This window comes from Notolepis coatsorum (genome assembly GCF_963971535.1).
Source record: "Notolepis coatsorum genome assembly, chromosome: 4".
Classification (NCBI taxonomy): domain Eukaryota; kingdom Metazoa; phylum Chordata; class Actinopteri; order Aulopiformes; family Paralepididae; genus Notolepis; species Notolepis coatsorum.
In genome coordinates this window covers 42,844,548-43,132,905 of record NC_140168.1, presented here as the reverse complement: position 1 = coordinate 43,132,905, position 288,358 = coordinate 42,844,548, and the positions used below count along the sequence as shown (strand labels likewise).

The 288,358-nt window shown below is 44.0% G+C and overlaps 7 protein-coding genes across 14 annotated transcripts; 3 read left to right on the top strand and 4 right to left on the bottom strand.

Annotated features, from left to right (window-relative positions):
* Positions 1–11,603: 11,603 nt before the first annotated feature.
* Positions 11,604–13,840, top strand: atp5if1a (ATP synthase inhibitory factor subunit 1a). 2 transcript variants are annotated; one of them, XM_084313527.1, is made up of 4 exons: positions 11,604–11,729; positions 12,248–12,339; positions 12,565–12,624; positions 13,507–13,840. In XM_084313527.1, the coding sequence occupies exons 1-4, from the start codon at positions 11,658–11,660 to the stop codon at positions 13,646–13,648; spliced, it is 366 nt and encodes a 121-aa protein (XP_084169653.1). In that variant the 5' UTR covers positions 11,604–11,657; the 3' UTR covers positions 13,649–13,840. The 2 variants fall into 2 exon arrangements, with proteins under 2 accessions (XP_084169653.1, XP_084169654.1); XM_084313528.1 differs by lacking the exon at positions 12,565–12,624.
* A 378-nt stretch (positions 13,841–14,218) lies between these two features.
* On the top strand, positions 14,219–26,511 carry LOC311227451 (heterogeneous nuclear ribonucleoprotein R-like). Of its 5 annotated transcripts, none has more exons than XM_084313105.1 (14): positions 14,219–14,360; positions 15,657–15,886; positions 15,974–16,092; positions 16,209–16,316; positions 17,719–17,832; positions 17,981–18,157; positions 18,591–18,726; positions 19,620–19,825; positions 19,961–20,110; positions 20,217–20,338; positions 22,479–23,023; positions 24,692–24,737; positions 25,879–26,079; positions 26,290–26,511. In XM_084313105.1, exons 2-13 carry the CDS (start codon positions 15,661–15,663, stop codon positions 25,946–25,948), a joined length of 2,019 nt encoding a protein of 672 aa, XP_084169231.1. In that variant the 5' UTR covers positions 14,219–14,360; positions 15,657–15,660; the 3' UTR covers positions 25,949–26,079; positions 26,290–26,511. The 5 variants fall into 5 exon arrangements, with proteins under 5 accessions (XP_084169231.1, XP_084169234.1, XP_084169235.1 ...); XM_084313108.1 differs by having other exon boundaries at positions 24,692–24,746; XM_084313109.1 differs by lacking the exon at positions 25,879–26,079 and having other exon boundaries at positions 24,692–24,746.
* Positions 26,512–34,291: 7,780 nt separating this feature from the next.
* On the bottom strand, positions 34,292–35,848 carry LOC311227272 (uncharacterized protein). The gene is made up of 8 exons (XM_084312869.1): positions 35,640–35,848; positions 35,409–35,498; positions 35,212–35,294; positions 35,015–35,134; positions 34,870–34,917; positions 34,700–34,780; positions 34,525–34,590; positions 34,292–34,420 (listed from the first exon to the last, which is right to left on the bottom strand). The coding sequence occupies exons 1-8, from the start codon at positions 35,809–35,811 to the stop codon at positions 34,403–34,405; spliced, it is 678 nt and encodes a 225-aa protein (XP_084168995.1). The 5' UTR covers positions 35,812–35,848; the 3' UTR covers positions 34,292–34,402.
* Positions 35,849–53,265: 17,417 nt separating this feature from the next.
* Positions 53,266–60,620, top strand: dnajc8 (DnaJ (Hsp40) homolog, subfamily C, member 8). Its single transcript, XM_084312419.1, has 9 exons — positions 53,266–53,360; positions 55,576–55,677; positions 56,335–56,391; positions 56,522–56,588; positions 57,132–57,226; positions 57,332–57,403; positions 58,848–58,939; positions 59,490–59,565; positions 60,113–60,620. Exons 1-9 carry the CDS (start codon positions 53,289–53,291, stop codon positions 60,233–60,235), a joined length of 756 nt encoding a protein of 251 aa, XP_084168545.1. The 5' UTR covers positions 53,266–53,288; the 3' UTR covers positions 60,236–60,620.
* A 1,400-nt stretch (positions 60,621–62,020) lies between these two features.
* Positions 62,021–65,646, bottom strand: LOC311227326 (uncharacterized protein). Of its 2 annotated transcripts, XM_084312931.1 has the most exons (6): positions 65,535–65,646; positions 65,339–65,416; positions 64,283–64,586; positions 63,741–64,187; positions 63,458–63,545; positions 62,021–63,334 (listed from the first exon to the last, which is right to left on the bottom strand). In XM_084312931.1, exons 4-6 carry the CDS (start codon positions 64,031–64,033, stop codon positions 63,182–63,184), a joined length of 534 nt encoding a protein of 177 aa, XP_084169057.1. In that variant the 5' UTR covers positions 64,034–64,187; positions 64,283–64,586; positions 65,339–65,416; positions 65,535–65,646; the 3' UTR covers positions 62,021–63,181. The 2 variants fall into 2 exon arrangements, with proteins under 2 accessions (XP_084169057.1, XP_084169056.1); XM_084312930.1 differs by having other exon boundaries at positions 65,339–65,565.
* Positions 65,647–65,870: 224 nt separating this feature from the next.
* clk2a (CDC-like kinase 2a) lies at positions 65,871–87,103 on the bottom strand. The gene is made up of 13 exons (XM_084312631.1): positions 86,960–87,103; positions 85,405–85,604; positions 84,964–85,252; positions 83,874–83,964; positions 82,919–82,985; positions 81,597–81,713; positions 74,017–74,183; positions 71,748–71,842; positions 70,324–70,453; positions 68,522–68,604; positions 67,706–67,785; positions 67,487–67,577; positions 65,871–67,270 (listed from the first exon to the last, which is right to left on the bottom strand). Exons 2-13 carry the CDS (start codon positions 85,602–85,604, stop codon positions 67,082–67,084), a joined length of 1,599 nt encoding a protein of 532 aa, XP_084168757.1. The 5' UTR covers positions 86,960–87,103; the 3' UTR covers positions 65,871–67,081.
* A 5,410-nt stretch (positions 87,104–92,513) lies between these two features.
* On the bottom strand, positions 92,514–220,138 carry setdb1a (SET domain bifurcated histone lysine methyltransferase 1a). Of its 2 annotated transcripts, none has more exons than XR_014619557.1 (19): positions 219,780–220,138; positions 219,282–219,523; positions 211,231–211,391; positions 194,811–195,413; positions 194,539–194,706; positions 193,302–193,503; positions 192,041–192,114; positions 174,767–174,957; positions 159,224–159,359; positions 142,538–142,658; positions 141,018–141,216; positions 131,148–131,506; positions 128,492–128,608; positions 111,439–111,608; positions 108,451–108,582; positions 99,901–100,047; positions 99,136–99,302; positions 98,597–98,680; positions 92,514–93,256 (listed from the first exon to the last, which is right to left on the bottom strand). XR_014619557.1 is itself a non-coding variant. In XM_084312372.1 (19 exons), the coding sequence occupies exons 2-19, from the start codon at positions 219,458–219,460 to the stop codon at positions 93,136–93,138; spliced, it is 3,336 nt and encodes a 1,111-aa protein (XP_084168498.1). In that variant the 5' UTR covers positions 219,461–219,523; positions 219,780–220,138; the 3' UTR covers positions 92,514–93,135. The 2 variants fall into 2 exon arrangements, 1 of the variants encoding a protein (XP_084168498.1); XM_084312372.1 differs by having other exon boundaries at positions 98,597–98,685.
* Between the last annotated feature and the right edge of the window lie 68,220 nt (positions 220,139–288,358).

Sequence of the window (288,358 nt, the reverse complement as noted above, 5' to 3'; positions counted from 1 at the left end):
AGCTTTTTGTGTTTTTTTCACAGAATGAGGTGTGCTGGAGATGTTATTGCCCTCACAGAGACGACACAGGTCAACCCAAGACAGGACATGAGTGACAATGAAAGAGGTCTGATTTATATTTTTGGACTAAAATGAGCATCATGGAATGTGTGCAGCTTTACAATCATGTCATTGATGAACTGAATAATATCCCTCTCTCCTCATTCACCTCTCCCCCTCATCCCTCTCCCCTTATCCATCACCCCTCTCTCCTTATCCATCACCCCTCTCTCCTCCCCTCTTACTCCAGATGAGGAGTGCCGGCCTGTGGCTCCCCCAATGGAAGGTGGACATTACTAGAAAGCTAAACAAGAATGCTTAAATAGGAATGTTAGAGGTTCTAGAAGGTCCTACTATGACATCATCACCAACGTTCCAGAATGATCGGGCAGCACTAAGGTTCTAGAATGTACTGCCATGACATCATCACACACGTGCCAGAATGTTCGGGCGGCACTAATTTTCTAGAATGTTCCTAACAATAGGACCGTGGGTGAATTATGTACCATTACAATCACTACAGTACTGTATTAAGTTTCAAAAGTAAAAGTACAGTACATATTCTATAGGGTGTTCTTGTATTTCAGTGCATTCAACCCTCGATATATTGACCTGAAGGTTGTTAAAGTGGTCCAGTTATGCTGCTCTGTGTCCCTCAGATTGCTGGTTTAAAATGTTAAAGTACTTAATCTTCATCAACAGTTGCTGATATTGCAAATGTCAACAGACCAGGCTATTAATCCATAATGGAGGTACTAGAAGAGGGGTTACAGGGTAACCAAAATCAACATGTTTCTCCTTCCAAGGGTCATCAATAATCACAGCAAATGTTGTGACTATGACTAACGGGTCAGGAGATTGACAATGTGCATCCAGCGATAACATTTTAATTCGATTTGTGAACTATGGGTCTGGGGTTGGGACAAAATAAAATGTAAGCCTCGTCACAGCATTCATTTGGCTACAAGAATATAATGTTAAATTACCATAGATGTATCACAACAACACATGATATTGTTCGCTATTCCAGTTTATATCGTACATCCATTTGTGTAACTGTAAATCCATGTATATTTATTGTATATATTAAAAATAGTGGCTATTTATGTACACTTTAGTTGTGGGTTTTCTTTTCTAATCAGAGTGATCTATCTTGAGAATGTGTTGTATATGCATTTATTTATATTTATATTAAATATAACTTATACTTAGTGTTATAAGAAAAGCTATGTCCTGTAACCATATACTGTGATTTACAGGTATTTTGGTAAATGGTAAATGGCTGTATTTATATAGCGCTTTTATCCAAAGCGCTTTACAATTTGTTTCTCACATCTTACCCATTCACTCACACATTCACACACCGACGGTGGAGGCAACCATGCAAGGTGCCAACCTGCTCATCAGTGTCTTGCTCAAGGACAGTTCGACACGCTGCCCGGGAGGAGTGAGAATCAAACCGGGAACCTCCGGATTACCAGACGACTGCTCTACTCCCAAGCCACTGTCGCCCCCTATTAGGTCTATTTTATTATTAGGTATTTTTACTTTGGTCTCTATCACTATGAATTTATAGTTAGTGTAATCAATCATTTGACCTGATGTACACTAGAATGTGCAGCATACCATTCTCTGACGTCTCACCCCTTTATGGAGGAGGATTGTTGGCAAGTGACAGCTCTCACTTTTTTTCTCATTCTAGTGACTAGTGACACAACTGTCGGGTCTAGCTCGTATACTGCGTTGGACCACTAGCCTTAAACTAAATGTATCAGCAATAGTAGTAATCATGGATTATCGTCATAGTTCTTGTAATCTTCAATCAAGTCAACTGTAAATAATGCTTGAGACGTTATCTATAGCTAATGCTTGCATCACCATGGAGGTCTAAGGTAAATGTGTATCTCATGAACGTACTTTTCCACTGCATATTGTAACCCTCTCTGTCTGCTTCTAGATGAAATATTTGTGTTATCTTTAAAAAACAGGTCTATTTCCTGCTGTGGTAAATCTCCCGCGGCCTAGCCCCTTTCGTGACTGTGAAGCAAGGCTTGCATCACAGTCAGGAAAGGGGCTGCCTGTGGCCATCGTCAACGAGAGTCATTCACGGTCGTCTTTGTTTGTCCGAGTTTTCAAAGGGGGCGTGGTTTACGACAGGTCTATTGCCTCATGGGTCGGCAGGTGTGTGGGCTTGATTGCACCTGATGCAGTGCAGCTGTGCCTATGGCCATGTGGAGTCTATTTAAGTTTGGAGATCGCAGTGTCAACTGCTTTTTCATTTCCTAGTGTTTGCAGTCCTTTTGGTCACGCTCATTATATTGAAGTGTAGTCTGATCTCTGATTCAGAATTGAGCTTTATGGTAGTCATTCTTATTTTAGGCTACTCACGTGATTCTACACATAAACTCCCATAGTGGTTTATTGTTTTACTTTTTCCAATATAAACTCCTTTATTAGGAGGTGTCCTTGTGGCTTATTTACTTTTATACTATACCTCTTTATTGAGAGTAGTCCTGTTTTTTGGGACTTGATTTATTTTCTTAATTACTCACTTTGAGATTTCCACCTGTAAAGGTTGTTTTCTGTTTAATTTTCCCCCTCTCCTAAAATATCTGCGTAAGCAGTCTAGTGGTTGTCCGTTTCACGGATAACTTTAAGAGTCCGTTATCTGCTCATGACCCACACACACACACACACACAGCCCTCACAGAATGAAAAAGCCATGACTGGGTCAGCAGATAACACAGGTCTTGAACAAGCACTAGCTGCGCAGCGTCAAGGATTGCTTTCACATGAGGAAGCTATCGTACAATTACAACAACAACAAGCTCTCATGGTGCAACAGCATGGGGAGATGTATGAAGGATTGCGCAAGATGGATAGTTCCATGCGTGATTTGGCTGACCAATGCACAATTACCTCCCCCTCACCAGAGCCCACCTAATGTCTCTCAAGCACTACTCACAGGCCCCCGGTCATTACCTTGTGAGGCTAAAGTCCAGCTCCCCTCACGCTTTAATGGGGAGTCAGGTAAATGCCGTGGTTTTCTGGCACAATGCCAAATAGTGTACTGAGCCCAGCCATCTCGTTTTCAGTCTGAGGATTCACGTGTTGCCCTAATTCTATCCCTGTTGGAGGGACCTGCCCGCGATTGGGCTGTTCCACTCATACGGGCTCAGGCTCCAGTTTTAAACGACTCACAGGGACTCATGAATGAGATGGAGATAGTTTTTGATCATGAACTCTACGATAAAGAGGTCGCCATGAAGCTGACGCGCATGCGCCAGGGCGCCAGTAGTGTAGCTGAGTTTTCCATCGCTTTCAGGACACTGGCTGGGGCTACAGACTGAAAGAAACTATGATGTTGGGGACAGGGAGCTGTTGGCGGTCAAGTTGGCATTGGAGGAGTGGCGCCATTGGCTAGAGGGAGCTGAACACCCATTCACAGTCTGGACAGACCATAAAAATTTGGAATATATCCAGGGTGCTCAGAGGAGAAACTCGCGACAGGCTCGCTGGTCACTGTTTTTCTCTCGGTTTAATTTCCTCCTGACGTACCGTCCCGGGTCTAAAAATATCAAGCCGGATGCTCTTTCCCGGTTATATGATGGATCAGAAGAGGACCGTCCTCCTGAGCCCATTGTTCCTGCAGGACAGATCCTAGCTCCTGTAACATGGAGCATTGACTCTGCTGTGCGGAGGGCACAACGTTTGGAACCAGATCCGGGTGGGGTGCCCCCGGGTCGGTTATTTGTACCAAACAGCATTCGTTCTCGGGTGTTGACATGGGGCCACTCCTCTCGGCTGACAGGACATCCCGGAGTGCACAGAACTCGTGACTTCTTGGCCAGAAGGTTCTGGTGGCCTGGTATGATGAAGGACATTCGGGAATTTGTGGCAGCCTGCCCCGTTTGTGCACGGAACAAAGTTTCTCAACAGTCACCACCAGGGCTGCTTCATCCTTTGCCCATTCCTAGTCGTCCGTGGAGCCACATCGCCATGGATTTTGTGACTGGTCTGCCTCCTTCTGATGGTCACAGCGTCATCATGGTGGTGGTCATAGGCGCCCACTTAACGGAGCAGACGATGCACGTGCTCCAGGACTATTGAACTTGGGGGAGCAAGCTTGTCTCTTTGCTCCCTCACTTTTTGATCATATCATATGATATAAATATCCCCCCCAAATATATAAATCTTATCGAACCATAACTACGTAATTTCAATCAAATTAATAATACGCAATGACACTTAATAGCAAGTTTTTAAGTTTCCAAAGATTGTGTGACCCCCCACTTTAATGGTTTGATCCAGTGCCCACGGGCCACGGTTCGTCGGCATGACGTATACAACATGTTGTGGGAGGCGGCTTTTTCGAAAGCCCTTGAAAAATTCAGGCTGGATATTGGATAACATTGTGACTCGTGAGGATTATTCTTCGGCGTTTACATCAAAATGGAGCAAATCATCACGTAAGTCGAACACTGTGACTGTATACTAAATGCGCAAACAGATTGAAACTGAATATTTCTCGTATGGTGAGCCTCGCCGCTGCACCGAGTGAATCCAGAGATACAGGATGGTGCGCAGGCGCTGTGATCACCCAACGGCGGAAATAATGCCGCTTTGAGCAGTTTATAAAAAAATATTAAAAATATTTATTAGCAACGCCGAGCTTTCAAACCATCCCGTATCTCTGTGCGAACCCCTCGTGCAACTGTGAGCACCTTTGTAATGTCTCTGTGATACTTGTATAACGAACGGTTCGGCCAGAACCAGTCCTTCATGGTAAATCTAGGTTGGTTTCCCATTGAGGAGCAAGTGACTGTGGATTCACTCGGTGCAGCACAGTCACGAAAGGGGACCCTGATGTAAACAAGACAAACGTCTTTCTCTGGTCTGCATCCCCTTAACAATTGTGTGTATTGAGCCGTACTGTATTGTACCCATTCTGCAATCTGTTAAATAAAGTTTTCATTCATTCAGCCGCGGCGCTCACTGGGGCTATTGATAGCGTCAATTAGTTGTTGTTGTTGTTGTTGGTGCTGCGGATGTGAACGGGGCTGGAGGGGCTTTGGGAGGATGGGAAAGTTATTATTATTATTATTATAATAGTAATTGGCTATCATACGTGCCTAGCTAGCGTTAGCTAAAAGAGCCCTCGCAGTGAAGTTATTATTATTATAGCTATCATACTGCAATATAAACTGAGTTTTATAGTGAAAAGAGCAGTTTTATTTAAGTCAAGATTGAAGGCTCTATATTGCAGGAAATTGCACATACAGGTGTTCATTAAATGTAAAAAAATCTGCCACCCCTTGCAAAAAAAAAAAAAAAATGTAAAAAAATGTAAAAAAAAAAAAAAAGAATAAAAAAAAAACTTGCACCCCCACTTTCAACTATAACTAGGCGGCCATGGCTGGTGGTGGATAGGTTCTCCAAAGCAGCTCACTTCATTCCGCTGGTCAAGCTGCCATCTGCTCAGGAGACCGCTCAACTGGTGGTTGACCATGTCTTCCGAATTCATGGCATCTGCCAGGACGTGGTGTCGGACCGTGGACCCCAGTTTACTGCTCGGTTTTGGAAGGCATTCTGTGCTATACTGGGTGCGACGGTTAGCCTGTCATCAGGGTTCCACCCGGAGAGCAATAGGCAAACAGAGCGCACCAACCAGTCTATGGAGAGTACGCTTCGCTGCTTGGCCTCCTCCAATCCGACTACTTGGAGTCATCAACTGGCATGGGCAGAATATGCACATAATTCATTGTGCAATGCATCCACTGGTCTCTCCCCATTTGAGGTTCAGTTTGGGTATCAGCCTCCACTGTTTCCTGAACAGGAGAGGTACGTGGGGGTGCCATCTGCCGAGGCGTTTATCCGTCGGTCTCGGGCAACATGGAAGAGGGTGCGTTCGGCTCTTGTGCGTGCTGCAGCCCGGCACAAGCGGTCGGCGGATGTACACCGTCGCCCTGCGCCTTCCTACCATGTGGGCCAACAGGTGTGGCTTTCCACACGCGACCTTCCATTACGGGTGGAGTCGCGCAAACTCGCTCCCCGTTTTGTGGGCCCTTTCACTATTGTTCGCAAGATAAACCCAGTCACGATGCGTCTTCGGTTACCCTCGTCGATGAGGGTACACCCTACATTTCACGTATCCCGCCTTAAGCCGGTTCAGAGGAGCAGGTTGGTTCCTGCAGAGAGACCTCCACCTCCCCCTCGCTTCGTTGATGGCCAACCTGTGTATACTGTATGGCGTATCCTGTCCAGTAGGCAGGTTGGTAGGGGTATACAGTACCTGGTGGACTGGCAGGGTTATGGGCCGGAGGAGCGCACGTGGGGTCCGGCCAGGGACATCTTGGACCCTGAGCTTGTTCAGGAGTTTCGGAGACGTGTCTCAGAGGGTCCGTCTGGAGCTGCCCCCTGGAGGGGGGGTCCTGTCATGGTTTTTGCCTTATTTCACATTTCTGTGAGGGACAGCTGTCTATTTTTGCTTTATTTCACCTCTCTGTGAGGGATAGCTGTCAATCCCTGTTCCCTGTGGTTAATTGCCTCATGGGTCGGCAGGTGTGTGGGCTTGATTGCACCTGATGCAGTGCAGCTGTGCCTATGGCCATGTGGAGTCTATTTAAGTTTGGAGATCGCATTGTCAACTGCTTTTTCATTTCCTGGTGTTGGCTGTCCTTTTGGTCACGCTCATTATATTGAAGTGTAGTCTGATCTCTGATTCAGAATTGAGCTTTATGGTAGTCATTCTTATTTTAGGCTACTCACGTGATTCTACACATAAACTCCCTTAGTGGAGGTTTATTGTTTTACTTTTTCCAATATAAACTCCTTTATTATGAGGTGTCCTTGTGGCTTATTTACTTTTATACTATACCTCTTTATTGAGAGTAGTCCTGTTTTTTGGGACTTGATTTATTTTCTTAATTACTCACTTTGAGATTTCCACCTGTAAAGGTTGTTTTCTGTTGTTTAATTTTCCCCCTCTCCTAAAATATCTGCATAAGCAGTCTAGTGGTTGTCTGTTTCACGGATAACTTTAAGAGTCCGTTATCTGCTCATGACCCACACACACACACACACACACACACACACACAGCCCTCACAGAATTAAAGTTAGACACATTGAATTATTGTTAGACATATTCAGGTGTCTACATTTATATATATATATATACATATTTATATTTACTGCATATATATATATCTGTCTGAATATACCTGCATATAACCTGTAACTGAGGGGTACAATTCCCTGACTGTATTGATAAGTATGGTATCATTAAACCACTACCGCTTGTACTTTAACTTCTGGCCATCCAGTACATGATATAGATATGATGAACACTTTCCCACCTGATGAAACGAAGTCCACACAAATGTATAAATCGAATATTTTATATAGCAAAGGGTATATACAACATTCACTTAATGACATTTATGATTTGAAATGCACTTGTAAGGCAAATGAGTATTCGTAGGTAAATCAACATTGAATGTCCAATCTCTGGTTACGCAGGGAGCAAGTATACAACCTGGTTCTTTAGGGAACTATAGCGATGGTACTTAAATGATTATAGCTGGATACACTAAAGGGGGGTCCCGCTGGTTGTAAGTCAGTAGGGGGGGGGGGGTTAGGAGAGCCGCTGGCGGTATCCCATCTGGCCGACGATTTCTTGGGAGAATTCAGAGTGCTGAACACGGTGCCCACAGAACCTCGGTCCGCAGATGAATACAGCTGGGCCCTCTGGTGGACGGTAGCTGCCGGTCCACAACGAAGAGACGTGAGGCGACCTCACTCGGGTAGAGCGCCGTCTCACCTGGACTCCTCTCGGGGGGGTAGTTCCAACACTCAGCAGTGTTGGCCGTTATCCATGGCATAATCAAAGCACCCAAAGCACGTAGATAATCCAAGCCGTGGAGGGCTCGCCGTCGTCCGGGTGAAGTAATCCAATGTACAGGTCCACTCGTCCTGGCCCGGAGCTCCTCGGATGCAAGCACCACACGTGGTCTGCCCAGCCTGGTTAAGACTCCAGATAACGTCAGGAACGATGGGGGTACTGCTCACTTTATAACTCTAACCGAACGATGCACCATACATAATAGACTATTATTAACTTAATAGAAATACGTCCCACTCGACGGTATAGTGCCAAACTATGACAATTCAACTATTAATCCACACAATGTCTCAATGCCTATTCTGAGGCCAAGTAGGCCATACTACACCACACGTGCGTCGTGGGTGAGGCTTCACGTCTGTTACTAGGTTGGAGGGTAAAGGACTAATGGACTAAAAGAAAGTTCTACTTTACTTGCGCCATATATATATGCGCTGTGAACAAATAGTACCATTCGTATTTCGCCAGACGTATTCCTACGCGGAACCGGGCTTGTAACGACATGTTCGTCGGCACGATTGAACTTGAACCAAGGGGCTTGGCTGCTGGCGCCAGGTTCTCGTCCAATGGTAGAATGAAACTATTATGGGCTGTTAGTAGACTAAAGGGATATTCAGTGTATATGTACAAGGAATATACAAGGGATATCAAACAATATACAAATACTATTAAATATATATCCATAAATAAATATATATATTCGGTTTAATCTGATCCTTCACAACATAACCCATATACAGAAACTCTGTATGACAGTATGTACAATAATGCTGTATATACAGCATATATATATATATATATATATATTTATACTTACATATCTGTCTGTACATACCTACATATAATCCTTTTTACATATCTGTAGATACTATATATATTATCTGTACATATCCAGTACTACTATTACTAGTTACGCTGCTGGCCAGTACGACTGGTACCATAGTAAAATAATGTGAATCCCTACCCTCCTTCAAAACTGCTCTCAAAGAGCACCTACGGGAGGCTGCAATTCGAAACTGGCCCCAGTAAATGTCCAAACCCCCCACCCCCCTCCAATGTACAGTTTCTTCCCCCTCCAATGTATATATTTTCTTTTAGGATCTCTGTCTCTTAAACAGTACTGTATATTTGTATATCTTGTCATAAATGTCTGTAACAGTACTGTATATCTGTATGTCATGTGTCATAAATGTCATGATGAATTGAAAATGGGGCACCCTGATGTAAACAAGACGAAAGTCTTTCTCTGGTCTGCATCCCCTTAACAATTGTGTGTATTGAGCCGTACTGTATTGTACCCATTCTGCAATCTGTTAATAAAGTTTTCAATCAATCAATCAATAGTGTCTTATATACCTGTATCTAAATAATAATACTACAACTCCGTAAATACATCTGATTAGCACTATTACTCAGTAATACTAATTTATATATTTTATATCGAGTTTAATCATCTATACATTGTATATTACTACTGCACTTTACTATTACATTTGCACTCTCGTTGGATTATTTTCGTTGGACTGTACTTGTGCTGTATAATGACAATACATTTGAATCTAATCTAAAAAGCCTTCTTCTTGTTCGATCAGTTATGCAACAGTGACTCAGGAGGTAAAGCAGTCGTCTGGTAATCCGGAGGTTCCCAGTTCGATTCACGCTCCTCCCGGGCAGTGTGTCGAAGTGTCCTGACTCCTTGAGCAAGACCCTTAACCCCTAATTTCTCCCAATGAGCAGGTTGGCACCTTGCATGGTTGCCTCTGCCGTCGGTGTGTGAATGTGTGAGTGAATGGGTAAAATGTGAGGAACAAATCTCGGAATCCTCTGTTGTAGTATAATGTGCTAGCAGTATCAATGCCATCATTGGCTACACACAGCACTTTGCAAGCACTTACCAAAGGTGCCAACCATTCTAATGTTGGCTTTTGAGTAATTGGACAATGGATCTGGAGAAGAGAAACAGCCTAACCTTTCTTATCTAGAAGTCAAGTTGATTTGAATGATTTAGAATAGGGCTGCCCAAAGATGGCCCACAGTCCAAATTCTTCCTTTTGACCCTCTAAACAGGGGTGTCAAACTCAATTACCAAGGGAGACAACGTTTAAAAATATATATATAGATGATTTTGCGGGCCGGACACATAATACCTAAAAAAGGTGCATTTTCCTGAGGTCACTACAGTGTTAATTGGTCATTTTGTTGATCTATTCAGTTTCCGGCTCAATATGTTGTTGTAAATGTACTTCTGTTCATCTTCCTCCAACGGTCCATGAGGTTGCAGGGTTGGTGCATTTATATTCAATAGAAACACAATGCAGGTGCAGATACATCACCGACGATGATGAGGCGGAGTACAGAGCCCTGGTGGAGAGCTTTGTGGGGTGGAGCGACAGCAACCACCTCCAACTCAACACCAGTAACACCAAGGAGCTGGTGGTGGACTTCCGGAGGGGCAAGAAGAGGCCCCTCCCGATTCCCATCACCATCCGAGGGGTGGAGGTGGAGGTGGTGGACTGATACTGTGAATAATGTATATTTCAGTGGATACTGTGATACTGTGAATAATGTAAATTTCAGTAGATAGTAAATTATAACACTACCTTATGCATACTGCACCTTATGACACTGTGAATACTGTGAATATATTTTTCAGTTAGTTAGATAGTAAATTATATTGACCTATTTGTTTACACTGCTTGTGTTGTTTTTACTACCTGTACTCCCCCCCCCCCCCCCCTTCCCCCATGCTGCTATGATGCCTGAATTTCCCCAAGGGGATCAATAAAGGAATATCTTATCTTGTCTTATCTTACAACGCTCTGTGTGTTTGCTTGAAAAGTCTGAGGTCCGAGGTGCGCTTCATTGCCGTCACAGGCCAGATGAATTGCGCCTTGGAGAGGCAGCGGGCCAAAATGATTTGATTTGGGCCCGGATGAAAATGCCAGGCAGGCCGGATTTGGCCGACGGGCCTTGAGTTTGACATTATGTGTGCTCTAAAGGGATTTCAGAGACTGATATTCAGTCTATTTAGATGAATTGTGATTGTATTCCAGAGATTTTGAGACAACTTGCGTATTACTAGACATTAACAAAATAAATGGTATATTAAAAAGCGAATGGATACTTATTAGATAATAATCAGTGTTGAACTCCCGTGCCTATTATACGGTTCAGCCCTTGGCACTCCATGTCAAAAGATTTAGAACAACGACTACAGGAATGTGTGATCAGCCGCAAGCTATTTGACAGGAAAGCATCAATTCCTCCCCTCCCTTGTTGTCTCATTATGTGAGTTAACCCTATAGTATTCTAACAGCCCAATCGTCTATCATCCCATCTTCTAATTCAAGCAATAGATCCAGAGGTCAGCACTCCTTAGCAGATAAATCCTTTTTCTTTATTTTTTCTGAAATAGCTCACAAACTGCACTAATCGGTCCATTATTAGAATCAAATAGGCCTACTACAGACAGTATACAATATAATAATATATCATTAGGGCACAAATATCTTGTGCTTTATTAGAAACACAAGAACAATATCCCACACCCACTACAACAAAGGTCATATTGGATATTACTGCCGATTGCAGCCAGGTGGCAGTAAAGAGTCGTCCAAAAAGTGATGGCTTTTTATCCACGCCCAGGGCGTGAATCTATGCATACCGTTATTTCCGCGTTTAAGTTCAGCAGATGTATTCCTGTTGCTGTACTTGATAATGGCAATGTTTCTTACTAGATTAAACTTTAGGGGCTTCATTGCCACCCAGTTCAGAATGGGATCTGACCAGGTAAATGTGTGGCGAGTCATGATGACAGATCATGTGCTTTGTGTCCAATAATGTTAACGGTCGACAAACGACAGTGATGCTAGCTAACTTCAGGTCGACTGTTGGGACTTGGGGCAAGATTGTAAACAAGCTGTGAGTGTACTTAACTCTTGCTACAGGACCTTTTACATTTGTATGCAACAAATGAAACATGCATTGTGTACTAGCCATGCACTGCAGCATTATTATGTGTATTCTCAGTCAATACACATAATGAGCTGTATGTCGTATGTCATATTATGTTATGATGAATTGAAAATGGGGGACCCTGATGTATACAAGACGAAAGTCTTTCTCTGGTCTGCAACCCTTAACAATTGTGTGTATTGAGCTGTACTGTATTGTACCCATTCTGCAATCTGTTAATAAAGTGTTCAATCAATCAATCAAACCCATTCTGCAATCTGTTAATAAAGTTTTCAATCAATCAATCAACAGTGCACACATGCAATCAGTATGGTCGGATCTCTCTGTTGTAGCTTGGTGAGCTGGGGAAAGGAGGAGGCTCGGTGAGGGAGGCCGGGGGAGCCTTTGGAAAGAGGCAAGCAGCAGAGGAGGAACGATACTTCAGGTGAGATGCATCCTCTCACACAGCGCGCACCCCTGCAAGCTGCAAGGCCTCCTGTATACACCATGTGACACCAAGTAACGCTGTGCGGGCCGGGGCTCCACTCCACTGGTCAAATTACTTACTTGTGAGTAGTACGTCCGTTGATAAAGAAAAGCAATGTCCACAGCCGCTCCAGTGTATAGTAAAGATATTCAAATGGTTTATTTGCAAAGTCTTTCTTTACAGAAGTGGTCCTAAATCTACTTTCCTAAATATTCCTGTCAATACTACACATACTACTACAAGGTAAGAAAACTGTATTTTCCCAGTCTCCAATTCACCACCGACTCCACACAGGAAAATTCCTTCGTAGTGTGCCAGCCGTAAATCTACTTGCTGGCTTCTGGCTTCAGTTCATTATTGAGTCTATCCTTTCGGTCCCGTCCAGTCTGGTCGAAGATGCAACTGCCGTTCTGAGGAAACGCCCGCTTATATAGACCCAAAGGTTCTAGAATGTTCGGTTATGACCTCATACGGTGACATCACGAAGGTTCCATAAGCTTCTATCATGACGCCATACGGTGGTTCCAGAATGTTTTACGTTCTAGCATGTTTTATGTTCCAGAAAGATCTATTATGACATCACCACAACGGTCTAGAAGTTTCTAGGTTCCAGAATGCCCTATTATGACAAATACGACGGTTCAATGACTTTATCTAAATCCAATCAATATTAAACATTCATATAATACAATAACCGAAATATATATAGCTTTGGCTCTTACAAACGCCTTCTGTGAGTCTTGGACAGTTTCTACGTCAAATGTATATACTCTCTTTTCTAGACTCTTTTTGTAACACAAACAATACTGTATTTGCAAATCTGGTATGTCATAAATGTATAGATGTAGCAGTACTGTCTATCTGTATGTCTTGTATGTCATATATGATGAATTGAAAATGGGGGACCCTGATGTAAACAAGACGAAAGTCTTTCTCTGGTCTGCATCCCCTTAACAATTGTATGTATTGAGCTGTATTGTATTGTACCCATTCTGCAATCTGTTAATAAAGTTTTCAATCAATCAATCAATGGAAGGGAAAACGTTGCTATCATAGAACCTGGCCCTCCACCATCCAATGTGTGTCAGTCTGGAAAATATGACATGTCTCTCTTTTCAATACTAGGCAAAAGGAGAAGGAACAGATGGCAGCCCTGAGGAAGCACCACGAAGAGGAGATCGACCACCACAAAAAAGAGATGGAGCGTCTACAGCGGGAGATTGACCGCCATAAGGGGAAAATCAGGAAGCTCAAACATGATGACTAAAGGACCAGACCAGAGTCATTCTTCATGACTACAGTCTACCTACCGACACACCCATGTTGCCAAATCAACGCTTATTGCATGAAGATATTTAATTAACATAATATTCTTATGCTGGCAGGTGCTGTATGGTATTTTATAAACTAGTCATACTATATTTATTAATGATGAAGTATGAATAAAGCATTTTCCAGTAACATATATATTGGTATCTTTTTCTCCCACATACATGGGGTGTGTCGTTGTTTACATATTCAGAAGAGCTTATCTGTTATCAACGATAAAACTGGGAACGAGGTTACGTCTCTGTAAACTAAAACTACCAGTTATTGGGTTGAAGTCACGTCAGTCAAACTGTAAAGACTTCCGATTGGCTATTTGTAGATGGCGCGCTCGATTTACAAAACTCGTACCGCCCGGTGCTATAGTCTGGCGCTGGCCGCCCAGTTTGAACAACATCCTCACAAGGGGGTCAAATCACGCCCACCCATCGTCCCGCCTAAACGAACATACCCTGCTTGTAGTTCCTCCTCCTCGTCGCCTAGCGGTGGGCGGCGTGTTGTTCGACCGACGACGCGACCGACCGTCTGGAAACCGCGTCTCGTGGATAGACGACCTAAACATATTATTCATATTTAGCCGTTTTGAAAAAACATTACACGTTCATTGTTAGCCGATATAATTCACGCCACTGTTACTGTCCCGGAATAGATAGGTAAGCCGGTGCTAACTGTGTGTTTGCGCCTCGTATGGCGCGTGTTTATTTGAATTGTGAACGGTGTCTTTCTGCACGACGAGGCCTTCACTCACATCGACGCGCGGGCTAACGTTAGCAGCACAATATAGTATACGCGAATGAATTTCTTGTGACCCATTTGACAATACTGCTATATCACTGGTAGTAGTACACTATACCTGCTTCAATGTAATGTTCTCATTAATGCAACCCAGACTCCCCCTGTTACCGTTCCGAGTTAGGTTGGTAAGCGAGTTAGCGAACACAAGCTAGCTAGCTACATGCATGTGAAGGAAGGGGGCGGGACGGGGGCTTTCTGCAGCTCGTCTGGGAGCGACTGCGAGACATGATGCCAGACAGCCACACATACTGTGCAATATACATACTTGCGATAAGTACTTGAGATGCAATAACGTATTTAATATATCGTTGGTGTGTGTCAGTTTGGTTCCAATTAAACCTTGACGCCAGTTGTGAAAGTAGGGTCAATGTTGGGTCATGGTTTATTCTAGTAGATTCTAGTATGATGATGGGTGAAGATATCTTATAGGCCAGAAAACAAACGCTCGCCAATTGGGCCCGACGTAATATTAATTGGTTATTAATGTGTTGGCTTTGTTTGTTATGACACTTGGTCGTGCCGATGGCGCTAAATTACACGAGTTGATCGTTTGTAAAGTGCAATGACTATCATCTTTTCCTCAAACCGAGCAACGCAGTCCGACACGTGATTGCATTTTCAAGTTGACCTGCCAATGTTTCCCTAATTGAAGGTACCTGCTGGTAAACACGTTGTGCACGGCAAGTCACCTGCACTATGCAATCACGTCGGATTGCGTAGCTCAATTTGAGGAAAGGTCATATGCAAACAGTGCTGGGATTATAAACATTTCACTTTACAAACGATCGGCTGAATATATTGCAAGTGTAATAACAAAGTAATTACACGTCTTTAGACTCTTTACATTACTTCCTTTGTGCCAAATTGGTGAGTATTTGTTTTCCGGCCTATGGTATTTTCACCCAACATCATAACGTAGTCTACCAGCTAGGTTTATCCAATCACAGAAGCCTACATAGGTCATACATTAGAATGGACTGCTTATACATTTTGTCAAAGAACCCCATCATCAATTGTTTAAAAAAAAAAATTATAATAATAAAAGAATTACAGGTATAAGAGTTATACATGTAGACTTTAGATTTACAGTCCTACAATTGTAGTTCACCACTGGGAAACTGTTCTCGAGTATTGTTTTTGTTTGTCTTTGGCAGGAGAATGGATGCTGCTGAGGTGAATGGTGCCTCTGCTCCAGTGAAGGGGGAGGAGGAGGAAGAACCCAAGGAAGAATCCAAGGAAGAACCCAAGGAAGATCCCATGGAAGATCCCATGGAAGAACCAATGGACGTCTCCACCACCACACACACCGAGAACTACCAGACCCTCATCGATGCAGGACTACCCCAGAAAGTAGCCGAAAGCCTGGATAACATTTTTCAGACAGGTGGGGGGTATTGTACTTACTCTGCTTTCACTGTCGGCAGTTGTATTTTAGCATTTTGTGAAAATGACTGAGATTTTCACATGGCAGGCCTGGTGGCATACGCTGACCTGGATGAGAGGGCCATTGACGCGTTGCGGGAGTTCAATGAGGAGGGAGCGATGACTGTGTTGCAGCAGTTCAAAGAGAGCGACCTGTCCCACGTGCAGGTGAGAATTCAAGGCTGAACTCCGATTGCCTGCCTCCTTGGTGATATTTTTCATTTGTGTCGTCTTTACAAAAAAAAACATGTAATGGTGATGCTTTTGAATTATTATATTCTCAGAACAAAAGTGCTTTCCTTTGTGGAGTCATGAAGACCTACAGGCAGAGGGAAAAGCAAGGGAGTAAAGTACAAGAATCCACCAAGGGTCCCGATGAGGTCAAAATAAAGGTAAACAAAAATGTAGAAGTTGCGTTGAAAGCCTGTTGTGAAGCTCCTTGAAATACAGTCCTGTATGAAAGAAACAGTTGGAAATGAACACCAACCAAATGTTATTAAAAGTTGTCTAGCTGATAACTTTCTTGGCAGGCAAAAAAAACAGACTACTTTTTATAACTTAGACTTACTATTATAAAATTATATTTGGTTGAATAATGAAAGTGTCTGGTGAATTTTTTTTAATCCAGGATGAAAAAATGTTTTCCTACTAGGGCTGCACCTGGCAACCTGGTCCCCAAGCAGGAATTCAACCCAGGACCTTCTAGCTGTGAGGCGACAGTGTTAACCACTACACCACTGTGCCGCCTCATTAAATTGATTATGTAAAAGTTAAATAGTAAAACAGTTTATGTTGGTCATAATGACAACGTCTTGTTTTCATCGCCACTTAAAAAAAATCTAAATCATGTGTTTAACAAAAAGAAAATTCTCAACACTGTTTTATATTAACTTAATAAATAAACAAAAAGATAAATCTACTTATGTCGACAAATGTCCAATAGGCCTAACTAAATAACAGATTGTGTGCATAAAATGCTGAAAACAACCAACTGTACAAACAAAGCAACAATAGTATTTTTAATGAGGCTATTATTATTATTATTATTATTATTATTATTATTATTATTATTTTGCAACAAGATAGACTGACTCACATGGTCCCGATTCCAGCATATCAACATGGTTAGACTGGAGCGCATGCAGCCTGGTCTCAATCAGTCCAAAAACACTCGCTCGGATGGTACCGATGCCGCAGGTATACAGAGGTACTGGCGTGCCAGCTTTGCCAGCCTGGGCAATCTCCCCACGTTGACTTTCGGATTTTTATCCAGGGATGGGGAATGCCATATGCCGGCCGGCAAACTTCTAGTTAGCAACACAGCAGTAGTGACTCGCCAGTCCTCTGTGATGTAGTAGCAAGTGACGGTAACGTAGCTTTCGGTCGTCAGGGCAGTCCAGCTGTCCGTCGCCAATGCAACCTTGCAATCACCGGTAATGTTAGCTAGCTGCGCGAGCAACTCCAAACTTTGCGTCGGTGTAGCTCTCCTCGATGTGCAAGGTGGTTGTACGCTGGCTCAAGCAGGTGTATCATTTGCCGAAATCCTTCGCCGGGTTTCCAGATCTTGCTTGGTACACAATGATTAGTTCTTTGGTCTTAGTCACATTGATTTCCAGCCGGCTAATGTTACACTACGATTCAAGAGCCTTAGTGTGGGCCAGGTAGACGGCTTCACCAGAGGGGTCTTTTCGCTGCAAGAGGCCAACTAGGGCTATGTCGTCAGCATACTTGATCAAACTAAAATGTTTATCTTTAATCATAAATTAATTTGTTAAAAAAAACTCCTCTTCTCAGGCTCTGTTGGATCGAACAGGATATACCCTGGACGTTACCACAGGACAGAGGAAGTATGGAGGGCCCCCACCTGACGAAGTCTTCACAGGAGCACAACCTGGGATAGGAACAGAGGTAAATGTGGCCATGGAAATATTACAAAGCATATTTAATTTTTTTGTTTTTAGCTTTCAGTCTTGGCGTCTTATTTACCTTCAGTCGGAACGTCTTCACATCATTTACGGCTGTTCGGCTTTATCACTGTTCCATGTGGCGTCTCCAGGTGTTTGTGGGGAAGATTCCCAGGGACCTGTACGAGGACGAGCTGGTGCCCCTCTTTGAGAAAGCCGGCCCCATCTGGGACCTGAGGTTAATGATGGACCCCCTGTCTGGCCAGAACCGAGGCTACGCCTTCATCACCTTCTGCGGCAAGGACGCTGCGCAAGAGGCAGTGAAACTTGTAAGTCGGAGATTTGTGCGATTGTCACTTGCTCTCGGTAGGAACATAACTAGAGGGGGCGACAGGGGCTCGGGAGGTTTCCGAAGCAGTCGTCTGGTAATCCGGAGGTTTCCGGTTCGATTCCCGGGGCAGCATGTCGAAGTGTCCTTGAGCAAGACACTTAACCCCTAATTGCTCCCGATAAGCAGGTTGTCACCTTGCATGGTTGCCTCCGCCGTTGGTGTGTGAATGTGGGAGTGAATGGGTAAAATGTGAACAAATTATAAAGCGCTTTGGATATTTACCATTACAACGCATCTTTTAACTAAGATCATCTGTGTGTGCCCTAAGATCATCTCTGCCCGTTGGCCTCAAAGTGAAATTTGTTTCTCACGACTCCCGCTTTCTTGCGCAACGATGTTCTGAACTTTTTTTTGTTTTCATTCACTTCCAGTGTGACAACTATGAGATCCGGTCAGGGAAGTATCTGGGAGTCTGCATATCTGTCGCAAACAACCGCCTGTTTGTCGGATCAATTCCAAAGAACAAGACCAGAGAAAGTATATTGGAGGACTTTGGCAAAGTCACAGGTTAGTCTCAGTTGAACTCCTGGCCCTAGTTTCTCCACATTTGGACACAAAAGCCCTTTTATTGGATTTAAAACCACTGAACTGATCTAAACCACACGCTTCCATAAGTCTTAAGCCATGTAGGACAACATGTATGAGTTTGTTGCTGGATAGCCCCCTTTGTGACTGTGATGCACCGAGTGAATACACAGTCCCTTATTCCTCCATAGGAAAATGCCACAATTAACTCTGAAGAACTGGTCCTCCACGAAACGCTTGTTGTAAAAGTATCGCAGAGAAATTTCAAAGGTACTTACAGTTGCACGAGGGTTTCGGACAGAGAAATGCAATGGTTTGAAAGCTCGGCGTTGCTAATAAACATTTAAAATACATTTTATAAACTGGTCAACACAGCTTTATTTCCGGCATCAGGCAGCTAAAGTAGTTTTGAGTGGTGTTGACCAGTTTATAAAAATTATTATTAAAATGTTTATTAGCAACGCCGAGCTATTGTGTTTCTCTGTCCGAAACCGTTGTGCAACTGTGAGTACCTTTTAAATTTCTCTGCGATACTTGTACAACAAGCGTTTCTCGGAGGACCAGTTCTTCAGAGTTAATTACGGGATTTTCCTATGGAGGAATAAGGGACTGTTGGCGTGCATCACAGTCACGAAAGGGGCTAGTTGCTGGACATGTGAGAGAACCTTAGGGTTTGTGATGTTGGCCTGTATCGTTTGCATTATGGGAACAGATGGGGAATAGAACCTCAGGTTTTGTGATGTTCTCTGTATTGTTCTCATAGGGGCTCCAGGAGAATAGCACCTCAGGGTTTGTGATGTTCTCTGTATTGTTCTCAGAGGGGCTCCAGGAGAATAGGACCTCAGTATTTGTGATGTTCTCTGTATTGTTCTCAGAGGGGCTCATGGAGGTGATCCTGTACCACCAGCCGGACGATAAGAAGAAGAACCGCGGCTTCTGTTTCCTGGAGTACGAGGACCACAAGTCTGCAGCACAGGCCCGCCGCCGCCTGATGAGCGGCAAGGTGAAGGTGTGGGGGAACCCGGTCACCGTGGAGTGGGCCGACCCTGTTGCCGAACCAGACCCGGATATCATGGCCAAGGTTAGCGGAGTCTCTCATCTCATCCCCCCTCTCTCTGACTTTTCTGCCAAATGCAATAGCATCTCCATTTCTCTATGATGACCTGAAACCATAAACCAAAATGTCAGTGGCTACAAGTGTGAATTGTGTCCTTAGGTGAAGGTGTTGTTTGTGAGGAAGCTGGCAACACCAGTGACTGAGGAACTTCTGGAGAAGACCTTCTCACAGTTTGGGAAGCTGGAGCGGGTGAAGAAACTGAAGGACTATGCCTTCGTCCACTTTGAGGAGAGGGATGCTGCTGTGAAGGTGGGTTGTTCTTCCTAAAACAGACCCATCCCTGTTTTGTATCGAACAGCCTTTCAAATGATGCACACGATTAATTGTGATCTATGTTTTTGTGTCATCTGCTTAGGCAATGGATGAAATGAACGGGAAGGAGCTGGGGGGGGAGCACATTGAGATTGTCCTGGCGAAGCCCCCAGACAAGAAGAGGAAAGAGCGGGCGGCAGCCCGTCAGAGCACCAGGGATACAGGGTGAGGAGCACTGACCAACAGGTCTTTTTCTTCCATCCCCCAATTTAGTCGCTATGCCAATTCCCTTCCTGGTCGTTGTGCGCATTGCCCTACTGTCGTCGGTCTGGGGAGTGTGTAGAGACTAGGGCTGAGTGTGTAGAGACTAGGGCTGACCCCTATTAGTCGCTTAGTCGACTAATCGGTCGAAAGGAGCCGTAGTCGACTGCCAACCTCTTATTCGAATACAAAAAAAAAGTATTTTTATAAAAGAAAATATTCTTTCCAAAATAAAAGAGGCCTAGAAGCGTGGCTAACGCTAATGGCACGCATACCAGAGGCTAACTGCCTACGAAAACAGGCACAGAAAGAGGATTTCACCCATCTAATGAACACACAGACGACAAATATCAAGATGTATCCATCAGTGAACCAATTGCATGCTTTTGCAGAGGACAAGAAGCCTTCAGTCGACTCTGTAAGAGCCAAAGCGATATATATTTAGGGTATTGTATTATATGAATGTTTAATATTGATTGGATTTAGATAAAGTCATTGAACCGTCGTATCTGTCATAATAGAGCATTCTGGAATCTAGAACCTTCTAGAACGTTGGGGGTGATGTCATAGTAGTACTTGCTAGAATGACGTCATGGAACCTTCGTGATGTCACCGGATGAGGTCATAAACCGAACATTCTAGAACCGTTGGGTTTCTATATAAGCGGGGGTTGAACAGTAGCTTGTGCATTGTGGGCAAACATCCAGATGGGGTGTGTGAATGTTGAGAGACTGAAACTGTCGGGCATGTCTTCCTAAAATGTGAAAGGTATAGGAAAGAGAGGGAAATCTTTTATAAAAGTCTGGTAGAGCTGGGAGTCTCTTCCTTCTCTCTTAAATCATTCTTTGGCATGGATAATGAGAACCACCAGCTGATCACAGAGGCAGTGCTGACATTTCTGCATGCTTCAGAGTTGTACCAGAGGATATAGCGTTAGTGTATGTATTAGTATTGGACAGGCAAGAGGAGCAGAGAAGAAGGAGAAAGTGTGAGTTGAAGAGGCCTAAAGATGGCACACCACTAGTGTAGTATAAGAACTGAGGAGGGAAGAAATACGCCAAGAAAGAAGAAGAAGAAGAAGAGATCATCAAAAGAAGTGCGGAGGGCAGTAATACGCCACGATGCGTCTACACTGCCGGAAATTCAAAAGAAGAAGAAGAAGAAGAAGAAAGGTCCTTTTGCATCTTCGACCAGACTGGATAGGACCGAACAGAGGACTGAAGCCAGAAGCCAACCAGCGGATTTGCGGTTTCCACATTGCGAAGGAATTTCCATGTGTCGAGTCGGCAGTGATTTTGGAGACTGGGAAATTACAGTTTTCTTACCTTGTAGTAGTATGTGTAGTATTGACATGAATATTTAGGAAAGTAGATTTAGGACCACTTCTGTAAAGAAAGACTTTGCAAATAAACCATTTGAATATCTTTACTATACACAGAGCAGCTGTGGACATTGCTTTTCTTTATCAACGGACGTACTACTCACGAGTAAGTAATTTGACCAGTGGAGTGGAGCCCCGGCCCGCACAGACTCCTTCAGACATTAAGCACCCCCCCCACAGCCCAAATGGAAAGATAAAAAATAAATAAAATTTTAAATATATTATATATATATATATATATATATATATTTTTAGCCGACTAACGGCAAATTTTGGCCTATCATAGTCGACCATCCAAATTCTTAGTCGGGGACAGCCCTAGTAGAGACTATCACACGCCTCCTCCGATACATGTGGAGTCGCCAGCCGCTTCTTTTCACCTGACGGCGAGGAGTTTCACTGGGAGAGTGTGCAGAGGTTCACGCTATTTTCCCCCAGATCCCCTCCCTGCTGAACAGGCGCCCGACCGACCAGTAGGAGTCACTGTTTGCAATGACCAGGACTCGTACCCCACGACTTCCCACCCACAAACACTGCCAATTGTGTTCGTAGGGACGACTGACCAAACCTCCGGTGGCGCTGACAGCTGGATTTGAACCTAGAGTCTCTGTGGTGGTAGGCGAGTGCTTAGACCTCTACTCTACCCAGCCGCGCCCAGGTCGTGATGGCATTTAATCCAAAGTAAGAAATGTTGTTAATATGGAGTTGTCGTCATCTCTGCAGGTATAATGATGACTACTACTACTACCCGCCTCCACGCATGCCCCCACCAGGCAGAGGCAGGGGGCGTGGGGGCAGAGGTGGCTACGCCTACCCACCAGATTACTACGGGTACGAGGACTACTACGACGACTACTACGGCGGCTACGACTATCACGACTACCGCGGCGGCTACGAGGACCCCTACTACGGCTACGAAGACATGTACAGCATGAGGTCCCGCGGCAGCCGGCCCAGCAGGGGAGGCCCGCCTCCGCCCAGGTCACGGGGAGCACCGCCGGGGAGAGGCCGCGGGGGCTACGTCCAGAGGGGGCCGCCCAGAGGGGGGCCGCCGGGCGGCAGAGGAGGGCGCGGAGCCCCCTTCCAGCCGCAGAGAGGTCGCGGCCCGCGGGGGCCCAGGGGTAATCGCGGGGGCAACGTCGGTGGGAAGAGGAAGGCAGACGTGTTTAACCAGCCTGACTCCAAGCGCAGACAGACCAACAACCAGCAGAACTGGGGGTCCCAGCCCATCGCCCAGCAGCCCCTGCAGCAAGGGGCCGACTATTCCGGTAACTATGGTTACAGTAATGACACCCTGGAGTTTTCACAGGATTCTTATGGGCAGCAGTGGAAGTAGATGCACCGAAAGGTATTTTGGCAAAGTAAACGACAACACAAAAAAGAGAAAAAAAAGTGATAAGGAGATTGGCTCCAATTTTTGATTGACATTTTACTCTTCATCCCTCGTGAAAAAATATACATTCACAGAAAAAAGGACAGACCCCAGAATTGGCTCAAGTTGATTGGCTGAAATGCATTTTGGCTGAAGAAGTGAGTGTAACCGTTTTTTTTTTGCTGAATCATTTGTTTTACGGTTACATTTGGGACACAAAAACACACAAACACGTTTACTCCTATCTTTTTATTTCTGGTTATTTTAAAGCCAACAATGAACATAAAAAAAAAGAAAAAAAACGGACATTCATTTTCAAAAAGTCTGAGAGGACATTAAATCATAACATTGCCTTGCAGGAAGTTTGTGTCCATGACCCCCTCCCCTTCCCCTTACTTGTATCCCTCTATTTGTGGTTTCTCATAGTTGCTTAGGGCTTGTAAATAAATGCACATGGTTAGAGCTTCATATTATTTTTTTCTTTTTTTTGCAGTGGTGGAGAAAGGAATCCACAGGGTGGGGGGAGTTTTGTAACGTTCAAAGTGTTTGTCTAGAACTTCTAGAAGTAGATACAATTGTGTTTTTTAAAAACTGATACTATTATTCACAACTTCCTATGTTTTCTTTTGAACATGCCCAGTAGAATTTGGTTTGGCTTACCTTAAGAGCCGTAGAAAGTTTGTTCCTCTGATGTTTGTATTTATAACTTTTACGTTTGTTCCGTTTCAATAAAACTCAGTTGAGCATCATTTTCAATTGTCAAGATACGTCAAATTCAATGGTGTCATTCAGTACTTGATTTGATTTCTACCTCAATTTTTCCACATTTGGATGCCGATTTCTTCCCCCCGCCCCCAAGTAAAATCTTTTGCCTCAAAGGATAAACAAACAACGGGACAAGAGAACTAATGGTGTTGATTGGATGATTAAAGTGAGGATTTTTAACCCTTTACTGTCTAGTGCATGCCATATGAAATCAGAGCAACTCTTTTCACTTTCAGAATTCATTTAGTGAACCTCAACAGGAATTCTTAAGAATTGTGACCACTTAAGATACTTTGGAATACCCCATTAACCCCCTCACTACCACACTACAGAAGGTTAACCCTTTACTATCACAGTCTGTAGTGTGATATTAAAGGGGTAACCTGTAGTGTGGTAGTGAAAGGGTTAACCCTTTGTCGTGTGGCAGTGAAGGTTAAATTAAAAAAGAGCGGCTCTATGTGAACACTGAATGGATTTGTACCGACGACCCAAATCACCCCCCGCAAACCAGAAGAGCTTCTGAACAGTCGTTTCTAATTCTAGTCAGAAAAGAAAAAACAACCAACCGCCATTTCCTTTCCTCCTGAAGACAGGATTTGATCGTCCAAAGGGTTAAAATTCCTTGTGCTCATTTCTGTGCTTCTGCTGTAGCAATGGCTCATCTATGACTTGTTTCACCCCATCCCCCCCACCCCCACCCCCTCATAGTAAATAGCTTTGAGCATCTCTTTGCCTCTTAGGTAGCGTAATGTCACTGTGTGTTGTTTTGATGTCTGTCCTTTTATTCCAACCTACCCAGGTGGAGGCACGTTGAGAGCGGCTCGAGTGAGGAACTCACCTGAATGGTACTGAGGGTGAGCTAGCCTTGCAACAGAGTACCGTCTCCTGCTCACCTGCAGTAACGTCTAAATCACTGGAGGAACGCTTGTCATTATACTTATCTCCTTTTTATTCGACTTCGATACCATACCTATGAATCGTAGACATTTCTTATGTATATATTTTTATTGTAATCGGTGGGTATCTGAAATTCTCTGGTTTTAAATTATGTTAATTGAGTTAACTGGTGAGAATACATTTGTATAGGTTTCTGCGTTTGGGGCCATAGATGAACTTATGCAAAGCCAGTTCTTCTGACCAGTTAATGCACAATACTTGGTAGCCGGATGTCTGTCTCATTAGGTTGGATTAAAGGCAGACAGTCAAGGATTTGGTAAGAGCGGTAAAACCCCAAACACCTGTTACTTAAGCACCCCCCACTGTAATCATATCAGCGGTGTCCACTTCACGTTGTCCCCTCTCTCACCACCAGAGGTAGTAATTTGATACAAACTGAGCTAGACCAAGACTCCATTGTTCTGTTTTTCTGATATTTCATTGAGCAGTTCTCGTTTTTGAAGAGGTGTTGACAGTAAAATGGCTTTTAATCTCATCTCGGCTGTTTAATGTCCTAAATTATCCGTATTCCAATGGAATTACTGAATTGAATGTTGTTGATACTGGTTGATATTGGAACAATGGACCTGCCTTGAAACAAATGTCTTTACATTTTTGAGTCCACAAGATGGCAGCAGGCAGCCTACAAGAATGAATTTGGCTTCACACTCCGTCTGAATGCTGATTCTATTGAACTGCATTGATGAAAGCGTTGACTTATCTGAACAGTTTCTCAAATCAGAATTGTGTGTATATGTTGCCTGTTGTCAGACGGTAGGGGACCAGCCCTCCATCCACCTGTGTCAGAGAATACTCGACACGAATGGATCGGCCCTGTTGGTAAGATGTTCATTATCTGAAGTAACTTAATAGAAAACTGATGGATTTATGTTTTCATGGCGTCCTCACTCCCCGAAGGAAGTACTCCTAGGAATTGTTTTAGTGCTCTACTCTACATTAGGCAAAGGTCCAACAAAGGTTCCTACAAGAACTCGGAACATTAGAGAAAGATTTGTTAATGTGTCCTCTCTCTGTGTGGCCTTTCACTAGCTCTCCAAAGCAGGAGGTGACTCTTCCTGAAACGCATCCCGGGACACTGGGGTTTGACATCCCCTCATGACAAACTCCTGGCTAATATAAGGGCTACAACAGGATAATACAACACTTGAGTCCCTGGGTCCTCATAGTTGTACTCGGGGGGCCTCGCGCGCCGCTCGCATCCATGTTTACAGCGTGAAGCCGGAAGAAAGGGTGAGCTAATAATAGATGGTGATTTAGTGGTGCTATATTAATGCCTGAAATGTAGTGGCTAGAAATAATATTTTGCGTGGGACTTGTACATGAAAAAGAAATTCGTTTAGACTTAGTCCCACAGATTTAGATGAATATACATTCATCAAGCAAAACGTTTCCATCTGAACATCCTGTGCTTTGGTTGTAATGTCGTGTGTTCCCCTCTAGCGCCACCCCAGAGAGACTACAGGCTGTGGAAGAAGACAAGAGCTCCGCGCAGACGGCAGCGAGTGTGGTATCCAGAGTGGCTCTACCAATTCCTCAGCTGGCTTCATGGATGACGAGATGCAAAAGGAGGAACCCCCAGAAAAGTGGCAGCGCTGAATGGTTTCCATTGATGTATGAGAGAAATTATTTTGATTTGCGTCTTATCGCTGAATACATGGTCAAAGTAAACTGTTTGTATGTATTGTTTTTGGTTGCTTCATTCTTTACACAAGTACTTTTATATAAATTGTTTGCTTTTGAGTCCTGAATACAAGTCAAGGTGAACATGTCAATGTCGACATTCTATTATTGGTCTTTTTTAAGTAGTTTGCAAACTTATGGAAGTGTGGAAATGAGAACAATGGTTGTCAACATCAACGATGGTTGATGGTAATCCATTTGCTCTGCAGTCATTACAATGTGTATGAAATTACGTTAGAATTCTAGATCACAAGGCGGTCGGATGGCATAGCGGAGATTGCGCTCGTCACCAATGCAAGAGGCTGCGGCCTCGACTCCCGGAGTCAGCATTGCCTGCGGCTTGGGCCGATCGTCATACTAACTCATTTGGCTGAGTTAGCGGGAGGGAAGTCGAGGGTGGTGAAGGCAGCGTGACCTCCCACGCTTTACGCTTCACCAATGAGAGTCCTCGCTGCCAGGTGGAAGGAGCCACTGGCTGTCTCCACATGTGTCGGAGGAAGCATGTGGTGGACTTCAGGGTTCCCTTGTACCGACCAGTAGGAGGAACATGTGCACAACAACCAGGTATGGGGGGGGGGGGGGGGGGATTGGCACAACGACTAAATTGGGATGGGGAGAAAAATCAGGTGGAGAAAAAGAGGGGGATAGAAAAAAATAATTTTAGATCACTATAAAGTAGGAGTGTAAAGGTACACATATCCTTACTGAACCGTTTCAGTGTACCGTACCGAACGGCTGTGTAGTGTACCGAACGAATACAACGGTATGTTAACCACTAACGACCGCCCACCGGGGGCTGTTTTTTTCACAATCTAATATAATAATTATTGTTATTTTTACAAGTCTATTATTAATTTCAATATAGAATATTTGTTGACAGCCCTACAAGTACAATTAGTTACTGCACACTACATCACCCCTGAGTGGAACATGCAAAGCCAAACTTTCCCCCACTGTACCGAAAACCCATACCGAACCTTGACTTCAAAACCAAGGTACGTACCGTACCGTGGTTTTTGTGTCCCGTTACACCCCTACTATAAAGTGTTGGCAGAGTTGAATTCACTGAATTTGGAAGGGTAGAAAGGTCCTTTTCATAGATCTAAAATAATGAATCCTTTACGTTAATTCTATTTCTATCGTTATTTCCTTGGGTACACCTAAATTAAGGAAATGAGCATTCTTTTATGTATAGATAATGTTAACACAATTGCCTTTCTGGTGTGATTTTTTTTTATTTCAAAGAGCTGCCATTTCTTGACGTGTTTTTTCACCACAGAGCTGACTGACGACCACATTTTGTCACACAAATTTAAATGGGGGTGTGCTACTTTTGTAAATCAACTTGGTACCTAGTTTGTCATTGATCTGCCTCAGATGGAATCTGAGAACCTATTAATGCAGATTGTGGTGACTGGATTACCAGTAATTAAGTATTGCACTGCTTCAAGATTATATAGCGGGTAAAAATAAGTGAAGTTATAGGCTCTAGAGTCTAGACTGTATAACGCTTTGACCTAATTAATTCCAAAATGTGAAATATTAGCTGCTGTTTTTCTTGTGCGTGTATAGATGTGTTCCCCTGTGGTGATGAAGGGTAGAGATGAGGCTGGACTATGCACACTTTAAGGCGAGGTAGTACACTTTGTCGACTAGCGGAAGGAGATCGAGGTTCCTGGGAAGGATGGAATATATTTTATAGCCAGTTCTGAGATTAACGGTCTTCGGTATTGGCAAACACTGCAACATGAAGTGAACGTGTGTGTGGGGCATTTGAAGCAATCAGCGTAGCACAGATTACTACGCCGTCATGCTAAACCAAATATAATCGGCAGTCTTTCCGGTGCTCCTTCCTTGCAGCAGTGACACTCGAAAGGCACCTTGAAGCTGTACAATCCACTTGGCATTCTAACAACAATGCCACATTTTAGTACTTAGCTGTAGTAGTGATTGATTGAAAACGTTATTAACAGATTGCAGAATGGTTACAGTACAGCTCAATACATACAATTGTTAAGGGGATGCAGACCAGATAAAGACTTTCGTCTTGTTTACATTAGGGTCCCCCATTTTCAATTCATCATATTCATGCCATCGTTCTTGTTTCTGCCAGTGTGATAAATGGCTCAGGATGCTAACAGCCATGAAATAGTTTGACGCGGTGATGTGTACTGTGCTTTCACATGTTCTCCGTACTGCCCGAAACCTCTTCAACTTGTCATCTGTTGCCTCTGGTTCGATTTGTAAAACATGTATACATTAATGATATAAAATAACTATTGATTTCCCAACTCTAGGAGTGTACTGTGGATCTAGTTACTCAAAAAACTGGGACTTTTTTTTTAAACTTTTTATATCACAAACTACTGTATTTGTAAATCTGGTATGTCATAGATGTAGCAGTACTGTCTTATCTGTATGTCACCCCAGTCATCACACACATAATAAACCTCTCCATAAAACAGGGACACGTCCCCAAGGACTTTAAAATTGCGAGGGGGACCCCTCTGCACAAAAAGGGCAGCAAATTAGACCCAGGCAACTACCGCCCTGTTTCTATTCTTACCTCCATCTCGAAAGTCATGGAAAAAATAGTCTATGGACGGGTCGAAAAGTACCTAGCGGAAAAAAATCTAATCTACGAATTCCAATCTGGCTTCAGAACATCCCACTCCACTGACGCATGCCTTCTCTATTTGAACGACCACATCAAACAAGAGGTGGACGCGGGCAAATACTGCGGCATGGTCATGCTGGACCTACAAAAGGCCTTCGACACTGTCAATCACTCCATTCTGACTTGTCAATCAGTGAGCTGGATGCAATCCTACCTTGAGGGGAGGGAACAGATGGTGGAGGTAAACGGTACCCTATCCCCCCTCCCAGTGAGCTGTGGTGTTCCACAAGGAAGCTTACTAGGACCGCTACTGTTCCTAATTTATGCAAATGACATGTCAGCTTGTGACTGCAACTTGTTCCTGTTTGCGGACGACTCAGCCCTGCTGGTCTCTGACAAGAACAAGTTACAGGTTGAAAAAACCCTCAGCTCGGAACTAGGCAAAATCTGCATATGGCTCGCCGATAACAAACTATCATTACACATGGGCAAAACAGAGTCCATTCTCTTCGGTTCAAATAAACTCAGCAAGACCGACGGCTTCTCAGTTACAGTGGGTGACAATATTGTCACAAGGAAAGATGAAATTACCTACCTGGGTTCCATCCTAGAGGCTAATCTTTCCTGTGACAAAATGGCATCCAATGTAATAAAAAAAAGTCAACCAACGAACTCTATTCTTGTACCGGATCTCCTCTCTGGTAAACAAGAATACCCTGAAAACTGGCAGGAGCACTCATTCAAGGGTACTACGACTATGCTGGCACCTCATGGTACCAAAGCACCTCAAAGGCGCTAAAAACAAAATTACAAACATCTCAAAACAAACTGGTCAGACTACTGCTTGACCTTACTCCTAGAACCCACCTCACCCCTGCCCAATTTGACAACCTAGGATGGCTTAGAGTAGACGACAGAGTACAGCAACTTGCAATGGGCCTGGTCTACAAGATACACTACACGACCAAGGTACCCATGTACATGTCAAAATACTTCCCAAAGGTCAGTGAATACCACGATCACAACACCAGAGGGAGCTCCACAAATCATGTTAAACCCAGATTCGGCTCAAACAAGGGACTAAACACGTTTAGCAATTATGCCACATCAATGTGGAACGCCCTACCCAAAGCTGTAAAGGAATGTGAATCGCTACCCACTTTCAAAACCACTCTCAAAGAACACCTACGGGAGACTGCAATTCGAAACTGGCCCCTGTAAATGTCCTAACCCAACCCCCTCCAATGTACAATAAATTACCTAGTATGGTTTTGTCAATATTCCAATGTACAGTTTTGCTTGTACAATGTTCCCCCAACCTCCTCCAATGTACAGTTTTTACGTCAAATGTATATACTCTCTTTTCTGGACTCTTTTTGTATCACAAACAGTACTGTATTTTACCCATTCTGCAATCTGTTAATAAAGTTTTCAATCAATCAATTATGATGAATTGAAAATGGGGGATCCTGATGTAAAGACGAAAGTCTTTCTCTGGTCTGCATCCCCTTAACGCTGTAGGGGAGAGTGGGGTAATTTGTGCCAAGGGGCAAGTAGTGTCACCCCTGTTATCTAGAAAACCATAGAAGAAGTTGGTCATGTGACAACATATTTTTGAAGAGGCATCCATTTCACTCAACCTGCAAAGAAGGGAGACACATTTAAGTTAAAAAAAACATTGTTTTGCCCTCCAAAGTAAAATTTATGTATGATCAAGGTTTTTTTATCGCTGTGTTTGAACAATTATAGACAACTTTGAAAACAGTTCACACATGTTTTAGTGCTTTAATAAGCTACACCTCCCACTCAGGGCATTATGGGGTAGAACACATAGTAGCATACTACAAAAACCTAGGGGTCCGCAAAGACGACTTCAAACTGGAAATGGTAGCAACAGATGAGGTACTCAAAAAACTGAGCGCCCTCCAACCTAACAAGGCCACTGCCCACTGGCCATGACAACATCCCCTCCAAATTCCTCAGAGACTCAGCAGCCGCCATCACCCCAGTCATCACACACATAATAAACCTCTCCATAAAACAGGGACATGTACCCAAACACTTCAAAATTGTGAGAGTAACCCCCCTGCACAAAAAGGGGAGCAAATTAGACCCAGGCAACTACCGCCCTGTTTCTATTCTTACCTCCATCTCGAAAGTCATGGAAAAAATAGTATACGACTAGGTCGAAAAGTACCTAACGGAAAAAATCTAATCTACGAATTCCAAGCTGGCTTCAGAACATCCCACTCCACTGACCCATGTCTTCTCTATTTGAACGACCACATCAAACACGAGGTGGATGCGGGCAAATACTGCGGCATGGTCATGCTGGACCTACAAAAGGCCTTCGACACTGTCAATCACTCCATTCTGATTGACAAGCTAAAAGCTATTGGTTTTGATAGTCTATCAGTGAGCTGGATGCAATCCTACCTTGAGGGGAGAGAACAGATGGTGGAGGTAAACGGTACCCTATCCCCCCCCCCCCCCCCCTCACAGTGAGCTGTGGTGTTCCACAAGGAAGCATACTAGGACCGCTACTGTTCCTAATTTATGTAAATTACATGTCGTCAGCTTGTGACTGCAACTTGTTCTTGTTTGCGGACAACTCAGCCCTGCTGGTCTCTGACAAGAACAAGTTACAGTTTGAAAAAACCCTCAGCTCAGAACCCGGCAGAATCTGCACCTGGCTCGAGTAGGGTATATCTGCAGAGCCACAGAGCCCAACGTCTGGGCGGGGCTTCGTGGCGTGGACTAGGCTTGAGGCGGGGCTTCCTGGCGTGGACTAGCCTTGTGGCATGTACCTGGCTTTGCACTACTGCGCATGCGGATGAGGGGGGGGGGGGCTCTCTCGCTGCGTGATTTCGAAACCTAGCCGCATTTCTCGGAGACGCTCTCTGATTGGCCGACACCTGTTTCTAAGTTTAGGCACTCTTTCGAAGTTGGTTAAGGTTAGAGTTTGTCTTAGAGCGTGACGGCAAGTTCTTTCGACGGTTAAGCTTAGGCACTCTTTCGAAGTTGGTTAAGGTTAGAGTTTGTCTCAGAGCATGGCGATAGAACGGCAGGTAGTTTGCAGGCTGTTTGCCGTGGAAATTGGCAAAGACACAGCTCGTCACACGATTGGGCAAACGCGTCAGTGGCCAATCAGAGAGCGTCTCCGAGAAATGCGGCTAGGTTTCGCTCACTCTCTCTCTCTCCTTGTTTACGACATACACGACTTTCGTCTTGTTTACATCAGGGTCCCCCATTTTCAATTCATCATAACACGACACAGATAGACAGTACTGTTACATCTAGACATTTATGACATACCACTACCAGATCTACAAATATACTAGACATTTATGACATACCAGATCTACAAATATACAGCACTGTTTGTGATACAAAAATAGTCTAAAAAGAGAGTATATACATTTGAGGGGGAATAAACTGTACATTGGAAGAGGTTGGGTAGGTGGGTAAAACTGTACATTGGAGGGGGTTGGGTGGGGGGGACTGCATTGGAGGATTGGAAGAGGTTGGGTAGGTGCCTTTCTCAGCCTTTCCTGAGCTAGACATTATCAAACAGATCTATAAGCAGATGTATCCATGGATGTCTCGCATCTTTGTCATGGCAGCTAAAGCTTCTTTCGGTTTAGTGTCTGTGGCTGTGCAGGGATTCATGGGGAAAGAAACAGGTTGGTACGTAATGGGCTGCTGGAGTTAAAATGACTTGTACCTGAGGCCTGCCTGGACACATGACATAAGTGGTGGTCCACCCGTCACTTTACCATGACTGCACATTAACCTGGCACACAACATACTTGTTCACATGTCATTTTTCTTTCACTCTAAAGGAAATATGTCTCACATACAGTAGACCCCCCCAGTACTTTGTGGAGACGAAGATGGGAGGCCCGTCTGTGGACCTGATGATGAGTACCAGTCTTCTCCTCAGACATATAAAATCAGTTTTTCACATTAGGATCTAACATCCCAACAGGCCACCTTGTTTATGGTTTGATTCAGTTTTAGTAGAATGTGAAAGACAAGAATGACATTGATGTGACATACTATAAAATCTGTTTCTTTACAGTGCAATGAAATAGTTCTGGATTACTGTTACTGTACAGTTCAAAGTCATCTTTACCTTCTGTTTCAAGTTTCAAGTTTCTTTAATAGTTGTCATACAGAAGTACAGAATACTTTCATACAAAGGTATCCAGTTTAAAACCTGAGTCTTCCCTCTTGTCTAACACCCACTCTTATATGGTATATATCAGTAAACACAATGGGTTTGATAATCAACCATGTGAGAAAGTACTGTATATCAAGTGCAATGCTCCATATTTCCATATTTAGATGTTTCCACCTACTACAAATACTGCAAACAATGTAGAATGCATTACCGTTACCAGGAATGGAAAGATGGTCTACACAACTTCAACGACAGTGTTCTCCTTGATCTACCCTTGTGCCTTTACGTTAGGAATGTTACAGGTTAGAAACTGGCTGACAACTTATTAAATGTACATGGAAATTTGAGGCTCTTACAGATTGAAACTTTATTAACAGATGCAGAATACAAGTACGACTCAAGACACAGAACATTAGTATGCAAAATAAAAAATGAACATAGATTTGAGTGTGAATGAAAACTTTATTTAACATATTGCAGAATGGGTACAATACAGTACGGCTCAATACACACTATTGAGCTATTCTCCCAGGACGGCGGACGTGTGCCCCTCTCACCCAACGTGGATTCTGCTATTCTCCCAGGACGGCGGACGTGTGCCCCTCTCACCCAACGTGGATTCTGCTATTCTCCAAGGACGGCGGACGTGCGCCCCTCTCACCCAACGTGGATTCTGCTATTCTCCCAGGACGGCAGACGTGTGCCCCTCTCACCCAACGTGGATTCTGCTATTCTCCCAGGACGGTGGACGTGTGCCCCTCTCACCCAACGTGGATTCTGCTATTCTCCCAGGACGGCGGACGTGTGCCCCTCTCACCCAACGTGGATTCTGCTATTCTCCCAGGACGGCGGACGTGTGCCCCTCTCACCCAACGTGGATTCTGCTATTCTCCCAGGACGGCGGACGTGCGCCCCTCTCACCCAACGTGGATTCTGCTATTCTCCCAGGACGGCGGACGTGTGCCCCTCACACCCAACGTGGATTCTGCTATTCTCCCAGGACGGTGGACATGTGCCCCTCTCACCCAACGTGGATTCTGCTATTCTCCCAGGACGGCGGCCATGTGCCCCTCTCACCCAAACGGCAGAATCTGCTCCGATAGAATGTTTAGTTAATAACTATCAAAGCCTTTTAGTTTATAATTCCTTATAAACAGATTAAGTTTATAAGACACGCATTACTAATTTCACTTACACATAGCACAAAGTGGTTTTCGGTCCAGGCTGGAAAGACTATTGCATGTTTCATCTTCATGTCAGCCTAATATTTATGAAACATGAGTTTGCCATTAGAGTAGGGATGTGCCATTATGCTTATTCAATTTACTAACTGAATGATTATATTTATTTCATCAATTAATTACACTTACCGGAAATGAAGCTAACGGGTTGATACTTCGGTCCTTCCAGGTAGGAACAACATACATGTCTTCTATATAAATGTCCATGTCCTGATGAGGAAAAAACAAACATGATATTAATAGTCTGCCTTCAGTACCAAAAGTTACTTTTAAATGTGTAATTAAAAAAGAGCTCATACACGTTTCAGAGCCAGTTCACCAATGAGCTTCAGGCATGCATTTCCAATCTGCAAGAAATCACAATTAAGACATTATAGTGAACATGACTGAAACTCCCCCTTCGGTAATAAATGTTAATCTGTTAGACCATGTGACTATACTCACAGTTGAATCCATATATCTGTTCAACCCAAGGCTCCAAAACTCATCCTGTGTCAAACAAGTTTGTCCTTCCTTCACAATTATTTCTTCAGAAGGCCGCTTTCGGTCCAGGACATAACTGAGCTGAAAATAATAACCATTGTTGTGATACAGATGCGTAGTTTTACATAGAAAGTAATTATTTGTAGAAATGTGCCTACCAGTTGTTGTTGGATAGGGTTTCGGGACTTCACCCAGGGTTGGTCTGGTGAGTACTCATTATTGTCCACTGGAATCTCAAGTTCTACAGGGATGGACATACAAAAAAATCATGCATGGTTTCAGTCAATAGGCGGCTAAACTTGAATTTAAGACATTTTAAGACTTTCTAAGGACCCATGCATCCAATTCCACTTACTTGTCATTGCTGGGGGCAGACCTGAACCCACTTCAGGGAGCACACCTTGAGCTGCTTCCTGCGATACATCAAGGACTGCTTCCTGTGACACTGTAAGCAGATGACAAACACAGCTTAGTAAGGAACAGTGAACTTGATGAATGAAGACATTTATACATTATTTCCTAGATCAATTAAAAACAGGATTAATGCATTAAATATCTTTAATGCAAGTGCAAGTAGAAAATGTACCCAATACAGCCTGGTGGTAGCTGTTTATTGCCACCGCTGTCCCAAATATTTTTGTGATGTTGTCCATTCGCTTCTTGTTTTTGTTGTTGTTGAAGTGTTCTATGATGTTTCTCATCAGGAACAGATGGGTCGATGGTTGTTGCTGCGTTAAAAAGTAATTATTCTTTCTCATTTGTGCAAACAGTTCTGCAACTTGACTGTTTACATGTCCTGCCATTTGAGGGACCAGACCGAGTTTGCGCAGAGCATCACGGTCATCCAGAGAGAGAGAGCGAGCGAGAGAGCCCCCCCCCTCATCCGCATGCGCAGTAGTGCAAAGCCAGGTACATGCCACAAGGCTAGTCCACGCCACGAAGCCCCGCCTCAAGCCTAGTCCACGCCACGAAGCCCCGCCCAGACGTTGGGCTCTGTGGCTCTGCAGATATATGCTATTGCCTGGCTCGCTGATAACAAACTATCATTACACCTGGGTAAAACAGAGTCCATTCTCTTCAGATCAAATAACAAACTCAGCAAGACCGACGGCTTCTCAGTGGGTGACAATATTGTCACAAGGAAAGATGAAATTACATTCCAGTGGCGTGTAAAATAACAGAGGATGCCAAAAATAATGTAATTCTTTTTTTTATACATTCTTTTCATTTTTGTTTTCATATTTAAGCCAAATAATATATTTCTCCCTCCCTCGCTCTCTCTCCCTCTCTTTCTGAATATTACATATACAACACAAATATATACACACACACACACAGTGGTTGCCTGCAGGAGGTCTGGTTTGATTTTGAATCCGAGAGAGAGAGATATGGCCTGATGTCGCCGTCGGAGCGTTTCTCAGCGTCTTGCAAGATATTGCTGACATGGCAGAACATACATGTATACAGTAGCCTGTGGCTCGGCCCATCAAACACAAGCAGACCAGTACAGTATGACTCGGCGAGTCGGCGCCGCCCCATCAACACAATAACACAGTATGATATGACACGGCAGAATATACAGTATGGCTCCACACACACACACACACAGCGGCATCACTTATGAAAAGTTATTAGGTACTCACCATTGTAGCAGCTGACGCGCCTTGGTCCAAATTAACGTCCACAAAGTTCTCCAAGTCCTGTGGGTATTTTCTGCAGCAGAGCGAATTTTATGTCTCCTCAATGAATTAATCCGAGAGAGGAATTCGAATTTCAATCAATCAAACAATGCTGTTTGTTTAGACATTAAGACTCACATAATGTTAGCTAGCTATCTCCGGGGTTCCCTCGTATTGTTGTTTTGATTCGAACGTGATCGCGAGGCGTGTATATTTTCCCCAACGCAGTTTCACCGAGGCAATGACGTCGTCACGTTTAGCATTTAATGTGATTTGATCGGTCAATCGGTGGAAACGTTCTGGACTGGCCCGCCTCCAGAGCGGCAAATTTGAAGACGCTAGACTACTTCGCTGTCAAACGGCCCTGTGTTTTTTTTTTTATCCACTTTTTCTCCCATTTTTCTATATTTTCTCCCATCCCAATTTCGTATCATCCAATTCAACCCTCCCCTGTCACGAACGCTGTTTCTTGCCTCCCACAAGCCGGCTGCAATGTGGACTAAGTCATACATAGCACAAGTCCCCTCCGGTACTTGAGGTAACAGCAGTCGCATCTTTTCACCTGCGCAGCTTGATCTCTCAGTGGCGAGGAGTAACGCGTGGGAGGCTCACGCTGCCCCAGACACTTCCTGATTCTACTGCGCAGGCGCACAAACCGACCTGTAGGAGTCGCTGTCCACAACGCCCGATCCCCACCCATCAGTCTCCCACCCCCTAATACGGCCAATGTGTATTAGTATGGACGGCCAGCTAAACTGAAAGCAATTTCAATAAACATTTATTTAAATTTTTTTATTTTAATTAAATTTTTTTACTGTTTTTTTTTTATCCACTTTTTCTCCCATTTTCTATTTTTCTCCCATCCCAATTTCGTATCATCCAATTCAACCCTCCCCTGTCTCGAACGCTGTTTCTTGCCTCCCACAAGCCGGCTGCAATGTGGACTAAGTCATACATACATAACAGCAGTCGCATCTTTTCACCTGCGCTGCGCGATCTTTCAGCGTCAGGGGTCTGCGCTTTGGAGGGGCGCCGCCCCCATCGCTTCCTGATTCTACTGCGCAGGCGCACCAACCGACCTGTAGGAGTCGCTGTCCACAACGCCCGATCCCCACCCATCAGTTTCCCACCCCCTAATACTGCCAATGTGTATTAGTACGGACGACCAGCTAAACTGAAAGCAATGTGGAGAGCTGGTAAAACATTTTCTGTTCATATTTTTCTAGGGAAGCCTGGCTTCCCTTGACTTCCAGGAAGATTCTCCATCCTAGAGGCACATCTTTCCTGTGACAAAATGGCATCCAATGTAATCAAAAAAGTCAACCAACGAACCATACCACGACCACAACACCAGAGGGAGCTCCACAAATCATGTTAAACCCAGATTCAGCTCAAACAAGGGACTAAACACGTTTCGCAATTATGCCACATCAATGTGGAACGCCCTACCCAAAGCTGTAAAGGAATGTGAATCACTATCCACTTTCAAAACCACTCTCAAAGAGCACCTACGGGAGACTGCAATTCGAAACTGGCCCCTGTAAATGTACAGTAAATGTCCTAACCCAAAAATACACGAGACCCTCTTCTTGGGACCAAGTAAGGTTGTCGATATTCCAATGTACAGTTTTGCTTGTACAGTTGTACAGTTTCCCCCACCCTGTCTACCCAACCCCACCCCACCCACCCAACCACCTCCAATGTACTGTTCCCTACCCAACCCCCACCCACCCAACCTCCTCCAATGTACAGTTTCTACGTCAAATACTGTATCACAAACAGTACTGTATTTGTAAATCTGGTATGTCATAAATGTATAGATGTAGCAGTACTGTCTATCTGTATGTCGTGTATGTCATATATGTTATGATGAATTGAAAATGGGGGACCCTGATGTAAACAAGACGAAAGTCTTTCTCTGGTCTGCATCCCCTTAACAATTATGTGTATTGAGCTGTACTGTATTGTACCCATTCTGCAATCTGTTAATAAAGTTTTCAATCAATCAAAACCATGAGTCTATACAGTTAGCATGATGCTAGCTCAAAACAGCTGGGGGATGCATTTTTTTCAAAATGGTAATAATAATAATAATAATAATGACTTGGATTTATATAGGCTTGGGGTGATTTGTGCCAAAGGGCCTGGGTTAAGTTGTGCCAGATTATCTGTTTGTTAAGTTGCCCCAACTTATAATTATTAACTATATATATTACTTTATTATATTTTATTGTTATTGTACATTGTATTCTTACATTTGATCACTAAAACTATGTGATATTCTTAATTTTAGACCAAAATCCATCATGCCACGCAAATACAAATGGAAAACAGACAGGATTTCAACTCATCTTGAGAAGTTGAAAAGAGCAGTGAAAGAGGTGCAACAGGGGAAGATTATACGTCAGGTTGGAAAGGAAATGAAGGTCTGCAGGATGCTTTTACCGCTTTTGAGATTTAAATTATCCGTTTTACTTAAAATTATCAATGGCACAATTTAGCCCAGAGTATTCTCTCTAATGTCACAACTTACCCCGCACCGGGGGCAAGTTGTGCCACAAAACCACTTTTTTCTAAAGCTATATTTCTGAAACAGTTTATTTAAGATCCAAAGTGATTGTCCCCAGGGATGCACAACATCCTAAACTATATGTACATATTTTACTGTAATCCCCCTTGCTTTAAAGGCACTTTAAGTAAAAATTGGCACTTATTACCCCACTCTCCCCTACTGTATTGTACCCATTCTGCAATCTGTTAATAAAATTTTCAATCAATCAATCAAAAGTAAGAAAGATATTCACAGATTCGAATTTCCGCGGTCAATCATTCTTAAGCTAAATGTTTTTAAAACACAAAGGACACCTCTTTCCTATCGTAGTAAGGTAGACAATGAGCTACAACCTTATTTTCACCTAAACGAGGCGAGCCGGCCTTGGAGCTGTACATTTAATCATATTGATCTATATGTGCAGTTGGCCTTGAGGCAAGTGCGCAGCCAGGGACCGTCTAAAAAGTGCGACACCGAAAAGAGACACTACAAAAAGATTCAATAACTTCACTGTCATACAGTGTATAGTGTCACCAAAATCACTGCACACATCATCAATGGTATCCTACTGGTTATACTACAACACTTAGATTTGAAAAAAAAAATCTTAATTCTGGGGATTTTGTATTGGAAAAAAAACATTAAATATATTCACTCTTATAGAGTGTAGTGTCACCAAACTCACTTAATTTTATCCTACTGGTTATACTACAACACTTAGATTAAAAAAAATATATATATGCTTTTTCATAATTTGGGGTATTTTTTATTGGGGAAAATAGTATAAAATAGTTCACTCTTGTACACTGTAGTACCATCAAATTCAGTAAAAAAAAAAGCATTGCAAGGGGCGGCTAAGTGGCGCAGTGGGCAAGGCGCTCGCCACTAACGCAGGAGATGCTGGGTTCGAGCCCAGCTCTCGCCATTGCTTCCGGCTTGGCTGGTTGTTCATACTAATACAATTGGCAGTATTAGGGGGTGGGAAAGCCGGTGGGTGGGGATCGGACGTTGTGGACAGCGACTCCTACAGGCCATCAGAGCCCTGAACACTGAACTCTCCACACACAAGCACACATGAGCACACACACAACACACACACTGTACACGCTCACACACTAGCAGCCACTTTAACATGAGCAAGCACACACTCATGCTGCACACGCCCACACTGGAGGTGCAGGCTTGGAAGGCCCTGTATCGCCTCCCAGATGGCAACGGGGAGAAGAGGTGGTGAGAGGGTGCGTTCCATCCTTCAGGATGCTGCTAGCTCTGCGGAGGCAGTGCGTTCTGAAGATGTCATTCAGTGTGGGCAGGGGGAGACCGATGATTTTTTGGCAGGTGTTTATGACTCTCTGGAGGGATTTTCTTTCATATTCTGTGCAGTTTGCGTACCATGCTGTGATGGAGTATGTTAAAATGCTCTCAATAGAGCATGGTTGGGGTGGCTGGGGTCTCTGATGATCCTACAGGCTTTGCTTGCACACAGATGGTTGTACAGTTCCTCGATGGAGTCCCCGCCGGTGTGTTGGGCAGACCGCACTACCCTCTGCAGAGCTTTGCGGTTGAGGGCAGAGCAGTTCCCATACCACGCTGTGATTTTCCTGCAGTCAGGATGGTCTCGGTTGTACCTCTGTATGCATGTACGTGCATGTGCGATGTGTGTATGTTTGTATGCATGTATCTATGATAACAAAAACGGTCACGGCAGAATTTCATACAGACAAAATGGAAAAAAGTAGTAGAACGCGCTCACCTCACTAGACTTGACACTGGGTGCTGTAACCTCTGATACCATACATAAAAAAAATAGGGAAACAAGTCCAGGCACGCACTCCAGGTTTTTATTTATTTATTGGCAGCCTGAAATCATGACGTTTCGGTGTGAACACACCTTCTTCAGAATGGCTTGCATGAAGCATGAAGGGTAAGTGACCAAGTTTATAGTCAAACAGGAAGTGACAACATAGGAAGTGACAGCACATTCCAACAAGAGATCTGCACAAGAGTACAAAATACAAAATACCACTTACAAGCACAACCTTTTCAGAAGTATGTAAATCAAAAAGAAGCATGTAAATCAAAAAGATATAGGGGAGAGTGGGGTGAGAAGTGCCCATTTTTACTTAAAGTGCCTTTAGTTTAGGATGTGCAATCTCACTTTGGATCTTAAATAAACTGTTTCAGAAATATATATAGCTTTAGAAAAAAAAGTAGTTTTGTGGCACAACTTGCCCCCGGTGCAGGGTAAGTTGTGCCATTAGAGAGAATACACTGGGGTAAATTGTGCCATTGATTATTTTAAGTAAAACAGATCATTTTAATCTCAAAAGAGGTAAATGCAGATCTTCATCTCCTTTCCAACCTGACGTATAGTCTTCCCCTGTTGCACCTCTTTCACTGCTCTTTCCAACTTCTCAAGAGGAGTTGAAACCCTGTCTGTCTTCCGTTTGTATCTGCGTGGCATGATGGATTTTGGTCTAAAATTAAGAATATCACATCATTTTAGTGATCAAATGTAAGAATGCAATGTACAATAATAAAATACAATAAAGTTATATATATATAGTTAATAATTATAAGTTGGGACAACTTAACAAAGAGAATATCTGGCACAACTTAGCCCTTTGGCACAAATCACCCCAAGCCTACCATTTTGAAAAAAATGCATCCCCCAGCTGTTTTGAGCTAGCATCATGCTAACTGTATAGACTCATGGTGTAGCTTACTAAAGCACTAAAACATGTGTGAACTGTTTTCAAAGTTGTCTATAATTGTTCAAACAGCAATAAAAAAACCTTGATCATAAATGTTTTACTTTGGAGGGCAAAACCATGTTTTTTTAACTTAAATGTGCTTAAATGTGTCTCCCTTCTTTGCAGGTTGAGTGAAATGGATGCCTCTTCAAAAATATGTTGTCACATGACCAACTTCTTCTATGGTTTTCTAGATAACAGGGGTGGCACTACTTGCCCCTTGGTACTTACCCCACTCTCCCCTATCTATATATATTATACAGAGTAGGCCTACATCTTAAACTACTGAAATATAAACACTCATGACCCATAGTAGCCGTCTTTAAATTATAAATATAAAGAATGATAAATGAAAATAAAATGAAAATAATTAATAAACAATCGAATGAAATGAAATAATCAAATGAAACAGGTCAAAAAAAATCCTCATTGAGGCCTCTAGGCTCTAAACAATCCAGAAAATGAATATAAAAGCTTTCCCTTTGTAGCAAGAGCCTGTCTCTGTCGCCGCCTCTTGGTGGTCTCAAGACTTGTTCTAAGTTCTTGTTTAAAGGAACACGCCAACATTTTGGGAAATTAGCTTACCGTCTTCTCCAGAGAGAGACAAGAAGATAGATACCAGTTTCCTCTCTACGTTCAGTAGAAAGCTATCTGGCTGCATGTTAGCCTAGCTTAGCACAATGAATGGAAGCGGACATGACCGGTTAGCCTACGCATTGTCCAACTAACACCTCTCCTGAAGGCTAACCGGTCATGTCCGCTTCCATTCATTGTGCTAAGGATAGCTAATTTACCCCAAATGTTGGCGTGTTCCTTTAAGCCAGAAATATCATGTCCTAACATATTAAAGTGCCTTGCAACTGAAGACTTCTCGTCATTTCTTCTTATAGAACATTCTTATAGAAATTCGATTTTTAAAACGTCTTCTTGTTTTTCCAACATAGTAAAAGTTGCAAGGACATTTAAGCAAGTAAACCACAAAATCAGAATTACAGGTGATCCGGCCTCTAACAGCGATACTCCTACCTGTACTTGGTTGTAAATACAATTTCTCTTTAATCATGCCATGACATTGGGTACAAGACAAACATGGAAAATTGCCATTTGGAATATTGGCCATAAAATGGGTAAATCTTTTGGGAAAATCTGTTTTAACTAACTGGTCCCTTAAGTTAGGTTGCCGTTTGTAGAAGTATTTGGGTGGTTCCTGGAATACACCTCCGATCTTAGGATCTGACTTTAAAATGTACCAGTATTTGTTCACAATATCACGCATATCTTTAGAAATGGGGCTGAAGGTGCACACCAATGTTACTGAGTTGCTTTTTACTTTGTCTTTATGTGTAAAAAGGGATTGTCTGTTTATCTGTTTAGTTTTATTAAGATAATTCTCAATAAGGGCCTTACTATATCCTCTAGAAGTCTAGATCTAAAGTTTTGACAAAGCTCCTTGCTTGTGTATCAAAAATGTCATCTGTATTACAAATACGTTTATATCTCAAAAGCTGACTAAATGGAAGGCTCCTCTTGAGCTCTGGCGGGTGATAACTAATGGAGAAACTAATTTCGATCAGTCTCTTTTTTGAAAACTTCGGTATGGACAATATTGTCTCTCTTTTTCGCCAATACATCGAGGAATGCTATGGAATGTGAATCATAATTCATAGTAAACTTAATAGTCTCTCTCTGAGAGTTGAGAAACAAGTGGAACTCTTCCAGAGCCTCTTTAGTGCCTGACCATACAAAAAAAATCATCAATATACCTCCAATAGGCTTTAATCTGTCCAACATATGGATTATTATTAAAAATACATTCAGACTCAAACTTCGACATAAAACAGTTGGCCATATTAACCGCTACCGGGCTGCCCATAGCTAGGCCTCTTTTCTGTAAATAATATTGATCCTGAAAACGAAAATAATTCTTATTAAGGACTTCCTGAGTCAATGATATTAATGCCTCAGTAGAGGGATGTAGCTCTATTCTCTGATCCAAAAAAATTCTAGATGCACTTAACCCATCAATATGTGGGATGCTAGGATATAAACTAGAAACATCCATAGTACACAAAATATCAGTAGCTTCTATACTGCACTCATACAGCTTACTTAGAAAGTCTGTAGTGTCCTTTAAATAACCAGGTTGTGCTGCAGCCAGTTCTTTAAGTAAGTAAGTAAGTAAGTAAGTAAGTAAGTAAGTAAGTAAGTAAGTAAGTAAGTAAGTAAGTTAAGTAAGTTAAGTAAGTTAAGTAAGGTAAGTAAGTAAGTAAGTAAGTAAGTAAGTAAGTAAGTAAGTAAGTAAGTAAGTAAGTAAGTAAACTTTATTTGTATAGCACCTTTCACAGATAAAATCACAGTGCTTCACAGAAGTAAAACATAGCAACATAGAGGTGAACGCACTACACATAAAACAATTCTGACAAGCATAGGCATAACATACGAAAATTAAATAACTAAATATGAGTGCACCATAAATGTCAGTCCTAAAAACAAACAACAATTATAAATAAATAAATAAATAAACAAAGTATACAACCAGGAATTAATTAAAAGCCTGTCTGAATAAAACGTTTTCAACTGTTCCTTAAAAGTGGATAGGGAGTCAAGTGAATGCATAGAAAGGGAGTGGGTGTTCCAAAGGGTAGGGGCCATAAATTGGAAGGACCGGTCACCTTTTGTTATTAACCGGGTCCGTGGGACAACCAGGAGATTTTGGTGGGAGGACCTAAGTGCACGACTGGGGGAGTAGGGGTGCAGTAAATAAAAAATGTACACAGGGGATCTTGGAGGGCTTTAAAAGTTAAAACAAGAATTTTAAAATGGACACGATAATTAACACTTTGAGTGCCAGCGACGTGTTACGTCGTCTTTTCATGACCCCCGTTGAGTGCCGACGACGCGAATTGTCGTTTGATTTTTTTATTCGCGATCTGAATTCATATTTCATCAACCGAGTCTCCCGTTGGTACAGCAGCCCCTCTAGGAGCTCCGATGGGAAAATACCGCCCCCTATCGTCTATCCCTGTGTAACTGCAGGCCATTCGATTATATTGGTGGATCTGTGGAGGGGGCGCTCTGCCAACTATGGTGATTTGTAGTTCAAAGGATTGAAAGGACTCAGAGTTCACTGTCCAACATGCAATACAAGTTTTATGGACCAACGCAAGGCCACCACCACGACCAGATAGCCGTGGAGTGTTAATGGAGCTACAGTTCGGCGGATAGAGTTCATTGAGATGGGTCTGTTCCAGATCTCTTTGCCAAGTCTCTACAAGAAATAGACAGCTTAACTCTTCCCGGACAAAAAGGTAATTTATAATAAAAGACTTGTTGGTTATGGATCGAGGATTGAGGAGGGCCATTTTAATAGTGGAGCTATTCTCTGGGTTAGCTGGAGTACCTATGGATAGTGCGCACAGGTGACCCCCTCTACATCGCCTGCCCACCGGCAGTTTACTTGACCTGTAGCCCACAATTGTTGGAATGGGAGCGGGAGGCGGGGAGGAGAGGGCACAATGATAATTAATGTACATCAAATTGTCTCTTTGAAATGTATGTAGGCCTACAGGTAGCCGCGTAATAGGCTCTTTGTAAGTTACAGCTTGGAGGGGCTGCACTTGTGACATGTCATGGTGGAGGGAGTGGTGCTGAGAAGACCTATAGTCCTGACATCACTTTGAGGCAGACCTGACATAGCAGTGGAAATGGCTAGCTAGGACCTTTCTTTGGTGTTGGGATGTAATCTGTCACAGTACAGGCTAGGTTTTTTCCAAAATGCATCAAAGTTGCTGACGTAACCAAAACCACAAGCATCGCAAATGCCAGATAACCATCTATCAGCACTGTATGTCCGGCAAACATTTTCGGAGCCTCGGTCAAGAGTGGGGAGTAAACCAGAGAATATACAGTTTTTTCCCAGGCATTCTATAATCATTCCCAGTGTCTTGTAATCATTGCTTAGCTTGATTGACCCCCCCTTACCCCGGATGTCATTTGTGCCAACATGGACAATCACTGTGTGTGCTGACTTGTTGTGTTCAACAATACCTGGAAGGAATTGAATTAAATCCAGAATTTTAGCCCCGGAGTAAGAGTATGAGATGGCATTTGGGATGTTAACATATCTGACAATAGAGTCACCCAGGACGATATACTCTGGAGGGGGATGTGAAAGCTAGTGGGCTTGGGGCCAGCTGTGCTAGCCTTAGCTAAGTTGCTAGCACCAGGGGAAAGACTAGCTATGCTAGCAGCATTAACCACGGAGGGGGTAGGGATAGCTAAGCTTGTAGCATCAGCACCAGAGAGGAGGGAAAGGCTAACGTTGGCTATGCTATCCAACGCTAGCAGTCCTGTGCTAGCAGGTGTGTCCATAGACTCTGCATCCGATCCATTCAGAGTAGGAGACTCCGGCACAGGATCCTGCAGGCGACCACGCTTGGCCACCGGAGAGCAAGAGTCAGGAGGATGCTGTAGCGTAGCGAGTGGGGCGAGAGAGCATGACTCCGGGAGGGAGCCCGCTTCCTGCTGCGGGGCACCTGGCAGCCGTTCCCATCAGGCTGCCACGAGGCAGAGCAGGCACTGTCAATGGATGAATGTAGTCCTGGGAAATCACCCAGTGGAGCAACATAGCCAGCCTGGAGACGTCTCCCAGGCACGGCCCGGGGGAACACAGGCATAGAGGATAAGGGGGCGAAGCAGTCCCACCAGAACACTCAGCCAGTGGGGAGAAACGGCCAGATGAAAGCTGAGGAGAGGCAGGGTCGAAGAGTGGAATAGATCATTTCCTCGCAGGGCGCTTATTGCCCCCCGTAGCCCCGTATTGCCCGAACCTGTTCCACCCCAGGTGAAAATCTGCATAAAATGTATACCTAGGTAAATGGAATATTGCTCCACTTCTACAAGGGCTATTTGCATATTCTTGGTATCTAGGAACATCTATGGACCTCAATGAATGTATTCTCAGTGTCAGAAATATTGTGTCTATTACTAGGCTTGCTTAAATTGTGATGAAACAAAGGAAAATATGAATTATGATTTTTCTTTTCATCTTTGACAGTGAATAAAACCATGATAATAATGACCAAACTTAAAAAACTGAAGGTTCTGTATATACAGTACTGAATTCTCCCATCCGGACCAATGCAATTTGAAATATTATTATAGAATATATGCTTATACATTACCTTATTATAGCCAATTCGCACATTTATATATATATACATATAGTATCTTTCAAATGGCCGAGTTCAATTTGGATATAGTATCACCAGGCTTGCATAATAACAGATACTGATATTTACTGTAATCGACTGTACTATTTTATTTCCCCCACAGTGTAACCATTTTGAAACTAATTTCAGATCTAATTCTTCCTACATGGTAACAAGAGTGTGGAGAAACTGACTGCGTTTCAATATTTGTCAAAAATGTTACGTTTTGTAGCTTATTATCGCGAATCATAACAATTATTGATATGATTCATTCAGAACGCTGAACTTTGAACCACCATGTGACAGGAAGTGTAGATCGGAGAAATTTCAACGCTGGAAGATAGCTAGCGATCTCCTCTACAAAAAAAAACTACAATTCCCATGGTTCAACATTTCCATTTCCGGGTCAAAAATAGACGATCGCAAATAGAAAACTTAAAATGATATAAGTACACTTTTAACCTATTGCTAAACTATTGCCAACCTAACGTTTTACATTCTACATGTATTTGTGACATAGTAGTGATGTTTCTACTTGAAAACGGTTGATTTTAAAATCACAAATTATTTTCATCTTCATAAAAAATATGCCTATATGATAATAAGGTCAAAAGGGGTCGAGTGGAACAGGTTAAGGTGTGAGTCAACAAACTTTGAGATAGGTTCTGTAAGTGACCCGATACCAGCCACAATAGGTCGACCTGGTGGGTTATGAAGATCCTTGTGAATTTTGGGCAAAGTGTAAATAATAGGTCTTACTGGGTTATCATTCACCATGAACTTAAATTCCTTCTCAGAAATCTCACCCTCCTTAAGAAGGCGCTTTAGAACCTCTTTGATCTCAAAAGAGAACCGAACAGTTGGATCTGTGCTTAAAGGAATATACACATCTGTGTCTGCTAATTGTCTATTTATTTCAGCAACATAAATAACATTAAAGGATAACTCCACTTTTTTTTTAAATTAGCTTATTTAACATCTTCCCTGGAGTTAGACAAGAAGATGCATACCTTTTTTGTCTCTGTGCGTGCATTTTATCTTTGGGAATAGACGCTCCGTTAGCATAGCTTAGCTTCATCACTGGAAGTGGGGGAGGACAGTAGCCTTACAGTGCCTTACAGTGTATTGCAAGGTCTGACATTGACCAAACTTGATATGCATGACCTTGGTGGGCTCTAGGTCAACTCCTGAAAAGGGGGTCAATGTCAGACTTTGCAATCAAAAGTTAGGGGGCTAATAACCCTTGCCATAATTTCAGTGCGCCCCTAACTTTTGATTGCAAGGTCTGACATTGACCCCCTTTTCAGGAGTTGACCTAGAGCCCACCAAGGTCATGCATATCAAGTTTGGTCAATGTCAGACCTTGCAATACACTGTAAGGCACTGTAAGGCTACTGTCCTCCCCCACTTCCAGTGATGAAGCTAAGCTATGCTAACGGAGCGTCTATTCCCAAAGCTAAAATGCACGCACAGAGACAAAAAAGGTATGCATCTTCTTGTCTAACTCCAGGGAAGATGTTAAATAAGCTAATTTAAAAAAAAAGTGGAGTTATCCTTTAACATAAACAGGGGGGTGTAAAAGATAATTGCACATGGGGGAGCTCCAGTAGCTCACCGCATATCTCGGCGCTATTTCTGCGTCGGGGAAAACCGTGCTGCGTCACGGATCTGGTGGACTCCGAGTTCGATTCCCGGACCCGCCGTCATTTACCAGAATGTCTTCCCCTGATCTATATCCTGTTTCACCCTGTATCTGTCGGTCATGCTTGACCAGAAAAGCGATAAACGCTAAAAAATAAAGTAAAAAAAATAATAATAATAATTGCACTATCCCTTAATGTTGTGTGTGCGTGCGCGTGCGTGTGCGTGGAGGGGGGGGGGCTGCAAGGGAGACTGTTGTTTAAAATGTTAGCTGAGTTTAGTGCACATATGGCCCTAGGATAAAAACTAAACTTCAGTCTGTTAGTCCGGGTGGGCATGACGCTGAAACGCCTGCCCGAGCGCAGCCGTAAGAGGTGTTTGTTGCCCGGGTGGTGTGGGTCTTTCAGTATTTTTACTGCTTTTTTAAGGCAGCGGGAGTTGTATAGTCCTTCCAGTGAGGAGGAGTTGTATAGTCCTTCCAAATTATCGGCTGGGAGAGGGCAGCCGATAATTTTCTGGGCCGAGTTGACGACCCTCTGGAGCGCCTTCCTCTCTGCGGCTGTGCAGCTGAGGAACCACACGTTGATGCAGTAGGTGAGGATGCTTTCCATGGAGCAGCGGTAAAAAGACACAAGCAGGTTTTGATTGATTGATTGATTGAAAAGTTTATTAACAGATTGCAGAATGGGTACAGTACAGTACAGCTCAATACATACAATTGTTAAGAGGATGCAGACCTGAGAAAGACTTTCGTCTTGTTTCCATCAGGGTCCCCCATTTTCAATTCATCATATGACACACATGACATACAGATAGACAGTACTGCTACATCTATACATTTATGACGTACCAGATTTTCAAATACAGTACTGTTTGTGATACTAAAAAAATCCAGAAGAAGAGTAAATACATTTGACATAGAAACTGTGCATTGGGGGAGGTTGGGTAGGTGGGGTGGGGCTGTACATTGGAGGTGGGGGGGGGGGGTTGGGTAGGGGGGGGGGGACACTGTACATTGGAATACTGACATACATTTGACATGGAAACTGTACATTGGAGGAGGTTGGGTAGGTGGGGTGGGGTTGGGTGGGGCTGTACATTGGAATACTGACAAAGCCATGCTTGGTCTTTATTGTTTGATTGATTGATTGAAAAGTTTATTAACAGATTGCAGAATGGGTACAGTACAGTACAGCTCAATACATACAATTGTTAAGGGGATGCAGACCAGAGAAAGACTTTCGTCTTGTTTACATCAGGGTCCCCCATTTTCAATTCATCATAACATATATGACATACATGACATACAGATAGACAGTACTGCTACATCTATACATTTATGACATATCAGATTTGCAAATACAGTACTGTTTGTGATACAAAAGTGTCCAGAAAAGGAGTCTATATACATTTGGCATAGAAACTGTACATTGGAGGAGGTTGGTTGGGTGGGGTGGGGTTGGGTGGGTTGGGTGAGGGCTGTACATTGGAGGTGGGGGGGGGGTTGGGTAGGGGACACACACATTTTACACTGTGCATTGGAATATTGACAAAGCCTTACTTGGGTTAGGACATTTGTAGGGGCCAGTTTTGAATTGCAGTCTCCCGTAGGTGTTCTTTGAGAGTGTTTTTGAAGGTGGGTAGTGATTTACATTCCTTTACAGCTTTGGGTAGGGCGTTCCACATTGTTGTGGCATAATTGCAAAACGTGTTTAGTCCCTTGTTTGAGCCGAATCTGGGTTTTACATGATTTGTGGAGCTCCCTCTGGTGTTGTGATCGTGGTATTCACTGACCTTTGGGAAGTATTTTGACATGTACATGGGTACCTTGGTCGTGTAGTGTATCTTGTAGACCAGGCCCATTGCAAGTTGCTGTACTCTGTCGTCTACTCTAAGCCATCCTAGGTTGGCAAAGTGTGCAGGGGTGAGGTGGGTTCTAGGAGTCAGGTCAAGCAGTAGTCTGACTAGTTTGTTTTGAGATGTTTGTCATTTGGTTTTTAGTGCCTTTGAGGTGCTTTGGTACCATGAGGTGCTCGCATAGTCGTAGTACCCTTGAATGAGTGCTCCTGCCAGAGTCTTCAGGGTATTCTTGTTTACCATGGCAGAGAGGAGATCCGGTACAAGAATCTAGTTCGTTGGTTGACTTTTTTTTTTTTTTTTTTTTTTAACTTTGGCCATTCCCCTGGCTCTTTTATACGTTTATCGCATTTATTCTGGTCAAGGATGACCGACAGAAACAGGCTGAAAGGGTTCAGATGGGGGGGAAGACACTCTGGGAAAGGCACGGCTGCAGTCCGGGATTCGAACTCGCTAAACCCCAGATCCGTGACGAGCACGGTTGTCCCCGGCGCCGAAATGGCACTCGCGGTACGTGGTGAGCTACTGGAGCTCGCCGGTTGACTTTTTTTTTATTACATTGGAGGCCATTTTGTCACAGGAAAGATTTGCCTCTAGGATGGAACCCAGGTAGGTAATTTCGTCTTTCCTTGTGACAATATTGTCACCCACTGCAACTGAGAAGCCGTCGGTCTTGCTGAGTTTGTTATTTGAACCGAAGAGAATGGACTCTGTTTTGCCCATGTGTAGGGGAGAGTGGGGTGAGTAGTGCCACTTTTTACTTAAAGTGCCTTTAAAGCAAGGGGATTACAGTAATGCCCCCAACTAAAATATGTACATATGGGGGGGCAGGTGGCGCACGGAGATTACGTTCGTCACCAACACCGGGAGACACTAGGATTCGCCTGTTCGAATCCAGCTCCCGGCGTTGCTATCAGCTTGGCTGGCCCCTCGCACTGATACAATTGGCCGTATCAGAGGGTGGGAAAGCTGAAGGGTGGGTCCTGGGCGTTGTGGACAGCGACCCCTACAGTTTGGTCGGGGCGCCTGCTCAGCGAGGGTTGGATCTGAGGAGAGATAGTGTGGCCTCCCACACGCTACACTCTCCCCGGTGAGAACCTGCGCGGCCAGGTTGGCCTGCCCCAGGCTGCACATGCGTCGGAGGAAAGCATGTGACAGTCTCCGGTCTCCCGGACCAACAGTAGGGGAAAGTACGCAACAACCAGGAAGGGTGGGATGGGAGAAAAATCGGGAAAAAGGAGGGGAAGAAAGATAATAAAAAAAAAAAAAAAGAATGTACATATAGTTTAGGTCCAGGATGTTGTGCATCCCTGGGGACAATCACTTTGGATCTTAAATAAACTGTTTCAGAAATATAGCTTTAGAAAAAAAAGTGGTTTTGTGGCACAACTTGCCCCCGGTGCGGGGTAAGTTGTGACATTAGAGAGAATACACTGGGGTAAATTGTGCCATTGATAATTTTACGTAAAACAGATAATTTTTATCTCAAAAGCGGTAAAAGCATCCTGCAGATCTTCATCTCCTTTCCAACCTGACGTATAGTCTTCCCCTGTTGCACCTCTTTCACTGCTCTTTCCAACTTCTCAAGGAGTTGAAACCCTGTCTGTCTTCCGTTTGTATATCTGCGTGGCATGATGGATTTTGGTCTAAAATTAAGAATATCACATAGTTTTAGTGATCAAATGCAAGAATGCAATGTACAATAACAATAAAATACAATAAAGTAATATATATAGTTAATCAAATAAGTTGGGGCAACTTAACAAAGAGAATATCTGGCACAACTTAACCCATGCCCTTTGGCACAAATCACCCCAAGCCTACCATTTTGAAAAAAATGCATCCCCCAGCTGTTTTGAGCTAGCATCATGCTAACTGTATAGACTCATGGTGTAGCTTACTAAAGCACTAAAACATGTGTGAACTGTTTTCAAAGTTGTCTATAATTGTTCAAACACAGCAATCAAAAAACCTTGATCATACAAATTTTACTTTGGAGGGCAAAAAACTGTTTTTTGAACTTAAATGTGCTTACCTCTCAAGCCAGGTGTCTCCCTTCTCTGCAGGTTGAGTGAAATGGATGCCTCTTCAAAAATATGTTGTCACATGACCAACTTCTTCTATGGTTTTCTAGATAACAGGGGTGGAACTAAATGCCCCTTGGCACTACTCACCCCACTCTCCCCTAATGATAGTTTGTTATCAGCGAGCCATATGCAGATTTTGCCTAGTTCCGAGCTGAGGGGTTTTTCAACCTGCAACTTGTTCTTGTCAGAGACCCTTGTCAGTTAACCCTTTCACGGCAGATTGATTGAACATTTTATTAACAGATTGCAGAATGGGTACAATACAGTACGGCTCAATGCAAGATGCAGACCAGAGAAAGACGTTTGTCTTGTTTACAACGCACAGTGCAGGTACAGGACCCTCCTATGTATGGGTTTGCGGCACTGCAGATATACCCTACTCGGTTCCACCAAAGAGGTTAGCTGAACAAAATCACGTGACGAAACATTGTGACGTCACAGGTAAACCTGGGTCAAGATGGCGGCCGCTAAAGGGGAGCCCTCCTCTCAGATATCGGCAGATGATGCATTTCAAAGCTTTTATACAGAGGTATGATCCGTCTTTACAAATATATCCAATATGCAGTTGCAGTTTGTCCTAATTTGAATGAATCGGGTTGATCGGCTATTGTCCTATGTCTCGTAGAGCCTTGCTGACACATGAGCATCGGCTAACGACATAGCTAGTAAGGCTAACGTTAGCACCGCAGTGCAAGGAGTAAGTGTGCCTAGCGTTAGCTTGCTAACGTTGTTGGCTAATGAATGAACCATAGCTACTTTCTAATTGCGGGTTTGTCCTAAACCAGATTAAGTAACTGTTCATCATTTGTTCATAATGAATACGTCTAACGTTAAATGTATATTTCACTTGTATTGTGATAAGTGAGCTAGCACCACCATTCTTCCCAGGTGCCAGGCTCCTCATTTACGTCCATTCATTCATATGGGAACCAAACTTTAGTATAATATCATACTTCTTAATTACAATCAAACTATACAGCATTATTTATCTGTAATGTTTTGTCAACGTTAACATCTGTCTTTCTGAGCCAATGTTGCCATTTTAAAATGATCAAAACTATATCACTTGGGGTGTTGTTTGACCGACTATTAGCCCCTTTCGTGACTGTGGTTTGGCCGAGTGTTCACGCCACCCCTTGTTGGCATCACAGTCACGAAAGGGGCTAACCGACTATCAACTTTTAGGAATCTTTCTTCCAACAAGACTGCACATAACCGTGGGTAACCACTCGCCAAACAGTTCATGCAAAGCAAAGATACACAGCACACAAACTTAAAACCAAATGTACCGGATCTGCTTTTATTTTTCATAGGTAATAAATCTGTAAAGACATGCCAAATGACAAAAACAAACGCATATCTTTGACTTAGAATTGTCTATTTCTGCAGTAGCTTGTTTATACTTCATAAGGTGGCCTCCCGGAAAAACAACAACAATACAGAGAGACTTCAGATCATTCGAAACTCTGCAGCTAGACTATTATTAACTAGAACCAAGAGGAGAGAGCACATTAGTCCAGTGTTTGCTACTTTGCACTGGCTTCCGGTAACATTTCAAATTTATTTTAAGGTCGTCCTCCTTGTATACAAAGCCCTAAATGGAACAGGACCAAGCTACATTACTAATGATCTTGTCAACTATGTGTCCGCAAGAACGTTATAATCATCTACTACTGGTTTATTGAAGGTTCCCAGCGACAGCCAAAAGAAAATCGGGGATGCAGCCTTTACTAATTACACACCAAAGCTATGGAACACTTTACCTATGGACATTAGGGAGGCTAGCTCACTAGTAAATATTTTCAAAAATCTCTTCACCCAAACATCGAAGAAAGACTGTCGGATTTTAAACTGTGTGGGTATCAAACGGAAGAAAGACTCAGGTTTTAAACTGTGTGACCATCTAAAACTAAACTAAACTGTGAGTCAATATTTGTTTAATCATATCTGGATATAATTTTTAATTGTTTTGATATTTCTTATGACATTTTTCTGCTTTATTGTGGATAGGACAGTTTTGGAAATTGAGGGAGAGAGATGGGTAGGACACTGCGGTTACGCTGAGCGTATATACGTGGTGTGCCTGACCGGGGTGCCCCATCTGGATTGCTTTTTCTTTATTCTCTGCATTGCTTTCATGCTAATTCCTTCTGTTTACTGCCGTGGAGCATACAATTCTTATATGAAAGGTGCTATACAAATACAGTTTATAATTATTATTATTTAGACATGGTCCCTAAAATGAATGGTGCCTGAGTGACACCTGGATGCAGTGTAGCCCCTTTCTGATGCACCGAGTGAATCCACAGTCCCTTGCTCCTCCATTGAAAAAATCCCATAATTAACTCTGAAGAACTGGTCCTTCAATGGAGGAGCAAGGGACTGTGGATTCACTCGGTGCATCACAGTCACGAAAGGGGCTAGATGGAGTGGTGTTGACAGCAGACGACCGGGACAGCAGTGGTCATTAGTTTACTTGTAGATGCACTTAGGTAGAGGTAAGACTGCTGAAACTTGACACGTTTTGCTAAAGTGAAATATCCCTTTAACAGCTCTAACGTTAGGTTAACTGCCATAACATTACTTGTATACCGACTACCGAGTATACTTGCTGTTTGGAAGAAAACAAATCAACTTCCTAATCCCGTCCTAGAATTATAATTCTAGTCATTGCAACAGTACTTAGAAGTTAATTGGAGGTAACTGATGGGAGATTGTTGTGATTATGTTTTCTCTTCAACCAGGTGAAGCAGATTGAGAAGCGTGACTCAGTGTTGACCTCCAAGCAGCAGATTGAGAGGCTGCTCAGACCAGGCTCATCCTACTTCAATCTCAACCCCTTTGAGGTAGCTGTAACTTTGTTGCTGATATGGTGTGGGCCACATAATGTAGCAAATGAAAAAAGTAGTAGAACGCGCTCACCTCACTTGACTCGACACTGGGTGCTGTAACCTGATACTATACATAAAAAATAGGGAAACAAGTCCAGGCACGCACTCCAGGGGCTCGATCCACAAAGAATGGATTGCACTGAGCAAGTGCACCCTTAACTTACAATTCATTATGAATTGAAAATGGGGAACCCTGATGTAAACAAGACGAAAGTCTTTCTCTGGTCTGCATCCCCAAAAGGGTCCCCCCTTTTTCAATTCATAATGAATTGTAAGTAAGGGTGCAACTTGCTCCGTGCAATCCATTCTTTGTGGATCTAGCCCCAGGGTTTTCAAATTTATTGGCAGCCTGAAATCATGACGTTTTGGTGAACACACCTTCTTCAGAAAATGGCTTGCAACGTCATGATTTCAGGCTGCCACATAATGTAGCACAACGCTGTTTTTTGTTGCCCCTCACATCAGTGTTTCCTACCACTGGAATAATTATACCAGTAGTCCAACCTTTTTTTGATTGAGTAAGAGGTTGGACATTCTGTCGCTATATCACCCATGCTGCTTGTGCGGGATAAATTTAACCTTCTCGGTTAAATGAATAATTTCTAATTTCAGGTTTTGCAAATTGACCCAGAGGCAACAGATGACGAGTTGAAGAAGAGGTTTCGGGCGGTAAGGAGAACATGTGCAGACACAGACAAACCATATCATGCCTCTTTATGAATGCATGTCACTACCGTGGAAATATGGATAATGCCATGACATTTACTTACGCCAGTCTTTGGTCTTCCTCTCCATTCAGTTATCAATCTTAGTCCACCCGGACAAAAACCAGGATGACCAACTGAGAGCACAGCAAGCCTTTGAAGGTACTAATGCTCATAGCTTGATATTTCCTAGATGTGAACAATTTGCCATGAATGAGAATCTCATACGACGATGTTGTGATGCAGAAATAGTTTGTATTTTATATGGCCATAATACTCACACCTCATAAGTGAGTTTTGATTAAGTGGGATAGTTGTAGTCACAGAGTCTGAATCGAAGGGACGGGCCTTTCCCAGTGCATCATGGTAAGTTCCTTCAGTGCACCTAAGACGGCTGCCATAGAATTTTGACAAGGTCTTGGAAATGCGCATCGTTTTATGTGGACAGTGCGTGAGACGGTCTCCCGTTTTGCCACAGTAACGCATCAATCTCGCCGCAACCAACGGCGATTTCCATGACAACATTAAAAAGACTCTGTGGCAGCCACCCTAGGCGACGGCGTACTGGGCCAAATGACCGCTCAAGAATTGAAGAGATCTGAATGGGAATGGCCATTCTATCAATCATCTGTTTCTATGGTTGTAGTTCTAGTATGTAGATAGTTGAGTCTCCCTCTCCAAAATATCCCCATGTTTTTTTTTTAGCTGTGGACAAGGCTTATAAGCTCCTACTGGATGGAGAGCAGAAGAAGCGAGCCGTAGATGTGATCCAGGCAGGCAGGGAGTATATTGAGCATATGGTGAGTGGTTGAATCCCACAGGTGCCCGTTACTCAGCCGTTGTGCTCATCTGATTAGTTGGGTTACAACATAAATGCCTCTTCCCGTTGTCCTTCACCGCAACAGATGAAAGAGAAGAAGAAACAGTTAAAGAAAGACGGGAAGCCGCAGTACGTGGAGGAGGATGACCCTGAAATGGTACGTCGGGACTATTTCATAACCAGTCATCTTTATCGTTTTTGGATCTATCCAGACCTGTATTGAAACTAGGGGCCACGATTATCACGATAATCGTACATTTTGTTTTGAATATCGGTATACATCCACGATACCTACTTGTGTACATGAAAGTACACGTAAAGTATGATAACAATGGAAGGAATTACCAGCACTCACAGAAAGTGTCCTTATAGTAACTTTATTGTATGGGCAGAAAAGACCAGACTGTGCTGTAAATACTGTAAAACGCAGAAGGCTGTGACCTGAAACACGTCCTTCCATTGTTAAAGAACTCATCTAGATCGTGCACCCAGTGAAGAGACTATTTGGAAAAGTTGAGTCGTGCTCCTTAATCTAAAAAGTGTGACATCAAACCAAAGCTGTCATTTTCATGATTTTTCCCCTCAAATATTTCAGATCTCATTTTGTGAAAAATCTGAGTTGATATGGTGTTATCATTGTTGTTATTACTTTAGACCAGGGGTTCCCAAACTTTTCAGGCCGGGGCCCAGAAAATAAGGCGTCAGAGCCGCGGCCCAATGCACATCGTCTGGCTTTTCTTTTTTTTTTTTTTGTCATGCGACCGATTTTTTAAGCCAAATATCACTTCAATACTATTAAGTTAGTTCAAGTTAGTTATTCATTTATATGTGCTATTTATGAGAGGGCTAACTTGTTGCAAAATAATAATGATAATAATAATAGCCTCATTAAAATACTATTGTTGCTTCGGTTGTTTTCAGCGTTTTATGTGCATAATCTGTTATTTAAGTAGATTTTTCGTTTTTGTTTATTTATTAAGTTAATATAAAACCATATAGTCACATTTTAGAATACTATAGAATAGAATTTTAGAATACAACTAGAAACACTGTCCTGGCTTGCTTCTAAGTTCAGTGGCCTGACAAAAAAAATAAATTTTTTTTTTTTTTTTTTTTTAATCATCTCGCGGCCCATCCGTGGCTGCTCGCGGCCCACCTTTGGGTCGCGACCCCGACTTTGGGAACCACTGCTTTAGACAATAGAAGTGTGTACCACGTCACAATATGATCCCATTGAAAGACGAATGATGTTATTAAAATAAATAAAATCTAACCCTGACTAACCTTACTGTCATGCACTTGTCCTAATAAACTAACCTACACTGTAGCACTCAACACTTGAACATTGTTACTCAGCTGATAGAGTTGTGCCCTTCCTGATGACTTGTCGTACAGAACCTGTAAGTCGCTTTGGATAAAAGCGTCAGCTAAATGACTAAATGTAAATGAACCCAGTTGAACTTGTCCCATGTCTGCATTCTTTGTTTTTCATAATTTTACATGATAATCAGAATGCATGCAATGTGGATTTACTTCAGTACACTTTGTCGCGGTCAAGTCTATGAAAGTTCTACCTGTGCCTCTTGCTTTTCTCCCCGTAGCACAGGCAAGCAGTGTACAAGCAGACCATGAAGCTGTTTGCAGAGCTGGAGATCAAGAGGAAGGAAAGGGAAGCGAAGGACATGCATGAAAGGTAAAGCTGGATGTTTATTTATTTATCCATTGGGTCGCAGTAAATGATCTAAGTTTAACTTCATCAGGAAGCTTCATCAAGTGTCAAATCAAGAGGGGAGGTACAGGCAGGAAAAAAAGAGAATAGTAATAATAACAGCAGTATATTCTATCAATAATAATAATATAGATGGTATATATAGTAATAATTGTATACATGGTATATATAGAAATAATAGAAGTGGTATATTCTATCAATAATAATAATGGTATATATAGTAATGATAGTATATAGTAATAGTATATGGTAATAGCACACTGTGCCAAAGTCTGCGTGTTTAGGAATCAGACAGTCCTAACAGTTCTCCAGCTATTAGTTCTCTAAGAAACTTGTGTATTTGTCATCCGTGGTCTCAATGTGGGTTTGCATCGCTCAGGTACTGTGCAGGAAGTAGATTTGGTTTGCATAGCATCCAATAGTCGCAAATGCAAGATCTGAATAGTCATCACTATGAAAATAACAAATGGAATATTTTCATATACATTCATCATTTCCCACTCCACCTCCGCAGGAAAAGGGCGAGAGAGGAAGAGATCGAGACTGCAGAGAAAGCAAAGCGAGAGAGAGAATGGCAGAAAAACTTTGAGGTATGTTCCAGAAACATATATGCATGTGATTGTTTTGAGACTGATAGGATTTCTGCTGCGACAATGTTATTTCCACGGCATAAGACACTTCAATCAATATTTGTGAACATGAGCTACTCTTCCCCCAAAGCCAGAAACCAGAAAAGTAAGAATCAAACTTGTGATGTCATCAAGTATCAAGTGTGGAGCTGCTCCATAAACAATGAATGGGAGACAGATTTTGTGGACCCACAGAATATATATTTATTTTTTATCCAAATTAGCTTTATTCTATAGTAACAGTCTCAGTTCCGAAACAGTTCATGTTCCTATGAACTCGGAACATTCCCATGGGTGCTCTGTGCTATAAAATCTCTCAAATTTGTTCAGCTTCAGACGTTATACTTGATGACATCACACGTTTGAGTTTTAGCACTCTAGTTTTGGGTTCTGGGAGAGTTGCTCATTCTCACTAATATTTCTGTATGGTCTCAGACCAGAGGAATAACATGTCAATTCTGAAAATGGGCGCAGTTCCTTTTTAAAAGTCCCCCTTCCCCCCCCCCAGGAAACGAGGGATGGGCGCGTGGACAGTTGGAGGAGCTTCCAGAGCAAAGGCAAGGCTAAGAAGGAGAAGAAGAACAGGTCGTTCCTGAAGCCCCCAAAAGTTAAAATGGAGCAGAGAGAGTGATGCGCCAGAAGGGGATCTCGGGGCCCCTCCCACCACCACCAATATTTTACCTCTCTATACTGTGTATACCCCGCCCCTCCACCACGGTCTAGTCAGCTGGTGTCATTAGTCTTTACAGAACTGGCAAACTTATTTGTCAGAAGACTGTGTCCCCATGCCAAATGTAAGTTTGTGCTTGTTTTTTTTTTCTTTTCTTCTAATGTACATATTTGTGACCTGGAACATCATTGAGAGCATGACGACACACGGCCCCACTCGATAGAAGAAAAAGTGTTGTTGAACAGAAATGGTGTATCTTCCATTCATGTAACTAACACCTTTTTAGTTTGTCATCTTGTGTTTTTTTTTGTTTTTTACAAAATAAAGCTTGTTCATAACAAGCGTATTCTGTTGTGGTCTACCGAGCTGTGTCAAACTTGCATACAAGCTGAAGATTCAACAACTGCACAGCTAAATACAAGAGGAAATGATAACACTAAAATGTATATTTGAATGTGCTTCCACTGGGTAGAGAAAGGTGGATTTCTACATTTGCCTATGATCCTGCAGGATCATTTTCTACTTTAGGCCTTCAAAATATTATTGATGGGTCTTAAAAATTTATTCGATTAGTAAGTTACTTTTATGTTGCATTAATTATGTTTAATGTGTAAACCAGGTTGGGAAATAAGCAGTACAGTAACAGTATTCAGTCCGTCCCCCAACAATGCATATGGAATTACTTTTCATAGTAATTTTCCTGTATGGCCGTGAAATGGGTATTCAATTATATTCAAAGCGGTCTTAAGTCTTAAATATAACTTGTTGAAACCTGCAGGAACCCTGTATGGAATTTGTTCTGTACGAGAACAAATGTTGCACGCTTCTGGGAGAAGCACATCAGTTCTGTTATCTCTTAATGCACCGCAGAACATCCTCACATTAAACCGGGATGGAAACATGGATGGGAAGTGGAGACGGATCACATGAGCAAGATTTGCTAAATCTACAGCACGTTTCTCTACTGGCAGCTTTACATCATATTGTGCAGTTTAAAAAAATAAACCTTCATTAATTTACATATAAATTGGAAAGGTATGAGCAGGATGGTAGTAATTGCAATTTGTCCTTTGACGTCACCTCACTATACCATGCCATACAATCCCTGCAGGTCAATGACAACGAAATATATCAACAGGTTTCCCACAGCAGTAGTATTACATTCTGCCTGTAGTAGGTATTGGGGTTTGTGTCTAGATACCAATTTAGTATCATTTAGTACTGCCAATAAAAACATTTTCTTTAAGTTGGTTTGTTCTTGCGTAGACCAAATTCTCCCCCAAAGGTGCTATGGAATTCTATAAAATTTGTGACAAGCTTAAAAGGACACACCAACATTATGGGAAATGCACTCACCATCTTCTCCGGAGTAAGACAAAATGGATAGAATGGCCTATTTCCCCTCTGCGTTCAGTAGAAAGCTATCCGGCTGCAAGATAGCCTAGCTTAGCACAAACGAAAGACCACTAGCTTAAAATACAGGGAGAAGTGTTTTTGGCCAACAGCTAGGCTAGCTGGTCCATATCCACTTCCATCCATTAATGCTAAGCAAGGTTAGCTTGCAACTAGATGGCTTTCTACTGAACGTACACAGAGGAAATTGGTATCTATTTTCTTGTACGACTGGAAAAGATGATGCGTTTCCGATGTCGGCATGTTGCTTTAATGACATGGAGCTTGTTTGATGCACTGGATGGGTGAAATAATTTTAAGTAACAAAGTGAAACATGTTTTAGTACAGTTTTACTACACATTACACTTTAAGAATACAATATTCTTCATTTGGCAGACACAAATAGATGTACAAATCATGCAAAAATGTATACCACATACAAGCTGCAAAACAAATCTAAATATACCAGTACTGAAAACTATAAAATACATAAATAGTATGTGATGTCAATAAATTCAAGTATCAAATCATGTCAAGGAATCAAGAACAAGTGTGACTGATCGTATGTTACTCCTGCGTTGTTAGTTTTTCCGATGCCCCGAGGGAGTTTCGAACCCGGGTCGGCCACACTGCGGGCAACAGCATAGACCGCTATACCAAGAGGTGAATTCACTTCTTGGTAACGTGTCTGTCTTTTTAAGGGGAAGTGAGTTCAACTCGCAGTACCACTTACTGCCACAGTCACTTCACAACACACATCCATCGTGACTGTCGATATTACTCACGGACCTCCATTACACTCACCTCCCTAAACTCACGCCACCTCAGGACATCCGAGTCATACGGCACCAGTGTGACCGATCATATGTTACTCCTCTGCGTTGTGTTAAATTTCGATGCCCCAAGGGAGTTTCAAACATGGGTCGGCCGCACCGTAGGCGACAGCATAGACCGCTATACCAAGAGGTGAATTCACTGCTTGGTCTAAGGGGAAGTGAGTTTAACCGCTTAGTGCCACAGTCACTTCACAACACATGTCCATCGTGACTGTGGATATTACTCACGGACCTCCGTTACACAAGCAAATCCTTCCTACAAGTAAAAAGTGTCTTTTTCCATGTCTAGGGAGAAGACTAGGCATTTCACTACCGAACTACAGAATGTTAACCTTTCACTACCATACTACAGACGGTTAACCCTTTGTAGTGTGGTAGTGAAAGGGTTAACCCTTTGTAGTGCGGTAGTGGAAGGTCAACCCTTTGTAGTGTGTAGTGAAAGGTCAACCCTTTGTAGTGTGGTAGTGGAAGGTCAACCCTTTGTAGTGTGGTAGTGGAAGGTCAACCTTTTGTAGTGTGGTAGTGAAAGGGTTAAAGCACACCTTTTCAACCCTTCTTTATCTCTGCACCACACGGTGAATCACCACATCATTGAGTCCTTCCTCCTACAAGTCCCAATGTTCTTGTGTCCCTTTGCAGGTGAATCTGAAGAATGTGATGTTTCCAGCGTCTCAGTTCTCACATGACTTTGCATGGATCTCCCCCCACGGCAGAGGTCAGAGAGATGGGAGAGGCTTGAGTGCCTCTCGTCAGCCCGTCCAGACTGAGGCCCTGGAATGCTCCGAAAAAGGAATCGTCTTTCCCAGCTGGCTTCTTGGCAACAGGAGCTTGCTGCGTGGGATGGGACAGGGACACATGAATGAATGAATGAAGCATTGACAAGCATAACGATAAAATTATTGTTTAATATAATTAGATTTGTGCCTGATTGATGGTCTTATTTCTGGCTCTTACCCTTGGGAGGCAGTGCTGGCTGCGGAAGTGAGTCTTTCGGACGGCCCTTTGAGCGCTCTTCTTGGCAAACTTGGCCTGTTGCCGTTTCCTATCACACACAAACACAAACAAAAACATTAGGCGCTGTACACGCACTCCACAGCACATGTTCAAGCAGCTTACGATAAGGTGGATGCTTATACATACTAGAACAAAGATTATCAAACAAGCTACTGGGTAAACGTGTCAGCTTAATATCTGGGTTGTAATGGTTAACAAACCCTCTTCAGCCACTCCACCGTACCTTTCTTTCTGCAGATCGGCCTGGTACACGCGGAGCCAGGAGTCTGGGACTTTCGGGGTGACACAAGGAACGCTCCTCCTCCGCTCAATGCTCTTCCTACGAACAAAGCTGTTCCTACAGACAACGCTGTTCCTACGGACAACGCTGTTCCTACGGGAGACGCTGTTCCTACGGGAGACGCTGTTCCTACGGGCAGACTGGCTCTTCTTGGCACCTCTCTTTTTGTTGTTGGTTCCCGTCATGCAGCTGGTGAACTGCTTGATAGGAGCACTCAAGGACTTCATGGAATCCATCTCCAAAGTTGTTGATGTGTATATCAACTGGTCCAACTGTATGTCCGATAAGACCTATCTTTCACAATGCACAGGGTTACGCATCGATTCCTTTACTACATTCCGAGCCGAGCAAAAGGGTAGTTCACGGATGGAAACATTCGATGGGCCAAATCTGCAAAGACAAGGATTAATGTCAACTTTGAATATTCCTGAAGTATAAATCAACCCCATAGCATCAATCACAGCACACTATTTCTTGCAACACACCCGAAGACTGATGCAAACTGCTGTCTCCAAGGTCAGTCGCTTGTAGCCTTGTTGTCTCCAAGGTCAGTTGCTTGTAGCCCTGTTGTCTCCAAGGTCAGTTGCTTGTAGCCTACCATTCCTTGCGAAGCACAGCTTCCATCGCTTAAGGTACTCCAGCTTGTGTACTTGTGTGCTCCTCTGTCACGTCTTCTCTTATGAGGACGTAGTGGTCGACTCCACCCTCTCCTCTGGCAGATTAGCTGACGACTTAGTCCTCACTCATCTCATTATCAGCCATGGGGGTCAAACTGAGATGCAAAGAAACCTGTAGCAAGAAAACAGACATTGTTCACAGTGTACAGTTTGGGGTTAACCTTGAATATATAGGAGTGCAAATAATCTATTGCATAGTTGAAGTAAATACTTTCATGTAACGCAAAATAAACAGCTGATGAGAATGCAACCCGTTGGAGAGGAACACAGATGGATGAGAGGTGTGAGCGTTTTCCCTTCGTGACACAGAAAATAGTTATTTTTCTTCATTTTTTAAAGGAGGAAGGCTGCTCCATTGACTGGGAGAGAGGGTCTGATCTATTCAGTGCTCAACGTCACCAGTCCATTTGTCCCGATGTCCTGGCCTGGGTGACTGAGATGCTGCTGTTGATTGCCATAGTATAATATATATAGTAATAATAAATACAATTGCATTTAAATAATCTTAAATCTTAATAAAGGAAGAATCTTTAATGCCCTCAAACGACGACGTCTAGGTAAAAGAGAACCCCTTGGTATTGCACTTTGTTTACACGTTTTGTTTTTAGTCTGATGTGTGGGCTAGTTAAGTGGGGATAGGGGGGGGGGGTTGCTATTGCTGGCCACACTTCAGGTTCTGCAGACATTCACAGTATAATAAAGTACTATAAATAAATATATATTATTACTACTTTTTCCTAGAGGTAGCTGTTTGACTGCACAACAGATTCTACCATTAACATTTCTTTGATCAATACAAAATCCTTTTGACTATATGAGCACCACCAGCATCTGAAATTGCATACTGTAAATCTGCATACTGACATTACTGAAGTGGACACTCATATGCAGAATCCTCAGCTGGCTGAATAGCTACGACACATCTCTGTGTGCTCCAGTTTTCTGAGGAGCAGATAGAATGGGGGAGAGAGAGAGAACAGTGAGGCAAGTGGAGAAACGAGAGGCAGAGACGCATTACCGACAGATGGAGGAAGCCCCATGTGAGCGGACACAGATGCACCTGTCGGGGAGGTAATCCTCCAGTCTTTACGTCCCTCGCTGCCACGCCTCTGCACTGGCTTTTCTCCGAGTCAGGAGTCAACGGTCAGGAAGAAACTCAACAGAGCAAACTGGAGGGAAGGTCATCATAGAAACAGAGACAGAATGCATACAGTTCAGATGACTCCTGAAAGGCAAGGGGGTAATGACCATATTATCAAAAAAATCTATATCTTTCTCTCCTGTGCAAAGGTGTGTTTTCCCGTCCCAAACACCTATGCGTCACCCCTGGGCAGTCATACAAGTACAAGGCAGCACAACACACAACATGGTAAGAGAGCGGAGGCAGAGACTGAGGTGGTATTTAAAGACAAAGCGCCTCCACTTAATCCTGCCAGAGGCCTGAAAACCCAGGGCACCATAAGCCTTTGGCGAGGAGGAGGCCTTCACTTTAATTCTACACAATCGTACATATATACAGTTTTATACGCTTTTAATTTTATTATACAAAATAAATCATGTCAGGTCGGGGTGGGAGGGGAGGTATGAACTGCTGTAAATCATAAATACTGTAATCGTGTTGTCGTGTGTGTTGCGTTGGTTACCAGCTAGAACTAAGTGCTTAATCTCAGTGAATAGACCACAGGCCTCATGTCACACATGTAAAAAGGCAGTTTGTTTGTGTGTTTGTGTGTGTGTATGTATGCAGGTATATGAGAAAGTCCCCAAGACTTAAAAGAGGAAGAACTACTTAAGAAAACAAGTTATTGAAAAACACATTAATATGGCGATCAATCCTCCTCTCCACCCATTTATATACACACACACCCAAAAAAGCTTACCATAACGTAACAGAAACAGATATATCTAGCGATAAGACAGGCTATAGAGGCCTGTGTGTGTGGAGTGTCCATCACCTTTCATTTGCTAATGCCAGTCCAAATACTGGCCGGCAAAGATGGGAAAGAGCCCCCCGTGTGAAGGATACTCCTTTTGTTACACATTACAACAATCAAGCACTCTAATAATACGGCTCTTATCTCCTTCTCAAATTACGGAAATAGATGACATGATTTCGTTCTCACAATGGAGTTCTTAAAAGAGTCGCTGGCTATAGTGTAGTGCTCACTTGTTGAGAAAAGGTCAATCCTTTTCTTTACATGCTGAAGGAAGGAGAGGAGGAAGACTGGAGCATGTACAGTTTGGATTAAAATCTTCCTCTTGTTTTTTTTGTCCTCTGCCGGGGCTGAGAGAGAGAGAGAGACGGAGAGAGAGATAAAAAGGGATGTGGAGATATTCATCTGGACTCTCTGTCTTTCGGGTGTCCCTACTGCCAGGACGAGCCTCCTCTTTCTAGGCTGGATGTCAGGAGGGCCTGGGAGGAAGGGAGCGAGGAGGTCCATGCTATCATGACGTGTGACAGAAAAACACCAAGGTCCACCAGACACCTGAGAAGCCCGCTGTTTATTAAACAGTTCCACCACCCTAAGTCGTCGCATCTCTTTTAAAAAGACACGGCAGCCTCTGCGCTCTTCGTCATTCACAGTCTACGCGGGAGCCGACGGAGGGTCACCGGCTGATGTCGCGGTTAGCCTCCCAGCTCTTGCCGGTGGACGATTCTCCCGGCCCTCCGTTCTCGAAGAAAGGGTGTTTGAGGGAGTCGGCGAGCGCCAGCCGCTTGGCCGGCTCGTACTCCAGCATGCTTTCTATCAGGTCAAACAACTGGTGGTGATCCTCGGACTCAGACAGCAGGTACCGCTGAGAGAGAAAGAGAGAGAGAGAGAGAAGGGGAGAGCAACATGGAAAGAGAGGAGGGTGGTGTGGAGAGGGTGAGAAAGAAGAGGAAACAGGAAGAGAGATGGAGACAAAGAGACTAGCGTTAGAGAGGTTGCAGTGAAGTAAAACTGGAGTGACAATTTGCCGCTCGTGGCACACAACCACTGTTGCCCCCCCCCCCCCTCCTCCCATCCTTACCCGTAAGGGTTTGCAGTTCTCCCTCACGTATTTCCCTGCTGAGGAGCTCTCGTCCCAGTCCAGACGGCCACGGTAAAAATACTTCTGCTTCCTGAGGGGACATGAAGATGATGTATGTGAGCGTGTGTGTATGGGGGTGTACGCACATGCTTCTGTTCATGTGTGCGTGTGCATGTCTTTTAGTGAGGGGTGTGTATGTGTGTGCGCGTGTGTTCTGACCGTGTCTTGCGAATCATCCTGGAGGGAACTGGCCCCAGGATTCTCTCCATCATGGCCAGATGTTCCCTGTTGTCGTGAGTCTGAGGGACACATGCATTAAACATGACTTCGAGTACCAACATCACTTTCCTATACATCGTCTATGACATAATCTGGGTTTAATGAATGAGAGTTCTGCTGTTCACGCATGTAAAATCACAAAATAAACGACCCCATTGCTGTTCATCATGTGAAGTGTGATATAAAAAAAAAAAAAACATTCCCTCAAATATTGAAGATCTCATTTTGAGAATTGTGGGCAGAGAGAGAGAGAGAGAGAGAGAGAGAGAGAGAGAGAGAGAGAATTAGAATGTAAATATGGCAGACCACTTGGAACCATATTACGTTTAAAAACAACGGAAAAAACGGTTAATGACAGCAGATAGCCGGCTCTCAAAATAACTGTAATGCACATTCTCAACATGGTGCCAGAGCACAGAGCTCCAGGTGCCACTCAGAGGGCGACCGTAAACAAGGATTAATTAATGTGTGTGTAAACAGTTTGTATGTGTGTGTGACTAAGCAGTTTGTGTGTGTGTGTGTGTGTGTGTGTGTGTGTGTGTGTGTGTGTGTGTGTGTGTGTGTGTAAGCAGTTTGTGTGTGTGTGTGTGTCTGTGAGTGTGTGTGTGTGTGACTCCACATGCAAGCATCTCGCTGCCAAGTCAGATCAACCGCCCGTTCGGTTAACAAAACGACTTGCTGTCAAGCTCCCTCCCGTCTAAGAGCTGAATGAACAGAAGGAGTCGTGCTGCTGGGAGGAGCAGGGTGCTGTCGTACCTGGAACAAGGTGAACCCCAGGTAGTACTCAAACAGGATGCAGCCAATGCTCCAAACGTCACACGGCTGGGTCCATCCCAGCTCTGCAAGGACACAACACATTTACTGAGAACCATACATACACATATAAATAAATATGTTATCGTACAAATAAGTATCGTAACTGATCAAAAAAGGTAACATTATGTGAGCCTACATTCTGACCCTGTATATATAACGTTACCACATGTAGCCTAACTTAGTGGAGAAAACTTTGAAAACTTGTCAGTTCTCATTAGCAAAATAATGCAAATGTGCCTAACATGACGTCTACGGTAGACTTTACATTTAGATTTACATTTTGTCCCTTTAGCGGACACTTTTATCCACAACAAGACAGCAGGAAGGGTACACCTCTATCAGCTGAGTAACAATGTTCATCAAAGTGTTGAGTGCTACAGTGTAGGTTAGTATATTAGGTGCATTAAGTGCATGACAGTAAGGTTAGTTAGGGTTAGATTTTTTTTCTTTTCATTTCAGATATTGATTGAAGAAGTGTCTTTAGTCTACGGCAAAATATTGGATGGGTTTCTGGCTGCCCTAACTGTGGTGGGAACTTTCACATTTACACTGAACTCCAAGTAGGGCTGAGCCCAAACGTTCGAACCTTCATTCGTTACGTTGGCATTCGAATTCTAAATCAACATTTGAATTTTGTATTTATAAAAAAATTAAATAAAAAAAAATCTATTAATTCTGTTAAACCAATGGGGTTTTTCTTCACAGTTGCAGATAAAGATTAGGCTACACTAATATTATAGTATTAAAAGAAACTGATGAGTTATATTCATTAAAGAAAGTTGATTTAATTGATTTAGTTGGGCTGGGTCTGGAAAGTTGATTTAATAAAAAGAAAAAAAACGAATTTAATCAGATTAATCACTTTATTCAAATTGAGGATTTAGTTTGAGGATATATATTATTTTTATTATTTTATTAAAAACGAAGGTTCGAACGTTCGTTCGAAAAACCCTGACGAAGTTTGAATCCCAAAAACAGGCTTCGGGGACAGCCTCAACTCCAAGTCCCTCCTATTCTAACAGAATAATCACGAACTGAGAAGGTTTATTCAAGATTTGAGGAAACGCAACACATTGTATTTGCAATACGGCGGATAATTCAGCACCTAATAATTTAAGAGTTCCCAGGGCGGCTAGGTGGTGTAGTGGGCAAGGCACTCGCCACCAGTGTGGAGACGCTAGGATTCGCGTGTTCGAATCCAGCTCTCCACATTGTTTTCAGTTTAGCTGGTCGTCCGCAGTAATACACATTGGCCGTATTACGGGGAGGGAAACTGAAGGGTGGGGATCGGGCGTTGTGAACAAGCGACTCCTACAAGTCGGTTGGTGCGCCTGCGCAGTCGAATCAGGAAGTGTTGGGGGCAGCGTGAGCCTCCCACGCGTTACTCCTCGACACTGAGAGATCGAGCTGCGCAGGTGAAAAGATGCGACTGCTGTTACCTCAAGTACCGGAGGGGACTTGTGCTATGTATGACTTAGTCCACATTGCAGCCGGCTTGTGGGAGGCAAGAAACAGCGTTCGTGACAGGGGAGGGTTGAATTGGATGATACGAAATTGGGATGGGAGAAAATATAGAAAAATGGGAGAAAAAGTGGATAAAAAAAAAATAATAATTTAAGAGTTCCCAACAGTGAGCAATCTCGCGGCCTTCTTCCTTCCCGGAAACTATTTTGGTAGCCAGACGACAGTAGTTTATTGAGCATACAAGACTGTGGGCGAAAGTGCCGGCAAAGCTGGCTCACCTAGTATGACCTCCGGGGCTCGGTAGTGCCGCGTGGAGACGATGGTGCTGTGGTGCTCGTGGTCGAAGGTGGCGCTGCCAAAGTCCACAACCCGCACCGCCGTGCTCTTCACCGCCCGCTCGTCTCGCTTCTGCCAGGAGCAACACATTAACGCATTTCAATGGCTCAGGTGACCCCAACTCCGTTTTTAGAGTGAACTGGTTCACTCGGGCGACACGGTGGAGTAGTGGTTAACACTGTCGCTTGGGGACCAGGTTGCCGGGCTGCCAGGTACCCAGGTGGGGTATCTCCTGGGCCCTTCTGTGTGGAGTTTGCATGTTCTCCCTGTGCTCGCAAGGGTTTCCCCTCCAGAAAAAGAGATGCACACAATGGAAAAACATGCAGAACAGACAAACTGCCCTTGGGGGGAGGGACGACGGGATGGGTCAAGCACAGAGAGGCATTTCATCGGCGACCCAATGCATGCGTGTGTGTGTTCCTGTGAATCTTCTCAAAAAACTCACCACCGACAGTCCAAAGCCTCATTTTCACAAAAACAGTTGAGTTTTTAGTCCATAATGAATTGTTTGTTCACCAGCTCAGTGTTTTCATGACCACACACTTCAGATCAACTTGGCGCATGTGCACTGCAACTAAATAATGCCCTATACCTGGCAACTACATTGAAATAATGGCCAACATCTGTGTCGTTAAGCTGATTTTGCCAGGTGTAGTTATTTCGTCATGCGTAACCCAAACAGCTGAGCTGGTGAACAAACAATTCATTATGGACTAAAAACTCAACTGTTTTGGGGAAGAGGAGGCTTTGATCTGGAGTTTTTGTAGAAGATTGTATATATATATTATATTATATATAGATTGTATATAGATTAAGTGCCTCCAGACGAGTCGTTACCGTTTGTTTGAGTGAACCGGTTCCCGAGTTGGGTTCACACGGCTAGGTTCCAATACCACATGTTCACTAAATGATACAGTCTTGAGTGCATTTATTTGACTTTAGTTACAGTTTAGACTTAAAACTTAGATCGGTTTGGACAACCACTGGACAAAAAGCATGATGATAATCCACTTTTCACCATTAGATTTGTTTCTTTGTATGGGTCAAGAAAACTGAAAATCACATTGCTATTGGTACTGGATTCTCCAGATACCAATACCCTGTTTTAGCCGGGCATCTGCACAATTTCAGTATTGGTGTTGTTGCCTCCTTAGCTCCAACAGAACATCTGCAGAGTTCATTTTTTCCCCCAGCAGTAGCGTACATTTCGTTACCGCCACCTTTTCCAACTCCAGCTGTACGTACAGCAAGTTTATTCATTAGTTATTCAGGCAATAACTGAACCCTAAATGTTCCATTTGAGCCAAAACACAACAATAAAAAGAAAGAAAGAAACAGACTCTTATTCTGCCTCCAGGAGCCTCACCTTCTCCACGTTGTAGGTCATGCTGAAGTCAGAGTTGACAAACAGAATGTTCTCGGGCTTCAGGTCTGTGTGCGTCAGCTTGTTGTCATGGAGGACTGTGGGAAAATACAACAGAATCTACGTTATAGTGAGGGACTCCCCCATTCAAACAGCAGTCAAACCCAGATCTTGGCTGGCATTTACCGAGCGTGCCGATCTGAAAACTGATTTGCCTCTTGGGACATTAAGTTGGATGACCAAACAGACCTGGTCAGTGACCTTGAGTGTAGTTGATAAGTAACTTAATTACTTAACCTCTTAAGCCCGAGCGATCCGGTACGGCAAATGACATCACGCCATAAATCCATCTCTACAGAATGTATGAATTAATGTTGCATATTTCTTTTCAAATGTAGACAAGAATAAAGACCCTAACCCTGTCAAAACAGCAGTGTATATTTTCAGCGATATGTTTGTTTACCAATGGTGTTATTAGTGAAATATGAGTTATAGAAATCTAGTTGGAAAAAGGCGAATATTGACGCTAGGAAATGCCAAGAGGAGACCCAGGACTTTCGATGGGCTTTCGAATTTAGAAAAACTACACTACCCAGCTCATGCCAGCCCCTGTCAATCATCTGACTTCTGGATTTACTTTTTTATTTCTCTTATTTTTCGGGATTATCTCCCACAAACCTGAACGTTATTGCCATAAAACAGAACGCAGTTAGTTTCTCTACCTTTCTGAGAACGTCTAGCAAAAAATGGCATTGCAATCTGATGAAAAATGGTGGAGAAATGTACATTATAAAAAAGTAACTGTACTTACAGTAGATTTCATTCACGTTCAATTTTTTTTTTTACACATGATCTCAAGAATGTGCTGAATGGGCTCAGTGGCTACATTTCTCATGTCTGGTCATTTTTAGCAAAGATGAAAAAAGAATTCTCCTTTGGTTCATCACAATTTAGTAAGCCTAGTAACAGACGCAATATTTCTTACACTGGGAATACATTCCCTGAGATCCATAGATGTCCCTAGATACCAAGAACATGCAAATGGACCTTGTAGAAGTAGAGCAATCTTCCATTTACTTAGGTATGTATTTTTAGGCGGATTTTAAGAAAATAGGGCTTGGGCTTAAGAGTTTAATAAGTAAATTAGGCACAGTCTTCAGGCTGGTGTTTGAACCAGCTATGCCCTCGTGTGGCTACAGGAAGTCTAATGAAAACAAAGGAGCCCTTTCATTCCTCTCTGCATGTAGGTGAGTGATAGGTGGGGGAAAGGAGGTAAATAGGTCAATTATGTGCCGTCAGTGGCCGACCGTTGGTATGTCTCCAAATTACCCAAATTCTCAATACACCTTGTGACCATGCCCCTAATCAGAGCCGTTAAGGAGTAGTTCATGTTTTTAGTTTCATGAGAATAGCGCCACCATGAGGCCAGATGACTCAGAACTTGACAGGTCTCCCCTTGCTATGGTATGACAAACGTATTTGTCAAGTGTGGTGGAAATCACCAAACACTTCATTTGAATATTGAACGTTTGGTCCATTAGTGCCGAGGTCACCAAAATCTATAGTCTTCTTCCTCTAGGGGTCATGAATGTGCACAGCAAATTAGAAAATATTTGAACAAAAGGGTATTTGAGATACACCAGTTCTAAAAGTGAAGTTTTGGCCTGATAGTGGCGCCAAAATCAATAGGATTCATCCTCTAGGGGTCATAAATATACACCACAAATTCCGATGAGTTTGAATGAAAGCTATTAAGAGTTAGTGCATTAACACAAAACTCTGTGGCAGTGGTTGGATAAATCCATAATATCCCAGACTAGGGCTGTCAAGTGTCAACAGATATTCTATTTTAATTCATAATCAAATAGCATGTATTTTTTAGTCACATTTGAATTGTATGCCTTCATTTTATTTAAACCAAGACATTACAAAGGTCTATAGGCTACTGTAGGCCCACTGAATAAATATTGAATAATGAAGAGAGAAGCGTCATGCAGGTCCCCAATGGTTTGATACTATTTCCCATTTCATGTCAAGGAAAAGATAGAACAAACTATGTGATTGATTGTATACGTATCTGTAAGCCAGTCACCATTTGTCAAATTTCATTCATTTGGGTTTAGGTTAGCATTCCTTATGAATGTCTGTAGTGGTTTTTTAATGAAAGTATTTATTTTTATATTATTATTATAATAAAGGCGGCGAAGTAATTAAAAGTGCCACATTATATCATGAAGTACTTCTATTTAGAAATGTGCGAGAGGGTACTTACACTTGACAGCGAGACAGATCTGGTAGGCCATGTGTCGGACCTGGCTGATGGAGTAGGGCAGGTAGTTGTTCTCCTTCAGGAAGTCGAAGGTGCTGAGTGCCAGCAGCTCGAAGGAGATGCACATGTGTCCGTGATAGTCGAACCAGTCATACATCTGAACGCATAAGCTGGAGATAGAGAGAGGTGTTTTTACATTTCCCCCAGTGGACAATCTAGGTGAACACCACTTCCCTTACATAATAGATGGAAATATACTTTATTCATCCCCTTGGGGGAAATTCAGGTATCCAGTAGCTCTCATCAGTCAAACATTACAGTTGCCAAACATTAAAATAGACAAACAATAAAAGAGTAAAATGGGTAAAGCAATGAGGTGGACAAACAATAAAATTAGTAGTTAAGTTCAAAATTAAAAAGTTAAAAGGTAAGAGCAGTAAAATAGATCAATAAATTAAGATAAATGAGCACTATAGAAATTGCACATTCACTATTACATTGCTAATGGGAGATGGGCAGCACGTAGCCCCAACTGGGGGGGTCACTCATGAGCTTACAATACCTATAATCTTAACGAGTCATCAAGTGGATGAAACAAAACTAAACAAAAACAAATGACTACATTTAAGAGTAAAAGAACAAAACCAAATAATGAATCTAATTAAAATAGAATGTGGATTGTTTGATTTTAAGTACCGGTATCTTATTGCTGAATTAAATACATAACTGATACTGTCAATCAACAGTGTTCCGACCCATTTAAATTCTATACTTTTAAATTTCACATAGCCACGTCCTGGTCATGAGACCAGTACAATAACACCCGTCCAGCATGGCGAGGCAGCATACTGTTGGAGGGGAGACCCAGAGCTAGGGATGGGAATCAAGAACCGGTTCCCGTTTCCTGGAATCGCATGCCTCCGTGACTATCGATTCCTCTCATCGATGCCATGTTTTTCCGACAGTTGCGCATTTTAAAACTATAACGTTAGCGCCACGCATGCAGCCATAGCAGACTATTTGATTCCTTGACTAGGAAAACCTAAAGGGCTCGAAATTGCAACCGTTTTGGTCGCATATGCTCCCGCTGTTTCTATGAGCAGTGAAAACATCCTAGCCATTCATTTACATGGTAAACCAATGTTAGCCGCTAACGCTAGCTAAATATAGCCATGCTCAGACAGAGACAGAACACAGCTGAGCTGAGCTAGGAAGGGTGGGGGCTAGCGGGGCTCGGGGGAGGGAGCAGTTTCTCTCTCCCTCCCTCCCCTCTTTCACTTAACGTAGCAAAACTGCACAAGGAGCCCTTTCTGTGTGTGTGTGTGTGCGCACGCGCTGGTCTTCTGAAAGACCAGATGACATCAGAGGAGGTAGAAGCCTCGGAATTTCATTGCTTTCCTAGATGTTACTTTTTTTTTTTAAACTCAATTTTTATTTGCATTTTTGGATTACAAGCATACAAACAACATCATCTTTGAATATTATTTTCATATCAGTCGGTCTTCCAGGTACATAATACATAGACATAATGTACAACACCGTTACACTTTGACTGCCGGAAAACGCTTAAAAGCGTCATTCCCGGCCATGCTCAAGTTGCCGGAGGACGCTTTACAGCGTCCTTATATCAATATTTCAAAAATCTGCGATCGGATTCATATTTTCCCCTCCGCTGGCCTGAGATCCACCAGGAGGACCCACTGAGCTCTCTGGCGGTTCAGGAGCGCCATCTGGTGGCTGATCGGCGCAATCGCCAAACAGGAAGTGCTATGGAGGTTGTGCTGGTCGGCCGTATTACTTCCGGGCACTCTGTTTGGCTACCGGGACTCGATCTCGACACAATACATAGCGATCGATTGCCAATAACTCGATAAACAACATGATTTGGACATAATACTATTATACAAGCTGGAAATGGACCCGATATTTCTACATACCATAATAGGTAAATGACTGTTCCACGCTCATCGCCCAACGGCGCGAGGAGGATACGGTAAGATTCAGCGTTATTTTTGATCGTATTCCATATAAACTGTTATGATGAACATATCACCCACACTAGATGAATGATATAACGCTGCCCACGGAATTATAAACGATCCCCCGCCCATCATCAGATCATACGTAGATCATTCTAGAAGTACGTCCAATTGACATTTTTTATATCGCCCCGATTGCCATCAAACTGTATTTCATCATCAATATAATGCATTTGGGGCTATATATCACGTTCTGGAGAAAGCTGCAGAAAGAGATGAAAACATACTTATACATTAGACCATACTTTACTATGAATATGTGAATGAAAAAGTTTAACGTTGCTACACAATGAACAATACATATAGGACTTTGAATGGGCCCTAATAATGGCAATGTAGCAATAGAATTTAAAAAGTTATAGCCCTGCAAAGAAGGGGAATTTCTCCATAGACAAATAGCGCTGGCAATCCACAGTCATTTTCCGGATTTCTGGCCGGCACCCATAGTGTTAAACAGACATAAACAACAAAGAAAAGATTTTAATACCCAATAACAGAAATAAAAGATACCGACTTAAGCAAAAGTTCCAGACATAAATAATGAATTGAAAAAACATAAAACGATTGTCATACCCAAATAATAGAAATAGAAAATACTAACTAAAGCAAAAATGTGCGACATGGGGTCAGAGACCCTCCTTGAACCCCTTTCCTCCTTTACCCTCTTGTGTTGCATTTGTTTCGTACTTTCCCCATCTTTCTCCAAATTTCTCTTCCTGTAACCTCAGCATGTGCGTTATCCTCTCCATATCCTGTATCTCTTCCACTATTCCTACCCATTGTGCTATTGTCGGTGGGTCTTCTTTGTACCACAGTCTTGTTATTGCTTTTCTGGCCGCTATCAACATTATCTTTATTAAATATTTGTCCCCCCCTTGTATTCCCTCGTGTGTCAGGTCTCCTAAGTAAAGCACCAGTCCTGTTTGTGGTAACCCGTATCCTAATATTCTGATCATTGCCTCCCCTATCTCCTCCCAATACCCCTTCAGCTTCTGCCTAGATGTTACTTATGTGTCAGTTATGTTTTTACTTTTAACCTTTATTTATACAGGTAGGTTATTGATAACGAATTCTCTTTTGCAATAACGACCTGTTGAATGCAACTACAGTTCAAACATTATTTTATTTAAAGGGGACATGCATTGCTATTCCTAGCACTATTTGGGCAACTTTACACAATTCCTGTGAGTCTATGGAAGACATCTGTAAGGTTTTTTTTAATCATTGTTTTATATTTCTAATGGAGTACTCAGAAGCATCATTTTCCAGCCTCAAGATTTCAGCCTGTTATTGGCTGGGCTCCGCCCATAAGCACTTTCAGTGACAGTCATCCACACAGTCTGCGAGTGGCAGACAGAGAGAGAGAGAGAGAGAGAGATAGAGAGCACTGTGTAAACGCAGCTGCGTGCAAGATACGCAGGTCCCCTTCTCTTTCTCTCTCTCCCATTTGAGGAAGTCTTCCACTGTGCGCTACAGCTATAGACAACAGCTATAGACAACAACTATAGTTAGTTATAGGGGTGGACGGTATAAACGGTATACAGTATAAACGGTATTAATTTGCTCTACGGTATGGATTTTGACTATACCGTTTAACCGGTAGAGCAGCTCTAAAATAGCAATGACGTCATGTAACCACAGCGCGACTATTTCAATCGCATTTGCACCTAAAAATAGATAGAATTAGTCATAGATAATAGATATGTGCAAACTGGAAAAAGTTATTTAGGAGGCTTCGCGCAGTGGGCGTGTCAACACGCAATTGTCATTTCATAATAAACACAAGTTTCAATTTCAGTTCCTGGCATTTTTAACCAGTGGAGAAAGGTAAGATATTTCCCTATCGTTTTTCTTATATGAATTATTCTACGTTAATAAAACATACCTGGTGATCAACTACAGTTTGCTGTAAACATTACGATATGTGTGTAGTGTTATGATAACGACGGCAGCAGCGGGAGCCGGGAGGACGGCGTGCAGCAGTGGATTTGCGAATAGCATGCAGCTGCAGAGCCGCAGAGCCAGGGGCTCTTTCAGGTCTGGTCACAGGCCCGTCAAACAGCGCCCCCCCCACCCAACGGCTGAATTGCCAATGGCTGAAATGAATGACCTGAAAGAGCCCCTGGCTCTGCGGCTCTGCAGCTACATATGCTTCTAGCAAAATCCAGCCCCGCTGTTTGCAATGGGAGCAGGAGTCTCGACTCTGGACTTATTTTATATGGAATATAATGACTTTATACGCAAAAGTAGCCTAGTTTTAAGTTAAAATATTATAAATCTACATGCCTTGAGGATGTCATTCTTTATATAGCCTGCCTATCAGGCAAAAAAATTATTCTAACAGAAACACTGATACCGTGATATATACCGTTACCGTCTATGCTTCAAATTATACCGTGATATACATTTTAGACCATACCGTCCACCCCTAGTTAGTTATGCTCCCGAATCGAGAGATAGAGGGGGAGAGACAGACCGAGAGACGACAGCGCTACGCGCGTGTATGTGTGCTCTGTCGCGAGGGTCTATCTGATTCTCCCTCTCTCTCTCTGTCAAACCCTGTTTGGTGCGCTACAACCACAGAGCCAATCGGATCACTATCCGCTCCATCCTCGCCACGTGACGTCACCATGCGAGTCAAATCAGAACGACCTGATTAAATGGAGCAGGAAATGAATGACCTGAATGATGGCAATCCGCCAATATGGTATTTAGAGACAGACACATTGATACTAACTCCTATTACTATAATACAATGCTAGACACTGAAAAAATACATTTATAATGCATGTCACCTTTAAGTGTAGTTAATATTTATTTTTTTACAGTTTTTGTATTTTTCTGACATGGGGGCTCAACAATAAATGATAAATGACTATCAGAAATGTCAAGTTGCATGTTGTTATTCTAACCAACTTAGTTCTGTTGCATTGCCAATTTATTTATTTAAATTATAAATTGATCAGGAATCGATAAGGGAATCAATAAAGAATCAGACCGATAAGCAGAATCGATAATGGAATTGTATCGATAAAATCTTATCAATTCCCATCCCTAACCCAAGCCTCTTCGCCACTTTATATCAAAGTGGGGTGGCTTTGAATTTCATATTTCGGCATTAATCTCTCTATAGAGTATAGGCACTAAAACAGAATCATGATCCATGTTGTTACTTATTTGTAGCTGATGCTAGTTCCTACAGAGTGAAGGGAGGCAGTGAGGAAAGGAGAAGAAGAGCCTTTGTTAAGATGGACTTTTTCACTTTAGAACCTCTCCAGACCACTTACTTGAACCATTATTAACATGCTGTGCTATTATCAGATTTGACAACAGTTATAATGGTCAGTTTTGATAGTGATTATCAACAGTTACCCCATTATTAAAAAGGGGACACACTGTGTCATAGATGCAAAGTGCATTTCCATACATGGTCTTGCTGCCACTTGGGGGTGAGTGAGTTACTGGCTGAGTTAGTGACATTGCCGCTAAACACTGGCACAGACAGGCGTACTAACATCATACTTAACACATCCAGCGCCGGAAACGCTTTCCAGCGTTATTGCCCGCCATGCGTTGTCTGCCAAGATCGCTGTACAGCGTTTTTTTAAATCAATATTTCATTTTTTCGACATGGCATTCATAATTCACCCAGCCAACCCCCGATGCCCTAGCTGGACCTTAGATGTGACTGCAACGGCTCAATACCGCCGCCTGGTGGATAGTAGGGCGAGTTACACTCTCGCAAAAACCGGAAGTGCCATCGGTGCATCGATGAAATTCCTCCGGCAGTCACATCTCGCTACGGGACTCCTGACAGACACTATAGTACATATGGATCGCTTTCTAAACGTAATAATCTATATGATTTCGGCGTTTATTGCGCCATACAAACCGGAAATGGACCTAGGCGATCGGCGTCGAATAATTGGGATCTTTCACCGCCAGTCTCATCGGCCCACGGTAAGGGGAATATAACGTTATTTTCAGCCCGATTGTTTATTAATTTCACTGCAAACCATCTGATCAATATAGCACCCATACTACATAAAGCCGTTACTGATCAAGGAATTATAAACGACCCCCCCCCCCCTTTACGCATGATGAAGCATAATGTATACCGATCATATACATTTGAATTTTTTAATATAGCGTGTATGGGAAAGAAACGGCAATCGATAATCTATCATATGCGTTTGGGCCTATAACTAGCGTTTTTGGAATTACAGCAGAAAAGATTAAAAACACTTATAATCTCGAAGGTATTAACAACGTTCCCACATCCTGAACGATAGATAATCGATGTTGAATGGGCCATAGTAATGTCAATATAGCAATACAATTTTAAAGGTTATAGCCCTGCAAAGAAGGTAAACATCTCCATAGGCTTTTAACGGTGGCAGAGAGGGGTATGAGATGGGCACAATGCCCGGCGGTCAATGTGTTAAGGAACACATCAACCAAAATGTTTTATTTGTATATCAATCACTCATGTGATGAATTCATGAAGATCTTTTTTCCTTGCATGCCTCCATCGTTGAGCGAAGAATCCAAAAAACGGTAGCCATACTTGATGATTTGAAGTTAATGGAGATTCAATTTAACAAAAAAACTATATGAAAACATCTGTATAATCATGTATCCAGTACTTCACAAACACATGGACTTTGGCTTAAAACGTGCCAACAAGGGAGCGCCCCAGTGGCGAACCACATGGCACGCTCAGCCGCGACACGGCCGACCCGGGTTCGACTCCCGAACCTGTCGTTATTTGCCGAATGTCTTCCCCCAACTCCGTCTCCCATTCCTCCTCTGTCTCTCCCTACTGGACTGCCCAGTAGAAATAAAGCAATAAAAAAACAAACAAAAAAATCTTAAAAAAAAAAACAAAAAAAAAAACATGCCAACAAAAACATTTCCAGTAATCAGCCTCATGCAGGAAGCAAAGCGGACCTCATGCGTGTGACCTGCAGGTGACTGCTGAACCGGACCTCATGCGTGTGACCTGCAGGAGACTGCTGAACCGGACCTCATGCATGTGACCTGCAGGAGACTGCTGAACCGGACATGTTGTAGTTAGCAGGTCTTTAGCTAAAACGCAGGTGTTTGTGAAGTACTGAGCACGATAAATTAGACTTGGATTATACTGATGGACGTTTTGATAGTTTTGCTGTTAAACTTAATCTCGAGTAACTGCATTTCATCAAGTATGGCTACCGTTGTTTGGATTCTACATTCACCATGGAGGTATGCGAGGGGGGAAAACTCTTCATGAATTCAAGGCATCACGGGGTGAGTAATTAATATACAAATTAGGCGACGTATTCCTTTAATAACCAGACTCTCAGCAGAAAACAATTCACATTTTGGTGTTGAATTTCCAGACTTCTCCAGGAGATTCTTTTCATATTTTTTAACTTAACTTAAGAATTATTTGACATGCATTTTCCTGACTTTCCAGGCCTGCAAAAGAACCCTGAATAAATTCTGTGGGCAAACGGCTATGATTGTGACAACCAGTACAATCAGTCGTCAGTCAGAACTCACTGTTTGTTCTCAGGGTCTTTCTCATTAATCCTCTCCAGAACATTGATCTCCAGACGAGCCGCCTCCTTGTACTTCTCCACATTCTTGATGATCTTCAGAGCGACATGGGCTGCTCCCCTGCGGAACACAAAATAGTTTGAACAGAAATAGGAGTAACGAAACACCACATGGATTATGGCCATGGCATATGGATGCACATTAAGAGTCCCTCGGAAGGTCTCCCCCTGCGAGCCTGCTACACTGGAAACCACAAACAAGTACCACATAAACCAGTACCACCATGGCAATTATTTTCACTAGTACAAGTCACTGTGAACCAGTACGTTTATTAAAAATAAATAAAAAGATACTTTATTTTTATTTATTTATTATAATTACATTATAATAATACAGCAAAGCGAGCTACAGTGGAGTAGTCACCTGCTTGATCGATGAGGTAAATGATCCTCTAATTCAAACCTGCTGAGATCCCATTGGCACTGTTGCTATGGAAGCTGATTTGACTGACACCACCATCACCAGTAAGAAGATAAGAACAAATTAGGAGAAACGTCTACATTCTAGCGGTATTACCTCGGTTCCATCTGGCTTATCTAGTTCCAACAGTAGTGGAGAAACACCGGCATTAAATATGCATTGGAGTGTCACTTGTTAAAAAGGTTTTTTTTGGAGTCTAGCATCGCCACAGAACCATGATTCATTTGAGGGCGAACAAGGCCAAGTTTACAGAGGTCCACCATCACAGAATACTCTGATACAAAGACCTAATGGGCTTGTAGCGTACAGTGACATGTCACCACCACAGTTAGCGCTGGGGGAAGACTGGAGAAGGGGGGGTTAAAAGGTACTCATTTGGAACTGTTAAAAAAAGAAAGGAAAAAAAGGTCATGACTTATACTGGATTACTGACACAATCAGTGTATATCTAAACACTATAAATAACTGGCCAAATAAACATTTCTCAAACTGAGGCAGGGTGAACAGTAGGGGTGGGAATCACCAGAAGTCCCACACAATACAATATTATCGCGATACGATAGTATTGCGATATATATTAACTTTTTTCAACTGCAAATTATGTCCCCAGTCAACATCGGCAATAAAAATATATATACAACAATCAGTTTAATCTAATAAGATAAAGGTTTCGGTCTGTTCATCTCACTTCAATCATTTCAATATATTGTATCGCATCCATGATACAATATATTGCCACCAAAATATCGTGAACCAGTTTTCCCTAAACGCAGGTCTCATTAATGAGACTGCAGTGAGGCTCTGAGTGAGGTTAACAGCTGCTGGTTTTTCAGGACGACACACACCTGCGATGGTCAATGCACTGCATCACCCTGCCAAAGGTGCCTTCCCCCAGAGTGCTGACGATCTCATCTACAAGACAAGACAGAGAGAAACAAGGGAGAGAAAGAGAGCGGGAAAGAAGGTAACAGAAGAATTAGAGGTGTGGACCAAAGAAAGCATGGATACAAATAATGCAAAGTGCAACAGGCGTATCCCTGCTAGCGCCCATCCCCCTTTTCCAATTGGCTGCCTATTCAATTGGCAGGATTAAAACCCTTCCAAATAATCTATGATAATTAATATTCCTAGCACTAACTAACAGTACATGATGTTAAGAAAATGATCAGGGGATCAATTTAGATTGCTCCCTTCCTGAATGTAGCCGACAAGAAGAGTTTTGTTGCGGTTTGCCCAAAAGGACCCGGTGGAATGTGGACAGAACTCTAAAATGATGCAAATTTATTCTTTTCAGAGTTTATAATGCAAAGTATGAGTTAAGTGTAGGGTCAAACTTAATGTTTACATGTGTCCAAGTTTGGTTTTGGGGAGAAAAGGCTAAAAAAAGTGGGGTGTGAGAGCAGTTTACTAAGTGAATGGTAAATGACCGAAACCCTCAACGTACTCTGTGAGATAGCCAACTGTAATGAGTTAAGATTTTGTCCTGTAAACGATTATTAAACTAGAGCGCGACAGACAAACAATCTTAACATGAGATGCTAGGCTTACGAAAATCAAGTAACCTGCGGAACATCTAAAACGTACCACAGCTAAAAAACCTTCCAAAAAAAGAAAAAAAAAGCAGAAGGTATCTAAAATCCTTCTAATAATAGTCAACATTCTTGCAATCCACCCTGCTTTTTCAGCTAGAGCGAACAGCATTCTAGCAAGGCATCATCAGGCACGCCCATGTCAAGTAAATGCTCTATGCTTTCATACTGATATGGAGAAGGGTTACGATAGAGAAGTGGCAATGAGTACATCTTTCTTGCAGGACGTCCCCACTCCGACAGATCAGGTGCCCTTCCTCGTCGTCCCTCACACTCAGTGCCCGCGTCCGGCTGTCGCTCCGCTGTTTTCAGCCCCCAACCGGCATCAGCAGGTCACGACACGACCGAAGGGGACAGGGGGTTTTCAGGGGGGCAGCCGTAGCCATGGCATCAGGCGGCACAGGTAGAGGAGGAGGGAGGAGGGTGGTGTTGGTTGTAGTTGATGTAGTGGTTGTAGGTGGGTTTGGTGGCCATTGGGCGATTCACGCATGACACCACGTGAAGGAAATATATAACGATAGGGATATAGTGCAAGGGAACAAGTCAAAGATCACATTTTGTCCTCTGCTTCTCTCCCCCTCTACCCTTTAACCACAGCTGCTTATAAACAAGGAAGCAACCTGCATATCCATTCATCAACGCAAAACCTAATACAGTAGTATGACTAACCCAAAACCCCAAATCAGGTTGCCCTCTTAGATTAAATAAAAAAAACTGTTCTCCAAGATGGCCAATAAAAAATTGTGGAATATAGGTAGTCAAGCAGGAAACAGTTCAAAGGTATAATAATAAGATCTACTACATGTTAAAGGTGATCAAATGTAAATAAATGATAAAATAAATTATACTGTGATATTTCATACTGGCAGAACATTTCCACATTTTAGAACACACTCCAGAGTTCAAGGGTGACGTTAGTCAGCCTCTAACATTCGATGCCCTGGGTGTCCAGTCTCCACGGGCATGGAGCCCCCCACAATGTACAATATGAGAGCTCCTCTACTGGTGGTGAAACCTTAATTTAGTCCTATAAGTACATCCACTAAAAGATGACAATGTTCTACCAATGTGAAATATTTTATGCAAGACCTATTCAGACAAAAAAAACTATTCAAATACTGCCGACAGAACAAAACAAAAGATTGTACTACTTACCAAGTCCAGGGGCTGTGAATAAAAAAAAAGGTTAGAGAAAGGAAGAGACAGAAAGACCTAGAGGGAAAGAGAGAGAGAGAGAGACGGAAGGAGAAAAAGAGGAGCGAAAAGGATTAGAACAGAAGCTCGGGTCGGGCTCTACTCACCGAGGAGGATGGGCTATAGGACCTGGTTCTACGCCGCCTTCGTTTGTGCTTACGCCTGCTGCCCTTCCGCCGGTACGACTCCTCCCGCTCACGGCCGGCACCGGCAGCACCGCCGCCACGCCGATAGTCATACACTCCACTCGGGGAGATGTCGCGTGCTGGGTAGTATGTTTCAGCCGCCCCGTGTGGCTCCCTGTCGCGGTCTTTGCTGTGATCCAGTCGTCTGTATCCCTCGCAGTACCTTCGGTCGAAGGGCCTGCGCTCGGCTGAGCGATTGTCTAAGCTACGACTGAGACGAGGGGACAGAACATATAGGATATATTTCAGGCAAAACTAGCTGTGGACTAAGAATCATTAGGCCAAAGGCTTCATTCTACATTTGCATGTTGTATAAAAACAAAGAAATGCAGTGCACACAAGTACACAAATAAACGTGTGTACCTCCTAGAGCGTGCTGCATAGCTGCCTTCTTGTCTGTGTCCCCGTCCCCTCCTGTCTCGGTCTCGCTCCCTTTCTCTGTCACTGCTGGAGGAGAAGGACGGCGATCTGCGGCGCGGCCTGCGTCCTCGGTCTCTGTGGCGATCTGGAAAACTACTTCGACTGGCTCGTTCCGAGGACGAGTAGCGTCTCGTGTGAGGCATCTAGATTGATTGATAACTGTATTAACAGATTGCAGAATGGGTACAGTACAGCTCAATACATACAATTGTTAAGGGGATGCAGACCAGAGAAAGACTTTAGTCTTGTTTACATCAGGGCCCCTCATTTTCAATTAATCATCTAGGGACATGTGAAGGATGTAAACAACAGTTGATGGGAACGTCTACAGCTGTAGATTTGGTTTGAGACAGTGGGGGGGGGGGGCTTGGTGGGGTCAGGAATGGGATTGCACTGTTTGGTAGAAAATGTTACTAAGCCTAGAAAGACTGGTGAGAAACAGGTGGTTTGTTGGACATGGGCGACCTAAATTTGAATACTGCAGAGGACAAACTACAACATTGTAAGCGTATGACTACTAACATTTGATGGAAGGATGCAAATAAAAGGCATTGAAACAACACACTGCAGCACCCACTCTACACACTTTAGATCACACAAACACACTTTATATTTATTGATAAAGGAGTTGCACTACAACTCGTACACCTACTGTGAATTGTACCTAAATTGCACCTCGTCCCATTTCTGCCTTGCACTATATAGTATTGTATATTAGTACACTGCACAGTATTGTATATTGTATGGTAACTACGTCTATTCTGCATCGAACATTGTACATGTCTAAACTGAACACTGTGACCTCATTTTTTTTACTTCTAATTTTACTATGTTATTTTATTTCATACTTATCTTGTCTTGCACAGTCTCTGGAGCGTAACAGTAAGAAGCATTTTGTATAAAAGTATTCTGTACTTCTGTATGACAAATATTAAAGAAACTTGAAGAAACTTGAAAATTGGGGTGGATTCTGGTGTCAACAAAAAAAGCAACTCGATAGCTTGTTATGCTGAATGTCCGTCTCAAGCCACAGAGAGCATAACGTTAGCTAACTTGATCCAAACACAAAGTAAACAACTATTTTACGTAAACAATTCTGATGCCAGTTTGACTAACGTTAGCTGCATTTAAGTAGCTAGCTACGTTAGCTGTATACTAACGAACAGCTCAAGATTGTTGACGCAAGAGAACTAACGCTGCATTATAATCGAATGTAACATCAGTCAATAAGTTGTTGGACGCGGACAACTTCAATTGGCAGATATTTCTTCGCCCGTTATAACATAGTTTGCACTTAACGCTAAACAATAGCCATATTAGCTATCGTAACGTTAGCTATCAGCTTGCTCACTAGCTAGCGAACGTTACTAATTTGACCGCCATCTTAGCCTGGCTAACGCTAAGCTATCCAATTTGATCGGTCGAGGTTTAGCTAGCCCATTTGATTGCCGTGAACTATTTGGATGACAAACAACATTTAATATTTTGCAAACTTTACCGTTTTTGCAGGGATGCCTGCGTGAGGCGTCTGTCGCGCAGGAAATCCGTTGCGCTTGAATTCGCCTTTTCTTCCGTTCTTCTTCTCGCTAGCCAATTTTCTTTCGATTTCTTGCTAGCAAGAAGCTAGCGTGTTGTCTGCGTCCTGCTGTCCATCGCAAATAGGGGATATCTGCAGAGCCGCAAGAACCCGCCTCAAACAGAGTACAAGCCCCGAAGCCCCGCCCAGACGTTGGGCTTGCGGCTCTGCAGATATACCCTACTCGTCCATCGGGAGAGAACATCGAGCTCATAGAGCCACGCCTCCTTTCTGACCGGAGTTCACGCACTACTGTAAACAACTATCGTCGATCTACATATAGGATGAAGAGGACGATATACCGTCATTCGTTATACAAAGGTGTTCACTTGGTACCAAGAGTTGTATTAAATCTACACTTAACACCGGCTTAGTGAAAAGTTAATTATATAAATGTGTTTAAAATGAATAAATAATGTGCTCATTTGGGCGTAGCTAATCGTCAATATTTTTTTATTACTAGGTTACTCGTATAATGTTTCGTATGAATACCTCCTTTTCAAAAGTACGTCTTTCTTGGAAAGAAAACTTATACAACACATACCCCCGCCCCCCCCCCCCTTCAATACTGTGTTTAAACATTTGTATCAGTAGCACAATACAATTAGTTTCATGAATGAATGAATGAAAACTTTATTTAACAGATTGCAGAATGGGTACAATACAGTACGGCTCAATACATACAATTGTTAAGGGGATGCAGACCTGAGAAAGACGTTTGTCTTGTTTCCATCAGGGTCCCCCATTTTCATTTCATATAGACATTTATGACATACACAACATACATGACATTTATGGCATAGGGACATATAGGTATTTAGTACTGATACATTTGTGACATAAGCGGTATTCAAATATACAGTACTGTTACCCCTAGATCCTGACAGAGTATATACATATGATGGGGAGGGGACTGTACATTAGGAGGGGGTGGGTGGGAGGGAAATATACATACGGCGGGGAGGGAATATATACATGCGGTGGGGAGGAGACTGTCTATTAGGAGGTGGTGGGGGTTTTGGGCATTTACGGTGGCCAGTTTCAAATTGCAGCCTCCCGTAGGTGCTCTTTAAGAGCGGTTTTGAATGTGGGCAGGGATTCACATTCCTTTACAGCTTTGGGTAGGGCGTTCCACATTGTTGTGGCATAATTGCGAAACGTGTTTAGTCCCTTGTTTGAGCCGAATCTGGGTTTAACATGATTTGTTGAGCTTCCTCTGGTGTAGTGGTTGTGGTATTCACTGACCTTTGGGAAGTATTTTGACATGTACATGGGCACCCCGGTCGTATAGTGTATCTTGAAGACCAGGCCCATTGCAAGTTGCTGTACTCTGTCGTCTACTCTAAGCCATCCTAGGTTGTCAAAGTGGGCAGGGGTGAGGTGGGTTCTGGGGTTCAGGTCAAGTAGTAGTCTGACCAGTTTGTTTTGTGATGTTTGTAATTTTGTTTTAAGCGCCTTTGAGGTGCTTTGGTACCATGAGGTGCACGCATAGTCATAGTACCCTTGAATGAGTGCTCCTGCCAGAGTCTTCAGGGTATTCTTGTTTACCAGAGAGGAGATCCGGTACAAGAATCTAGTTCGTTGGTTGACTTTTTTTATTACATTGGATGCCATTTTGTCACAGGAAAGATTTGCCTCTAGGATGGAACCCAGGTAGGTAATTTCGTCTTTCCTTGTGACAATATTGTCACCCACTGTAACTGAGAAGCCGTCGGTCTTGCTGAGTTTGTTATTTGAACCGAAGAGAATGGACTCTGTTTTGCCCATGTGTAATGATAGTTTGTTATCAGCGAGCCATATGCAGATTTTGCCTAGTTCCGTGCTGAGGGTTTTTTCAACCTGCAATTTGTTCTTGTCAGAGACCAGCAGGGCTGAGTCGTCCGCAAACAGGAACAAGTTGCAGTCACAGGCTGACGACATGTCATTTGCATAAATTAGGAAGAGTAGCGGTCCTAGTATGCTTCCTTGTGGAACACCACAGCTCACTGTGAGGGGGGGGGATAGAGTACCGTTTACCTATACCATCTGTTCTCTCCCCTCCAGGTAGGATTGCATCCAGCTCACTGATAAGTCAGGGGGCCAACACTTAAATAATCGCTTTTGGGTAGAAGCTGTCAACCTATATCCAGTATTCATGTATAACCCCTTGACATATGGCTTAGCTATGTTGACATATTTGAAAATGATTATTTTGGTAATTTAATCATTGTATGTAAGTAGTAAAATCGGACCTTTTTTCACAATGCTGCCAAATTAGTGACAATTTGCTCTGTAATTTCTAAAAACCTTGTAATATTATCCCTCAATATATCTCCTGTGAAAGTATGATCCTAACTAGGCCAATGAAGACAAGCCAACCTTTACCTTCTGCAGACAGTGCATGGACCTTGTGTCTATTCTCCTTGCGTTCACCCGGGCACGGAGATGTGGTGATTGGAACCTGTACATGTCAGCCTTCAAGAGCATGATGCCTTGGTTTGCTGCATATGATCACACCCATTACACAAGATGGGGTGCTGTGTTCATAGCAGACATGGAACAGCTGGCACAGACAGCACCAGAGGTCTACCAGGGCTTCCTAGATGGTGATTGTGTAGCCAAGGAGACCAAACACAGCTTCAACAAGGTGCCTTTCGACCATCGCCTTGAACACATCAATAAAACGGGAAAGGTTGCTGGAGGATTGATAGACATCACTAGAAATGATCCAGCAAGAAACCGTTGGTCCATCACCTACAATGAACATGCATCCTTGGCAGAGGATACCAGATCCCTGTTTGGACTGACACATGATGACGACGATGATGAGGAGACGCACAAAGACTGCCTTCAATCAAGAATCAAGAGGGATAATCACAATGTCATTCAACTTGTTGATCAGTTCCAGAGATACGTCTTCCAACAAGAGCATATTTAGTGTCCCTGAGAACTGGTGATGTTGCCTCAGAAGAGATACTGAATGACCTTACACATGCTGCAGAGTCTGGCAAAAAAACAGTCACTGAGTTGGTGAAAAACCGACTGGGCACAACGAACACAGACTTCCACGCCAGTCTCACCAAGAGAAAACCGAAAACATTCTCAAGCCTATACAGCACAGATACCAAACTTGAACAACTCAGATCCAAGTGTGTGAAGCCTGACAGGGATATGGTGGCTTAGCCACCATACTACAAGCTGGTGCAAAGGAAACAGAGCTCAGTCCCATCTGTTATGAGAACATGCACCATCATTGATGGAATGGCCTTAGTAAGAAGCCAAGAAGTTTGGATGAAAGCAGGAACAGCTAAGAAACCATGCTACATCAAAGTCCATCAAATCACACTACCAAATGAGATGCTCGATGGTCTGTTGGCATTTCATGCCATCACTGGATGTGATACTACGAGCCAGTTCACCAGAATTGGAAAAAGGACAGCATGGAAAGTGTTCCAGCAGTACCCGCATCTTCTCCACAACTTTGGTGAGGATGAAGTACCAAGTACCACTTCCCCATCCTTGGCAGAACAGTTCGTATGTAAGCTCTATGACCTTAAGTCAACCAGCAACTTGATACAAGAAGTTCGCTGTGCTCTTTTAAAAACTTAAAGCCAATGTTGATACATTACCACCAACAGAAGATGCATTGTCAATGCACCTCAAGAGGGCCCACTACCAAACGAAGGTTTGGAAACAGTCACTAGTGACACATCCACAACTGCCCTCACCAATCAAGTGTGGTTGGCAGATGAATGGTATGCTGGTCCCCATGCTTCTTACCAAGGAACCTGTACAATCCACATGCGTACAGCTGACAGTGTGTGGATGCAAGGAAAGTGGAAGTCAGTGCAGTACCAGATAGTGTCTCTGTTGCAGAAGAGGACTCTATTGCAGTGGGGTGTGTGGATGTGCTCGTGCAGCGTGGTGGTGCATGAACTCCAATGACATTCAAGAGACTAACGGTGAAGAAACCTATCTTGATCTGGATGTTGTGGTGCGGCCGCCAGAAAAAAGCACATCAACAACGAGATCTTCAGTGTGCGATGCTCAGCCCTCCACATCAGCACGTGCACTGAGGGTGCAGGGGCGTACAGATCACCGTCTGTAACCAGCAAACCTTGAGTCTGAAGTGTCTTCTAGGTCCTAACGGTATGTACCTGAGATTCTAGACTTACCAAGTTTACTACCTTGCTGTGCATCCAGTTGTTGTGCCATTCTGACCTTGTGTCTCTTTCCTCCTCAGTGTCTCCTGTGCCCCATTGGATTCCTGGGCCTGTCCTCGTAGACACCAGGATTCTAGTGCCCCACGCTGCCTTGACTACATCTCGTCTCCCGTGCTCACGCCTTAGCCTACACGCACACTAACAACACTCCCGACATTCCCATTCTGCACACAATATGCACTACACACACTTTGCACTCATAGACATGGTCAGGGACGCATTTCATATCCAGAATTCCAGTTGCACCATACACGTCCCAGAAATGTCCCTCCCTCTTCCAAATAAACACGCCTGTTGGCTTGAACCTGCCTAACCCCTGAGTTGCTCTGGTTCCTTCCGACCCTAACACTGGATTCATTTAATTGTTTTAGTTTTTATTTATGTTTTATGTAATATTTTGTATACATACAATGGTTCCCATTACTGGGAAGATGATCCTCAGTAATCCACAAAAATATTTTGTCTTATGGTATCCAAGTGTATGGTCAAAATACAACATTAAAAAGTCAAAAAGCATTAGCACGAAAGGTCACCTCGAGAATCATAGATTTCCGCTTGGACATTACATTATTCAAACCTGTGTAGTATTGCACTGTATCAAATTACTGTGCTCTAACTTGGCAAAAGTACCTAGCATAAATTGGAATCATGATTGCTAAATTATTTGGGCTACTATCTCATGTTTCCAAGCTGATATTCACTCTAAAAACACGTTTTCTTTTAGGCGCACATTTAATTTTTGACTTTTTTCAATGGTCTAGCTCTAACTTTATCTGACACAGTAACATCCATTTACATTCTGACACTTCTGCAGCCATCCCATTGCGGTCACCTTTCTTTTGATACCAGGATTATCTATGTGGCCCTTGTGATTGGGGAGATATTCTATACTTATTGTGGGCATGTCATTTCGAGCAGGCAATCTGAAAAATTGGCCTGAAATGTCTTCTAAAAGTCACAAAATAATTTTTCAAACTTGTCAACCACCCCAGAACATCTTACATACCGGTAGGTCCCCTCTTACCAAAAAAATATGTTGACAGCTTCTACCCAAACATGGCAGCAAAAGTGTTAACGGAAGCACTTTTCAGGATTGGCCCCCTGACAAATTTTTTTGGTCGATACTCTGGTAACGTTATGTGCCCTTTAGTGAAGGCATACTCTGCCTACTGTAGGCATATGGAATTTGCAGAAAATGAAGTGAAAACATTTAGAATGTTTGCCTTAGTATGTGTACTTTTAGAATAGACCAATAACTGAATTTGAACAAAAAATGTGCATCACAAATTTATTCAAGGTGAATGAACAATCAAACAAAACATATAAAAATGTCAGAACTTTAAAGCAAATACATTATGTACGGTATTACACAAATAATATACCTCTCATGCGTGTCGTAATTATGTTCCAGTCTGGCCACCAATCTCCCATGCTGTTGTAGGGCATGAATAGGTATTTGCTTCATACTCCATTCACAATGAAGTCGTCAATGTTGATTTCTCTCTTTGTGGCTTGGATTTTAGCAGCAGTCAAACAACACTGGTTCCCCATGCTTTGTTGTAGTGTGGGATAACGGAATGAATTTGCAATGTGGCTAGTTAACAAAACATAATCCTTCTGTAAAAAGCCAAATCTTTCACAATGTAAAAAAGGACAACATGATGGTAAATGGGGAAAGAAAACACTATTCATTTTCACAACAAGTGCAGGTGGGAAAAAGGAGGCAGAGGTTTTGAGATGCTTTTAAAAATGACTACAACACTTGAGGTCTTGAGGAGCCTGGACCCAAGTTCACTATTGATATCAGCAAATACTGCGACACAAAATAAACCTGTGTCCATTTACAAAGTTTAATATGTTGTTAATGTATACGTTGAAATGGTCTATACATTCTTTTCACAGTTTGCCTTGGCAGTTTTTTGAACCACAGCGACATTGTATTCCTCTTGGGATGCCTTCAGAGCTGCCTATAAACGATCTGTAGTTCCAGGTGAGTTCTGTACCAGCTTTGATGCGCCTGAGACACAAGAGAGGAGACCAAATGTCAATCAACAGCAAAAGTTAAAGTGAGCAATAATGTGCGTTTAGACATTCATTAATTCATTCAATCTTTATTTAATTTTGAAGGATCATTGAGAGCAAGCTTTCATTTACCACGATGCTGAGAAATACAAAACATAATACAAAAAAAGAAAATACAGAAATAGAGTAAATTAATTGAACATTTAAAATAATTAAAAACAACTAGACTGTGGTGAAGTGGTTTGCTATTAACGATTTAAACTGACAAATACCGTACTTTTCGGACTATAAGCCACGGCTTTTCCCCCTATTTTTCGACCATGCGGCTTATATAACGGTGCGGCTAATCTATGGATTTTTACAGCTAACTGGGCGCGCTCCCTCAGCTCTGTGACCGCCAGATCAGACTCCTAAATCTGCTGCAGCAGTGCACGCCTTGCCCCTCCTCCTCCCCCTCACATCAACAAACCATTACGGCAAGAGTCTAGTGTATGAGCAGCTCAGGGCTCCTCTTTCAACATGCTGCCTACCTACTGTACCCGGCGCTGCTAACTGGCTATCGTTATGAGAGCTAACGTTGCTACCTACTGTACCCAGCACTGCTAACTGGCTAACGTTATGAGAGCTAACGTTGCTACCTACTGTATCCGGAGCTGCTAACTGGCTAACGTTATGAGAGCTAACGTTGCTACCTACTGTACCCGGAGCTGCTAACTGGCTAACGTTATGAGAGCTAACGTTGCTACCTACTGTACCCGGAGCTGCTAACTGGCTAACGTTATGAGAGCTAACGTTGCTACCTACTGTACCCGGAGCTGCTAACTGGCTAACGTTATGAGAGCTAACGTTGCTACCTACTGTACCCGGAGCTGCTAACTGGCTAACATTATGAGAGCTAACGTTGCTACCTACTGTACCCGGAGCTGCTAACTGGCTAACGTTATGAGAGCTAACGTTGCTACCTACTGTACCCGGCGCTGCTAACTGGCTAACGTTATGAGAGCTAACGTTACTACCTACTGTACCCGGAGCTGCTAACTGGCTAACGTTACGAGAGCTAACGTTGCTACCTACTGTACCCGGAGCTGCTAACTGGCTAACGTTATGAGAGCTAACGTTGCTACCTACTGTACCCGGAGCTGCTAACTGGCTAACGTTATGAGAGCTAATGTTGCTACCTACTGTACCCGGAGCTGCTAACTGGCTAACGTTATGAGAGCTAACGTTGCTACCTACTGTACCCGGAGCTGCTAACTGGCTAACGTTATGAGAGCTAACGTTGCTACCTACTGTACCCGGAGCTGCTAACTGGCTAACGTTATGAGAGCTAACGTTGCTACCTACTGTACCCGGAGCTGCTAACTGGCTAACGTTATGAGAGCTAACGTTGCTACCTACTGTACCCGGCGCTGCTAACTGGCTAACATTATGAGAGCTAACGTTGCTACCTACTGTACCCGGAGCTGCAAACTGGCTATCGTTCCTGTTTAAACAAAAATGTTAATAAATGGGAGCTTCCTCAAACAGCCATCTCTTTCCCGACAATCCCCTCTGTGCACGAACCCTTACATATGGTAATTAAACATTAAAACACCTGCGGCTTATAGTCCAGTGCGGCTTATATATGTACACATCATTCAATTTAGCTGCTGCGGTTTATATTCAGGTGCGGCTTATAGTGCGAAAAGTACGGTAGATAATAATGAATTGAGTTTTAAAAGGTGCATTGCAAAACATTCCATGTTTCCGGGGCACAGAAACTAAAAGTATTTATATAGTGCTTTTCTAGACACGCAAAGCGTAAGGTGGAAATTGTCTCCTTCACCACCACTGGTAGCACCCAACCTTGGGCTAAGCAGGCTCAATGGCTTCCATACACTGGCTCCAGGCACATATCACACTACACAATGGCTGAACGGCTCAGGAGACAGAGATTGACATCAGCCAATTAACTCAATTCACGGCCAGCCGTTTTATCCATCCTTGTACTCAATGGGCCACGCTTTAAAAGATAGGGATTTTCACTGTGCGTCGCAGTGTTTGCAGGGCTATATCTATATTCTATATTATAGCTATGGAGACAATACTATGGCTCATTTGACAGTAACCATCCCTCGTCCAACATGTAAAAAAAGAATAGATTTTTTTCATGTATACGTTCGCGTGTTATACCGTGGTGAATATTGTATAGTTTCAGAGTGATCCTGGCTAATTCCTGGTAACTGCGTTATGGAGAGATATGTGAATTTTGCTAAAGGCATTCGCGTTGCTCGCCTGGACACGTTACTATTTCCAAATCAAAGGTATATAATAGGTATTATGTTTCATCATGAATGCATCAAGGGGAGGGGGGGGGGGGGGGGGTCGTTTTTTGATGCTCTGATCGCCAGCAACGGCATTCGTTTTGAATACTACATACGTTGATCGGCTGGATCGATATGAAATCATTGTAGGATCAAGGTGGAATTGACGTCAGATAGTCCAGATAGATAATGGTAACACCGAGGTCCGTGAGCCTGTAATGAATAAAACAAATTGAATAAAAGAAAAAACTGCCAAAACCCGACTATACTCTGGTATGGCGCTCAACCACTGGCAAGATAACCCGACTTTACTCAGGTATGGCGTTGAATGAGTTAAGGGGGGAGGGATGATACCCGATTGGGAATTTGGCCAGGAATGTCGGGTTCTTTAACCCTTTTCCCGCCAATAACGTCGTACGACGGGTTTCAAGTTCATGCGAATTCTGCCAATAACGGCGTACGACGTGATTCTGATCATAATTTCATATTTTCGCCATGGTATTCATATTTCACTCACGGAGCCTTGTCATATGCTGCGGGACTCAGCACAACTCTGCAACGCTTCAAAACTGCCACCTGGTGGCTGATCGGCGAGTTGCCAAACAGGAAATGCCCGTTGCAGCTCGGTCCGTCCCCTAATTCCATCCGGCCACTCGTTTATCGTCGCGGGACTCAATACACACACCGTGGATATGGATCTTTGCCATAACTCTATAATCTACATGATTTGGGCGTGTATTAGTAATATACAAACCAGAAATGGATCGCCTAGATCCCCACCACATAACTGGGATCTGTTTGCTCCACTCTCATCGCCCAACGGTACGAGGAGACTGACGTGAGTTTCAGCGTTTTTGTTTATCATTTTCGATACAAACTGCTCTGATCAATATATCACCCATACTACATGAAGCATCCAACGACTATCACGGAATTATAAACGACACCCCCCCCCCCCCCCCCCACCTCCGTTCACCCGCGCATGATCAGTCATAACCCTTAGGACCATGTACAGTTGAAATTTTTAATATAGCGTCGATCGGTATCAAACTGCATTTGATGATCTAATATATGCATTTGTGCCTATATCTCACGTTCTGGGAAATACTGCAGAAAACAATAAAAACATATTTATACTCTAGACGGTATTTTCGTATGAATGTGAGAATGAAAAAGTAAAACGTTCCTACATCCTGAACGATAGGTAATCGATGTTGAATGGGCCATAGTAATGTCAATTTAGCAATACAATTTAAAAAGTTATAGCCCTGCAAAGAAGGTGAACATCTCCATAGACTTACAGTACTGGCAGAGATCAAACAGCGATGGATATAAGCGTGGCAGAGAATGGGTTAATGACCGAATTCAGTCGGGACCTCAGTTTAATGTCTCATCCGAAGGACGGCACTCGCATCTGTACGGTCTCCCTATCACCGTAACAGGGGCATTGTTACTGACAAGTCCAGAGGACAGAGTGTCCCCTGCTGGACAACAACACCACTTTCCAACAACGGCCTTGACGGGGCTCGAACTGGTGATCTTCCGATCATGAGTCCGGAGCTCTACTCATCTAGCCACGCTGCCGGACAATAGTATTAATATAGTATTAATGTTTGAACTCCTCAAATTTTATTCTTTATTCTTTATTATTATTATTATTTAATTTTTTCTTGTTTAAACTGTGGATTGTTTGTTTCTTGTATATGGTATAAATTATTACTTTGTGTAAATTAGGTTGTACGCCGACCATCAAGTAAATACTTGTTTAGTTTAGGAATAAGGGGCAGGTAACTATAAGATTTATTCTTCTTCCTGCTCCTTTTGTCCATGGTATGATATTTATGATTGTGTATGAAGAACTGATTGTATTGATTCCATGTCTGGACGTTCCGATACCATTTTTTCCTTTCCGATCCGATTCCGATACCTAAGCTTTGGGTATCGGCCGATACCGATACTCATCCGATACCAGTGCATACATTAAAAAATTAAAAAAATTAAAAAATTATATAAATTATAAAAGTTTTTTTTATTTTAATACAGCTACTGTTTTATATATACTGTTTTTTAGTAAAAACTATAAAGTAATGGTATTTATTCAACAACAGGTGATTGTATAGATTAGTATTAGTATCAGTAATTGAAAACTATCTCAATGAGTTCACCCACGGAAAGGTTGTTGGCACATTAGTTCCACACGGACATTATTCGTTGCTGCACTTGCTTCCACAAGAAGGCTCCGTTTAGTACCAGAGGCTCTGTTGTTGTGATTTTTGCACAATAAATATTCAACATTCTCTTTTGAGACTCCGCCTCAGACTCTTATCATTTGGCACTAAAAGCTAAACATTGTCGCCGATATGGCTGTCCGCAACATGTCATTAATTGTGTACGCGACGTGCAATTGTGCAATGACAACGTTACCGTGAGCTAGGTTAGCTAGCATGAGCTACCGGTATATGGAAAGACTGTAACGTTACTGCCGGTGACATTGTGATTTAACTTGGAATACTCCTTTGCCAACTTGCTGTACTTTGCTTGCAGATCTGCAGCCATTATTGCTGGATTATGAATAGCCCCAACTTTAGCCAAGGTAACGTCAAAGCTAGCTTTCGGTTAGCTGTTCAATGCTAATAACACCAGCCACCAAGCGAACTCATCAGAGCTCCCCGTCAACAGCGCTGTCGGGACGATGGCATTTTAAGAAAGTATCTGCTCTGCTGTTAAAATGACAAATGGCAATTGACACTTTAATTCACGGTCGATTAAGCACACGTTTGTTTTATAATGCTCACTCAGCGAGTAGGGTATATCTACAGAGCCCAACGTCCGCAGTGTTGTTGATAAATGACGTCATATGGTATCGGAGCGCAACATTAGAGGGTACTCGCCGATACCGATACCAGCATTTTAGGCAGTATCGGCGGCATTTCCGATACTGGTATCGGTATCGGAACAACTCTAATTCCATGTGGCAAATAAAACTCTGAATCTGAATAATGATCCACTTCCTGCGATGATGAGCCACTAACCTGCTGGTGAAGAAAGCCAACCAAGGAAAGCGAAGGTCGTGCGTGTCCACAAAGACATTCTGCTCAAAGAGGTTGGGGCTGCAGCTGTGCTGTAAGAAAGAGGAACATGTCGGTCTGTGATTCAGCTCAATCTGTGATAAGACATACTATCTGCGATACACAAGGGTCGGCGCGCAACAGTGGCCCAGGAGATAGAGGGGCCGTCTGGTAGTCGGAAAGGTTCCCGGTTTGATTCCCGCAGTGTGTCAATGTGTCCTTGAGTAAGACACTTCTTGCATGGTTGCCTCCGCCGTCGTTGTGTGAATGTGTGAGTGAATGGGTGAATGTGAGGAACAGAAATTGTAAAATTGCTATATAAATGCACCATGGCATTTACCATTCATCATTTACACAAACACAGTATGGTTGTGAGAAATTCTAGGGGGAAGTGGCTCAGCTCAGTCTTTCATCAGATGCCGTCTTTCGGGTGTATACACAGAGGAAGAAGTACTAGGTACAATACACAATCACAGTATCATTCTGATAAATTAGGGCCTCACGTTGAGGTAGCGTGCCACATTCCCTTCCATCTTGGAATCGATAATGTAGCACTCCTCCTCCTTATCGAAGAAGCTCCTGGTGGTGGTGGTGGACTCTACCAATCTCTTTTCCCGCACAGGAGAGTCAGCAGCAGATTCCCCTTCAGAGCTAGACATCTTCTTAGGGTCTGTGAGAGAGAGGTACGTCAACACACAAATTTGGGTCACCAAGTATTTTAATCTGGACTAATATTATTATTATTTATTATTTGTATTTATTTATTATTTATTTATTTAAGCCGTAGCGTCTTGTTTATACATACTGTACTGTATGCCATGCTGAAAAATGACCGTTACTGTACATAGCATTAGTGTACATATTGTGGCAACCCCTGGGCTAACATCACAAAGCAGGACAGTAAGAGTGAACAGTTTTAAGGGTACCGACCGAATTACATCGGTACAACAGAGTACCGATTCATTCTAGATCAATTGGTACCAAATTTATACCAAATTCCAGGAACTGGTACCAGGATCAGTTCAAATGTGAAGGTACCCAACCCTACTGTTAATCCACTTGTATTTGCCCTCTCCCTCATGATTCTTAAAACCGTAGCCCTCTGAACACTGCTGTACTTGGAACAGTACTTCGGAATACAGAATTTCAGTACTCTGCCCCAATATTCCTATTCATTATATACATTCTCCAAGTGGGATGAGGCCTTTACGGACTGTAAGTCCATCGTAAATCACGCTGCCGCCCCTGCACCATTTTCCTTCTCTTACCGTCCTGCAGTTTTTTGGCATTCCTACGCGTGGCGTAGTTCGTTGCCACTGTTACACGTCCACCCTTGAATTTGTAAGAGGTGTCTTTCATTTCGTCCTCTTTATCACTCGGCCCTTCCTCCTCTTCATTAACTTTGCTGTTCGGCTCTGGAAAAAAGACAAAACATCACAAAGCATCACAAACGGAAACAAACTTAGCAATCTGCGGTTGTCCTCGCGACTAAAGGCCTCTACATGCTACAGCAACTGCAACACAACATCGACAACGCAACAGTGTTGCAGACACTCTGCCTTTATGCTTCTGCAACATCGACGCGCAGCCTATGCAACATTGTACCCCGGATGTAGCTAGGTTCCCTAGATAGATGAAACTTCCCTTCTCAACCAACCCATTGATAACAAGTAGATCGCGAAGCATCATAAATACTTCCGGTCGGGGGGTTTCAAAATAAAAGAGCGACGTCTAAAGCACCGGAAATACGTTTATTTTGTACATTATCCAACGTTAACACGAACCTAAACTAACTTTAGGTTAGTTGTAACGTTAGTTTACATCGACTTTCGTAAAGTGTACCCAGACTTTCGTTTTGTTCTCTCCCTCCGCTCGGTCTGTGTGCTGCGCGCTTCAGCACGGAGCCAAGTACCCGTATGTGCATTTGTGTGAGTGTCGCTCGCGAGTGTGTGTAAACTAACAGCCCCGCTTCTCCTGCAGACAGAGAGGAGAGATAGTTCGCAACATTTAAATTCCTCGAAAAAAACTCCATAATGTCTCGAGTATCAATAGCAGAACCGAAAACGTCAGAGCTTATCAATATCAATAGCCTGGTAGTTACAACCAAAGGATCGACCGAAGTTCAATATCGCTTTAACAATGTATGGATTATTTAATGATAGATTATTCTTAACATAGATCTATCATTCTAAGCCCTGTTCGCCCCATTAGTCAATTTGGTATTTAAAGGAAGTGAAAAAAGTAGTAGAACGCGCTCACCTCACTAGACTTGACCCGAAGACGCAGGGGGAGATGGCAAACAGTCAACATTTCAGAGGTAGACCTCAGTGACTCTCAATGTAAACTACTGTCAAAAGGACTTTCTTTTGTACCATCTCGTAAGGTGGACGGTTTCACTACAAAGGTTGAATTGTTTAAGTTTTTTAGGAACATTAAGCTTAAAGCTTTTTATTCTAGAGATGTCGACAAAAATATTGTTTATTCTACTCCTGGAAGCACAGAGCTGCCAGAAGTCAGTTCATTGGACATGGCTGATAGACCATTTAAAACACTGTTCAAGCCTCGTAGCACGTTCACTCCACAGACTAATCATGCATCAGTTGACACATTTTGTAGACTAGTTGAGGATGAAGTTATGCTTCTATGTGAGAAAAGTAATGAAACTAGATTATTCCCTAATCTGCTTGAGTCAGAGAGACTAGCACTTAAGGAATTGATGCAGTTAGATAATCTGGTGTACAGGAAGGCCGATAAAGGCTCTGCCTTAGTGGTGCAGAATAAGAGTTCCTATGTTGCTGAAATAAATAAGTTCATGGTGAATGATAACCCAGTAAGACCTATTATTTACACTTTGCCCAAAATTCACAAGGATCTTCATAACCCACAGGTCGACCTATTGTGGCTGGTATCGGGTCACTTACAGAACCTATCTCAAGATTTGTTGACTCACACCTTAAAGAATTGGCTGCAGCACAACCTGGTTATTTAAAGGACACTACAGACTTTCTAAGTAAGCTGTATGAGTGCAGTATAGAAGCTACTGATATTTTGTGTACTATGGATGTTTCTAGTTTATATCCTAGCATCCCACATATTGATGGGTTAAATGCATGTAGATATTATTTGGATCAGAGAATAGAGCTACATCCCTCTACTGAGGCATTAATATCATTGACTCAGGAAGTCCTTAATAAGAATTATTTTCGTTTTCAGGATCAATATTATTTACAGAAAAGAGGCCTAGCTATGGGCAGCCCGGTAGCGGTTAATATGGCCAACTGTTTTATGTCGAAGTTTGAGTCTGAATGTATTTTCAATAATAATTCATATGTTGGACACATTAAAGCCTATTGGAGGTATATTGATGATTTATTTTTTGTATGGTCAGGCACTAAAGAGGCTCTGGAAGAGTTCCACTTGTTTCTCAACTCTCAGAGAGAGACTATTAAGTTTACTATGAATTCACATTCCATAGCATTCCTCAATGTATTGGTGAAAAAAAGAGACAATATTGTCCATACCGAAGTTTTCAAAAAAGAGACTGATCGAAATTCGTTTCTCCATTATAGCAGTTATCACCCGCCAGAGCTCAAGAGGAGCCTTCCATTTAGTCAGATTTTGAGATATAAACGTATCTGTAATACAGAAGACATTTTTGATACACAAGCCAAGGAGCTTTGTCAGAACTTTAGATCTAGAGGATATAGTGAGGCCCTTATTGAGAATTCTTTTAATAAAACAGATAAACAGACAATCCCTTTTTACACATAAAGACAAAGTAAAAAGCAACTCAGTAGCATTGGTGTCCACCTGCAGCCCTATTTCTAGAGATATGCGTGATATTGTGAACAAATACTGGTACATTTTAAAGTCAGATCCTAAGATCGGCGGTGTGTTCCAGGAACCACCCAAATACTTCTACAAACGGCAACCTAACTTAAGGGACCAGTTAGTTAAAACAGATTTTATTTTTGGGATATTTGGCTAATATTTCAAATGGCAATTTTCCATGTTTGTCTTGTACCCAATGTCATGGCATGATTAAAGAGAAATTTTATTTACAACCAAGTACAGGTAGGAGTATCGCTGTTAGAGGCCGGATCACCTGTAATTCTGATTTTGTGGTTTACTTGCTTAACACTTTCCGTGCCACTCACGAGATTTCTCGTTTTTTTTTATAGGTGGTTGAATGCCACTCACGAGATTTCTCTGATTTTTTTTTTCTTTTTTAGCGATCTGAAAAATTATTGCATCACCCGAGCCTACCCGAGTATAGCCGAGGGGCGCCGGCGATCACTGTGGAAAAAAGCGCCCCCTGTCGTCTCCCAGATGACATAAGTGATTTTGGAATGGACTCAATGAAAATGAATGGGGAAAAAAATCCGGTACTCCACATTTTCCAGTTCACTGATCCAGCCGGGGTTACCAGAGTTCATTCTGGATCCTCAGATCCCCGCGGATCATGGAGATCTACAGTATAGCGTTGGATCCATACACGTATCGATTTTTTCGAATGGTGATCAGGAATTGGAATATACCAGTTGGATACCATCTGATGTCAGGTAAGGACTCTATGTTATCAGTGTTAGGATAATCAGAGTAAGTTTGATGAAGTTATAAGCTGTTTTGTGAAATGTCTTCTTTCGGTTTCACTGTAAAACTCCGTGAGGAAATCAACGGAGCGATTATCCGTGCGCGGTCGTAATGTGCTTGCGTGCACGTATAATATTGATCATCTAGCGTTTATTTGAAAACGATTCATAAAAAGGCCGATGAATATCAACGTTGTGGAATATTCCACTAAAAGACGATTTTCATAGAATGCTCCAGAATGAGCTGTTTTTTATATCAAAACGGGGGCTTTTCTAACTGCTCTGAAACGGAAACGACGCGATAAAAAAACAATCTGCCTTCACAGCACTGACTGGAAAATAGTCTTTGATAATGCGATGGGCAGATTAGACACATAGCCATAATTTAAAACATAGATTAGGCGATATTAACGTTAACATTGGCGCCGATTTTTCCCCCATCCATTTTCATTGAGTCCATTCCAAAATCCCTTAGGTCATCTGAAAGACGATAGGGGGCGCTTTTTTCCACATATAATCTCCGGCGGTGCTCGTGTATACTCGGGTAGGCTCGCGTGATGCAATATGATTTCAGATCGCTAAAAAAAAAAAAAAAAGAAATCAGAGAAATCTCGTGAGTGGCTTTCAACCACATAAAAATAAACCCGAGATATCTTGTGTGTGGCAGTTAAAGTGTTAAACTATAAACATAAACACTCATGACCCATATAAGCCGTCTTTCAATTATAAATATAAATAATGATAAATGAAAATAAATAATAAACAATCGAATGAAATGAAATAATCAAATGAAACGGGTCAAAACATTTTCCTCATTGAGTCCTCTAGGCCAGTGGTTCCCAAAGTCGGGGTCGCGACCCAAAGGTGGGCCGCGAGCAGCCACGGGTGGGCCGCGAGATGATTAAAAAAAAAAAAAAAGAAAAAAAAAAAAGTATTTTTTATTTTTTTATTTTTTATTTTTTTATTTAGTTTTTTTTGTCAGGCCACTGAATTTAGAAGCAGGCCAGGACAGTGTTTCTAGTTGTATTCTAAAATTCTATTCTATTGTATTCTAAAATGTGACTATATGGTTTTATATTAACTTAATAAATAAACAAAAACGAAAAATCTACTTATTTCAACGAACATTTCAAACTAAATAACAGATTATGCACATAAAACGCTGAAAACAACAATAGTATTTTAATGAGGCTATTATTATTATCATTATTATTTTGCAACAAGTTAGCCCTCTCATAAATAGCACATATAAATGAATAACTAACTTGAACTAACTTAATAGGATTGAAGTGATATTTGGCTTAAAAAATCGGTCGCCTGGCAAAAAAAAAAAAAAAAAAAAGCCAGACGATGTGCATTGGGCCGCGGCTCTCTGACGCCTTATTTTCTGGGCCCCGGCCTGAAAAGTTTGGGAACCCCTGCTCTAGGCCAGGGGTTCCCAAACTTTTCAGGCCGGGACCCAGAAAATAAGGCGTCATGCACATCGTCAGGCTTTTTATTTTTTATTTTTTGCCAGGCGACCGATTTTTTAAGCCAAATATCACTTCAATCCTATTAAGTTAGTTCAAGTTAGTTATTCATTTATATGTGCTATTTATGAGAGGGCTAACTTGTTGCAAAATAATAATGATAATAATAATAGCCTCATTAACACTTTCAGTGCCAGGCCGTGTTTTCCTTTTTACCCCGTTGATGCCACGGTCCACGGCCCATGTAATGTTAATATCGCCTAATCTATGTTTTAAATTATGCTATGTGTCTAATCTGCCCATTGCTTATCAAAGAATCATTTTCCAGTCAACATTGGCAAAGCAGATTGTGTTTTTTTTTTTTTTTTTTTTTTTTTTACTTTGATCATTCCGCTGGTTCTTTTTTGCATTTATCGCATTTTTTTCAAGAATGACCGACAGAAACAGGTTGAATGGGGGTACAGATGGGGGGAAGACACTCTGAGAAAGTTACGGCTTTGTCCGGGAATCGAACTTGCTACCCCAGATCCGTGACGAGCACGGTTGTCCCCGGCGCCGAAATAGCGCTCGAGGTACGCGGTGAGCTACTGGAGCTACCCGCAGATTGTGTTTTTATAGCTTCATTTCCTTTTTATAGCATTTTGAAAACCACTCTGTTTCGAAGAAAAAACAACACATCCCATGATAATCGCCTTTTACTGGAATATTCCAGAACATTATCATTCGTCGGTCTATTTATGAATAGTTTTCAAATAAACGCTAGATGGTCGATAGTATATGTGTGCGCACGCACGCTCGTGCCGCTGATAATCGCTGGTATTATTTCCTCATGGCTTTTACAGTGAAACAGCCATATCACATATAGTGGAAACGCTTATATCTCCATGAAAACGAGTCTGATTATCCTAACACTGATAACATAGATTCCTTACCTGACATCAGATGGTATCCAAATGGTATATTCCAATTCCTGATCACCATTTCGAAAAAATCGATAAGTATATTGATCCAACATGTGTACAGTATAACCCATGATCACCGTGGCTCAGATGCTCCAGAATGAACTCTGGTAACTCCGGCTGCATCAGTGGACTGGAAAATGTGGACTGGAATATTTTTTCCCCCCATCCATTTTCATTGAGTCCATTCCAAAAGGGTGATTTACCATTTTCACATCTGATCGCCGGCGGCCCCTGGATCTCCAACGGTAGGCTCGCGTGATGCAATATGATTTCAGATCGCTAATAAAAAAAATAAAAAGAAAATCCCGAGAAAAGCCGTGACGTGGCTTTCAACGTCACAATCGTAAACCCGAGATTAGCCGTGAGTGGCGCTCAAAGTGTTAAGATGTAGGCCTACTCTGTATAAAATATATATATCTCTTTGTGATTTACATGTTTCTTTTTGATTTACACGCTTCTTTTTGATTTACATAATTCTGAAACGGTTGTGCTTGTAAGTGGTATTTTGTACTTTTTTGCAGATCTCTTGTGGGAATGTGTTGTCACTTCCTATGTTGTCACTTCCTGTTTGTCTTGTATATACTAGGGTCACTTACCCTTCATGCTTCATGCAAGCCATTCTGAAGGTGTGTTCACACCGAAACGTCATGATTACAGGCTAGGGATGCCCCGATCGATCGGCCAGCGATCGGTATCGGCCGATATTCAGTATAAAAATGAGATTGGTGAATTCCAATAATGCTTTATTTTCGCCGATCGTGAAAACAGATTGAAAAACATGATCCAATTCTTAGCGGAGATCTCACTCGCTGACTTTTGTAGACACAGAGCTGCAAACTGCCGCTCCTCCTCCTCCTCCTGCCCCTCCCTTACCCGTATAAACACAGAGGAGGCTCCTATTGCCTCGGGCAATAGTCTGCTCTAGTCTAGTGCATGGGACCGTGAGCTAACGTTAGCTACCTAGCTATCGTTACTGTTTAAACAAAATTACCCAGTCAACTATTCACTTTTAGTTTAATACATGAGGCATTGTCTAACGGTATCTAGCCGGCTAGCTACTGATAGCTCCCGATATCAACAAATGCTCCAGCAATAGTCTAGTAGTGCATGTTGATACCTCCGTTAGCTCACATTAGCTCACGTTAGCTCACTGTTCAAAACAAAATGTCCCATTAAAGTAAATAGTTCACTGAGGCTTTGTCTTAACGTTATCTAGCCGGCTAGCAGTAGCTACAGATAGCTCCTGATATCAATGTCTTATAACATTGATTCGATGCGTATTCGAGCCCCGGCTTGCATCGCAGTCACGAACGGGGCTAGCTGAGGGAGTAGGGTATATCTGCAGAGCCGCAGATACCCTGAATGTGAATTGACCAAAGCAGAGTATACACACAGACAGTGGAGATAGCGAGCATTTTGACTTGTTGCGTGGTGGTGATGTCTCGCAGATAATACAACTACAAGTATAATTATATAATGTATAAAAAAAAAAAAAAAAAAAAAGTATATATATATATATTCTTTTTTAATTTATATAAAAACAAAAACGATCGGATCGGTATCAGCCGATATGGCTCAAGACGATCGGTGATCTGTATCGGTGGCAAAAAACGTGATCGGGGCATCCCTATTACAGGCTGCCAATAAATTTGGAAAAACCTGGAGTGCGTGCCTGGACATTGTTTCCCTATTTTTATGTATTTAAAGGAAGGCAATAGTTTTGAGACCATTAAGAGCCTCAAGAGGATGTGTGACATCTCCGCCATCTTATGTCTGAAATTCAAGATCCACTACCTAAAAATTACATCATAAATCCTAGGGAGATATTTTCATAATCAGATGTGAAGCACCTCAAAGACCCGGCGATGTCATTAACTTGCTCGCTTGTTTATTCACGGTTAGCCATTCTGCCCCTAGTGGCGGCTCACAGTCACGGCTATGAGAGAACGCCTTGCTGTGTGTCCTTGTAGAGATGGCAAATGGTGCATTTATATAGCGCTTTTATCCAAAGCCCTTTATAATTTTTGTTCCTCACATTCACCCATTCACTCACCGACAGCAGAGGTGCCAACCTGCTCATCGGGAGCGATTAGAGGTTAAGTGTCTTGCTCAAGGACACTTCGACACGCTGCCCGGGAGGAGAGGGAATTGAACCTGGAACCTTCAGATTACCAGACGACCGCTCTACCTCCTAATCCACTGTCGCCCCAGAGATGAAAACAGTAAGGTGGAGGGCCGGTGTTCTGCGAAATTCTACTACTCTGCTGAGAACTGCTGCCGTAGCGCGAATCGCCTATATCTTTGGACAGCTGGGTGACGTCACCCTATAGTTCACTCTGAATTCCAACAGGTGTACCGACATTTTATCATCTACAAATACATTCGGCTGCAAAGCCAATTACATGCAAATATTTACATGCGTATACAGTTCAAAAGGTGCAATGAAAAACATATGTTTAAGATATTGTTTAAGATATATCAACAAGACGTTAGTCAGCAAGGTGGCAGAATATTGTAGAGTGAACGATTGTGGGTCATGCGCATGCGTGCGCAAGTGCAGGAGCGCTGGCAGCAGAATTCAGCAGGTAGTAGAATTTCGCAGAACACCGGGAGCAAACTGTTTAGAAAAAAATATATATATATTGACCTAGAACTGACTAATTTATTATCGTTTGACAATAGTGAATCCTCAGATATCCACCACAACAACCTCTAGATGTTTTGTTTTGCTGTGTTGACGCTCCTTTATGCATAAAACAATACAAATCACCCTTTCCATTGTCTGCATACAGTACCTGCTTCGCTGTCTGAACAGTAGGCTTCAGTCTCGTAATCCGGCTTGTGGACCTCGACCCCTTCTATGTGGTTCAGTTTGGCGTAGAAAGTGTTTGAACATGCGTTCTTTTTATCATAACGTTGAACTCTACCTGAGGAAGGAGATGAAGGGGGGAAAGACTTTGAACAACAAAACAAACACTCAAGAGAAAATAATTAAATGTGATGCGATTTCACGTTAAGTAACAATATAATTTACTGCATTTTGAGGTGAAATGTGAGTTTTAAATTAATCATGAACTCTGCCAAAAGGCTGGTGAGCGGTTGCCATGGTAACCAAGGACTCTGTGGCGGAAACCACTGGATCGTGGTACACAATAGTCCCTTTTGACCAAATGAACCATTCAATGTCCAATTCTTCCCTACGAAGTCAAACAGCAGGCAGCTATTGTTGGCAGCAAATGTAGACAATATATACAGTCAGGTCCATAAATATTTGGACCAAGTACTTGTGCCAACGATACCTTTGGAGGTAAAACCTTGACACCATTTCTTCCAGTTTGACAACTTATTGCCATTTGCCTTTGTATGGTAAAATTGTCCCTCGTTAATGTTACCAGAAAGTATATATGTGCATGTTCATGTGTTTTCCTTAGTGTAAGTCTCATAAACGATGGCATTGTTGTTAGGACACCAGGGCTAGGAGATAGACCACTACATCCCATCCGCAATCCGGCTACTGATTTCAAACAAGCCAGAGTATCCCCCCCAGAGGCTGGACATCACAGCACAGAATGTTATTATAGTATTTACAGAGGCTGGACATCACCGTACAGAATGTTATAGTTTAGTTTAATAGTTTCTTTAATAGTTGTTGTGACGTACATGGGTACTGTATGTGGGTTGGTCATTATCATTATTACTGTATTTATGACACCATTTGAACATCAGGTTAGTATATGTAATATGTGTTATTATTTGTATGTGGTATGTGTGTGTGTCATGGTACTAATGCCTGTCCATTTCTTTCTTTGGCAGGTGCCGCCCGTCCCTACACTGAAGAGTGCTGATTGCCTGATGAGTGGCAGCTGACGGCAATCACCTCGAGGGGCCGGTGGATAAAACCTGACAAGCACGCACACACACACATCCTGGCGCCTCATGGAGTCATTTGCCAGTGACCATAGGGTTGGAGGTTGCCCTTGATTGGGAGCATGTCTATGTTCCCCGGGTCCTATGTTCCCCGGGTTCTATGTTCCCCGCTTTGATTGATTGAACATTTTAGACCACCAGCCCTGATTCCAAACTCTAACCTTAACCAGTTCGAAAGAGGGCCTAAGCTTAACCGTTCGAAACAACGCGGACATTAATAATTAATCAAATACAAATTTATAAAATTTTCAATCTATTAATCAATCAAAGTGGGGAACATAGAACCCGGGGAACATAGGGATGATCCCCCTTGATTTACCACTGTTCATTTGTGGAATTATTATAATACTGCCCTTTGTTTCCACTGTTGTGTGGGTTTGATATTGTGACCTCATTGTGATTAGTGTGTTCTCACGTTCACACTACTTACCTGGTAGGCATTGTGTCTGTTGGTGTTGCTACCAGGTAAGTGTATATATATATGTATATTGTGGCCTCTGTGCCACCCGTGTGGAATTTGTTAATATATATATATATGTATTGGGCCTTCTGCCTATTTTGCCACCACTAAGTAATTATATATCTTGTTGGCCTCTGTGCCTATTTGCCACTATTAAGTGGACATATATATATATATATATATATATATATATATATATATATATATATATATATATATATATATATATATATATATATATATATATATATATTGGGCTGTGCACGTTGTGTACATGTGCTGGGTGATTCCCAGACTGCCAACCACATGGCTTGTGGTTGTGTCCTGTGACACTAGGTCACTAGGGCTTGTGCTTACCTTTATTATAGCTACCTTGTTTGTTCTCCCCTTACCCTTTTCCCTGTTTGTCTATTTGTTGTGGGTTTAATTCCCCTCCTCTGTGTTATAATAAATATCATTTACTATTTGGAAAACGCATGTTTATTTCTTGCCTGCCGGGACCAGTTCTTAAAGCACCTACTGGACGGGCTGGTTTTCATGTACAGCCCGCTCCAGCTAAATTTTATATGGTCATCAGACCTTTGTACATGACAGTTGTCATAGTAAAATACAGAATACTTTTCCATGAAATGCTTTTTTCTGTATGAGCTCCTGAGTGTGCTAGATAAAAAGTATAAAATAGAAAAAGTCAACAGTACATAAACAAAAAGTGTTCAGTCAATCAATATACAATACAGAGTAAAAAAAGAGTAACAGTGAGGTACAATGCAGCAATGGGATCAGGTACAACTTAGGGTAAGGTGCAATGACCTATAAATTGTAGTGCAAATATAAAGTGTGTTCAAGTGTTTAAAGTGAGTAGAGTGGGTGTTACGGTGAGTGTTTATTTAAAGTGAGTGTGTGAGTGTAGATGATGGGTTGTTAAATAGTGTCATTGTCGTTGAGCTATCATGTTGTTATAGTATTCACAGAGGCTGGACATCACAGTACAGAATGTTGTTATAGTATTTACAGAGGATGGACATCACCGCACGGAATATTATTATAGTATTTACAGACGGTTTTGTGTGCTATGTGGTATGACTGTATTTAACTGTGTTGGCTGTTACTTTTGTACAAACAAAATGTCTACTTGTGGATAATAAAGTATCTGAAATCTGATACATGAAGCAACCTCTCATCTCATCCTCTCCCCTCTCCACCCACTTTCCTCCTCTACTCACTCCTCTCCCCTCCCCCTCCCCTCTCACCAGTATCAGTGCATCCCTTTATGTACATAACATCAGATATACGGTAATTCAAGAAAAGGTTCTGTACCCCATCAATTACAGGAAGGTTTAAATAAACACGACCTACCAATCCTTTAAAAAAAAAAGTCGTCTAACCCCTGTCTTACCACTGTAGGTGCAAATAAAGGAACCCTTGGCCACGTCGTCCAGACAGCGGACGCCCCAGCCTCTGCCCAGAGTCATGAAGATCTGCAGCCGCAGCTGGAGGCCACTCTGCACCAGCCGGTTGGAGCACATGCGAGGGTCACAGCGACACTGAGAGTTACACTCGTACACCCTGAGGAGACGTGGGCAAAGGGAGGACGTTTCCAGTTCAAGTTTTGTTTTATTTGTCACATATAAAGTGAAATGCTTGGTTCTGTATGATCCTCCTGAGATTGTGCTTCATCAAGATTCAAGAGTTTTATTCATCACATACATACCAGGGCATACAGTGAAATGCGGTTGGCCCTGCCCGCTTCGATTGTGCAATAAAACAATAGTAATAATAATAAAAATAACTAGAATAGACATGGTAAAATAGACATGTTAATAAATCGCTTAAAGGCACTGGATCCTATGTACATTCCTATACAATGTGCAGTTTTTCTTCTATGTCCCTATGCTAGTATGCTATACTTGCCATTACTAACTATACTATACAACAATTTATTTTCTTAAAGTGTCCTTTTCCTTCCTTTAAAGCGTCCTTTTCTTGTGTGTTTAAAGTGACCTGTGGTGCGTTTGTGTGAGTACAAGTGCAGAATGTTGTGTTGTGTTGTGTGTGTGTATGTGTGTGTTCATGTGTGCTTGTGTGTGGATAAATCATTGTTCATTGTTCTGATTAGGGATGTCCCGATCCGATCACGTGATTTGACGAAGATCGGGATCGGCAAAAAAAATATTCAACAAACATGACCATGTTCACGTCTTTTTTTTTTGATCCACTTTTTCTCCCATTTTCTATTTTTCTCCCATCCCAATTTCGTATCATCCAATTCAACCCTCCCCTGTCTCGAACGCTGTTTCTTGCCTCCCACAAGCCGGCTGCAATGTGGACTAAGTCATACATAGCACGAGTCGCCTCCGATACTCGAGGTAACAGCAGTCGCATCTTTTCACCTGCGCGGCGCGATCTTTCAGCGTCAGGGGTCTGCGCTTTGGAGGGGCGCCGCCCCCATCGCTTCCTGATTCTACTGCGCAGGCGCACCAACCGACCTGTAGGAGTCGCTGTCCACAACGCCCGATCCCCACCCACCAGTTTCCCACCCCCTAATACTGCCAATGTGTAATAGTACGGACGACCAGCTAAACTGAAAGCAATGTGGAGCGCTGGGCTCGAACAGGCGAACCCAGCATCTCCAGTATTCGTGGTGAGCGCCTTGCCCACTGCACCACATAGCCGCCCGACCATGTTCATGTCTTAAACTCATACTGAGGCCTTAGTTTTGGTTTTAAATTGCACATCATCATTCATTTATTTATTGTCGCAGAAGAATTTTGCCTTTGATTTAATTATACATCAAATTATTTATGTCAAGGATTGCAATGCCTCGCTTGAATGAAGTTAACTTTTCACCTGGATAACGTCAACATTCAGGGTGAATGTAATGTGCGAAATTGGGATACAAAAAATAAATATGTAAATTTTTTTTTTTTTTTTTTATGGGATCGGGAAAGATCGGTATCGGTAGATACTCAAAATCACATGATCGGGATCGGATCGGGAGCAAATCTTTTTTATCGGGACATCCCTAGTTCTGATGGCCTGAGGGAAGAAGCTGAGCCTTAGTCTCTCTGTTCTTGTTGCGTGTATACAGAGGCGCTTGCCTGACCGCAGCAGCTTGAACAGCTTCATACAGTAAAAAGAAGTTTACATTTACATTTAGTCATTTAGCTGACGCTATTATCCAAGGCGACTTACAAGTTCTGTACGACAAGTCATCAGGAAGGGCACAACTCTATCAGCTGAGTAACAATGTTCATCAAAGTGTTGAGTGCTACAGTGTAGGTTAGTTTATTAGGACAAGTGCATGAAGTTAAGAATAAAGACCAAACACTATACAAAATATACAATATACAAAGTACTAAAGTACAAAATGCAAACGCATGCAAAAATGAGGCAGAGATGTAGTGCAAATACTTTAGTAATAAATAGATAAAATATGGTGTAGCGTTAAAAAAGTGTAACTCTCCATACGATACTATAATCACAATATTAACTCACCATACGATACTGACAAATTTGGCCCTCAATAACGATAATATCACGATACATGATATCTGCGATATATTGCAAGAAATGTAATCTACGATACATCATGACTAAGATTATGGTGTCGACAGCTTCCTCGTTGATTGTTATAACCTTCCGTGAAGTCTCTGCGTTGTGTTTGTTTGTTGTTTGTTGAGGCAATCTTACTGGCTGTCCCTGTTAACACTTTGACTGCCCAAGCTTAATTCCTTTTTACCCCCTTGAATGCCCAAGGCCACTTCAATGTTAACGTTAATATCGCCTAATCTATGTTTTAAATTATGGCTCTGTGTCTAATCTGCCCGTCGCATTATCAATGACCTATTTCCAGTCAACATTGTCGAAGCAGATTGTTTTTTTATCGGTTCATTTCCGTTTCATAGCATTTAGAAAACCTCTCGTTTTCACGGAGAAAAAAGAGGTTTCCATGATAATCGCCTTTTACTGGAATATTCTAGAACGTTGTCATTGTTCGGCCTATTTATGAATCGTTTTCAAATAAACGCTAGATTATCGATAGTATATGTGTATGCATGCACGCTCATGGCGCGCACTGAAAATCGCTTCTCCTATTTCCTGACGGCGCGCATAGTCAAACAGCCATATCACATAATAGCTTATATATCCGTGAAAACGAGTCTGATTATCCTTAATTGTAACATAGATTCCTTACCTGAGATCAGATGGTATCCAAGTGGATTATTCCAATTCCTGATCGGCATTCGGAAAAAATCAATCTTTTTATTGATTCACCGTGTATACAGTAAAACACATATTCCCCACGGCTCCGAGAGGCCAGCATGAAGCTGGTAGATGCCGGCTGCGTGAGTGAGAAGTAAAATGTGGAGTGCAGGTTTTTTTTTCTCATTCATTTTCATTGAGTTCAATCCAAAAGGGTGAATTACCACCTGGGAGACGATAGGGGGCGCTTTTTTCACATCTGAGCGCCTGAGGTAGCTGAATTTCCAACGGTAGACTTGGTTGATGAAATATGATTTCAGATCGCTAAAAAAAAAAGAGAAAATACGAGAATTCTCGTGAGTGGGCATTCAACCCGCGGGGGGTAAACCAGAGAAATCTCGGGCGTGGCATGCAAAGTGTTAATGCATCCGGACAAAAGAATGTACTTGGGAGTCGTCGTCTCATATCAGCAGGATGTTTATCTCCATAAACATAGCATCTCGTACAGAATGAACGAATTGTAAGTCTTTGAGGTTATAAGAAACTAGATTAACCCTTTCACTGCCACACGACAGAAGGTTAACCCTTTACTATCACACAACCGAGGGTCGCCGTAAAAGGGTTAACCTGCTGTCGTGTGGCAGTGAAAGGGTTAACCTTCTCAGGGTTCCCACGCTTGCCTAGAATTTCGTTTCCATACTACCTCCTGATTTTCCAGGTACCATATTAAGTGATGATCTATAGGCCCCTGAAGTTTTCCACCCCCATCCGCGCCCCCCTCCCCTCACACACACAACCCCCTGACTACTTACTTGATTTAAAAGATGTGCCAGTCAAAACTACATTGCAAATGCTTAGAGATGGTGTCTTATTGATAATATCAATGCATGAAATAATGCAACAAGCTGTAGATGAACAACAATTTATTGAACTGGAACACATGAGCACTGGGATTGATATATGTTCTCTCTTCCACTCCACTCCTCTCCTATCTCATCCTGTCCTCTTCTCTCCACACCTCCCCTCGTGTCCGCTCCGGTCTTCTCTTCCTACTCTTCTCAACTCCTCTCCACTGTTCTCCCTTTTCCTCTGTCATCCTCCTCTTCCATCTTCGCGGCCTCTTCTCTTCCTCCTCCCTTGGGGGAACTAATGGGATAACTGGGGTTGCAACAAAAGTGCAACTAGGGCTAAAAACCCAATGAAATAAAATAATAATAAATAATATGCTTCTTAGCAGATTTCTTAGCTTAACATAACAGACCTAAGTTTGGGGGAACTAATGGGATAACTGGGGTTGCAACAAAAGTGCAACTAAGGGCTAAAAACAATGAAATAAAATAATAATAATAATAAATAATAATAAATAATATATCCTTCTTAGCAGACTTCTTAGCTTAACATGCCAGGGAACTAATGGGATAACTGGGGATGTTGTTTGCTCCTGACAAGAGTCTCAAAGTCTGGGGTGATGGTAGACAAAGCAACTCTGAGGTCATGCTCAATGCCCCTCTCCACTCCTCTTACTCCTCCTCTCTACAGTCTGAAGATCTGAAACAGAATGTTATTTTGAGTTAAAATTAGTCATCTCCATAACCTAAAATGGTGTTATATTTGTCTTTATGTGACCAATAAACATTACAATCTTTCATACATCCATAAAGGCTATTGCGCATACCTCATTGCTTTAACTTATTGACACTCTTGCAGCTCTTTCAGGGCTTTGTCTAGAGCTGCTATCTCTTCCTTTTTATCAGCAACCCCTTTCCGATAGGCATTCGATTTTGACAGCAGTGTAAAATCGTGCTTCTTCTCTGCCATGACTGCCATTTCATGTGCTTCTTTCTCCATTGTTTCAGCACTAGTCATTACTTTTTGCCGCTTTGTTTTCACCTTCTGGATTTCCTGGCAGAGCTCCTTTCTTTTCTTCTCTTTGGTGGTTTGCTCTCTCAACTTCTTCTGGTCTTCCAGATACATCTCATATCTTGTCCTTGCTCCACTGCAGAGTTGCTTGAGGTCTTTTGGAAGAGCTTCATCTGTGTGCCCAGCCATTGCATCATGGACCAAGCGCATTGCTATTAGCGTCTTCTCCTGTAGGTTTTCAACAAGCATATCCTTGTTAACAGAGTACCCCCTTTCTACTGCAGCTTGTCCATGATACAGAGTGAAGAGACATTTCATGATGTTCCACAGTTCTGCATACTCTTCTTTGCCACTGAGATATCTTCCGAAGAATTCATCAAGTCTGCAGCTGTAAACAAATTCTTGGAACTCTGCTTTGTGGTTTGTGTTGACATCGAGTGAATGCTTTATACTGAGAAAGGACTGTGTCACACTCTGTGGCAGGGCACCATCCAGCATTGAGGAGAACCTGAAGGAGTTTCTCAAACATTGCTGTTGTACTTTCGGTTTCTGTCACAATCATCACAGGGTCAAGGGACCTCATATGCCGCACAGCTAGATACGTGAGAGGACTTCTCCATAATTTTCTTGCAGGTCATTGCGAGTAAGGAGACGCATTCTTTTTTGAACTCCACGACTTTCACTGGATTTTCCTGGAGCTTCTCAGATGCCTTCTGCAAAGCTTGCTTGGTTGAAAATCCTATGTCCAGGTGTTTGAGAGGGACATGGATTTGCTTCTCTTGGGGGTCCAGTTTAGTGAGCTGGAGAGGTGTCTTGATCTTTGCCAGCTCTTCTCTCTTGATAAAGCATGACAGCATGCCTGTCAGGGTGCTTTGGAGCTCCTTTGCCAAGAATGGCACCATTGGGGCATCTGTCTGAAATACCTCCAAAAAAGGCTTCAGCTGTCTTGCAACAAAAGCAAAAAACTCAAGTTTAGCCAGGAAAAGAGGGTCTTCGGTTGCCTTCTTGACTGTCAAGTAGGACGCAGATGTTGGCACTTTACTCTTCGGAAGTTTCTTGTGGCTGTGGATGTACGCCATCACAGCTGGCCACACTTCGATTGCCCGCTCATCAACTTGCAAGTCTTCAACCCATCAAGTGGCACAGAACTTCAGAGGAAATCTTGCAATTTTAGTCAGCTCACTGAAATCCTCTCGCCCTTGCTGGCGAGTCATGGAACACCTGCTAAAGCGCTCTCAGCACATCTCCGATTTTCCAATCCGTTTCCCTCTCTCCGGTCTGGAAACTTCCATGCACAACATGCAGACCACAACATCCCAGGTTGATGAGCTTTGGTGCATCTGGGTCCTCTTTGCTCTTGTCCTCTTGGAATATTCTTAAGAACTTCCAATTCACTGTAGGGCCGTCCATTGATATTTGCAGGAGCTTCTTGGGGTCCAGAGGTGACAGGGATCTGTTGATACCCTCCAAGAGCTTCTCTGCCTATAACTGGCTCGTTATGAGAGCTAACGTTGGCTAGCTACTGTACCTGGCGCTGGCTAACTGGCTCGTTATGAGAGCTAACGTTGGTAGCTACTGTACCTGGCGCTGGCTAACTGCTTCGTTATGAGAGCTAACGTTGATAGCTACTGTACCTGGCGCTGGCTAACTGGCTCGTTATGAGAGCTAACGTTGGCTAGCTAGTTAGCAAGATTGCACTGCTTACTAACTAACGTTGATAAACCCAGGTTTAAAACACAGCTACTTACATTTGAGGATAAACTTGCATAAGAAGTTTCACTCAAGTTTCACTGTAGATGCCAAGGCTCCCTTGGCTCACCAAGTTGCCTGCATCAAATTCCAACATCCAATATACCATATAGGATGCCAAGAGCATGCTCTACAACATGGGATCATCCATTTCCATCTACAGTAAAAGCTGTTCACATGTAAAGGGTTTTTATAAACTCATGTTAATTCTGTGCTCAATAGTTAAATTTTATTACACATCATCCAATAAGATTTTACAGGACAACTGTTTCTATTTCCATGTAATTGGTAACTTTTGCTCAGTTTCCATGCCTTTCCATACCTGGAAAATGAAAAAATGAATCCCATGTTTTCCAGGTACCGTGGGAACCCTGCTTCTGTGTATTGTCGCAGTGAAAAGGGTTAACCACTTGGTAGCGAGGCAGTGAAAGGGTTAATAGATTATATCTCCCGACACCCGCTCTGTGAACTGAAAATGAAAAAATACCCTTAAAAAGGCAAAAAGATGGATTTTCTTTTATTTATTCACAGAATTTACATGAAAGCTTATCAGATTATTTAGTGTGCATCATAAACTGGCCAATTGTATACAAATTGCCTCTTAAACACACTTGATTATTATTAACGTACGGTTATATCTATAACCATAGTTATATGAGTATAGTGACGCTCTGCGTCTACTGGAATACATCCCTGTATCAGTACTAGCACTGAATAAATCTTCACATGCACCTATATACACCCACTCGCCTGGCCACCCCCCCATCCGCTCCTCTACATAAGCAGGGGTGTGGCCATACTAACAGCTCCTTCCCAAGACTTTCACCACCAAGGCGAAGACCACGGGGTCCTCAGTGAGTCCGACACAGAGCGTCACTATACTCATAACTATGGATATAGATATAACCGTACGTTATAGTATCGTATAGCTCCGCTCTGCGTCTACTCGTTTACAACAGGTTTGACACAGCGGCCCCGGCCAGTCTGCCCCCCCCCCCCCCACCCCCCCGTCCCAGCATGGCCAAGGACTACAGGCCGGTGGCTCTAACCCAGGGCTGGGCGATTAAATATTGCGATATATTTTAATAATCGATATCTAATATCGGAAAAAAAAAAAAATCGAATCGAATCGATTTTTTTTTTTATATATATATATATATATATATATATATATATATATATATATATATATATATATATATTTTTTATTTTTTTTTGACCTGCAACAGGGCAGTTTTAAAACCAGAGACAGTGGACAGACATGTCTTTCTTGCCTGCAACTTAAAGTAATGGCTTTGATTGTCCAAATGACAATACTGACCAAATTGAGATTTATTTTTCTCTTGTCCATTTATTTTGCTTGCTTTCTAATTTAAAATACAGTTTGAAACAGTCTGTACACAGTAGGCTATGTGTGCTAGCAGAACTAGACTCGTCACAAGTCACGGTGCACATGTGCGGTGGTTTGTCCACCAAAAAAGCGCCAAAAGATTGAAAATAAACTAGCAGAGCCAGAACTGTTCAACTCCCCTGGAGCCACAGCCAGCAGAGAAGCCGGTTTACTTTCGCTTTTAAACCAGCTGCAGCCTGAGAACTGGAGTGTGAGGGGATGTAACACTAAAGATGGCGGCAATGACAAAGAATAGCTGCAAAATAAACATACATCTGTTGTTAAAAAAAATATATATATATATACTTATAACAATTCGATAATTATCGATATCGAGAAATATGATAACATTATCATATCGTTATCGCGATATGATTTTTTTCCATATCGCCCAGCCCTACTCTAACCTCTCATATAATGAAGACCATGGAGAGGTTAGTCCTGGAGCAACTCCGCCCGGTGACCAAACCCCACCTAGACCCACTCCAGTTCGCCTACCAGCCCCGACTGGGGGTAGAGGATGCTGTCATCTACCTGCTGAACCGAGCCTACACTCACCTAGACAAGCCGGGGAGCACTGTGAGAATCATGTTCTTTGACTTCTCCAGTGCTTTTGATACCATAAGGCCTGGGCTACTGGGTGAGAAGTTGGAGGCGATGCAAGTAGAGGCCCCCCTGGTGTCCTGGGTTGTGGACTATCTGACGGGAAGACCACAGTACATGCGCCTACGGAGCTGTGTGTCAGACAGACTGGTCAGCAACACCGGGGCCCCGCAGGGGACAGTCCTCTCTCCCTTCCTCTTCACTGTCTACACCAACGACTTCCACTATCGGTCAGAGTCCTGCCACCTTCAGAAGTTTTGATGACTCTGCGATAGTGGAATGTATAAAGGACGGTGACGAGAGGGAATACCGGGAACTGGTAGTGGACTTTGTCACATGGTGCGATAAAAACCACCTGCAGCTAAATGTGGCGAAGACCAAGGAACTGGTTGTGGAGCTGGGGAGGAGGAGGAGTGCACCTGTGACCCCCGTTTCCATCAGGGGAGTTGATGTGGACATGGTTGAGGTGTACAAATACCTCGGTGTGCACATCGACAACAAACTGAACGGGTCAAAACATGCAGAAGCACTATACAAGAAGGGCCAGAGCCGACTCTACTTCCTCAGAAGGCTGAGATCCTTCAATGTCTGTACAAGGATGTTGAGGATGTTCTATGAGTCGGTGGTGGCGGGCGCCTTCTTGTACGCTGTGACCTGCTGGGGCAGCGGACTGAGAGCAGTGGACACAACCAGGCTGGATAAGCTGGTCAGGAAGGCCAGCAGCGTGGTTGGGGTGGAGCTGGACTCTCTAGCGAGGGTGGCGGAGAGGAGGAGCCTCGCTAAGCTCCAGGCCATCAGGGAAAACCCCACCCACCCACTATACACAGACTTGGCTGACAGGAGGAGCATGTTCAGTGCTAGGCTCACACTACCCAAATGCAGCACTGAACGGCACAGGAAGTCCTTCATTCCAACAGCCATCAGACTATATAATGCATCACTGTGCCTCACTGCATCACTGAGCACAGAGCGGCAGCTCAATAGTGGCAGGAGGACGCGACTAGCGGCCTCCAGGCTCCACAACAGGGGGCAGCGACGGCTGCCAGACATTGATCTAGGTCTTATTGGAACCCAAGGAGGACAATACACTACCTAAAGCATCAAGTCAAGTCAAGTCAAGAGTTTTATTTGTCACAGCATACAAGTATACAATGAAATGCGGGTGGTCTTGCCCGCAACAATGTGCAATACAGTGGTACAAGTTAACATATAATAGAATCCAATAAAAACAACATTGTGCAATAAACAGGTAACAGGTAACATGGTGGGACATCTCGGTATCTGTACATAGTTATTTACAGGGCATATAGGACATGCTAGGTAGCTTTGGTAGTGCAATACACTGTTACTGTTGTTATACTAATTTAAAGTGACCTTTCCTTTTTGGCCATAAGTGTGGGCGTGTGCGGCATGAGTGTGTGCCTGCTCATGTTAAAGTGTTAAAGTGGCTGCTAGTGTGTGAGCGTGCACAGCGTGCGTGTCGTGTGTGTGCTCATGTGTGCTTGTGTGTGGATAGATCAGTGTTCTGTGGCAATCAGTGTTCATTGTTCATACTGCACCTTGTGACACTGTGAATACTGGAATATATATTTCATTTAGTTAGATTTAAATTATAATTATATTGACCAAATTGTTTACCCCATGCTCAGTATGCTCAGTATATTCTTACTGTATTTATTTCTGTATATTTTATTTCATTTCATTTTATCCTATTTTATTTTACTCTACTCTTATCCTAGGCAACTTGATTTGATTTGTGTTATTATTCTAATTTGTGACCCGTCCTGTCTAAATGTTTAAATGTTGAGCGATTTGCAGTGTCTAATTTCCCACGGGATAATAAAAGTATTTCTATTTCTATTTCTACTGGAATACAGGAGCTGAGCAGAGCGGAAGCTCGACAAATGTACCCGCTGAGGCCCCCCACAACCATCAGAACCGGGGAGGACCCGAGCCCCCCGGACCCCCCTAGTGGAGAACGGGAGGGAATCGGATCAGACTGTGCGAAGAGGGGTTTAGCAACTCAAACGCACAGGGTGAGCAGACCGTGGGACTTACCTTCCCACAGAAGAACGCACGACTACACAAACGCGCAACCCACATGCCACTAGGGAACGAACGGGAAGAAACAAAACCCCCGTTACAACCCCTAATATCACGGGGTCAAGGGCAAAAACCAAACCCTGTGGCAAGGCCGTAGCAGCGGAGCGCGAAGGAGGACCCAGCTCCAGGAAGGGACTGGACCCCCCGGAAAAGGGGGCCTGGTGAGGCCAACGACGCCGCAGCATCAAGACCCCACCAGGCGGTCACTAGTGACACCACCCCCCACATCGCCAGCGTATTCGGACAGGGCCCATCCAAGAGCAGGCCCTTCCCCCCTACAGCACGCCGCCCCGAAGCACTCAAGAGGCTACACCCACAGCGGGACCAGGCAGCGCACTGGGGAGACAACCCCCAAAAGAGGTCGATCCCTCAATCCAGGCAACAGGCCACTCGACCTGAGCCTGGAGCACTGCGGACTAGACAGGCGCCAAAGGGGTCTGCTGAAAACAGCACCCCGGCGGAAGGGGCGTATGCTGGTATGCTGAGCACCATGTCGCAGCCTTTTTATTTTTTATTTTTTTTCTAAATCAACTCTTCCTCTCCTTGTTAACTACAACAAGCAATGCTGTTTGTTATTTAAGATGAGGTCGGACTCGGCACTGACAGATTTGTGTTAATTATGCTGCTTTTATAAAGCCTCAAATGACGGCTTACAATATACAATTTTGGCTGGTAGCTCTCGGGCTAGGTGGTAAATAAAAAAGTAGATCTTGGTTCAAAAAAGGTTGGCCACCCCTGCTCTAGAGGGGCAGAGGCAGAGAAGGCTGACATGATTGGCAGACCCGAGAGTTGACTCCTCTACCAACACACCTGGAAACCAACCACCACCTTGGTTCTAACATGAGGCGGTTGTTCCTATAACCCCCCCCAAGAAAAAAACTCCAAAACACAACTGCGGGTATACACTGGCTACAGCAGTACAAGTGTTTCAGTTTTCAAGAAGGGGTTAACCCAGGCCAACAGGTAGACGAAAACAAATTCAGACCTGGGCCCGGCGGACCGGGACATACACAGGGATGCCAGAGGGGTTCCACAAAAACCACCTCCCCAGCCCCGCCAAGCAGGAGAAGAGGCAAAAAAAAAAAAAAAAGAAATGGAGAAGGACCAGGCTCCTTAGCACAGCGCAAGGTACAACACAATATGGACCAAGCAACAGTGAAGGATAACACGCAGTGACATAATCACGAACATCTCCATAACATCAAACCCTGCAACGCCAGGGCCGACCCAGCATTTTCCCCCCGAAAAAGCACAAGTCCCTCAGGGTACCAGAACAGCAGATATGCGCCCCGGCGGACAACCGGTTAACTGTAGGGGTGGGCGATATATCGAGTATACTCGATGTATCGCGGATTGTTCAACCCGAGATGTAGTACTGTACTATATCGCGAACATCGAGTATTAGTTTATATGGCGCCGCCCGCGGCCGAGAGACACTCGCAGTGCTTTCCTCGAGAAGGGACGGCGGAGCTAATAGGCTAACGTTAGTGTACTGGTCCCGACTGTAGCAGGGACGGCGGAGCTAATAGGCTAACGTTAGTGTAGTGGTCCCGACTGTAGCAGGGACGGCGGAGCTAATAGGCTAACGTTAGTGTACTGGTCCCGACTGTAGCAGGGACGGTGGAGCTAATAGGCTAACGTTAGTGTAGTGGTCCCCACTGTAGCCGGGAGGACGGCGTAGCTAATAGGCTAACGTTAGTGTAGTGGTCCCGACTGTAGCCGGGAGGACGGCGTAGCTAATAGGCTAACGTTAGTGTACTGGTCCCGACTGTAGAAGGGACGGCGGAGCTAATAGGCTAACGTTAGTGTACTGGTCCCGACTGTAGCAGGGACGGCGGAGCTAATAGGCTAACGTTAGTGTACTGGTCCCGACTGTAGCAGGGACGGCGGAGCTAATAGGCTTACGTTAGTGTACTGGTCCCGACTGTAGCAGGGACGGCGGAGCTAATAGGCTAACGTTAGTGTACTGGTCCCGACTGTAGCAGGGACGGCGGAGCTAATAGGCTAACGTTAGTGTACTGGTCCCGACTGTAGCAGGGACGGCGGAGCTAATAGGCTAACGTTAGTGTACTGGTCCCGACTGTAGCAGGGACGGCGGAGCTAATAGGCTAACGTTAGTGTACTGGTCCCGACTGTAGCAGGGACGGCGGAGCTAATAGGCTAACTTTAGTGTACTGGTCCCGACTGTAGCAGGGACGGCGGAGCTAATAGGCTAACATTAGTGTACTGGTCCCGACTGTAGCAGGGACGGCGGAGCTAATAGGCTAACGTTAGTGTACTGGTCCCGACTGTAGCAGGGACGGCGGAGCTAATAGGCTAACGTTAGTGTAGTGGTCCCGACTGTAGCAGGGACGGCGGAGCTAATAGGCTAACGTTAGTGTACTGGTCCCAACTGTAGCAGGGACGGCGGAGCTATAGGCTAACGTTAGTGTACTGGTCCCGAGTGTAGCAGGGACGGCGGAAAAGCGGTCAAAGTGGACTAAAGGGTTAAATCAAGCATTTTTAAGTGCTTTAGAGGAAATGTCAAAATATCGCGATATCATTTAGAGGCCATATCGCCCAGCCCTAGTTAACCGACCTGGTCCAGCGCGACCAGAACCAGTCCCGTGTCCTAATCACGCCGCCATCCCCAGTCCCAGGAGGGGGGTAGGTACGTGTGTCGATCTAAAACATCACAGAGGGCGCCACCAAGCCGCGCCCCACCCCAAAGGCGTGAGACCGTTCCGCCAATGCTTTGATCTATTCCGTTATCTCCCCCCAGAGATGAACGAGAATTCATCGAGACTAACCTAGTACACTGGCGCTCGGAAGATACAAAACTCCATCCCAGTTGCCCCACAAAAATGCTGTTTCAATGATGAGCAACCAAGGCAAGCAAGCCCATGCGTGGCTCCTATCAGAAGCACCCAGGGCCAGCACTATGTACACATCGAGACCCAAAACATATCAATGGTAATTCTAACAAGAACCCAGATAACGTTCCCTCCAAGCCGCCTGGGAGAGCGGCAGGAAGCTGGCCAAGACACAGATATGGGTCCCATATGACGCGCCCAAGGGAAAACACCCCTGTCAACCCTGCCCTATAAAGAGGAGACCGGGAACCCCCAGAGAGAGACTTTCCACGTGAGTAATAATTGAAAAGACATATGCAACATTGAGCTATGTAACAATTGGACTAAGACTCTCTGAGGAGGCTCCCTCACTGAGAGGGAGGTTCTGAACTCACCGAGGAGGCTCTGAAACTCCCCGAGGAGGAGGCTCTGACCCAATATACACACTACTAGTAGGGAGCAGAGCAGAAGAACAAATTGTCTCTACTGCATTGCATCACCTACCAAGCTCAAGACAGATACAACAGAGCAGAACTTTTTTTTAAGTTCTACTCACCTTGACAATAACAGAGGTCCACAACATGGAGCCTGAACAGAACTCACGAAAGTCTCACAACCAATAGAAACGCGCCCAGTGACGTACTCTATGGCGGGGGGAATTCCGTGGCCCACCGCCCAATATGGCGTGGGACCAGGAAACTCCCTTCCCCCCTCCCTACCCCGTGACGCGCTGACCCAGCAACGTGACAGGAAGCCCGAAGGACAGGAGGCCCAACCCCCTGACCAATCAGAAAAAGGGGAGGGAGGGTTTATCAGTTCACCCCCTCATGACCCCTCACCCCTGATACGATGCAATGACAAAGCAGAGCCATGACACCAGTCATAGCGTGCTACATGAAGCGCATGTATACCTGTCAAGGTAACAGCTTCACATAGGCTCATGTGCGAACCTGCCACCTGAATTTTTACACCTTTTCCTAAAGGAAGAAAAACAGACCAAGAGAGGGCCAAGGGCCCTGGTACAAGAGCTTACACATGTAACTTCTGTAGGCCAACACCTAACCTAGTTGTGGATCTTAACGACACGCACAACCCTCCATCACAACAAAAAAAGGCGAAAGTACACTCTCACTACCGTAAGAGGAACGCCGTTTTTCATAACGAGAGAAGACACAAGTCCTCGATTAAGTACTGGTCACAGGCTACATGACAGCGACCAAACAATATTCAGAAAAAAATTGCCTCTCTAAGCAGGAGCACAACCCCAGCAGAAGCTGAGGGGTTACACCGTATCCCCACAAACAGTGAAACAATATATTGTAAACAAAATCATGTTTGAGGGGAGGGGGGGGCCCAGGAAAACCGAAAAAAAAAAAACCACCCCTCACCACCTTACCCCTGATACGACTTGTTTGAACAGGTACAGCCCTGTTTATATGTGAAACTTGCCACCTGTTTATTGTCATCACAAGCTGAGAGAGGGACTCATCCCTCGATCACATGCCACTATGCATAGCTTTGCAGTGTAACCCAGCCAGTTGTGGGCTCAGCTACGTTGTCTAACGTTACATGAACACACACAACCTCTCATCGTACAACAAAAACCCAGTTCATTTTTACACACGTAAAAAACAACGCCGTTTTCTAGGTAGAGAGAAAGCTATACCAGCGATCAAGACAATTCACACACAGCACATGTCGCATCTCCAAATGTAGTGAAGCAACATACGTTTTGGAAAAAACATCGTTATTAACAAAACATTCAAAAGGGGAAGGAAAGAAGAGGGGGGAAATGTCCAATGGACCCTTACCTGCACCAATGCACGCAGGCTGAGAAGACCGCAACAGGCTGATCTCCACGTTGACGAAGGCCCTCGCTGGCGGGGCAAAAGAAGCTTGCTCCGGCGAGACGCCCCCCTCCAACAGCCGGTCATGATGCAGGGCCGACTACATCTTCTGTCAAAGATGACGTCGTAGTCAGAGTGCTATGGCCTGCTATTCTCACGGCTAATGTTCAACGGTGTAGCACAAGCCAACAGCTAACTCCAGGCTAACTGGTAGCATCAGGCTAACGTTCCCAGCCGAGCAAGCATACAGAGCTAGCGTCGTAGCTAAACAGCTAACTGGCTAACAGGTAGCTCAACCCAGCTAGGACGCAAGCTAAGAAGCTACCACCGAAACTGTACAATGTGAGAAAACAATATAGGCCAACACTCAGACAGCCGCTGTCTGTCCCTCTCCTCATCCGAAGAGAGAAGAGGAAAAGAAGTCAACACAGTCTTCAGAACGGTGATTATCAGACACAGCGGTGCCGGCACAAGTCCCTCATGGGCTGCAGCCGACTTGAGCGTGGAGGTATTCTCATAACGAAACACCAAACTCACCTCCCTCGCGCCGGGTGATTTTCATCTTGAAAAACGGGGCCGCACGGTGACAGAGGGGACCCGTTTGTCCAGAGATCCGGGGGATTGAACCGCAGATTCGGATACGGTCCCAGGTAACAAAGCTCCCGATGAGGAGCTCTTGTAACCAGAACCCTCTCCATGCCGCTAAGAGGCAGCAAAAAACGGTACCAGCCTGGAGCCGGCTTTCGTAAGTCGTGCAGCCATTCCCCCCATAGCAACACAACTGGCACTTGCATCTCAAAACCATAACCGCCTGGAGAGGCAGCTAGCCCTCACACGGCCGAGCGCCTCTCAAGCAAATTCCAACTGCAGAGCCGGAGGTAATACCTGTCCAACTGCAGAGCTAGAGGAATGCCGGCGGGGATTAGGCCAGCGACGCAAACGTAGCTCCTTCACTAAACGCAAGTGGTGTACACAGACACTTGATGGTGGTTAAAACAAGGAAGGAGCTGTTAGTATGGCCACACCCCTGCTTATGTAGAGGAGCGGATGGGGGTGTGGCCAGGCGAGTGGGTGTATATAGGTGCATGTGAAGATTTATTCAGTGCTAGTACTGATACAGGGATGTATTCCAGTAGACGCAGAGCGGAGCTATACGATACTATAACTATTAATTATGTTACCATCTGCAATAAAAAAATATATACATAATCTGTTTTATCTAATAAGATAACATTTTCAGTCTGTTCACCTCATTCCAATCATTCTTATTGCAGTAAAATGAGATTGTCAAGTTGCGCCAGTGTATCGATAACGCGCCGCAAGAGGAAGCACAACGATATATTGCAGTATAGATCTTTCGTCCGGCTCCTAATCAGATGACCCAAATGTAAAAAACTGACCTCTAGTAGTCTTTGGAATAAACAGACAAGTTGTTGCTGGGTATATCATATATATTTTGCATAACAGTGTATAACTGTATTTCTAATGCTCTTTTCTACACTAGTACTACAAAAGCGCTTTACAATGGAATGCATAAATGTTTCTCTGTACGAGAGGCCCCGGTGGGAGTCGCACCCCTAACCCTAACACTGTTAGTGCCATGCTCAGAGGGCCAAGCACTCTACCCACTGAGCTCCACACGACAATATCATCATAGTGCACCATGTATGGTTGGAAAAACAATGTACCAGTTGGCATATCTCTGTAGTTATAATGGAAGCTTCAGCCTTTAAGTGTTTTTTGCTCATCTGTGATCTTGTATTTTTGAATAGTCATGTGGTGGCCTTATTGCTGTGTGTCTTGGATTCGATAAAAAGAAAAAAGGAACCATGAATGTGTAACAGGCCAACAGAAAATACTTACCCAGTGACTAAGCGATTAGTTAGTCTCTTGTGACTATAGCCAGCGCTGACGTCCACCGGTCCGCCGGCGCCCAGGGCAGTGGCCTGAACGGTCAGCTGGTGGCAGGAGCAGGCCACACTGTGGGAACACACGTATATATATATATATAACCAGGGTTCCCACAAACATTGCAAAATGAAATTCAAGGACTTTTTAAGTACTTTTCCAGGCACTATTTATCATTTTCAAGGATGTCACTCGAAGGATACAATTCACTTTTAAATGCTGTTTTTTTAAAGCATCTTCTTGACCTGCTTGCCAGCTAGAGCATCGCATGCGAATAAATGAGGGAAAGCAGTTGGAGCGCGTGAGACAGCGACTCGTTTGATTAAAAAAATTAAAATAAAAAAATCTTGATTCAGAACAATTTGATCATGGATGAACAAAACATTCAATGCGAAAGGTTGATTTGAATTTCAAGGACGTTTTAAGCACCTTGTAAAACAATGGGCTGTTTTCAAGGAATTCCAGGCCTTGACTTTTTTTTGTAAAAAAAATCAAGCACTTTAAGCACTTCAAGGACCTTGTGCAAACCCTGATATACAACGCTACATGATGTTACATCAAGTATAAAGCCCCTCAGACACAGAGTCAACATTATAGAATAGAATAGAAATACTTTATTCACCCCAAGGGAAATTTGGCACTACAGATCGCTCACAGTAAACATTTAGGTAGACAAAAACAAAAGTCACGAATAGGAATAAGACTTAACACATTGACCGCCGGGGGTTGTGCCCATCTTATACCCCTCTCTGCCACCGTTAAAAGCCTATGGAGATGTTTACCTTCTTTGCAGGGCTATAACTTTTAAAATTGTATTGCTATATTGACATTACTATGGCCCATTCAACATCGATTATCTATCGTTCAGGATGTGGGAACGTTAATACTTTTTCATTCATACATTGTTGTGTTAATACCTTCGAGAATATAAGTATGTTTTTAATCTTTTCTGCTGTAATTCCAAAAACGCTAGTTATAGGCCCAAAATGCATATGATAGATTATCGATTGGCGTTTCTTTTCCATACACGCTATATTAAAAAATTCAAATGTATATGATCGGTATACATTATGCTTTATCATGCGTGGAGGAAGGGGGGGGGGGGGGGGGGGGGTCGTTTATAATTCCTTGATCATCAGTGACGGCTTTATGTAGTGTGGCTTGATATATTGATCAGATGGTTTGCAAACAAGGAAACGCACAATCGGGTTGAAAATAACGTTAGTATCCTCTTACAGTGCACCAATGATACTGGAGGAGAAAGATCCCAATTATTCGTCGGCGATCGCCTAGATCCATTTCCGGTTTGTATGGCGCAATAAACGCCGAAATCATATAGATTATTGCGTTATGGCAGCGATCCAAATGTACTATAGTGTCTGTCAGGAGTCCTGTAGCGAGATGTGACTGCCGGAGGAATTTCCACGACGCAACGATCACAACATCCGGTTTTGGCGAGAGTGTAACTCGCCCGACCATCCACCAGGCGGCGGTATTGAGCCGTTGCAGTCCGGTTGCCTTTAATATTCACGCGTCCCATCTAGAGTCCCGCTAGGGCATCGGGGGTTGGGTGGATGAATTATGAATGCCATGGCGAAAAAATTATATATTGATCTCAAAAACGCTGTACAGTGATCTTGGCGGTCAACGTATGGCGGGCAATAACGCTGAAAAGCGATTTTGGCGACCAATGTGTTAAGAATAAAATACGGTCCGGGATATACATTTTCTATGTTATGTATATACATTATAATATAAAACATACAGTAAAAAATACAGAAATATACAGTGTGTACAGTAAAAAAGGGTGGAATTGGGCGGCTAAGTGGTGCAGTGGGCAAGGCGCTCGCCACTAACGCAGGAGATGCTGGGTTCGAGCCCAGCTCTCGGCGTTGCTTCCGGCTTGGCTGGTCGTTCATACTAATACAATTGGCAGTATTAGGGGGTGGGAAAGCCGGTGGGTGGGGATCGGACGTTGTGGACAGCGACTCCTACAGGTCGGTTGGTGCGCCTGTACAGCAGAATTAGGAAGTATCGGGGGCAGCGTGAGCCTCCCACGTGCTACTCCTCGCCACTGAGAGATCGCGCTGTTCAGGTGAAAAGATGCAACGTGTACCGGAGGAGACACGTGATGCAAGGCTTGGTCCTCACTGCAGCCGACCAGTGGGAGGCATAGTCTAGCAACGTTCGAGACAGGGGAGGGTAGAATTGAAGGGAGAATTTGCAAGGCGAAATTGGGATGGGAGAAAAAAATTGAAAAAATAAGGAGAAAAAGTGGACAAAAAAAATAAAAAGGGTGGAATCAAACAAACACCAACATTCCAAAGTTTTGGTTCTTGTTTTTTCTAATTAGAATGTACTTTTTTCAGAACTTAAAAAAGGATATATAATATATACAGACACCTTGCACACACACCACACACTGACCCAAAACTGTTGTCCGTGTTTGTTGGGAGAATGTTATGCAAAGGGTCTGTAAGCGTCTCCATCAGATGAAAAAAAGAAATGGGGTGAATTGTTCAGAATTAAACCTTTTTGGGGGGGGGGTTTAACCGTAGACGCATTATCATACACAACGATCATTTCCACACACAAACACACACACACACACCTGTCCGTGCAGCCGTCGGCGCAGTCGCAGCCCACCATGAACTTGGGGCTGGTGTTGATGGAGACGCCGGCAGTCGCCACGCGCTCCCGGCTGTAGGTCACGATGGGCGGCCGGATGCTGTTGTGCTCGTTGATGCAGGAGACCTGCTGGGTCTCCTTGCCCTGCGACAGGTCGGGGATGTAGATCTTGGAGGGCAGCGCGTCGTGCGTGGTGTTGATGGACACGTGCGAGTCCAGGCAGAACATGTCCAGCTGCAGGAAGTCACAGCGGGTCTCGAAGAGGTAGTCCTGCACGGCGGCCATTGTGCCGAGGGGCAAGCCGCACGGCGAGCGGTAGAACTTGTCGGGGCCTGCGGATCCCTGGGGAGAAGAACGGGGGGGGGGGGGGGGGGTTATGAGAAGAGGAGAGGGTCTATGCCAATTTGCAATAAAGAAAGCCATTTTGCTGTAATTTGCAACTTAAAAACATTAAGTACAGTGTATATGGTTGCACAATAGTTTAACGTTGCACACATGCGCACACAGTGGTACAGAGGACCGACGATGATGCGTCTTCTTCTAAGCTGGCCAAGCTTTCGCAGCAAAAAAAAAAGTCAACTTAATTTACTTAATTTTCTTAACCACATGGTGGCGCTGGCACGTTGTCAGAGTGGCGCTGTGGCCCTATACCATTGTTTAGGGCAGGGGTGGGCAATTATTTTCCCCGGGGGGCCGAATGAGCAACTGAAAATATGTTGGAGGGCCGGGCCAAAATTCCAAACTCAATTATGCATAATATACATTTTATTTCTATATAAAAAGCAGTAAATGGCATTGTTTTGACCCCTGGTAAGAGTGTATGTTATTATTTGGCAATTAAAAGGTGAGGTTAGCTTTCAAAAATATCATTTATTCAAATAGAATCTATTTCCAAAATGATAAACAAAATGTCAAACATTAACAAAGGTCATGTATGAAAAAGTGCTATACAAATAAAGTTATTATTTTGAGTTTCATATACTATTGAAACAAGGATTTTCTTAGCTTTCTAAAGACATCACATCATCTTATAGCCAAAATAAACAAGACATGTCACTGAACTGTGTAAAGAAAAGTGTCCCAGTAGCCTTTTTTACTTTACATGCCTATATTAAACATTTAATGTTTTCAGAACTGTGCAAAAAAAAGAAGAAAAAAAAGATCAAGTGTCCCATTTCACTTGTTATATTTCCACATTTTAGTGTTCTTCAGCAATTTTTTTTTCATTCAGTGTGATAAATCCAGTCTCTGTTGAGCTTTAACAAGTCCATCAAAGTCAGGTTGCATGTCTGAGGTGGAGATGCGAAGCACAGCTGCCAGATGTTCATCAGTGAGAGAGGATCTGTACCTGGACTTGGTAAACGTCATGACTGAGAATGTCTGTTCACATATAGGTGGATCCAAAGAGAACCAACATCTTCTGAGCATGTCTCCTCATGTTTGGAAAGTTCTCCTCCTTGAGAGCAGAGTAGAACTCTAGCAGTGATGCTGACTTAAAGTGCTCTTTCAGTAGTGAATCAGACTGCAGGTCAATGAGTTCAAGCTGAACATCAGTGGGTGCACTATCAACACTGCAGGTAAAGGGAGAGGAAACCAGCTGCATTTCATCCTCAACCTTTTTGAAATCTTGAAAACGCCTTGAAAATTATCATGCAGTGCTCCCAACATGGATGAGTACCTGTGCCGGTGATCAGCTGATGGTTTTGACTTCTTTCAGGGTTTTCATGTGTTTGAGATTGTTGCTGCCTAGTTGCCTTGAAATTAATTGCAACTTTGTCATGAAGGCTTTCACATGGCTATGCATTTCATGAGCAAAAATGCCCTTGCCCTACAGTTGTGTGTTCAGTAGGGATGGGTACCGTTCACATTTGAACCGATACGGTACCGGTACCTGTGAATCGATACCGGTACCCAACGGTACCTTTTTTCTGTACTTTAGTCTCTAAAAATGTAATCTACCTACCTCAGTTGTGAAAAAAGAAATCCAAACTTCAAATAACCACACTTTCGACCGTTTTCGGCTTGCCCCGACTGCTTTGTTGTTGAATCAAGTTAAATCCTAGGTAAGCGTATATTGTGCGTGTGAACGTTGACATGAAAAGAATTTTTTTTTTTTTTTTTTTTTTTATTATCATGTAATCTTTCGCGGGACGGTCAGAATCATCCCGCGGGCCGTACAATGCCCAGGTCTGGTTTAGGGGAAGCCCTGGACACCAAGGGACCATCTGTTCACTAGATGAAGGGAGAAGGTTTACCTGCTCCAACCAACCCACACAAAACCATCCAGTGCTCTCAGGACAGGAGAGTCTTGAATAGACAGAGGAAACACTTCAGAGAAACTTGGTCCAAGGTAACATTAGAACCCTGGCTGTGTTAGTGCCTTGCTCTACACAATAAGCTGGGAACCGAACCCCTAACCCTGGCAGTGTTAGTGCCTTGCTCTACACATTGAGCTGGGAACGGGACCCATAACCCTGACAGTGTTAGTGCCTTGCTCTACCCATTGAGCTGGGAACTGGACCCCTAACCCTGGCAGCGTTAGTGCCTTGAAAAATAGTGTTAGAAAAATATGGACTATGCAATTGCACGTCATCATGTTCAGGTTCACCTGCATCTCTTAAATGGTTGGGGATTGAAAAGAATTACACCTCATCCTCAGAAGTGGTGACATCATCAATGGACTGCTACACAGAGAAGCATTCTGGGTTAACTCAATACAGTTGAACCATCTGGACTTAAAGGAACACACCAACATTTTGGGAAATTAGCTATCTTCTTCTCCAGAGAGAGACAAGAAGATAGATACCAGTTTCGGACATGACCGGTTAGCCTTCGGGAGAGGTGTTAGTTGGACAATGCCTAGGCTAACCGGTCATGTCGGCTTCCATTCATTGTGCTAAGCTAGGCTAACGTGCAGCCAGATAGCTTTCTACTGAACGCACAGAGAGGAAACTGGTATCTATCTTCTTGTCTCTCTCTGGAGAAGACGGTAAGCTAATTTCCCCAAATGTTGGTGTGTTCCTTTACAAGGGTCGGGCTAACGTCTGACTTGTTTTGAATGAAGCCAATATAAGATGCTACTTTGATACAGCATGTGGTTACTGATGTGATATGTCATAGTATTTGCATGCATTTGTTTTTTCTTTCCCGTCATTGGTAAAGTCATGACCCTGCCTATATGCAAAACGCCTGACCTTCCCTCCGTAATCCTTACATCTTATGCTGTTTTAGTCCCTAATTATGGGAGGGTATTTAAAAAAGCCAACAGCACCTGAGTACTGCTCAACTCTGAAGACACATCGAAACGCAAAGTATTTAACAGAAGCGCATTGCCCTATATATCCATGCACACTCCAGTGTTCCATTCTGGACTACGTCTCTCAGAGGTTTGTCCTCTATACCGGTTTTCATTATTCTTCACTTTTATACAGACAAAGGGACACTTTTGTATTAAATACATATTCTCTGTACAGCTCAGACAATAGGGCGACAGTCTGACAGTGTTTCTTAAAACAAAAGCCAAAGGGCCAGGAGATATGACATTTGGCCTCGTCCCCAGTTCTTGTGTGAGACATAAAGCCCCTAGACCAGGGGTCGGCAACCTGCAGCTCCGGAGCCGCATACGGCTCTTTAGCCAATCAGCTGCGGCTCCCTGGCCCAAAAAAAATTATATTATTCTTTTTTTTTTCATTTGAGATCGATGTCATACTGTGACACTGAAATGAAAAAATATTTCATCAACGAAAATATTTAGTCAACACAAATACGTATTTCATCAACTAAAATATACAGTACGTCACACCCCACGCCTCTCCCTGCCGTCTGCAAGTGGCTAATCTTGAGTTTCCGACCGCCCAGTAAGCTAACCATGGATAAATTCAAAAAAGGAAAGTCTGAGGAAAATAGAGGGTTTAATTCAGCGTGGACAGATACATTTGCTTTCACGCCTAACGATGCAGGCTTACCTGTATGCCTGATATGTGGTGCGAAATTTGCGAATGAAAATTTTACTTTTTATTTTATAGATGTTCCACAAATAAGGGAAGGACTCAAATATCCCTGAATAGTTCAGGGTTTTATTTCAAAGTCGGTCTACAGACACCAGTGTTTTGTCTCCTCTTGTGTTTTATTTAAAAATAAGTACACAGCCAGTATTTTTTCTCCTCTTCATAAGAGTTTGAGGTTTTCCTTTGTTATAACAGGTAAAAATCAACATTTTTCTTTTTGTTGCTTTATAATCCCATTAACACTTTGAATGCCGACGACGTGTATTGTCGTCTTATCATGCCCCCCGTTGAGTGCCGACGACGTGTATTGTCGTTTGATTTTTTTAATAGCGATCTGAATTCATATTTCATCAACAGAGTCTCCCGTTGGTACAGCAGACCCTCTAGGACAGGGGTCAGCAACCTTTTTGACATGGAGTGCCTGTTTGAAATATAGTTATAACTAGTGTGCCTCAACAATATTCCATGCATCGTAAATTTCTTTTCTTATAATCAGGTCTTTTTAATGATAATTTTTACATTATTACATCATTATTGTTATTATTAACCCTAAATCTGAGTTGGGGGGGGGGGGGGGGGAATGCAATGCAAACAAACAGCTGCATACAGTGCGACCATTTCACTCACATTTGCCCATTCATTTTTGGACACATCACACACCATCAGTGTGTGTACTGTACGTGTGCTGTCATAGCTCCACCTACAGGCCTAATGGAGAACACCAGGAGAACACCAGGATGTGAATGGAGGGTGAATGTGAGGTATATCGTGTAAATACGTTTTGATTGATCGCAAGACTACACTGTAAAAAAAAATAATAATAAGTTACCAGAACTTAAACATATTGAGTTCAGTTACTGTGCATTAAGGTTTTCAGTTTTCAATCCATAATAAGTTAACAGAAAAATAAGTACACAACCACATTATTTCAACCTAATAAAACTATGTTTATTGTCATTGTTTTAAGAACACAAGTTGACTTGGTAATACTCACATTTTGAGTAAAAAAATAGCTTTTAACATGTGCAATGTTCAATGAAATAGAAAAATTAATAATAAAATGTGTTGATTAATCCCACTGGTCACAATGGTGACCGTAATAATGTTTTTGTTATAATAATAATAATAAATCAAATTTATATAGCGCCTTTCATAGAACCCAAGGTCGCTTTACAATCAGGACAAAAAGTAGGGGGGGAGGGGGAAGAGGGGATGAGGGAAAGTAGGGGATAATGGACCTAATTTAATCTAAAACTAACTGATGGGGAAAGCCTTGGTGAAGAGGTGTGTTTTTAGAGCGGATTTGAAGGTGTCCAGGGTTGGGGCGTTGCGGATTTCGGGGGGGAGAGAGTTCCAGAGGGTAGGGGACGCCACGCTGAAGGCTCTGTCCCCAAAAGTCCGTAACCTGGTGCGAGGGATGGAGAGGAGACCTAGATCAGAGGATCGTAGGTTCCGGGATGGAGTGTACTGGTGGAGGAGATCAGACAGGTACCGGGGGGCGAGGGCATGGAGGGATTTGTAGGTGAGGAGCAGGAGTTTGAAGGTGATGCGGAACCTGACTGGAAGCCAGTGGAGATGGATGAGGGTGGGGGTGATGTGCTGCCAGGGCTTGGTGTGAGTGAGAACCCTGGCAGCTGAGTTCTGGACATACTGGAGCCTGTCCAGGGCTTTGCTGGGTACCCCGAACAGGACTCCATTACAGTAGTCCAACCGGGAGGTGACAAATGAGTGGATCAGGGTCTCCGCCACAGAGTCTGAGAGTGAGGGTCGGAGACGGGAGATGTTCCTGAGGTGGTAGAAGGCAGACTTGGTGACAGATTTGATGTGGGAGTGAAATGAAAGTGTGGAGTCAAGGGTGACGCCCAGGTTACGGACTTCGAGAGACGGGGAGATGGAACAGCCGTCAACGTGGAGGAGGAGATCTCCAACCTTCCCGAGCAGTGCCTTGGGGGCCACAACCATGAGCTCTGTCTTTTTGCTGTTGAGTTTAAGTAATTTGGTTGCCATCCAGGTTTTTATAGCGTGGAGGCAGTTGACTACAGACTGTGGGGGGAGCTGGGAGGATGGTGAGGTGCTGATGTAGAGCTGAGTATCATCTGCATAACAGTGAAAGTTGAGTCCGTGGTGACGTATAATCTGACCGAGGGGGAGCATGTAAATGGTGAATAGTAGGGGACCCAGCACAGAGCCCTGGGGGACACCGTGGTTGACTGGGGCCGGGGGGGAGGATGAGCCGCTGACGTTGACAAACTGAGATCTATTTGTGAGATATGAATGAAACCATGACAGAGCTGTAACGGTGATGCCTAGGTTGTCAGAGAGGCATTTGAGGAGGACTGAGTGGGATATTGTGTCGAACGCCGCGGAGAGGTCGAGAAGGATGAGGAGGCTGATGTGTCCGGAGTCTGCAGCAAGGAGGAGGTCATTAGTGATCTTGTTGAGGGCGGTCTCTGTGCTGTGATGTGCTCGGTAGGCTGACTGAAGGGGTTCGTAGAGCTCATGGTTGGACAGATGTTGATGAAGCTGGGCGGCGACTGCCCTTTCCAAGGTTTTGCTTAGGAAAGGAAGGTTGGAGATCGGCCGGTAGTTGTCCAGCACCTCAGGGTCCAAACCAGGCTTCTTTAGGATGGGAGTGATGGAGGCGGTTTTGAAACAGGAGGGAACTATTCCAGATGACAGAGAGGAGTTGATGATGTCCGTTATGATGGGGCAGAGGGTAGGAAGGCAGGCCTTGACCAGTACCGTAGGCATGGGGTCGAGGGAGCAGGTGGAATCTTTGGCTCTGGTAACCAGCTTCATGACCAGCAGAACATCCACTGGGGAGAAGGAGGAGAGAGAGCACTGGGGATGGAGGGATGTAGCTGGGAGCATGTAGTCCGGCGTCAGGGGTAAGTGAGGAGGGGAGGGGGCGGGCACCATGAGTTGTTGGTGGATGGAAGTCACTTTAGCCTGGAAAAAGTCCAGGAACTTAGAGCAGAGGTCAGGAGCATCAGTGTGGGAGGCAGTGAGAGGGCGGAGGAGACGATTTATGGTTGAGAAAAGCGATCTGGGGTTATTTTGCTGTGAGGTGATGAGGGTGGAGTAGTACGCGGTCCTAGTCTTGGAGAGAGCCTCTCTGTAGGACCTCACGTGGTCGACGAAGGCCAGACGGTGGACGGTGAGGCCAGATCGCCTGGAGAGTCGCTCCAGTCGTCGACCCACTCTTTTCATAGAGCGGAGGTCAGAGGTAAACCATGGGGCAGGGCGAGGAAAGGACACATTCCGGCTTCTGAGGGGCGCCAGAGAGTCCAGGCTGAGGGAGAGGGCGGCATTGTAACAGGCCGCTAAGGTGTCCGGGGAGGTATCGGAGGGAACCGGGGCCATGTGGGTAGTGATGAGGTCAGATAGGGCTGATGCACACACTGACTTGGTGTCCCTGAATGTGAGGGTGCGCGTTGGGCGCTGCCTGGGCAGGGGGATAGGGACAGTGAAAAGAATGGCATGGTGGTCAGATACCGCAAGGTCTAGACACTGCAGGTGGGAGGGGGGGTTACCGGTGGAGCAGACCAGATCCAGAGTGTGACCTTTGGAGTGGGTGGGGCCCTGGACATGCTGCGTGATGCTGAGGCAGTCCAGAAGCGACAGGAAATCAGCGGCAAAGTTGCAGTTGGTGGAGTCAACATGAATGTTGAAATCTCCAAGCAGATAGGTGGTCAGGGACCTGGAGCAGAAGGAGGACAGGAGCTCGGTTAGCTCTGACAGAAAGGTGGTGGAGGCTTTGGGGGGGCGGTAAATCAGGGCGAATTGAGGTTGAGGTTCAGGAGATCCGGAGAGAGAGAATGTAATGCATTCGAATGATGTGAGGTCAGGAGTGGGGATCTCTTTGACCTGGAAGTCTGTACGATGAATGACAGCCAGCCCGCCGCCACGGCCCGTGGAGCGCGGTTTCTGGAGGTAGATGTAACCGGGGGGTGTAGCTTGGTTTAGTGTGATGAAATCCTGTTTATTTTGCCATGTTTCAGTCAAACATAAAAAATCCAGTTTTCTTTCAGTGATGATATCATGGATGAGTAGTGCCTTGTTATTGAGGGAGCGAGTATTGAGCAGCATGAACGTGGCTGTGGAGGAGACAGGCAGAGTGGGAGGGGTGCTACTGTCTGAGCAGGCCAGGGGCTTCAGACAGCTGGTGCTCTGCAAGGCTCTGCAAATGTTACTGAATGATGTAGCAATGTATTTCCAGCTAAATTGAAATAATAAACAAATAAAGGGTCTCAATTAAATATGTGGTAGTAAAAAGAACCTGTGGGAGGATTTCAACAAGATAAATGCGACAACAGTGGAAAATATTTCACTATAATATTTCAAAGCAAAAAAAAAAAAAAAAAAAAATTATATATATATATATATATATATTTTTTTTTTTACTGCTGCCACCTGTGCCTATGAAAATGCCCCTGCGTGCCTATGCAGGCACGCGTGCCTAGGGTTGCCTACCCCTGCTCTAGGAGATCAGATGGGAAAATACCGCCCCCTATCGTCTATCCCTGTGTAACTGCAGGTCATTCGATTAGACTGCTGGATCCCTGTGGGGGGAGCCAACTGGCTCCACTGTGCTGGCAAGCCGGCTGATGAACATGGAAGTGATCGCGAGTTGGAATGCAGCGTGGAATATATATTTACAGCAGCCAATAATCAATCAATAAACGCGATCGATATTTGGAATGGCAATCAGGAATTGGAATAATCTTTTTGGAGAACATCTGATCTAAGGTAAGGAGTCTATGTTACCAGTTTTAGGATAATCAGAGCTGTATTCACTGAGATATCAGCATGTGCTGTGTATGTGTGTGTGTGTGATGTTGAGGAAATGAGAGAATAGATTTTTCAGCCCGCCTCTATAGCGTGCATAAGTACACATATACTATCGATAATCTAGCGTTTATTTGAAAACGATTCATAAATAGGCCGACAAATGACAACGTGTCTAGTGTATTCGAGAATATTCCAATAAATGCTGTTTATGGGGGAATCTTTCTATTTTCCCGGAAATTTTCGAGAGAACGATAGCTTTTCTAAATGCTATGAAAAGGATATGAACCGATTAAAAAACAATCCGTTTCGACAATGTTGACTGCAAACAAGTCATTGATAAGCGACGGGCAGATTAGACACATAGCCATAATTTAAAACATAGATTATGCGTTTTTAACGCTAACATTGAAGTGGATGATGGCATTCAAGGAGGTAAAAAGGTAAACAAGGCCGGCACTGATAGTGTTAATGCAACAAACTGTGTTCTATAAGTATAAAGTATAATAAATCGCAAATTACTTTGGGTATGCAATTGTCAGGCGTTTTATGCTAAATGTGGGGTATGCTTGGGGATATATAAAACGTTATACACTGTGTTATCTTCATTTTAAGGGTAAATAGGTTGTGCGGCTCCCTGAGCATTTTATTTTGTGGGACGGGGGAAAAGTGGCTCTTTTGATAGTAAAGGTTGCCGACCCCTGCCCTAGACCCATCTTCTGTTTTGATTTTCTCACTAGGGCATTTTTGTTTACCTTTCTTGTCAGATCTGTTATTAATTTGTCATCGTTTGACATCATGTCAACTTTGTACTTAATGGTAAGTCTGATCAGAGCTCTTTGTCACTTTCTGGTCAGATGCTTTGTGTGTACACAATTGTCTCCGATTGTAAACTGATCATATTATTTCTATGGCCATAGAAACAGATAAGAATTTCTAACAGTTAACTGTCATGGCTCATTTAAAATATTCCACAACAGAACCAATCAACCATGAAAACAACTGCTCTATCATTCATAAAAAAGGCGCACACACACACACTTTCAGGCTACGAGTACCTTGCCATCACTCCGTTTCGGAGAAATCATGCGGCGGAAACCGTAGAGATGGGGAACGAGCAGCGGGTTGCGTCCGCGATGCTGGTTCAAGCTGCCAGTAGGCCGGTTGCGGTCCAGGCAGCCTGGGCTGCAGCGGTGCGGGGTGTAGGTGACCTCCGAGTGTGGCTGCAACTCGTTGACCTTACCCTTGTTGAGGTGACTGGTAAGAAGCATGTGGGGTTACACACGTGGCGACAAAAACTCATCACAAATGAGAAACGGTACAGAATTCATAACCATATCATTCTCTTTATCACTAGCCTGCTTAATATAATGAGTTGGCACCTTCATGGTAACCTCCACCATCGGTGTGTGAATCAGGAAACATTTTAAATGTGAGGAAAAAAATGTGTAAAGCTCTTTGGATAAAAGCGCTATATAAATGGACCATTTACTTACAGTCTTCTCCAGAGTCAGACAAGAAGATGGATAACTATTTCCTCTCTGCACATTCATTAGGAAAGTATCCGGCTGCGTGCTAGCCTATACGGACCACTAGCCTAACTTAAGACTCCAGGAGAGGTGTTTTTAGCCTAGGCTAGCTGGTCTGTATCCGCTTCCGAGAGGAAATTGGTATCTCATCTTCTTGTCTGACCCCGGAGAAGACGGTAAAAACACATTTCCCATAATGTTGGCGAGTTCCTTTAATAATCTGTGAGTTTTTATAAATGTTTTTCTACTCTGGGTCAAAGCCATTTATATTTCCCTGAACAAAGAAAATACATTTACAATTCAATCTGTCCGATGTTGAAGTGATTACATGACCACATCTTTCTGTAAAAAAACAGACTTATAAGATAAGGCTGTCCCCGAAGCCTGTTTTTAGAATTCGAACTTCGTCAGGGTTTTACGAACGAACGTTCGAACCTTCATTTTTAATTAAAAAAAATTAAAAAAAATAAAAGTCTAATTTTTTTTTTTATATATCCTCAAACTAAATCCTCAATTTGAATAAAGTGATTAATCTGATTAAATTAGTCTCTTTTTTATTAAATCAACTTTCTTTAATGAATATAACGTTTTTTTTAATACTATAATATTAGTGTAGCCTAATCTTTATCTGCAACTGTGAAGAAAAACCACATTGGTTCAAACAGAATGAATAGACACATACATTTTTTTTTTTTTTTTTTTTGTTAGAAATAAAAAATTCAAAATGTTATTTAGAATTCGAATGTTAACATAACGAACGAACGTTCGAACATTCGGGCTCAGCCTTATCTGGAGACGATCTCTTCGACTATTGTGTTGATAAAACTGATATAAATAAATGAATGATCTGAGTTCTGCTGCTGCTCTTGCTACTGCCGAGAATGACATGTGCACCTGTTGGTGGGAAGAACATGGTCAAATTATTTGACTATGCAAAGGAAAAACCCTGAGGTGTTGGATCACATATCAAGCCCATAAAACATTCAGATTCATATTGCAAATGAAAACATGTACACTTCTTCATCTGAACAATTGTTAATCACACTTACTTTGATATCAGCGTCTGCTTGGTAGGGTTGGGAATGGTGACCTTGCTCGTTGCTGGTTTAGTGGTCGATGTGGAGCTGGTCTGGGAGGGTGCAGTAACATGGACCGTCTGTGTCGTTGACACTGAAAGATGGACAAGGCATTGGAACACAAAACACATTGCCCGCCCAAGTTACCACTCTAGGACTTTTAATAATTTTCAGTCCATACTAATCCTGCCTGGGCCTAATCGAAATCCGGAAGCGTCTTAGATGTAGCAACAAAACTTGGGCTTAGATAGTGATTTTGTCATCTTTGGGGTAGCCTTTCGGGGAGCCGAGCAACCACAGGCACTGCAGATGGTCATAAGGGAAGTCCTGGTGGAGGGTGACGATAACGTATTAATATACAGTAGTTTAAGAGAATATTCAGCCCCTTGGATTCTGGTATATAGAATTGTCATGGGCCATTTCAATTATTTTCACAGATAAATTCATTCAATTTAAAGGAGCACTTCACCCAAAAATGATCATGTGTATATAAATTATTAGCCCTGTGATGCTTTTCTTTTCTCTGCACATGTCTCCACAGTGAATGTATAATCCAAAAAAACAGTAGCTATACTTGATGAAATGAAGTTTAAATTCAATTGAATGCATGGGGCTTGACACAGTTTAACCAGAAATATATTTTTTGGGAATGCATGTTTTAACATATGACTGCAATCTCCAGTAACTCAGCAAGTATGGCCACAGTTTTTTGGATTCTACGTTCACTGTGGAGGTATGAAGAAAATAAATCATCATGAATTCAAGACATCACGGAGTGAGTAACGTTTTGGATGAAGTGTTCCTTTAACTCATTCAGCGCCATTACCCTCATCCCTGTAGTCCAGTGGTTCTCAAACTGTGGTACTGCTGGTGGTACTTTAAAAAAATATGTTTTTAATTATTATTTTTACAAATTTTTTATTTATTTTTTGTCAGGCCACTGAACTTAGAAGCAGGCCAGGCCAGTGTTTCTAGTTGCGGCGGCGCGATAGTTAAATACTCCTACTTTTCTGAAAAGAGTTGTTGTTAAATCTGACATTACAAAAAACAAAATTTCCATCAAAATCTGTGTTGTTGCTAATCATTGACAGATGCCTAGCCTGTAATAATCCCCCCCAGAAAAATTTACTTTGCATTTGATATATTGAAAATATTTTACTTTTTTTAACAATAATTTGTGATGCCATCACACAAACTGGCATTTAAAGGGTTACAATTCGAAAATGTATTGAATATGTGTTTTCTTTTTCTTTTTTACAATAATTTGTGATGCCCATCACAAACACTGGCATTTAAATGGTAGTTAAAAAAATTCCTGCACCAGAATGCAGTCTTTGTAACTAAATAATTACACACATCCCCGGCCGCGTCCTAAAAGTCTGTGCCGACCCAACTGGCCCCGGTATTCACTGACATCTTTAACCTGTCCTTAGAACAAGCTGTCATCCCCACCTGTCTGAAGAAGTCCACCATCATCCCTGTACCCAAAAAATCTACGCCCGCTTGCCTCAACGACTACCGCCCTGTAGCCCTCACCTCCATAGCCATAAAGTGCTTTGAGAAGCTAGTGAAGGGCTACATCTGTTCCTCCCTCCCCATCAACCTGGACCCCCTGCAATTTGCATACCGCCCTAACAGATCCACGGAGGATGCCATAGCCCATGTGCTGCACACAGCAGCATCACACCTGGACAAGAGGCAGGGGAACTATGTGAGAATGCTGTTCATTGACTACAGCTCAGCATTCAATACCATAGTCCCCTCCAAACTCATAGCCAAGCTCAGGGACCTGGGCTTGAACTATGACCTCTGCCAGTGGGTCTTGGACTGCCTGACGGGCAGACCCCAGGTGGTAAGAGCAGGCAACTGCACCTCCTCATCCATCACGCTCAACATAGGGGCCCCCCAGGGCTGTGTTCTGAGCCCCCTCCTCTACTCCCTGTACACACATGACTGCGTGGCACAGCGGAACAACAACACAATCATCAAATTTGCTGATGACAGTAGTGGTGGGCCTGATCTCTGCCAACGACGAGAGGGCCTACCTGGAAGAGGTAGAGAATCTGACAGTGGTGTCAGGAGAACTGCCTCTCCCTGAACGTCAGCAAAACAAAAGAGACGATTGTGGACTTCAGGAGGTCGGGGGTCAAGGACTACAGCCCCCTCAGCATCGACGGGGCACCGGTTGAGAGAGTGAACAGTTTCAAGTACCTCGGAGCCCACATATCCGAGGACTTGACATGGACCACACACATTGACAGTGTTGTGAAGAAGGCACGACAACGCCTCTACTTCCTCAGGCGCCTAAGGAAGTTCCAAGTCAGTCAGAAGATCCTTAGGAACTTCTACTCATGTACAATCGAGAGCATCCTGACTGGCAACATCACCTCCTGGTTTGGGAATAGCACTGCACAAGACCGTAGCAGACTACAAAGAGTGACACGTTCAGCCGAACGCACAATTGGAGGGGGGCTTCCCACCCTCCAGAACATTTACAACAAGCGGTGCAGAGGGAAGGCTAAGAGAATCATCAAGGACTCTAGCCACCCGAACAGCGATACCGGAGCCTTAAGGGGAGCACAGAAAGACTCAGAAGGAGCTTCTATCCCCAGGCCATCAGGCTGCTCAACGAACAATAAACACTATGCAGCAACCATCAAATGCACACAGCACACACACCCACACGCACACACTCACTTAAACAAACAACACACTGCAGCACCCACTCTCCACACTTTAGAACACCTAAACACACTTTACACTTTATATTTATTGGTAAAGGATTTTCACTACAACTCGCACACCTTACTGTAAATTGTACCTAAATTGTACCTCATCCCATTTCTGCTCTGCACTATATAGTATTGTATATTAGTACATTGCATAGTATATTGTATATTGTATGGTAACTCAGTTACTTCTATTCTGCATCGAACATTGTACATATGTCTATACTGAACACTGTGACCTCTATTTTTACTTCTATTTTACATGCTATACTATTTTATTTCATACTATCTTGTCTAACACAGTCTCTGGAGCGAAACAGTAAGAAGCATTTTGTATAAAAGTATTCTGTACTTCTGTATGACAACTATTAAAAAAACTTGAACTTGAACACTATATTTCCCAGACTGAATTATTTCCCCAGTCCGGCCCTGCTTATGCGAGTTGTCAATGGACAACAACATGCTCTGTGTGTGTGTGTGTGTGTGTGTGTGTGTGTGTGTGTGTGTGTGTGTGTGTGTGTGTGTGTGAGAGAGAATGAAGGACAATTGCTTGCTGTGTGAGAGAGAGAGACAGAGAGAGAGAGAATTAAGTACATTTGCTGAAATACAGTTCTTAATTTTCTCACTTGCTATGTGAGAATGTTAGTTATTATGTTCTCAATGCCCCTTGCATTGTATGAGTTGTGTGGAAGAGTTTGCTAGTTCTAGTGCTACCCCTTTGTACATTGTGGCTGTGTCTGACAAAAGTTAACAACAAATAATGGTATTAGGAATACATTTGCCTCCTGCGTGAACTGTGCATAGCTGAATACTGTATTTTAACGTTGGTCATATGGTGGTACTTGGAGAGCCAGCTACGTTCTCAGGTGGTACTTGGTGTAAAAAGTTTGAGAACCACTGCTGTAGTCAATGCGCCATCTTTCCATTGCCTATTTTCACTGTGGGTCAAGATGTTTGCAGAGCTATATCTATATTCTATATTATAGCTATGGAGACAATACTATGGCTCATTTGACAGTCACTATCTCTCGTCCAACATGTAAAGAATAAAAAAAATGTGCATGTATACCCCGTATATACGGGGAACATGTTATCCCGTGTTGAATATTGTATAGTTTCAGAGTGATCCGGGCTAATTCCTGAAAAGCTGAGTTATGGAGTGCTATGTGAATTTTGCTAAAGTCGTTCGCATTGCTCGCCGTTACTATTTCAAAATCAAAGGTATATAATAGGTATTATGTTTCATCATGAATGCGTAGTTTTTTGATGCGATCGATGTGAAATCATTGTTGGATCAAAGTAGGATTGATGTCAGATAGTTATTACCTTTGGTCGGGGGTATTACAAAAAGAATATTCCAATTGTCTGATCGCGATTTCCAGTATTGGTGTCCATCTGGTCCCAGACATAATTTGGCACAACTTATGGATCGAGTGTGCCAGATGCGTTTCGAAGTGGTCGGATGAAGCGATTTACTCGGCTCAGTCAAAATTTTGCGCCCGGAGGGATTTAAACGTAACACGCGGTCTGGTCTGTGTGTTTACTGCACTTTCGATACTGCCACCTAGCCGGATCTGGCCGGTACTGCACCCTCTGGGTCCCAGTATGCTTTTTTTTTTTTTTTTTTTACTTAAATTTTTTATTAACATTTATTTAGACAGACAGCACTTACAAAAAATAAATAATAAAAAATGAAGAGACTAGTATCACAATAAAAACAAAAAGAAAAAACAGTGCACATAAATATTTACATGGGTATCACATGGTTAGTTGTCTGGTTCCCCTACTGTTGTTTTCTAGGTATTTGATACAAAGGCTGATTGTGTATCTCCCTTAAACAGGCATAAACAGGTAATTCCTACTCAAAGACAGTAAATGCTGACTCAGGTTTGTATGTGTGATCTGGGTCCAGAGACCCTCCTTGAGTTTCTTACTTCCCTTCTCCTTCGTCCTTTCTTTTTTTTTCTCTTGTTTATTAACTTTCACTTTGCCTTTTGTTTCACCCATACACAAACCACATCATCCCTGAATATTTAATATCACACCGTTAAACAGACATAAATAATAAGGTATAAAAGCATTCAGCACTTGTAATATCCCAAAAACAAAATAGATAATATTAACTAAAGTACAGGTGTGTGACATGGGTTCATAGACCCTGCTTGAACATCTTTCCTCCTTTACCCTTCGCTCTCTTGTGTTGCATTTGGTTCTTCCTCTGTGATGTCGTTCTCGTTCCTTTTATAATCCTCCCACTTTCCCCATCTTTCCCCAAATTTCTCTTCCTGTAACCTCAGCATGTGTGTTATCCTTTCCATATCCTGTATTTCTTCCACTATTCCTACCCATTTTGCTATTGTCGGTGGGTCTTCCTTATACCACAGTCTCGTTATTGCTTTTCTGGCCGCTATCAACATTATCTTTATTAAATATTTGTCCCCCCCTTGTATTCCCTCGTGTGTCAGGTCTCCTAAGTAAAGCACCAGTCCCGTTTGTGGTATCCCGTATCCTAATATTCTGATCATTGCTTCCCCTATCTCCTCCCAATACCCCTTCAGCTTCTGACATCCCCAGAATATGTGCGTGTGATTTGCCCCCTCCTTCCCACACATCCTCCAGCATGCTTTTTGTGTTGGTGCATATTTTCCCTTCAGCTCTGGGGTTATAAAGAATCTGATTATGTTTTTCCATCCAAATTCTTTCCATATTCTCGATCCTGTTGTTGAGTGTTGTACCTCGCATATGTTCCCCCATTCCTTCCCTGTTATTTCTATCTCTAGCTCTCTCTCCCATTTCTCCCTTATGTAATCGGTCGTGTGTCCCTTGCTGGTCATTATAGCCCGGTATATTGCTGATATTACTCTTCCTTGCCCCCCTTCGTATGCCCATACTATCATCTTTATTATTCCATTCTGTTCCTCGTCTTTGGCCCCCCTTATTTCTTTGTTGTAGTAGTCTCTAACCTGTAGATATCTGAAGTGGTCCCTGTTTTCTAGTCCAAATTTCTCCTTTAATTTTTGTAGTGTCTGCATTTCTCCCTTCTCTATCATTTTGCATATTGCTGTTGCCCCCCCCCCCCTCTCCCACCTTCTGAATCCGTGGTCTAACCTCCCTGGTTTGAATCTCTTGTCATGTGCTACCCATCTCAGGACCCCTGACTGCTTCTCCAATTTGTGTGTTTTTACTACTCTGTTCCATATGGTCAAGGTGTATTTGGTGATTGGATCTAATAGTCCCTCTTTTTCTTTAAATAGTTCCCTATCCCCCACCAGAGCTTGTACCTTGTATCCCTCCCCTTCTTTTTCAATGTCTTTCCATCTTGCCTCATATCTGTCGTTACACCAGCACGTCACTGCTCTCAGTTGTGCTGCATAGTAATAATCTTGTAGGCTGGGTACTGCCATCCCTCCCTCTTCCTTTGATAGTTGTAGTGTTTTATATCTGACCCGTGGTCTTCTCCCCGCCCATATGAACCTCGATATCAGTCTGTCCCACTCCCTGAATTGATTCTGTGGTATTTGTATGGGTAATGACTGGAATAGGTACAGTAACCTTGATAGTATGTTCATTTTAATGACCTCTATTCTTGAATTGAAGTCCAAGGGCATTACTGTCCATCTCTCTAGGTCTCTCTTTATGTTCTGATTTATCTGTGTATAATTCGCCTCAAACAGTTTCTCCACCCCTCTCGTGATGTTCACCCCTAAGTATTTAATCTTGTCCATGTCCCATCTTATCCCGTACTGTTCTCTAATTTCCGTCGTTGGAGAATAGTTCCATGCTAAGGTCTGTGTCTTTGTCACGTTTAGTTTGTATCCTGAGTAGTGGCCATATTCCTTCAGTAGATCCATCAGTGCCGGGAAGCTCTTTTCTGGTTGCCTCATGTATACTATCACGTCGTCTGCAAATAGGCCTAGTTTATATTCCGTTCCCTTTATCCTTACTCCCTTGATGTCCTCGGTCTGTCTGATCAGTTGTGCCAGTGGTTCTATGAAAACGGCGAAGAGCGTCGGTGAGAGACAACATCCCTGTCTGGTAGCCCTCTCTAATCTGATTCTATCCGTCAAGCTGCCATTCACCTTAACCCTCGCTGTCGGTTCTTGATATAGTGCCTTGATCATCTTCATCGCCCTCTCGTTCAGTCCGAACCTCATCAATGTTTTATATAAAAATGTCCAGCTCACACTGTCGAACGCTTTTTCTGCATCTAGGCTAATCAGTACCGCGCTACCCCCTTGTTTTTGTATCTCCTCTACTATGTGTAATGTCTTTCTCACGTTGTCCTGTGTCTGTCTCCCTTTAATAAATCCAGTTTGATCTTCATCTATAATGTCTGGCATAAACGTCTCAAATCTTTTTGATATTATCGATGTATACATCTTGTAATCTACGTTGAGTATGGACACAGGTCTGAAACTACTACATAATTCCCTATCCTTCCCTTCCTTCGGTATCGTGGTGATTATGGCTTCCTTCCACGAGGGGGGCATTTTTCCCTCTTCCATCGTGTGTCTGAACGCCGCCCCTAACATGGGTGCTAATTCAGTTCTAAATGTCTTGTAGAATTCCGATGGGAATCCGTCGCTCCCCGGAGACTTGTTGTTTTTAGCTCTACTAATTGCATCTTCCAGTTCTTGTTCCGTAATTATTTTATTTAATTCTTCATTCTGTTCTTTCCCTATCGATGGTAACTCTAGCTTCTCCAGATATGTTTCTATTTCCTCTTCTCCCGCTGCTTTTGGCTGTGTGTATAATTTCTCATAGTATTCTCTAAATGTCCTCTCTATTTCAGCTGGGTCCCTCAATATTTCATTAGTCTTTGTATCCCTTATTGTGTGTATCGTGTTCAACTTCTGTTGCGTTCTAATTCTCCTAGCCAACAGTCTGGTCGCTTTTGGTCCCCCTTCATAGTACGTTTGTTTCATGAACCTCGCTTTCTTTTCTATTTCCGTCAATAATTCCCTATTTATCCTGGCCTTTACTTCTTTGATTTCTCAGAGCGTTTCCTGTTCTTTTGATATCTGGTGTCTCCCCTCTAGCTTCTTCAGCTTCCCTATCAGATTGTGATATGTCTCCGTTCTGGCCTTCTTCAGCATTGCTGTTTTTTCCATCAATTTCCCCCTTATCACTACCTTCAGTGTGTCCCATAGAATGTTCGGGTCTACCGCCCCGTTGTCATTTTCTTCCTTATATCTGGCTATCTCCTCCTTGATCTGACTCACCACCCCTTTGTTATTTAATATTCCTACATTTAGTCTCCAAATCGTGTTCCTCCGTCTCCCTTCTAGATCTACTGTCAGATATATGGCACTGTGATCCGATATGTCCGCTACTCCTATACTGCTCTCCCGTGCCCTGTAACTGTCCCCCGTCGTAATCAAAAAGTAGTCTATTCTCGCATATGTCACGTGTGGGTGTGAGTAATGTGTGTATTTCCTGTCCATGGCGTGCATCTCCCTCCAAACGTCTGTAATTCCCATTTCCGTCATCTGAATATTCATATATCTACTAACTATCTCTAACGTAACCATTTGGCCCTCCATTTTCCCCTTCACCAGAACAAACCTTCCCTCCTTGTCTCTTACTTCCTTGATCAATTCAAATTTGACTGTTTTTGATTAACGTGATTACTCCTCTCCTCGGGTTTTGTTCAAAGGAACTATAGTATGCATTTTCATATCCAAATCTCTTCAGTTTCTCATGACCCTGTGCTACCAAATGTGTCTCCTGCAGAAAAATCACTTCCATCTCACTTTTTTTACATTTCAACATCACTTTGCCCCTTTTTATCGCATTATTCATTCCATTAACGTTTAACGACATCATTTTTATACCTTTAACCCTTGTCATCTTTCTTCTTCTTTCGCCTGTCAGTCCCCCCCATGTCACACTCATTCCCCCCTCCGGTTGGAGCCTCCGCTCTCTTCACCGAATACATATAGTGATTAACATAAATAAAAAACATAAACTTTACATAAAGTGCTCCCAAGGCGTTCGGGGGGTCCCTGTGTCCCCCCCTGTCCCCTGCTGGTGGGTGAGGGGTAATTGCCCTCCTAACGAGGGGCCCCCTCCTGACGGCTTGGGGGTTTGAAACCCTTGCCCCCAATCGCTCGTCATATTTGTCCAGCTTTCTTACTGTTTTTTTTTTTGCTTTCGAGCTCCTGGTCAAAAAGCGCTCTGTCCTTCCTTTTGATCAAAGACCCTCTTTTCTTGGTCCCTCTCAATGTGATTCATACGTTTCATTGTCCCTCCTTCCTCCCATATCCGTGTGCGGTGCCTCCCGTGTACCCCTTATTATTTTCTTTTCCTCTCCTCTATTTTCTATGTGATGTCCATTTATCCCCTTAATCCCTCCCAACTGTGTTACTCACAGCATGCGTCTATATATCTGTTTCAGTATGTTCTGTGTCTCGCCTATCAAACCTAGTTATATTTCCATTTATTTCCTCCATCAGCTTGTGTATTATGTGTCCATGTATACGTTACGTTCATTTCTATATCCTGCCTCTACCTGGGAATGTGTGCTTATGTATATGTTATTTCAGTTTCTATACTTTGTCTCTATTTGAATAGTTTTTTCAATCTCTTGTGTGTGTACTCATCCGTTCGCCTCCTCCCGCCTCCTCTCCGTCTGGCCTCCTCATCCGTCTCAGTCCTCGCTCCGTCACGTTTCACCTCCGCCTCCTCCTCTCTCCTCCCTCCTGTCTCGGTCTCCCACTCTGATCCACCTGCGTGCTCCCTCCAATCTCTGGTGCAGGCTCCGCGTCTGTTCCTCCCGCCTCCTTCCTTCTCCGTCCTCAGACATCCTCATCCCTCGCCGTCTCATCTCTCGCTCCGCTTCTCGTGCCGTCGCGTACGTCACCGTCCCTTCCTCCCAGTGAATCCTTAGCGAGGTCATGGGTGACTGGAATCTCATTCCGTTTTCTTTCAGGGTTTTCTTCAGTCCCGCGTAGGACCTGCGTGTTATCGCTACCGCTGTCGAGTAGTCGTGATCAAATGATAGTCTTTTCCCTTCGATTTCAATCTTCTTGGTCCACGCGGTTCTGAGTACCAATTCCTTAACCTCGAATCTCAGAAAGTTAATAATCACCGCCCTCGGAGGTCTGTCCGGTTGTGGTCTCGGAGCCAACGCCCTGTGGGCCCTCTGTATCTCCATTTTTTCCAGTCCCGTTTCCTTCATTTGTTCTTTGATAAGTTTTTCCACATATAGGGTCACCGATTCCCCTTCGACTCCTTCTTTCAGTCCCCATATTCTGATGTTATTTCTCCGAGACCTCCCCTCCATGTCCGACATCTTTGTCTCCATCTGTTCTTGTTTCTGAATCACACATGTTAATACCTCGTGTATCTCCGTGTTCCATTCCTCCGCGTGAGCAGTCCTAGTCTGTAACTCGGTCACGTTTCTGTTCTGTTCCGTCATCTTCTCCTCCACCCTTTTGATTTCTGTATTCATTTCACCTCTGAAGTCCTCCTGTTCCTTCCTCAATTCCTCCCGTAGCTTCCCAATATCATTCCTTATCGTGTCCGTGTTCAGTTTTATCGCCGCTGTTATGTTCTCCAGTATCCCGGCCTGCATGTTCACGGCCCATCCTGGCATTACCGTGTCTGCCTCAGCGGTACCTCCCCCTTCTTTCGTCTGGCTTTTCTCGGCTTCGCTCCGGGGATTCTGTTTCTTCGGATTCTCTCCTTCTCGTATGTTCTCCATTTCTATTTCCTTCACAATCGTTGTCTCTTCCTTACTTCTCGTGAGCATTTTCCTTTTTAATTACTTTTCGGGTCTTTTTTTATCCGTTTTTTCACTCATTTGACCAGGAGCTCTTTCGTACGTGTGTTACCAGTCTGCTCTCATACCGGAAGCCCCCAGTATGCCTTTTAACACTTTGAGTGCCACGCCCGAGAATATTCGGGTTTACGCCCCGACCGTTGAGTGCCACGCCCGAGAATATTCGTTTTTTTTTTTCTTCTTCTTTTTTTGCGATCTGAAAATCATTGCATCACGCGAGCCTACCGTTGGAGATCCAGGGACCGCCGGCAATCAGATGTGAAAAAAGCACCCCCTATCGTAGGGGTGGACGGTATGGTTTAAAATGTATATCACGGTATAATTTGAAGCATAGACGGTAACGGTATATATCACGGTATCGTCGTTTTTGATATTTTTTTTTTTTAATTTTATATATATATTTTTTTATTTGTATATAAAATATATATATTATATAATTAGACTTGTACTTGTATTATCTGCGAGACATCGCCACCACGCAACAAGCTCCACTGTCTGTGTGTACTCTAGTAGCCTCCAGCTACGGCCAGGATTCTCCGGAGCTGCACCTGGACCTATACTCGAGTAGCCTCGAGCAGAGCTACGGCCAGGATACCCCGGCGCTGCACCTGGACCCTATTGTATTGGTATAACGTTAGCAAGCCCTCAGCTCGAATACGCATCGAATCAGTGTTATAAGACATTGATATCAGGAGCTATCTGTAGCTACTGCATATATAACGTTAATACAACGCCTCAGTGAATTATTTAGTTCAATGGGACATTTCGTTTTGAACGGTGAACTAACTTGCGTTAACGTGAGCTAACAGGTAGCATACACGTCTCTAGTACTAGACTTTGTGGAGCGTTTGTTGATGTCAGGAGCTATCGGTAGCTGGCCGACTAGATACCGTTCGGTTAGACAATGCCCCATCATGTATTAAACTAAAAGTGAATAGTTGACTGGGTCATTTTGTAACGGTAGCTAAGCAAACGTTAGCTCAGGGAGACGCCACCGTCCTCCCGACAGCTCCCGTGTCCCGTCCCACTAGACTACTAGACCCGTGTTTACATGCGTGCGGTAGGGGCTGGCACGCCCACTGCGCGAAGCCTCCTAAATAACTTTTTCCAGTTCGCACATATCTATTATCTATGACTAATTCTATCTATTTTTAGGGGCAAATGCGAGTGAAATAGTCGCGCTGTGGTTACATGACGTCATTGCTATTTTAGAGCTGCACTACCGGTTACACGGTATAGTCAAAATCCATACCGTAGAGCAAATTCATACCGTTTATACCGTATACCGTTTATACCGTCCACCCCTACCCTATCGTCTCCCAGATGGTAAATCACCCTTTTGGAATGGACTCAATGAAAGTGAATGGGAGAACGGATTTCTGACTCCACATTTTACTTCTCACTGATGCAGCCGGGGTTACCAGAGTTCATTCTGGAGCCTCTGAGCCGCGGGGAATCATGTGTTCTACTGTACACACGTTGGATCAATACACTTATCGATTTTTCCGAATGGTGATCAGGAATTGGAATATACCATTTGGATACCATCTGATGTCAGGTAAGGAATCTATGTTATCAGTGTTAGGATAATCAGACTCGTTTTCATGGAGATATAAGCGTTTCCACTATATGTGATATAGCTGTTTTGACTGTAAAAGCCATGAGGAAATAATAGCAGCGATTATCAGCGCACGGCACGAGCGTGCGTGCGCACACATATACTATCGATCATCTAGCGTTTATTTGAAAACTATTCATAAATAGACCGACAAATGATAACGTTCTGGAATATTACAGTAAAAGGTGATTATCATAGAATGGGTTGTTTTTCCCCGGAAAACGGGTGACTGGAAAATGATTCTTTGATAAGCGATGTGCAGATTAGACACATAGCCATAATTTAAAACATAGATTAGGCGATATTAACGTTAACATTGGCCGTGGACCGTGGCATCAAGGGGGTAAAAAGGAAAACCCGGCGTGGCACTCAAAGTGTTTTAACGGCAACATACAGGTCCGTGACATTGAATAGAATATTAAAATCGAAAAAAATACCAAACGCCAAGTGGTTGGCATTCAACGGTTGTCGAGAAAACACGTATATAAATGTTGTTGGGGCAGATTGTGTTAATGGCACAGAAAGTGTTAATGGACTAAACCAAAACAATAATTCTGTGGTAAAACACACTAGTTAACTGGTTAAGGAGGATAAACATTGCAGATACAGACCCTTTACCTTTTTTAAAGTAAAGGCAGGTTATCATAGTTAAAGGAGAGAACTGTACCCATTACGATGGTCTTATGCCCCTTTTCCACCGCATGGTACCTACTAGACTCTACTCTACTCTGCCTTTTCGGTTTTCCATTGCCAAAATACCTCGTACCGGGTACTTTTTGGGTACTTTTTTAGTACCGGCTTTGTCGAGGTTCCAAGTGAGTAGAAGCGATACCAGAAAAGTGACGTGAAACACTACAGACCACTGTGGTCAGAAGAGAGAAGCGTCACACGTTGGAGCGTCCTGCACAAAACACAACACCGCCATCTTTATTTAGCCTCGCGTAGGATTTCTTATTTGTTTGCAGCAGGAACAAGTGCAATAAACAAAAAAGGATACATTCACTGTGTATTCTGCCTCATTTATTGATGAAACAAAACCAACATCAACACAATTTACCACCAAGAGCGGAGAGTTTAGTCTCACAAAAAGATAGCTGATTTGTTAAGCTTGTTATTAGCTTACGTGCTAATGTGATTGCGTTTTACCATGGCTAGCGTACATAGCGTGATCAATATAACTCGCTATTGATTGTTTGTACTAGTAACGTAAATGCTAGTAGAATAGACACAACGTGAGGTAATCATCATCCATTTTAAACCGGTTATTACCTAATGCTAACATTAGTAGAATAGACACGAGAGGTAAAGTTAACGTTAGCAGAATAGACACGAGAGGTAACGTAACGCTAGTAGAATAGACACAACGAGAGGTAACATTAACGCTAGTAGAATATGATAACACTGCATTATCGAGACAGCGCCCCTACGAGGATCTGGCCGGTAATGCACTTTTCAGAATTCCAAGAGTGGGGTAAATCTGCAGTGCCGCTCGGTGACATTGAGTAGGTTATTAAAATGGAATAAAAGCCAAAACAACCTTGCCACGGACATGTCCATGGTTGGCCCTCTACCGTTGGATCCGAAACACGGACATGTCCGTGGTTGGCCGCGAACCAGTTAAAAAAGTTAAGTAAAAAGTAAAAAAATATATATAATAATATTTCTTATATTTTTTTAATAAAAAAAAATCATCATAATTTAGAAATGAGATTGCATAGGTCTATGAATTGAGATCGCGATTTTATTTCGATTAATTGCCCAGCCCTAGTTAAGAGGATAGAACCGTACCCGTTACGTTGGGCTTAGGAGCAGGTTATCATAGTTAAGAGGATATAACCGTACCCGTTACGATGGTCTTAGTAGCAGGTTATCATAGTTAAGAGGATAGAACCGTACCCGTTACGATGGTCTTAGTGGCAGGTTATCATAGTTAAGATAGAACCGTACCCGTTACGATGGTCTTAGTGGCAGGTTATCATAGTTAAGATAGAACCGTACCCGTTACGATGGTCTTAGTGGCAGGTTATCATAGTTAAGAGGATATAACCGTACCCATTACGATGGTCTAAGGGGCAGGTTATCATAAGAGGATAGAACCGTAACCGTTACGATGGTCTTAGTGACAGGTTATCATAGTTAAGAGGATAGAACCGTACCCATTACGATGGTCTTAGTGACAGGTTATCATGGTTAAGAGGATAGAACCGTACCCGTTACGATGGTCTTAAGTGACAGGTTATCATAGTTAAGAGGGTAGAACCATACCCGTTACAATGGTCTTAGTGACAGGTTATCATTAGGGATGTCCCGATCCGATCACGTGATTTTCCGAAGATCGGGATCGGCAAAAAAAAATTATAATAATAATCAGGAATAGAATTTTGCCAAAACAAACCAATAGTATCCAGCTGCAGAACGGCAGACCAGCCACACTCTGACCCAAATTACATTTTAATTTTTTTTAAATCCCAATTTCTCACATTACATTCACCCTGAATGTTACGTTATCCAGGTGAAAAGTTAACTTCATTCAAGCAAGGCATTGCAATCCTTGACATAAATCATTTGATGTATAATTAAATCAAAGGAAATGCGTTTGGGTCTGAGAGTGTGGCTGGTCTGCCGTTCTGCAGCTGGATACTATTGGTTTGTTTTGGCAAAATTCTTCTGCTCTGTGCGACAATAAATAAATGAATGATGATATGCAATTTAAAACCAAAACTAAGGCCTCAGTATGACCCTTAGGAGTCACGCTGGAGCTTTGAACCCGTCGGCGGACAACAAAAGAAATTAGAATCCCTCTTAAATGCTCAAAAAGGACATATTTTCAGAAATCGATAAAAATAGAAAAATTGCCATTTCTAGTGCTTTGACATGTAAGGTATAGGTCCCCCAACTTGCTAAACCTAATACGACTTGTAAATACGTTTAATTCTTGCTAGATGGTATGCTTGTAATAATCTCCATTTGCGATAAGAACTACATCGCGCGTCACCAAGCGCACATACATGGGGCGCGCACACACAAACAGCGCATAGGTGTTAATCACTGAGTGATCTAATATGCATATTCTTCAACGCGAGAGGGGGGGGGGTTGTGTTTCTCACTGTCTGTCGTTGATAATATAATCTTAAAAGGTCCTGCATTATTATTATTATTATCGAGAATACACGGGACCCGACGGAACGTTAATTTATGTATTAAAAGTAGTCTAACATGCTTTCATCCTCGCCCGTGTATATACCCACGTCGCGCTAAAACAACATAAACTACTGTATGGCAGACAGAGTGCGTGTGTGTACGAGTTATGAGTTATCTCGCAGTTCATTCAAGCGCGCATCACGGTGATGACAGCTCTAGAGTAGAAAGGTGCGCTCACAGGGGCGTAGCTGGAGATTCTGGGCCCCATGAAAGAATCAATTTGTGGGCCCCCCAATCTATTAAAAAATGTGGGGCCCCCAATCTATAAAAAAATGTGGGGCATTTGCTGGGCCCTTGGAATCATCCTAACCCCCCCCCCCCCCCCCCCCAGCTACTCCCCTGCACACACACACACTCTCTCTCTCTCTCTCAAACAGAGAAATCAAAAGAAATCAGTACATGTGTGTGTGTGTGTGTGTGTGTAAAAAACTAATTAATAATATAATTATTATAAATGTCTCTCTCTGTATATATCTCTGTATCTCTTTCTTTCTTTCTTTCTTTCTCTCTCTCTCTCTCTCTCTCTCTATTACTATACTATTATATATCTATATATATATCTAAATGTCTAAACCTCTGTCTATCTAGTGTGTGTATACACCAGTATCACTGACTACCACGGCAAGCCTATAGAAAATGATTCTATTTAATAATAATAATTATTATTATAAATGTCTCTTTCTTTCTTTCTTTCTTTCTTTCTCTCTTTCTATTATATTACTATTATATATCCATCTAAATATCTAAACCTCTGTCTATCTAGTGTGTGTATATGCATGGCATCAAATCAAAGTGTGTGTTGCCTGTATTGATCAGTCACACTATACCCCCATTCAGCCGTAATTGTTCCCTGCTGGGCCTTTGTTTCATGGTGTGAATTAGTCATTGAAATTAACATTGACATCACATTGCATTCTGGGAAGGAGTGTAGTTCCCGTATCATTAGCTGAATTCACTGAATTCTCTTCAGAGCCTCCTGCTGCAAATTGGTAATGACTGTACCAGAATGTTTGATAGGACATTGATTGAAAACTATCGTCTCAAATTTGACAATTGATGGCTTATTTTGAAGGTATGAATCTGTAATTGTACATTATGTAACAAAAAAAAAATAATATTCTGAGAAGGTGGAGCTAGAAACTCTAGACCTCAGGGGGTTAAGACGTGAACATGGTCATGTTTGTTGAATAAAAAAAAAAAAGTAAAAAAAAAAAAAAAATTATCGGATCGGGAAATATCGCTATCGGTAGATACTCAAAATCACATGATCGGATCGGGAGCAAAAAAACGTGATCGGGACATCCCTAGTTAAAGGGAGAGAAACGTACCCGTTACGATGGTCTTAGTGACAGGCACGCTGCTCGCAGGTCCCTGCTGCTCCATGTCGTCAAAGCGTTTCTTCATGTTGGCCATGTGTTCCAACCGCATGGAGCCTCTGTAGATCCACTCCTTGTGATCATCGTCCTGATTACGACACACAGACATACACATTAACGCTAACACATAGTACCAAGGCAACAAGGGCACATGGTGTCATAGATGGGGAATCCGCACTGCCTGTGAGCTGCCACTAGGGGCAGAGTGGCTAACCGTGACTGACAGAATAATGTAATTGACTGCTGCTGAGTGGTAAGTCAAAGACATGGCCGGAACACACCGATTCGACATCAAAGAACTACCACAGACAAAAGGCGACTCCTATCGCCTCGCGTCGCCTGACAAATTTCACACCGATCTAACTACCTGCAACAGCAACGAGCGGGTTAGTTTCTGCCCCTGCGTGACATTAACTCAATCAGCGCCAGACCCGAGTAAAGTTGGGTTAACTCGCCAACCGCCAAACCAGAGTAGTCGGTTTTTCATCGTTATTTCTTTTATTCGATATTTCCATTCATTACAGCAGTGTTTCTCAAAGTGGGGGGCGCGCACCCCAGGGGGGGCGCAGAGGCATGACAGGGGGGGGCCTTGAGATTAAAAAAATAAAAAAAACGTTTTTTTTTTTTTTTATTATTACAGAAAATTATCACTAAAGTGCTATCTGTTGCAGCTGCACTGTTCTCCATGAAAATACCATTTTGCAAAATCTGAAAATCATTATTTAATAAAACACAGAAAAGGATCACCAAGTTACTCTGGATAAAAAAAACCTTTACAGACAACATTGAGACAAAGCTTCCTGACACATCTCCATCCAAACTCTTGGAAGAACTCTTTGAAATCTCATCTAATACCACCTGGAGAGCTAGTTTCAGAGTGTGGTGCTGAGTACCAAGTATCTCATGATGCAGCAGTTAAGGTGTTGATACCATTCTCCATGAAAATACCATTTTGCAAAATCTGAAAATCATTATTTAATAAAACACAGAAAAGGATCACCAAGTTACTCTGGATAAAAAAAAACTTTACAGACAACATTGAGACAAAGCTTCCTGACACATCTCCATCCAAACTCTTGGAAGAACTCTTTGAAATCTCATCTAATACCACCTGGAGAGCTAGTTTCAGAGTGTGGTGCTGAGTACCAAGTATCTCATGATGCAGCAGTTAAGGTGTTGATACCATTCAGCACCACATACAGTATCTGTGTGAAGCTGGCTTTTCATCCATGACAGCTCTGAAAACAAAATATAGGGCCAATTTGAAAGGTCACGATATTGGTGTTATTTCAATAAATTTAAACATGGCCCATTTCATGACCATTTTGTTGGGGCGAGGGGAGGGGGGGGGGCCCAAAATATTTTGGTCCGCCAAAGGGGGGCCTGACAGAAAAAGTTTGAGAAGCACTGCATTACAGGCACACAGACTCGGGGTTAACATGGGGAATCATCCTGAGAATGCCAATGTGCAATACCGGCCGCATCCACCCAGGTGGCAGGATCGAGCATCCTTTGAAACATTATGCGTTGATCAAAAGTCTCCGGTCGGACTTTTCTTTGTCGGGCAAGTGGAGCGGTTGTCCCGATTGGATTGAGAAGCGTGAAATGCTCCCGATGTATGTGTGGCGGATTATGTTGGCGACGTGATCGACACCAATACTGGGACTCGCAATCAGATAATTGGAATATTCTTTTTGGGGTACAATACATCCTAGTGAAGGTAAGGGCTATATGATATCAATCCTGCTGTGATCCGACCATGACTTCACCTCGATCACAACATGTGTGTGTAATGTTACTCCACAACGTGTGCCATTGGTGACGATCAAAGCATCAAAAAACTACCCCCCCCCCTTCATGCATTCATGATGAAACATAATGCCGATAATATAGATTTGATTTAGAAATAGTAGCGTGTACAGGCGAGAAACAGCAATGTTTTTAGTGAAATGCACGTATTGCTGCATAGCGTAGTTTTCTGGGATTAGACAGGATTACTCTAAAACTATACTCATATTCACCACGGTATAAAACGGGAATGTATGGATGACAAAATTATTTCTTTAACACATATTGAACGATAGATAGTCGATGTCAAATGGGCCATACCATAGTATTGTATCCATACCTATAATATAGAATATAGTTATAGCCCTGCAAACACAGCCACTTATTCCTATCTCTTAGAGCTTGGCGTGGTAAGTACAAACGATGCTCAACTGCGTGGCGTCCATTGAGTTAATAACTCCGCACCAGCAGGTGGCGGTAGTCTGCATCATCAAGGGGAAACGGAAGACCACATGATGTAAACAAGCCATTGCTACCACGTTAGCCACGTTATCATTGTTATTACCCCACGTCACGTCATATAAAGTTCTCTTTAATTATTTCAATATAATTGTTTGTTACTCTATTATGTTCAATAAACTCCAGGCTAGGGCTGGGCGATATGGCCAAAAACGTTATCACGATAAAATAATAAAATAATTTTCATATCACTCGATATCTATAATTATCGTCGATATAATTTCTGTCAAGTTTAATTAACTTCTTATGCCCGGCGCCGTTCTTCTACACAGTAAACACGGCCCAGTGCATAGATTATTATATTCCACCAGGGGGCAACCTACCGCCACTGGATCATATGCATTATAAGAATGGAACTAACACAGTTAGCCAGAGCAAGCGGTGTATTCCACGACAATCAGCGTTTCCGTTAGCCGGTAATTACCGGTATTTGACCGGCAAAATATGTTGAAGTCCGAATATTTAAATCTCTCCGGTCATAATGTCCGGTGAAAATAATTCCTCTAAGCACAATTTGAATTGTATTAAAATAGGCTAAAATTAAATAGCCTATGCCAGGGGTGGCCAACCCGCGGCTCGCGAGCCGCATGCGGCTCTTTGCCCGTCAATGTGCGGCTCTTCCATCCATAAAAAAGAAACAAAACAATTTTTTTTGTCACTGATTCCATAATGACATAGAATAAACATTTACAATTTTTTTTAAATGGTCCATTTGCATGTTCTTGGTATCTGAATCTAGGGACTGTCAGAAATAGTGTGTCTGTTACTAGGCTTGAGTAAATTGTACTGAACCAAAGGAGAATATCAATTCTATTTAAATTTTTTTTTATCTTTGACTGTGAATAACACCATGCTAAAATTGACCAGACCTGAAAAATATAAGCAAATGAATAAAGGGAAGATGATTAAACAGAAGGTTTTGTAGATACAGTACTGAATTCTGCCATCTTTTTTATAATGTAAATTTCTCCACCATTTTTCATCATATTGCAACACCGTTTTTTGCAAGACATTCACAGAAAGGTAGAGAAACTAACTGCGTTCTGTTTTATGGTGTGGTATAATATAATGTCCTCATGTAAATATATTCCCCTCCCCTGTGTCCCCCTTACCTGTGCCCCCCCCCCCTCTCTGTGGAATAAGACATTCCCCTCCCCTTTCTCCCCAAACCTGTACCCCCCCCCCATTTGACCTATCAAATGGGACCACATCCCCCCCTTGTTTAACTATATAGGGCTCCTCCCGACCACAATCGAGGTCTTCTTACCTGGGTCATTTCAGCTGATCACCTGGGGGAAGCCCTCAGCCATTCTCTCTATGTATTCTATCTGTTTGGTTAATAAACCTTGTTATTATCCAAACCTCGGTTGACTGAGAACATTCTTCATCAGGATATCCACAAATATCCCACAATTGGCGTCTACGAACTTGTGACGGACTCTTGCGTCCTACCGGCGTGCTGTATTGTTTCAGCTATACAGAGAAAAGTGAGTATAATAGATGGTCGACCAAAAAATGTATGGCAAGGAATTAAAACCTTCCCGCTTGGGGCGGTTAGGTGGTCGAGCGGAGATTGCGTTCGTCACCAGCCCCGGAGCTGTGAGCTTGGTTCGCCTGTTCGAATCCAGCTCACAGCTCCGGGGTTGTCACCAGCTTGGCTGGCCGTCTGCACTGATACAATTGGCTGTATCAGAGGGTGGGAGAAGCTGGCGGGGTGGGTCCGGGTCGTTGTAAACAGCGACTCCTACAGTTCGGTCGGGGTGCCTGCTAAGCGCGGATTGGACGTGAGGGGGATAGTGTGGTCCTCCCACACGCTACGCCCTCTCAATGAGAATCCGCGCTGCCAGGTGAAAAGAAGCGGTGATTGGCTGGACGTGTGTCGGAGGAAGCACGTGGTAGCCTCCACTCTCCCAAATGATCTGACTGTGGGGGGTAAAGCGCAGCGACCAGGAAGGGACTGGGAATTGGCATACGACTAACATTGGGATGGGAGAAAATCGGAGGAAAATGGAGGGGGAAAAAGACCAAAAAAAAAAAAAAAAAAAACATTCCCGCTTTTCTCTGTGCCAGGTGAATATTACAGAATGTTGTCAAATATTGAGATCATGGCTGAGTAAGAATAATGTGCATTAATATATCTGATCTGTATTGAGAATCGTACCAGGGAAACGCGTGTACCTGGGTCCTTATCAGCACAGATGTTCTGAGAGGATGGGTTGTCAGTGCTATTCCCGGATTTGAGCTGTTGCCAAACCGAAAGTTAGGGCACAATACAGGTTGTTGGATTGCTAACCCAAGTCTAGCTGATGCAGACTAAAATATAGGCAACAAGGCAAGAAACGTGGGCTTATTAGATGTGATATCCTTGAAAACGCTACTCTGTTAAAAACGTTCTGTGATTCCTTTGCAAAGGGGCGGGAAGTTAGGACCGAGAAGCTGATGGAATCATAATTAGAAATTACCAGAGTAGCGTCATAATATTCATTGTTTCAACCTCAAACTAAGCCCACAATCTCTTCCATTCCTGAAAACGATGTATTCGGATTAAATTAACCAATTGATCATACAGATAAGCGGGAAGCTGATTATGCGATGTCCCGGTGTAGTACGCCATACTACACTAAACGGGACATTAGTCGCGAGTTGAAGAGACCGAGAGTATGATTAAACGGTATATTCACATCTAATATATCGCTGGTAAATTTCGAAGTCAGGTTCGGTCGTTATGACTTTAATAACGATGTATAGTTATATCAAGGGATAAATGCCTTGTCGCAGCGGTGCTGGTCGACTAAACGAACAGCGATCCAATACAGTCAGATATACACACACGTTAACTTATAAATATTAATGTTTGTTTGTACGTGCACAGTATGCCGACTGATATCGCGCCGAGCATTGAGAGACGAGTTAACATTATGGGAATAACATTGGGGTACAACTCGCGCAACATGTAACGTCCGGTTGGAAATTATAGTTTATCGTTTCTATTTGTTTACGTTTCACTATGCACAAGTGACGTTCATTCGGTTACAAAACGCTGGTTTTAAGTAAATTCCAGGCTATTGAGAGCTCGCGGAACTAGAACTGCAGGATTGCAAAGCGTTATTTCCGAGGCGAATGGGAACGCACGAACGTCGCTTGGAGCGATGACGTCACGCTATGCGCGCCGTGGAGTTATGGTTTTGTTGTGAGCCTATCCATAGGCGAACGTAAAGTTTAATATGCCCGAGGGCGAGGGTATATGAAATCCACGTATAGTATATGTTAATTGTATGTGTAAATACACGCTACAAGGGGGTAATATAATATGGTCATTCAATAACTGAACTGAACTGTGAGGATCCAACGTGAACACGGCAGCTTTTTCCGGTAAGTATGAAATCCTAATGTAGCTGCATGACATAACTATCTTCTCATTTGCAGTGAATTATAGCTATCCCATATCGCTTGAGTGATTGGTTTTCATTACTGTACACGTTATAAGTCACATAAAGCTAATTGCAATGTCTGTTTCAGAATTATAATGCATCTGTGGGCGTACCGGTCATACTGACCAATACGGGGAGCTAAACAAACACTTCCGGTTTCCGGTATATGGCAGTACAGGAATTGTAGTCCACATAAACAGCGTTAGATTAGACTTTATAAACTTTTAATGTTGAAAACTTGGGCACAAACAACATAGATTATGTTTAAAAGTAAGATGTTTAGGTTAACAAGTTATATTCACTTGAGTTAATGTGTTTATCTAAAGAACCAATGAAAGATAACTAGCCCTTTCCATTGTAAGACATTTTTTAAACATGATTCAAAATGTGTGGTTCCACATTCTTATGGTGCTTGTGTACATATGCGATATGATTGATAAATGATAACACTATATCATTACATCCTAGGATGGGATGGATGAGAACTAGCTGATGTTTTTGTTAAGCTCACAGACAATCAAGGAGAACCCACTCAGATGGTCTTAGAGGAGTGGGAAATTAACATGTTTTTTGTGTTTACAGGAGAGGCAGACTGAGTTAACTCTAAATTGAATTACAAAGCAGTGTTTAAACACTCACTCAAACGAGCTGAGGACGATGTGGAGTTGAAAGACAATGCAAATAGCCAGAGAGGACTCTGACCAGACGCAACTTAGTATCTCCACTATACTTAGTATAGTAGGAAGTATCGCTTTAGATGCAGATTTTCTCTTTGTTACCACGAGACTCAACCGAAGATGGTGTGGAGTTGAGAGACAATTGATTGACCATTTAAAACAAATCTGCATCCAAACACCCACATGTAAATTTCTTTTACAGGAACGACAACGATAACAGACGCTATTCAGAGTGGGCACTTGAAACCCACAGGGTATGGCGTGAGGGAGACAAAGCAATGCAAATGCCTGCACTCTGACCACAGGCTTGGTGGACTCACCTGACAATGGATAACAATGGATGGAACCACTTAGTTAACATGAATCAGACACAAGTGATGAATTTGCAGTCATGAAAGGCACCATATTTCCCATACTAACAAAATAACATAACTTGCATGCTATCCCCTCCTTCTATTCTCTGCTTATAACCAATAACATTCATGACTATTCTTTTAACAAACTAATACATTTCCATGACTGCAAAATATCAACCACCAAAATTGGAGTACAATTATCTAAATGTACAAGGTATACACATACATTGATCATTTAGCTGACACTTTTATCCAAAGCGACTCACAGATTCTGCGCGACAAGACATCAGGAAGAGCACAACTCTATCAGCTGAGCAACAAGTCATCAAAGGTTGAGTGCCACAGTGTAGGGTAGTTTTATTAGGATGGTCCTCTCTGTACCAAAGAAGACAATCACACATGTTGATTTTTATCCTTAAGTCATTGCTAGGTAAGCTGCCCTTATATATCTCCAGACTTCTGTCCTTTTATACTTGCTTTTTTAATACCAGACGAGCAGCAAATGGGATACTGTTAAATGTTCCTTTGATGCAGTCAGAGTTTGGTAAAGCTGCATTCTCCCACTATGCTCCCTTTTTATGGAATACGCTGCAAGTGAAACTTTGTCTACAGGCACTTCCTACTGTGAATGCTTTTAAAGGTATGCTACGATTAGCCCTTTATGAAACATGTAACTGTTTTACCTGATGCTATTGTTGATGTGATTATGCTCCTTGCCACTGCACAAATTACCCTCTGTATTTATATTTGAATTGTATGTTTTTTGTTTAATGCCCTGTTTTATGTTGAAACTTGTTGTGTGCTGTGTTAGTCAGGACTCCCTGGAAGAAGAGATCTTGTATCTCAATGGGACATTCCTGGATAAATAAAGGATAAATAAAAAAAATAAAAAATAAAAAATTAGGACGAGTGCATGACAATAAGGTTAGTTAGGGTTAGATGACAAAACAAATGATTGTTTTTCATGCAAAATTAACTGGCTGCCTAGAATTTATGTTTTCCCCATGCTAAATTATGACGAGCCACACTGAGACGTGAAGAACAACCGAGAAGTCATGGCGAGGTAAGTATCTTGAAGAAGCACACCATCGTACGCGGCCTGAGGTAAGGTCAACTTCAATTTGACATCACAGATTATAAAGATAAAAAGAAATGTTTCTGATTCCATGCAAAGATCGGATCCAAACGATATCAAATGCATGATGATATTACACAATGAATTGAATTAATCCCAAAATGATTTTCCTCTTTAGCAGAAAGGCGTTGAATCATTTATGTGAGGAGGTTTTCTAAGGCAATTTTATCATCCTCAGATCATATTGGTGAGAGGACACGACAAGTGAGAAGGAGTGAGACGACGCGTGACCTGAACCACGAACGACGGCAGGACCAGGCAGAGAGGAACACAACCCAGTGACCTGAGCGACCCACGACAACATAGGAGCACCAGGGACGCCGCCAAGGAGCTGCGGACACAACCAGGACGACGACAGCAACCGTGGGAGAGCCGCCATCCAACCCAGCCACACAACACAGACGGAAGGGGAGCAGAGACAAAAAGGACGACATGCTGCGCCACCCCGACAGCCTACAACAAACCAAGGCCAACGCCATGTATCTCCACCATCCGTGTGAGAGAGCGTCCTCTGACTAGCCACTACACCGGCGGGCCCTCGCCCTCCATCAAGTAGTACCGCGATGACGAGGAACGGGGGGACCAACCACCACACAGCACATTCAAGACCACCCTACAGCCATGTCTCTAGGCCTGATGGAGGCCAAACGTGAGCACAGTGGCGGATGTGTGGTGGTGATGGAAAGCAGCACAGGCTCCAGGAAAAGAGTCTGCAAGGCCACTATAGTTGACCGCCCCACTGCTACAGGTGACCCTTGACAGGAAATGAACGGCGACCAGTGAATGTTCCTGACTGCATCGTCAAGAAGAGACATCATCGTCAACCTGTGGACCAAGAGACTTCTGAACACACATTATCCACAATGTTATGTATTTATTTAATTTTTATGTGTTACTGCCAGGCCCTGCCACACGACAGACAGAGAACACCTTGTCAACAACGACGCAACATCATTCAGATTAATACCTTCACAAGCAGGAAACGTTTCACACAATTGTATGTATCTGCAAAATGATGAACTAGGGATGTGATGAAAAGAAATCAATGAGAAAGCATTAACAATGGTTAGTAATAATGAGCTAAAATGTATTGCTGAAGGAAGAAGTGGTCACATGATCACATTACATCACATTTGAATTACTTAAGTTACAAAATTGCCTGATTCTAAGTAAAGACCAACAAAACTGAGGCAATCACAAATGAAAGTGACACTCAAACTCAGGTTAAATACAACTGGATCCTAAGTAATTTCATCAAGAATCATTATCAAATGTGCATATATATATTTTTGAACAGTTTCCCATAATCAATCATGTTAGTTTTATTAACCACTAGGTTAACGGTTGTTTAAATGTTTTTGTACACATTAGCCACTAAGTTAATGCTTATGTGTAAATCCTATTCCTAATAATTATGCACACGATTTTGTTTTTCACCCTGTGCACTCTGACCACACAGAGACAGCGTTCACATGTATTTAATTGGTTTATTACTATGCCTGTATGCACAACCATGACATTAGCTCCCCTGAGTCACGACATGAACGACTGAAGGTATGCCAAGATATGTGCACAGTATGTTAATTATTGTTTGATATCAGAGTTGAGGACCACTCATTGATATAGGTATTTTGAGCGATAAATAAAATAAAAGGGTGATATCTATTCCCACATCTCTGATATCAAAATAACACAGACCGCAGTCCAGTCGATCATGTCATGAATCATGTATGTAAATAATTCTATTTTAAACTGTTATGCCAACCAACAGATCACATTGGCCAAAATTTTCATTATTTTAATTATTTTCTATTTTATTCATTATCTAATAACCGATGGATTACATCGGTCCCATTCTTTTACCATACCTATTCACTTTTACCTGTTCCAAACAATCCTGGTATATTATACATTAATCTCACCCACATTATAAGAAAGAAAAGTGAGTATTGTGGTATAATATAATGTCCTCATGTAAATATATTCCCCTCCCCTGTGTCCCCCTTACCTGTGCCCCCCCCCCCTCTCTGTGGAATAAGGCTGAGGTTACACCTTTCGTATCATCTTCGTATTGTTTTCTTATACGCATCGCCGCGTATCGCCGCGACGTCATGCGCCTCGAGTCACACTTTCGTTTTTTTTTCGTTTTTGTCACCAGAGCACACTGATGTAGTACACTGCCAAAGCAGTAGGTGGCAGTAGGTGGCAAACATGAAGGCAATTTCAACCAATCAGAACGAATGTGCCAATACACTTCCTGGTGGAAGCTCCAGCAAAGAAAATGTCAATAAGGCAGGCGCCTATGCCGCGCCACCATCTTGCTTTACTCAATGCAGCAATCATTTTTCAGCAAAGCCTAATAAAAGTGCAATAAACAAAACGGATACATTCACTGTGTGTTCTGCCTGTCATTTGTTGATGAAACAAAACTAACATCAACACAAGTGACCACCAAGAGCGGATAGTTTAGGCTAAAAAACGATCGGTAGCATTGTAGCATTGTTAGCTGCATGCTAACGTCAATGGAGTATGCCATTATAACAATATAGCATTGTGGCTAGAAGCTAACGTTAGCTCACGCTACTTAGCCAGCATCAAAACTGATGATATCGCGAGCTATCAGTAGTTAGATAACATTAGAGACAACGCTGTGTGTATTAAACAAAGGTGAATAGATGACTGGGCCATTTTGTTTAATGCTTCTTAAGTTGAAAGAGGAACTCTGAGCTAACAGGGTCTGAATCCTGATAGCTCACGTTAGCCAGCTGCTCATGCAATCGGTAATGCTAGCAGAATGAATGGATGTAAACTTTATTTAACATATTGCATATGGGTACAATACAATACGGCTCAATACAAACAATTGTTAAGGGAATGCAGACTGTTGTAGCTTGGACTGGGGTCCTTATAACAATAACTTGACAACACATGGTAGCTGAAGCTATTTGGGACACGGAGCTCTGTCCCAAACACACACACTGTACACAGGAAGGGCACGCAGATGGTATCTACTGCGCATGGGCGTTTTCGCAACAACTGCTCCGTGCTGACTACACGCTGTATTCCTGGCGTTTTTTTTGCGTATCTCCAAACGCAAACACAATTTTGCGTTTCAGCCGTATCCACAAAAAAACGCCAAAAAACGCATTTCTGTGTAGATAGGACATGAAACGTCGTCAAAAACGGATAAAAAAACGCCAGGAATACACTAGTCTAACCATAGCCTAAGACATTCCCCTCCCCTTTCTCCACAAACCTGTACCCCCCCCCCCCCCATTTGACCTATCAAATGGGACCACATCCCCCCCTTGTTTAACTATATAGGGCTCCTCCCGACCACAATCGAGGTCTTCTTACCTGGGTCATTTCAGCTGATCACCTGGGGGAAGCCCTCAGCCATTCTCTCTATGTATTCTATCTGTTTGGTTAATAAACCTTGTTATTATCCAAACCTCGGTTGACTGAGAACATTCTTCATCAGGATATCCACAAATATCCCACAATGGCAATAACGTTCAGGTTTGTGGGAGATAATCCCAAAAAATAATAGAAATAAAAAAGTAAATCCAGAAGTCAGATGATTGACGGGCTGGTGTGAGCTGGGTAGGGTAGTTTTTCGAAATTTGAAAGCCCAGAGTCTCTTCCTTCAAAAGACTACACTTACTTTTGGATGTGCCACTTCCTCCTGTCATTATGCGCCGGTTTCCGACTCAATGCCCTGAGATTTCTATAATCTTATATTTCACTAATAACAGTTAAAATAATTGGTAAACAAACGTAATGCTGAAAATATACACTTTTACTGTATATCTCGGGCTTAAGAGGTTAACCCTGTGAAGCCCAAATTAAAAAGACATTAGCAACTTCAGAGGCCAGAGGGTGGGACATATAAACACATTTACTATCAAATAGCATTGTGAGGCTGAACAACAGGACCAATTGACTATACATGTGCTTAAAGGGGAACTATCTTATAAATGGCCTTTTTCAGTGTTTACCATTGTTTCTTAGCTATGTGGACTTATATTAATAGGATCTATGTCTCTAATTCTCATATTGGCGCATTCTTCCAATTCTCCTCTCACAATATTCACCCTCACTGAACTGAGTCATCTGAAAATGTGCATATCTGTGATGTCAGAGATTTCTCAGCTGCATAATAATATGGCAGTTGATGTGTCAGTTGGCACCAGGCCACACAGTGGTTGGAGCCCAGCCTCAAAACGGCTTAAGATCTTGAGGTAGAAAAATGCGGTTTTTGAGTACTTGATTAGAAATACAAAACAATGCATTTTATTTTTTGAGAAAAACCTAGGTGTTCCATAGACTCACAGGAATTGTGTAAAAGTGCCCAAATAGTGAAAGAAATAGTCAAATAGTTCCCCTTTAACACTTTAAGTGCCGAAAACGTGTTTAGGCGTCTTTCCTAGCCATGCTAAAGTTGCCGAGGACGCCCTAACTCGTCTTTAATATCAATATTTCAAAAATCTGTGATCGAAATCATATTTTTCCTCCGCAGCCCTGAGACACAGTACTGGCCTCCTCTCAACCCTCTAGCAGTTCAAGAGCGCCATCTGGTGGCCGATCGGCAGAAGCGCCAAACAGGAAGTCATGTGGATGAAGTGCTGATCACCCATATTACTTCCGGCCACTCTCTATAGCTCCCGCGACTCCATCTTGAAACACTCGATAATAGATTGCTCGCCCTAACTCAATAAACAACGTTATTTGGACGTATATACTATTATACAACGTGGAAATGGACCGGGTATTTCGACATCCCATAATGGAAAACTGTCTACCCCACGCTGATCGCCCAACGGCCCGCGGAGACTGGGGTGAGTTTTAGCGTGTAATATTACCGTGTTCGACACTAACTGCTATGATGAACATTTGACCCACATTAGATTAATGGTATAACGTTGCCCACGGAATTATAAACGATCCCCCGCCCATCCGGTCATCATCAGATGATACGTAGAAACTTCTAGAAGTACGTCCAATTGAAATTTTTGATCTCGCACAGATTCCTACCAAACTGTATTTCATCATCAATATAATGCATTTGGGGCTATAAATCACGTTCTGGAGAAAGCTGCAGAAAAAGATGAAAACATACTTATACTTTAGATCATATTTTAGTATGAATATGCGAATGAAAAAGTTTAACGTTGCTACACCATGAACAATACATATAGGACCTTGAATGGGCCCTAATAATGGCAATCTAGCAATAGAATTTAAAGTTATAGCCCTGCAAAGAAGGGGAACTTCTCCATGTTAAATAGAGCTGGCAACGGATGGTATATCATGAATTTAACCTTAGGCAATCAAAGTGTTAACATTTTTTAAATAAACATTATTTTTTTAAATGGCTAAAAGTGATTTTGTAATTTTGCAACCGTGGGTCTCACATGGTACTTTTAACCATGTGAGGCCCAAATAAAAAAGACATTAGCAACTTCAGAGGCCAGAGGGTGAGACCTATAAACACATGAAGGTTGCCGTGACTGAAAAAAAAGGTTGAGAAACACTGGTATATGGTGTGGCTCTTTGTGGTACCACAGTCATTTTTGTGGCTCTTAGTCTCTGACTGGTTGGCCACCCCTGGCCTATGCGATGAACGAAACAATCATTACATTTGTTTCATTGTTGCTTCACTCTGATAAAGCGCGGATGGTGCTGCTCAGATGTGAATCTTTTTTTCTTTCTTTTTTTGAGCCTGTCTGGCCACCATAACGACAAACGGGTATACGAGCGAGAGAGAGAGAGATGGCCAAACAAGCTAAGCTTAACAAATATTTCATGAAACCAAGCACAAGCAGGTCTAATAATAATGACAACGAAGATGAGTCTTCTGAAGTCACAGAGACCGTTGATGCCGTGGTGGCTCCCGCGGAAAAGAAACAGAAATGTCGAGCGTTCAGGCCCGAGTGGAAAGTTTAATTCTCCTGGCTGAGGTGCGACATTATAGTCTAGTAGTCTAGCCTCTATGATGTACGAGAGATAACATTGATTGAACATACACAAAGTACACTTTATTGATTGAACCACAAAGAGCATCCCCAGTCTGCTGCTACCGTTGCGAGCCTCGCAGACGTCCACCTGTTCCAATGGGGATATCAAAGTCGAACCAACCAGACGACCCCGCTGTTCTCGCAGGTACAAAACGGATAGGCACAACGAGAGACGGGGTGAGTGAATGTTGACATTTTTTAATCATATGCAACTGTTGGTTGACTGCCGTGTCACATAGTAATGCATATTATTGATTATAACTAAATGTAGGCTATAATGAAATCAACAAATGCGTTACGAGCATGTGGCTCGTCCTCTCTGCATGTGGCGACGAGCTAGCAAACGAGGCAATGTGATGATCAACTACAGTTTGCTGTGTGTGAAGTTGAACATTATGATATGTGTGTGTGACGTGTCTGATACAACGAGGTGAAGCGATGTCGACTCGAGATTCATTTGGGGGTGCGTGTGACAGCTGCTGCAGCGCAAGCCTGCGGGGCGGGAGCTTGATGCTGGATTAGCGTATCGCACTAACTTGGGAGGCGAGAGATAGTAATTTGATTCTGCAAATCAATTTCTCATTCTTCGCTTGATGTAATTAATACAAATGTCCAATATAACGGAATTCATTAGCTCATAAAAATGTGATTATAACAGACTTCTGTTTAAAACTCTGACCGGAATTTCTCGAATATGTCCGGGGATAGAAATCTTGCAGGACACCCAGACCGGCACGAATATGTTCTAACGGAAACGCTGACGACAATGTACTAACTATCACCCTAAAATACTCCGTTCCGCCCCAATACATTGCAACGACGTCCACCGCATACCCCACACTACTCTAACAGTTACCTCAGAATTCACGCCACACACCCACTCCGCACGTAAACTATAAAATAGCGGCGTGCAAGCTAATGATCCTAGCCAGCCTTGTTTCCAATGTACTAACTATCACCCTAAAATACTCCGTTCCGCCCCAATACATTGCAACAACGTCCACCGCGGCGCAGCATACCCCACACTACTCTAACCGTACCCTCAGAATTCACACCACACACCCACTCCGCACGTAAACTATAAAATAACGGCGTGAAAGCTAATGATCCTAGCCAGCCTTGTTTACTACCCAGAGGTGCACCGCGGGTCTCCTTCACTGATTGGTTGTTAGTGCACGTGTGCCGATATCCAAGCTTGGAAAATCGATATATCGAAACTTTGCGACCACGTTTCATGTTTACTTCGAGGAGATAATTTATCGCGATAGTTATCGTTATCGTTTTATCGCCCAGCCCTACCCCAGGCAAAGATTCAATGCATCATAAAATCTGACTATTTTGACAGTGGTTGAGTTTGGTTTTGTTCAATTGCATTAATTCCTATACTTTTTCACAAGTTCAGTTGGTATACAAACAGTAATAATCAGCAATAATCAAATGCATGCAATTAAAGCCTCACACCGAGTTAGCGTGCATACAATCACAATGCATCAGTTATTCTATTCTCTACACCCCTATTAAATAAGTGTAAAAAAATAAACTAAAAACAATGTGAATGGTGAAGTTGCTCACCAGGAAGACCACTTGGATCAAGCTTCCGTCGACCTGGGTCACCTCACACTTCTTCTGCAGTGTGAGATGTTCCACATTCAGGGACTGGGTCACCCTGTACTGGGCCTGGGGGGGGTTCGGCCACACCTTCAGATATTCCTCCATGAAGATGCGGTGGGTGGGTTCGTCGATGTCCTCCCATGGGTTCTCCACTGTCACAGAGAGAAACGAACAAGATGTTTTTTTTTTACATGTCCATTAGGGACACACCCGTTTGACTTTCTCCACTGCAAATACGGATTTTTGAATACTGAAGGAATCCTTGTTTTTCAATGTGTATATAATGTAAATATCTGCATTATAATGTAAATATCTGCAGATGACGGCATCTACTTGTAGATATTAGTTGTAAGAGGACAGTATCAGTCACTATCATCGCTAGCTTCGGCTAACAGGGAATGGTTGTTGGCTACGACAAGGCCTCAGAACCATTGGACTAATGAGAGAAGAGACGGTGGAGAATAATTAATCTAGTTTTCCTTCAAAGAGACTGTTCAAGGTCATTACATCTCATCAAAGAGATTGGTCTTATCGGGTATCACAGTAGCTAAAAAACTGATCGCATCACGCTGGTTTCAACCGGAAAAAATTTGCCGGAAAGTTTGGTCTCTTACATATCTCGATGTGATATATCAAGAAATATCTACAGCAAGAATTCTGGGTCTCAACGAATCCAAAATGTCAATGTGGGTAGAAGTGGTGGAGAGAATAAAAGCTAGCTTATAATGGTAGTGTCTGGTTAGGAGTGAGGGATAATGGAGGTACTATCCAAGGAGGGGTCCGGGAGGGGGGGGTTCGAGCTGGAGCATATGTGTGTAGGGTTTTAGAAAATAGGTATTAGGGGTATGTCCTATATAAGCATTTGTATAATTGTTAATTTCGCTGGATATACACTGTATACGGTTAAAATATTATTATAGACTTTTTTTTTTGTCTTGTTTCTGTACTTGCATGTAATTTTAACAACCTTGACTGTTAGTTTCATTATGCATTATGTGTTGAGTACTGACTTTTAATAATTTTTGTTTTGCAATAATAAAAAAAAAAAAAAAAAAATTGGTTACATCTGGTACAAGGCTTTGTTTATGGAATAAACAACGTTTTTCCAAGAAAGGTACCACGTTTGCCAGTGTCGAATTCTTCTGATTACAGATTGCATTAACGGGGATGAAACAGTTGTACAGCCAGTATGAGAAGGTCGACTTCGGAGTAAGAGATAAACACAATGCAGAAACTTCACAAGCACAGGTGACGAGGTGATACTGGCTGATTATGACCGATATCTATCAATACTAAACTAGAACGACACCAGCTCCACCATGGAACTACTGCTGAGCCGCTGCCATGTTTACCAATAAATGGTAAATGGTGCATTTATATAACAGCTTTTATCTAAAAGCGCTTTACAATTCGTTGCTCACATTTTACCCATTCACTCACACACCGACGGCAGAGGAAACCATGCAAGGTGTCAACCTGCTCATCAGGAGCAATTAGGGGTTAAGTGTCTTGCTCAAGGAGCTGCACCGGGAGGAGCAGGAATCGATCGGATTACCAGACAACTGCTCTACCTCCCAAGCCACTGCCGTGCCCATTTATGTGTAGTTTGTGTGACAGATGTCTCTAAAGGTGGAAAATGGATTGTATATGTCCAGGGTTGTAAAAAGTACCCAGAAATTATATATATATTTTTTTTGGATCCACTTTTTCTCCCATTTTCTATTTTCCTCCCATCCCAATTTCGTATCATCCAATTCAACCTTCCCGTCTCGAACGCTGTTTCTTGCCTCCCACAAGCCGGCTGCAATGTGGACTAAGTCATACATAGCACGAGTCCCCTCCGATACTCGAGGTAACAGCAGTCGCATCTTTTCACCTGCGCGGCGCGATCTTTCAGTGTCAGGGGTCTGCGCTTTGGAGGGGCGCCGCCCCCATCGCTTCCTGATTCTACTGCGCAGGCGCACCAACCAACCTAGGAGTCGCTGTCCACAACGCCCGATCCCCACCCATCAGTTTCCCACTCGATAATACTGCCAATGTGTATTAGTACGGACGACCAGCTAAACTGAAAGCAATGTGGAGCGCTGGGCTCGAACAGGCGAACCCAGCGTCTCCAGTATTCGTGGTGAGCGCCTTGCCCACTGCACCACGTAGCCGCACCCAGAAATTATACTTAAGTGAAAGTATGGGTACCGTCTCAAAATCGTACTCAAGTAAAAGTCAGAATATCTGGCTAAAAACACACTTGAGTAAAAGTCAAAAAGTTTCTACTTTATTTTTTACATCTATTCTTCTGATAGCAGGTGTTTAATCAAAGATCCCCTCTTTTTAATCTTGCACAAGGACCAATCAGCATGGGTATGGGCGGGTTAATCTTCCATTGATGGGGATTCGATTGGCTGTTTTTAAATAAAGTGCGGCCGCAGGATTAATAACATTAACGTTAGTTCGGCCAGAGAAACAAATATACTAATTTAAATAGTTGGACCTGCGAGATTTGTACTTTGTAGGTCTGCATTTTAAATGTAAGGAGTAAAAAGTATGTTTTTTTCTCTGAGATGTAATAGAGTAAAAGTACAAGTATACAAACCTAATAATACTTGAGTAAAGTACAAATCCCCAAAAACAGTACTTACCGGTAACCTGTTCCACACGTGGAATATTTTCTGAAAATCCGCCTAAAATATATACCTAGGTAAATGGAATATTGCTCATTCTTGGTATCTAGAGACATCTATGGACCTCAGGGAATGTATTCACAGTGTCAGAAATATTGTCTATTGTCTATTACTAGGCTTGCTTAAATTGTGATGAAACAAGAGAATATGAATTATGATTTTTCTTTGCATCTTTGACAGTGAATAACACCATGGTAATAATGACCAAACATTAAAAACTGCCACTGATCGGCGGTCAGGTGGCGTAGCGGAGATTGCGTTCGTCACCAACCCCGGAGACGCTGGATTCGCCTGATCCAGCTCACAGCTCCGGGGTTGTCACCAGCTTGGCTGGCCGTTCACACTAATACAATTGGCAGTATTAGAGGGTGGGAGTAGGTCCGGGGTGGGTCCGGGTCGTTGTAAACAGCGACTCCTACAGTTCGGTCGGGGCGACTGCTAAGCGCGGATAGGATCTAAGGGCGGTAGTGTGATCCTTCCACACGTTACACGCTCTCAGTGAGAGTCCGCGCTGCCAGGTGAAAAGAAGCTGTTGATTGGCTAGACATGTGTCGGAGGAAGCACGTGATAGCCTCCACTATCCCAGACCGACTGTGGGGGGTAAGTGCACAGCGACCAGGAAGGGGATTGGGAATTGGCATAACGACTAACATTGGGATGGGAGAAAATCGGAGGAAAAAGGAGGGGGAAAAAGATATATATATAAAAAAAAAAAAAAAAAAAACTGCCACTGATCTCGTTCAGTACCTTCTTGAGATCATGTGTACAAAAAAATTTAAGGTAATTAATAAAGTGAAGATGATTAAACAGAAGGTTCTGTAGATACAGTACTGAATTCTCCCATCCAGACCAATGCAATTTGAAATATTATTATAGAATAGGAGGCTTATAAATGTCCTTATTATAGCCAATTCGCACATTTATATATATATTAGGGCTGGGCGATATGGCCTAAATATGATATCACGATATTTTCTGACCTTTCGGCGATACACGATACACATCACGATGTTTTTCTTTTTTACCCCAAACAATTCATTATGAGGCTTACCAAGACAGTATTTGATTTTGCAAGCTAACATTAAAGACAAAATAAAATACCCATGCATTTAGCATTTTTATATTATATATTAGATTTAGATTATTAGATTATATATTGCATATATTTAGCAATGAGATATTATATGATTTAGATATGAAATATGATGAATTGAAAATGGGGGACCCTGATGTAAACAAGACTAAAGTCTTTCTCTGGTCTGCATCCCCTTAACAATTGTATGTATTGAGCTGTACTGTACCCATTCTGCAATATGTTAATAAAGTTTTAAATCAATCAATCAATCAATCAATCAATGAATAGCATTTTAATGAAACTACTGTATATATGTACGTCTCTAAATGTTTTGATGAATTGAAAATGGAGGACCCTTATGTAAAAAAGTCGAAAGTCTTTTTCTGGTCTTCATCCTCCTGTACTGTATTGTACCCATTCTGCAACCCTTTAACAAAGTCTTCACTCATTCATTCTGACGGAAACATATAATTTTGATTGACAGTCGAGTCTGCCAATTACGTCACAGCGCTTGCACCCGCCCTGCTGTTCTTAGCACCAATCGGCAAGCTCCTAGTTTTTTACTTCCTGAATGTCCTGTGGCTGAACAACGTCAACAAAGCTACTAACGTTAGCTCCCCGCGGCCGTCGAGTAGGAGACCAGTGCTCAACAGGATGACTAAATGAGGCATAATGATTTTACTACAACGAATGTTATAATAAAAGCCTTTCCATACATCTGTCTGATTGAAAACTTTATTAACAGACCGCGGAATGGGCATATCTCAGCACGGGCTGAGATATGAACGAGTAACGTGTGGACAGATTGACGCGACACAATCCTCTTGGGCAAAACATCACGATATCCACGATACGTTGAAAAAGTGTATCGTTAATGAACTGTACCCGATATTTATATAATATCGTCATATCGCCCAGCCCTAATATATATACATATATTATCTTTCAACTGCCCGAGTTCAATTTGGATTTAGTATCACCAGGCGTGCATAAGAACAGATAATGAAATCTACTGTAATCTACTGTATTTTTTTTTATTTTCACCACAGTGCAACCATTTTGAAACTAATTTCAGATCTAATTGTTGCTACATGCTAACAATAGGGAGGAGAAACTAACTGCGTTTCAATATTTGTCAAAAACGTTACCTTTTGTGGTCGAATTATCCTGAATATTAACAGTTATTGAAATAATCCATACAGAACTTTGAACCCCATAGAAATTGACAGGAAGTGTCGTTTTGAAAAATTCCAACGCTGATCGACAGCTAGCGATGTCTATTACAAAATGGCAGCAAAGAAACTACAATTCCCATGGTTAAAAATTTGCAAAATGGTCGCCCTCTCGGAATAGACTTGACCAAATCGAAAAGTTAAATATATCTAATGACACTTTTAACCTATTGCTAAACTAACGTATTGATGATAATATACATTCTACATGCTGTTGTGACATGTTTATGATGTTAATTTATTTTTTTATCCACTTTTTCTCCTTATTTTTCTATTTTTCTCCCATCCCAATTTCGCCTCGCCAATTCTCCCCTCCCCTGTCTCGAACGTTGCTAGACTATGCCTCCCACTGGTCGGCTGCAGTGAGGACCAAGCCTTGCATCACGTGTCCCCTCCGGTACACGAGGAGGCAGCTGTCGCATCTTTTCACCTGTACAGCGCAATCTCTCAGTGGCGAGGAGTAACGCGTGGGAGGCTCACGCTGCCCCTGTTACTTCCCGATTCTGCTGTACAGGCGCACCAACCAACCTGTAGGAGTCGCTGTCCACAACGTCCAATCCCCACCCACCAGCTTTCCTACCCCTAACACTGCCAATTGTGTTAGTATGAACGACCAGCCAAAGCTGGTAGCAACGCCGAGAGATGATGTTAATACTTGAATACGTTTGAAATTAAAATCGCAACTTTTATACAACAGTCTAAAAAATATTGATTTATGACCAGATGTCATTACGGGACCGGTACCGTCGGGTGGAAGAGGTTAAGTATTGTAACAAAGTAAAATTACTCAAGTACTTTACACCCCTGTATATTTCCCCCAGTGACCTGAAACAAGCCCCCACTCTTAGATATAACTAATCCGAATGGACACTCCATCTAACGGGCACATCGCACCCCCCCCCCCCCCCCCCCCCCGCCCCACACACACACAGTATTAAGTTCTTGTTTTTTAAGTAATTTCAGTCAAATTCCATTTTAGGTCAACAGAATATACCACAGAAAAATCTCCAGATACAGACACCCTGCCAGACAGCCTGACATCAGCCCAATATCCCCTACCAGTATTGGTGCATCCCTAATTTACCGCAACCTTTTAGTAGTTTAATGGGCATAGCTTACCAGCAGGTGACCATACAAGCCTAAACCTCTCCCCACAGAGATGGCAACCTCCACCCTCCTCTCAGTCCTCGCAACCTCCTTTGATAAGTTGTCCCCTCATTGAAAAACCTGCCCGGCGTTCCCCACCAGTCCATGGCTGACGGATGCAGTGAGAGAACAAAGACAGGTCCTGAGAGCGGCTGAGAGGAAGTATAGAAAGTCACGCCTCACTGCTGACATCGACACATATCACAACCTCTTGTTAACATTCTCCAAAACCATTACTAATGCCAAAGCTTCTTTCTTTCACCATAGGATCGAGGCCTCTGCCAAGAACCTTCGCAAACTGCATGCTACCATCTTTCTCTGCCAAAGACTTTGCGATCTTCTTTGAGGAAAAAGTGGAGAACATCCGCAGCTCCTTCTCCCAACCCCCACCCATTCCAAATACTGAATCGAGAACCTCATCCTTCACTATGTCATCTTTCTCTCCCATTACAGAAGCTGAGACCCTGACACTGGTGACATTGAACCGTCCGACTAACATGCCAGCTGGACCAGTTACCCTCCCCACTCCTCCAGACCATAGCACCAGACATCCTCCCATTCCTAACTGCAACCATCAACTCCTCCCTCAACTCGGGGGTGGTCCCCACCTCCCTAAAACAAGCCAGTGTCAAACCGCTCATAAAAAAAAAAACCCTGAACCCCACCGTCATAGGCAACTATCGTCCTGTCGCTCTTCTCTCCTTTCTTTCTAAAACACTTGAACGTGCTGTATCCAACCAACTTACTGCTCATCTCTTACAGAATGACCTCCTAGACCCTAATCAGTCAGGCTTCCGGACTGGCCACTCCACAGAAACAGCCCTCATTGCGGTCACAGAGGCACTTCACTTAGCAAAAGCGAAAGGCCTCTCCTCTGTCCTGATTCTCCTAGATCTATCTGCAGCCTTCAACACAGTCAACCATCAGATCCTCCTCGCGTCCCTCGCAGGAATGGGAGTGACTGGCTCTGCGCTGACATGGCTGACATCATACCTCAATGACCGCTCCTACCAAGTGTCATGGAGAGGGACCCTGTCGGCCACCCGCCCCCTGCGGACGGGTGTCCCCCAGGGCTCGGCCCTAGGACCCTTCTCTTCTCCCTCTACACTAAATAACTGGGTAACATTATAACGTCTCATGCCTTCTCGTATCATTGTTATGCCGATGATACTCAACTCTTCCTCTCCTTCCCTCCCTCAGATATCCACGTCTCTGAGCGGATCTCGGCCCGTCTGTCCGACATCTCCGCCTGGATGACGACCAACCACCTCAAACTGAACCTAAGCTACCGGCCAAATCCTCCCCCCTGACTAGGCCTGCCGCGATAAGCAATAAATCGATTAATTGCCGCGATAATTAAAATGAATGCAATGATTTTGACGGGCGCGATTAATTGCTATTTGCGCGTTTGTTTTAATGAGGCGGAACCAGTACCTCTTCTGTGTGAGGAGGCGGGGCGCCGGGGCCGCTGGCATTACAGAGGTTGGCTGTGATGTGCTCAAACAGACAACAACGTGTAGCGCACGCTACAACATCTGGCTCTGGCCCAGCCACAGTAAACAAACGCGAGTGGAGATTTTGAGAGGGAAAACAATGGAATTGGTTGCAAAGCCAAATGCTACAGCCGCAGTGTAAGAACATTTTGGATTCAAAGCAAATGAGCGAGGTGAACCTTGTAACGTCAACGAGCCGGAGCCGGTATGTCGAATTTGTTTAAAAAAAAGTAGCAACTAAACGGGCTAACACGACAAACTTGCATCTGCATCTCAAGCACAACCACCCCCTCCAGTATGCCCAGCTGGGGAACAAAACAGCTCCCTCTTCTTCCCGACAGTCGACACTCACTGGTGCGTTTGGCCGACAAAGTAAATATAAACGGGACAGCGCAAAATGGTGCGCGCTCACGGAGTGTAATTAGCTTCATCGCTAAAGACATGCAGCCATTTAACACTGTGGACAAGTCGGCATTTCGACGAATGCTGCAAACGTTTGACAGCCAGTACGAACTGTCAGGGAGAACATACGTGTCACAAACGGCAATTCCACAACTCTACAACAGCGTGAAAGACGCAATATTAAAGGAGGTCAAAGATGTCTCTTTTTACTCTGCCACTTCAGATATGTGGTCAAGCTCAAATATGACCCCCTATATGAGCTTGACCATTCACTACATAAGTGCTGACTGGACCCTTCACTCCAAGTGTTTAGAGACCAGATATGTCCCAGAAAACCACACTGCTGACAACCTTGGAGAAAACCTTAAGTCTGCTTTAGCAGAATGGGGACTGGATGAACACAAGCTAGCCTGCATGACTACAGACAATGGTCCTAACATTATGACTGCAATAAGGGACCTTGGCTGGGCATGCCATGGCTCAATTGCTTTGGCCACAACCTCCACCTTGCTGTGTCCCATGGTCTGGACAGTGACAAAGATCGGACAGCACGTGCCATGGGTGTCTGTAGAAGTCTGGTCAACACATTCAACATGAGCTGGCTGAAGAGGAGAGAACTGAGGAAGGCACAGAGTGAGAATAATCTCCCCCAACACAGTCTAGTACTGGTGAGTGATGTTTAATGATAGTTTAATTTGCAACACAAAATATTTAAAGTAATTTTTATTTTACATTATATAATCTAACTTTATTGTAGCCTGTGTGTGTGTGTGTGTGTGTGTGTGTGTGTAACCAGTAGAATCGAGACCCTAGGCCTAACAAAAATAATGGTTGGTTTCCGGTTGCCGACCGACCCTGCCGATTTAGGTGCGACCCAATATATTTTATGAGTTTAAAAAAAAAATATATATATATATATATATATATAAAACAAAAAAAAACAAAAAATTAATAAGAATAAAGTTTCATAGAAATCTTAGTCAAACATTTAGTATTATGGATATTAAACATGCTGGCAGAGTACATGCATCCATGTTGTTGTGAACATTTTAATTAAATAAAGAAATTCCCTATCCATAGTCGCCGTGGGAAAGAATAAAATAAAAAAATAAAATAAAATAAATTCCCTACCTACCCATGGCCAAACTGACAACCAACAGGAAACCAACAATATTTTTTATTATGCCCTAGTAATAGTCTCTTTTAAAAGTATGAACTGGCCAATATAATAAAAAAATATGAATATAGAATATAAAAATAATACAACATGTACAAATTATTAATGATAAATAATGGAAATGTAAAAGGTTTATTTAAGAATGTTGATATAGACTAACTAATGAAAAATAACAATATTATCTTTCCCACAGGATGTTGCCACACGATGGGGCACTAAGCAGAAGATGATAGAGAGGGAGCTGGAGCAACTCCCAGCCATAAGAAGTGTCCTGGTTCAAGACCGAAAACATGGCCACCTCAACCCTCAAGTTTCAAGTTTCTTTAATAGTTGTCATACAGAAGTACAGAATACTTTTATACAAAATGCTTCTTACTGTTGCGCTCCAGAGACTGTGCAAGACAAGATAAGTATGAAATAAAATAACATAGTAAAATTAGAAGTAAAAAAAATGAGGTCACAGTGTTCAGTTTAGACATATGTACAATGTTCGATGCAGAATAGACGTAGTTACCATACAATATACAATACTGTGCAGTGTACTAATATACAATACTATATAGTGCAAGGCAGAAATGGAGAAATGGGACGAGGTGCAATTTAGGTACAATTCACAGTAGGTGTACGAGTTGTAGTGCAAGTCCTTTATCAATAAATATAAAGTGTAAGTGTGTTTGTGTGATCTAAAGTGTGGAGAGTGGGTGCTGCAGTGTGTTGTTTGTTTGAGTGAGTGTGTGCGTGTGGGTGTGTGTGCTGTGTGCATTTGATGGTTGTTGCATAGTGATTATTGTTCGTTTAGCAGCCTGATGGCCTGGGGATAGAAGCTTCTTCTGAGTCTTTCTGTGCTCGCCTTAAGACTCCGGTATCGCTTGCCTGACCGCAGCAGTTCAAAGAGGCAGTTGTTCGGGTGGCTCGAGTCCTTAATAATTCTCTTAGCCTTCCCCTTGCACCGCTTGTTGTAAATGTTCTGGAGGGTGGGAAGCCCCCCTCCAATTGTGCGTTCGGCTGAACGTGTCACTCTTTGTAGTCTGCTACGGTCTTGTGCAGTGCTATTCCCAAACCAGGAGGTGATGTTGCCGGTCAGGATGCTCTCTATTGTACATGAGTAGAAGTTCCTAAGGATCTTCTGACTGACTTGGAACTTCCTTAGGCGCCTGAGGAAGTAGAGGCGTTGTCGTGCCTTCTTCACAACACTGTCAATGTGTGTGGTCCATGTCAAGTCCTCGGATATGTGGGCTCCGAGGTACTTGAAACTGTTCACTCTCTCAACCGGTGCCCCGTCGATGCTGAGGGGGCTGTAGTCCTTGACCCCCGACCTCCTGAAGTCCACAATCATCTCTTTTGTTTTGCTGACGTTCAGGGAGAGGCAGTTCTCCTGACACCACTGTGACAGGTTCTCTACCTCTTCCAGGTAGGCCCTTTCGTCGTTGGCGGAGATCAGGCCCACCACTACTGTGTCATCAGCAAATTTGATGATGGTGTTGTTGTTCCGCTGTGCTACGCAGTCATGTGTGTACAGGGAGTAGAGGAGGGGGCTCAGAACACAGCCCTGGGGGGCCCCTATGTTGAGCGTGATGGATGAGGAGGTGCAGTTGCCGGCTCTTACCACCTGGGGTCTGCCCGTCAGGAAGTCCAAGACCCACTGGCAGAGGTCATAGTTCAAGCCCAGGTCCCTGAGCTTGGCTATGAGTTTGGAGGGGACTATGGTATTGAATGCTGAGCTGTAGTCGATGAACAGCATTCTCACATAGTTCCCCTGCCTCTTGTCCAGGTGTGATGCTGCTGTGTGCAGCACATGGGCTATGGCGTCCTCCGTGGACCTGTTGGGGCGATATGCAAATTGCAGAGGGTCCAGGTTGATGGGGAGGGAGGAACAGATGTAGCCCTTCACTAGCTTCTCAAAGCACTTCATGGCTATGGAGGTGAGGGCTACAGGGCGGTAGTCGTTGAGGCAAGCGGGCGGAGCGATCAGAAAGGCAGCCATCAGTGCAGCGCCCCAACCTGGCAGGATGTTGCTGTGTTGGAGTCCATCAACGCAGCAATGAAACCAGTGGCTGACTTGACAGACATCCTCTCAGGAGAAGAATATGTCACAGTGTCCTCAGTTAAGCCTGTGCTGGAACTGATTAAAGGTGACCTTCTCTCTCCAGGCCCCGATGACACTGCACTGACAGCCACTATCAAAGAAAACATGTGCAGGGTCCTGACTGGAAAATACAGCTCACCTGCAATCCAAGACCTGCTGAGAAAGGCCACCATCTTAGATCCAAGGTACCGTGGCAGCATGGAGGAGGCAGAGGCATTGGATGATGTCAAACATCAACTTGTGCAAGAGCTACTGGACTTAAAAGAAGGAAGTGGAGAAGGTACCAGTGGTGAGGGCTGCAGAGCTGCAGCTGCTGGAGGAAATGATGAAGCTCCTGCTGCAGCCGCCAAGAAGAAGAAGCTGAGTGACCTTCTTCAAACAGAAGAACAGGTCAGGCCCAGGCTGGAGTTCCAAAAAGAGTGCAGGCTGATGCAGAGCTGACCAAGTTTCTCCAAGAAGATGCACTTGATGTGGTGGCGTGATAATCAAAGAAGGTATCCTTTGATGGCCAAATTAGCACAAAAATACATGTGCATTTGTGCAACAAGCACCAGCTCAGAGAGAATGTTTAGCACAGCTGGCAACATCGCTACTCCTCAAGAGATCCTGCCTTAAACCACACAACGTCAACATGTTGGTGTTTCTTGCTAGAAATCTGCCAAACTGAAGTAGCTACAGATTTGCACATGGCCTGTTGATGCATCTGGCTGCTTTGATTAATATCAAGTATTTTTATGTCGTTATTCTGCACTTTTTTTTTTTTACAAAGGTCCTCCTACTGTAACTGGATTGGCAGTGTTCCCTGTTAAGGAATGTATGACTCTTACATCTGTGCCTAATGTGTAATATTTATTTAAGTGCAAACTGTGCAATACATTTTTACAGAGACTTGATTTATCCATTGCATTTATTGTTTTTGATTGTGTTTTTTTTATTCAAGTGCAATGTTTGCTAACAGAGACTGAGAGTCCATTTTATTTATTGTTTTTGTGTTTATTACAGTGCATTTTTGTTAACAGAGGCTGAGAGTCCATTTTATTTATTGTTTTTGGTTGTGTTTTTTATTCAAGTGCAATTTTTGCCAACAGAGACGGAGTCCATTTTATATATTGTTTTTTATTACAGTGCATTTTTGTTAGAGGCTGAGAGTCCATTTTATATATTGTTTTTGTTTTTTATTACAGTGCATTTTTGTGAACAGAGGCTGAGAGTCCATTTTATTTATTGTTTTTGGTTGTGTTTTTTATTCAAGTGCAATTTTCGCCAACAGAGACAGAGTCCATTTTATATATTGTTTTTTATTACAGTGCATTTTTGTTAACAGAGGCTGAGAGTCCATTTTATTTATTGTTTTTGCTTGTGTTTTTTATTCAAGTGCAATTTTTGCCAACAGAGACAGAGTCCATTTTATATATTGTTTTTATTTTTTATTACAGTGCATTTTTGTGAACAGAGGCTGAGAGTCCATTTTATTGTTTTCGGTTGTTTTATTTATTTAGGATATTTAAAATGTCTTCCAATGTTAAATAAAAGTGTATTGCACTTTGAAACGGTGTCCTTGCATTATTATGCTATTATCATTATATTTGTGAATTTTTAAAAGAAAATTGAGAACTTTTGGAAAAAAAAAAAAAAAAAAAATCCAAAAAAAAAATCTCTAACCGGTCGCAATAATATCGCTTATCGCAGTGCAATGTTTAGCACAGCTGGCAACATCGCTACTCCTCAAGAGATCCTGCCTTAAACCACACAACGTCAACATGTTGGTGTTTCTTGCTAGAAATCTGCCAAACTGAAGTAGCTACAGATTTGCACATGGCCTGTTGATGCATCTGGCTGCTTTGATTAATATAGTATTTTTATGTCGTTATTCTGCACTTTTTTTTTTTTACAAAGGTCCTCCTACTGTAACTGGATTGGCAGTGTTCCCTGTTAAGGAATGTATGACTCTTACATCTGTGCCTAATGTGTAATATTTATTTAAGTGCAAACTGTGCAATACATTTTTACAGAGACTTGATTTATCCATTGCATTTATTGTTTTTGATTGTTTTTTTTTTATTCAAGTGCAATGTTTGCTAACAGAGACTGAGAGTCCATTTTATTTATTGTTTGTGTTTATTACAGTGCATTTTTGTTAACAGAGGCTGAGAGTCCATTTTATTTATTGTTTTTGGTTGTGTTTTTTATTCAAGTGGAATTTTTGCCAACAGAGACGGAGTCCATTTTATATATTGTTTTTTATTACAGTGCATTTTTGTTAGAGGCTAAGAGTCCATTTTATATGTTGTTTTTGTTTTTTATTACAGTGCATTTTTGTGAACAGAGGCTGAGAGTCCATTTTATTTATAGTTTTTGGTTGTTTTTTATTCAAGTGCAATTTTTGCCAACAGAGACAGAGTCCATTTTATATATTGTTTTTTTTACTACAGTGCATTTTTGTTAACAGAGGCTGAGAGTCCATTTTATTTATTGTTTTTGGTTGTGTTTTTTATTCAAGTGCAATTTTTGCCAACAGAGACAGAGTCCATTTTATATATTGTTTTTTATTACAGTGCATTTTTGTTAACAGAGGCTGAGAGTCCATTTTATTTATTGTTTTTGCTTGTGTTTTTTATTCAAGTGCAATTTTTGCCAACAGAGACAGTCCATTTTATATATTGTTTTAGTTTTTTATTACAGTGCATTTTTGTGAACAGAGGCTGAGAGTCCATTTTATTGTTTTCTGTTGTTTTATTTATTTAGGATATTTAAAATGTCTTCCAATGTTAAATAAAAGTGTATTGCACTTTAAAACGGTGTCCTTGCATTATTATGCTATTATCATTATATTTGTGAATTTTTAAAAGAAAATTGAGAACTTTTGGGGGGGAAAAAAAATAAAAGAAAAAAGTTCAAAAAAAAATGTCTCTAACCGGTCGCAATAATATCGCTTATCGCGATATTTTCGGGGGCAATTAATCGCCCAGCAAAATGTGTTATCGTGGCAGGCCTACCCCTGACCGACCTTTCCATCACAGTCGAGAATGCAGCTGTGACCGCATCCCCGACCGCCAAGAACCTTGGTGTGCTTAAGGGTCTGGAGTTAGAGGGGGAAATCTTAGGTCTATTTTTACCTAAGTTCATTAGACCTGTTTAATATGTGGGAGCTCAGTTATTATCCACCACATACTGTTTACACCGTCTGCCTACTGTTGGCATCTCATGTTATGTGACAGTGCTGCCATCTACTGGGCCGAGGTGGAAGTGTTTTTAGTAATCGTGCGTCACTTCCTCTATCGTTGAACTTGCCCAGACTTGTATAGGAGAACGAGAAGTGCATCCAACGCTAAGGTCACGTATATTTTGACCAGGGATGTAAAGCTGCTTACCACGCGGACATTATTCCACCAAGAGAGTGAGTTTTAGTAATCAGCTAATTAGATGTTTAGTAAATGTCGGGGATTAGCGGATTACAGCTAACTATAGTATTTCCCATTATCGTTAGCAGTTAGCATAAGCTAGCTAGCTCGGAGCTAATATCTAACATTAGGGATGTCCCGATCCGATCACGTGATCGGAATCGGCGTCGATCACGTGCTTTTCAGAGTATCGGGGATCGGGAAAAAATAATAATAAAAATCGGCAGTCAAAAAAAGAAATTTTATTCAACAAACATGACCATGTCCACGTCTTAAACTCATACGGAGGCCTTAAATTACATATAATATATCATCATTAATGTATTTATTGTCACACAGAGCAGAATAATTTTCCACAACAAACACATTCCCCTTTAATTTTCACCGTTGCAACAAACACCCCTTTAATTTAGACGCTACACGCTACACGCGGCTCGACCACATAACAACAGTACAACACGTCTCTCCCGAAACACGGTTAATATCCACTGACTTGAGCAGCTAGACTTAATGTCAGAGGTTTGGAACTAAGCATTTTAAAATAGAAAGTCAAGCCAGTTGCAATGTTTGCAAGGAGGACAGCCGGCTGGAGGCGAAGTTTTCAGACTAACTTTTGGAGGATAACGTTACGTGACTGAGGATTATTGTCGGCGTTTCAGACCAGAATGGACCATTACGTAAGTCGAACACTGAATGTATACTAATGTGCAAACATATATTGAAACTTTTAATATTTCTCATATGAAGCAGAAGCACATTTCTCAGGGTGAATGTAATAACAAACGCCTCCGCGCTCGCGCCCCGGACTATAGGCAACAGATGGGCTTGTCTCGCTCTGCCAGTTTCTGACAAAAATGCGTCAAAATTGATTACTAATGTGAAAGATCGGATCGGAAACGATCGGATCGATAGATATTTAAAATCACATGCTCGGGATCGGATCGGAAGCAAAAAAAGGCGATCGGGACATCCCTATCTAACATATCCCGATGGCTCATGCGTTGCTAGCTGCTCTGAACTGGACATATCAGACGATATGTATAGCACAGACCGGAGGACATTTAGCTAGGGTCTGTGCCGAAGGGACTCTGTACAGAGGCACACAACCAGTAATTTGCTAGCACTAGCCTGTTGTACAGAGGCGGACAGCGTGTCTTTAGTCTGGCTGTCTGCATGCTCACTACTGAGCGGAGGAGACACTCGTATTCCCCACAGCGGTGCATAGTCTGCAGGAGCAGACTGGTAGCGCCAAACGGACCGGGTAGCGTCTTCCCACCCTCATCACCACGCAGCGGTCAACCACTCCTCGCTACAGAACCCCTCCGGGTTATCACCACCAGGATTACTAACTCTCTCCACCTCTCTCGTCCGGTAGAGGGTATTGTTCCTCTGCTGCAACGGTAACCGCGGCAACGTTGGCCAGAACACTGTAGTAGAACCATTTGGGCGCCCATCTAAATTTAGCTATAGTATTTTAATTAGGAATTGTATAAAGTAATAATAATATTTGTATGTATGTTTTTCCCCCTTGTTTATATAAAAATGGCATTATGATTCAACAGTTTCCTCGCTCTTTCTAGTCTAGGTGACTCCATTTTCAGTTGTGTAATTTGGTACAATTAGTTTGGCAGTTAAGGCATCTGACCAACCCCCTAAGGTGAAATTTATATACAGTCCTTTAAGCTCCAGCACACTTGGTGTTGTCCTCGACGACCAGTTGAACTTCTCCGCTCACATCGCAGCGACAACCAGAACCTGCAGATTCCTCCTGAGCTACGTCAGAAGGATCTGCCCCTTCCTGACAAAAGAAGCCACCCAACTCCTCGTCCAGTCATCTCCCGCCTCGACTACTGCAACGGCCACTGCCACAAAGCCTCTTCAACTCATTCAGAACGCAGCGGCCCACCTGATCTCAAACCTACCGAAGTCGGCCTATGTCACCCCACTTCTTAGGGACCTGCACTGGCTCCCCATTTCTGCACGAATCCGCTTCAAGGCCCTCGGTCAATGGTCTCTAACTACACACCCTCAAGAGACGGCTCTGAATCTTCTGGCCGTCTCAGACCCACTCCTATCCGAGATCCGGGAGGGTCATCAAGGAGAACCTGCCTTTTCTCAATCCTTGCCCCACAATGGTGGAATGAACTACCCACCCCAGTTAGGACAGTCGAAACCAGTCCAATATTTCGCCGTCGACTAAAGACGCACTTCTTCAACCATTATCTGAAATGAAAAATAAAAATAAAAAATCTAACCCTAACTAACCTTACTGTCATGCACGTGTCCTAATAAACTAACCTACACTGTAGCACTCAACACTTTGATGAACATTGTTACTCAGCTGAGAGTTGTGCCCTTCCTGATGACTTGTCGTACAGAACTTGTAAGTCGCTTTGGATAAAAGCGTCAGCTAAATGACTAAATGTAAATGTATGAGTGTACATGATTTCCACATGACTAGCCCTGGGGGAGGTGTGTTGTCTCCAGTGATGTGAAAGAACAAGGTCAAGATATGCCAGGATAAACATCGTCTGCCAGAACTTACATGGTCTGCACACCAGGTGGATAAGAGGCAAGCCGACGTAGGAAGGAGAGTGATCGTCAAAGAAGACCAGGAACCTGAAACACAGGACGTGTCGTGTTAAAAAACTTTTCATTTAATGACAAAAATACACCCTCAGAAAGTGTACTTTCTTATGAAAAGCATCCACTCATCGGAGCATTACACTGCGGCAAATAACATGCTCAATAAACTCCAATATGTGCAAAACTCTGCTGTCCGCATTCTCACCTCCACCCACCGCTCTGACCACATCACCCCCGTCCTCCCAACATTAACATAAACACTGATAAGCACTGGTGGAGGCAGGTTTGGTCAGAGCTACGGGGAGAGTTTGACATCGATAGAGACATCGTTTAGTGCGTCAAAGACCAGCTGTTGCCATGGTAGCGTGTCACGTAATAACGAGAAAAGGGGGCGGGCCCCCGTTGCTAGGGGGAAGACGTTATGATGAGTTTCTTCCGGGATAAGTTAGATTGAGACACGACGCACAGGCGAGCAGACGCGTTGATCAGAGACTTTGATCCCTTTTCACCCTCGCTGGGTGGGGGAGGGGAAGTGACACATCATCGCTAGCTTCGGCTAACAGGGAATGGTTGTTGGCTACGACGAGGCCCAGAACCATTGGACTAATAGCATAAGAGACGGTGGAGAAGAATGAATTAAGACTGTTCAAGGATCTAAGGAAAGAGATCACGTTGCAGTGTTGTTTCTTCTGACCACGGATGTACTAACAGGGATTTATACCGTGTGAGACAGCTAATGAGATATCCAAGTAAAATGACAAAGCGGAGGCCAGTCACGGAACAGCGGGTGACGAGTGAGAGAAAAGATTAAAGGCTAGAAACACAAGATATCCAACACCAGTCACATATGCAATGCAAACACCCTACCGTCCTTTAAAACAGCCCTCAAAACCCACCTGCCAACACCCTACCATCCTTTACAACAGCCCTCAAAACCCATCTGTCAACACCCTACCGTCCTTTAAAACAGCCCTCAAAACCCACCTGCCAACACCCTACCGTCCTTTAAAACAGCCCGCAAAACCCACCTGCCAACACCCTAACCGTCCTTTAAATCAACCCCCAAAACCCACCTTTTCACACATGGTTTTAAACTTTTAGTTGTTTCTTTGCCGACACTGTAACACGTCTTTGAGCACTATAAAAACGCTATATAAATCGAATGCATCATTATTATTATTAATATTACACATTTTACATAACATCCAAGCCAAGCCTACCTCATGCGGTTCTTTCTGCTGGGGAGCTCCGACAGGAGACCAGAGTTGAACCAGGACTGCTCTCCCTCTTGGAAGGAGGCCACCACACGGGCGCCAACGTACAGCCGATCCAGAGACGCCGGGTGGTTGAAGGCAATGTGGTGTCCAGAGAGCAGAATCCTCCCCTTCTCGCCAAAGTCAACCTTGTACTTCACCCCCTTGTCTGTGAAGGATGCAATACAGTACGCATTAACCCTCTAAAGCTTACATAGACAAAGGTTTGCATGGACATAGTGTTTTTTGAGTCGGTATCAAGTGTTATACCTTTTATTTACAATATTTGAGAGAGATTACAATATGAGAGAGAGAGAGAGAAGGGGCGAGGCCGAACAGACAGCGTGAGATCGAGAGATATTTTAAGACTTTTCATTCACATTTTCATAGTGATGCACCGATGTGAAAATTGTGGCCGATACCGATAACCGATATTAATATTGCTGTTCTGGCCGATACCGATATTTACCGATGTCGATATCTCTGTATAGAAAACACTTTTTTATGATAATCAAATAAAGAGCTATTTTCCAAAATGCATTTTCTTTTTACTTTTGTAACTTATTTTCAGAAATGACTAATATTTTGAAGGGGGAAAAAAAGAGAATTTTTTTTTATATCGGCCCATATCTTGATATCGGACAGATACCGATGTGTAAAAAAAAACGGCCATATCGGCGGCCGATATATCGTGCATCACTACATTTTCATTTGGTATATAACCTCTGTTATGTAAATAAACTTCATTTTGATATAAAATGGACAAATTCCATGTACGCTGTTCATCAATGCAGCGGCACTTGAGTATTCAGCTTGGAGGAGACAGTATCCACTAGGGGTGTAACGGTACGTGTATTTGTCCCACGACTTCACGGTACGGACATCACGGTTGGTTCGGTACATCCAGCCATATGACGAATACATCTCATACGACACTAGGTGAAACTAGGGTTGCACATTTTACAAATGTATGCTCAATATCTTTACTTTACACTGGTTTACTTTGATCTTTAACGTTGAAACAAAACCATGAATTAATGATATGTTTGTAACACAGCAGGGTCATTACAATAGGCTGAAAATGTTCAGCTCAATAATGTTAACCAATGGAAAGATACACACACAACCTTCTGTAGTGTGGTAGTGAAAGGATTAATAGACTATTAATAGATCACTCCTAGCGTCATGGGTTCCGTTTCCTTACCCTTTGATACCAACTCCAATATTTTCCCCAGCTGCCAGGTCTTGGTCCTCCTCCTGCCCAGGACAACCATGTCTACCTTGACCTCCTCCACCGTGACATTGAGAGGGGGCTGTGTCTCTGGGTTGGGCGGAGCTTGCGAAACGGAACATACGACAGGCACACAAGACACTGAAAAATAAAAAAGGAGAAAAAATAAAGATCAGCTAGCAGAATCGCAAACTGTTTGTACAATTGTTAATATGAGGTACAGGTATTGCAGATATAGAAGTTACCGTTGTTAGCGCGTTCCGTCACTTTACTTGTGGCACTGGTGTTGGCGTTTGTTTGTGCCGTCGTCGCGTTGCTAACGGCACTGTGGTTGGTATTTGTTTGTGCCGCAGTCGCATTGCTAACGGCACTGTGATTGGTGTTTGTTTGTGGTGTCGCCGCTTTGCTTGTGGCGTCAGTGTGTGTTTGAGGAGCTGTTGTTTTTCCTACATCCTTGTTGAGCTTTCCCGCTTTTTGCTTTCCTCTCTTCTTGCTCGAGTTGCATTCTGAGTCGGAGTACAAGGGATTGTATTCCGAGTGATCGGAGTCACTCGACTGAGCCGGTGGCTCCCACTGCGCGTCAGAATCGTTACTGATCAAGTCCTCCTCTTCACTGCTCACCTCTTTGAGATTCTTCTGTTTAAGAGCAACGCGTAACTGATACGCGGGTAGTTTGGTCAGGACCACCACTGCATGCTCCTTTCTGGCAAGAGCGATATGAGCCTCTTCCGAGTCTGTATTGAGAGTCTGGCTGGACTTTGGACGTGCTTTTGAGTGGGAGGCGGGGCCGTTAGTGGTCACTAGACGACTCCCAGGGCGGTGAACCGCATGTCGGACTTCAGCGCCATCTAAAAAGGGGGGTGGGTGATGGGGTGGGACAAAAATGGATGATGTTATGCTCAAACCCAAATACAAACGTACAATTCAATATGGTCTTAAAATCAAGCTGCTAGGTAAAATGAGGCTTATGGTTGATAGGGAAATTTACCAACACACTTGTCTTTCTTTCTAACACACACACACGCACAATTACATACATATCCTTTACTCCCAGACATATCCATCTACAAACTACACCCCTCCCGCTCTCTCTCTCTCTCTCTCCCTCTCGACACATAGCAACTTCAACTTGTACACACACATGCTCACACACAAGCCTTCTCATACGTATACTTCATTATCCAGATCAGGGTTTACGTTAGAAAAAATTGTTGCCGGTCTCCGTGACCTGCAAGATTTCAATCTACCGGACAAATGAGATTAATTCCGGTCATAGTTTATTGAGCTTTAAAACAATTGATAGGCAGGCTATATAAAGAATGTCATCCTCAAGGCATGTAGATTTATAATATTATTACTTAAAACTAGGCTACTTTTGCGTATACAGTCATTAATATATTCCAAATAAAATAAGTCCCTCGATACTCCGTGCTGCTGCTGACTTGAAATAAAATAGACCGCGTATGTGGGCAGTCGGTCCGACACTAAACAGCAGTCTGTTATAATCACATTTTTATGAGCTAACGAATTCCGTTATATTGGACATTTGTATTAATTATATCAAGCGAAGAACTGAGAAAGCAGAGAGACGGCAACATTATCGTGGTTTGCGTGACGACTCTCTCCACCTCGCAACGACTTATTTGCAAAGAGTATGGCGCTGCAGAGCAGCTCATTTAGCTGTTATTGGCTCTTTTCAGGGAACCGCACAGCAGCGCCCCCCACCCAACATTGGCTGAAAATGGCTGAATTGGAGTACTGCTGGAATACTGCATTGTGCTGTTGTTGCTCTGGCTCTGCAGCTTCACAAAAGTTCGCACACCCAGCAGTAAGCTCTCGCTGACAACGTCGTTGTCATTATTAGAAGCAACAAGGAAACAAATGTAATGATCGCTTCGTTCATCGCATAGGCTATTTAATTTTAGCCTATTTTAATACAATTCAAATAATCAAATTGTGCTTAGACTCTGGGAATTATTTTCACCGGACATTAAGACCGGAGAGATTACATATGTCGGACTTCAACAGATTTTGCCGGTCAAATACCGGTAATTACCGGCTAACGGAAACGCTGATCCAGATATCTCTGTACATCATATTTATATCTCTATATTTCATACTATATACGTCAATGCTCCACTTGTTTCGTCTATTGCCTGTATAAATACTTTGTTGTCAGAGCTACGTTGTTAGCTTGCCATTCTACAGAGATCTAGGCTAGGGCCATCGTGTGTAACCTAGGTCTCTCCATTGAAAGAATAGTACGGGTGTAACGGTACGCGGATACGTACTGTACCGCCTCAATGTGGTCCTCCGCTACAGTACGCGCTGTGCACCGAGCGATTGCAACGGTATGGAACCTTTTTTTGCGGAACTTAAATCCCCCCCGGCCCTAATATAACGTGCACAACTAACCGGATGTTGTTTGTTCATTCCACGCAGCTACACTGAACGATAGCTGTAATTCAGCATAGCATATTAGCCTTAGTATGGCGAGTCAATACTAACTGACAAGCCAGAGCCATGTCATTGTTCAACTTTATTGCAAACTTTATCACGCATTTGAAACGGCATCACCCGAATGTGAATATCACTAAAGTGATTAAAAGTAATATAGCCCCGCTACCTAGTTCCCTCTCGTCCGTATTTCAGCCAGCAAGTCATACCACCAGCTCTGTATAAACTCGTCCCTTTCATGACTGATGCAAGCCTTGCCCCTGTATTCAAGCATCACAGTCATGAAAGGGGTTATGTATAAACAAGCACACGCTACAGTTGTCCACGACTTATCCTCCAAGGCATCTGCTATATAATAATCTTCAGATTTACTTAAGTGTTATTAGTAGGTTACAGCAGTAAGCATTAGTTTGCTCAGTCAATTATGGCCAATTCGTTTTATATTGTTTAATACAGTTAAATAAATAGATAAATGAAAAGCAATATTTTTGTACCCCCCCCCCCCCCGTACCGAAAATAATACCGAACTGTGACTTCAAAACAGAGGTACGTACCGAACCGTGGATTTTGTGTACCGTTACACCCCTAAAGAATAGCACTTGTTTTTCAGATGTGTACATAATGTAAATATATGTAGATGACAGCAGACATCTACTCTGACAGATCTATAGATCTTAAATAAGGAGGACAGCTTCCATGTACGCGTGTGTGTTTCCAAGTTAGACAGTGGGAGAGCCACAGACAGGCCCTGTGAGAGATAGAGCCACGGTCATCTGCCGAGATGATAGCTGGTTGGCTAGGGAGGGGAGAAGCCATTGGGGGAAGAGATAGAGAAAGGGCGTTAGTGTGTCAGAGGTGACAGGCGACAGAGACGTTGCACAGTTGCTATGGGCTATCAGCCGTTGCTAGGGACTATACCTTATAGTTGGGAGTTTTTCCGGTTTGACTCAAGACTAGGAAACGAAGCTGACGCGTAGACATGTTGACAGAGACACCAGTAAGCTGGAGTGGTGGGGGAGGGGAGGCCCTCCACCATCGGGTGGCCACGAAATCGCTAGCTTCGGCTAACAGGGAAGGCTTTTGGCTAACCACTAGGCCTCAACCATCATCGAACTGATAGCAGGAGAGACCGGTAGAATTAAGGAATTCAATAGACTTTTCAGAACTGTTTCCATCTTGAGGATATGTTTATGGAATAAACATAACGTTTGAAGGAAAGGTATCACGTTTCCAGTGTGTCGTTTTCTTCCGAGTCGGATGCATTAACGGGGTGGACAGCGTGTGACAGCCAATCTGATCAGTAAGAGTATAAACAACACAACGCAGGGTTTCCGGTTTGACAGCAATATGTAGCAGACACGTTTGGTTACAGCTCCGCTCCAGTCAACGTTAATTTAGTTTAAAAACCTTATTTTAACAACACTAATGAGATTAAACCACATCGTATATATTAAATAAGACCTTCTACTAACTATATCAAAAGAAATAAAGAATCAACATGGAACCTAAGGACAAGAAAAAGAGTGGAAAGAAACTCGGAGCTGACAGTACAACGGCGCAAGTTTTGACACGTTCGAAGGATACAGCAGCCGCCAGTACAACAGCACCGTTGTTGACTAGCCCCGTCGGGAAGACAACAGCGGATAACATACCGGAACCGACGACGACTAGCCCCGAGAGGGTGATAGCAGATGACAATATAACGGTAACGGCGGGGATACACACCGTGAGAGAGAAAGCAGGGGAATTGGAGAAGAAAATTTCCGTCAAATCCACCGTGTCACCCAATGCTCCTACAACTTCAACTGACACAAGCAGGGAGGCTACACAATCCGACTTCAAGTCTCTGACTAACCTGATAAAAGATCAGATACAAGCAGGGAAGGATCAGATGATCGCTTTCAAATTACACATCGACGAATTCAAAGTACACATCGATACTAAATTCGAAGAGGTTATAAAAGCGGCTGCGGAACAGGCCGGGCGAATCACTGCAGTGGAGAATTCGGTGCTAGGAATTACACCGAAAGTCCAAGAGAACGAGAAGACTGTTAACGAGGGATTTATAGAGTTAACGGAGGAGATAAAACAGGTGGAAAAAGCGTTTCGGAAGAAAATACAAGACATCGAAGAGGAAGCAACGGCAAGGCGGCTCGAGACCGAACGTTACTACCGGAGAAATAATATCCGTATAGTGGGATTGGATGAATCAGTCAATTGCACAGACGACACATTTCCAACTGTGTTAGCAGGGATTCTAGGTAACCATATCCTACCCACAGCGCCGATAGTGGACCAATGTTATAGAGTCGGTACACGAGACCAAAGAGGCAACGGGACGAGGCCGAGGGTTATCATTGCTACTCTGCGCAAGACAGAAATAAGAGACGCGATCATCAGAGGAGCGCGCAATCAATGGGGGAAACTGAAATATGGTGATAAACAAGTATCTTTCTACGAGGATCTATGTAAGGAGGCCATTGCGCTACGTGTCCCCTACAAGGATGTGTTGCAGAGATTAAAGAGAAATCTTAAGCCAAGCCTCAGGTACCCGGCACTACTATCCATCTTGGGGGAAGATGGTAATAGGCACGGATTACGCTCGCCTAAAGACGCCGATGAATACATGAAGCAACATGGATCTGGTCCCCCGGGGCCGGTCGCAACATAGGCAGAAGACAAGCCTACTCATCTCTCTCTTTTTTCTCAATTTCTTTTGTCTCTTTTTATCATTTTTAATTTTTATTAGAATGAGTTTATCACGGCTCAACAAAAGCAACAGCTGATATGCATGTTGGCAACACTGAGGCACAAAGTGTTTAATACGGAACGATAGGCACTATATTTATAGTCTTCTGGTCTCTGAGGAGGCAATAATCCAATAAATGACATTGGGAACACTCTGGAATATTCTGGACTTTCCTCTCGGACACAATGGAATATGCTGGAAAACACTAGTGGGTCATAACTCCCGGTTAGGAAGAACATTCTGGAACATAACAGCAGTGTTTACAAATTTACAAGGATATTCCACAACCTTCTAGAATATACTGTACGCCTACAAAGAAGGCCTGGAACTTTAACATCCGGTATGTATATGCATAAGCTCTAGTGATGGAAGCTCAATAAGGTTTAAAAAAAACATCAGCCATATCTAAAGGTATAAGCATGACAAGGTTATTCTAATATTTTAAGCAAGGTTATTCTAATATTTTAAGCAATTACTCCACTGCTTTAGGGATTGGCACAATGTAGCTCTAAAAATCTCTTTTTATTTTCTTTTTTATCTTTTCTCTCTGTTGAGTTTTATTTTAATTCTCACTTTTTTTTTTCTTTTTTTTTTGTATTTTTCTTCACTCTTTTCATCTTTCTGATGGTTCCAATATAAGTTAGTAGAAGGTTCAAATGAATATATCAATAGAGGTATATTTTTCATTTCTCACACTATTGTTATTACATTAACACTTTGAGTGCCACTCCGGGTTTTCCTTTTTACCCCCTTGATGCCACGGTCCACTTCAATGTTAACGTTAATATCGCCTAATCTATGTTTTAAATTATGGCTGTGTCTAATCTGCCCGTCGCTTATCAAAGACTATTTTCCAGTCAGTGCTGTCAAGGCAGATTGGTTTTTTATCGCTTCATTTCCGTTTCAGAGCATTTTGAAAAGCACCCGTTTTGAAATAAAAAACAGTTCATTCTAGACCATTCTGTGATAATCGTCTTTTACTGGAATATTCCAGAACGTTGATATTCGTCGGCCTATTTATGAATCGTTTTCAAATAAACGCTAGATGATCAATATTATACGTGCACGCAAGCACATTCGCGCCGCGCACGGATAATCGCCATTTTCATTTCCTCTTGGACTTTTACAGTCAAACCGATAGAGCCCATTTCACAAAACAGCCTATATCTTCATCAAAATTTGTCTGATTATCCTAACACTGATAACATAGATTCCTTACCTGACATCAGATGGTATCCAACTGGTATATTCCAATTCCTGATCACCATTCGAAAAAATCGATAAGTGTATGGATCCAACGTGATACAGTAGTACACATGATTCCGCGGGTCTCAGAGGCTCCAGAATGAACTGTGGTAACCCCGGCTGGATCAGTGGACTGGAAAATGTGGAGTACCGGATTTTTTCCCCCATCCATTTTCATTGAGTCCATTCCAAAATCCCGTATGTCATCTGGGAGACGATAGGGGGCGCTTTTTTCCACATATGATCGCCGGCGGTGCTCGGGTATACTCGGGTAGGCTCGCGTGATGCAATATGATTTCAGATCGCTAAAAAAAATAAATAAAAAAAAATCTGAGAAATCTCGTGAGTGGCTTTCAACATAACTATTGGAAACCCGAGATATCTCGTGTGTGGCAGTTAAAGTGTTAATGGGAAGGCGCTAGACCAAAAGTGTCATTCTATTGAATTAGAATGAAAGTTTTAGATCCTATGGCAATTAGCATAGGAAGATTAGAGTTAGAAAGCTCATCTTGGGCAACCCGGTGGCGTAAGGGAGGGAGTCATACGCATAGGATGTGTCTATGGAACACAGTCCTGTATGAATCTCGGAGGGAGGGGGGATTAGGGGATTATTATTTGTATATATGTATGTTTTTAAGCTCAGCTCTCAACGGAACCTCAATAGTTGGATGTATATCTATTGTAGCTTCGCTCTCCAGAAGCATTACCAACAACTACACAACAATAGAGCCATATGGAATCCGCGATCACGGAATCGCGGACGGAATCGCGGAATTGAGCAATAAAAATGGAATCAACTATAAAAAGAAAATTTATTAAATTTTTTTTTTTTTTTACTTTTTTTTTTTTATGTTGTGGGACTTGTACAGCACTTTGTTTAACTTTGTCAGTGCTGTAAAGTTTAAACCTTTTTAAATCTTAGACAAACAAAACACTTTGCTTTCATGAAATATTGTAAGCAGTCATTTGAGGCTTCATAAAAGCAGCACAATGAACACAAATCTGTCAGTGCCGAGTCCGACCTCATCTTAAATAACAAACGGCATTGCTTGTTGTAGTTAACAAAGAGAGGCAGAGTTGATTTTGCAAAAATATATATACCTTTTTATTTTTTTTAATAATCGAATTTTATTTTCATATTCGAATGAAATAAATGAATGAAGCTTCAAAGTATTTAAGACAGCCCTATTAAATGGACTGTTATATCTTATTAAATTGTGGACATTTATTCATTCCCACTTATTAGACACTATTTCTGATGGTAAAATGAACGTACAAAGCAAAATACAGAATTCTGAAATATTAAAACGGAAAAAACGGAATTTGGAAAAAAATAAAACGGATTTCATATGGCTCTACACAACAACATGTATTGATTATGGCTAATTTGAATATAATGATCTGGAACACTGGGGGAATAAATAATCAACACAAACGCAAAAGCGTGCTCACACTGATGAAAAAAGGACAGGTTGACGTGGCTCTACTAAGCGAAACACACATTTTAGGGAAAGACATAGATACGTTAGCGGACAACACATATGATAATATTAGTCACTCTTCCTTTGGAACGAGAACTTGTGGAGTTGCCATAGTCGTTAGACGGAAGTTGAATATTGAATTGAAGGGAGTATGGTCTGATTCAGATGGTCGGATAACTATAGCTAAGATTGTACACAACAGGAAAATAGCGTTGGTAGCTGTATACGCCCCAAATTTGTACGAAGTTCGTTTCTTCACTACACTTACCAGAGCAATGTTAGACCTTCCCGAATACTCATTTATAATTGGTGCGGATTTTAATGCCATTTGGAATCCAAGGATAGATAAATCTTACCCCTCCTTTTCCAACGAACAAAAAAAGTCATCTAATGCATTAAAGGATTGGTCGAAGACTACAGGTGTAAATGACTTATGGCGATCACTCAACCCCACGACCCGGAAGTACTCTTGCCGATCTGCGAGACATAACACATTATCCAGAATAGATTACGTTTTTGGATCCCCGAGACTATTTGATAACTATGATGTGGAAATGATACCCAATGCATTATCAGATCACTGTTATTTACTCCTAAAAGGAACATTTGGTATACTATCATCCCGAGCCCCAAGATGGCGATTTAACTCGATGCTGCTTAATAACAAGGAATTCATTACACAAATCAAAGAAGCTCTTACGGTATTCCTACGGATGAACGCTAATTCGGTGCAGGACCCCAGAATATTATGGATGTCGGTAAAGGGAATGATCAAGGATTTCACTGATAGCTTTTCCTCCAAAATATGCAAGAATCGATGCTCAAAACTGGCTGAACTGGAAACGCTTTATTCAACGTTATTTAATTCTTTACAATACAACAACTCGGTTCGACTGGAAAATCAAGTCAATATACTAAAAAAAGAGATTAACGCCATATACAGACAACAATCTGAAATACAAATACGTAGCACAAAACAGCAGTACTCTCAAGGTTCCAAACCAAGTCACCAATTAGCTATGCGATTAAGAGTTAACGCAAAATTTGCAGATCTAACTACCATTAAAGCACAACAAGGACTTGTTACAGAACCTAAAGAAATAAACGCGACATTCAAATAATTCTACTCCAACTTGTACAAATCAGAAACGACCTTCGATCAAAACAAAATGGACACATATCTTAATCAAATGAACCTCCCTAAACTTTCAGAGGATGACGCTAAACAGTTAGAAACACAGATCACACTAGATGAACTTAGGGAGGCCATATCTGAAATGCAAAGTGGTAGGGCTCCTGGAAGAGACGGTATCCCACCAGAAATGTACCTCTCTTGTTGGGACATAATTTGACCCTTATTACTAAATATGATTTTATACTCAGTCAATGAGGGGAACTTCCATAAACACGACAATATTGCACTCATAACAGTCGTCCTTAAAAAAGACAAAGACCCCACAGAGTGCGGTAGTTATAGACCCTTAAGCCTCCTCGGAACCGATATCAAACTGTACTCTAAGGTATTAGCCATCAGACTACAAAAGCACATGACGTCTTTAATTCATCCGGACCAAACTGGCTTCATAAGAGGCCGCTTGATCACTGATAACATAAGACGATTACTACACGTACTAGATGCTAACAAGGACGACACCACACCTAAGGCGATGCTGTCCCTGGATGCAATGAAAGCTTTTGACAGGTTGGAATGGTCGTATCTATGGGCAGTATTAGAAAGGATGGGGTTAGGAAAAAGATTCATTGATATGATTAAAGTATTATACAAAGACCCATCGGCCATGATTACAACAGGTACAATCACCTCCGAAATCTTTCCGGTATCACGTTCTTCCAGACAGGGTTGCCCTCTTAGTCCCGGACTATTCGATCTATCATTAGAGCCTTTAGCACAATATATAAGACAATCCCAATCCATAGAACCAATCGTAATCAAGGGCACACAACATAAAATTAGTTTATATGCGGACGACGTAATACTGTTCATGCAAAACCCCAACACCGCATTGCCTCATCTTCTCAAGCTGATTGAGGATTTATCGGGATTTAGGATAAATTGGCCGAAGTCGGCCTTCCTCCCACTTAACGCCCCTGCAAAAAGAAATATAACCCTCCCAGAAGAGATACCGATGGTAAAACACTTTAGATGTTTGGGAGTTGAAATATTCCCTACCATAAGCCAAACGGTGAAGCACAATTACATAAAAATCCAAAACAAAATCAAATACGACCTTGACAGGTGGTCAAAACTCAAAAACTCAGTACAGGCACGGGTATCAATAGTTAAGATGGACGTCCTACCTAGAATCAACTTCTTCAGCTCAATGCTACCATTACCCCCTCCAGAGGGTTACTGGAAAGAATTACACTCCTCCACATACAAATTTATTTGGAATAACAAACCACCACGTATAAAAAGATCCACCGCACAGAGAAACAGAGCAGACGGTGGTATGGCATTTCCAGATTTCTACCACTATTTTAAGGCGTACACTTTAAGACCACTGACAACATGGTTTGATCCCCAAGCATCAGTATCCTGGAGAAATTTAGAAGAAAATATAGTAGCTCCACATAAGCTGAAGGACATAGTATACACCAAATTATCAATTAAGCAATGCGAACGGAAATTTGGCCCCATAATTACTCATGCGATCCGGATATGGCGTGAAACACAAACAGAATATTCTATCCCACATAAATGGCATAATCATACTCCCTTATTCAATAACAATGCACTCTTGATTGGAAAACAACCTATAAGATTCCCTAGATGGGAAAAGCAAGGCATACACTCATTGGGAGATGTTTTCAACAAACGAGGTTTTTGTAGTTATGATGAAATACTAGGGGTGCACCGATATGAAAATTGGCCACCGATACCGATACCGATTGTTCAACTAACACAATCGGCCGATACCGATACCGATAATTGTGGCAAAAAATAAGTATTTTTAATTTTTTTTTATTTTTTTTTTTATTTTTTTTATTTTTTTTAATGAAACTACTGTATATTTGTATGTGTGTTTGTATTTGTAGGCCTCTTTACTTACTTAAAAAAGGAAACATCAAGAAATATGTTTATGGTATCACTGATCCCTCTCCCAGTATCGTCTGGCGGCCTGCAGAGGGATACTATTTTCTCAACCAGAGCTTTCAACCAATGCAATGGAACCATTCTGGCGGCCTGCAGCGGGATACTATTCTCTCAACCAGAGCTTTCAACCAATGCAATGGAACCATTTTGATTGACAGTCGATTCGGCCAATTACGCCACACCGCTAGCACCCACCTCCTGCTTACCACCAAGCGTTTATTCATTTTTCTACTTCGGGGCATGCCGCCATTGATCTGCTTGCGAGAATGCGAGTCAAACTTAGAACCACAACAAGCTAATACGTTAGCTGCCCGGCAGTGCCCGCCGACCAGCGCGCTCCACAGGATGGCCAAACGAGACACAATGATTTTACTGCAACAAATTTTATAATAAAACAAAGCCTTTCTATACATTTGTCTGGTTGAAAACTTTATTAACAGATTGCAGAATGTGTAGTTGGGTACGGAATGAGCAACGGAATGTAACCGAGCTATGCACGGCTTGCTTGCTATCTTCGGGTAAATACTATGCTGATGTAATTGAACGTGTAACTAACTATAATAACGTTAATGCCACAAAACGAATGTTTGTGTCATTTTAACAGCAGATACTTTCTTAAATGCCATCCTCCCGACAGAGCGGTGTTGATGGGGAGCTCTGATGGATTCGCTTGGTTGTGTTATTAACATTGAACAGCTAACCGAAAGCTAGGGTTAACTAATGTTAAAGGTTTAGCCATAACGTTACGTTGGCTAAAGTTGGGGCTATTCTTAATCCAGTAATAATGGCTGCAGACCTGCAAGCAAAGTACAGCAAGTTGGCAAAGGAGTATTCCAACGTAAATCACATTTTCACCAGTAACGTTAGTCTTCTGCCTCCCGGCTATGAACGGACTCGGAGTAATGCCTTGCTGCTATGGGTAATAATAATATGCTGATGTTATTGTCCGTGTAACACTAACTATATAACGTTAATGCCACAAAACGAATGCCTTGTTAATCATAAATAGTAACTTTGATGCAGTAGCTTGTGTGTGTGGGGGGGACGGCGGGCGTTGTGCAGGTAGGTCGCGAGTGAATTTTTTTTTTTTGCCTTTTGACGCTACACAAATGGATGGTTAGTTATCGGCGACTGCTATCGGCACATTTGAGCTTATCGGCCGATAGGCCGATAGCAGTCAACAAGGCACTTATCGGCCGATACCGATACCCGACCGATATATCGGTGCACCCCTATGAAATACGCAAACAAATTTAATCTCACCAAGTCCACATATTATTTTTACGCACAGTTATTGGCATGTTTGAAGGCTCACGGTGTTCCATTAAGGATACCAATTGTACACCACAGATACCACAAATTCTTCTATGAAAGAGAGACATCGAGAGGTTTTGTTTCAGATTTTTATCATCAATTACTAACATCCTCATATGAAACCCTCCATCTAGACTCAGTCTGGAGGAGGGATATACCAGACCTGGAGATAGATTTTGACTGGCAAAAAGCCTGGGCAAATGTTCGACTTGCATCAAGGAACCCGGACCATCAACAAATCAATCTTAACTATATTCACAGGACATACTTAACTCCTATAAGACTGAACAAAATGGGTCTTAAACAAGACCCCAAATGCTCCTTATGTACAAATGGGGACGAGGGGACATTTATGCACATGTACTGGGACTGCCCACCAGTTAAGATATTCTGGAAAGAAGTGACCCAACAATTATCAAATCTCTTAACTCTGAATATACCTGTACACCCCTCTGTATTACTGCTGAATGATGTCTTTGAGTGTGCAGTACATCCACAGCTAAAGAGATTGGTTTTATCTGGTATCACAGTGGCTAAAAAGCTGATAGCATCACGATGGTTTCAACCGGAAAAAATGTGCCGGAAGGTCTGGATTCTTACATATCTCGGTGTGATTTATCAAGAAATATCTACAGCAAGAATTTTGGGTCTCAATGAATCCAAAATGACAATGTGGTTAGAAGTGGTGGAGAGAATAAAAGCTAGCATATAAAGGTAGTGTCTGGTAGGAACAAGTTATAATGGATGGATTATCCAATGGGGGGTCCGGGAGGGGGGGGGGGGTACGAGCTAGAGCATATATAGAGTAGGGTACTAGATAACAGGTATTAGGGGTATATCCTGTATAAAACATTTAACTAAATGGTGATTTCATTGGATATGCACTGTTAATTAATGCTTGTATATCTTATCGTGTGCGGTCATGTTTGTTTATATGTTTGTTTAAAAAATAATACAAAAATAAAATACAAAAAAAAAAACACAACGCAGACTTCACGGAACTACAGGTGACCGAGTTGATTACTGGCTGATAAATACAAGAATCCAACAACTTGGTATGCCATTGACCGAGGATTTGCTTAAAGACAATGGGGCCGACGACAGTGAACAATGCCAAGGCCATGGGGGAGAGACAGCCAACCGAGCCGCTATGGAGGCAGCCATGGGGCACGAGCCAAGCAGTCATGAACGCCAGCCAACCAGCGCCGTAGAAGAAAATGTGAGTTCACTCACACGGGCTTCTAGTCTTTATAGCCAAAACAAAGATATATGTATCCGTAAAGAATTAACGACACACACATAGGCCAGCTTTGATCATATGTGTTTTGAACATTAAACATTGAAAGTGAGAATGTACAAATACGAGAGACATATGGGCCAGCTGGGGCAGTGGGTGTATTAACAAAGGGAGTGGAGTTTTCTTCCTCGAAGAGATACGGGGAAGGGTGATTTGTTGAAGGATTCCTTATTATCAGACAAAGGAATGTAAACAAAAGGCAGACTGCACAGTTATAGAAGAAAAGAGAACAAGGTTTTACTGTGAAATTATGAGAGACGGAGGAGGGAGACGCGATGGTACAGATGTTTATTTTTACTTAAAGCGAGTATGCCGACTAGCGTCTCTCCTCAAGGGAGAGTTTTTCCATCCCCTGGCAAAGGAGCGGCTATTGCTAAAGGGCCATTGCTGATAATGAGATTACGGTGCGAGACGAGAAGAGTCTCCCGGAGGGTTTTGATTTAGGACGGAGCCACTGTGTCTGTTGTTTAGAAGAACAGGAAACCGAGAAACTGTTCTTGTGTGGGGTTAAGTGTAGAAAGTGTTGGGAACAGGAAACTGAGAAACTGTTCTTGTGTGGGGTTAAGCGTAGGATGTGTTGGGAACGGGGAGACAGCACTGTTCTGGAAATAGGGACTGAACAAACAGGAAAAGGTGTAGTGGTGAATTCAACGTTGCACGGGCTGTATGGGCTATCAGCCGTTGCTAGGGACTATACATTACCTTATAGTTGGGAGTTATTCTGGTTTGACTCAGACTAGGAAACGAAGCTGACGCGTAGACACGTTGACAGAGAGACACCAGTAAGCTGGAGTGGTGGGGGAGGGGAGGCCCTCCACCATCGGGTGGCCATGAGATCGCTAGCTTCAGCTAACAGGGAAGGCTTTTGGCTAACCACTAGGCCTCAACCATCATCGAACTGATAGCAGGAGAGACCGGTAGAATTAAAGAATTCAATAGACTTTTCAAAGACTTTTCAGAACTGTTTCCATCTTGAGGATATGTTTATGGAATAAACATAACGTTTGAAGGAAAGGTATCACGTTTCCAGTGTGTCGTTTTCTTCTGAGTCGGATGCATTAACAGGGTGGACAGCATGCGACAGCCAATCTGATCAGTAACAGTAGGGCTGGGCGATATAACGATAATTATCGCGATATATTTTAATAATCGATATCGGGGGGGGGGGGGGGGGGTATGGATTTTTTTTATTTAAATTTTTTGGTGACCTGCAACACGGCAGTTTTAAAACCAGAGACAGTGGACAGACTTGTCTTTCTTGCCTGCAACTTAAAGTAATGGCTTTGCTTGTCCAAATGACAATACTGACCAAATTGAGATTTATTTTTCTCTTGTCCATTTATTTTGTTTGCTTTCTAATTTAAAATACAGTTTGAAACCGTCTGTACACAGTAGGCTATGTGTGCTAGCAGAGCTAGACTCCAGTCACGAGTCACGGTGCACATGTGCGGTGGTTTGTAGACCAAAAAAGCGCCAAAAGATAGAAAAGAAACTAGCAGAGCCAGAACTGTTCAACTCCCCTGGAGCCACAGCCAGCCAGGGCTCGAGACTAACGATGTCCCGTCGTCCCCTGGATGATCAAATATTGATTTGGGACGAACAGAAATCTTTGCCGGGACACAAACGGGAAGAAGAGGATTTTTTTTTCGAGTGATATGATATCGTTATCGTTATCGCGATATCATTTTTGGCCATATCGCCCAGCCCTAAGTAAGAGTATAAACAACACAACGCAGACTTCACGGAACCACAGGTAACAGAGTTGATTACTGGCTGATAAACACGAGAATCCAACACCATGTAGCAAGGTCTCTTCGTTCTGTCAGTAAACTCTATCCTTAAATCAAAGACTCTGTTGTCCGCCTCCGTGAATAATATCTGGTTAAATTGGACTGCATTTATATATATATATATATTAGAGCTGGGCCGTTAACGGCGTTAACGTGCTGCGTTAACGCGATACTAGTATTGCGCGATAATATAATTAACGCATTAATCTATAAAAAAATTTAAAAAAAATAAAAATGTGTTTTTACATTTTTTCTTTTTTTTTTACCTTTATCTACCCAGGGTAGGTTCGCTGAGCACAGATGCTCTTTTTCAGGAACGCCCTGCTTCACATTCACAGTTCCATTCACACCTGGGAGCTGCCCAGTACAACCACAGTTGACACCATTGGCCACTGAGCAACTCCACTGGAGCAGTTGATTTGCATTGGCTGATCAACTGCTGACTGGCTGATCAACTGCTTCTTTCTGTTTTGCTCCTGAGAGTGTGCTAGATACTGTACTGGTAATATTATTTATTTGTGTTAACTTCTGAATAAAACAACTTATTAAACACAAGTACATCTTATTGAACATTATTTTGATATTTCATTACCAATTATCATAGCAAAACAGCTTTTTCAAACAGTCTGTAATGCATTTTGGAAACGGGAGATGGGCTCATGGTGTAATGGGCCACCTGGCCTGAGAAACATAAGGAGGAAAGAAAAAGTAAGGACTTACTTCTGGTCATTATTTGGGTAGAACACATATTTTGAATGCCTTCGGCAGATTTTTTTTTTTTTGAGCCATTTTAATCTAGATTAATCTAGATTAAATCCAGGATTGCAGATAGATTAATCTAGATTAAAAAAATGTATCTATGCCCACCTCTAATATATATACACACACATGGACTGCATTTATATAGTGCTTTTATCCAAAGCGTTTTACACCCTATGCTTCACATTCACCAATTCACTCAGACATGCACACACCGACAGCGGAGGCAACCATGCAAGGTGCCAACCTGCTCAACAGGAGCAGATAGGGGGTTAAGAGTCTTGCTCAAGGACACTTCGACATGTCGGGAACCTTCCAATTACCCGACGAACGCTCTACCTCCTGAGCCACTGTCGCCCCAAAAATGAGTCCACATCAATGGTGGAATGATCGACACACAAAGGGCTTAAACCAATGAGCCCATTTTCAGATCAACACCATTATGATGTCCTCCTTACCCCAGTCCATGGCATCGTCATGGTTGTTAGTGATGGCTCCATTGATTTCAGTGACGGCGTTCCAGCCGCCCTCTCCTTCGTCCTCAGAGTCTGTGTCCTTGTACACCATCCCCAACTGGCTGTACAACACCTTTATGTCAGTTTCACACTTCACCACTGACCTGCCGGACAGAAAATCATTGGTACAGGCAGAGTAAGTTTACAATAAATAATCATACAATATGTAACTGCCTCTGTGTTCAAGTTTAAGTATGATGTCATAGTAGGACCGGCTAGAACAGGCTAGATCATTAGCCCTGCCATAACATTCTGGAACGTTCGTGTATGATGTCATAGCTGATAATTCTAGAACCGCTCACATCCCTATATAAGTGGACGTTTCGGCCACAACAGTCCTTTCGGGTAGAAGAAGCAAGAAGAAGAAGGAGAAGAATCTGCTACAGTCCATAATTTCTTCTCGTATTGCATGCAGCCAATAAGGTACGTTTGGGGTCGTAAATGTTGCTATGTGTAGGCCCATGCCATGTAGCTAAGGTGCTAGCTAAAGGCTTGCTAAGCATCAATGATTGACGGACGTAATGTGCTTGTAGGTTAAGTTAATTTGGTTAACAACATTGCAAAGACATGTGCCACTCTGAGACAAGTAGAGATAATATGGATGTATGTTGTTATGGTTTGATCTGTGATTTATTGTATTTCATGTATGTGTTCACAGTTCTCACGGTTCGGATTAAAATTGGTTCGGTTCGGATTGAAATAAATCCAATCAGTAATATCAAGAACGTGTCGCTGTCATCATTGCAGTAGAGGGAGTTACAGTGAGAACTTACCTGCTCCAGAAGCAGCACCATAGAGAGCAGTGATTCTAGAACATTACAGCTGCCACAACATTCTGGAACTTTCATGATGAGGTCATAGCAGAACATTCTAGAACATCGAACATCCTTGCATTAAACCAAGATGTCTGAGAGTGGCAGCCAGACAGACACGGTTGTGGAGGCAGATTGCACCGGCACGCAGGCACAAGCAACTGAGTCGCTGCAGCGCAGCCCAACCGCGCAACTACCCAAGGCAGAAGGCACACTAGTTAACACCACTTCCTCAGAAGATCCACAAAGAAGACCTAGAGTCGCACGTTGACGGAAACGGAAGAACTGCAGTTAGTTTAGGTTCGTGTTAACGTTAGATAATGTACAAAATAAACGTTTTCCGCTGCTATAGACGTCGCTCTTTTATTTTGAAAACCCCCAGAAAGGAAGTCATTATATTTGCTTTAGTGACCTCCGGTTCTGTGTTAGCTCCGGTTAGCTCCGTGCTAGTATTAGTTAGTATTATATTATCAATACCAGCCATTGGATTACTGTTTTCTAAATTGGGGAGGCTTTTAATCGTCAAGGTAAGAGGATTTTAAGTCATGGTATCCATAAACTTCAATCGGTTCGGATCCTTTGAATTAACACTTTGATCGCCATGGTTCAAATTCATAATTTACCATCCCTAGCCAGCTCCATTTGTCTATGGAGAAGTTCCCCTTCTTTGCAGGGCTATAACTTTTTCCACCCCAGGTGAAAATCTGCATAAAATGTATACCTAGGTAAATGGAATATTGCTCCACTTCTACAAGGGCTATTTGCATATTCTTGGTATCTAGGAACATCTATGGACCTCAATGAATGTATTCTCAGTGTCAGAAATATTGTGTCCATTACTAGGCTTGCTTAAATTCTGATGAAACAAAGGAAAATATGAATTATGATTTTTCTTTTCATCTTTGACAGTGAATAAAACCATGATAATAATGACCAAACTTAAAAAACTGCCACTGGGCTAATTCAGTACCCTCTTGAGATCATGTGTACAAAAGATCTAAGGAAATTAATAAAGGGAAGATGATAAAATTGAAGGTTTTGTATATACAGTACTGAATTCTCCCATCCGGACCAATGCAATTTGAAATATTATTATAGAATATAGAATATATGCTTATACATTACCTTATTATAGCCAATTCGCACATTTATATATATATACATATAGTATCTTTCAAATGGCCGAGTTCAATTTGGATATAGTATCACCAGGCATGCGTAATAACATACAGTTATTTAATGTAATCGACTGTACTTTTTTATTTCTCCCACAGTGTAATCATTCTGTAACTAATTTCAGATCTGATTCTTCCTACATGATTACAATAGTGTGGAGAAACTGACTGCGTTTCAATATTTGTCAAAAACGTTACCTTTTGTAGCTTATTATCGCGAATCATAACAATTATTGATATGATTGCTTCAGAACGCCGAACTTTGAACGACCATAGCGGACCACAGGAAGTGTAGTTTGGTGAAATTTCAACACTGGCAGATAGCTAGCGAGGTCCTCTTGAAAATGGCCGCAAAAAGATTCCAATTCTGATCGTTCAACATTTTCATTTCCGCTTCCGGGTCAAAAACGCGAGTTGAAAAAATAACTTAAAATGATATAAACTCACTTTTAACCTATTGCTAAACTATTGCCAACCTAACGTTTTACATTCTACATGTATTTGTGACATAGTAGTGATAATAATACTTGAAAACGTTTGATTTTAAAAAACGCAAATTTATTGCATCACTCATAAAAATATTAATATATGATAATAATGTCAAAAAGGGGTCGGTACCGACCCCGTGGGGGGGGAACAGGTTAAGTCATGGTATCCATAAACTTCAATCGGTTCGGATCATTTGAATTAACACTTTGATCGCCATGGTTCAAATTCATAATTTACCATCCCTAGCCAGCTCCATTTGTCTATGGAGAAGTTCCCCTTCTTTGCAGGGCTATAACTTTTTAAATTCTATTGCTAAATTGCCATTATTATGGCCCATTCAATGTCCTATATCCATTGTTCAGGGTGTAGCAACGATATACTTTTTCATTCACATATTCATACTAAAATATGGTCTAAAGTATAAGTATGTTTTTATCGTTTTCTGCAGCTTTCTTCAGAACGTGATTTATAGACCCAAATGCATTATATGCATGATGAAATACAGTTTGATAGCGATCTGTGCCAGATAATAAATTTCAACTGGAGGTACTTCTAGAAGTTACTACGTATCATCTGATGATGACCGGATGGGGGGGGGGGGTCGTTTATAATTCCGTGGGCAGCGTTAGATGATTCATCTAGTGTGGGTCATATGATCATCATAGCAGTTTATATGGAACACGTTAGAATATAACGCTGCAACTGACCGTGGCTTCCTCGCGCCGCTGGCAGATGAGCGTGGAACAGAATTTTTTCTATTATGGGATGGAGAAATGCCCGATCCATTTCCAGGTTGTATAATAGTATATACGTCCAAATCATGTTGTTTTTTCGAGTGATTTGCACCGATCGATGTTCACTGTGTCAAGACGGAGTCTCTCTAACGAGAGCGAGTGCCCGGACGACATATGGATGAGCACTTCCGGTTCGACGAGTCATTTCCTGTTGGCGATCTGCCGATCGGCCACCAGATGGCACTCTTGAACCGCTAGAGAGTTGAGTGGAGCTTTGCAGTATATCTCAGGGCCCCGGAGGGGAAATATGATTTCGATTAGGGCTGGGCGATATAACGATAACGATAAATATCGCGATATATTTTAATAATCGATATCGAATATCGAAATTTAAAAAAAATCGAAAAATCGTTTTTTTTTTTTTTTTTTGTGACCTGCAACAGGGCAGTTTTAAAACCAGACTTGTCTTTCTTGCCTGCAACTTAAAGTAATGGCTTTGCTTGTCCAAATGACAATACTGACCAAATTGAGATTTATTTTTCTCTTGTCCATTTATTTTGTTTGCTTTCTAATTTAAAATACAGTTTGTAACCATCTGTACACAGTAGGCTATGTGTGCTAGGAGAACTAGACTCCAGTCACGGTGCACATGTGCGGTGGTTTGTCCACCAAAAAAGCACCAAAAGATAGAAAATAAACTAGCAGAGCCAGAACTGTTCAACTCCCCTGGAGCCACAGCCAGCAGAGAAGCCGGTTTACTTTAGCTTTTAAACCAGCTGCAGCCTGAGAACTGGAGTGTGAGGGGATGTAACACTAAAGATGGCGGCAATGACAAAGAATTGCTGCAAAATAAACATACATCTGTTGTTAAAAAAAAATTAAAAAAAAAGTTTTCGATAATTATCGATAGAGAAATATGATAACATTATCATATCGTTATCGCGATATGATTTTTTTCCATATCGCCCAGCCCTAATTTCGATCACAGATTTTTGAAATATTGATATCAAAGACGAGTTACGGCATCTTCGGCAGAATGAGCATGGCTAGGAATGACGTCTAAACACGTCATCGGCGATTAAAGTGTTAATGAGAATGTCCACAAACACAGCTTCACGTAGAAATCACTGACTGCGCGCAGAGACGAGTGCTTAGGCAAAAAATAGTTCAGAGTATAATTGCTTAGAAAACGTAATTTTCTATTTCAATTATTTTTTATTTCTCCACGTGGTAAATACACAGGTCACAACATGTTTACATGAACGTTTGAGTTGTATTTGGAGTGTATTTGGTGACTGTAGGACACTGTAAGGAAACAGGCTATTGCCCCCCCCCCCCCCCCCCCACACTTCCAGTGATGAAGCTAAGCTACGCTAACGGAGCGACTGTTCCCAAAGCTAAATGCACGCACAGAGACAAAAAAGGTATGTATCTTCTTGTCTAACTCCAGGGAAGATGTTAAATAAGCAAATTTCCCAAAATGTTGAGTTTCCTTTAAGTATGATGTCATAGTAGCACCGGCTAGAAAAGGCTAGAACATTAGCTCTGCCACAACATTCTGGAACGTTCGTGATGATGTCATAGCTGAACATTCTAGAACCGCTCACATCCCTATATAAGTGGACGTTTCGGGTAGAAGAAGCAAGAAGAAGAAGAATCTGCTACAGTTCATAATTTCCTCTCGTATTGCATGCAGCCAATAAGGTACACGTTTGGGGTCGTAAATGTTGCTATGTGTAGGCCCATGCCATGTAGCTAAGGTGCTAGCTAAAGGCTTGCTAAGCATCAATGAATGACGGACGTAATGTGCTTGTAGATTAAGTTCATTTGGTTAACAACATTGCAAAGACATGTGCCACTCCGAGACAAGTAGAGATAATATGGATGTATGTTGTTATGGTTTGATCTGTGATTTATTGTATTTCATGTATGTGTTCACAGTTCTCACGGTTCGGATTAAAATCGGTTCGGTTCGGATTGAAATAAATCCAATCAGTAATATCAAGAACGTGTCGCTGTCATCATTGCAGTAGAGGGAGTTACACAATAGCTGGGATAAGCTCCTATATATAATTTATTTTTACACACATATATATATATATATATATATATATATATATATATACAATTAAACACAAGATAAAAATGTTTTTTTTTTTTTTTTTTATAATTTATTTTAACTCTTTCAGTGCCACTCACGAGATTTCTCGTGTTTTTTTATAGGTGGTTGCTAGCCACTCACGAGATTTCTCGGAATTTTTTTATTTATTTTTTTTTTGCGATCTGAAAAATTATTGCATCACCCGAGCCTACCCGAGTATTGCCGAGCTGCGCCGGTGATCACTGTGGAAAAAAGCGCCCCCTGTCGTCTCCCAGATGACATAAGTGATTTTGGAATGGACTCAATGAAAATGAATGGGGAAAAAAATCCGGTACTCCACATTTTCCAGTTCACTGATCCAGCCGGGGTTACTAGAGTTCATTCTGGAGCCTCAGATCTCCGCGGATCATGGAGAACCACTGTGTCGCGTTGGATCCATACACGTATCGATTTTTTCGAATGGTGATCAGGAATTGGAATATACCAGTTGGATACCATCTGATGTCAGGTAAGGACTCTATGTTATCAGTGGTAGGATAATCAGAGTAATTTTGATGAAGTTATAAGCTGTTTTGTGAAATCTCTTCTTTCGTTTTCACTGTAAAAGTCCGAGAGGAAATCAACAAGGCGATTGTCCGCGCGCGGCCGTAATGTGCGTGCGTGCACGTATAATATTGATCATCTAGCGTTTATTTGAAAACGATTCATAAAAAGGCCGACGAATATCAACGTTGTGGAATATTCCACTAAAAGACGATTTTCATAGAATGCTCCAGAATGAGTTGTTTTTTATATCAAAACGGGGGCTTTTCTAACTGCTCTGAAACGGCAACGACGCGATAAAAAAACAATCTGCCTTCACAGCACTGTCTGGAACATAGTCTTTGATAATGCGATGGGCAGATTAGACACATAGCCATAATTTAAAACATAGATTAGGCGATATTAACGTTAACATTGGCGCGGATGGTGGCATTCAAGCGGTAAAATGGAAAACCAGGCATGGCATTTAAAGAGTTAACTCAACATGCAAGGGCCCACATGTGGCTCGGGTACTTTCGGGTACCGCCACTTTGGCGCCAACTAGTGGCTTGGGTGTGCATATCTTGTAATACAATATATATATCGAATTGAAGCCCCATTTGTTGCCTGTCGATAGCCCTTCAGGTGACAAAATCCGTTCAGCGGTTCTCGAGTTACATGCCGATATTTGAGGCTTGTGCAAAGTACACAGTATTACGCAAAATACCACTCCCGACTCTTGGGGCTCTAGTTCTGTAGAGTAGCCAATGAGTGTGGCTTTCCAATGATATTTATGAAATTTGGACATGTACTACATAAGGCTTCAGGCTATGGATCTCGCAAGTTTTTTTAAGCAATACGAATTTCTGAGGAAATACTACTTCTGGACTACAGAATAACTTGAGTATGTTTTCTATAACTCAAGTTCAGACCTATGTTACTCTATTTCATTAGCACTAAAAGTGATCTTTCTTTATTGTCTCATAAACTTCAGAATGTCATCTTTCAAAAGAGACCAGGCTCATGCATGTGCTATAAGTATAAAGTATAGTATTTTGGTTTGCAAAAAAGTATGCAGTCCTCAAAAACGAAAACTAAAATAGTCACTTTTGGGGGCGCAGGTTAAGAGGTTAAAATGTATTTTCTTTCTTTTCTTCCACATGAAACAAGACAACACAGCGACAATAACAATAAACAGGACATAGTAACAACAATAATGACAATGGAAACAACAAAAATAATAAAACAGAATACAAAAATTAAATTGTGACACCACAAAAGACATTTCCCCCCCCCCCCCCCCTCCACCCCAGGACCCACCCACGGACCCCCCAGGATCAGCACCCCGACTCCACTTCGCCGCTAAATCATGGCCTTCACTTTCTCGAAATCTCCATATATGACATCCAAAAAAGTTAATGACCAATTGATCATTGTGAGTTTCTCAGATTGCTTCCACCTTATGGCTATTCATTTCTTGGCTGCTGTAACGCCCGCCAGAATGAATCTTTTTTGCTGTATGGAGGCCGGTAGTAATGTTATACCATTAGGAGTAGTGTTTTTGTCGTATGTGGGATTGTCAATAAATGGTGCATTTATATAGCACTTTACAATTTGTGTAGTTGTGAGTACCAGACGACCACTCTACCTCCTGAGCCATTGTCGCCCCTACATGCGATACTTGTGCCCTAATGATGAGGTGCGGCATGGTGTATTTATATGTTCCTTGTGGTTAGCATTGTTGCCTCACAGCAAGAAGGTAGGTGTGCGTTAAACGGTTCTAAGGCACAACTAACTCTTTAGGATGCAAAGTCTACACTTCTGTAAAAGTCACTGAAGTATAGGCAATGCAAGCAAAACAAATGCATGCTATGAAAGTCTTTTTTCTGGTCTGCATCCTCCAGTTGTTTTGTATTGAGCCGTACTGTACCCATTCTGCAATCAACAGTTTTCAATCAATCAAAACAGGGCACTACACAAGGCTTATAAACACATAATCCCAATTAAAGGCTTTAACTGCAATATTAGCAAGTATTTAGAATACTGTGCTTGTGGTAACACGTTTAGTGTAGCAATGCAATTATAGCTGATGATTAGACAATTGCAATTTGAGATTATTTTATGAGAGGCTGGAGCAGATCCTTGGCGGAGGAGTACTCACTCGCAAGTGCTGTTGAAACGATCGCGGACGACAACAGCCCGTTTCGTCTTCTTCTCTATCAGGGTCTGCACCTGGGCCAGATGTGCCCTCTTCAGTATAATCAACTCGTTGTTCTCCACCTCGCTTTGGATCTCCTTCTGGAGCGCACCCCAAGTCACCTCATCCTCATCACTCTCCATGGTCAGGACTACAGTACTACTGCGAGGCTTTCACCGGGTTACACTGTCCCAGGTTGAGATGATCTGGGGTTAGATTAGGACACAAAACAATGATCATTTGATGCACTGGCTAGCATGACATTTCTCAGGACTTTAATAGAGCAGAGAGTTCTGATCTGTTCTACAGCCGTTTACAAAAGAGCTGCAAATGACATTTAGGCATGTTTTACTTGCCCCACGCTTCGGTGGGCTTTTGTTATACAATGGTCGACTGCTAGCATTATTATTAGCTCACCAAAACCTGAAACTAAAATTGTTTGCAAATAGCCATCACACTCACCGATTGGACTTTTTGTTTTTCAAGACGGGTTCTCTGTCCCAATCACATCAATTTGTCCCGTTGCAAAGTTAGCTAGATAACGGTATGGCGGTAAAGTTGAAGTTAAAGTGTATCTCCACTCGGCTAACGTAGCTAGCTAGCTCGTAGCAACATGGCTGCTTAACATTACGTTAGTTGTCATCAGCCGTTGCTATGCTCTTTGCTTTATAACAATAACCGAATTAACTTGGCCCAAAACAAGACCGGTTGATTCTGATACTTCGCGATGAGTTCGATCGTCTAAATGTGTATTTAGAAAAATCACGAAAGGGGATACACTGCTACACTGCAAGTGGACAGAACGTGCGCGATGATATCGAGGAGAGCGGACATTCTGGGTGAAATCACGTGACTAGGTGAAGAAATGGGACTATTCTTTTCAGGGGACCCACATAAATCCTATGATGATGACGATCTGGCAGGTTGTTTTCGTAGGTTTTGATTGAATTGATTGAAAACTTTATTAACAGATTGCAGAATGGGTACAGTACAGCTCAATACATACAATTGTTAAGGGGATGCAGACCAGAGAAAGACTTTAGTCTTGTTTACATCAGGCCAGGGTCCCCCATTTTCAATTCATCGTAACATGACATACGATGACATACAGATAGACAGTACTGCTACATCTATACATTTATGACATACCAGATTTGCAAATACAGTACTCTGTTTGTGATACGAAAAGAGTCCGGACGGAGTGGGGGGGGGGGGGTGGGTAGGACCCACGCTAAATAAAAAATATACTTTTAAGACCACACGTGGGTCCCGGCGACCTATCATTCTATCGTTCCGACGCACACTAGAAAAACACTGACATAAACAGCCTACTGAGTGAGAGATATGGGAAACGACTTGCTTGACCAAATCGCCTAGATCAGACAAGCCTTATATTAAGTTATATCGCATTCGCCACCCACAAGGAAATTGAGATATCCGTTCTTTCATAAATCTGTAATTAATCACGATTCCATAATAAGCTACACGTAAATTAACTGTCAGGCAGACAGCTCATGACATTTACAATTGAATGCCTTATTTTACAATGAATGATGCCTTACTAATCTTCTGTGCAATACCTCTAGAAAAATATATAATATAAAAAAAACAGTCCCATGTATAGGCCTACAGATTTTTTAAATACATTTTTGTTAAAAAAAAAGAAAAAAAGACGAAGATACCACTGGCCTTCCCTGACTCACTTTTGACTCTTGCCTTGCTTGTTGATGTGTTGTTTTTTTGTTTCCTTGTCTATCCGTATTTTTTTTTACACATCCTGTATGATAAACGTTACGGTAACGTAACGTCGTTACCTCTTGTCAACGATGAGAACATCACGTGGTTTCACCCAGAAGGTCCCTGGAATCTCTCCCGCCATGTAACGTAAAGGGAAGTGGGCGTGGTGATCGTTGTGGGCGTGTCAGACACGAGAAGGAACCAAGCTCTTCGCGCGTTACCAGTTTTTGATTGATTGATTGAAAACTTTATTAACAGATTGCAGAATGGGTACAATACAGTACGGCTCAATACCAGTGTTTGATTGATTGATTGATTGATTGATTGAAAAGTTTATTAACAGATTGCAGAATGGGTACAGTACAGTACAGCTCAATACACAATTGTTAAGGGGATGCAGACCAGAGAAAGACTTTCGTCTTGTTTACATCAGGGTCCCCCATTTTCAACTCATCATAACATATGACATACACAACATACAGATAGACAGTACTGCTACATCTATACATTTATGACATACCAGATTTGCAAATACAGTACTGTTTGTGATACAAAAAGTGTCCAGAAAAAGAGTGTATATACATTTGACGTTTGGGGCTGTACATTGGAGGTGGGGGGGGGGGGGGGGGGGGCACACTGTACACTGTACATTGGAATACTGACAAAGCCATACTTGGTCATTTACTGTACAACTGGGTTAGGACATTTGTAGGGGCCAGTTTCGAATTGCAGTCTCCCGTAGGTGTTTTTTGAGAGTGTTTTTGAAGGTGGGTAGTGATTCACATTCCTTTACAGCTTTGGGTAGGGCGTTCCACATTGATGTGGCATAATTGCGAAACGTGTTCGTCATATCAACACTGGTTGCACGCACGCTAATGACGCCATGTGCATGCACATAAATGTTCCCTCGCTTAAGCACAGACTAAAGACAATGCCTAATTGCCTCTATGAATGGAATGTAACACATTTCATTCACAAGTTCTGTGTGAATGTATCTGATAACGTATTGAACACACCTGACGACCGGCGCTATTGATATGCAAAGTAGCCCAGGTGGGTACTTATAGCGAGTTGGCGAGTGCAGCGCATTCCTGTGTGCAAGCGCGTGCTCAAGAGTCAAGTCAAGAGTTTTATTTGTCACGGCATACAAGTATACACCACCCCAAGTATACACCACCCCAACAACAGCCTGTTCAGGCTGCTGAGGTCAGGCAGACGCCTGCGAACCCCAGCTACTAGGACAGAGAGGCTTCGGCTCAGCTTCTTCCCCCAGGCCATCAGAGCCTTGAACACTGAACTCTACACACACAAGCACACATGAGCACACACATGACACACACACTGTACACGCTCACACACTAGCAGCCACTTTAACATGAGCAAGCACACACTCATGCTGCACACGCCCACACTTATGGCCACTAAGGAAAGGTCACTTTAAAAATAGTATAGCATAACCTGAGATTGTATAAAATATGTAAATAACTATGTACAAATACCGATATGCCCTACTATGTTACTTGTTTATTGCACAATGTTGTTTTATTGGATTCTATTATATGTTGTTACTACATTTACATTACATTTACATTTAGTCATTTAGCTGACGCTTTTATCCAAAGCGACTTACAAGTTCTGTACGACAAGCCATCAGGAAGGGCACAACTCTATCAGCTGAGTAACAATGTTCATCAAAGTGTTGAGTGCTACAGTGTAGGTTAGTTTATTAGGACAAGTGCATGACAGTATGGTTAGTTAGGGTTAGATATATATTTTTTTTTTCTTTTCTTTTTTTAATTCATGTGCAATACTACTGTATTGCACATCGTTGCGGGCAAGACCACCCGCATTTCATTGTATACTTGTATGCCGCGGCAATGGGGGGGGGGGGGGGGTCTGCTGATGGAGACTCAGTGTTCAGGGTAACAGAGCATGAGGTGAGGCGGACCTTTAAAAAAGTGAATATCAGGAAAGCAGCAGGAACGGACGGCATCCCCGGCCACGTCCTAAAAGTCTGTGCCGACCAACTGGCCCCGGTATTCACTGACATCTTTAACCTGTCCTTAGAACAGGCTGTCATCCCCACTTGTCTGTCTGAAGAAGTCCACCATCATCCCTGTACCCCAAAAATCTACGCCCGCTTGCCTCAACGACTACCGCCCTGTAGCTCTCACCTCCATAGCCATGAAGTGCTTTGAGAAGCTAGTGAAGGGCTACATCTGTTCCTCCCTCCCCATCAACCTGGACTCCCTGCAATTTGCATACCGCCCTAACAGATCCACGGAGGACGCCATAGCCCATGTGCTGCACACAGCAGCATCACACCTGGACAAGAGGCAGGGGAACTATGTGAGAATGCTGTTCATCGACTACAGCTCAGCATTCAATACCATAGTCCCCTCCAAACTCATAGCCAAGCTCAGGGACCTGGGCTTGAACTATGACCTCTGCCAGTGGGTCTTGGACTTCCTGACGGGCAGATCCCAGGTGGTAAGAGCAGGCAACTGCACCTCCTCATCCATCACGCTCAACATAGGGGCCCCCCAGGGCTGTGTTCTGAGCCCCCTCCTCTACTCCCTGTACACACATGACCGTGGCACAGCGGAACAACAACACAATCATCAAATTTGCTGATGACACAGTAGTGGTGGGCCTGATCTCTGCCAACGACGAGAGGGCCTACCTGGAAGAGGTAGAGAATCTGTCACAGTGGTGTCAGGAGAACTGCCTCTCCCTGAACGTCAGCAAAACAAAAGAGATGATTGTGGACTTCAGGAGGTCGGGGGTCAAGGACTGCAGCCCCCTCAGCATCGACGGGGCACCGGTTGAGAGAGTGAACAATTTCAAGTACCTCTGAGCCCACATATCCGAGGACTTGACATGGACCACACACATTGACAGTGTTGTGAAGAAGGCATGACAACGCCTCTACTTCCTCAGGCGCCTAAGGAAGTTCCAAGTCAGTCAGAAGATCCTTAGGAACTTCTACTCATGTACAATAGAGAGCATCCTGACTGGCAACATCACCTCCTGGTTTGGGAATAGCACTGCACAAGACCGTAGCAGACTACAAAGAGTGACACGTTCAGCCGAACGCACAATTGGAGGGGGGCTTCCCACCCTCCAGAACATTTACAACAAGCGGTGCAGGGGGAAGGCTAAGAGAATCATCAAGGACTCCAGCCACCCGAACAACTGCCTCTTTGAACTGCTGCGGTCAGGCAAGCGATACCGGAGTCTTAAGGCGAGCACAGAAAGACTCAGAAGAAGCTTCTATCCCCAGGCCATCAGGCTGCTCAACGAACAATAAACACTATGCAACAACCATCAAATGCACACAGCACACACACCCACACGCACACACTCACTTAAACAAACAACACATTGCAGCACCCACTCTCCACACTTTAGATCACCTAAACACACTTTACACTTTATATTTATTGGTAAAGGATTTGCACTACAACTCGTACATCTTACTGTAAATTGTACCTAAATTGTACCTCATCCCATTTCTGCTCTGCACTATATAGTATTGTATATTAGTACATTGCATAGTATATTGTATATTGTATGGTAACTCAGTTACTTCTATTCTGCATCGAACATTGTACATATGTCTATACTGAACACTGTGACCTCTATTTTTACTTCTATTTTACATGCTATACTATTTTATTTCATACTTATCTTGTCTAGCACAGTCTCTGGAGCGTAACAGTAAGAAGCATTTTGTATAAAAGTATTCTGTACTTCTGTATGACAACTATTAAAGAAACTTGAAACTTGAACTTGAAACTTGTTTCCAGTCAAGATGCTCTCTACAGCTCCGGAGTAGAAGGACTGGAGTATCTTCCCAGATACTCTGAACTTCCTTAACTGTCTCAGGTGGTAGAGGCACTGCTTCGCCTTTTTTACGACTGAGTCTATGTGTGTTGACCATGTCAGATCCTCTGAGATGTGTACTTAAAGCTGCTCACCCTGTCCACAGTAGCCCCGTTTATCCTCAGTGGTGTGTGTGTCTCCTGCTGTCCTCTCCTATAATCCACGATCAGCTCCTTGGTTTTACCAATGTTCAGGAGCAGGCTGTTGTCCTGGCACCAGCGTTCCAGTACCTCAACCTCCTCCCGGTAGGCCTTCTCGTCGTTGTCCGAGATCAGCCCCACCACCACTGTGTCGTCCGCAAACTTCACTATGGAGTTGGAGCTGAACTTGGCCACACAGTCGTGTGTGTATACTAGTGAGTACAGCAGGGGGCTCAGAACACAGCCCTGGGGGGACCCGATGCTCAGGGTGATGGTGTTGGAGGTCTGACCCCCCACCCTGACCGCCTGGGGCCTTTCGCTCAGAAAGTCCAGTATCCAGGCGCTCAAAGCGGAGCTCAGACCCAGCTCGATCAGCTTGTCCACCAGTCTGGTGGGGACTATGGTGTTGAACGCTGAGCTGTAGTCAATGAACAACAGTCTCACATAGCCCCCCTTCTGGCGGTCAAGGTGACAGAGGGTGCTGTGCAGTACTTGGGAGACCGCATCGTCAGTGGACCTGTTTGGCCTGTATGCAAATTGCATGGGGTCCATATCACTGGGGAGGGAGGCACAAATGTGATCCTTGACCAGCCTCTCGAAACATTTCATGGCCACAGAACGGGATAGTACCTGCACCTCCTTGGGGCTAACCCAACCGTTGTTGGTAATGAGGCAGACACCCCCGCCGACGCTCTTGCCGGAGGCTGCCGTGCGATCCGCACGTAGGACGGTGAAGGAGTCCGAGGGAGAGACGCTGTGGTCCGGAGTCACTCGCTTGAGCCATGTTTCCGTAAAACACATGATGTTGACGTCTTTTATTTCTCGTTGGAAACGGACCCTCGCTCTCAAATCGTCCATCCTCCCCTCCAACGAACGTGCATTCGCCAGGAAGATGGATGGAATTGCTGGGCGGTAAGCAGATCTTTTTAACCTCGGTCTGATGCTTGTTCGTTTCCCTCTGTGTCTCTTTCTGCTGGCTCCTTTGTCTTTGTTGTCCCGCCTGATCTCCGGTGGCCATTCTAGGCATAAAGTGTATCCAAACTCCTCTTTGAGTCCGGAGTTTAGGTCCATAAGTGTCTGGCGGTCGTATGACGTCCCCGCCAGTGATGTTTTCATAAAAAAGTAGTAAAAACAAACATAATAGCTAAAAATTTGCACAATCGTTGCTGAGCGAAACCGTTTGAGGACCAGAAGGACCGCCTTCAATACCAACACATTGAACGTAGTGCAGACCGGGCAGCATGGTCTTGCCAGCTGCCCCCTACTGTGTTGGCCCGACGCGTCCCCAGTGAGGGAGACGTCGGTGAAAACCGTGATGTGTGACAGCCTACTGCCCATGGGGACCCAGGCCCTCCCCAGAGGGGGAGGTCCCCCAGTACTGACACGGGAACCTTAACCGCTTCCACTTGCCTCTCACCGGGTCTATTTCCATACTGGAAAACCACCTCTGTATCCTCCTCATGAGGTGAAGAGGAGGCCAAGAGGGACCACGGAATGAGCAGATGCCATCATACCGAGCAGGCGCATCACGGACAGCGCCGTAACCGTCCTAGGACGGAACCTCCTGAGCGTGTCGATAACATGCTCTGAGAGGGATGCCCATAGTACTCCACCCGTTGACTGGGAAGAGGAGTACTCTACTTCCAGTCTACAGCAAACCCCAGGCTGGTGAGGAATTCCACCACCTGCCTGGTATGAGACCTGACGATCCACCTTGACCGCCAAGGACCAGAACGTCGTCAGGGCAGAATACACTTCGTAACCCCTGACGACGCAAAGGCCCCAGTGCGGCCTCCACGCACTTGGTGAAGATGCGGGAGCCAGAGAAAAGCCGAACGGCAGCCTCTGGTACTCATACGCTAAACCCTGCAAAGGAAGCGTAGGTAAGCCCTAGGATGGAAGATCGGGGATGCGAATACGCATCCTACAGGTCTATGGAGGAGAACCAGGCCCCCACCTGACAGTGTTCAACAGGTAGGAGACGGTCCAAAATGCTGAACCTTCCCATGGGACAGGTCCAGCATGGGTCTGACACCCCCCGTCCCGATTTCTCGGGCACCAGAGACTACCGGGAGGAAAACGCCACGACGATGGCTTGCTTCGCCCACAGAGATTGGATCTCGTTGACCAGAGCTGTCACTGCTGGTGACCCTGACAATAGGGTCTGTACCAAACCTGAAAACGGGTGGGGTTGTGTAAATACAAGTCCCCGCCTCAGCGTTCTCTCCATCCACCTCGACATATGGTACTGCTGTAGCCATATGTGATGATACTCCCAAACGCACCCGCCGCCATTTGGCGCAGGTCCGCTAGGAACTGTAGATAGGCGGCCCGGTCCCACCCGCTGTGCGTAGCCAACCCTGGACCCGCTAACCGTGCGAGCAGAGAGTTCCGTGGAGTCGGGACATCGGACCCTGACACTACCCACGAGGCAATCGCACCCAAGGGGGGACCCCGACAGAAAGGGCCGGTTTGATACGGGGGAAGCTGACATACTAGGTGACAAAAGCTCCCCCACTGAACACCCCTCCAGAACATGCTGAGGAGTTGTTCTGCAGCTGGACATGCAAGGTGTGAGGCCCCCATGGGTTCCTACACACCGTAGCCCTGCAGTGATATTACTACCACCCAAATCACACGCGCCTGCCAGACCACTGCCGATCTTGCGGGAGTGGGAGGCACCAACGTGATACCTGGCCTGGCGAAGGCGAGGTCGGGGAAGCCTGCACTTTTTGCCTCAAAAGGTCTCGAGCCCCCCTGCTGACAACCCTTGTAGTTGACAGACGTAACACCAGGCTCAACAAACACAGCTTATGGTGTGGGAGCCGCTTGACAGCAAAACATTCTCACGGACAGACCCAGTCTCAGCCATCAACTTGGTGTCAGCCCCTGTCCCCATGAGAAGCGAACGTGGGGCCGCCTGCGCTTCATTGAAGACACGCGGCCCGCAGCCAAAGGAAACAAATCAGAGCCCCTTTTCCGCTGGTGTTGGGGGAGGGAGTGACCGGAGAGCGGGCTGCACACAGCCGGAAGGCAATGTTTTTTTAGGGCGTGCTCATCCAATGTAGCCGATCCCTCGGCCGCCAAGGCTGTCGCCTGTCGGCCTTGTGGACACCTGTTGACATTGAGCCCAGGGTACCTCAGGCGGGGGAAACATGGCCGCTGGTCGAGGGCCTCGCCACAGCCGCTGGCGAGGCCGTGCTCTCACCTCTGGCTGCGCGGCGTGAGGCGGTGTGGGGCCTAGGTCAAATACCGCCCGCGCTCCAGCGGAAGACCAAAGATCCTCTGCGGAGAGGGGAGCCCTGAGGAGGGAAAAATTCTTTTTAACTTCTCACCCCCTCAAAGGGAGACTAATCCAACCAAGATGTCTGTAAACAAGCGTTGACAGCATCCTAGCCCTCCCTGCGGTTATAGCTTGCGGCTAGGTCAAAGCTAATAACGTCAAACACCTCGCACAATGTTTCGACGTCGGCTGGCCCTCATGGCCCCGCCACCAGACACCATTTTTGACAGAAAAAAACAGCAATTCGAACAAAGTTACTAATCGCTGCTAATTCTATACCGTGGCGGTATAGGCTTAACAGCCCACCAGCCACCCGCCGGGCTGACTCACCTCATGGCGTCGGCCGGGCGGGGCACTGTTTCAACATGCCAGAGGCAAAGGACTGATGCCACCTGCTTCATAAACACGGAGCACCAGTGGTGGTTGCAACCAGCAACCTCCACTGTGGTGTGCACCCATGAAGGGGTTAATGAATAAATGAACTAAAAACACCACCAATACACTGTAGAATGGGCTAGCCCATACACACAATGTTAAGGGGATGCGGACCAGAGAACACCAGTCCCGCATACCATTCATAATATTCACAAAAAGCACACCAAGGGCGGTCAGGTGGCGTAGCGGAGATTGCGTTCGTCACCAACCCCGGAGACGCTGGATTCGCCTGTTCGAATCCAGCTCACAGCTCCGGGGTTGTCACCAGCTTGGCTGGCCGTTCACACTAATACAATTGGCAGTATTAGAGGATGGGAGAAGCTGGCGGGGTGGGTCCGGGTCGTTGTAAACAGCGACTCCTACAGTTCGGTCGGGGCGCCTGCTAAGCGCGGATAGGATCTAAGGGCGGTAGTGTGATCCTTCCACACGTTACACGCTCTCAGTGAGAGTCCGCGCTGCCAGGTGAAAAGAAGCGGTTGATTGGCTAGACGTGTGTCGGAGGAAGCACGTGATAGCCTCCACTCTCCCAGACCGACTGTGGGGGGTAAGTGCGCAGCGACCAGGAAGGGGATTGGGAATTGGCATAACGACTAACATTGGGATGGGAGAAAATCGGAGGAAAAAGGAGGGGGAAAAATATATTAAAAAAAAAAGAAAAAGCACACCAGCCCTAGGCCTCAGCCCATTCACCCATGAAAAAGGTAAACAAGCCCCCGTCAATACTCCCAACAGTAGACACCGATTGACCGTCAGCATGAATGGTTAAGAGGAGGGAAGACCTTTTAGAAAGACAGCCCTTAGCGGGGAATCAAAAACAGAAACAGTAACCCAGCATATAGCATAGCATTAGCCGCGCGCTCCAGGATAACCGGGAAAACAACAACGTTTACCCAGATATCCTGCCCCTTGCGCCAATACACAACTCGGTTGTCTCCTGGGACAACTCAAGCAGCATCACCAACGCCAGCATTGTTATGCCTAGTGGCGCAGATCCTACCTGGACACGAGTTAGCCCGATAGCTAAACGTCGCGTGACGTCCCTCGATCTGCTGTCAAAAGACGAGGAAACCCCACGACAGGCCCGACGCGCCGTTGGAACATGCCGAGAAGATTCCAGGGGCTGGAAAATCTCCGGCGAAAACAAACATTGTTCAATTTCCCTCTGCATTTCATCACAGCTAGTTACATGGGATGCAAAGCACGTCCATGATGGAAAACGAAAAAGAGGAAGGGTGAGTGTGACCACGCCTGGTGCCTTATAGGGGTACACCGGGGCGGGGCCTGGTCAAGTGCATGGGTGTTTTGTTTCGTTAATGAAGTACAGTAGGGAGATGAGGTATATCTCAATATGGCGAAGAGCGAGACGCGATTGCCAGTATGAGTATATAACTGCTGCTCTGCCATGTGAATAAATAAACCACAGCAGTTAAGGCTCAAGATAGAAACCATGCCTCTTGACCACATTATTGTCGCCCTATAGCCGGATTCTGTCAACAGGTTATGGGCCCAGATAACGCCGGGGCGAAATAATAAGGGTAGCAAGCTTAGCTGAAGTATAGGCTAGGTTAGCGCCGGGAGCAGCGCGTGGCTAGACGCTAGGCCAACAAGAGCTAAAGCTACACCTACCACCAACGAAGAGGATGGAAAACAAGGGAAGGGGCAAATGGCCCTCATTCAATGGAAAAGCAGAGGACTATGAGCTCTGGGAAGAGCGCGATCCTGGCAGCCCCCACGGGAGACCTGACGGCGGAAGAGCAAGCCCTGGACGACCAGCGTAACGCAGACGCGTACTGTGAGTTAGCGCCACTGCTCGACGACACCAGCTTGGGGCTGATATTCCGCGACACTAAAGACAAAGGGCGAGAAAGCCTGGAGGTGTTGAGAGAGCATTACATCGGGCGAGGAAGACCCAGAGTCGTGGCCCTCTACATAGCACTAACGGCCCTGAGGAAGGGGCACACCGAGACTGTGACCGAATACGTCAACAGAGCGGAGCAAATCACGACGCCATTGAGGAGTGCCGGAGAAGCACCAAGCGATGGGCTAATGATGGCGATGGTGATGAGAGGACTACCGGAGCTGTACAAACCGTTCACACTCCTGGTAACACACGGTTCAGCGGACATGACGCTGGGACAGTTCAAGGCCAAGCTAAGAAACTTCGAGGCCTCAGAAGATACCCACCCAGCCGCCGCGGAGGTGGGAGAGAGGGTGCTAAAGGCCCAAGCGACGCCAAGGGAGAGGACCAGGACCACGGCGGAACTGGCGTATTGGCGATGCAGAGAGAAAGGCCATCGGAGAAGCGACTGCACAAAGACTGTCTGGTGTAGCTTCTGCAAATCCACAGGGCACACAGACAGAGCGTGCATGAAGAAACACGACCAGAGCGCGCGATATGCGCATGGACAAGATGACGGCCATGGACGAGACGGCGGCCACGGACAAAATGCCGGCTCCGGACAAGATGGTGGCTGCGGACAAGATGGTGGCTACGGACAAGATAACGGCTGTGGACGAGATGACGGCAGCGGACACGATGGCAGCGACGGTCGACGTGAGACGACCTGATCGTGGACACAGGTGCGTCGTCCCATGTCATCAACGACAGGAGTCGGTTCAAGAACTTTGACAACACTTTCCACCCGGAGAGGCTCAGCATGAAGCGGGCAGACGGGAAGCGCACCTACGGGTTGGCGCAAGAGAGAGGAGACGCACAGGTATGCCTCACAGACAGTGGGGGGCGCCGGCGTACGGTGACGTTAAAGAACGCTCTCTACGTACCATCGTCCCCACAAGGACTATTCTCTGTAAGAGCTGCTACTGCAAGCGGTGCCGAGGTATTCTTCGATAAAGGTAAAAATTTTCTTGTAGAACCTGACGGTACACAGTTTGACATAAAGATGTACAAGAGAGTGTATTACCTGCAAACAGAGTGTAATGACAACGACAAGTGTAATGGTGACAATGATATGTGTAAAGTAACTGTCAGCCACGATATTCAGACATGGCATGAGATTATGGGTCATTGTAATTACGAGGATTTACTGAAACTGCAAGCAGTGACAGAAGGCATGCACATTGAAGGTGAAAAGCGTAGACCTGATAAAGAATGTGTTGTGTGCAAAAACGGGGAAGTTTACTCAACCGAGAAACAGAAATCCCACAGAAAAAGTAAAGGTACCACTTGCATTAGTTAACACGGATCTAGCCGGTCCAGTAAGCAATGAGTCCATAGGAGGCTTTAGATATGTACAGTATTTTACAGATGTGTGCACAGGAGCAGTGTTTGTTTACTTTCTCAAAGCAAAGAGTGACACACTCCAGGCCACAGAGAAATTCCTGGCAGACGTAGCCCCTTATGGTAACATAGGATGCTTGAGGTCCGACAACGAAACCGAGTTCACAAACAGAGAGTTCCAATCACTGTTGAGAAGGTACAAGATAAGACACGAGACGTCACGTCCATATCCCCCACACCAGAACGGAGTGGCAGAGAGGGAATGGCGCACCCTTTTCGAAATGGCTAGGTGTAAGCTAGTAGATAGTAACTTACCTATGAGCCTATGGCATTATGCGGTGCAAGAAGCCGCTTACACCAGAAACAGGTGCTTTAATAAGCACTCGGGCACCACCCCGTATACAGCACTGACAGGAAAGAAGTGTAATCTAGCCAGAATGCACCGATTTGGATCAGTGTGTTATGCGTACCTGCAGGACAGGGGAAAGCCCGAGTCCAGATGTGTAAAAGGACTCTTTGTAGGGCACGACAAGGGAAGCCCCGCTTTCCTAGTTTATCATCCCGGTAGAGGGAGAGTGCAGAAACACATGTGAGTCAAGTTTGTCACAAAGACAACATGTGAGAGCGAGACACAGACAGAGGAGCCAGAGCTGGACTCCAGAGTAAGGTGTGTAGAAACAAAGACAACATGTGAGAGCAAGACACAGACAGAGGAGCCAGAGCTGGACTCCAGAGTAAGGTGTGTAGAAACAGAGACACATCAGCCCAGTGTACTTAGTACGGCCGTGCAGGCAGACAGTCAGCTACCCCCAGAGGGCGATGACGAGGAGCACCCGAGGGTGACGTCAAGTGCCCCAAGCAGTGGGAGGTATCCCTCAAGGGAACACAAACCCCCAAAGTATCTGACAGACTATGCCCGGAGAGGGAGTGACGAGGATGACAGTACACTTACCACCGTTGATTACTGCTACAGGGTAGTCAGTGGGGTAGGGAGCAAGGGATGGGGAGATGAGGTTCCTAGAGGACAAACACACCTTTGCTCCAGCAAAGTTACCAGAGGGCAGACAGACATTCGGAGGGAAATGGGTGTATTCAACCAAGTTACCAGAGGGCAGACAGACAGTGGGAGGGAAATGGGTGTATTCAATCCAGGAGGGTATTGAAGACCATGACATATACAAATGTATGGTTTGTAGCAAACTGCTTAAATGCAGGAGGAGGAATTGAAGGCCAAGACATATACAAATGTACGGTTTGTGACTAATTGTTTAAATACTGAAGGAGGGTGGCTACACTGCTTAGATGCAGGAGGATGATACTCTAGGTTTAAATACGGGAGGAGTAGAATCCAGGTTTAAATACCTGATTAGAGTCCATGTCTAAATACTGAAATGGATCCTATGTTTAATTCCATGTTTAAGTACAGAGGTGGATGATTTACCATGTTTAAATACAAAAATGGATCCCATGTTTAAATACAAAGGTGGATGACTTACCATGTTCTCAATGATGTAACTATGTGGGAAAGACCCTGAAACGTTTAGACATGTAAGAATGTAGATCAAGGGAAACACCATGTGATCAAAAACTAGACTGTACAGAGAAGCTGTGAGTAGCCTCATTTATTTAACAGTGTGTACCCGCCCTGACCGATGGTTTGTAGTGAGTAGACTGTCACAGCATTTTGCTGACCCCACAGAGGAGCATTTGGATTACAGCCAAACATGTCTTTTGTTATCTTAAAGGTACAGCAGATAACCAACTGTGTTTCAGAAAGAGCAGCGAGGGTCTAGGACTTAAAGCCCACAGTGATGCAGACAGGGCGCTATCAACTTGTGAATCCGAATATATGGTTCTAGCTATGACCATACAGGAGTGTATTTACCCAGAACAACTGCTAGAAGTGATGGAGATAAGATTATGAGTATATTGCTTAATATGTAATAGGTAATTGGAATGTATCCTCTATACCAAATAAGGTGTTTTTTGAAGATGAGGGGCGTTTTGTCAACATCATTTAAAAACTATGGACATATATATGAAGGCTGTTGTTTATGAGGGCAACCAGGGAACCATTGTGATTGCTAGGAACCCAGTGTGTCAACATAGATGTCAATATAGAAAATATCATCTCATCAGATCTGTCATCAGAGAAGAAAGAATGACACTGGTTTACTGTCCAATGGACAACAGGGTAGCAGACACTATGAGGAAACCTGTTCCAAATAAAAATTGAAGGGTCATGTTTAATGTGTAAATATTGACTGTCAAACCCTAAATCCATCCAAATCAGTGTTGTTGCTAATCATTGACACTAGCCTGTAATAATTCCCCCCAGAAAAATCTACTTTGCATTTGATATATTGAAAATATTTAACTTTTTGTGTGTTTTTTTAACAATAACTTGTGATGCCATCACACACACTGCCATTCAAAGGGTTGAAATTATAATATTGAATATGTGGTGGTTCTGTTCCGTATACGCTCTCGCTCGGCATCGCTCTCTGCACTATCTCGCATATGTGCACGTGCACTGAATAAAGACCACAAATGTACCTTTAATCCCAATATTCGTCTGACCACACCCCTATCAGTTTACCCATATAAGCAGGGGTGGGGCCACCCACTCGCCTCCTTCTCGCTTTCACCACAAGGAAGAAGTGCCTCGGTAGATCCCCACACTTGACACCATGCTGGAAGAAAGGATTAGGAGCAGCTTTGGGAAACAAGGATACGTTGACATCATATCTTTATTTTCTCTCTCACTATTTTAAAACGAGAAAATACGGCGATATTGTCTTCGTACTGGAGTGTCTGGAAGATGGTGATCATTCCACAAACTCCACCGGTTTCGTATTGGGGGTTCACGCCGCTACATACCTCCCAGCTACAGTCTTCTTTGATGCGGCTGGACGGAGTGAAACCCTCCGGCGGTGCAGGGACTGTAGTGGCGCGCCGCTGTTGTGAGAAGCGGTGCGTTCCAGGTTGGGTGAGTAGTGTTTTGCTGGCAGGCTCCACTTGTCTGTTAGTGCTATGGGGACTAATTGACAATGTTTATGAAAACCGGGCCCAGGCTAGGGTCCTTTGTTCAGTCTCCTAGACGACGGAAGACCTTGGTCTGAAGCCATTTTAGTTTAACTAGTGGGCCGCGACCATTAACACTGGTGATCCCTGTGTTTTCTGGACGAGTGGATTTCTCTCTGTCCCGTGTTAAGCCCCTTCTTTCATATCCAAATGAGAGTATTCCTTCACGAGGAGATATGTGCATGGATGTGCGATAGCGGCAGATCCATGTTCAAGTCAGCTACACAGGCCAGTTTGGTATTGTGCTGATTCCGTCGGGTGTTGGTAAAATCACCGTTGTAAAGCAGTGTTGACATCTTGTTTCTCTTTTCTCTTAAAAAGTGAGGAGAGGTTCAGAACGGCGGCCTGTCTGGGTGAGTGTTATGTCATTGTATACATGTTCAGGTGATAGCTGCTTAGCTTACGGTTAGCCAGTCAGCTGTTAGCTGCTGCGTTAGCCTGCTGGGATCGCTGCATGGCCTACTTAGGTTGGGCCTACTGTTAGCCAGTCAGCTGTTAGCTGCGGCGCTAGCATGTCGTGATCACTAGGTAACGTTAGCTTGCTGCTATAGGCCAAGGCCTGGTATATTGGGCGTGTGCACCGCAGGAATTCCCCCGCCATAGAGTACGTCACCGTGCGCGTCTCTGTTGGTAGGACTTCCGTGTGCTGTTCAGGTCCATGTGATGGATCTGTTTCAGGGGGGTGGTCAGGGCTCCTCCTCACCAAGCGCCTATTCGGGCCTTCTGTGAGTTCGGACTCCTTCTTCCATGTGAGGGAGCCTCCATCAGAGTACAGAGCCTTCCTCCTCAGATTGTCAAAGTGAGTGGACCCTCTAGAACAGGGGTGGCCAACCCGCGGCTCGCGAGCCGCATCCATAAAAAAAAAAAATATATAATTTTACTTTTTTTTTTTTTTTATGTCACTCATTCCATAAGGACGTAGAATAAACATTTACATTTTTTTTAAATGGTCCATTTGCATGTTCTTGGTATCTGAATCTAGGGACATATATGGATCAGTGTCAGAAATAGTGTGTCTGTTACTAGGCTTGAGTAAATTGTAATGAACCAAAGGAGAATATCAATTCTATTTAAAAAAATTTGTCTTTGACTGTGAATAACACCATGCTAAAATTGACCAGACCTGAAAAATCTAAGCAAATGAATAAAGGGAAGATGATTAAACAGAAGGTTTTGTAGATACAGTACTGAATTCTGCCATCTTTTTTATAATGTAAATTTCTCCACCATTTTTCATCATATTGCAACACCGTTTTTTGCAAGACGTTCACAGAAAGGTAGAGAAACTAACTGCGTTCCGTTTTATGGCAATAACGTTCAGGTTTGTGGGAGATAATCCCAAAAAATAAGAGAAATTAAAAAGTAAATTCAGAAGTCAGATGATTGACAGGGGCTGGTGTGAGCTGGGTAGGGTAGTTTTTCTAAATTTGAAAGCCCTGAGTCTCTTCCTTCAAAAGACTACACTCACTTTTGGATGTGCCACTTCCTCCTGTCAATATGCGCCGGTTTCCGACTCAATGCCCTGAGATTTCTATAATCTTATATTTCACTAATAACAGTTAAAATAATTGGTAAACAAACGTAATGCTGAAAATATACACTTTTACTGTATATCTCGGGCTTAAGAGGTTAACCCTGTGAGGCCCAAATTAAAAAGACATTAGCAACTTCAGAGGCCAGAGGGTGGGACATATAAACACATTTACTATCAAATAGCATTGTGAGGCTGAACAACAGGACCAATTGACTATACATGTGCTTAAAGGGGAACTATCTTATAAATGGCCTTTTTCAGTGTTTACCATTGTTTCTTAGCTATGTGGACTTATATTAATAGGATCTATGTCTCTAATTCTCATATTGGCGCATTCTTCCAATTCTCCTCTCACAATATTCACCCTCACTGAACTGAGTCATCTGAAAATGTGCATATCTGTGATGTCAGAGATTTCTCAGCTGCATAATAATGTGGCAGTTGATGTGATGTGGCAGTTGGCACCAGGCCACACAGTGGATGGAGCCCAGCCTCAAAACGGCTTAAGATCTTGAGTTAGAAAAATGCGGTTTTTAGTACTTGATTAGAAATACAAAACAATGATTTTTTTTTGAAAAAAAACCTAGGTGTTCCATAGACTCACAGGAATTGTGTAAAAGTGCCCAAATAGTGAAAGAAATAGTAAAACAGTTCCCCTTTAAACATTTTTAAATAAACATTATTTTTTTAAATGGCTAAAAGTGATTTTGTAATTTTGCAACCGTGGGTCTCACAGGGTACTTTTAACCCTGTGAGGCCCAAATAAAAAAGACATTAGCAACTTCAGAGGCCAGAGGGTGAGACCTATAAACACATGAAGGGTGCTGTGACTGAAAAAAAAGGTTGAGAAACGCTGGTGTGGCTCTTTGTGGTACCACAGTAATTTTTGTGGCTCTTAGTCTCTGACTGGTTGGCCACCCCTGCTCTAGAAGGTGTCCTATTCTATTGTATATGTATTCGATTCAATTCGATTATTGAGTGTGTATGGGTTCAGTGCCTCTTCCCCGGAGAGCCCTAAAACCATTTTTTTTACATGGCTCAAGGTGCAATATATTCTTTTCAATCTGTACAGCTCGCGTGGGAAGTCTCTCTGGGGATCCCCGTCTCCTTCCTATGGGAGGGTGGTGGGATGTAAAAATGTGAACAATTTTTACCCCCGGCTGTGTAGACTGGGATACATGCTGTTGATGCTTCCTTCTTTTCTATTCAAAAAGTGGAGTTAGGAAGTGTCACACCCCTCTTGTCGTTCCCCTGGGCGCCTTGGGGATTCAATGACAGGTCTAAATAGCCTGTTCATTGATGGGGGTGTGTCCCGACGCACGTATAGTGCTAGCTCGCTGTAAACAGGCGACTGACTGGCACGCCTTGGTTGCTTGTGGTTAAAATGGCGTTTTTATAAAGCAACTGAGATGGGGGTTTTTCCTCTTCCGACGACCAAGTCCCACGACCTGGGTTGGTTTTCGACGGATTCTCGTTCATGTCTGGGGGATGATGACGGAATGGATCTGAACATATGTAGAGGGGTCTCACGCCCTTGGGGTGGGCCACCAGGCGCGGTTCGCCCGAACGTCTGGGTGGCGCCTTCTTTTCATGTTAAGATCGACACGCATATCTGCCCTTTCTCCTGGAGTAGGCATGTCGGCGTGGTTAGGGCACGGGACTGGTTCTGGTCACGCTGGTCCGGATCAGTTGAACCCGTTGTCCGCCGGGGATGCAGATCTGCTGTTCTGGTACCCTGAGGGACTTGGGCTTTTTTCAGGGGGAAAAATGCCAGGTTGGTCCGGGTGTCACAGGGTTAAGCGCTATGGAGACCCTGGTTGGGTACGTTTTTACTCAGCACTGTCGTAATGGCTTACGGCCATGCCATCCTGTACACGCTCGATCTCGTCGGATCTCGGCCGCTACACAGGTTGGTCCTGGTTAGTACTTGGTTGGGAGACCGCCTGGGAATACCAAGTACGGTGTGCTTAGGGGCTGGTTCTCCATTCTTTTTTGCTCCTCTCTCACGCATGGCGAAGAGGGGCCTGTGGGGGTGGTTTTTGACCTCCTCTGGTGACCCTGTGCTTCCCGTACCGCCAGGCCCGGTCCGAAGTACTGTTTCGTCGACCCGTAGGCCTGGGTTAACCCTTTTTTGAAAACTGAAACACTTGTACTGCGGTATAGCCGGTGTATACCCGCAGGTGTGTTTTGGAGTTTTTTCTTGAGGGGTTATAGGAACAACCACCGCATTGGGTAACACCAAGGTGGTTGATTCCCTGGTGTGTTGGAGCAGTGTCAACTCCCGGGTTCACCGTTTGAGGGTGCCCCTGCACGTTCATGACGTCTGCCAATCGTGTCAGCCTTCTCTGCCTCGACCCCTCTGGGTGGGGGTTTTTAAATGGAGGCTTGGTCATGCAACACCGCCAGCTTACGCTCCTTCCGCCGGGGCGGCTGTGTTCAGCTGTCCCCTCTGGCGCCTGTCTCGTCCGCAGTCTCCAGGCTAGGGTTAATAGCCTGTTGCCTAGTTTTTCCCCGGTGCGCTGCCTGCTTCCGTTGGTTAACCTTTTTTGTGTGCTTACGGCCATGCTGACTGCCTGTTGCAGGGTCAGTGTGCCAGGCGGTGTACTATTGGGGGGACGGGGCCCGCTCGGCTGAGGGGCCTTTGTCCGAATACGCTGGCGATGTGGGGGGCGGGGCACTACGTGCCCACCTGGTGGGGTCTTGATGCTGGCATCATGGACTTCTCCGGGCCCCCATTCCAGGGAGTCCGGTCCTTTTGGTGGGTCTGGGTCTTCCTTCGCGCTCCGCTGCTACGGCCTTGCCACGGGGTTGGGTTTGCCCTTGACCCCGTGATTCTGGGGGCAGTAACGAGGTTGTTCCTCCGTTCGTTCCCGGGTGGCATGCGGGTTGTGCGTGTGTGTAGTCGTGGGGTCAAGCCATGGTCTGCTCACACTGTGCGTTGAGTTGCTTGAGTGCCTCTTCGCACGGTCGGGTCCGTCGCCCTCCCGTGAAGCCCCTAATAGGGGGGGTGCCCTCCATTAGGGTGGGTCGGGGGGGCTCGGCCCTCCCTGTTCTGATGGTTGTGGGGGGCTGTCAGCGGGGGGGATTTGTCGGCCGTTGGCTCTCGCTCGGCCTCCCTTGTGCAGAGAGCGATGCCGAGCGAGAGCGTATACGGAACAGAACGTTAGGTTATGACTAGTTTCAAGTTCAAGTTTCAAGTTTCTTTAATAGTTGTCATACAGAAGTACAGAATACTATATATACTACTATACTATATAGACTATAACCAAGTTCTGTTAGTATAGCGACGCTCGGCATCCGACGCCGCTGCAGCCTTTGACCTCGCCTTGTGGCGAAAGCTTGGGAAGGAGGCGAGTGGGTGGCCCCACCCCTGCTTATATGGGTAAACTGATAGGGGTGTGGTCAGACGAATATTGGGATTAAAGGTACATTTGTGGTCTTTATTCAGTGCGCGTGCACATATGCGAGAGTGCAGAGAGCGATGCCGAGCGTCGCTATACTAACAGAACTTGGTTATAGTCATAACCTAACGTTATTGTTGAAGTCAGAGGTTCTGTGTAGGATTGTTAGTAACTGTCTAACTGCATATATAACTGTTTCCACTAGTAACTGTCTAACTGCATATATAACTGTTTCCACTAGAGGGCGCTCTAGGCGGAGCCACTCAGGAACACCACCAGTTGGCGAGTATAAATAGAGATGTCTCCTCCCATTCTTTCTCTTCCCCCCAGCCTCTCAGTGAGAGGAGAATTGTTGAACTGCTGCTCTGCCATGTGAATAAATAAACCACGCCAGTTAAGGCTCAAGATAGAAACCATGCCTCTTGACCACATTATTGTCGCCCTATAGCCGGATTCTGTCAACAGTTATGATCAGGGCTGAAGTTGAATATTAAATAATAATAATAATACACTTTATTTGTATAGCACTTTTCATACAGAAGTTGCAGTTCAAAGTGCTTCACAACAGTAAAAAAAAAATTATAATAATTAGAATAAAAGATTTATGAAAGAAAAAGTGGAAGAAATGTTCAGCATATAATATTTTTATGGCGTTTTTGAAGAGGACAATTTAGTTCCCTAATGGTAAAAGTGAGTATTCTTTTCAATCTGACGAAAGATCCATCGAAATCAGTGTTGTTGCTAATCCTTGACATATACTGTCGTGACAATTATGCAAATCCATTTTACACAATTATGTAAATCACAGTACGGTGAGAATAATTACACAGCAATAATATAAAAACAGAGTCTTACCTTAATGTAACGGAGGTCCGTGAGTATATCCACAGTCACAGAAACAGGGGTGTTGACAAGTGACTGTGGCAGTAAGCGGGCTGCGAGTTAAACTCACTTCCCCATAACAGGGTTAATAGACGCATAGGTACGGTACTTAGGAGTGGATTCACTTCTTAGTGCAGTGGTCTATGTCGCCCGCGGAGCGGGAGCTCCCCTGTTCGACTCCCCCTCGGGACATCAGATTTTAATACACAACGCAGAGGAGTCCGAACCGAGCTGTCACACTGGTGCCGCGTGACCCGGATGTTCTGAGGTGACGTGAGTTTAGGGAGGTGAGTGTAACGGAGGTCCGTGAGTATATCCACAGTCACGGAAACAGGGGTGTTGACAAGTGACTGTGGCAGTAAGCGGGCTGCGAGTTAAACTCACTTCCCCATAACAGGGTTAATAGACGCATAGGTACGGTACTTAGGAGTGGATTCACTTCTTAGTGCAGCGGTCTATGTCGTCGCCCACGGAGCGGGAGCTCCCCTGTTCGACTCCCCCTCGGGACATCAGATTTTAATACACAACGCAGAGGAGTCCGAACCGATCTGTCACATTAACACATTGACTGCCACGCTTCTATCCATCAATGTATGATCACTGCCACCAGTCTAAGCCTATGGAGATGTTCACCTTCTTTGCAGGGCTATAACTTTTTTAATTGTATTGCTAAATTGACATTACTATGGCCCATTCAACATCGATTATCTATCGTTCAGGATGTAGGAACGTTATACTTTTTCATTCATAGATTCTTCCAAAAATACCGTCTAGAATATAAGTATGTTTTTATCGTTTTCTGCAGTAATTCTTAGAACGTGAGTTATAGGCATAAACGCATATATAGATGATCAACTGCCGTTTGTTGCCGATACACGCTATATTAAAATTTTTAACTGTACACGATCCTAAACGTTATGACTCATCATGCGCGGATGAACGGGGGGGGGGGTCGTTTATAATTCCGTGATCGTCAGTAAATGCTTTATGTAGTATGGGTTGATTTATTGATCAGATGGTTTGTAAATAAAGAAATGTACAATCGCCTTGAAAATAACGTTACTGTCCTCTTACTGTTCGCCGATGAGACTGGAGGAAAAAGATCCCACTTATTTGACGTCGATCGACTAGATCCATTTCCGGTTTGTATGGCGCAATAAACGCCCAAATCATATCAATTATTGAGTTATGGCAGCGATCCATATACACGGATGTGTGTCTAGAGTCCCGCAACAATATGTGACTGCCGGACGGATTTCCCAGATGCACCGAGATCACCAGATCCATTTCCGGTTGTAACTCGCCCGATCATCCACCAGGCGGCGGTATTGAAGCATTGCACTGTTGTGCAGAGTCCCACTGTCTCAGCAGAGGCTGGGTGGCGGAATAGACCTGTCGCTAAACCACGCCCCAAAATAAAATGTGTCCAATCATATCACAGCAAAATTCCTCGCTGCTGAAACCTCGGTCAACTAGGTTTGTAGGCTGTATCAAACCAGACGGCTTTGATCGAAACCACTGTCAAGAGTTCAGTTTTATGTTATTATCTACCTAATATCCGATGGTGAAACGCTGTGCGTGGGGTACCTGTAATTCGGACACCAGGTACCCTGAAAGACTGGATGGAGGAGTATATTTCATACCTTTTCCGAAGCCCAAATGAAAACTAGAGAAGTGCAAGCGGTGGATTATGTTGTGTCGTCGACCACATACACAACTGAATGTGAAGACCATTACCAAGGACACTTATGTTTGCTCAAAGGTAAGGTCAATTTATAAAGACATAATATTTGACGGCATGTATTAGAAACGTAGACCAAACTATTAGTTTGCTAACGTTTGACTTTGACTGCGAACTAGCTATCGTATATCCAGCCCAGTTAGCTAATGTTAGCAGCTAGCTAACGTTAGCTGCCAACATGTAACGATACCGCAGATATTTCTGCATCATAAGGTTAGCTTTCTGCATCATAACGTTAGCCTTCTGCATCATAAGGTTAGCTTTCTGCATCATAACATTAGCTTATACTCTGGACTGGATTGATAGCAGGGCTAGTACTAGTAGAGCCAGCTAGTGGTAAATAAAGGTTATAAACAGAACCTACCCTGGTAAATAAAGGTTATACACAGAACCTACCCTGGTAAATAAAGGTTATATGCAGAACCTACCCTGGTAAATAAAGGTTATACACAACCTACCCTGGTAAATAAAGGTTATGAACAGAACCTACCCTGGTAAATAAAGGTTATGAACAGAACCTACCCTGGTAAATAAAGGTTATAAACAGAACCTACCCTGGTAAATAAAGGTTATAAACAGAACCTTACTTTACTTACTTATCCTCTTCGTCCCGGTTGGGGCATAAGGCCGCAATCATACACTGCCACTGAATCCTGTCTCGTGCTTTGGCCTGCGCTTCGTCCCAGGAAAGACCCATCTCCTTCAGCTCCATCATCACTGTTCTTCGCCAGGTGTTCTTTGGTCTACCCCTCTTTCTCTTCCCAACTGGGGTCCATCTCAAGGCAACTTTGGGTAACCTTTCATTGGGCATCCTCAATACATGGCCGAGCCATCTTAACCTCCGTCTCCTTATCTCAAGGGACATATGCAAGCTGCCTGTCTTCTTATAAAGTTCCTCATTCAAGATTCTATTTGGCCAAAAGATGTTGCAGATCCTACGTAAGCAGCTATTGTGGAAGACGTCAACCTTTCTCATATCCTGTTTTGTTACTCTCCAGCACTCAGAGCCATATAGCAGGACAGACTTAACATTGCTGTTGTAGAGCCTGAGTTTGGTTTTAAGGCTATATTGTTTAGACTTCCAGATGTTGCGAAGTTGGCTGAAAGCACCTCTTGCTTTGTTGAGACGCATCTTGATGTCTTTTTGCGTTCCACTTTCACTGCTTATGAGGCTTCCGAGGTATGTAAAGTCTTCTACACATTCCAACGCCTCTTCATCGATGGTGATTGGAGGTGCTGTTGTGACATTGATGCACATCACCTGGGTCTTTTTCTGGTTGATGTAGAGACCAGTTCGCTTTGCATAGACTTCTCCTGGAGGTGGCTACGAGTGGATGACATGACTGCCAGATCGTCTGCAAAGTCAAGGTCTTCCATAAAGGAGAACAGGGTCCATTGGATTCCACAGGGACGGTCTGATGTAGTTTGACGCATAACCCAGTCGATGGTAATCAGGAACAGAATAGGGGAGAGGATGCAGCCTTGTCTTACTCCAGATTTAATGGGAAATGACTCTGTCAAGGTGTTATCAAGGATGACACTGCATTCAAAGTGTTCATAGAATTTTCCAATGATGTTGACCATTTTGGAAGGTATTCCATATGCTCTCCCCACAGAGATGGCAACCTCCACCCTCCTCTCAGCCCTTGCAACCTCCTTCGACAAGCTCTGTCCCCTCGTTGAGAAACCTGCCCGCCGTTCCCCACCCAGTCCATGGCTGACGGATGCAGTGAGAGAACAAAGACAGGTCCTGAGAGCGGCTGAGAGGAAGTATAGAAAGTCACGCCTCACTGCTGACATCGACACATATCACAACCTCTTGTTAACATTCTCCAAAACCATTACTAATGCCAAAGCTTCTTTCTTTCACCATAGGATCGAGGCCTCTGCCAAGAATCTTCGCAAACTGCATGCTACCATGTCCTCCCTCCTCACTCCCCCCCCACCTCCTCCTCCCTCATCTTTTTCTGCCGAAGACTTTGCGATCTTCTTTGAGGAAAAAGTGGAGAACATCCGCAGCTCCTTCTCCCAACCCCCACCCATTCCAAACGCTGAATCGAGAACCTCATCCTTCACTCTGTCATCTTTCTCTCCCATTACAGAAGCCGAGACCCTGACACTGGTAACGTCGAACCGTCCGACTACATGCCAGCTGGACCAGCTACCCTCCCCACTCCTCCAGACCATAGCACCGGACATCCTCCCATTCCTAACTGCAACCATCAACTCCTCACTCAACTCGGGGGTGGTCCCCACCTCCCTAAAACAAGCCAGAGTCACGCCCCTCATAAAAAAACCAACCCTGAACCCCACCGTCATAGCCAACTATCGCCCTGTCTCTCTTCTCTCCTTCCTTTCTAAAACACTTGAACGTGCTGTATCCAACCAACTTACTGCTTATCTCTTACAGAATGACCTCCTAGACCCCAATCAGTCTGGCTTCCGGACTGGCCACTCCACAGAAACGGCCCTCATTGCGGTCACAGAGGCACTTCACTTAGCAAAAGCGAAAGGCCTCTCCTCTGTCCTGATTCTCCTAGATCTATCTGCAGCCTTCGACACAGTCAACCATCAGATCCTCCTCGCGGCCCTCGCAGGAATGGGAGTGGCTGGATCTGCGCTGACATGGCTGACATCATACCTCAATGACCGCTCCTACCAAGTGTCATGGAGAGGGACTCTGTCGGCCACCCGCCCCCTCCGGACGGGTGTCCCCCAGGGCTCGGTCCTAGGACCCCTTCTCTTCTCCCTCTACACTAAATCACTGGGTAACATTATCACATCTCATGGCTTCTCATATCATTGTTATGCCGATGATACTCAACTCTTCCTCTCCTTCCCTCCCTCAGATATCCACGTCTCTGAGCGGATCTCGGCCTGTCTGTCCGACATCTCCGCCTGGATGACGACCAACCACCTCAAACTGAACCTAAGCAAAACAGAATTGCTCCACCTGCCGGCCAAATCCTCCCCCCTGACCGACCTCTCCATCACAGTCGAGAATGCAGCTGTGACCGCGTCGCCGACCGCCAAGAACCTTGGTGTTGTCCTCGACGACCAGTTGAACTTCTCTGCTCACATCGCAGCGACAACCAGAACCTGCAGATTCCTCCTGAGCAACGTCAGAAGGATACGCCCCTTCCTGACAAAAGAAGCCACCCAACTCCTCGTCCAATCAACAGTCATCTCCCGCCTCGACTACTGCAACGCACTGCTAGCTGGCCTCCCGGCCACTGCCACCAAGCCTCTTCAACTCATTCAAAATGCAGCGGCCCGCCTGATCTCAAACCTACCGAAGTCAGCCCATGTCACCCCACTTCTTAGGGACCTGCACTGGCTCCCCATTGCTGCACGTATCCGCTTCAAGGCCCTCGACCTAGCATACCGTGCGGCAAAGGGAACCGCTCCCGCCTACCTCCGGTCAATGGTCTCTAACTACACACCCTCAAGACCCCTACGCTCTGCGTCTTCTGGCCGCCTCAGATCTACTCCTATCCAAGCTCCCGGAGGGTCATCAAAGAGAAGCCGCCTATTCTCAGTCCTTGCCCCACAATGGTGGAATGAACTACCCATCCCAGTTAGGACAGCCGAATCCCGTCCAATCTTTCGCCGTCGACTAAAGACTCACTTCTTCAACCATTATCTGAAATGATATAAAAAAAAAAAAAAAAAAAAAAAAAAAAAAAATCTAACCCCGACTAACCTTAATGTCATGCACTTGTCCTAATAAACTAACCTACACTGTAACACGCAACACTTTGATGAACATTGTTACTCAGCTGATAGAGTTATACCCTTCTTGCTGTCTTGTCGCACAGAACTTGTAAGTCGCTTTGGATAAAAGCGTCAGCTAAATGACTAAATGTAAATGTAAAAATGTAAATATGCCCTTAGGATCTTCCATAGGCTCTCGCGATGAATACTGTCAAATGCCTTCTTAAAATCGATAAAGTTAATATACAAGGGGGCGTTCCACTCAATACACTGTTCGATGATGTTGCGTAAGGTAAAGATCTGATCGATACAACCTTGACCTTTGCGAAATCCTGCCTGTTCCTCTCTTAGCTTGACATCTATGGCACTATCAAATCTCTTAAGAAGGATTCTGCAAAAGACTTTACTAGGGACGGACAGAAGTGTTATGCCTCGCCAGTTGTCACAGTTTTTCAGGTCACCTTTCTTAGGAAGCTTGCATATGAGGCCCTTGCTCCATTCCCTTGGTATGGCATTGTGCTCCCATATCTTGGCGAAGAGGTCGGTCAGCACCCTGGAGGCTGTGGTGATATCTGCCATGAACATTTCAGCATGTAGCATGTCGATTCCAGGGGCTTTTCCCCGCTTCATATCCTTGATTGCCGTTTGTACTTCAGCTTGGGAGGGAGGATCGGTGTTAATATCGATGTCATCCAAAGGTTCTGGATCTGCAGTCTCTTAAGGTTCTGGTCCATTGAGCACTTCTTCAAAGTGTTGAGCCCATCTTTCAGCTTGTTCCCTTTCAATTGTTATCAGTTTACCTTGTTTATCCTTAACTAGTTTAGTGTAGATGTTCCTTGGACCGCTTAGCTGTTTAGTGATCCTATATACACTATACCGAGTTGTCCTTTAGCTGCAGCCGTCTCTGCTTCACTTGCCAGGTTCTCCACAAAGGCTCTCTTATCCCTTCGGGCACTCCTCTTGACCTCTAAGTCTTTCACCTTGTACTCTTTCTTTGCACGTTCAGTTAGCCTTGGTGACTTTGCACTGAGCAGTTTGTCTTTGACTTTCTTCCTCTCATCGATTTTTGTCCATGTTTGATGTGTTATCCATTGTTTGTCTCCTTTCTTTCTGTGACGGTGCGGCTCCGTCACTGACTTTGCGGGCAGTGCGCATACTGTACATACACACACATTGTCTGTCTTTCCATATACCATAACCGTATAATGTAATGTGGTGCGTTTCATGTGGACAGCGCACATGGGAACGCACACACGCCATATGCCGCGGAGCAACACACACACACACACACACACACACACACACACCAAACATTCCCTCTTGTCAGCTTTCGTAGGATGTCCGAATGCGCACAATCATTTCATTCCGTTTCCGTTGTTATAGCAGAATGACGTTCATACAGCAAGACATTCATTCATCACATCACATTTATTACTCACAGTCATGATGCATTCGCTTCGCTCTGCACTCCTAGGTTGACGTGTTGGCCAAGCAGAAGCACACATATCCGCCAGGTTAAATGGGAGGGGTTGACGCAAGGTAATCGTCACATGAGCGATATGATTGTATTGTACTGTTTACTTGGTTATCTGTAATTTAAAACAGTTGGAAGTTATGTGATATAGTGGAGGATATATATTTTGTGTGTAGGAATTGGTTTAATGTTTTAAAAAGAATAATAATATGTACATCCTGTTTAAAGCCTAGTGGGAGGGGCTATTGGATACAAGAGAGCTGCTTTGGCCCAGGGACGTCAGTCTTGAATGGACTGAGTTACAGTGAAGGTAACCAGGATCCCTAGTAAAACGTGTTGGTATTGCTTGTAGTGGAAGTAGTAGTCAGTGTATATTGTGTATTTAGACTTTGTGTAGTGTTAAGTATTAAGTATATTTTGTTTTGTTTATTTGTTTTCTCTTTTTCCACTTTTGTTAGATATAGTAAGTATAGGGTATTTTGGTTTACGTTACGTTTTTTTGTAAAACTATATCACCTCTGCACTTTTGGGAGGCGGGAAATAAACACCCACCAACGAGATCTTTCGACTACGCCTGTTTATGAGAGAATCAAAGGAGTTCGGGAGAGGACCCCGTCACACTTTCTAAAGCCTATGACACTCTCTGCTGTTTCTTTGTATACTTTTGCGATGTTCCCCCATGTTTTCTCAACATCTCCATTTTCTTCTCCATCTTCATCTTCCAGTGCACTGAAGCGGTTTCTAAGCTTGATGGTGAACTCTTTTTGGACTTTTGGTGCAAGAAGCTTGTTGATGTCAAACACTTTGCGTCGCTGTTTGGAGTTAGGTGTTGCTCTGAGTTTTAGCCTGATCTTGGCTATCACCAGGTGGTGGTCACTGCCAACATCCGCCCCCCCGGTGGACTTTGACATCCAGAAGAGATCGTTGCCATTTCTTGTTGACAATGACATGGTCAATCTGGTTGACCGTATGCCCATCTGGGGATCTGCAGCTTAGTTTGTGGATGTCTTTGTGGGGGAAGATGGTTCCACCTATTGTGCATCTGTTGTTACTGCAGAAGTCAACAAGCCTCTCTCCATTGTCATTGATAGTTCCGTAGCCATGCCGCCCCATTGCATCTTCTCTCCCGATGTTATCATTTCCAACTTTGGCATTCAAATCTCCCATAATCAGTAGCATGTCATGTTGTGGGACCTTGGAGACTGCACATTGCAGTTGCTCATACCAGTCGTCCTTAGTCTCATCCTCTGCCTCGTTTGTAGGGGCGTAACACTGTACGATGGTCATTTTACAGTATCGGGAGTCAAATCTTGCTCTGAGCAGTCTATCACTGATGGGTTCCCACTCCGTGAGAGATTTGGATGTCTCCTTACTTGTGATAAGTGCTACACCGCTGGAGTGTGCATCATCTTTTCCAGAGAAAAGGATAGTTGTGCCCTCTTTTGTCACCTTGCGGCCTGAACCAGTCCATCTACACTCGCTCACACCAAGGATGTCTAACTTATAGTTCTGCATTTCTCTGATGACTTGTGCTGTCTTTGACGTTTCAAACATAGTACGGACATTCCATGCTCGGGGTCTTAGAAGACTCATCTTCGAGCAACCGACTTCCTGAGTTGGGCTTTCATCTGCTGCCGTCATAGTGCCAGTGTTTTGGCTAGAGCTTCTTTTGGACAGCAGGTTTTGTGGTTTGTGTTTTGCAGTTTCTGTAACAGTTGTTTGTTTTCCAGGGTAGGGTTGTTAGCCCCACGCCCAACCCCCAACCTGGAGGACCAGTGCTGCTTTTTGTCTGGCCCCTCCCCCGTGACCTGTCTGGCTTGGTTGAACCTGCCAGGCGCTTTAAACTTTGAGCCCACGCCGATATAGCTCACAGGGTCCTTGAGGCACGCAAGCCACCCCACCACGTCAAGGTAGCAGCCTGGGGTAGATAAACAGAACCTACCCTGGTAAATAAAGGTTATACACAGAACATACCCTGGTAAATAAAGGTTATATACAGAACCTACCCTGGTAAATAAAGGTTATAAACAGAACCTACCCTGGTAAATAAAGGTTATACACAGAACCTACCCTGGTAAATAAAGGTTATACACAGAACCTACCCTGGTAAATAAAGGTTATACACAGAACCTACCCTGATAAATAAAGGTTATATACAGAACCATAACCTAGCCCCAACCATAACCATAAGCTAACCCGGACCATACTCTAAAGCTGACTGTAGCCACTAGGTTTATTCCAAAAGGCCACAGATGAGTGTGAGTGTATCAACCGGTTTGTAGGAATCAATAAAATCCACTTTGAGCTGCATTTTATGTATGAAAGATGCTCCATAAATGAACTATTATTATTATCTGTCTATGCTTAGCTAATACTCAGCTTTTTGTGTTTTTTCACAGAATGAGGTGTGCTGGAGATGTTACTGCCCTCACAGAGACGACACAGGTCAACCCAAGACAGGAAATGAGTGACAATGAAAGAGGTCTGATTTATGTTTTTGGACTAAAGTGAGCATCATGGAATGTGTGCAGCTTTATAATCATGTCATTGATGAACTGAATAATATCCCTCTTTCCTCATTCACCTCTCCCCCTCATCCCTCTCTCCTCATTCACCTCTCCCCTTCATCCCTCCCCTTATCCATCACCCCTCTCTCCTTATCCATCACCCCTCTCTCCTCCCCTCTTACTCCAGATGAGGAGTGTCGGCCTGTGGAGCAGGCTCCCTGGAAGGTGGACATTACTAGAAAGCTAAAGAATGCTTAAATAGGAATGTTAGAGGTTCTAGAACAGGGGTCGGGAACCTATGGCTCGCGAGCCATATATGGCTCTTCTGGTGACAGCATATGGCTCCCAGACATTTTTGAGTAAAAAAAAAAAAAAAAATTTTTTTTTTTTTTTTTTAGTACTTGTGATATTTCTTAATAATACTGTGTCATTTTAAAGTAAACAGAAATTAGTTTTGAAGATACAGCTAATAGTATCTGTAGCTGAAGATATAGCGAGCAGAGCTGGCGAGGGAACACAAGTGGACAGAAATTAAAAATCTTCAACCTGAAGACCAGCTGATTCTTAAAACTTGGAACGAGCTTCCTGTGACATACCACACAATGCAGCGTGAGTATTGCCGTATTGACCATGTTTGGCTCTACATATGCATATGGGCAGTCATTCTCGCATATGAGGAACATTAAGACCAACCTACGCTCACGTTTAACTGATGGAAGCCTCAACGCCTGCATGAAGCTCAACCTCAGCACGTATGAACCAGATTACAAGGCCATCAGCAAAACCATGCAGCACCAGAAGTCGCATTAAAAGTAAGACATATTTAATTTATTATACGTTAAAAATACTATATGGCTCTCAATGAAATATATTTAGAAATATTTGGCTTTTATGGCTCTCCCAGTCAAAAAGGTTCCTGACCCCTGTTCTAGAAGGTGCTACTATGACATCATCACCAACGTTCCAGAATGATCGGGCAGCACTAAGGTTCTAGAATGTACTGCCATGACATCACACACGTTCCAGAATGTTCGGGCGGCACACATTTTCTAGAATGTTCCTAACAATAGGTCCGTGGGTGAATTATGTACCATTACAATCACTACAGTACTGTATTAAGTTTCAAAAGTAAAAGTACAGTACATATTCTATAGGCATCTACTACTTAATCTTCATCAACAGTTGCTGATATTGCAAATGTCAACAGACCAGGCTATTAATCCATAATGGAGGTACTAGAAGAAAGGGTAACCAAAATCAACATGTTTCTCCTTCCAAGGGTCATCAATAAGCACAGCAAATGTTGTGACTATGACTAACGGGTCAGGAAATTGACAATGTGCATCCAGCGATAACATTTTAATTCGATTTGTGAACTATGGGTCTGTGGTTGGGACAAAATCAATTTTAAGCCTCGTCACAGCATTCATTTGGCTACAAGAATATAATGGTAAATTACCATAGATGTATCACAACAACACATGATATTGTTCGCTATTCCAGTTTATATCGTACATCCATTTGTGTAACTGTAAATCCATGTATATTTATTGTATATATTAAAAATAGTGGCTATTTATGTACACTTTAGTTGTGGGGTTTCTTTTCTAATCAGAGTGATCTTGAGAATGTGTTGTATATGCATTTATTTATATTTATATTAAATATAACTCATACTTAGTGTTATAAGAAAAGTTATAAGAAAAAGAAAATGTCCTGTACCCATATACTGTGATTTACAGGTATTTTGGTAAATGGCTGTATTTATATAGCGCTTTTATCCAAAGCGCTTTACAATTTGTTTCTCACATCTTACCCATTCACTCACACATTCACACACCGACGGTGGAGGCAACCATGCAAGGTGCCAACCTGCTCATCAGTGTCTTGCTCAAGGACACTTCGACACGCTGCCCGGGAGGAGCGAGAATCAAACCGGGAACCTCCGGATTACCAGACGACTGCTCTACTCCCAAGCCACTGTCACCCCCTATTAGGTCTATTTTATTATTAGGTATTTTTACTTTGGTCTCTTATCACTATACATTTATAGTTAGTGTAATCAATCATTTGACCTGATGTACACTAGAATGTGCAGCATACCATTCTCTGACGTCTCACCCCTTTATGGAGGAGGATTGTTGGCAAGTGACAGCTCTCACTTTTTTCCTCATTCTAGTGACTAGTGACACAACTGTTGGGTCTAGCTTATATACTGCGTTGGCCCACTAGCCTTAAACTAAATGTATCAGCAATAGTAGTAATCATGGATTATCGTCATAGTTCTTGTAATCTCCAATCAAGTCAACTGTAAGTAATGCTTGAGACGGTATCTATAGCTAATGCTTGCATCACCATGGAGGTCTAAGGTAAATGTGTTTCTCATGAACGTACTTTTCCACTGCATATTGTAACCCCCTCTGTCTGCTTCTAGATGAAATATTTGTGTTATCTTTAAAAAAACAGGTCTATTACCTGCTGTGGTAAATCTCCCGCTGCCTAGCCCCTTTCGTGACTGTGAAGCAAGGCTTGCATCACAGTCAGGAAAGGGGCTGCCTGCGGCCATCGTCAACGAGTCACTCACGGTCGGCTTTGCGTGTCCGAGTTTTCAAAGGGGGCGTGGTTTAGCGACAGGTCTATTATGAATACCATGGCGAAAAATTCGCATGACCAGCAAACCCGTCGTACAACGTGATTGGCGGTCAATGTGTTAAGGTGTTGAAGGAGAATGGAGCTTCTTAAGGAAAGTAGACGAGGCTGGTCTTTAATTATATCGGCAGTCGTTTATTCAATTTAAAGCACTGAAGTTCAAGACAAAACAGAACAGAACAGAACCAACCCGGCCGGCAGAAGAAAGAGAAGCCCGGTCTTTCATAATACATTGATATTTATAGACATTCAAGAACAGCTGATCACATGACAAGATGACAAGTTTAAACAGCGTGTCCTCCCTCAAATCATACGATCTTACATCATCGGACAAAGATCATTGAGGCTTTTGACGAGGCCCCCCCTGGTCCTGATGACTTGGCTGGGTTACGGTACCTTGTCCTGCCTTTGTATACATTCCACCTTGAATATTGTTTGATGAAGATAAACACAACTCTTCCCACAGAGGTCTGCCAACGTTAATATGTTACAGAGCTCGAAGGGAAGATAGTCCTTACACAACCTTAAATATCACTGATTTGTAGATCAATAGTAATTATGTAATCATGATCTTATGGTATGGAAACTATACATTTTCTACTACATTCCCCCTGTTGGGGCTGCTCGCAGTCCCACCTATAGACAACCAAGAAAATGTAAACGTAAGAAATTGAGAAAAATAAGTAAAAGTAAAAAAATTATAATAATTATTAAATAATAATAAAATAAAAATATCCCCAACTAAGAACTCCTGGAATAGAGTATCATCCTAAGAAAAAGAAAGAAAGAAAAACAAACATAGCATAACCTCACTTCACCACCATCTTACTTCCACATCTCCACCGTGCTCCCGCCGTCTTTATGACCTATAGCCATAACCACTCTGTCCCACCAGGGGTCTGTCCCTGGTGGGTCCATAAACACTTACTGAATCTTCTACACTTCCAGCCGTCTGCTGAAACACTTCCTTTACCGACTTTGCTCATCCTCTCACTTACCGTGCTACCGAGACATACGTTGTTGATTGAGAGTGAAATCACCGCTTCAGACTAATTCACAGACCCACCAATATATGTATGTCCGTACCAAGAACCCATATCTCAGAGCCCACAATTGTGTCAAGAAACCTCCCCCTCATCACATTTATTATATAGATTATTATATAGGAGAAAAAATGTTAACTCCGTGTGAGAAGGGTAAAACACAACTCATTGTAATCTTGTCGGTAATTCCCACTTTCAATCCACCCTCTGATCACCTATGGTGTATGACTGAGTACATTTCCTGAGTCTAGGCATGGTTCGGCCAACATTCAATACACTCGGTTATGCAAAAAGAAAAGAGGATCATAGAAACATAGTTATCTTGGCGGCTACGTGGCGTAGTGGGCAAGGCGCTCGCCACGAATGCGGAGACGCTGGGCTCGCCTGTTCGAGCCCAGCGCTCCACATTGCTTTCAGTTTACTGGTCGTTCATACTAATACACATTGGCCGTATTAGGGGGTGGGAAACTGATGGGTGGGGATCAGGCGTTGTGGACAGCGACTCCTACAGGTCGGTTGGTGCGCCTGCGCAGTAGAATCAGGAAGTGTCGGGGGCAGCGTGAGCCTCCCACGCGTTACTCCTCGCCACTGAGAGATCGAGCTGCGCAGGTGAAAAGATGCGACTGCTGTTACCTCAAGTACCGGAGGGGACTTGTGCTATGTATGACTTAGTCCACATTGCAGCCGGCTTGTGGGAGGCAAGAAACAGCATTCGTGACAGGGGAGGGTTGAATTGGATGATACGAAATTGGGATGGGAGAAAATATAGAAAATGGGAGAAAAAGTGGATCAAACAAAGAAACATAGTTATCTTTTGTATTTTATTTTTTTATTATTTTTTAAACAAACACATAAACAAACATGACAACACACAATAGGATATACAAATACACATATGCTCCAGCTCGTACCCCCCTCTCCCGGACCCCCCATTGTATAATCCAACCATTATAATTTTTTCCTAACCAGACACTACCATTATATGCTAGCTTTTATTCTCTCCACCACTTCTAACCACATTGCCATTTTGGATTCATTGAGACCCAAAATTCTTGCTGTAGATATTTCTTGATAAATCACATCGAGATATGTAAGAATCCAGACCTTCCGGCACATTTTTTCCGGTTGAAACCATCGTGATGCTATCAGCTTTTTAGCCACTGTGATACCGGATAAAACCAATCTCTTTAGTTGTGGAGGTACTGCATGCTCAAAGACATCATTCAGCAGTAATACAGAGGGGTGTACAGGTATATCCAGAGTTAAGAGATTTGACAATTGCTGGGTCACTTCTTTCCAAAATATCTTAACTGGTGGGCAGTCCCAGTACATGTGCATAAATGTCCCTTCGTCCCCATTTGTACATAAGGAGCATTTGGAGTCTTGTTTAAGACACATTTTGTTCAGTCTTATAGGAGTTAAGTATGTCCTGTGAATATAGTTAAGATTGATTTGTTGATGGTCCGGGTTCCTTGATGCAAGGCGTACATTTGCCCAGGCTTCTTGCCAGTCAAAGTCTATCTCCAGGTCTGGTATATCCCTCCTCCAGACTGAGTCTAGATGGAGGGTTTCATACGAGGCCGTTAGTAATTGATGATAAAAATCTGAAACAAGACCTCTCGATGTCTCTCTTTCATAGAAGAATTTGTGGTATCTGTGGTGTACAATTGGTATCCTTAATGGAACACCGTGAGCCTTCAAACATGCCAATAACTGTGCGTAAAAATAATGAGGACTTGGTGAGATTAAATTTTTTGCGTATTTCATCGAAACTACAAAAACCCTGTTTGTTGAAAACGTCTCCTAATGTGTGTATGCCTTGCTTTTCCCATCTAGGGAATCTTATAGGTTGTTTTCCAATCAAGAGTGCATTGTTATTGAATAAGGGAGTATGATTATGCCATTTATGTGGGATAGAGTATTTTTTTTGTGTTTCACGCCATATCCGGATCGCATGAGTGATTATGGGGCCAAATTTCCGTTCGCATTGCTTAATTGATAATTTGGTGTACACTATGTCCTTCAGCCTATGTGGAGCTACTATATTTTCTTCTAAATTTCTCCAGGATACTGATGCTTGGGGATCAAACCATGTTGTCAGTGGTCTTAAAGTGTACGCCTTAAAATAGTGGTGGAAATCTGGAAATGCCATACCACCGTCTGCTTTGTTTCTCTGTGCGGTGGATCTTTTTATACGTGGTGGTTTGTTATTCCAAATAAATGTGTATGTGGAGGAGTGTAATTCTTTCCAGTAACCCTTTGGAGGGGGTAACGGTAGCATTGAGCTGAAGAAGTTGATTCTAGGTAGGACGTCCATCTTAACTATTGATATCCGTGCTTGTACTGAGTTTTTAAGTTTTGACCACCTGACAAGGTCGTATTTGATTTTGTTTTGGATTTTTATGTAATTGTGCTTCACCGTTTGGCTTATGGTAGGGAATATTTCAACTCCCAAACATCTAAAGTGTTTTACCATCGGTATATCTTCTGGGAGGGTTATTGTAACTGAGGGGTACAATTCCCTGACTGTATTACTAGATATGATACTTACTACCACTACCTTTGTACTTAATATTCGGCCACCCAGTACACGGCATAAATATATTATCATGAACACTCTCACGTAGATGAAACGGATCCAACACAAATGTACGAATTAGAAACAGGTCTTTATTTCCTACACAGCGATGGTGTGTAGAATAAGCACTTAATCACTTAATTACATTTATGAATTGAAATAGTATGCACTTTTATGGCAAGGAGTATTCGTCGGTATATCAATAGATAATGTCCAATCTCTGAAGGCGCAGGTGGTAAATATACGACCTGGAATAGTTAAGGAATAACAGCAATGATACTTTAATGATTATAGGCTGGATACACTAGAGGGGGTTAATCCGGTCGCTTGTAAGCCGACAGGAGTAGGAGGGGGGGGGGGGTAGAATCCAGCTGCCTCGTTCGGCCAAGGGTATCCCAGGTGAACCCACTGTAGTGCCATTCAATGCGCCGGCGATCCTTGGACCACAGATGAAAGCAGGTGGACTCTTTGTGGGCCGGCTCTCTCCGGTCCACGGGGGAGAGATGTGGAGAGACCTCGTCTTGCAGAGCGTCTCCTCACCTTGCGTCCTCTCCAGGGGGGGGGGTTCCAACACACGGTAGTGTCGGGGGTCTTTATCCATAGAATAATCAAAGTATCCAAAGCATAATCCGTGCCTGGGAAGGCGGGCTGTCGTCGGTAGAATAATCCGGTATACAGGTCCACTCGCTCGTCGGCTCTGGGGCTCCTCGGGTGCAGCTTCACATAGGGTCAACCACCCTGGGTAAGCAGCCAGTTCTCTGCCCGAAACGATGGGGTACTGACTACGGTAGTATTCTCACCGCACGAAGCACTATATATTAACAGACTATTATTAGCTTAATAGACTACGTCCAACTCGACGATATAGTGCCAAATATGACTATTCAAATATTAATATACACGATGTCTCAATACCGATGGTAGGCCGAACTTGGCCTTACTCCCACACGTGGCATCGCGGGGAGGCTTTACGTCTGTGACTCTATTGGAGGGTAAGAAACTGGACTGAAAAGAAAGTCCTACTTTAGTAGCGCAGTATATATACGCACTATGAACAAATAGTCCCATTAGTGGTGCGGTAGCCAAATTCCTACGCGGAACTAGGACTTGTTCGTACATGTCGAGCGGTACGTTTGAACTGGGTCTGAGGGGTATGGCAGCCTGGCACCAAGGTCTCGACCAATAGTAGAATGGAGACTATTATGGGATGTTCAGTAGGCTAGAATGGATATTCAATGCATATTGTACAAGGAATATACAAGGGATATCAGGGAATATTAGAGAATATACAAATACAATTAAATATATATATATAAATAAATATATATATTCGGTTTAATCTGGCCCTTCACAACAGCCACCCCCTGAATAGGTCCCAGACCTAATCAGTTAAACGGAGACAGATTAATCGCGTTGTCTATTTACACATAAGGGTTTGCTGTAGGGGTCAGTCAACTTCACAAAGTCATAGGGTTGTAGGGTCATGGTCATCATCGATTGTGTCTGGGAGTCGAGGCAGTTCTATGAGCCTTGCCATGGGACGGGTGTAAATGCGACCCTGGACGAGCACTTCAGCTGCTCGGACCTTGCCGTCGGCACCGGTGATCACTTTGCTTACGCGGCCGGCCGGCCACATAGCTCTGGGCAGTGATTGATCAATAATCATGACGACTGTTCCTTCTGTCAAATTGTCTCTCTCCTTTACCCACTTCTGGCGGGTCTGTAGAGACGGTAGGTAGTGCAGTAGGAAACTGTTCCAAAACTTGTCGGCTAATACTTGGCTGTACCTCCACATTCGTCGGCCGTTCGCTTCTTCAGGCCGGTACATTGTCTGTGGTAATGCAGGATCTAGCCGCCCCATCAGGAGTGTGTTGGGGGTAACTGGGTCGATATCCGCCACATCACTGGAGACATATCCGAGGGGCTTCGAGTTAAGTACTCCCTCAATCTCCGTGAGGACTGTCTCTGCTCCTGCGTGATGTACATCCTCATCGTATTTCTTTATAATCAGCTCTGTGACCTTGTGTCGGCTGTTCAATACGATCGGGTATTTAATGTCATCCGGTAGATTGGGGGCTCTGCGTGGGCGACCACCCACTCTGATGAGGGTATGAGCGTCGCTCTCGGGGGCCAGGTGAATTAATCTGCTGTCGGATGGGACGGGCTTTCCTCCCTGTAGACAGGCCAATTCATCGGGGAACGAGTCTCTCTGGGCTCGCTGCAGTAGAAGCAATTCTGCTTCCTCGTAGTTAGCTGCTGACATATCAGCGGGGGACTTGCACTCCGGGTGGTACCGCAGGAATGTTCTTTGTTGTGCACTCTCTATGGACGTGCAATCGTTTATGTTAGGGTCGGTGGAGGCTACGGTGCTCAATCCACAGAACACAGACTTCTTAATTTCCATCTCCTCTGGACTTGCTTCCCTCGGGATAGGCATGGGCCACTGTCCTTCCGGGAGTCTTAGGAATGCGGGGCCGTCACTGTAGACATTGCGACGGGTGAGGTCATCCAGGGGCATCCCCCGGGTGATGACGTCAGCTGGGTTCTGTTTTGTATCAACGTAGCGCCACTCTGTTTCTCCGGTTAACTCTTCGGTTAAGTCTTGAATCTCGGTGACTCTGACTCCCACGAAGACTTTGTACTTGCATGAGTCCGATTTGATCCAGGCGAGTACCGTCGTGGAATCTGACCACAGGATTGTTCTAGACACCGGTATGGTGAGCTCACGTTGGATGAGCGTGGCTAGGTGCGCTCCGGCTAGGGCTGCGCAGAGCTCTAGACGTGGGATAGATTGTTGCTTGCGTGGGGCTATTCTCGAGCGGGCGAGGACAAATGCTGTGTAGATCTCTCCCCCCTGGTCTTGGGCCCGCAAGTAGGCTACTGATCCGTATGCGACCTCTGAGGCGTCACTGAAGACGTGTAAGTCCATTTTACATGTCTCTGGCCTCACCGTGGGTGGGAAGTAGCTTCGGCGCATATTAACGCCTGGGAGTGAGTGGAGCTCCATCTCCCACTCTCTCCAGGTGGATGCAAGGTGTGCGGGAATGGGGTCGTCCCAGCCCTGGTCCTTGTCCCACAATGCTCGTACAATCATTTTTGCCCTGGTGGTGTACGGTAGAATACATCCTAGCGGGTCATATTGTCGAGCGAGTGTTGTGTACACACTCCGTCTGGTGGTCGGCGCCGCCGCCGGCCTTCCCTGCTCCGTAGTCAGGGGCTTGTGTCTGTAGTGAAGCGAATCTGTTTTGAATCGCCACACCAATCCCAGGGTCATCTCCTGGGCTTCTCCCGGGATTGTAGCCATCCAGGTCTCGCTGCTGGCTGCCTTGTCCTCGGAGGAGAGGCTGCGCAGTACTTGCGGATCGCTGCTGGCCCACTGCCTGAGATCAAAGCCGCCTTTGATCAATGAGGCGCGGAGTTTAATCAGGAGAGCCTCGGCTTCTTCCTGGGTTGAAAGGCTTTGTAGACAGTTGTCTACGTAGAAGCTGTTCTTTACGCTGTGTCGGACCTCTTCGTCCGCTGCTGGGTCCTCTGCTACATGTTTCTGTAGTGCAAATGTCGCACAGCAGGGGCTGCACGTCGTTCCGAAGGGGAGGACTTCCCATTGGTAGATGGCTGGGTGCTCATCTCCTGGCTTCTCTCTCCATAGGAACCGTAACAGGGGCTTGTCCGCCTCTACTAATCTCACCTGCAGGAACATTCCTTTAATGTCCCCGCTGATGGCCACCTTTTCCTGGCGGAAGCGGAGTAGAACGCCGAGTAGGGAGGGGCCGAGTGTGGGACCGGGCAGTAACTCTTTATTCAGATTTTGGGATCCGATCTGGTAGCTGCAGTTAAATACTATGCGGTCTTTACCGTTGTGATGGACCTTGTGGTGGGGCACGTACCACGATTCAGTGGTCTGGTCAGCCTCTTTAATGTCCATCTTTGTGACGTGTCCCGCTGTGATGAGCTTCTCAATCTCAGCGCGGTATACACTCTCTTGGGCGGGGTTCTTGGCTAAGCGCCGCTCCGTGTTCAGCAGGTACCGTTCTGTGGCGTCTGTCTTGGCGTGGAAAGTAGGCATTCCTTCTCGCCGCAGGAGTGGCGTGGCGTATCTCAACACGCCGTTGACCGGGACTCTCTTGGTCCCTGTCTCGAGGAGGTGAATGGCGTAAATGTCATCTTTAGAGCGAATGTCTTTCTTTCCATTCTTAAAGGGCATTTGTTCTAGGGTCCATAGCCGCTCTACGTGTTGCAGGAGTGCGGTTTCTCCCTCTGTGACTCAGGAGTGGAGACATCTAGTGGCTGTACTTCGGTTGAGAGATTTGGCGAGCGGGCCTTGGAGAGTCCATCCCAAACGGGTCTCGACTGCTGCAGGACAGCCTCGGGGTCCGGTATGAACCCGGTCTATCGGGACAATGAGGTCTGCATGGTCGGAGCCTATCAACAGGGTCGGCATAGCATTGTCTATGAGCGGGATCGGTAACTTGCGCAGATGTGCATATTTCTCCATCAGCTTGGCGACGGGGTATGTGTACCGCGACAGTCCTATTTCTTGGCTGGTGAAAGCGTCTGCAATCTGGTACCGTCGCTCAGGCTGGCCGCTTGCTGCGATAGAGAATGAGACATTCTCGCCCTTTATCGTCTTCAAATCTCGTCTTATTGTCCGAATTGTCATTTGGGTTTCGCTTCCCCGCAGCCCTAGCTGGGCCGCAGCGGAGGCGAGCAGCAGGGTCTTCTCTGACCCGTCATCGAGGACGGCGTAAGTGTCCAGGACTTTATTCTGGTAGCTTAGTGTCACACGCACTACTTTTAGGAGTACTCGGGCTCCACTGCTGCTGGCGGGATCGATGTACATGACGCTCGCTTTGCGGCTGGATGGTGCAGGTGAAGGGCGCCGTCTGTTACTGTCGTGAAGTATGTCCAGATGGGCTCCATCGCACTTGGTGCACCTTTTCTTTAAGCGGCATTCGGCTGCCATGTGTGAGCGCGCACAGCGAAAACAGCGCTTGTTGGACTTTATCCATTGACCTGCTTCCTCCGCGTTCAGCTTGGGGAAGGAGTCACATTGCGCTAGCCAGTGTTCTTTCTCACAGTAGGGGCACACTATCTTCCACTTCTCCGTTCTGGAGGGGGTACTGTGGCTCCTGCTGCTCGGTACTGACTCCGATTGGTGCATCACAGTCACCGATCTTCTTCCATCATTTAGTCGTCTGGTTCCTTCTCTGGAGCCAGGGGTGCTCCGTCCGAATGTATCTAGCCGTAGGCTGCTGACTTCTCTCGCCAGGAAGTCTGCTAGATCGAGGAGGTTCGGTTCGGGGCCATTCGGGTCTCTGTGGTCCCTCTGCCGCCTAAAGCGCTCCTGACGAGCGGGCGGCAGCTTCTCCAGGATCCTTTCCACATTTGAGTTGGCGTAAAGTTCATACTTCCCCTTCTCTCTTTGCGCTCCCAACATCCCTACCAGGGACTGCACTCTGATGGACAGGTCGTCCAGTGCTCGATTGTCTATTGCTGGGGGTAAGCGGTCGATGTGTCGGATCTCCTGGATCACGTAATCCCATATGCGCCCATACCTCTGGTCCAATGCTACCAGCGCTGCTGTGTATGGGGTGGTGGAAGTCGCGTAGGCGAGCGCTATATTATGTGCGCGGGGCACCTTTAAGTGCTGCAGTAGGATGGCGTATTTGTGGCGTTCATCCAATACATCCACCAACATGGTCTCCAGACACATGCGGAGTTCTGTATACTGGGCCCGGTTCTCTTGGGTGAAGTCGGGTACCATAGGCGTGCCAATGTATGACGCTGACTGTGGATACATCGGCGAGCGTTGGGGGAGAGGCCTCCTAGGCGAGTCTCCTCCCGCTCCTTGGTATGGGCTGGTACCGGCAGTGTACCATGGCCCGCTTGTCCAGGTGCTGTTCCTCGGTGCGGGTCGTGCGTCGTGCTCACCCGTGTATAGAGTCGGGGGTCTGTAGCGCAGCTCCGCGGGAGTATAGCCTGGGCTGTACCGGACCTCCTGGTCCGGTAGAGTACTGTGCTGTCTTCGGGCGCGGTTCTCCTCCTCTTCCTCTTCGTCTTCAGTTAGGTCATCCAGTGCTTGTAGTCTCTGGTTTAGCCTCTCCACAGGATATGCTGCTCCTTCCCGGTTGCTAGGTCTCGCTTGGACCGGTGGGGGGAGGTGGTCTGTGGGGGGTATAGACCTCGTCTGTTGGTCAAGTTCAGGGTTGTTTACTCGGCTAGGGGATGCCGCCCTGGAGGTGTGTCTAGACGAGTTCCTGGAGCCTCTGGCGGAGGGAGAGGGTGTTGTCCGTCTGATCAGCTGTTCTATTAGTTGCGCTTGCTGTCTGTCGCGCTCTGCGTCCCGTAGAGCACCAGCAGCTGCTCGCTGGCTGTCTGCTCGGTCTCGGGCCACATTCTCTTCCATCTGAATGCGTCTTATTTCCAGGCGTATGTGCTCTTCTTCGCTCCGTTGCTGTAGCTGCAATCGATCGCGTTCACCCTGGAGTCTATCGCGTTCAGTAGAGGCTTTCAGGCTGACGAGGAATGCCTGCTGTAGGGTCCTCTCTGCCTCGCTGGGAGAAGGCGGTTGTATAGGGGAGCCTTCCCTCGGGGTACTCCTTGCGGAGCCTTGGAGCTCTATCTCCACGGTGCTCTCCCCGTCTTCTTCCGTGCCGAGTTCTCTCTCGGTAGCGTTGTATTCCTCCCGGGACTCATCGGGGACTACTTCTTCAGTACTGGCGGGGTGTGAAGTCATGTCTGGTTCCCACTGGTCCCCACCGTGAACTTGGTCAGTTATATTAGAGCCCGTAGGGGCCTCTATGGTCGGGGTAGTCTGGGCGTTGGGGTTAGACATACTTTTACTTTCTAGTTTTACCGCGTTTACTGTTAGTAGAAGACTAGGTTGTTGACTGACAGCGTAAGCCTCTAAGTACTGAGGGAGCCGTCGTTCGCGCTGCGGGCGTTGGTTAGGAGGATCGTTTCGTGGAGTGTTCATCATAGGCCATTTCAATATTAATAACACTATATTAATATTACACTGATTACCCTCCGGCTCGAAGGACCAATTGTAACTGAGGGGTACAATTCCCTGACTGTATTACTAGATATGATACTTACTACCACTACCTTTGTACTTAATATTCGGCCACCCAGTACACGGCATAAATATATTATCATGAACACTCTCACGTAGATGAAACGGATCCAACACAAATGTACGAATTAGAAACAGGTCTTTATTTCCTACACAGCGATGGTGTGTAGAATAAGCACTTAATCACTTAATTACATTTATGAATTGAAATAGTATGCACTTTTATGGCAAGGAGTATTCGTCGGTATATCAATAGATAATGTCCAATCTCTGAAGGCGCAGGTGGTAAATATACGACCTGGAATAGTTAAGGAATAACAGCAATGATACTTTAATGATTATAGGCTGGATACACTAGAGGGGGTTAATCCGGTCGCTTGTAAGCCGACAGGAGTAGGAGGGGGGGGGGGGTAGAATCCAGCTGCCTCGTCCGGCCAAGGGTATCCCAGGTGAACCCACTGTAGTGCCATTCAATGCGCCGGCGATCCTTGGACCACAGATGAAAGCAGGTGGACTCTTTGTGGGCCGGCTCTCTCCGGTCCACGGGGGAGAGATGTGGAGAGACCTCGTCTTGCAGAGCGTCTCCTCACCTTGCGTCCTCTCCAGGGGGGGGGGGTTCCAACACACGGTAGTGTCGGGGGTCTTTATCCATAGAATAATCAAAGTATCCAAAGCATAATCCGTGCCTGGGAAGGCGGGCTGTCGTCGGTAGAATAATCCGGTATACAGGTCCACTCGCTCGTCGGCTCTGGGGCTCCTCGGGTGCAGCTTCACATAGGGTCAACCACCCTGGGTAAGCAGCCAGTTCTCTGCCCGAAACGATGGGGTACTGACTACGGTAGTATTCTCACCGCACGAAGCACTATATATTAACAGACTATTATTAGCTTAATAGACTACGTCCAACTCGACGATATAGTGCCAAATATGACTATTCAAATATTAATATACACGATGTCTCAATACCGATGGTAGGCCGAACTTGGCCTTACTCCCACACGTGGCATCGCGGGGAGGCTTTACGTCTGTGACTCTATTGGAGGGTAAGAAACTGGACTGAAAAGAAAGTCCTACTTTAGTAGCGCAGTATATATACGCACTATGAACAAATAGTCCCATTAGTGGTGCGGTAGCCAAATTCCTACGCGGAACTAGGACTTGTTCGTACATGTCGAGCGGTACGTTTGAACTGGGTCTGAGGGGTATGGCAGCCTGGCACCAAGGTCTCGACCAATAGTAGAATGGAGACTATTATGGGATGTTCAGTAGGCTAGAATGGATATTCAATGCATATTGTACAAGGAATATACAAGGGATATCAGGGAATATTAGAGAATATACAAATACAATTAAATATATATATATAAATAAATATATATATTCGGTTTAATCTGGCCCTTCACAACAGTTATATTTCTTTTTGCCGGGGCGTTAAGTGGGAGGAAGGCCGACTTCGGCCAATTTATCCTAAATCCCGATAAATCTCCAAAGTCCTCAATCAACTTGAGAAGATGAGGCAATGCGGTGTTGGGGTTTTGCATGAACAGTATTACGTTGTCCGCATATAAACTAATTTTGTGTTGTGTGCCCTTGATTACAATTGGTTCTATGGATTGGGATTGTCTTATATATTGTGCTAAAGGCTCTAATGATAGATCGAATAGTCCGGGACTTTAATCATATCAATGAATCCTTTTCCTAACCCCATCCTTTCTAATACTGCCCATAGATACGACCATTCCAACCTGTCAAAAGCTTTCATTGCATCCAGGGACAGCATCGCCTTAGGTGTGTTGTCTTCCTTGTTAGCATCTAGTATGTGTAGTAATCGTCTTATGTTATCAGTGATCAGGCGGCCTCTTATGAAGCCAGTTTGGTCCGGATGAATTAAAGACGTCATATGCTTTTGTAGTCTGATGGCTAATACCTTAGAGTACAGTTTGATATCGGTTCCGAGGAGGCTTAAAGGTCTATAACTACCGCACTCGGTGGGGTCTTTGTCTTTTTTAAGGAGGACTGTTATGAGTGCAATATTGTCATTCTTATGGAAGTTCCCCTCCTTGACTGAGTATAAAATCATATTTAGTAATAAGGGTCCAATTATGTCCCAACAAGAGAGATACATTTCTGGTGGGATACCATCTCTTCCAGGGGCCCTACCACTTTGCATTTCAGATATGGCCTCCCTAAGTTCATCTAGTGTGATCGGTGTTTCTAACTGTTTAGCGTCATCCTCTGAAAGTTTAGGGAGGTTAATTTGATTAAGATATGTGTCCATTTTGTTTTGATCGAAGGTCGTTTCTGATTTGTATAAGTTGGAGTAGAATTCTTTGAATGTCGTCTTTATTTCTTTGGGTTCTGTAACAAGTCCTTGTTGTGCTCTAATGGTAGTTATATCTGCAAATTTTGCATTGACTCTTAATCGCATAGCTAATAGGTGACTTGGTTTGGAACCTTGGGAGTACTGCTGTTGTCTTGTGCTACGTATTTGCATTTCAGATTGTTGTCTGTATATGGCGTTAATCTCTTTTTTTAGTATATTGACTTGATTTTCCAGTTGAACCGAGTTGTTGTATTGTAAAGAATTAAATAACGTTGAGTAAAGCGTTTCCAGTTCAGCCAGTTTTGAGCATCGATTCTTGCATATTTGGGAGGAAAAGCTATCAGTGAAATCCTTGATCATTCCCTTTGTCGACATCCATAATATTCTGGGGTCCTGCACCGAATTCGCATTTATCCGTAGGAATACCGTAAGAGCTTCTTTGATTTGTGTAATGAATTCCTTGTTATTAAGCAGCATCGTGTTAAATCGCCATCTTGGGGCTCGGGATGATAGTATACCAAATGTTCCTTTTAAGAGTAAATAACAGTGATCAGACAATGCATTGGGTATCATTTCCACATCGTAGTTATCAAATAGTCTCGGGGTTGTGAAAATGTAATCTATTCTGGATAATGTGTTATGTCTCGCAGATCGACAAGAGTACTTCCGGGTCATGGGGTTGAGTGATCTCCATAAGTCATTTACACCTGTAATCTTCAACCAATCCTTTAATGCATTAGATGAATATTTTTTGTTCGTTGGAAAAGGAGGGGTTTGATTTGTCCATCCTTGGATTCCAAATGGCATTAAAATCCGCACCAATTATAAATGAGTATTCGGGAAGGTCTAACATTGCTCTGGTAAGTGTAGTGAAGAAACTAACTTCGTATAAATTTGGGGCGTATACCGCTACCAACGCTATTTTTCTGTTCTTGTGTAAAATCTTAGCTATAGTTATCCGACCATCTGCATCAGACCATACTCCCTTCAATTCAATATTCAACTTCCGTCTAACGACTATGGCTACTCCCCGAGTTCTCGTTCCAAAGGAAGAGTGACTGATGTTATGATATGTGTTGTCCGCTAACGTATCTATGTCTTTCTCTAAAATGTGCGTTTCGCTTAGCAGAGCCACGTCCACCTGTTCTTTTTTCATCAGTGTGAGCACACTTTTTCGTTTGTGTTGTTTATTTATTCCACCAGTGTTCCAGATCATTATGTTCAAACTAGCCATAATCTATACATGTTGTTGTGTGGTTGTTGGTAATGCAATATTTTTTGACGCTTGACCACATTATTTATACCCTTCACATTGAGGGTTATAATTTTAAGATCACTCATGTCAAAAACTCATATAATACATAGTGTGTTGCATGAGTGCGTACTGGGAGCCTATTGAAGCTAATGTGGGCAGGTCTCTAAATGGCTGGAATAAGGGGGAGGTGAACGGAGGGGGGAGGGGGTGAAGTACATAAAACAAAATAACCCTAACGTCTTGCACAGACGGGTTACACATAAAACACATATGGCCCATCCCTAATGGATGGGCTAAAATGATTAACATCGTTCCAGTGAAGCTGAGAGGAGTCCCGCCGCGGGAGAGTAAAGGGCCAATCTACCAAGTGATAAAATCCCTACAGAGATCGGCCCCTCTCCGCACACCCCCCCCATCCCCACACCGCCGTATCAAATGGTAGTAAATAGTTACAGAACCCAATAGTACTGGAGCTTCACTCCTTGTCTGTAGGTATAATTTCAATCAGATATTTAAAGATAATATAGGCTACTCGCATCCGATAATTTGACAAAAAATAGTATGACCATTTTCTTCTGTTTAATCCCTCTTATTTATTATTAACATTATTTTGTCCACATATTGTGGCCCTTATGGAGTTAAAGGAAAAATTGCAATCAGGAGAAGGGGGGGGGGGGGGGCTATATAATAATAATAATAATAATAATAATAATAATAATAATAATAATAATAATAATAATAATAATAATAATAATAATAATAATAATAATAATAATAGTAAATAAAAATAAAAAAAAGAACTATGGGAATGAATCATATTATTTGTGTATATATTCAAATTGGAGTTACATTGGTCTGTTTGTTTGTCTGAATTGCATGAATACTGTGTAATATGTGATAATAATAATAATAATAAGACAAAGATGGTTGTGCCACTGATCTATAATCATGATTTTAAATCCATTGTTTGATATCTGAAGGAGTTTAAGAGTATTTAAACCATAAATCACGTGACTAAAGCATATCATGAAGCTGTATAGCCCATATCAGATAAAGTGATACAAATTAAATTAAAAGAAAAGCAGAAAAGAAAAGAAAGGCGGGGAGAGCCCGGGAGAATACGGTGACTATGAGAAAATATCATCATAACCATGAACTACTGTAGCACTCCATAGGTTATAGATATGCTTGCCTTATAGTTTTATCCAGACTACTCCATTCCAACTCATTGTGGGGGTTGGGGGGAGCCCCAATATTTGTGTGTCTGATATCAAAGCTGGACATTTCAATTGTAAAAACTAGTCTTTTAATACATAATAAACTATATCAGTATAATGTGAAGTGTGCCAGTAAAAAACAAATAATAATAAAATAAAAAATGGGGAGGAAAAAAAGAAAGAAAAAAAAAGCAACAAAACTGGAGAGAGAGAGAGAGAGAGAGAAAGAGAGAGAGAGAGAAAGAGAGAGAGAGAGAGAGAGAGAGAGACCTCAATACGTTCTGCATGAGCGCATTCCATCAGTCCGATCCCTGTGTAGGGTGGGCAGTACCTTTAATCACGCCTTTCAGAAAGTCTTCCGCTTCTTGTGGGGTCTTGAAAATCTAGTCTTTTAATACATAATAACCTATACCAGTATAATGTGAGGTGTGCCAGTAAAAAAAATTGGGAGGAAAAAAAAGGAGAAAAAAAGCAAGCAACAAAGAGAGAGAGAGAGAGAGAGAGAGAGAGAGAGAGAGAGAGAGAGAGAGAAAGAGAGAGAGAGAGAGAGAGATCTCAGTCCGTTCTGCATGAGCGCATTTCATCAGTCCGATCCATGTGTAGGGTGGGTGGGCAGTACCTTAATCCACGCCTTTCAGATAGTCTTCCGCTTCTTGTGGGGTCTTGAAAGAGTGGTCCTCGCCGTTGTGTGTAATAGTTAGTTTCGAAGGGAAGCGCATTTTAAATCGTATCTGTAACTGAGGGGTACAATTCCCTGACTGTATTAATCAAGTATTAGTATCATTAAACTACTACCGTCTTATGTACATTACTGGCCAATACCGTACACAGGTATATGATGAGAACTTCTCCACAATAACACGGTTTCCACACAAATACTTGTTTAGAATATTTATTACATCAAATAGTATTACATTACATTACTTAGTTGCGCTTATAAGGCAAAGAATGTGCGTAGGCAAGTCAATACTGAATATTAGGAATTAGATCTAGGGATATTCTGGGAAGGGGGGGTGTACTACCGGTTGTAAGCCAGCAGGGGGAGGCAATGTTCTATGAAAGTCAATGGTTCCACGGAGGCGATCTTACTCCCTGGAGCAGCGGAGAAAGGCAGCCTCTGTACTCTCAATGTGCAGCAGCGAAGGTGGAAGCCGTGGAGTCTCTGCTCCAACAGAGACGGGCTCGAATGATGTCCTCACGAGCATGTGTAGATCCCACAGTAGCAGCGGGGTAGGCGGTTCTCTGCTCCAGCAGCCACAGTCAAGGCAATGAAGAATAATAATAATCCTGCCGGAAAGGCTCTGCAATCACCGGGGTAAATCCTCCGTGGTGCGCGGTGGTCCACGGTTGAACTTGACGTTACTACTATCCTATTAGCACGCGGCAATAAGTGCTCTATGTAGACGCACAATTACTCACTTCACGTGGTCTTTGACTCGTAATGAAGGCTTACTAATAAATAGCGAACGATACGTTAAACAAACGTAGTAGGATAAACACGACTCTATTTGAGGCAATACGAGCCCTGCTGTACCGCACGTTGCGTAGTGGGTAAGGCTTTACTTGGTAACTGAACCAGACTGAACTGAAGGCGAACTGAAAAGGAAGTTCTGTATTCGCTGGTCATATTTATACGTACGGTGGACAAATAGTGCCGCTCTGCTTTCGGTAGCCGTATTCATGGGCAGAAGCGGGCATGTTAAGACAAGTCATGTCGGTAGCTTTCAAGTCAGCTCTAGGGGGTAAGTCACTGGCGCCTAGGGGATCGCTTCCAATAGGAGAACGAATATTATGGTCTGTCCTGTACCAGGTAAAGGGATATTCCGTGTATATGTACAAAGAATATACAAGGGATATCAAACGATATACAAATATTATACATGGGATCTCAGGCAATAAATATATATATTCGGTTTAATCTGACCCTTTGTAACAGCCGCCCCCTAATTAGTCCCACCTAATTAGCTAAGCAGAGACAGATTAACCGCACTGTCCACTACTCAATGGCCGTTGTGAGGGTAGGCAGGTCACAAAGTCATGGGTCATGGTCGTCATTAAGCGAGTCGGGGAGCCTTGGCGACTCGATCAGCCTCGTCACGGGTCGGTTGTAGGTCCGCCCTTGGCCGAGCACTTCTGCCACTCTGACCTTTCCGTCGGCACCAGTGGTCACTTTGCTTACGCGGCCGGCCGGCCACGCAGCTCGGGGTAGTGACTGGTCTACGGTCATGACGACTTGACGGGATGAAGGGGGGCTTAGGAGGAAGCGGGCCTGAGACTGCTTTGATCTGTGCTTGGCTGTGCTTTCTCCTCCTCCGTCTGTTTCTCTTGTTTGCTCTGTACCCCATCTGAGGAGAGGCCGGTCCCGGCCGCCCCGTCAAGGAGTCGCTTGGGGTGCTGGGTTCGATGTCAGCTACGTCTGGAGCGCAGCTGAGGGGGGTGGAGTTCCGAACTCCCTCTGGTACCCACGGTTCTCTCACGGGCCTCTCGCTTAATGTCAATAGCCTCTGCTGTACGGGGGAGAGGCCGGTGTCGCTCGACTCTGTGTGTAGGCAGCGTGTAGACGTGGGTTGACTGTCAAGTCCGTAGAGGGGGCCCTGGAGCGTCCATCCCAGTCGGGTCTGAACCGCGACTGGGCATCCTTTGGGTCCGACGTGGGCCGCCTCAATTGGGAGAATGAGGTCCGCGTGGTCGGAGCCGATGAGCAGGGTCGGTGTGGCGCCGTCGATAAGCGGTATAGGTAGTTGACGTAGGTGCACATACTTAGCCATCAGCTGTGGGATGGGGTAGGTGTACTGAGACAAGCCTATGTCGTGGCTAGTGAAGACATTAGTTATACTATACTGCTTCTCGGGCTGGTCCACCGCTGCTATCTCGAAGGAGACCTTTTCACCCTTTATGGTCTTCTGGTCCCTTCTGATGGTGCGTATGGTCATTGTATCTTTGACACCTTGCAGGCCCAACTGGGCTGCTGCGGAAGCGAGGAGGAGAGTCTTTTCAGACCCATCGTCCAGGACAGCGTAAGTGTCCAGGACCTTGTCCTCGTAGCTCAGGAGCACTCTGACCACTTTGAGAAGCACACGGGGGGTCCCGCTATGCTGGTCAATGTGGAGCACTCCTGTGGGTGGTGACGTAGAATCTATATGGTGCGAGTCGCACCGTGGCTCCCAGTGTCTGCCGTAGCAGTCGGGACACCAGGGAGCGGTCTGGTGGAACTTTGGTGCTGGTGCCACCGCCTCGGCATGGTACATTACCGCGACGGGCCCACTCTGTTGTCCTGGCTGACGCCTGTTGATGTCATGCAGGACCTCCAAGTGGGTGCCACCGCACCTGCTGCACTTCTTCTTCAAGCGTCACCAACCGGCGGTTATCCGTTTGTCCCCGAGGTCCGAGTCTTGGGCTTGGTCCACTCCATACGAACGTGTCGAGTCGTAGGCTACTGACCTCCCTGGCGAGGAACTCAGATAGGTCTAGGAGGGATGCCTCTGGACCGTTGGGGTCGCGGTAGTCTCTCTGCCGCCTGAAGCGCTCTTGTCGGGCGGGAGGGAGCTTCTCTAATATCCTCTCTACGTTGGAGTTAGCGTACAGTTCGTAGATACCCTTTTCCTTTTGGGACCCCAGCATCCCTACCAGGGACTGTACCTTGATAGACAGGTCATCTAGCGCTCTGTTGTCTCTGGCTGGGGGGAGACGGTCAATGTCTCTTATCTCCTGTATCACGTAGTCCCATACGTGTCCATACCGTTGGTCGAGTGCTGCTAGAGCCGCTGTGTATGGGGTAGTAGAGTTGGCATAGGCCAGCGCTATATTGTGCGCTCGGGGCACCTTGAGGTGCTTCAATAGGGTAGCATACTTGTGGCGTTCATCAGCTACATCAACCATCATTGTCTCTAAGCACATCCGTAGCTCCGTGTACTGTGCTCGGTTCTCATGGGTGAAGTCTGGAAACGTCGGTGCGCCAAGGTACGATGTCATGGATGACTGGCACATCGGTGAGCGTTGGGGAAGAGGCCTCCTAGGCGAGTCTCCCCGTGCGTGTCGTCTTGGGCTGGTACTTGGTGGGTACCGAAGGTCGGGTACCCAGGTGCTGTCCCTCGGGGCTGGCGGTGCGTCAAACTCACCCGTGAGTTGAGTCGGGGGTTTGTAGCGCAGAGCCTCGGGGCTGACTTCTGGGCTGTACTGGACCTCCTGGTCCAGAGTACGTTGCTGCTGGTCGGGGCTGTACTGGGCCTCCTGGGCCAGAGTACGTTGCTGCTGGTCGGCTTGACATTCCTCCTCTTCCTCCTCCTCTTCCTCTGCTAGGACCTGGAGTCTTCTGTTCAGTCTCTCGGCGTGGTTCGGTTCTTCCCGGTTGCTGGGTCTCGTATGGACCGGCCGGGAAGGGGGTTCGGAGACGTGGGCAGGATCCTCCTGTTGGCGGAGTCCCGAGTCGCTTCGTCGGGTAGGGGAATGTGTCCTAGACCCATGTCTTGACGATCTCTGAGAGCTCCGTGTGGAGTGAGGGGGTGTCGCCATGGCAACCAGTTTGTCCATCAGCTCCGCCTGCAGCCGGTCGCGCTCTGCCTCGCGCTGGGCATGGGCTGCGTCGCGCGCTGCTTCGCGCTGGGCATTGACGACGTCGCACTGCGCATTGGCGCTGGCCTGGGCAGCGTCGCGCTGTGCGTTGGCGGCGTCGCGCTGGGCATGTGCGACGTCGCGCTGTGCATTGGCGGCTGCGTGCTGTGCATTGGCGGCGGCGTGCTGTGCATCGGCGCGGCTTCTCTCAATGTTCTCTTCTGTCTGGAGGCGTCTGGTCTCCAGTCTTATGCGGCCGTCTTCACTCCTTTGCTGCGCCTGGAAGCGCTCTCGCTCGACTGCAAAATGTTCGCGCTCGCGCGTCTGTTGCGCTTGAAGTCGATCGCGTTCGGTGGAGGCTGCCAGGGTGGCGATGAGTGCTTGCGCCAGCATCTTGTCCGCCGCGCTGGGGGAAGACGCCGTTCGGGGCGATCGGCTCCCGGCAGTACTTGTTGGAGACCCGTTCTCCTGTTGCGTACCGAGGAGACCCATCTCCTGGGTGCGCGTCTCTTCTTGTGGTGGGTCGGGTTCCATCCCGGGAGGGCTTTCTTTATCCTGGAGCGCTCCGGGGACTACCTCGTCGGCGTTGTCGGGGGATAAAGTCGTGTCAGTTCCCTCCTGGTCCCCACCGTGAGCTTGGTCAGTTACATTAGAACCCACTAGGGCCTCTGTGGTCGGGGTAGCCTGGTTGGTAGGGTCGGACATAATTTTACTATCCGCTTTAGTTATTTTATCCGTATCTAATTTCCCTTTAAAGCTAGGTATTGGACTGACAGAGTATGCCTCTAGATAGGGAGGTGGCTGCCGTCTGCGCTGCGGGCGATCTAGCTTAGGAGAACCGTTTGTCGAGTGTTCGTCATCGGCCATGTCAATATTAATATTATATTAATATTACGCTAATTATTATCCGGGGCTCGAAGGACCAATTGTAACTGAGGGTTACAATTCCCTGACTGTATTAATCAAGTATTAGTATCATTAAACTACTACCGTCTTATGTACATTACTGGCCAATACCGTACACAGGTATATGATGAGAACTTCTCCACAATAACACGGTTTCCACACAAATACTCGTTTAGAATATTTATTACATCAAATAGTATTACATTACATTACTTAGTTGCGCTTATAAGGCAAAGAATGTGCGTAGGCAAGTCAATACTGAATATTAGGAATTAGATCTAGGGATATTCTGGGAAGGGGGGGTGTACTACCGGTTGTAAGCCAGCAGGGGGAGGCAATGCTCTATGAAAGTCAATGGTTCCACGGAGGCGATCTTACTCCCTGGAGCAGCGGAGAAAGGCAGCCTCTGTACTCTCAATGTGCAGCAGCGAAGGTGGAAGCCGTGGAGTCTCTGCTCCAACAGAGACGGGCTCGAATGATGTCCTCACGAGCATGTGTAGATCCCACAGTAGCAGCGGGGTAGGCGGTTCTCTGCTCCAGCAGCCACAGTCAAGGCAATGAAGAATAATAATAATCCTGCCGGAAAGGCTCTGCAATCACCGGGGTAAATCCTCTGTGGTGCGCGGTGGTCCACGGTTGAACTTGACGTTACTACTATCCTATTAGCACGCGGCAATAAGTGCTCTATGTAGACGCACAATTACTCACTTCACGTGGTCTTTGACTCGTAATGAAGGCTTACTAATAAATAGCGAACGATACGTTAAACAAACGTAGTAGGATAAACACGACTCTATTTGAGGCAATACGAGCCCTGCTGTACCGCACGTTGCGTAGTGGGTAAGGCTTTACTTGGTAACTGAACCAGACTGAACTGAAGGCGAACTGAAAAGGAAGTTCTGTATTCGCTGGTCATATTTATACGTACGGTGGACAAATAGTGCCGCTCTGCTTTCGGTAGCCGTATTCATGGGCAGAAGCGGGCATGTTAAGACAAGTCATGTCGGTAGCTTTCAAGTCAGCTCTAGGGGGTAAGTCACTGGCGCCTAGGGGATCGCTTCCAATAGGAGAACGAATATTATGGTCTGTCCTGTACCAGGTAAAGGGATATTCCGTGTATATGTACAAAGAATATACAAGGGATATCAAACGATATACAAATATTATACATGGGATCTCAGGCAATAAATATATATATTCGGTTTAATCTGACCCTTTGTAACAGTATCCCTTTTTTGATGAGCTGATCACACACGGTGTTGTATTTACGTCTTTCCATCCTGGTCTGATAGGAGATGTCTGGTCTGATCAGAAGTTTATTGCCCTCGTAGTTCAGTATGCCTTTCGCCCGTGCTGCTGTCGTAATTCGTTGTGCATCTCGCATGGTTTGAAATTTTATGACCACAGGTCTGGTTTTATCAGGCTGGATGTCTCCTGCAGCCCTGCGACACCTGTCAATCTTCACGCTGCCTTTTTCTGTATCGATATTAAGCAGAGTTGGAAGCCAGGTCTCGAAGAATTTAACAGGTTGTGTGCCCTCTGTCCCCTCTTTCAAACCCATAATACAAACGCTTTCACGTCGGCTTTGATTGTCGGCATCTTCCGCCCGCTGTTGTAGAGTCGTCACTGTTTTTTCCAGCTTTTTCAGTCTGATTTCTGTTGTTGATGTGTTTTCCTCGGCCGCTGAGATGCGGGATTCCGCCTCTGTAATGCGTTTGGTATTGTCTGACAGTCGGCTATTAAAGCCCTCAAGTATTGCAGTCAGGGCAGTAAGCTTTAGGTCCATCAGGGCACTTAACTTTTCAGTCACATCGCGAACCACACGGGCAGCGATGTTTTCCCATTGACTTTCCTCGTCGCGGCCACCCGCAGCGCCAGGTTCAAGTTCAACTTCGGCGTCATCCTGTTTGTTTGTCGCTGAGCGAGTTTCAATTGTGGCGCGTCCTTGTCCTTTCTTCTTCTTTTCCTTGTTGGTTGACATTATTAGGGTTACTCCAACTCTACCATGGATTAAAACTTTGTTGACTATAAGTAGTGTTTAAACTACCATTTTCTCGGTGGGGTTTGGGGAGAACAGCAGGAGCGTCTCTCTCACACTGACGTCATCACCGGAACCCGGAGAACTTCAAAGTAAAATGACTGTCTGGTATACTGGAAACATAGTTATCTTATATGAATGCAACGACAACAACCACGAACACATTATAATCGCCTGATTATAACAACACTTTTTATTAATGTCCCACTCAATGTCTCTTGTCCAGCCCACAGTCCACGACTCAGCCTGCCAGTCTTCCATCTTGTCATGCGCTTTCCTGATGCACCCATCCCAGTACTTACCTGGCTCGAACCTGCTTAGCTTCCGAGATCGGACGAGACCGGGCATGTCCAGATTGTTATGGCCGTAAGCCAACCCTCCGTCTTCATCCTCCACCTCCGGGAACCCCCTGCGATGTCCATTAGTCTGTCCAGCGTCCTCCAACACTGTCTCCGCATGGCACAATGCAACCTCCAACAGGAAAGTTTCAATTAGAATTTCCCACAATATCTAAATTTGGTTCTTAACCAACACCCATGACAGACAATATTGACCAGCATCTTCCCCAATTTACTATACCAATACCAACAGTAGTTTTATTAAACCCCAAATGTCCACCCATTTGACAGTTGCAAAACCCAGACTAGTGCTTTGTCTATATGCCCAGGCTATTGTCCTAATGACTTACCCATGGCACAGAGTCCTCTGGATGTATAACTAATAACTCTCAACACACTCACAGCATATGTTTATTTACTCAGTGTCACAGGGCTCCCAATTATCTTGGCATGATGATAATGGGAATTATGTTTGATTCTGGACTACATTCCTTGTGGGTGATTCATTTTTTTAAATAGCTATATTAGATTATACAATGCATTGAAAGAAGAATGATGAAACAGAACTCTTTAAATTGTAGATTCCCCTGAACCCATCCCAAATACATGAATTTCACAACTGGCAGATAATGTATATGCAGAAATCAGTGGATACTGCCATTAGAGGCTTTACATATATTATGCACACATCGGATGTAATTTCCTTCATATTGCCCCTGTAACTGAGGGGTACAATTCCCTGACTGTATTGATAAGTATGGTATCATTAAACCACTACCGCTTTATGTACTTTAATTACTGGCCATACAGTACATGATATATAAATATGATGAACACTTCCCACAATGAATCGGTTCCACACAAAGGTGTAATCAAGTATTTATTGCAGCAAAAGGTACATAATATACTTCTCTGTATTTTACTTTGGATGCGCTTATAAGGCAAAGGAATGTGCGTAGGCAAATCAATAATGAATGTCCATTCTCTGGTTACGCAGGAGGTAATTATACAACCTGAATCTTAGGGAATTATATCTATGGTACACTAGTAATATATAGCGGGAGATACTGGAAGGGTCCCCCCGGTTGTAAGCCAGCAGGGGTAGAGGATCTGTCGGTAGTAGAGAGTCTGGTCAACGATGACTAAGGAGACTCCAAGTACAGGAGACGGTGCAATAGTCTCTTGATCCACAGACGAATACAGCTGTTCTCCGTAGACTGTAGCTCCACAGTGAAGAAAGCTAGCCGGCCTCAGGCTCTCTGAGGCGCAGACTCGACTTGGCTCCTCACAGGGTAAATCCCACACGTGTAGGCGTCGGCGATTCTCCGCTCCATAAATCACAGGACCAAAACAAATATAATCCAGCCGCAAAGGGCTATGTAGTCGTCGGGTAGATTAATCCAGTGTACATGTCCACACGGTTCTCGTCTAGGTCTCCTCGGGTGAAAGCGCCATGAAAGCAGCCCAGCCTGGATAAGCACTCTAGCTGATACGAAGAAGCGTTGGTGATGCTGGTCACTGTAGAACTTTAGCCGCACGATACACTATACACAAATAGACTATTACTGACTTAATAGAAATATGTCGCACTCGACGGTATAGCGCCAAACTCTGACAATTCAGTTATTAATTCGCACGCGGTCTCAATGCTCTATTTGGGGCCAAACAGGCCATACTTCACCGCACGTTGTATCGTGGGTGAGGCTTCAACTTATTGGGTAACTCTACTTCTGTATTCACCTGCGCCATATTTATATGCACGGCGAACAATCTAGTGCCAACCTCATTTCTGTCTCGTATCCCTGGGCAAGGCCGGGCATGTACAGACATGTCTTGACGGTGACTTTGAACCTGACTCCGGAGGCATGGCTCTGGCGCCTGTGGACCGCTGTCCAATAGGAGAATGAAATACCATGGTCTGCACTAGGCTAAAGGGATATTCCGTGTATATGTACAAGGAATATACAAGGGATATCAAACGATATACAAATACTATGCAATATATATCAATCAATAAATATATATATTCGGTTTAATCTGATCCTTTGTAACAGCCGCCTCCTAATTAGTCCCACCTAATTAGCTAAGCAGAGACAGATTAACCGCACTGTCCACTACTCAATGTCTGTTGTGAGGGGTCGGGCAGTTCACAAAGTCATGGGGTCATGGTCGTCATCGATAGTATCGGGGAGCCTTGGCAGTTCTATTAGCCTCGCCACGGGTCGGGTGTAGATCCGTCCTTGGACGAGCACTTCGGCTGCTCTGACCTTTCCGTCGGCATCGGTGATCACTTTGCTTACGCGGCCAGCCGGCCACATAGCTCGGGGTAGTGACTGGTCGATAATCATGACGACTGTTCCTTCTGTCAAATTGTCTCTCTCTTTCACCCATTTCTGGCGGGTCTGTAGAGACGGTAGATAGTGGAGTAGGAAGCTGTTCCAAAACTTGTCAGCCAATACTTGACTGTACCTCCCCATTCTTCGGCCGTTCGCTTCTTCAGGCCTGTACATTGTCTGTGGTAGCGCGGGGTCCAGCCGCCCCATCAAGAGTGTGTTGGGGGTGACTGGGTCGACATCTGCTACATCACTTGAGACGTAACCGAGGGGCTTTGAGTTCAATACTCCCTCGATCTCCGTGAGGACTGTCATTAGGACTTCTTCCGCCACGGTCTGGGCCCCAAGCACGGCGTACAGGGCTGTCTTTATTGAACGTACTTCTCGTTCCCAAGTTCCACCGAAGTGAGGTGCGTTCGGGGGATTAAACTGGAAGTCAATCTGGGATGGAGCGAGGTGGGTCTTAAGTTCTGGGCCCATAGCTTGGAAGCTCTCTCTCAGCTCTCTTTCTCCGCCTTTGAAGTTTGTCCCGTGATCAGACAATAATATAGACGGTTTGCCTTTCCGCGATGTGAATCTTCGGAAGGCCATAAGGAATGAGTCTGTGCTCATGGTTGGAAGGAGTTCTATATGCATCGCTCGGGTGGTCATGCATTTGAATACAATACCCCACCGCTTCTCGGTTCCTCTTCCTTTCTTTATATACAGCGGGCCGAAACAGTCCATACCGGTGGAGTGAAAAGGCTTGTCGCCGAGTCGGAGGCGACAGGGAGGTAGGTCAGCCATCCGGGGTATACTGGGCTGCGCTCGCCACTTACGACAGTCTAGACAGGTTCGCTGGAAGCGCCGCACTGCTTCTCTCCCTTGCAGTATCCAATAACGACGTCTGATCTCCGCGAAGACTCTCTCTGCCCCGGCGTGATGCACATCCTCGTCGTATTTCTTTATGATCAGCTCTGTGACCTTGTGTCGGCTGTTTAAGACTATCGGGTACTTGACGTCATCCGGTAAGTCTGGAGCTCTCCGCAGACGACCACCCACTCTGATGAGACCATGGGCGTCGCTCTCGGGGGCTAGGTGGAGCAGTCTGCTGTCTGATGGGACGGGCTTTGCTCCCTGTAGACAGTCTAGCTCATCGGGGAACGAGTCTCTCTGGGCTCGTTGTAGTAGAAGAAGTTCTGCTTCTTCGTAGTCAGCTGCTGTAATGTCAGTAGTGAGCTGAACCTCTGGGTGGTGCCACAGGAATGTCTTTAGCTGCGCACTCTCTAGGGTGAGGCAATCGTCTATGTCGGGGTCTGTGGAGACGAGTGTGTTCAATCCACAGAACATAGATTTCTTGTTTTCGGCCTCCTCTTTACTCGCTTCCCGTGGGGTGGGTGTAGGCCACTCTTCTTCCGGGAGCTTGAGGAACTCTGGCCCGTCACTGTATAGGTTGTGACGGGTGAGGTCATCCAGGGACATTCCCCGGGTGATGACGTCAGCTGGGTTGTGTTTTGTGTCCACATACCTCCAGCTTGCTACTTCTGTTAAATCTTGAATCTCTGTGACTCTGACTCCCACGAAGACCTTGTATCTGCACGAATCAGACCGGATCCATGTGAGTACTGTCGTGGAGTCTGACCACAAGATTGTTCTTTGCACCGGAATGGTGAGTTCACGTTGGATTAACGTGGCGAGTTGCGCTCCTGCTAGGGCTGCGCAGAGCTCTAGACGTGGGATAGATTGTTGCTTTCGTGGGGCTATTCTTGAGCGAGCCAGGATGAAAGCAGTATGTATTTCTCCTCCCTCCTCTCGGGCACGCAAGTAGGCCACCGAACCGTAGGCTACTTCGGAGGCGTCGCTGAAGACGTGCAGGTCCATCTGGCACGTCTCCGGCCTCACTGTGGGTGGGAAGTAGCTGCGGCGTATGTTGACACCTGGGAGTGAGCTGAGTTCCGTCTCCCACTCTCTCCATGTGGATGCAAGGTGTTCGGGTATGGGGTCGTCCCAGCCCTGGTCCTTGTCCCATAACGCTCTTACAATCATCTTTGCCCTGGTGGTGTAAGGTAGAATACATCCCAACGGGTCATATTGTCTGGCGAGTGTTCTGTATACACTCCGTCTGGTGGACGGTAGTGCAGTCGGCCTTCCCTGCTCCTTGTCAGGGGTGTGTGTTTATAATGGAGCGAGTCTGTTTTGAAGCGCCAGACTAGTCCTAATGTCATTTCTTGGGCTTCTCCTGGGATGGTCGCCATCCAGGTCTCGCTGCTTGCTGCCTTGTCCTCGGGGGAGAGGCTGCGCAATACTTGCGGGTCGCTGCTGGCCCACTGCCTGAGATCAAAGCCGCCTTTGATCAGGGAGGCGCGGAGCTTGAGTAGAAGGGCCTCGGCTTCTTCTGGCGTCGAGACGCTTTGCAGACAGTTGTCCACGTAGAAACTATTTCCTACACTTTGTCGGACCTCTTCATCAGCTGCTGGGTCCTCTGCGACGTGTTTTTGCAGTGCAAACGTAGCACAGCATGGGCTGCATGTGGTTCCGAAAGGGAGGACTTCCCATTGATAGATGGCTGGTTGCTCATCCCCGATCCTCTCTCTCCATAGGAACCGCAGCAGGGGCTTGTCCTCCTCCACTAGTCTCACCTGCAGGAACATCCCTTTGATGTCGCCGCTGCTGGCCACCTTGTCTTGGCGGAAACGTAGTAACACGCCTAGTAGAGAGGGGCCGAGTGTTGGGCCGGGCAAGAGCTCTTTATTCAGATTTTGTGATCCGATCTGGTAGCTGCAGTTGAACACAATACGATCCTTGCCGTTGTGGTGGACTTTGTGGTGCGGCACGTACCATGATTCGGTCGTCTGATCGGCCTCTTTAATGTCAATTTTCTTTATGTGTCCCGCTGTGATTAGCTTGTTAATCTCAGCGCGGTACACCGTCTCTTGAGCGGGGTCTCTGGCTAGGCGCCGCTCTGTGTTCAATAGATACCGCTCCGTCGCTTCTTTTGGGGCGTGGAAGGTAGGCATACCCTCTCGCCTCAGGAGTGGAGTTGCATATCTCATCACTCCGTTGACTTTGACTCTCTTTGTCCCCTGCTCGAGGAGGGCTATAGCGTAAATGTCTTCCTTGGAACGAATGTCTTTCTTTTCGTTCTTAAAGGGCATTGTCTCTAGTGTCCATAGCCTCTCGACATGCTGTAGGAGGGTGGTGTCTTCTTCTGTCACTCTGGAGTGGAGGCAGTTAGTGGCTGCTGTTCGGTTAAGAGACTTAGCGAGGGGGCCTTGTAATGTCCATCCTAGGCGGGTCTCGACTGCTGCAGGACAGCCTCTGGGCCCTGTGTGGACCCGGTCAATCGGGACGATGAGGTCTGCATGGTCGGAGCCTATCAGCAGGGTCGGGGTGGCACCGTCTATGAGCGGTATAGGTAGTTGACGCAGGTGCACATATTTATCCATCAGCTTGGCGATGGGGTAGGTGTACTGCGACAGGCCTATTTCTTGGCTGGTGAAAGCGTTAGTAATCCTATACCGTCTCTCTGGCTGCCCGTTTGCTGCGATAGTGAAGGAGACATTCTCGCCCTTTATCGTCTTTAGATCTCTTCTTATTGTCCGAATCGTCATCTGGTTTTCACTCCCCCGCAGCCCCAGCTGGGCCGCAGCGGACGCGAGGAGAAGGGTCTTCTCTGACCCGTCGTCAAGGACGGCGTAAGTGTCCATGACCTTATCTTGGTAACTCAGTGTTACGCGGACCACCTTTAAGAGCACCCGGGCGCCCCCGCTGCTGGCGGGGTCAATGTACATAACACTTGCCTTTGTGCTGCTTGAGGGTGCAGGCTTTCTTCTGTTACTGTCGTGTAGGACATCTAGGTGGGCTCCGTCACACCGACTACACCTCTTCTTTAAGCGGCAATCGGCTGCCATGTGACTGCGCGCACATCGGTAACAGCGTCGGTTGGACTTTATCCATTGACTCACCTCGTCAGCGGTCATCTTCTTGAACGTGTCACATTGTGACAACCAGTGTTCCTTTTCGCAGTACGGGCACACCATCTTCCACTTCTCTTTCATTGAGGGGGTACTGTGGTTCTTGCTGCTCGGTACTGATTCTGATTGGTGCATGACGGTCACCAATCTTCTGCCATCGTTTGCTCTCCTAGGTCCCTCTCTGGAGCTTGGGGTGCTCCGCATGAACGTATCCAACCGTAGGCTGTTGACTTCTCTCGCCAGGAAGTCGGCTAGGTCTAGGAGGGATGGTTCGGGACCGTTAGGATCACGGTGGTCTCTTTGCCGCCTGAAGCGCTCTTGTCGGGCGGGCGGAAGCTTCTCTAAGATCCTCTCGACATTAGAGTTCGCGTACAGTTCGTGCATACCCTTTTCTCTTTGCGCCCCCAGCATCCCTACCAGGGATTGTACCTTGATAGACAGGTCATCTAGTGAGCGATTGTCTGTGGCTGGGGGTAGGCGGTCAATATGCCTTATCTCTTGTATTACGTAGTCCCATATGCGTCCATATCTTTGGTCGAGTGCTGCTAGAGCCGCTGTGTATGGGGTAGTAGAGGTGGCATAGGCCAGCGCTATATTGTGCGCTCGGGGCACCTTGAGGTGCTTCAGTAGGATAGCATACTTGTACGGTTCATCAGCTACATCGGACATCATTGTCTCTAAGCACATTCGTAGCTCCGTGTACTGTGCTCTGTTCTCGTGGGTGAAGTCCGGAAACGTCGGTGTGCCAATGTATGATGCCATGGATGGCTGGCACATCGGTGAGCGTTGGAAGAGAGGCCTCCTAGGCGAGTCTCCTCTTACGCCTCTTGGTGGGCTGGTACCTGCTGGGTACCATGGCCAGCGTATCCAGGTGCTGTTCCTCGGGGCTGGTCGTGCGTCAAGCTCACCCGTGAATTGAGTCGGGGGTCTGTAGCGCAGAGCCGCGGGGGTAGAGCCTGGGCTGTACTGGACCTCCTGGTCCTGTAGAGTACTGTGCTGCTGTCGGGCTTGACTCTCCTCCTCTCCCTCTTCTTCTTCCTCTGGCAGGTCCTCTAGATTCTGTAGTCGTCTATTTAGCCTCTCCGCGGTGTAGACCGTTTCTTCCTTGTAGCTGGGTCTCACTTGGACCGGTCGGGGAAGGGGTTCGGAGGGGGGTATAGGCTCTCTCTGGTGGTCGGGCTCAGGGTCGCTTGATCGGGTAGGGGAGGGTGCCCTTGACCCTTGTCTTGACGAGGCCCTGGAACCCCGTGCGGAGGGAGGGGGTGTTGCCCTGGTGATCAGCTGCTCCATTATCTGCGCTTGTAATCGGTCGCGCTCGGCTTCGCGCTTGGTGAGAGCGAGGTCGCGCTCTGCTTCTCTTTGGGCACCGGCAGCGGCGCGCTGGGCTTCGGCGGCGGCGCGCTGGGCTTCGGCCCGGTCCCTTACCATATTCTCTTCCGTCTGAAGGCGTCTAATCTCTAGACGTATACGATCTTCGTCGCTCCGTTGCTGCGCTTGAAGGCGTTCTCTTTCCATGGAAGAATGTTCGCGCTCACTAAGCGTCTGTGCTTGGAGTCGATCGCGCTCTGTTGAGGCTGCTAGGCTGGCGAGGAATGCCTGTGCCAGCATCTTGTCCGCCTCGCTGGGGGAAGACGCGGGTTGAGGTGATCCGCTCCTGGCAGTACTCGTTGGAGATCTGTTCTCCTGTGGCGAGTCCTGGAGATCCATCTCCGGGGTGCTCTCCTCTTCTTGTAGCGGGTAGAGTTCCATCCCTGGAGGGCTGTCTTTATCCTGGAGCTCTCCGGGGACTACTTCTTCGGTCTTGGCGGGGGGTAAAGTCATGTCGGGTCCCTCCTGGTCCCTACCGTGAGCTTGGTCAGTTACGTTAGAACCCACTAGGGCCTCTATTGGCGGGGTAGCCTGGTTGATAGGGTCGGACATAATTTTACTATCTACTTTTTCCACGTTTACCGTCTGTAGAAAGCTAGGTAGTATATTGGCAACGTAATCCTCTAAGTACTGAGGTGTCTGCCGTCTACGCTGCGGGCGATCTACTTTAGGAGAACCGTTTTGTGGAGTGTTCATCATAGGCCATGTCAATATTAATACCACTATATTAATATTAGGCTAGTTACCCTCCGGCTCGAAGGACCAATTGTAACTGAGGGGTACAATTCCCTGACTGTATTGATAAGTATGGTATCATTAAACCACTACCGCTTTATGTACTTTAATTACTGGCCATACAGTACATGATATATAAATATGATGAACACTTCCCACAATGAATCGGTTCCACACAAAGGTGTAATCAAGTATTTATTGCAGCAAAAGGTACATAATATACTTCTCTGTATTTTACTTTGGATGCGCTTATAAGGCAAAGGAATGTGCGTAGGCAAATCAATAATGAATGTCCATTCTCTGGTTACGCAGGAGGTAATTATACAACCTGAATCTTAGGGAATTATATCTATGGTACACTAGTAATATATAGCGGGAGATACTGGAAGGGTCCCCCCGGTTGTAAGCCAGCAGGGGTAGAGGATCTGTCGGTAGTAGAGAGTCTGGTCAACGATGACTAAGGAGACTCCAAGTACAGGAGACGGTGCAATAGTCTCTTGATCCACAGACGAATACAGCTGTTCTCCGTAGACTGTAGCTCCACAGTGAAGAAAGCTAGCCGGCCTCAGGCTCTCTGAGGCGCAGACTCGACTTGGCTCCTCACAGGGTAAATCCCACACGTGTAGGCGTCGGCGATTCTCCGCTCCATAAATCACAGGACCAAAACAAATATAATCCAGCCGCAAAGGGCTATGTAGTCATCGGGTAGATTAATCCAGTGTACATGTCCACACGGTTCTCGTCTAGGTCTCCTCGGGTGAAAGCGCCATGAAAGCAGCCCAGCCTGGATAAGCACTCTAGCTGATACGAGGAAGCGTTGGTGATGCTGGTCACTGTAGAACTTTAGCCGCACGATACACTATACACAAATAGACTATTACTGACTTAATAGAAATATGTCGCACTCGACGGTATAGCGCCAAACTCTGACAATTCAGTTATTAATTCGCACGCAGTCTCAATGCTCTATTTGGGGCCAAACAGGCCATACTTCACCGCACGTTGTATCGTGGGAGAGGCTTCAACTTATTGGGTAACTCTACTTCTGTATTCACCTGCGCCATATTTATATGCACGGCGAACAATCTAGTGCCAACCTCATTTCTGTTTCGTATCCCTGGGCAAGGCCGGGCATGTACAGACATGTCTTGACGGTGACTTTGAACCTGACTCCGGAGGCATGGCTCTGGCGCCTGTGGACCGCTGTCCAATAGGAGAATGAAATACCATGGTCTGCACTAGGCTAAAGGGATATTCCGTGTATATGTACAAGGAATATACAAGGGATATCAAACGATATACAAATACTATGCAATATATATATCAATCAATAAATATATATATTCGGTTTAATCTGATCCTTTGTAACAGCCCCCACAGTACCTGCTAACATCTGCACACTTCCCCATATTGACTCCATCATATTCCTACTTCCTTGGTGAATTCATCAGAGCCGTCATGGCCATCCTCATTGTACATCAGTCCTCAGACTGGAGTACCACAAGGCTGTGTCTTCTGCTGCTTATTCGTGTATATTAATGACTTAATTAGTCACCAGGACCATTGCGAAATGATCAATTTGTGGATAGTGTGGCCCTGATTGGCCCTCTTACTCGAGGATGAAGACCAGTTATAGAGCTGTGATTGACCACTTTTTAACTGATGCTCTGAAAACTCATTGATTTCTAATACCAAAAATATGGTCATTTCATCCTTGCACCATGCAGTATCACATTTTATGATATTCATATTTATTATGCATATGTCTTGTTTGCCTTTGCTGGTTTGTTCATATATGCCTTCTAGGCTTTTGTTGCTCTTTTTGTGCAAAGCAACTCCCCTCGAGGGACAAATACATTTACATCTCATCATTTACATGCATAGTGATATGTTCATGTGGTGAAAATGCTGGCAAGGTTGCCCTAAATGGGTTGGCACAAGTGTTATTGCATTGCACTTAGCTTCAAGGTGCTGGCCTCTGTGTCACCGGCAGACTCAAACTTCTGTCCAGCACATTTCCCCCTGCGATCCCTCAGAACCTCCACAGTCTCTGTCTCCTCCCTTCTGCTTGTCTTGCTCCGTCTTCCTGACACAGAACAAATTATGCTTATACCATTGGCTTGCACCCCACAGGGTAATTTTGTTGACCAATAACTCTTATTAACAACAACTGCCCTTGTCTCTGTCTTGAACGTCCGTTGGCGCTCCAGGCGATGCTGAGGCGTGGTTCCTCCGGCCTGGACTGTCATCAGAGCAGGTTGCATCCCTGGCCTTCATACTTTTTATGTCACTCACTCCTTCAAAAGGTTGACAGAATGACACTCATCAAGAATCAATCAAGAATCAAGAGGTTTTGTCCTAGTGACTCATTCTGCGCTTGTTTTGCAATTGCTCATGCAAAGGTTCTTTGCAGCGTGGACCTTAAGCTGCGATGCTGGCATTTGCATGGCCTGTTCACCGCTGTGTTAAATTGGCATTTTTGTTAGTTTGCTGGGATAGCTTATAGCAAGTAGTAAGCATTTACAGGTTAGTTTCTTTGTTTGCACCGTTTTTTTGCTTGGTCCTAGCATGACCATTTCCTAATTATTACTAATTCTTACAGGGTACCCCTCTTGCACAGTGTTTCAGCACTGTAAAACCTGTGAAGTAAAACATGGTTAATAATTTACAGATACCAGAATAATCTCTGTTTTCTCCACAGCCCATCAACTCATTGGGAGAAAACAATTAACTTATCATCGCCCATTCATTCCGTTTGTCACCTAGTCAGTCAAATACACTTTTGTCAGTCTATTAATTATTGCCTGTCACACTCCTGGTTCTCTCCTCTTTACCTGAAATAGATATAAACAGTAGTTAATCAAGTGTTCCATATTCCTTCAGCCTCACCTACTGTATATTCATAACATTATTATATCAATTCACATTCTCCCCCCCCCACAAAATGACCACATCAATAGGTCAAATTGTGTAATGTGAAAAGTCTCTCTGACGCTTCCAATTAACACGTCACCATTGCCTTTTCGATGTGATCGGTACCGATCACCCTGCAATTTGGAAATCGACATCATATAAAGGTCCAGTGATGCCAGTAACCAGTTACTAAGTAACTAGTTACTCTAATCTGATAATTTTTTCAGTAAATAGCAATCTAACTCACTTACTTTTTACACAGTTACTTTTCCAAGTGGCTGTGCATTACTATTTAGTTACTATCTCATAATGCTGATGATAAGAGAGCCAGGGGTACAGTCAGCTAGACCCGAGATGGGACGTGCGCTCGCGCACGCACACAGCCACATGTTTACATTTATAGCTGATTTTAGAATGGCTTCAGCATGAAGCCAAATCAACTATCCAGTTCGTTTTATAGTGTAATTTGGCTACTTGAGAGAGAGCGAGAGTGAGAGAGAGATTCATGTTACGCGCGACTGGCGGAGTACACACTGAGTCCGTTGAAAACAACTGTTGTCATTCTTATGTTGTGGCAGCAGCAGGGGGGACGACGATGACTTCGTAACCTAGTTACTTTCAAAGCAACTAAGTTACTTTGATAATCAAGTAATCAGTAAAGTACTGTAACTAGGTTACTCTTTAAAGGAGTAATCAGTAATCAGATTATTT

What these genes read in the sequence shown, in the direction of transcription:
- setdb1a (XM_084312372.1), bottom strand. Translation starts at nt 219,460, where the DNA reads ATGGAGAGTGATGAGGATGAGGTGACTTGGGGTGCGCTCCAGAAGGAG. An exon ending in AGCAGAAAGAACCGCATGAG is followed by an intron (nt 192,115 to 193,301) that starts GTAGGCTTGGCT and finishes CCTGTGTTTCAG; the next exon opens with GTTCCTGGTCTTCTTTGACG. An exon ending in ATGTGGCACGCTACCTCAAC is followed by an intron (nt 98,686 to 99,135) that starts GTGAGGCCCTAA and finishes TCTTTCTTACAG; the next exon opens with CACAGCTGCAGCCCCAACCT.
- LOC311227272 (XM_084312869.1), bottom strand. Translation starts at nt 35,811, where the DNA reads ATGAGAAAGAATAATTACTTTTTAACGCAGCAACAACCATCGACCCAT. An exon ending in CTACCACCAGGCTGTATTGG is followed by an intron (nt 35,499 to 35,639) that starts GTACATTTTCTA and finishes ATCTGCTTACAG; the next exon opens with TGTCACAGGAAGCAGTCCTT. An exon ending in TCTGCCCCCAGCAATGACAA is followed by an intron (nt 35,295 to 35,408) that starts GTAAGTGGAATT and finishes CCATCCCTGTAG; the next exon opens with AACTTGAGATTCCAGTGGAC.
- LOC311227326 (XM_084312931.1), bottom strand. Translation starts at nt 64,033, where the DNA reads ATGGATTCCATGAAGTCCTTGAGTGCTCCTATCAAGCAGTTCACCAGC. An exon ending in GCCGATCTGCAGAAAGAAAG is followed by an intron (nt 63,546 to 63,740) that starts GTACGGTGGAGT and finishes TGTGTGTGATAG; the next exon opens with GAAACGGCAACAGGCCAAGT. An exon ending in GCCAGCACTGCCTCCCAAGG is followed by an intron (nt 63,335 to 63,457) that starts GTAAGAGCCAGA and finishes CATCCCACGCAG; the next exon opens with CAAGCTCCTGTTGCCAAGAA.
- atp5if1a (XM_084313527.1), top strand. Translation starts at nt 11,658, where the DNA reads ATGGCAATGTTTCTTACTAGATTAAACTTTAGGGGCTTCATTGCCACC. An exon ending in GAGGAGGAACGATACTTCAG is followed by an intron (nt 12,340 to 12,564) that starts GTGAGATGCATC and finishes CTTTCTTTACAG; the next exon opens with AAGTGGTCCTAAATCTACTT. An exon ending in ACTACACATACTACTACAAG is followed by an intron (nt 12,625 to 13,506) that starts GTAAGAAAACTG and finishes TTTCAATACTAG; the next exon opens with GCAAAAGGAGAAGGAACAGA.
- clk2a (XM_084312631.1), bottom strand. Translation starts at nt 85,604, where the DNA reads ATGCCTCACACGAGACGCTACTCGTCCTCGGAACGAGCCAGTCGAAGT. An exon ending in GGACGTCCTGCAAGAAAGAT is followed by an intron (nt 82,986 to 83,873) that starts GTACTCATTGCC and finishes CTTGTCTTGTAG; the next exon opens with ATGAGATCGTCAGCACTCTG. An exon ending in GATCTGTCTCGCTGTCAAGT is followed by an intron (nt 71,843 to 74,016) that starts GTAAGTACCCTC and finishes ATTTTCCCACAG; the next exon opens with TCCTCCATGACAACAAGCTG.
- dnajc8 (XM_084312419.1), top strand. Translation starts at nt 53,289, where the DNA reads ATGGCGGCCGCTAAAGGGGAGCCCTCCTCTCAGATATCGGCAGATGAT. An exon ending in AGCACAGCAAGCCTTTGAAG is followed by an intron (nt 56,589 to 57,131) that starts GTACTAATGCTC and finishes TTTTTTTTTTAG; the next exon opens with CTGTGGACAAGGCTTATAAG. An exon ending in AGGAGGATGACCCTGAAATG is followed by an intron (nt 57,404 to 58,847) that starts GTACGTCGGGAC and finishes TTCTCCCCGTAG; the next exon opens with CACAGGCAAGCAGTGTACAA.
- LOC311227451 (XM_084313105.1), top strand. Translation starts at nt 15,661, where the DNA reads ATGGATGCTGCTGAGGTGAATGGTGCCTCTGCTCCAGTGAAGGGGGAG. An exon ending in GGACTTTGGCAAAGTCACAG is followed by an intron (nt 18,727 to 19,619) that starts GTTAGTCTCAGT and finishes TATTGTTCTCAG; the next exon opens with AGGGGCTCATGGAGGTGATC. An exon ending in CAGAGCACCAGGGATACAGG is followed by an intron (nt 20,339 to 22,478) that starts GTGAGGAGCACT and finishes TCATCTCTGCAG; the next exon opens with GTATAATGATGACTACTACT.